The sequence below is a fragment of the Melanotaenia boesemani genome, chromosome 4 (assembly GCF_017639745.1).
Source record: "Melanotaenia boesemani isolate fMelBoe1 chromosome 4, fMelBoe1.pri, whole genome shotgun sequence".
Lineage (NCBI taxonomy): Eukaryota > Metazoa > Chordata > Actinopteri > Atheriniformes > Melanotaeniidae > Melanotaenia > Melanotaenia boesemani.
The window spans coordinates 7,978,497-8,266,854 of NC_055685.1; the positions used below are offsets into that span (position 1 = coordinate 7,978,497).

Genomic DNA, 288,358 nt, shown 5'->3' on the forward strand with positions numbered 1-288,358 from the left:
TAGGTCTTAAGCCTCTTCTTAAAAACATCAACGTTCTCTGCAGCCCTGAGGCCCTCCGGCAGACTGTTCCACGGACGGAGGCCGTAACAATGGAAAGAGGCCTCGTCGTATGTCTTGGTCCTCACCCTTGGAACAACTAAAAGGCCAGTACCAGAGGACCTCAGGGTCCGCGAGGGTTCATGACTTAAAAGAAGGTCTGATAAATAAGATGGCCCAAGACCATTAAGACATTTATAAACTACTAAAAGAACCTTAAAATCAATCCTGAAACGCATGAGGAGCCACTGCAGCAATTTTAAAACTGGTGTGATATGTTCCCGCCCTCTGGTCCTTGTTATAACACGTGCCGCTGAGTTGTGAAGTAGCTGTAGGTTTTTCTTTTTAATTTTTTTAATATTTTATTTTTTATTGTTTTCATACATACAAACAACACCTGTATAGATCAGTAAACCAACAGAAACAATCAGAACAGGCACAGACTGTTAAGAAAAACCATCAATAAATAACAGTGTGGTCTAAGAGTAGCTTGGCATTTGTAGATTTTTACATAGGGTGAAGTGAATTTTTATTTTGGTATTGCTATGGACTGTATCCCTTTGTTAAGATTAGATAGTAGGTTTACTTATATCAGCCTCAGAGGATAGCTACATTTCCCGTTCCATTACCTACACAGACAAAAAACACATACAGTATCAACACCTACATCAGTGTGATATGCAACACACACCTTGGTTTATAGTCATATCATTGTATGTATATTTCATTTTCTTTTTTTTTTTTTTTTTTTTTTTAACCTGTCTTGTCCAGCATCGTTGCAAACAGAATGATTGTCTGGCTGCTGTCTGGTGCTGGGCAATTTTACTCTATCAAGCAGGGATTTATACTACATGTATAAAGTCCCTCTTGATGACATGAAAAACTTTATTAAATCAGACTCTTAATGCTGGACTCGACCGGAGGGGACAGAGAGAGAGAGAGATAGAAAAGAAAGTAGAGAGAAGAGGGAGGGGAGAGAGAGGGACAGAAAGGGTGTGGGGAGTGCGGGTGGGGACTTGAAACATTATACAGAAAACCATGTAATCCATACTACTTGCAACATATATAGCTAAGATCATCCTGGCCAGTAGGTCATTACACAACTAGTTGATAATAGTAACAATAATAATAATCACAATAATAGTAATAATAATAATAGTAGTAGTAATAATAATAAGAGTAGGAGTAATAATAATAATAATAAGAACAGAAATAATAAAAAAAAAGAAAAAAAATATGATAATAGATATAAGTGAAACTGCTGTATTCAAGAACACGCGCAGAGAAACCTGTGTGGATATGCTGGAGAACTCGGCCACACGGCGACGCAAAAACTGTGTGGAGACGTTCAGGAAGGAGTGACCATGCAGAGTGATCATGCAGATGCCACCTCACTTGAACAGAGGCCAGAGTCAGGCCAGCGGTCCCGAGACCCAGGCCACCAGCCCCCCCGTAGGCTACAGATCCCGACCGGTCCACAGGGACGACCACTCGCCCGCCCAGGAAGGCAGCAGCAGGAGACCCCAGCAGGGGCCGCCCCGCGGACACAGGGCACCGGCCCCGGCAGGCCGAGGCCAGCAGTCCCCGACCCCCCCGGGCACCGGCCGCCCGGGACAGACGGGGCAGAGGGCCCGGGCCCAGGAGCGCAGGGACACCCCCCACCCCCCACAGGCCAAGGGCCAGCACGCCACCCGGGGGGACCCGGCCCGCCCAGACGGCCACCGCCAGAGGCCAGCCCCACACCCCAGCGCCCAGCCGCACACCCCGAGAACCAGTCCTGCCCCCCCCCCCCAGACCAACACACACAAACACACACACTCTCCTTCCACTCCTCCATTCATCCTCCCACACATACACCATCCAACCCTCACATACTCTGTCCTCCCACACACACACACCATCCTTCCACCATCCATCCTTCCACACACACACCATCCTTCCACCATCCATCCTCCCACACACTCACCATCCTTCCACCATACACTCTCCACACCTACCCCATCCTCCCACACACATCATCCCTCCACCACTCATCCTCCCACACATACACCATCCTCCACCTTCACACCTCCCACACACACACACACACACACCATCCTTCCACTACCCATCCTCCCACACATACATCATTCTCCTACACATACACCGTCCTCCCTCTCCTACACCAAACATCCACCTTCACGTACCCCATCCTCCCACACACACACACACCACCCCTCCATCACCCACTCTCCCAAACATACACCACTCCCCCAAACACACACCATCCTCCCTCCCATACACCATCCATCCTCCTGCACACACACCATTCTTCCACCATCCATCCTCCCACACACTCCCCATCCCTGCACCATACATTCTCCCACACATACCCCATCCTCCCCCACATACATCATCCCTCCACCATTCATCCTCCCACACCCACACCACCCCCCCTCCCACACACCACACATCCACCTCCACACACCCCACCCTCCCACACACACACACCATCCCTCCACCACCCATCCCCCCACACACACACCACTCCCCCCCCCCCACACACACACACACACAAACACCATCCCCCCACCACCATCCTCCCGCCACCCCACGCCGCGGGGGGACAGCCCCAGCCAGGAGGCGAGGAGACACGAACCAGGCCCCCACCCCCCCCACCCCGCCCCAGTCCCCCACTCCCCACCCCCAAAACAGCACCTTCCCCCCAGGGCCAGCAGCCAAACCCCCCGGGGCAGCCCGCCCACGCCCCGGGCCAACGCGACAGGCCACCCGGCCCGCCCCGCCCCCGGGCCATCCATGGAGACAGGGGCGCTTGAAGACCCCATCCCCCCTCCCTCCCCCACTAGTGAGGGAATATATTATGTGCTGTTTGCAATTAAAAAAAGAGGGTTAAAATTGGGGGGCAGTAACTGCATTGAGGAGGGGGTGGGGCCACCTGAGCAGTCCCACCCACCTGACCTTGCATGTTCCACCCCCCAAAACGTGTTTGTATGTTGCAAATGTTATTTGTGCTCAGTGACTAAGTGGAATTAAAAGCTGGGAGGCATGCTGCCGCTCGGCGAAGCAACGGGGCCACTATGATGACCCCCCTGCCCCGCCCAGCGCAACAAGCACACCCCCCACGGCCCTACCTGTGTATGTAGTGAAGAGTGGGGAGGGGAGGGGTCAGGAGATGTAGGTCCAGAGGGGGGTAAGCCTCCCCCCTGGAAGACGACCCGCCAGTGGCTTAGGGCGCCCCCGTCCCCCGCCGGCCCCGAAGGGCGTCACAGGCCCAGAGCAGGCACCCCAACCCAGGCACGCCACGAACCCCCCCCAGGGGCCAGCCCCCAGCCCACGGGGCCACTTTCCTCTTTCTGAGTGGGAGGGGGGCGAGGCGAAGGAAGGGAACCCCAGGCCCCCGCCCCCAACACCCAGCCAGGGCGCCCCCCAGAGGACACGTCCTAACCCCCTGCAAACGCACACACACTCTCACACACCTCTATACACCAACACCTCAATACGTGCACATACCTCCACACACACATGTCACGCACATACCTATAAACACACACACCGGTGCCCACATACACACACACTCTCATACCCCTCCATACACATACACCACTACACACACACTCACATACATACCTGCATATACACACAAGCACCTCCATACATACTCACGCCTCCACCCACTCCTTCACTCCTCCACACACACCTCGACCTCCACGTGCACACACTCATATATGTATATTTCATTTTCATTGTGAGGGTGCGCAAGTCTTCCATTTCTTCCAGTAGTCATTGAATTTATCTATGTTCAGGTTCAGGGAGAAGGTTATTCTTTCCATGTTATATATCTTGTTTACAATTCCTATCCACTCGGTTTTAGTTGGAAGATCTTTAGACAGCCAATGTCTTGTTATTGCCTTTTTGCTGGCTACCAACAATATGTTGATCAAGTATCTGTCACTAGATTTAGTACAGGATGAGGTGTCTCCAAGGTATACCGTACGAAAGTCATGTTTGATCTTGTAACCCATTGCTGAGTTGATGTCCTCTACCACTCCTAACCAGTATGGTTTAATAGCTGGGCAGTCCCAAAATATGTGAAAATGATTTGCTAGTGTTTCTCCACATTCTCTCCAGCATCGTCCCTCCCTCAGCCTGGCTGTCTGGAGTTGTTTTATTTTTGGTGTAATGGAAAATCTAATTACATTTTTCCACATAAATTCCCTCCATAGACCTGAGCTTGTGGTATTCAGTAAAGTTTTCAATATCTTCATCCAGCCTTCTTCTGAAATTGTTATTTTGGCTTCTTTCTCCCATTTAGATTTAACATAAGTTGTGGAGTTCCTATTATAGGACTGTAGGCATCGGTAAAATCTAGCGATCAGTTTTCTGTTAATATTTGACTTGTATGCATCTATCAGTATGTTAACTAGACCTGAGTAACCGGTTCCTGTTTTTATTGCACGATTAAAGTGGGCTCTGACCTGGAGATACCTGAAGAAATCCTGTTTTTCTAGATCATATTTGTCTTTCAGTGTTTGAAAACTATTCAGTTCTTCCACACTGGAAATGAAGTAGCTGTAGGTTTAAGATGGACTTTTTAGGAAAACCAGAGAGCAGGGTATTACAGTAATCTAATCTACTTGAAATAAAGGCATGCATCAGCACCTCCATGCTGGCAAAGAAGAGAAATGGGCGGACTCTGGCAATGTTTTTAAAATGATAAAATCCAGTTTTTGTTATATTTCTGATGTGCGTAATAAAATCCAGCTCAGAGTTAAAAAGAACACCCAGATTTCTCACGCACTGAGAGGGATTAAAAGGATGTAGTTTTGATTAAATGATCTCTCTCTTGCCCTCAGGACCGATAATTAAAACTTCAGTTTTGTCCTGATTGAGCTGTAAGATTTTCTCTGCCATCCATGACTTAATATCTAAAATACAATTTAAAAGGACATTTACTGGCTGCAGGTCATCAGGAGACACAGCGATGTAAAGCTGTGTATCATCAGCATAGCTGTGAAAATCAATGCCGTATCACCTGATGACATCCCCAAGAGGTAACATGTACAAATTAAAAAGTATTGGGCCTAAAATTGATCCTTGGGGAACCCCACACTTGACTTTATGGATCCTTGAGGAGCAGGTATCCACACTTACAAAGAATTGGTGATCTGTGAGATAGGAGTAAAACCATTTAAGAACAGTACCTGAGAGGCCCACCAGACTTCTGAGTCTGTCTAGTAAAATCTGGTGATCAACTATATCGAAGACGGCACTAAGATCCAGTAAAACCAGGACAGAAAGTTTCTGTGAGTCTAAATTAAGTCTAAGGTCATTAACAATTTTTAAAAGGGCCGTCTCGGTACTGTGGGTTGTCCTAAAACCAGACTGATATTTTTCTAAAATCTTGCGTTCATTCAAAAACTCATGTAATTGAATAAAAACACTTCTTTCTGTCATTTTACTTAAAAACTGTAAGTTGGATACAGGTCGGTAGTTATCAGGAATGTTTGGATCTAAATGATTCTTCTTCAGAAGGGGCCTCACCACCGCTGTTTTAAAGGCTATACTATTTACTATGTTTAAAAGCTCAGGCTCAAAGAAACCATAAAATGTTTTTAAAAGTGATGTGGGAATTGGGTCTAAAAGGCAGGTTGTTGGGTTTAGTTGGGAGAAAACTCGACCAAGCATCTTTGCATCAACCAAGACAAAACTCTCCAGTGTTTCCTCAGGTAAAAGCAAAGCTTCAGGTCTGTTGAAATCAACATGTCGTTGAGATAAAAGACTGGATCTAATCATATTGATCTTACTTGTGAAGTGGTCTGTAAGGTCATCGCATGCAGAAGCAATTTATCGTTTCCTCACAGTTCTCACCCAGGTCTCCCGCTGGCTAAAACTGGTGGTGTTAAAAAACACACAGTAGTGGTCTGACACAGCCAGATCGACAACAGAGGACACACCAGCGGACAGGCCATAGGTAATGACCAGGTCCAGGGTCTGTCCTCTGTTGTGAGTAGGCTGTGTTACATGGTGCTTAAAACCCATGCTGTTTAAAATGTTTAGAAACTCGCTGGCATAGGATTCACTACTGTTATCAATGTGAAGGTTATAATCACCAGTTATTAAAATCTTATTGTATTTAATATGTATGGTTGATAAAAACTCTGAAAACTCTTTAATAAAACAGGAAGGAGGGTTAGGTGGTCTGTAAATTGTACTGGACAAACAGGCGGGTTGTTAAAAACAAATGAGTGATGCTCAAATGTAGAATAGTTTGTCAATGAGCTTATTTGTGCTGAGCAATCGAAGCTGTTCCACTGCCTTTTTTTACCTCCCCTGATAGAAAATGAAAAATTAAAATTTGGGGGAGATGCCTCGGTGAGGATTACTGAAGCATCAATGCCAAGCCAAGTTTCAGTTAAAAAGAGACAGTCAATATTATTATCTAAAATCAGATCATTGATAATAAAAGATTTGTTTGACAGCGATCTGGTGTTTAAAAGAGCCATGGTAAATGTTGCAGGAAAGTTTTGTTGTGAAGTTGTGGATATGTGTTCTGGACTGGGAGCTGCATGTATGGGACGTAGACATCTGACGGTAAGAGTATGTGAATGTGGACGGACATGTCTGTATTGTCTGCTGGTGATGTGTACTGGTATGTGATGTATCAGAGAGTAAGTTTTAATTGGGGGAGGTGTATACTGGCTGGACCATCAATCTGAAAAAGCTTAGCAGGACTGGAGGGTAAGATCAATGTTCATGGAGAGAAGATGAGAACCTGTATGATTTGGGTGTAAACCATCTGATTTGAAAAGGTATGGTCTATTATAGAATGTGGTAAAGTTGTCGATGTATGGGATGTTGAAGGACTGACAGTAACCTTTTAACCAGATGTGAACTTAATGTCTCCATAAAGGGGTGAAGGTAGTGGACCGGAAATAATGAAATGTTTATTTAACTGATTGATATTGTCAATGAGGTTGATAAAATCCATCTTTAGTGTCTTGACTGCTGGAACATAAGATCATTTGTGCCTGCATGTATAACTGTGGTGGAAGCTGAGGGGTGATGATGAGAAAGTTGGTGGGTGGAGTGGCTAATGTCAGTGAGTACTGCACCTGAGTGGCAGGAAGTATTGCACCTGTTCACGTGGACATGATGGACAGTAGAATCCCCCACAATGAGCACATGAGGGCCAGCACCAGCCGCTGGTAGTCTCCGGGTAGCGGTAGGGCGGTCTACTGCATCACAGTTTGATGCAGCGGTCTCCGCGGTGGCGGGAGGAGAGACATCGGCTCCTGCAGAAGTGGACGCAGGAGAAGAGAGGGAGGATCCAGCTCGAGAGGCGACGCACTCCCGGCCGAGACCCAGGGCGCGTTTCGGCGTGCCTTTTCACCCCGGCTTTCAGAAGCTTTCGACACCTCGAGGAGCCCTGGGATGACCGTTGGGTCCCGTTCGCCTTAGTCCAGACCGGCGATGCGCTGATCGATGTATCACCGGCAGTCCTGGCAGTCCCCGCAGCCACAGAGTCACAGCCGGGCAGCGGAGCGTCAGACAAAACCTGGAAACAGTTAGATAAAACCAGGCAAGCACTAGTCTTTTTTGGGACGGCAAACCACCTCAGACCAAGATGGCAAGTGTTTCGGCGTGGAGCTGGAAGAGGGCCGAGGCGAGGTAGCAGGGTCCCAAGTCATTGTGTCCTGGAGAGTCGCTTTAAGTGACGCTATGTGAATCGACTGCTGGTGGGCTACTTCCATCCGGGAATTCAGTTGATTGTTTTTGAACTTCAGTTCCTCGGATAGCTTCCGGATGTCTTCTTTCAGGTTGGTGATCTGTCTGTTTGTTATTTCCAGGCTTTTATCGGAAAGTGCAGAGGCAGCCATTTCATGCCTTCTCTAATTTCTGGTTAAAACCGTTCTTTATAAAAACCGGAATATTAAAAGCTACGGTTAAATAGTGTAACTGTACAGTTCAGGTTTTTTAAAAGGCTTAAAACAGACTTAAAACAGCTAAAAGCAAATAAAACCAGTAAAAATCAAGCAACGTTGGGCAGAGCATCTTGCACAGCGTTCGGGCTTGTCACTCACGCCAACACGGCCGCCATTACTTTCATACTTTTCATTAAATAGACTTAAGTCTAGTCTCTGGTACTGTTCTTAACTGGTTTTATTCCTGTCTCACAGATCAACAGTTTTTTGTAAGTATGGATACTTGCTCCTCAATAATCCATGAAATCAAATGTGGGGTTCCCCAAGGTTCAATTTTAGTAATAGGACACAGTAACAGGTCGGGCAACTGGTCGCTGTGGGTGAAACCCATTTACCAAAGGAGAGGGCAAATCCTAGATTAATGATTCAATATTTGGCCCTTATCGAAGCAGATATGGTTGAAAATATTATTTTTAAAAGCATTTTCCTGTACTATAAAAATAAAAAAACAAAAACAAAAAAAAACTGGCATCAGCTGTGACAAACAGATATAACAGAATAAAACAATTCATCTTTGAATAGCACGGTCAGTCTTGTATTTCAATCAATAATCACACTTTATAGCCTAGCTGACAAACTGAGGCCTAGATCAGTTAATCAAACAACCCACTAGGCGATATTATGATATTATTACATTTCGCACAGAACAACACAGATGCTCAGCGCAGACATTTTCATCATCCTCTCACTTCTGGACAAGCTTCTACATCCCAGTCAAAGAGGAACTGTGGGGGAATGCTCAATAACTAACCTGCACAAGTACTTGGGTGCAAGTACAAAGCAGCACTCACAGCAAATTGTACATGCAGTTAAAGCACATTAGATTTTATGCCTAAACACATAAACATTGCACAGAGGAATTAAAAAGTTTTTACTGATGTAATGCGTGTCTGCTGCTGAGCCTTTTCATTGTGGTCCTGATGTTGGTATGATCCTCCAAACTAGATCATTAATCTGTTCTAAGCTGTTCTGGAGGAATCCATGATGCCTTTTCTAAAAGTCAATTTGTATTATGTGTGGTGTAACTCCAGAAGTCATTTAAAGGGATAAAACACTGTTAGTAGTATGATTTTTCCAAACAGAGAAAAATTATTACCATGCTTTCCAACAAGCCCGCTGTATTTCAGAGACACTGAAGCAAGTGTGAATCGATTTTCTGTCTACAACTATTTTAGTCCTGTCTCTGTTCAGTCCTGAGCTCCTGTAAATGAAGCATTCACTGGTTTGTTCTCAGCATGTGAGAGAAACAGAACAAATGACTGGATGCAGGCAAAACAGCAAAAATTAAAATAATTTATAACTTGGATTTAAACAGTTCGGTAGGGATAGGAATTATAATTGAAGAAAAATAAACTCTTGTCAAATAACTACAGAGCTTTGGCTTTTATGAAGTCCAATCTTTTATGCCACAGGACCTCATGCTTTCTTTTCCAGGGATTGGTGGGTAGAGTTACTCAACCTGATCAGGAGCACATGTCCAGTTCTCTCTACAGCCTTTAAAAGTCAAGTAATGAAGTGTGCTCATCCCTTTCTCTTTCTGGCACCATGTTTTGAATGGCTGGCCTCGGGCCATTACATGTTGAGTTCCACACTTCCCATCACATTGAATGACACAACTTGTCATGGTTGTGCTCTGTCTGTGTGTCTGAGTTTGCAGGTAGGGCTGAGCAGGTTGCCCTGGGGACTCAGGGCGGAGTCTGGAGCTACAATTGACACCACCTGCAGCTCATTATCCGGCTCGTTATCCTGCTCAACTCCCTGCTATTTAGGGACAAGCAGGAGCTCCAGTCTTTGCCAGATTGTCTCTTATTACTGCATGGTAATTTTCTCGTACCGCTTTGCATTTAAACCTGACCTTGTTATCTCTATCCCTCAGCACCTTAATATTCATGCCTTGGAACTAACTAGCAGCTCTGGACCAGGACTTCTCTTTCCACCAGCTCACCACCTAAAGTTTGTGTCTGCCTGCTCGCCCTGCCTACCACCTAACTCTCTCACTGGAGATCCTTCCCTGGCCTTACCCTTCCACCGTCATACCACCACTGGATCAAAGAAGAGTTTCCTGGACCTGGACAAAGCCTTCCACATCTATTGTCAATAAACACTGTTCATTTCCTCCCGCAAGTGTGTGTGTGTGTGTGTTCTGCATTTGGGTTCCCCTCCGTACTACGGTCCCAGACCGTGACACAACTTGAGTTCGGCTGATACTAATACTAGCATCGGAAATACTCGCCGATCTTTCATATAGTGTATGAGAGCATTTCAGTATAGTGTATGAGAGGTTTTACTATAATGTATGAATGGTTTCAGTATGGTACATGAGAGGTTTTAGTATAATGTGTGAATGACTTAAATTTCACATGTCTGTAAGAGGGTAATTCTGCATAATGTCAGACCCTCATACATAACAGTCTGAACAACACAGATCCGATTTTTTCAAATGCAACCAAGGCTACTTGGATATGTGGTCCTAAATCCGATACGTATCTGATTTTTTGCCATGTGACTTCAGTCTGAACGGCCAGGTCGCATTAATTTCGACCTACACGTCATACACATCATTGTTTATAAACTCTTATCTGTAAAGGCGCTCACATCACAATCCCATCACTCCTGACTGCGACTCCTTACACACATTTCTCTGTACAGACTTTGCTGCCACTGCTCCACAAAACGCCATGGCCAAAAATCTGGCTCTCCTCTTTTGTAATTTCCGTCCTAAAATGAGGCCATTAAAAATGTACTGGCTGCGGTTGGACAATAACTTTAAAATTTGCAACACACGCTCCACTGTTACAGTCCATGTTTACTTCCGCAAACACAAAGACACCACACACACACTCACTGTCATATCGTCGTGTCTTCTACGCATGCGGGACACTTTTGCTGCAAACAAGTGGAACAAACTGCCAGTGGAGATTAAATTTTCACCAGACATTTTTAAATCCAGGTTAAAAACATTTCTTTTCTGATGTGCCTATGCATGAATTCTGCACGGTAACTTTTTAATTTATCTTGCTTTTAATCATTTTATTGTAATTTATTATTTTGTGATCATGTGTTGCTGCCTCTTACTATTTCTAAATATCTGTAATGCCTTTGTTTTATGTAAAGCACTTTGTCCTGTACATGAAATGTGCTATACAAATAAACTGCTTTGCCTTTTGGTGCGCGTAAGGTTCATACAGGAGATTACATAGAAGTCGCATTTAATTGGAAACGTGAATGGACTCTACAAAAAAATCAGATTTCACAAAAAAAATCTGAACTGAACTTTATGCCTGCAGTGTGAACCCAGCCTAAGTCACAAGCAAATTTTAAAAACCCCACAGCCCCCTCCCTCCAGATGCAAATAGACAGGCATAGAAAACCATGCCCATCAACGCATATGATGCGATGTTAACTTATATGGTTTAGATTTGCTAGTTTTAGACTTCTATTCTTTCAGAGTTTCTGATTAAATATTCCCACAATGGGACAGATTTGTGCTTTTAAGGGGTTTAAAAGTAACACTGGATTTACCTGCTGATCCTCATCTGGCAACAGACAGCAGCTCAAATCGTAGCAGCAGCAATATACAGCGGCACGTCCTGCAGCTGCCACAACCTGGCGTGGGTCTCCACAGCTTTCCAGAGCTGCTGACAGGCCAGCGCAACAGCTCTAACGGCTCAGACTGATACAGTTCAGGACCACCTTGTTCTTGTGTAGCTGAGGAGATTCAGGAGGGGAAAAGTCTTCCGCCTCAAAGATCGCTTTTTTTTTGGTGTAGGTGTGGCACGGGTGGGGAGCGAGCAAGGTGAACCGAGGGAAACAACATCAAGTAAGGATGGGAATTTTTATTCTCTTAAACCAGGCATGTCAAACTGGTCCAGCAAAGGGCCGTGTGGCTGCAGGTTTTTGTTCCAGCCAGCCAAGAGCACACAGTTTGACCAATCAGCTGTCTGAAGACTGAGATCAGTTGATTGAATCAGTCAAATCTGGTGTGCTGCTGCTTGGTTGGAACAAAAACCTGCAGCCACACGGCCCTTTGCTGGACCAGTTTGACATATGTGTCTTAAACCATTAAAATTATAAGACCAATAAATAAATTTACATTAAAAGAATGTGAGCTCAATCATAAAAAGCAAAAAATAAATAAAATCAGTCAGGCTAAAAAGTCTTTGCAAAAATAAAAATGCACATAAGTTCAAATGAAGCAGTGCTGACCATGCGGTCCCTGTGAGCCGTCACCCCCACCGTGGATTTCTGAAAAAGAAGGAAGAGTTCTGCCAGTACGCTGCATCTGTACTCAACTACGACAGGCTTCACTTGACAGGTGTTGCTAAAGATCTGCCTCTGTTTGTCTTTTGTGTAGCAACACTGTCCTTCTTTCCTCCGTGGCATAACTGCATCTCCGCTGTCCACCGCTCCCTTGTCCACACCTAGGTTTGCTGTGTGCTGCCTCCAACCTCTTTCACCGCTGCTGCCTTTTTCCTGTCACAGGTTCTCCCTTTACTTCCAGGTGCTGCCTTCTGGCCCTGCTCACCTTGGCTGCTGATAGGTCCATCAGTTTGTTGCTGGTGCAAGTCATTTTCCCCAATTAGTCTGTAGGCTCAAAGTGAGTGATCTTGCATGCAATTAAAACCAGATCAAAACTAAATAAAAACCCATGCTATAAATAATAAAATCAAAAGTGGAAAAAGAACAAAAACAAAACAAAAACAAAAAATGCAATGAATACAATTAAAATATATATATAAAAAACTGATAATAAAAAAAAAACTTCTAAGTAATAAAAAACCACAATGCTCACTTCAACCCTGTGGTGTAGGTGCTTTGTAAATATCGCTTTCCATCTTGCTACTGGCTGCTGAGCTGCTGTCTGTCAATCATTTCTGCCTGTGTATCCTGCCCCGCCCACTCTCCACTCCCTGATCAGAATAGAAATTCTTTGATTTGTGTTTATCTATGCAATAATTTAAAAACTTCTGTGACAATTTTTGTTTTCATATGTTAATTGAGGTTTAAGAGTTTAACCTATGGTCATTGAATAATAGTCTATAGTTCGTTTTATTTAAATAAATTCTAAATTTAATAGACCTTTTAATGAAATAACACTTATCTGATTGGTACTTGGTATCGGCAAATATCTACACAGAAGAAAATGACAATGGAACATCTCTACTGACAACACTGACTTACACACCTTATAGCTTTTATATTTACTCCTGCATTTTCTTGATTATAATATTTGGCTAAACCTTGCCTCGTTTCCATTTTTGTTGTGACTTATGAGCTGGGTTGTAACACCTGCTTTAGGTCATTTTCTCCACAGCATGCAGAACCTTGCATCCTCTGGATGAAACTGCTTTAACTAAACAACTCCTCACTTCTACAGACTTCATCTGATCAAAGTTCATCACTTTACAACTAGCGGTCAGATTAATAATATATATATATATATATATATATATATCTTTTTAAAACTACATCCTTTTTAGTTGGTATGAAACAAGCCAGTGGGATCGCACTGGTTTTAGTTTTTTTTCTTTTTTTCTTTGGGGTCGAAGAGGACTGCAGCCTGTATTTTAGTGTGTCTTTTGAATCACAATACGTAACATGACACAATGTCATGACAGAAGTGCTGAGTAGAAGTTCTGCTGCTTCCAGCAGGACGGTGTAGAGGACAGGACGGGGGAATGTTTGCTGACATTGGTATATTAGGTGTATTTCCAAGTAAACTGCTGTGAAAAACTGTAACACCAGCATTGCTAACGTGTCATTCCGACCTTCAGGCTTAATGTTAGGGTAAGGATGTTTAAACATCCTCACCCTAACAGCTAATAATGGTGCAGACAGTCTGTCCTGAAATATTATTCTCAGGCAAAACTCTTTCTGTCTATAAAGGAAGTGAGTTCTCTGATGGTCAGTAGATGGCAAAGAATAAAAACTGTGTGGCGAAAACGTCCATTTTAACCACATGGATGGAACAATCAGTCAGTTTTCTGAGAAACTTAGAAAATTTTCCAACCTGATAAATAATGTTGGTGTGTAGCCTTCATTTATTCAGTAGATAACTTCACAATAATATGATTCTTCAGACAACTTCTGCTGGTTTTATGATCAACTGCTCTTGGCAGCGAAGTTCTGTTCCAATCCAACTAATCGTTCTTCTATATTAAAAAACCTCCAAAGGACAGTGCTGCACTTTGCAGACTACAACCTGAAAGAACTGTTTACAAAATTATAGCTTTATTATTAACTCTTTGTTATTTTTATGATAAATTTTGCCCTGAAAGAGCCATGCCTCTTTTGTTTTGGTAAAGCATCTTTCCACCAGCAAACACTTTCCTCTTTGCAAACTTCTCACCAGTCATCATTGCTTCTCCCCGGGTCACCGACCACCGACGGTAAAGGAGTGGACCCAGTCAGGGTGTGTTGCCACACACACATACGACCAGAAGACGCAGCAACGGCGAGTTCAGAGAAAACAGAAAAAGAGTTTTAATCTGGAACCACATACATCACTTTTCCCTCACAGAGATAATAGATCAGAACATTATGAAAAATGTTCATCATAACCAGAAACTATTTTTTCATGGTGGCTGTAGCAGTTAGAATCAGGTGAAGCTCCTCTCCTGAGGAGGAGACGCAGCATCGACATCCAGCAGTCTGAGATTAGTGTCTGTTAGTAAATTATTCCATTAGGTTTCCATTTCATTCATTTGTCAGATCTAATATTGGGTTTTATGATGAATAAATCAACATGCAGATGAATCTGAAATTTTGTTAAAGGGAATATATTTGAACATTTTTAAAAAAAGGAACAGAATAGTTTTCTGAGTTATTAATTACTTTTGTAAAGCTGTAACTCTGTTACTAACGGAATTACTTTTTGGAAGAAGCAACTAGCAACTAAAATTATATACTTTTTTAAAGTAACCTGTAGGATCTACGAGGAAGTAATGTAATATTTAAAAAGCAGTGGCTAAATCCTGCTTGTTTCATTTTTTTACGTCTTTTCATTTTCAAATTTCAAATGTCACAGCTCCTATATCTACGAATAGAAAATTGACTCTATCATTGTGAATGTATAATACATGATTTGTACATTGTAACTTTTGGAGCTTCCAAAGGTGTGTTCAAATCCACATACAAATGTCAAACAATTACGAACACAAAATAAATTTACACATACATAAAATACAAACAGCACAAACATAACTATTTTACACAAAGGTTTTATTTTAACCTCACAAATATGATTATTTTGTGTTAAGAAAGGCCCCTGCTCATACAAATTGCTAAAAGAGCAACAAACGAGGGAAGTACAGTGGATACCAGTCCTAATCAAGAGCCTGCACATTTCAGTTTACTAAGAAAAAAACAGTAGAAGAATAAGAAGGGAAGTTCGGGAAGGTTGTAACAATCTATCTGTCTCTGCTGGTGACAATGAAATGAAATATAAAAATTGACCTTAATGAGTTAATCTTCTGTCTGAATCTTCCCTCTTCTCTGACATTATGCCACACACACACACACACGTTTCACCGAGACTAGATATCATTAAGATTTTATGGGAATGGCAGCTCGGGGGTGCTGATATAAAAAGTAGTAGCAAACCTATTTTTGTTAAAATAAAAATCCTTTTTTTGCCTCCACCTTTGAATTCGACCACTTCTTTTCAGTTTCAGGTAACGTCATGATTGGAGTCACTGCATCAGCAGCTTGTTTCCATCTATTTCCTATATTCACTTTATCCTATTCAGGGTTAGAGAGCAACCAGAGTCTTTCCTAGCTGCCATTGGGTGAGAGGAGGGGGACCATGGATGAGTCACCAGTCCATCACAGGTCCACTACAAGAAGAAATAAGCCTGCATCACTCAATGTGAGCATGGTCAATTTAGAATCACTAATCAACCCGGACATGCATGTTTTTGGACTGTAAAAAGAAGACAAGGAGAGAACCTACATAGACAACATACAAACTCTGCACAGAAACAAGAACCTTCTTGCTGTGAGGTGCAAAATGTTTACAGTTGCTGAATTTTCTCTTTGTAAGCCCCATAGCTGCTGTACCCAAACAGTGTCTTCTAACCTCCACCTACACATACCTTCATTTCTGCGCAGGCAAAATTTCTTTCTTAGGTCTTACTCTCAGTTTTTGTTATGATTTGCAGTATAAAAAATAAATAAATAAAAATGTAAAATCCATTGATCAGCAGATTCATTTTTATGCATCATCATTCATGTGATGCTTTGCATCTACTAGTTATGATTTAATGTGGAAATGTAGAGGAGAGAAGATGAGGCTAAATCACACATCGAGGGAAAATAAGGGACACGTCTCCATGAGTGTTACTTTTAGCATATTCCATTTTCAGCTTTTTGACAAATGAAGCTTCTCATCTGTTCTGCCTGTAACTGCAACATTTTTTATGGTTCAGAAATGAGTCAGAGCCCTACTGTGTTTCAAAAAACAAACAAAAACAAAAAAACAAATGCATGCAAAGTTTGTCTCATTCTGTGCTTTCTCCTTTATGATATGCTGGAATATGGAAGTGTAGATTATTTTTAAAGGATGATTGTGATCTAAGATGCATATGCTAAAGCTTTTAAGTTCAAGTTTTCACAACTTCCATGGAGGCACCAGTGTCAAAAGAATCTCCATGGGCTCTGTAAAAGTGAAATTCAAAGTGGAAGAATAACTTTTTTGCACCTGAAGCAACTGCCACAGAGAGTCTGGGGAAAAGTAGAAAGAACTGCTCTCACACCTAGAATATATATACCTTCATGGTCTTATCTAGTATTTCAGACAGTATGGAGACTGCATGATGGGTGTTTCTAGCAGCAGCCTTTCCTTCTGTTTGAAATTTATCCATTCTTTTGCTTCAACCATTTGAAATGTTCATCATTTTTCTCTCTATAGCATTTTTCCTCCATCTTAAAATAAGTCAGTTTTGTTTCTGGGTCTAAATGTTTTTAATGAATGGAAGAACTTACTGTATTCTGAGGAAACCTGTGTTCAGCTATGCTTTTTCACACAGGATCTTGCTTGTATTGCTGTCCACAGATGATCGTTTATCACTTATAATCAGCAAGCTGGTCAGTGTTTTCATATGAAATGGAAAAAATAAGACAGAAAAGAGTACCAGTTTCATTAATACATACTCCATGACATCCAGGAGAGACATATTGTGTCACACTGAAAATCTTTGACAGTGTCAATGCTACATTACCATATTTGTGGAAAAAAAAAAAAAAGAGGTCATTGTCAGATGTCCAACAATTTTTTGCCCAAGCGCCCCAAATGATAAGTTTTCACAAATCAATAAACAGAGGATACCTACAGAGGATACTACTTTCAACATCACCAGCAACAAAGTGAAAGACAAGCCTGATCTCATTGATGTCATCCTACAGACATGCTGCTTTGCATTTATATGTGCAACTCCACAAACAAACCTCTAGAAAGTCTCTATATTCTCTAAATACCAATAATCACTAATTTCTTAACTTGTAGGCATAAAAGGCACTTTTAATAAAAAGAATAAATGTAAAGTTACTACTCTCTAATGTGTGGCTCTCTAAGGCCTGGTACACATTAAGTTTTTTTAATCTGATGAGATTTTTTTTTGTCTGGTCAAAACCTCACACGTGAGGAGAAAAAAATCAGGCATGTACAGTTTTGATCATACTGTGTGTGGTGCACTCGGATAATCTCATCACAGAACAACACACACAAAACAATTCTGTCCCGCAATCTAGTCCTCCGAGCCAGAAATCTTGCATGACGAAACAGCAACAACAGGAAAACACAACACCCAGCATGGAAGAGGATATACAGGACAAGTGATGATGTGGTCTTGGGACTGCTGTTAACAGAAAAAGCCAGAACTGAAAAAAAAAAAAAAAACAGGCTGGAGACAGCATGAACACAGACTTTACATCCGTCCTTGTTCACCAGTCAGTTCGCTCTCTGACTGACTACATTCTATTCCACGTCACCATCCACAGAGTCACAACTCAGGAGTCATCGCCTTTCCACACACGTGAAGATATTTTCTTGTAAATATTGAACATGTTTAATAATTCTGATTGTTGGCCAAGATCCATTTTGGAGCCAATTATTGGGACGAATTCACTCTTAACAATGATCATTTTATAGGAAAATCTCATGAGACTCAAGATAATCGAGTGTTTGCTGTCCTTGGTCAGGAAGGGCTAAATTAGCACAAAAAACAGCCCAATAATCTTTATGTGTGTACAAGGCCTTATGAGGTGTACCAGGCTCTTTCCTCGTGTAATCAGAAGGGTGATTGTGTTGATAAAGAGGGAATTTTAGTTTAATTTTAGGATTTTTTTTTCACTCTTAAGGCCTCAAATCTACATAAGCAAGTTTATTTGTGCAGCACATTTCATGTACAAGCCAATACAAAGTGCTTTACATAAAATATTAAAAGTATTACAGCTGGGTGCAGGATGCAATAACAAGTGCATTAAAAGCAAACTTTGAAAAGAAATGAAAGAAATGAAAAGAAAAAAAAAAATCTCAAATTAAGTTGATAAAGATGCAAGAAATAAAAGTTCCAGTGTTTGGAGAATTAACAGTTGTTTTGATAAAAGACGGCAAATAGAAAAGTTTTCAACCCTGATTTAAAACTGCTGAGAGTTTCAGCAGAGCGCTGATTCTTAATCTTTCTTGACTCCAAAAACTATTAATTCAGTTTTGTCTTCATTTAACTGAAGGAAGTTCTGGCACATCAAATCTTTAATTTGATCTATGCAGTTGATCCGAGTTTAGATCAGACTATAGTCTCCTGGTGAGATGGTTGATTTGTGTGTCATTAGCATAATTATGGTTGTATATTTTGTTGTTTTTCATAATTTGAGTGATTGGCAGCATGTAATGTTGAACAGCAGTGGCCCCAGGATGGAGCCTTGGGGAACTCTAAACATTATTTTGGTTTGCTCAGATTTATAGTTACCTATAAACACAAAGTAGTCCCTGTCTTTTATAAAGGACTCAAACCATTTTATTGCAGCGATAGTAAGGCCTGTCCAGTCTTTCAGCTGGTCTAGTAAGATGTTATGGTTGACCATGTAAAATGATGCACTGAGATCCAGTAGAACTAGGAATGAAATGTTTCCACTATTTTTGCTCAAGTCATTAAAAACCTTAACATAATTAAACATATAGCTGGAATACAAACAAACTCTTAAAGGTAACAAAATCAGGGTCAATAACAGAAATGTTTTATACTGTATATCAATAAAAACTGTGTTTCTATTGTTATTTTATCTATCCATCCATCCATCCATAACTTGTGTTTTTAATTCTCATAGAATGAGCTCTTTATACGTACTTGCCATGGTGCTGGTAGCTACTTGTGTACAAGAGCATCTAACCTGGTGGGGAGCTTTGATTAAGTGCTAAACCACTAGCTGTTTAGCTGTGGATTTTTATTTTATTATTATTATTATTATTTTTTATAGTGATGACCAGAGTTGGATAGTAATGTGTTACTGTAACACTGTATTTTGTCAGTAACTATTACTCTTGCATTACTCTTTAAATAAAGTAACTCAGGTATCATTATCCTGTGCGTTTCTCTGTCACTACCTAAATTAATACATTTTGGCCAGCAGCTGTGTGCTTCTTCCCTTTTACAGCAGTGATGCAACACAATATGGGCAGCGCTGCCAAGACCACTTGTTGGGCTTGTTTTTCTGTGAAGTCGCTTATAAATATTGTCAGTCACGGGTTGCTGGTTTTTAGTCTTGTTTTCTTAAGTGTAGTTGCTTACTTGGGCTTCCTCTGCTCCCTTTGTGAAGCCCTCCTGATTCTTTCACAGCTGTCAGGAATAAAACAATAAGCCATGTATGAGGAACGGGTAACATTAACGCAACAGCCCTCTTTTTCAGGAACTGGTGTCTACAGCCCCCTTTCCTTGGTTACTGCAGCAGTTATTATACATACACGCTAAATGAATCTAGGTTTTTCCTGCTGAATTAGTTGTATTACAACTATCAGGGCAAGCTTCGCTTGGTGGTGTTTCTAATGTTTGTGATGTATTGAGGAGATGCCCGACCCTGCCCGTTGAGAGGAGCAGAGGCTGCAATCCTCCGTGCTTTGACATTTCTACCAGCTAATTTCACCAGTGTTTGTGTTTTGATGTAAATGAAATTTGAAGTAAAAAGGATGTGCATTTTTTTTATCAGTGATTAATTGATTTGTTAATGCTTTCAACAGTTTAAAAGAAACATTAAATGAAATGATGATGTAATGAAATGATGAAATTTGCAACCATAGCGTATATAGTTAACTTCAGATTTTTTTTTTATTATATATTGTGGGGTTTAATGTTAAATGTTAAATGTTTTGACATTAGGTCACTGCCTTTTGGAAGATTTATTTTTAGATATGAATATTGGAACTGATATTTGGTCCAATAAATAATCCCAGACTGTACACCATAAATAAATAAAATTATCTATATACTTAAAATAATTTATTCACATGGGAAAAAGAAGTTTGTTTTGCCAATATGTGTTCAATATCAATTTATAAATAGAGCCCCCCAAGCAGATATGATTTTTATGCAATGGGACGCAATAGTTTGTCTGAGTGGCATTGCACTAGTGCAGGATTGTTAAAATCTGGTCCTCAAGGGCAGCTACTTTCACCTAGGAGTGTACCTACATCAGCACGCTACTACCACACACACACACACACACACACACACACACACACACACACACACACACACACACACACACACACACACACACACACACAAACAGACCCACTCACACAGTCACACACAAATTTTGAAAAGTTGAATTTGAGAGGGTATCTTAACCAGCTGTCTGGCTCTGTGTTCTACCAGACACGTGCACTTTTAGTGTCTACAATATTCACTGCATTATCATGTCCAGTATAACATGTGAGGTCCTGTACTGCTGCACCGCTGGTGCAATTCTTTATGTAGTTAATTATGAGTTGTTTCATCTGAATGAATTAAACCTCTAGTCTAGAGTTTGTTGGGTTTTTGAGGTTGTTCATGATTAGTCAGATTGAGCTCTTTTAGACTCCTGGCTGCCAAGGACGTTGAACTGTCTCTTGAATGGATTCATGTTATGTTCATGGGTGTCTTTAGTATGTTGGTTATGTTGATTTTTACCTAGCACATTATCTCAGAAGCAGCATTGCACACATTTTTTTTTCCTTTTTTTTTTTTTACGTAAGGATGCTATCTTTTGGGCTGTTGTATTTTATTTGTCGATGGCTGTTCATGTTTCCTCCTGACACAGTTTTTAAAATTTGTATCTTTTTGAGTTTTTATTAAACAATGTTTATTCTGATTATTTTGAATTTTGCATCTGACAAATACCCTTATTTAGAAAAAACAAACCAACAAAAACTAACACTAACACTAAAACAAAAAAAACGAACGAAACAAAAGCAAAGCTAATTAAAAAAATTCAAAACTTTTATAACCTTGGTTTAGGGCATGTTGGGCAGTGATGCATTACAGCCGTTCCCTGGTGTCTGAAACTGACGTCGGCTTACAGGAGTGAACTCTGAGCTCAACACTGCCTACTAGTGGAGGAATTGACTCCACAACTATAACAATGCAAAAGACGCATGGAATTATGAGGGTGGCAACGTATGACAACATTTGAAACAAACATCCCTATTTACATACGAATGGGAGCATAAATGGGTCTTCATACCACAAAAACACCAGCCACAGCTGCTCATTTTGGCTTATATCCTACATTTACTTTTAAGCATATAAGGAGTAAAGACAAGTTGGACTTTCAGCTTTGTGTGCCCCTTATTGGCTTTTAGGGCCCTATGCATTTGTGTAGTCTGCATATAGAAAGAAGCAGCGCTGCCCTGCGGACCAGAGTAGGGCTCCATGAGTAATCGTCTCAGTTTTAGACTACATCAGCATTCCTCTCTGAAGAGGCTTTTCATAAAGATAAAAACCAGTGAAAGTCCAGCAGAGCAGAGCAGACTCACCTACTGTTTAGGGACTAGTGTTTTTTTTTTTTTTTTTTGTAACTGAACTGTTTGATCATGATACAGTCCAGTAAGAAGTGAACGAGCTGTGATACTTTTTTTCATCCCAGCTGCTTCACACTCAGCTGCAAACCGCTCCATCAAGAGTTGAAGATCACGGTTGGATGAAGCTAATAGAACCACATCACCTGCAAAAAACCCTCAATGTCTAGGCTGCACCTAGAAATTCTGTCCGTTACAGTTTTGAACAGAATCAGTGTGAAAAGACGGCTGTAATTGAGGTTGGCAACACAAATTCATCTCTCTGTGTATAACATATTTTGTGATACGGACTCTGCATCTGTCTGTCAAGGTGAGAAAGGAGCCAAAAAAAGGTGAAGCTCTTGATTTACTGGTTAATCTATGTTCCTACCCTCACCTATGGTTACTTGCTGTAGGTAATGACCGAAAGAACTAGATCACAAATGCAAGGGGCAGAAATGAGTTTCCTTCACAGGGTGGCCAGGCTCTTCCTTTGAGATAGGGTGAGAAACTCAATCATCTGGGAAGGGCTCAGAGTAGAGCTCTCTGCACCAAAAGAGCCAGATGAGTTGGCTTGGCCATCTGGTTACGATGAGTCCTGAATGCCTTTCTCTTGAGGTGTTTCACCGAACTTGGTATTGAGAGGGCGCATCGCGCACTTTCCCCGAGACCACCTGGACCTAAAGGAGACAAGCCGAGATCAATAATAATAAGTTCCTTCGTTATACTGTTAAAGAAGAGATTCTACGCAAAGCATGGGGGAAAAGGAAAGTATTTTTTAAGGAGAAAAGGATTTATTTTGATCAAGATTACCCTGCAGCAATCCTGCAAAGGCACTTTCTGAATGGACAGGACTCAATGTTGTTGTTCTGGATGTTGCAAAGGGGGTTTTCAACCTATTGGTAGAAGAAAATTTCCCCCACGGCTAGAAGACAAAACTAGCCATGCAGGGCCATGTAAAAGAGACCCCAGCCTTGGAATCAATTTTGTGTTATTTAATGTATATATGTTCCTTTTTTCTTTTGTTTTTTATCGTTTCCTATATTGATTTATTTGACCAGGGAGTAAATCTGATAAATTACACTTTATCTAACCTAATGATACTTACACAAACCAATAGATATGGCCAAAATATGGGCAAAATAAAATTTATCTCTTATAATGTTAAAGATTATTAAATTATATTAAGCAGAATAAAATATTATCTGAAATGAAGAAAGCACAGGGTCATGTGGTATTCCTTCAGGAAACCCATCTAACAGATCTTGAACATAAAAAACTTAAGAGAATGGGTTACTCTAGTTTATTTTTTTCATCCTATAAATCAGGACGCAGGAGAGGAGTTGCCATACTTATTTCCAACAGTTTAAAATTTGAAAAAGTATCTGAAGTGATCGACAAAGAAGGCAGATTTGTTTTAGTCAAAGGCTACACTGAGGGTAAAGCAGTCACTTTTATATGAATATATATGCACCTCCAGGAAGTGATATTATTTTTTCAGAATCTGATAAAAAATGATAATGGTGATAATGGAAACAGAAGGGTTATTGATTTGTGGTGGAGATTTAAATATACGGTTACAACCTGAATTAGACAGTTCTGACAGTAAACCTCTCGAAAAACGCTCCTTACATAAAAAAGTTGGTGCTCTCCTTGAAGAGGCAGGCTTAATAGATGTATGGAGAATATTCTTTCCTAGCAGGAAAGATTTTACATACTACTCTGCTCCACATTCTCTTTATACAAGAATTGTTTATTTTCTGACATTTGGAAAGGAGAAAGCTAAAACCAGTCAATGTGACATAGGAACAATAGACTTAAGTGGTCACCCACCTAACAGTCGATCTAGGTGTGAAACCAAGAACTACTACATGGAAGTTCAATTCTAGCTTGTTAAACAATTCTAAATTTAAAGAACAAATTTGAAGAGAAATAGCTTTATATTTAGAATTTAATGATAACGGTATGGTTTCACCCCCCATTTTGTGGGATACTTCAAAAGCTGTAATAAGAGGAAAAATTATAGTGTTTGCGTCACAAAAGAAAAAGAAGAGGTTTAAAGAAAGAGAAGATATGCAAAATAAATTAAAGAATTTAGAAAGACAACATAAGATAGGACTAGAAGAGAAGACACTAGATGAAATAAAAAAAATTAGGGAAAAACTTAATAACCTGACAACACAGAAAATTAATAAAAATCTGATGTTTCTGAAACAAAAGAATTATGATAGTGGACCTAATTCACTGAAAATACTGGCTTGGAAATTAAAAAAGAAATTATCAGAAAACACAATTTATAGGATTAGACATCCAAAAGATAAACAAATAAAAAAAGAGCAAGATGGAATTCAGGAATCATTTGAGTCATTTTATAAAACTCTGTATACTAAAAAACCAGGAGGAAGTCCAGGTGAAATAGATGCCTTTTTGAACTCTATAGATCTTCCTTTATTAAACGGAAAACAAAATGAAAAATTAATTGCTAATATAACTGAAGAGGAGTTAAAAAAATGTGATACATAAACTTTAAACAAATAGATCGCCAGGACCAGATGGCAGCAGAGTGGTATAAAGAATTTAAAGATGTACTAATACCGATTATTCTCCCTACTTTAAACTGGGTCTTACAAAAAGCACAAATACCTCCAAGCTGGAAAGAGGTTATTATATCAGTTATAGCAAAAGAAGAGAAGGATAAGATGGAATGTGGGTCATATCGACCAATATCCGTTCTTAATATAGACTATCGGTTATTTACTTCAATCATGGCTAGAAGGAAGGAAGAATTCCTACTTACACTGATACATAATGATCAAACTGGCTTTATACGATCACGTCAAACACAAGATAATATAAGAAAGACATTACATGTTATAGATTACATCCAAAAAAGTCAAATCAAGGCAACTTTGATAAGTGTTGATGCAGAAAAAGCTTTTGATTCAGTAAACTGGGACTTCCTCTTTAAGGTCTTACATAAATTCGGTTTTCATAATACAATTATTAAAACTGTACACGTTTTATATGATAATCCCATAGCAAGGATTAAAATTAATGGATATTTATCAAGAGGTTTCAGTTTAGAATGCGGTTCCAGACAGGGATGCCCATGGTCACCCTTACAGTTCGCATTATACCTGGAGCACTTAACCCAGCACATCAGGCAAAATGAAGGTATAAAGACACTGCATATAAAATGGCTTGTTATGCTGATGATATTTTAATATATCTTGATGAATCAGTACACTCTTTGCCAAAATTGAGGAATTTATTTGAAAAATATGGGGATCTATCTGGTTACAAGGTTAACATAGAAAAGACCCAATTTTTATTATACAACCACCACCCCCCAGAAGAACTTAAAAGTAAGTATGCCGGAATATGGCATACTGATTCTTTAAAGTATCTGGGTATTAATATTCCAATAGACCCCACTAGACTGTTAGAATACAATTATTTTCCTGTTGTTACAAATATAAAAAATGATTTAATAAGATGGAATTTAATACCTTTTTTTAAGCTTCAGTTTAAGAATAGAATCTCTTAAAATGAACATATTACCAAGATTGTTATATTTATTTCAGACTTTACCAATAGAAATTAATCAGAAAAAAATCAAAGGATGGGAAAAACTTATTACGAGATATATTTGGCAAGGAAGAAAACCAAGGATAAGACTTAAAACTTGACAGTTAAGTAAAGATAAAGGAGGATGGGGTGTACCTTCTTTTAGGGACTACTACCTTGCAGCACAGATGACAACTATTATATGCTGGTGTAACCCATCTTATGAAGCACAGTAGAAAAACATTGAAGAAAAGATCTGCGATATCCCAATACAGGCAATTTTAGCTGATAAAATCGATAATCGCTGGGTGAAATGGACACTTAAAATGTGGAGGACTGTTTTTAAAGAATTTGAACTAGAAGAGGATATTGCATCTCTAAAATGGCTTGCATATTACTCTGATTTCACATAAAATAAATTAGATGCAAGATTTAAATATTGGATTCTGAAAGGAATAAGATCTATATGTCAAACAATGAAATGAGCAACCATGTTAAGTTTTGATTCACTCAAAAAGAAATACTGTCTAGAAAAGCAAAATTTCTACAGATACCTTCAAGTTCAGCATTACATTCGTATAAAAATAAAAGAGATAACCGAGCCCAAGATGCATTTTGTACAATTATTTATTAAAGCATATAATTCAGAAGCACTGGTTAGAGTAATTTTATTAATATACAAAGGACTATCAAACCTTAAAACATACTCATCCACATACAATATGAAAAAGTGGGAGCAGGAAGGAGAGATAAATATAACTGAGGAGGAATGGACAATGAGGTGGTCAAATCTTTGGGAATACACTATGTAGTTCACAGAAATGGAGGGAATACAACTGGAAGTGTTTAATAAGGTTTTTCTATTACACCAGCTCAGAAAGCCCACTATGATGAAACAACTGGGAACTGCTGGAGGAAGTGTAATAAATATGCAAACCATTATCATATTTTTTGGGATTGTCCATCATTAAGGATTACTGGGAAGGGAAATACAAAATATTACAAGACATTTTCAAGGACTTGACAGTTTTCAACATAAAGAGTATGTACTTTGGAATTTTACCATTAAAATGGACAAAAAAGGACAAATATCTGATGAACACTTTATTGATTGCAGCCAAAAAAGCAATCACGAGAAAGTGGCTTTCACAAAGCCCAAACTTGAATGAATGGATGAATATCGCCATGGATATTTATCATATGGAGAAAATAAAAGCCCTTATCAATTTCAAACTGGAATTATTTTCTGCTTATTGGACAAAATGGATTAATTATGTTAAGCCGTTAAGGCCAGATCTGCTTTTTATTAAAGACGATTAGATTTATCCTGGAAGAAAATTGCTATTCCCAATATGTATGTTATTGTTTTGTTTTTCTTTTTTGTTTTGGATTTGTTTGTTTTTCTTCTTAAGGTGTCTTTGTCTATTTGTACTTATACTTGTAATAAACAAAAGAGAACTGTGAAAAACAAAGCAAAATAGTGGGATTGTCTTTAAAATTTAGATTATGGACCTTATTCTGGTTAGTTATTCCTTTGTGAGATTACCACTTTATCTCTGCTTGTACCTCAGCGGGTCATGACTTCGACACATCCTGTCACTTTTCGAATCACCTGTTCTTTACTCTTTTTAGCTCTCATATATTCTCTATCTCTTTACTGCAGCTTTCTGAGGGGATGCTTATCAGCTTAGAGCTTTCAGCAGCTATGAAAGAAAATGGAGGGAGGATAAGAGAAAGTAGAGTTGGAGGCAAGAAGGAGATCGTTAAAGGAGGGGTGCAGAGAAGACATGACATATGTGAGGAAGATGGATGTCAAGAGAAAAGATAAGAGCATTGAGTTGCTGGGGGGAGGTTGAACAAGGGAACAAAGATGAAAGAATTACATGCAAATAAACAAGCAAAAACACACACACTCTCAGACTCAGACTCAGACTCCATGTTTTCTCTGCACTTTATTATCTATCCATCACTCTGGGTCATGTGCAGCTTGTCTTCATTTTAATTCTGAGAATAAACAATGATAAAATGAAGGAAAGGTGTTAAAGGTTTAAGGATTCCCTGCTCCCCCTTCCTCGCTCACCTGAGGCATCTGCCATTGATTTGCTCCATTTTAAATATTGAGCTGATCTCTTATTTACACAACATATTATTTATTCAGGCTCACATCAGCACCCACAAGGAGTCAGCCAATTACCTATGCATTATTGACGAGGTTGTGTCGGCCATGGATATGATTTCCACCCCCCTCCTCCCTTTTCTCCCTCATTTATTTATCTAACTTCCCTCCTTCCCATTGCTCTGTCTCCTTCATTCTCTCCTCATCTCCCATCCTCCTGTAGGCGTGGTGGTATGTCTTTAGTTCTTAAATTTGGTGCTGATTGTGGCAATAAGTTTTATTTCAGATCAGATTTGAAGTCTGAAACAATAAGTTTGGTTATATATATATATTTTTTTACTATAATCACTTCTAACAGTAGCATCATGTTTAACATGGATCAGGATTCAGCACTATGACCTTAATTCAGTAGCACGTTCAGCTTGTGCTGCACGTTTAAGCTATTAAATTCAGTTTCATATAAAACTCATCTATAATATACACACAAACACTTATGTTTGCCTATGGAAGGTGGGAACCGTTTTTTTGTTTATAGCAGGTGTAGTAAAAACATATATGCTGGATTTTTCACTTTCTTTTTTAGTGTTTACTGGATGTTTGAATGACAGCAACTTGTGTCCATGAAAAGCTTGTAAGGTGTTATTTGCCCCTGCATATTTCTTAAAATATTCTCTTTTTTTCTGAAGCAGCTGCTTAAATTATTCATGAGTGATCAATATCATACACATAGTTAGCAGAGCTCAGAGTCCTCTCAGTTTGGAGAATCAAGGTGTGGGTGCAAAGCTACTCATGAGGGGGTCAAAAAAGAGCAAATTTCCACAATCAAAAATAAAAAACCTCAAAAATGTATCAGCCTTTTCCACAAACATTTTATGTACTGTATATATTGTGGGTTTTTTCACACTGTATAACTTTTGCATTAGACGGTTGTTTACTTTCTACATGTCCACTCAACCAAAGGACACTAGCCCTTCTCCTGGTTGCTACCCGACATATCATGCTAATTAGCTGCTACTCAAAATTTGACATTAAAATCATAAAATACCAACAAAACTTCAGGAAAGCAAACATTTATTATTATTATTATTTTTTTTTTTGTAAAATAAATGTTCAGCAGTAAGCATCCAATAAGCCTAACACAGCTCAGAATGGACTCAGCTGATCACTGGTTGGATGGCATTCTTTGGGGAATACATACAGTTACTAGTGCTGCTATGATTAAGATTTTTAATTGGAGTAATCACATTGTTGTGCATAAATTTCAATAAAGAATTCAAAAGCAGTGTATTGGATAGTTTTCTTTAAAAGTGCCCCGATACGAAGAAAAGTTCAATAACTCTTGGATTTCAGTGTAGGGTCACAGAGGGGCTGGAGCCTATCCCAGCAGACACCAGGCGAGAGGCAGGATGCACCATGGACAGGGCCAACATAGAGACAAAAAACTACTCATGCTGACATTCACTCCTAGGGAGAATTTAGAGTGACCAGTTAACCTAACGTGCATGTCTTTGGACTGTGGGAGGAAGTGGGAGTACCCAGAGAGAACTCACATATACACGGAAGAACAGGCAAACCTAATGTAATATTAATGTAATAAAAACAAAGAAGGCTAAACATTTTGGATTTATTTCTTAAAAGGTAACAAGTGATCAGTATGAATTTTAAAGCTGTGTGAACCTGCCTTGCTTCTAAACACAGACAGAACAATATCTGGCTTAACAATTTCCAGTCATCAGGTGTCGATCCGTGCTGGAAAACACAAAAAAGGACTCGGATCTCAGCACTTCTGGAAATTGTGAGAGAAAGTTTGTTTTTTCAGTCACTTATCAAAGCTTTACTCACCATAGAAATTATGTGAAACAAGAAAAGTACGAACTAGTTTGCAGCTTCTCTTCCCATGTGGATGGAGATGAAATTCAGCAGCGCCGGAAGCGGAAATGACTGCAGACTACACCAGTTCACATCAGCTTGGCTCACCCCAAATGCTCTTAAAGACTGGGACAAGTCTCTCATGGTTTATGGGTCTGTGTATTCAGAACCTGTGAGCAACTGAAGAACAAAACAAACAAACAAACAAAACCCCTTGTGTTAAAACCTACTAAACTAATTGTCAGTCTTAATTAGTTAGTGCGTTAACGCAGTGATAACATGTTAACATGCCCATCTACAATTAATATGGCTATCTCTTTGATAGATATCAATCTCTGTGTATAGATTATCTTCTACAAAAATAAGCTAATATCGAAAAATTGAAGTTAAAAATAAAAAAATAAATAAATAAAACAAGCATAAAAAGAAAAACACATGAAATGTAAGATTTTCAGGGAGGGAGACAGGGAGTTATTGAATAGTGTGAAAAGGCACCCTAAAGTGAAGTTAGGAGTTAGTAAGAGGGTGTGCAGAAAAATCTAAAAAACAAGCTCCAGCAGAACAGTTCTAGAGGGAAGCACTGTCAGAGATGAAAAATATCACAGAATTTAAGTTAAAGGGGAATCAGACTTATGGAAGCCTGAACAGAACCAACTGGTATATTTCTAATAGGTTTAGATCACTTAACGGTGTCCTGTACTGCCCCCCCACCCCCAATCTGCCTGGTGTGACAGCTTCCCTGTCAGCAGTCTCCAGCTGGCAGGTGAGAGGGCAGCTGGAGAGACTGACCTGGAACAAGGTTGCTAGGCCAGATGGTGTCATCCCCTGGGTCCTAAACAGACCTGCTCAGAACAGCTATGCTGGATTCTCCTGAACCTTAGCCTGAGTCAGGAGAAGGTTGCAGCTCTTTAGAAAACATCCAGCCTTGTTTCTGTCACTGAAACAACCATCTGCTCCCAACAATTACAGATCAGTTTCCCGAATGTCACATCATGAAAGCCCTTGAGAGACTGTTACCACAATAAGCAAGGGAACACCTTTCAGGACCCACTGCAGTTTGATTTTCTGTTTGGGGCTGAAGATTCTGTCTTCTACCTGCTTTAATGAGTCCACTCTCATCTGGACAAACCAGAAAGCACCGTGAGAATGTTTTTTAATTTCTGAAGAGCCTTTAAATACAAGTGGATGCTTTCACAATCACCTGGATTGTTGACTACATGACAAGCACACCACTGTTTGTTAGCTGAAGGATGGTGTGTCTGTGAAGGTGGTCAGCAAGACAGGTGCACCACAGGTGGTCCTTTTTTGGGATTAATAAAGTATCATTCAGTTCACTTCACCTGCTAATGAGTGATTGTCCTACAGGCTTTAGATGTTTATCCCCAGAAATTTGTCATCAGGTTCTGCAAAAGTCTATTGATGACCCACTAATTTGAGTTGGTGTATTGCAGCAGGGAAACATCTAAAACCTGCACAGTAGCTTTTGAGGACTGGAGTTTGAGATCCCCCACACTGGAGTGTAATAGTAGTAAACTAGTCTGAATGCACACTTTCTATGAAGCAACATTTCAAAACTTCAAATTAATTTAGCTTGAGCAATGAATGGAAATAAAGCTAAGGAAATAATGATTGTCTCACCGCTTCACCAGTTGCCCTTTATTCTATTTTCACCATTGTTGGCAGAGAGGCTGTAAGACAGCAGTGGATCTGGGACAAACAGAAGATGGATGCTCTCCACCTTGATGTGAAAAACCCAGTGGGATTTTGACCACATGACCGAGGATGATGGATGCATCTTCGACTCCTTTTCATGCACTTCAAAAAGGATGTCGGCTCCATTAAAGTACCATGCAAACACAGGAAAGCACAGCAAAGAGACGAGTGAATCTTCATACACACACACACACAAGCTCCCACTTACTTCCAACATGACACTATATACACACACAAAACAAGGAAATGGAAAGACAAATGGAAATAGACTAGAAATACTTAGAGCTTTTTCTAGTTTTGTTGAGCACTGAAAATGATTTTACTCTGTAAGTCCCATTAGCCTATTCACACACACTCATACACACACATACAGTACAGTTAGCAGAGTCAGTGTCATGTACATGGATAACCGTTATGTATCAGCAAACTGGGCCACAATAAGAGTCAGAATTGAGGATTGGATGAATAAGATTATAAAGATGAGAATATTCCCTGGGGTGGAGAATCTGGATACTCAGTCCGCTTGCCTGTGAGGGTAGGAGAACCAAGGTGAGAACCAGAGTGATCAGGAGGAATGTGCAAGATATAGTGATCACGTACCAGCAGAGGAGATGGGAGCCAACAGAACAGAGAGGGCTGCGATTGGAAACTCCACCGGGGACTATTGGAACTGCTGAACTAGAAAACAGTGTTAGTTTGGACTGACGGTAAAATACCGCTGTGTTTTCCACTGAGGTTAAAGCCTTCAGAAGGGTCCAGACAAATCCTCCAGTTTAATCTAGAAAGGGGAGTAACAAGTTCCGTAATCCAAATCCAATCCTTAAAGACAGTCCACAGGTCAGAGTTCCAAAAAGATCCAAACAACAGAGTCACCAGACTGGGGCAGGCAGAGTCAGGAAATCCAGGTCAAAACGGGTAGGAGAGCAGGAAGAGGTTGGCAGGCAGAATATCAGAGCTGGAACCATGCAAGGATAAACCAAGACGATCTGGCAGGGAGAAGTTGTCACCTGCACCGCGCAGGTGGAGCACGGTAGTAATCAGAGCCGATAGTCAGAGCTGGAGGGAGAATACCTTCAGGGTATCTCAACCCCAGCCAAACACCGTGACAGTTAACCATTATATGAAACATGGGCAGATATGGGAGTGGGGTAGTGGAACTTGAGGATTTGGTGGGCAACCCTCTTACCCTTAACAAAGGAACCACATTCCAGTTAGTGGGCCCCACACCACATCATTTCCTGGACATGCCACTGGCAGATGACTGCTCTTCTCCTTTGAACACACATGCAAAGATAAATTAAGCAGTTTTCAGAGTCACAAAACCTGCAGGAGCTACAACGTGCAATCAAACAAAGACACAGCGTCAGCAGGACTGCTGTTCCAGAGGTTTAGGGGACAATTTGAACTCAGGTAAATTTTACAAAAAGAGAAGTAAAAGGAAAGATAAGAGGAGGGTTTGATTTAGATTGCAAGTCTGAGTGTGTGTCTATGTAAAAAGAATTGTGTGTGTACACTATGCATGTTGATACGTGTGTGATCACTAGGGCAGACTGAACTCTCATCTATGCATTTGTCAGTTTTCAAGAAGCGGAGTGGCAGCTTCTGACAAACATGCTTTTAAAGATTTCCCTGTATCTGTTGTTTTCTTTGGCTCAGTAATTCAGCTGTGTTCATCAATCTGTTACTGCATTAATTATTATTGTACTCAGATGTGGTTCTATGTCAGATTTCTTAACAGCTGATGGCTAATAATAAGCTCATCAAAGCTGCTGTAGATGACAGAAAAAAAGTAAATTAGAGAAACAGATGGAATAGTTTGTCTCATCTCTAATACAGTGTTCAAGCTCTGTACTTAAATATAACCTTAAGGACTTTGTTTTGGTGTTTTCTTTTCTGCTGCTCTGACCAATCTGAAGAGTTTGTCCTTATTAATGTCTCTACATTTATTTTAGAAATGGAGGCATTTTTTACATAGATTATATAGATTTCACTTTTAAAAAATGTCATTGAAAAGATAAAAAAGTTAAATGAAACAGCTTTTCAGCAAAAGCACGAATGAATGAGAGACCAGAAACTCGTGTTACATAATAATGATTCAAAAATACTTAAAATCCTCAAACTTGAGGCGTATGCTCAAGGTTTCACCTTGGCAACACTGACCTGGAATACAAACCATTTAAAATCTCTGAACATTAAAATAATGACCATGAATGCCTGATGGGGAAAATTCATGAACAAAATGAAAGACTTGCATTTCATCAAGAAACTACAAATATGAAAAAAGTACAGGTTTTCCTGCCTGTGCAGCTCCTTGGTGTGGGGTCCTGCTTTCGCCACACTCCGAGACATAAAATCAAACTTTCCGCTTTTAAGAGAACAATTTAAACGTTTTTTTAAAAAAGTTTTTATAAATAATATTCAGATGGGACTCTTTATTTAGGACCACTTCACATAAAATGTTTAAAAGTAATAATATTATTACAATAACATTAATTTTATAATTTCATTTCTATCTTTCATTGTAATGATTCACTGCACACTGAATAGATTTTAATAAAAACATTTGTTTTATAGCATTTAGACTCGGTCAAACACTTGGTCACCAGCAGGGCGAGACAACTGCAGTGTGTGTTGTACTGGTTTAATTAGGGTAATGGATGAGATTATGGGTAGATCGGAAAGTTGAATGCGGTTTCTCAAGTTTCAAAGCTGAAGGGAGGATTCTTGGTGTGAGGGTTTCATATCAAAATGCCAGTGATCCAAAGTGATTTAGGTCCCTCAGATGGCACCTGAAAAAGAGAAAGAACATAATGATGTGAAGAAGGACAATAAGATAAGAGAAGGATGTGGGATAAAGAGGATGATGGAAGGCTGGATGAGGGAAGGAAGAAATGATGAATGGATGGATAAGGGAGAGGGGAGAAGGATGGAAGGATAAATTGAAAGTGAGGATGGATGAAGGAAAGAAGGAAGGAAGGATGGATGGGTGAGAGAGGAAGGAGGGATAATGGAAGGATGAATGACTGTGCAAGAGTGAAGATGGATGAGGAGGGGAGGATGGATGGATATGGTTAGATGGATGGGGAGGGGGATTAACGAGGGCAGGGACAGGGAGGGTGGGCGTTGTTTGTTGTGTGTTTACAAGTTTACTCAAAAAATAAGGGTCCAGGAATTTTTTTAATTATTCTTTACAATGAGGAGATAGAGATAATTTTGCTATTAGAGCTTCTAACTCCAAAATCATGCCCACACGGTACAGCTGGAAGGTCAGCTGGCATTTCCTTTCCAGCTGCATCTTCCATCTCCTCAATGTAAAACAATCTCACCTTCGATGCAACTGGTGAAGTTTCTTGGCAATAAAGCCTAGATTTTCATGTTGTTTGCACAACCCAGTAGGGGTGAAGTGTGCAAAACAGTGAGTATGATAGATGGAAGTTGGTGTGCAGGTCTAAGAACTGCAAATGGAGTTTTTTTTTTTTTTTTTAAATCCACCAGTAATCGTTTCTGCACTTTATTCTTTTTTGTCACAGTTTGCTTTTTTGCTGTTGTGATCCTGCTGACATCGTCACGTAAAAAGAACAATGTCCCTGTTGATCTCAGCTTGGCAGCAATGCCCTCATATTTCTTCTTTTGATACCTGCAGGCATTTTCAGTACCTTGTTGTTTCCGTCTCCTTGAAAATCCAAATACCTCCTCTGCCAATCTCTGCAGCTTGTACTTCTTCAAGATTTTACCACTGACTATTCCTGCAATTATTTGTCTGTGACTCTCTCGTTTTGAAAGTGTGTACTTTGTACACACTTCTTCAGCCACTGCTGTGTGAAAAAGCAAGGTTCTTCTTAAGGATGTGCCTGAGATTTGCCGAAGCACCTTATTGACCTTAGATCTTGGAGATGGATGGTTCTTCTGTAGTCTTTGGAGCTGCTTCCTGTATTTTTCTGCTTTTTATTAAACTTTACAACTGATCGTGTAGTTTCTTCAACTCCCCATTTAATTCAGCTTTGGCAGCCCTCCTTTTTCTTCTGCCAATATCACCCTGCCTAAAAGAAACATATTTTTATATGTATAATTTATTTCAGCTGCAGCAAAACAGATATGTTACATTATGAATACTTTCGTAATTGATTTGTACTTACAATAACTTGCATTCCTACATACTTCTGTCCTGACCTTGAAGTTCCAGGTTGAGAAATAACTGAAGATTCTGGGCTGACTGGAGGAGTGTTTAATCCTCCAAGTAAAGTTTTCCTGACATTACACCTCTTGGAAGCCTCTTTCCATTTCTTTCTCTGGACACGCTGCTCTCTCAAACTGCGGTCTTGCCATTTTAGGGGGTATTTGAGATCTTGTAGTTTGAGATCTTGTAGTTTGAATAATATTTTAGAACATATTTTCCAACAGCTATATTTACCTTTTCTTTTCTCAAAACAAGTGTAATTTACACAAGCAATGCATGTATTAGTGTTTCGCGCAAATATTACTTGAAATCTTACAGGTAGGACGTAAAAGGTCCTCCAATTCTGGAATATCCCAGTTGGTGTGGGGTCACTTTAAGTGATTTCTTTTATCGTGAAACAACACAGAACTTATGATCATCCACTTCTATGAATAACTGTATGACTTCCCATCGAAGCAACAACAAATATAAAACTAATCCATTGACAACAACATTGTGGATATTCTGGAAGAGTCTTCACAAAGGCGTAGTGTCCCTCTGTATGACAATGTTAATTATGCACCAGAGCCCCGTGTGGAGGTATGAGACCAACCTCTGGATTTCTGTCAGAATGAGGGACAGACAGGATGTGCAGTGAGGGATTAAATCGTTAGACATTATTTTTGACAGGTTCTTTTCTGATTATGCAGCACTGGCTGACAGGAAAATCGATTATTTTATGTGTGTTTGTTATTGAATTTGTTTGGTGGTGTATTCCTTGGGGACAAGATGATATGTTTTATTCTTGCTTCACTATGCTGAAAGGCTTAATAGGTAGCCCACGCCCATTTTTACCACTTTATCCCTATAATGGTTAAACAAGTCAGGTGCAACATATAAATATTAGCATAGGCACTGACTAAAAAGATACTACTGTTTGTTAAAATCTGAGGTTTTACCGTAGTTTCCTTCTGAAATTCGCCTTGTAATCCTACTCTCTGTTTGGATCAGGATAATCCTGTTTTTTTGGATCAAAGTTATCCAGCTCCGACTCAAAAGTTTTGAACAACCCAAACTGAGGGTTTTATTCAGATAACCACCAGGATTAGATAATGTGATCCAAGCCGATTTCGGAATCCAGATTTCCCTTTTGAACAACCCATTAGGTTAGGAACAACCCAAGGATTCAAACCAAGAAAGGCTGGTGTGTTCGGGCTCTTATAGTGAAATAAATCTGATAACCTTTTTTGACTGTCACTTTTCTATAGAGCTGCCAAGAAATGTCTTTTTAATGATTTTCTTCCAAGACAGAGAACAAATGTAGACGTATAAAATGGCTGGCAAAGATGTTTTACAGTTACGTCATGTAGTTTGTACACTATTAGTTTTTATATTAAGTTTGCAGAAGGTCTGGAAGGAGCCTTTGGATAAGTAAGGCTGTAAGTGTAAAAGGAAGAAAAAAACATGCTGCTGAAAATGCAGCCTGAGGGCATTTTGAGGAGTTTGCTCACTATAGGCTTACACTGTTTCTTGTAGCTTCAAACACAAGTACACAAATACAATGTATCCTATAAATATGAGAAATGTTGGAAAATGTCCCCATGTGGTTGATAAGCTCCCACGTATTAAGTTTGAAAGTCACCCTGTGAGCAGGCAAAGACTGTCAGAGAGGAAGAGATGGAGTTATGAGAGTGAAGCTCAGATTTATGTCTGACAGTTGTAATAAAACTATGCACAGCTGTCAGTGATTCAGTTTCACAGCCCTGCTCCTCCAGTGGTTCATATGGTCCCTCACACACCTGCAGATAACAGAGCATTACATTTAACCTTGTCTCCAGAGAAATAACTTTATTTTTACCTTTGCATTACCAGTTTTCCCCCTTAGCCAGAGCAAAGTGATGTGAGGGTCATACAATTAAAAATAAAATAAATAAAACTGCAGAGTTGGAGACCCTGGATTGGACTGTTTATTATGCTGAATGATAGTTTCCCTCAATGATGATTTGTTTCTGATAAAAAATTAGATGATATGAAAAATAATGCAGGACAACAAAAACTGTAATGCAGTGAATTAATATATTAATTAATAAATAAAAAGATTTGGAAAATATTCAGAGATCTCATGGGACCAAGTTTACTTGAGTGGTAAAGTGAGACGAGTTGGGAAGAGACCCAATCTGACTTAAGGCTCTGTTATGTTTTCAGGTGAAACCAGGATCCAAACGTGAACACAGAGCCAAATGTAAGTAAAAAAAGTTTATTTAATTCCACAGATGATGAGCAGCAGAACAAGAATGGAGTGGCAGGCAGGTCCAGGTTTCTGAAAGGAGCAAAGCAGAGATAATGTAAGCAAGCTGAAGGGCAAGACGGACAAAAATGCAAAAAGGGCCGAGAGCTGTTACCACTGGGTAAACAAACAATCTGGCGATGACTGGAAGGCTGAGCTGGTCTAAATGCTGCTGCTGATTGCGGATGAAGTTCAGGTGAAGATCCTGGTTGTCGGGGAAACAGGCACGCCCACCAGAGCCACACACCAGAGCAGGAACATGGGTCACAACAAGCTGTGTCAGGTCGGTCACACCCTCTCCGCCGTAGCAGAGGCTCGACGCATCTGTCTCCCAACCAGACGTGCAGTCCGGCTACATGAACATGGTGACGTGATTCAGAAGTAATCCATTGATTTGTCAGTTTTGATTATGTGTTTCCGGATTTTTGGATCTTCTCGCTGAACGACTACAGAATGACGTCTCCTTCTTCGTCTTGTTTGCACTGTAAAATGTCAAAGAGATGGATAATTTCTTCGTCTGCTTCCAACATCTCTTGAAGACACTGAACCATGTTGGCCTCCACTGTTGTTCTAAAACAGGAAATACTTACTTAAATAAAGAGAACTGTTGAAGAAACTCTACCCTCTGGATTTACCAACTAATGGTAATGCTATAGAACAAGCTACAAATGCTTTACGGAACCTAAAGATGTCAAAGATATTATGTTAACATGACTATATGAAAAAGTAAATAGAAAACTGATGAGCTAGAAATCAAAAATTGATTATATTCAAGAATAAAATATGAATAATGAAAACCACAAATTTGAGGCAACATTTACACATTGGCCATCCTGAAATTCATGCTAAGCGGTACATGCTAAAGCAAACATTATATGAAAAGCTACAGGTGCAAATTTGAAGGAACTTAAGATGCCACTGCTGTTGTTAACCCCAGTAATTAGAGCAGTAAATGAACAATTGATATAGGATGGAAATCAAAAACTGACTCACATTGTTTAGAAAAAAGCCTTGTATCAAGAAAAAAATGAGACCTTTCACATCACAGTTACATTTGACAATAAAGGACCACTGAGCACAGCATAACAAGTTAACAGGTGTGTCATTGTATCTAGGTATGCATAATGAATTTAGAAATTCGAGGGAAACTTTACAGATAATGTGTAACTCTTACATATTATAATATTTTTTTAGCTACACTAAAACTAGACTAAAACACAAATGATTCAAATGACTAAATTATGACAGTTTAGCAAAAACTGTTAAATAAACAAGTAAAATTAACTAAAAAATTTACTACCGTTACTATTAGTGTTAATTTAACACTATTAGTAACAGGGGCGGGCTGGGGTTGAAATTCAGCCTGGCAGCTTAGTTTGAAGAGGCCTTTTATCTGAACGCACAAAGGATGCAAGTGGAACCATAATATTAACACAAATACTTTAATTGGTAGTATAAAAACATAACAACTAAACATATGAGTGTGTGTGTGTGTGCGTTTAATAATATGAGAAAATCTACTAACTTTAACTGAGTTGTATTAACTCTGCTGAGTCAGCCAGAGTTTGAGCAGTACACTGGTCTGAACACATACTCTGCAGTATAGTGGGTTTTTTATTCTTACAGTAGGTGAGCCACTTTCTGTTAAAACCATCTTGGTTCGATAGAAACACATAATTTTTTCTGGGGGGTTGTTGAGGATGATAAGAAAAATCAGATCTAAATCTCTGGGCCCTGGACATGCATAAAATCAAAACCCTCATCTTCTTCTGGCTCAGTTTCCCCTGCTGGACCTTGCCTTTTCCTGTGCATCCTGTACTGCTATATCTGCATGAACAGAACATCACTAATAACTAATATGAGCAATAACTCATTAACATTAGAAAGAAAACAGATTTCTAAATCAGAAAGCCACTGACAGAAGTGCAGGAGTGGATAGGCGTACTGTTCCTAACTGGAGTTGGAACAATAACACATGACATCTTAATGTAATTCTATGCAGAAGCTTATTGCCAACCCAGTCCTGCACTATGCACCTGTACCTGGCACCGCTTTTCTTTGATAAAGCAGATAAGTGATTCATGCTGGTATTGCTGTTCTTTAATGTTCTTTGTACCCAGAATATGTCCAAAAACACAAACACACTGTAAGTCTAGTGCAGTGTTTTTCAATCCTGGTCCTCGGGGACCACTGCCCTGCATGTTTTAGAGGTGTCCATCTTTAACACACCTGATTCAAATGAATGGCTCGTTAGCAGGCTTTCAAAGAACTTGACAAGCAGTTCAATTAATCTGATTCAGGTGTGCTAGAGTTGGACAGAACTAAAACATGCAGGGCAGTGGTCCTGGTCTAGTGCTTGCTACCTGCCGCGCTGCTGCTGCTCGGTCCTGTGTCACTGGCCTGGCTGCCCCCAGCCCCTCCACTCCATAAAGATCCATCAATTTGGCCCATTTGGCTGCTTTCTGTGCTACCCTTTTTCCTTTTTAGCCTTCAGCTAAATATTATTTTAACATATGTGACCCTCACATAGCCAGGATCACATAGGGCACCGTTTCTGAGCCATCAGAATGTGAGACTTTACTGTACCTGCATTATAACGAACTCAGACTTAAATAAAAGAAAGACATTGTGAAGTCTTGTAAGACATTCATGAAGAGAAATGTGCACTGTCACCCCCTGTAGTCACAGATTCTAATGGGTCACAGATTTTAGTGTAACACCGGCCACCAGCCTGAAGCTGACTGGCCGTTCGGGAAACCTCTCGAACATGGCCAGCCCGCCCCTGAGTAGTAAGTATTTAATGTCTGCAGATCATAGTGAATATCAGCGTTTGCTCTCTGAGCTTAAATAAATAATCCCTGACATCTACCTGCTGGTTACCTGGCAACTTCACTCCAGGAAGTGGTGGCACTGGAGGGTCTGTACTATGAAGCATGTTGAGCATAATAGGTTTATCTTTGCAGTCACATAACTCTGGATTATACATGTTCATATGTTTACTCAAAAATAACTTGTTCTTTGTACACTTTATATGCAAGATGTTAAATATAAGTCTATGAAGCCTGAGGGGGTGTAAATGGGACTAAATATTACAATATAAGCCATATGAAGAACAACAGGGGGACTTATATGGGGTCAGATTTTATTTGAAAAGAGAGACAATTCAAAACTTAAAAAATATAGATTTTTGTTGTCTTTTAAACAGTCATCTGACCCCATTGAAAATTAAGCTATGTTTCACAATTATATTAATAATTTAGCTTTCTTGTAAATACAACAAATGATAAATGTGCAATAGATAGAAGATAAAGTAAATTTAAAACTCTTCATTCATGACGACAGCAGCATTGTGAAGCTCCTTTAGGAGATGGATCTCTTCGGTTTGCTGTGGCTTAGCAAGAGTGATTTGTTTCTCTGCTAGACGAATCTGTACTTCTGCTCTCTCAGTTTCTCGTGTAAGAACCAACTTGTATTATCATCATCTTTGGCTGGCAAACAACTCTTTGAGCCTGTTTTCTGAGGTCCTGTGGCCTGACAATTACCTCTCCCAGTGAGGATCCACTATTTGTCTTTATCATGGCTGAACAAACCAATTGCAAATTAAAACAAATTTTCTATATAAACACTACATAATGCAATATATTATTTGACCAGTTTTAACTTAATTTAATTACATTTTGCTTGTGGAATCCACATTGAATCCACCATTTACCTGTGATCAGAATAATCCAGCTTTTTTGGATCAGATGTGTCCCAATTCTTCCTAAAAGTTTTGAACAACACAAACTGGAGGTTTGATTCAGACGTTTTTTCTTTTGAACAACCCTTGATCCGATCCAGATAGCTTTTATCCAGATTAAATCTTTTGAACAACTGGGCCGTAGTTACAATGTCATATTGAATTTTCAGCTACATCTAACCTGATCTCTTGAAATGCAGGCTTATTCTTCAGTTTAAAAAGCTTTTGTTCAGAAGCTTTTTAATTTAATGAAAGCCCCTGCCCTTCCAATGTGCCCATGCATAGAGGGAAATCATTTTCTTCCATAGGCCTAAATGTGGTTTTTATGGTCACAGTAAATATTTTACTCAAGAAGATGGATGAAGTGCAGAAATGAAAAGCATTTGCTGTAATTTGAATTGCATCAGGTGTTAAATCAAGGTGAGCTGTTATGGGGTGACTTTTTCCCTTGCTGGTACAGGTCAACGGGGAATTGATGAATCTACTTTGGCATTCATACCTGCGGTTTATTATTCATTGAATTCTGGCTGAAGCACTGGGATTCAGACCCAGAGCACAGCTTTACACACAAACACCAACACACATGCAAAAGCAATCCTCTTAGCATGCTGAGAAAAAGAAGTTTGGAGGAAAATGTAAAGCAGCCTTCAGAGATGGTGATTTCTTTTCTGTGTTATTTACGGCTTGAGAAAAACCATGATAACATTACTGAAAGGCATTTTGACACTTAGAAGACACAATGCTTAATAAAATTAGGATTAAATGCATTTTAATTATTAATTTGGTCTCAGCAGGACAACACATCATCATCTGGGCCCAATATTTCAAAATCTGAAATTCACATCAAAATGATGCAAATTTCTGAATCCCACTATCCTGATCCATGGATCAGTAATCTATCCCAGTATTTTAAAATTTTTGCTAGATTAGATCAAGATAATGCTAATCCTCTCAGATAGAGATTTCCAAATCCATCCCAACCCCAGGATCACAGACAGGAAACAGGAAGTGAAGCCTTTACAATATAAAGGCTCAAATTCTTTCAGCTTAAACATGCTAGCAAACAGTACACTGATAACTGCCTTGTTTTATATTTGCAACCCAAGATGGTTGTAGGATTACTAGGTTCCTTTTAAACAGTCTGTCAAGGAAATTATTAAGTTATTCATGCTACAACCTTTCTTTTAAGGAGTGTGTTGCAAAGTATATTAAGACAGTGTTTTAACAGAGGTCTTCACTATTTTGTAAAATAAATTAAAATATGTACAAACACAAATTTTGGAAACTTTACTGAACCAAAATATCAAGTCTTCACATCAACTTTACACTAAATAAAAGAAGGAAAGTCCTGATATTATTTTTTAGAAAAAATACAAATTAACAAATACACTTCTGACTGCTCTTCCTGCTGGTTCATCAGTCTGATGTGGCGGAGGTGGTGGCAGATCTGGACCTTCCGGGACTGGAGGTAAATCTGCCTTGTCTTCGTAAAGTGTCTGAGCTATATTGTGCAGCATAGTACAGGCACAGACTTTCTTGCAGTTTTTTGGGTTCTACACAAAGGTAGTTCAAGCAGGCAAATCTTCAACATTGATGCACTCAACTGTTCCTCTCGTTGAGCTGTGGGCATTATTATACCAAAGTCGAGAATCATTGGTCACATTTGCAAATGGTGTCATTAGCCAATGGCTTTGAATCTCCGGTATATGTGGTTTTCTCTTAGAATCCGGGAATCGTGAACTGAACCTGGCCATCTAACAACACAGTTGATGATGTGGAGGTCAGCATTCCCGACGAGCTGCCTACCTGAATCTGGTGAAGGTGGAAATTGAGCGAGCACAGCAGCAAATTATCCTTGCCAAGGAACAACTGAAACTAACTACGCTTCAGCAAGATCAAGCAAAGTTCAATATATAGTTGCAGGAAAAGGAAATAAACAGTTTCAGATAATCCTGATGGATTATGTTTAAAACACTGGGCCCTGGACATCATCCATGTCTTGAAGAATATCAGCTGAAGAACGATCATGATTTGAGGTCACTGTCATTAGCTGCGTTTCCATTACAGTATTTCGTAAAATAAAAGCGATATTTCTAACATTTCGATAAAGTGCAGTTGCGATTTGCAGGTGTTTCCATTGAATGGTGTTTAGCGCATTAGCCGTTATTCTCTTAAAATCTCATCCCACAAGACTCCATTTTGAGGAGGATAGAGATTTCTAAATCTTTGTAAAACTCTTGCATTCCGCCGTTGTTTGCTATCATGGATGACTATTATATTTTGTTCTTTAATTATTTGTAAAAAGATTTCCATCTCCTCCTGCATCTACTCAGACTGCGCCATCTCTATTTAAAAAGGAACTGGTCACGTGACCCGCTACGTCACGTCTGGTGAATTGTAAATGTGAGAAAAGTGTTTCCATTACACTTTTGCGATATATTTCTATAACAACACGTCTGAAAAACCACCTCATGAGAGCGTAAAAACTTTTTAGCAATATTTGAGAGTTTTTTCAAAATGTAGGTGTTTCTATTACCGTTTTTTTTATTGCGATATTTAGCTTTTGCGCAATTCTAGGGGTAATGGAAACGCACCCATTGAGGAGAAAATGAAAGTCCAAGAACTTTAAGGTACCTGAGGATAAAGCTAAGGTAACGCATCGCCATTCATCAAAAGTTGACTTGAAAGTCATTCTATATTAATTTGCTTTGTGAACACTGTTATTTGACCCAGGACAGTTACTTAAGAGTTGAGGACAGCTGTCCACACCAGACGTGAGAATAATACTGAGCTACAGCACCTCACTTAGAAGGAAATCCCTCCCATATACAGTATCTCACATCAGTGAGTGCACCCCTCATATTTTTGCAAATATTTTAGTATATCTTTTCATGAGATAACACAGTATAAATTAAACTTTGTTATACAGAATATCAAACTATGGAAATTAAACTTTAATTTTCTGTATGTTAAAGTTTCATTATGTGAGATGCTGTATAATACAGATTTTACTGGCATTTTGTTTTCCAAATTGTAAAGATATATTAGGTATGATTAACAAAGGCATGGGGGATTATTTATTGACACCATTTTCCCCTGAAAACCAGCAATAACGGCATTTGCACAGTGAAAAAAAAGAAATGTGAAAATAAACACGCATTGACAAGAAAACATAAAAATATGGAAATGATGAAAATGTAAAGAAAAAATACTTTGTTATTCTCCAAAGGAAAATTATAAACTTGAAAGTGTAAAGGTGTTTGAGTCAAAGTCACTGGGATCACTGGGAATAAAAGACCAGTGTACATGCTTTTTTTGAGCTGGGATGACAAAAGTGTACACAGCTCACTTCTTCTTGACAGAATCACACTTTTATAAACCATGTTTGACAACAGCCATCACATGCGTTGCAATCTTAATAGCACAGGGTTCTAGACACCCGCTACATGAAAGTCTCACCCCACTGCCCTCAGGGCACGGATACAGGGCACCAGGAAGGCTTTCTGATGCCGACAGTCACAGCTGCCCTAAACAACAAGCCCTGCTGAGGATGTCATGTTTTTTAGGGGATCGCTCTGTGGAAAAGAATTTCCTCTCAGGGATAATAAACTCTAAAGTCTATGATGTTTGAATCAGGACTCTCATATCAGCCCTTTGGTCTTATTGTAAAGTCTATGTGTCAATGAAATATACAGTTTCACTGTTGTCTGTTCGGGTAGAGATTGTGTTATTTCAGTCATATTTTCACCACGTTTTCATACAGTTTGTATTGTTTGTCTGCACATCAGCAGTATTTGATGTTCTGCCTCATATTGACAAACCAGTAAACATGATGTTGATTAGAACTTTGATGAAGGCCCAGAACAGCAGTGAGGCATTGTGGGAGGATGTAACCGGCTTGTTTAAGCAGATGTACGTGCGTTTGTAAAAACAGCTTAAATGCACTAATTTTGGTGTAAAACGTGCAGGAGGGAGAATGGATGAATGAGGTGTTTGTTTCTGCTGATAAAAAATGTACAAATTAAAAGCCTTGTCAGGTTAGTGTGTGTGATTTTTTTTTCCTTTTCTTCCGATAAATCCTACTTTCGGCCTGTGAAGTGCGTCCTAACTGCTCCCTGAAAAGCATAACATTCAGTATTTCTTCAGCAAACTGTTGAGTGATGGGATCAATGATTTTCCATTCATTCATCCATCCTTTCATTTTCTAAACCCACTTATTCCAATTCAGGGTCATAGGGTAGGTGGGTGGGGAGGGTTCTATCACAACAGCTACTAGACGAAAGGCAGAGTACACCCTGGCCGTCACAGGTCCATCGCAGGGATCGATGATGTTTTAGCAATTAATCACATTGTTGTGCCCTACTCTGCTCTGGCCTCCCCATGTTTCTCATTTACTCTGCTCCAGGGCTCAGGTGAGGTGACTACTATACTTGATTTTAAAAAGGTGTAGTGCATATAGTGATGTTCTGTACTATGTCTCTGTCTGGCTGATTTTTTTCTCCACACTTTGTTGTGTGCTTTTGAAAGGGCAGCAACAGGCTGCACATCTCCGACTCCTCAGCAGGGCAGCAAGCTTTACTGATCCCTCCTGTGGAGTGGAAAAGTACTGGTGCAGTGTTGCAGCTCAAAGCATCAGACCACACTTGTGTGGGATGTGTGTGGGATGATGAATAAGGCCATTTATTGACTTTTCTTTATATAATCAATAGAAATGGGTTTGAAAGCAAGATAAAAATAAAAATTTTATCTTCATTTGGGACTTAAATGTGAGGATATATTTAAAGTTGTTGTCAAACCTTGTTAAAAGAAGTCATGGTTTAGTGATTCACAAACAAAATACAGGCGTTATGATTCTTCACCGGTCTCTATCTTGTTGCCTCCCTTCTTACTAGCAGCTTCAGACTGTGGTTGCTGTCAGCTTCAGGTGGAAGAGATCAAATGTCTGCAGAGGTGTGGGAGGAATGATAGAAAGCTGGATGAATGTGAACGGCTGAATGTCTGCAGCAGATGGGGGTGGAGGCAACCCTCCAACCTGAAGATAGGAAAGCAATATAAAACCCACCTCAACTCTTTGATCCATTCAGATTTTTAAATTTATTTATGATTTTTCCATCACAAAGCCTTGCAAATTCTTTAAAAATCCATCTGAGCTCTAAAGGCTTATTTACTGAAAAATATTTGTGCCGTGGCCTGTATGCTTGGCCTCTCTCCTCCTCTCTCTGACTAGAGAGGATTGTTTTGACCGCTGTTGCCTCAGACTCCGTCTAATAAAGGTCCATCACTGCAAGAGGGGACAAACTAAAAAGAAAGATGATCCATGTGTCCATCATCCCTTCTCCAAGTGCTGAGAGGAGTTTGGATACTCACCTGAGGCTGCCAAGATATTTGAAGACACCACAGTCCCCCTGTTATAAAGATGCAGTCCAAAAATGAAAAGTTGTGTATAATATATATTAGGGCTTCATGTAAAAGCCTGTTGGCTCCATCTCTGGTCTGCTGCAGTTACAGCTTTTCAAACTGCCTCCCAAATCGTCCCTTTAACTTTCATGTCCGTCCCTCAGGTGTCCTGTAATCATAGGCAGCCCCTGCACAGTGCCACCTGCCCGAGACGGAAGTCCCTGCAGGGGCAAAGACGTCTGTATTTCGAGGAGTGTCCTGCACAGCTGAAGAGTAAAGGGTCCCGCTGAAGGCCGCACTCCCGACGCAACACCGAGAAGGCTGGGAGGATGTGGTTGACCTCAGAATCGATCATCTCGCACTGCACCTCTAACCTACAGGGGTGAAACAGAGCAGCAGTGGTCCGAATACATGCTGAAATAACAACTTAATCACAATGAAAATACAAGTAACAGCAGTTATTTCTACTTGAGATGAGCAATCGGAAAGCAAAGCTGGTATGTTTTTGTAAATTAAATAAGTGGAAAACAAAAGAAGAGATTTCAGGACTTTGCTACAGATGTTAATTCGAAGGGCTGAAGAGAGTTGAGAAGTGTAAAGGAAGCTGGAAAACTTCAAGGCAGGTAAAAGATGTCAGAGTGGAAAAAAACAGACCTGAGTTTCAAAGGTTTGTAAGTGAACAGAAACAAAATGAAGCAGAGCTGTAAACCCAGACAAGGAGGGAAAAAAAGAAAACACAAAAGACGTTCTGAGAGCTGAGAGTTCCAGCTAAAAGCAGTCAGGAGGGGGATGTTTAGAGAAGACATCCAAACACCAGCAGGCTTTGACTTTCAGAGGAAAGTACAGTAGATCTCTGAGAGTGAAGCGCCTGCTTTTTACAGTTTTACATGTCCCTAGAATGTTTCTATCAATTGTCAACTTAAATATACAACATGGATCTTTCAGGCTGTCATTTCTATACACACTGCCTCTGTGTTCAAGGTCTGTCCCTACAGGCGGTGTCAAGCTTTACATCTAAAGTAGCTTCTTCTGACAACACCCTGATGCACATGAGACATTCTGTTGCTTCTTACTTTCTCTCTCAGTGATTCTGTCATTGTTACGTAAATACAGTCAAATGATCATTTCACTAAAGTTTGGATTTTTTGGCTCAGAGCAGCAGCTTTAAAAATAACTTGCTTGTATGTTCAGGGACCTGAAACATCAAGCTGACAAGTAGCTGTCAGGACCATGCAGAGCATCAGTTGAACACTGTTTCTCGTGTTTTTGGTGTATAATGCACCTTCTGCACTGTCGACCCCGTCAATGTCATTTTCAGCTGATTCAGCAGGTCCAATTGGTCTGTCAGTGAGAAAAATCTCTCTGACTTGCTTTTCAGCATCGCTGGGGAATCCATGAGTTCACCCACTTTATTTTTCATCTATGCTTCCTCCGTTCATTTTAATCTTACTGACAGGCCAGGCATTGCCTCTCAAACAAGCTGTGTCCTTGAACTACACAAAAACTTTTCAGAGTGAATGACAGTGGTGTGAGAGAAAGCAAACACTGCTTTGTTAATGCTCTTTTATTTGTGCAACCTTCCAGTTTTCCAGACAGAGATGGTGGATCAATATGGTCTTTACAGTGTGTTATTGTATTGCTTTTTCTCCATGAAAACCTTAAAGAATCCTATGTTTGCTAACGAAGCATTATGACTGAGATATTGTAAAGTTGAGAACAGCATCACGAGTCCACTTTGAATTTTTGCCAGTGGTTCATTTTAAAAGAAGCAGTCAAGGATGGAGAAGGATTGGACACATTCTTGCTCAGTAACTATTGGTTATCCAGTTGAAATGTAGAACTATGTATAAATCCTACTGGCTTATAATGGTGTGCGGTAATCTGACTGAACAGACTTTATCCACAGAAACTGTCAACGGAGGTGCAAAGCTCAACTGAGCTACAAAGATTTGTAAGTGAACAGAAACATAATTGTAATTAAAGTAGTAACACATAATAATTGTGTGAATTATTACACAATTTTAATGCCAAACACAAACATATTTTTTATGTATTTAGTTTTGTCACATTTCTACTAAAGCGAGGTAAACGAAAAATGCACTCTTTGGAGCTTTGTTGCTCATTCACCGTCATCTTTAGCAAAAGGATTTCTGGGAGAAAAGAAGCTGCGAAGGGGCCACCACCAATAGTGGTGGAGCCTCCATAGAACCACCACCAGCTACAGGCCAAACGGAGTGCGGGTTTGCAGGGTGGATTTAGAGGCACCTTCCAAATGGGAGAGTGCTTGGTCCACCATGAACCTGCACTTCAAAGTACTCAGAGTATAGCTCATATGAGAGCTATACTCTGCAACACTGCCCTTGTGGTTTTCAGTGGTACTGCTCCTTGTGCTACATCTGGGTATGGATCCGGAAGCTCTCTAAAAATGGACTAAAATATGCACGTAAAGGACGCTGTCCACATACGCAATGTACAGCATAAATGAGGTTTAATTGTTCGCTGGACTATTATGGTTAAATCCACGTTTGCAACATTAGATAATTAGGTTTGACTTAAATTAAGCAGAGAGCTGCTACAAGGTGCTTCTGGGATGCTTCTGACATGCACTGCGGGGCACCCGGTGGGAACCAAACCACGCAAATGGCAGCGGAGGCCGCATGGCAGCCGTAACATGGTGCACACGCACCCTGTGGAAATGAGCCTTGAGGTAGCACTGCATCAAGAATTACTGAAGAAGACAAGCAACAAACAAAAAACTTGCTTATCTGTTGTTTATTGCAGGACTTCTGTTTCTGCCACATTGTAGTCCGCTTCATGCAGTTGGTTCACTTGAAACGCAGAGACCTAGGCTTTAGGCGACGGGAATCTGCGTGCTTAATACGCATCAGAGTTCAACTGCATACCTCCCCTCCCCCAAATGAACGAGACTTTCCAAGCAAATTAAAAAGGGCTGGTGCGAATTAACCTTAACACAGGAGTAGTTGTAGGACAAGGCAGCAACTTTCGTTTGAATAAAATTCAGCCCTACAGTCGATAAAGAAAAAAAAAATTATAGACACTTGGTCAGAGTTTGTACAACAATCTTTCCAATTTAAACTCAGTTTGATGGTAGTAAGTTTGCATGTAGCTGCATGATGTACCTTTACATCACTTTCGCTTGACCTACCCTCGCAGAGCCTCTTTGTTGTTGATGAAGCGGAAATGAGCAGGTTCGCAGATGAAACCGGCTGACTGGCAGGCCTCAACACAAGACTGGCCCTCTTGAGACACAAGTAGCCGAAGGGAGCTGAGAGGAGGCCAGGCGCTGGGAGCCGTCATGTTGGATGCCCAGACCATGGCTGTGGAGTTGGGCAGGGGCACAAACAGAGGTCCTATCATCCTGCTGCCACCAGCAGATACATGCCTGGAGAGGTTGGCTGGAGTGAAGGGAGGCTCTGGTGCACAAAAGTCCTAGTGAAAGTTACAACAAACTTAGTTTAAGTGGCATCACTGGAGAACTGGATGCTATTAAAAGGGGTGTTTACAAGCCGTGCAAAGCTACATCAATTACATAAAGATTTGGATTGTTCAGAGAGCAAAGAAAGTTCTGCATAGTGATGTTCGCCTTGCTGTTTAGGAGATGCAACTGCAACATCACAGATAAATATAGAAGTGTAACAACGTGAATCACACATTACCAACCAGCTGCATTCTACAACTGTATGGGATAAATCAAGCATGAACAGGAGTAAAGATGGCTCAATATTAACTGTACGTCTCTCAGCCATCTGCCTGAATGAATCCAAAGCATGTGCTTTTACTAAGGATATGAAACAACTGCATGTGAAATGGAAGTAAATAAGCTGTGGATTTATGCTTCTTTATTCAGATCTCACCAGTCCTCATTATAATAACCGTGCTACAGACAATACAAAGTGTAAAATGCCATCTGAACAGCAGATCTGAAGAGAAGTTCAGCTGTGGCTGGAAGTAGGATTTTAACAGCTGTCTTGATTAATCAGCTTCACCATGTGTAGGAGATGGATATCTGAGCAGGAACGTAGTTGAACCTTCTCATTTCACCATATCAGCTGTTTAGTAAGGAATGATTAAGAGCTGCTAAGACTTTTCTACAGTTTGCTTGATAATAAAAAAAGAAGTAAGAAATCTTACTCCTTCATTATCATCTCTTCTACTTCTGCTCTTTTTTGTTCTCTCCTCATTAGGAGTGTCTGCTTTAGAGCCAAAGGGCAGCTACGGTATGTGGCTCGTTATGAGAGTTAGCAAGTAATCGATTCTGACCCAACGTACGTGGAGTATAGACTATTACACACATACACACATCGAGATATACAATGCTCTGGGTCTTAAATCGTGAAAAATTGAACAGAATAAAAAATGCAAGATCTTCTGAGCAGACTGAACTTGTGAGAGTGAGAAAGGCCCTGTGATTTAGAGGGAGGATTTCTTCATGTGTGTGTTTTGAGCCTGTTGTCTGTCTATATTTGAAGTGACGTGAACTGGACCTCACCTGGTTCTGTATGTAGGCATGTACTCTCTCCAGCATCCCCTCGCAAGTATACTCATAAGGCAGGTAAGGCTCAACCTGAAAAATCACACACATGAACACAAACAGTCCCCATCCAATTACTGTTGTGGCATTTTGCATATATTAAAGTGTGCTTTTGATTTATTGTTCAGATTAGCTGCAATAAATAAATACATCTTTTCCTTGTTAATTTCAGCATATGAATGTTTCTATTGTCAGGTTGCTGCAAAGCCTAATCACAGTGTGTCGCTGCTTGGAAATTTATTAGGCTGTATTTGCATACCAATACATCATCCCATGCTGTGATGTACCAGTTTTATAACTATGGTACACTTTTGATTGGCCTAATTAGCTCCAAGCATAGAAAATGATATATCTTTTGTGCTTCTCGCTAATGCAAACATGTTCAGTACACCCTGACAGACTGAGACTAAGCTGGATGAATTTTAAATGCCTGAAACCACAGAGCTAAGGCTGATATAAAAAGAACTGATGATCAGATTAAACAGCTATACAGTGCATTCAGAAGGTATTCAGCCCCCCTTCATTTTTTTTGTTACGAAAATAATTTGAATTAATTTATTTTTCTTCACTGATGTACAATTAGTACCAAATAATAAAGGAAAGAAAGAAGCTTTTCCTGAGTACAAAACACATGAAAACCCACAGAGTCCTCATGATGGTCCACAGGGCTACTGCTGCACTGCACTGCTTCTAAATAAATACCAATCTGTCTACGCAGATAAATAAGAAGCGATGATGATGTGACAGCAAAGTGATGCCCAGTTTGTGCTTTTACCCTGAGTTTCATAACAGCCAAGTCTTTGATGTGGAAGATTGTTAAATGGGAACCGATAAAAGCTGCTTTGAGGTTTAGTATTAAGTTGATGTGAAGCTGATGTTATGGATCAGTTTGCTTTGATGCTATAGCATATACGACTCGTTTTGAGGTGTCTTTTGTACAGTTTTTCTACATTCAGTCTTTAGAATCAGCCTTTTAAATCATGTCTATGTTCATTCTTATTTCTCAAATGCTCCACTTCAAATTAAATGAATAAATAGCTTAATAAAAAAAATAGTTTTTGAGTTTGCATCATATTAATTAGCACCTTCCCTCGCTTTTTTCCACATATTCCCTTCTCCACTGGATTTGTTTATTTATTTAAACAAACAAAAGAAAAAGACTGAGCTCTGCATTTAATCCATCTCTAGATGTACTGGACAGCAGTGGGTTGCCATGTTTTGGTGCCTGTGGAGCAGTTGAGGTGATGGGTGGGGAAGGGTTCTGTTGGCACTCCAGGTTTCTTGACCCCAGGTTTCCCAGACACAAGCCCACCTCTGTAGCCACTGGGCTACCACTCCCCCTAACAAGCAGGGGTAAATGAGATGGATGGGATTCCACCCCGTCCCTGGTACATGGTGTACCTTCACAATAACTCTTGGTACAATTCAGTAGATTTTCTTTGTTGTCTTTGTTGATAATTTAGATCCAAAACAGAAGTAGAACCAGGTCCAGAATCAAAAACAGGACTTTTGGGATATAATCCACGATTCACTGAACTGGATTTTCATACTTCAAGCAGCTCAGTGTTTAGCCAAGTGTGGAATCAAACTCGGCCCACTTCAAGTAAGAAGTGTTGAGAAGTGAGAACGCAGGGATGATGCAACTTAAAACGTTGAACAAGCTGCACACCTGATCAAAGCCTTATGTTAATCTGCTCCGTAAACTAAAGCAGAAAATAAACATGTGGACAACAGGGACACAAAAGCCTGCAGCAAAAACAACCTGTGTATTTAAATCTTTACGTTTTCTCATTTAGCTTTAGTCCTGCGCTGGTATGTTAATCTTCACAGGTCAAACTGAAGACTTTGACTCATGAACTGAAAGATGCAAATAACCTTAAAAATTCTCAGTAGATATTTTTGTGTTTGCCCCTGAGTTCCCAGCTGTGTGTGAGGCAGCTGTTGCATCATTTAATGTAATGCTTTGGTAATTTTTGCATCACTTTCTAGTATTTTTTGTGCTCTATTTGTTATTTTACGTTTCTCTGTGGTTTTTCAGAGGCTCAGATTCGGTAGTTTTCATCTTCTTAATTTATCACATAGTTTCTTTTCCCCAGTTTGGTCACTTTGCATCTCATATAAATCTACATGCTCTGACACAGACACATTTTTTTCCTCAGATTTAAGGAAGACTTTACAAGCATCGAACGAAATCAAGTAAAGCGCCTCAGATTTTTCTCCTAACATGTTTAACACATTACATGAGACATGGGACAGGGCACAGGATGAACTGAGCTACTGTGTCAGCAGGAAATCAGGCAGTGATTGAAATGAGTAGATCGTAATGCAGCTCTTAGTCACTTTGCATTTCTTGTGGCGATTAATGCTCATTTTCTGTGTCTGTCGTCATTTCCCTCCAGTCATGGCTGTTTTTTTTCTTAACTTGAATTTCATTTATACATTTTGCTGGTTGGTTTGTGCCTCTTTTATATTTATATTCTGGAATATAAGACTGACTTTTTGAGCCCCTGGGTCTGCAGAAGAGATGCTATTTCTTTTGTGTTGCAATGAGAGATGCAGGTCAGCCATAAGACAGATGTCTTTGATAGCTGTTTCAGTGGGATTTGTGTGAGTGTGTTTACAGAATAAAGTTGGTTAAGTAAACTTACTCGTAAGGCTTTTTTCATAAAATTTTACAAGTTTTCATAGAGAAACTTTCCCAGTTATATAAATAAAACACAAAAAACATCTGTTTAGCCGAATTTCACTCATTTACTTTAATTTAAACTGAGACAAGGCTACCTAGCAGGCTAATGCGTCTACACTGGCTCTTCATCAGCTCTGCTCCATTACTTGTACAGATAGACGAGAAGCTTATGCATTTTTGTGCATGTGGGTGTGTGTGTGTATATATATGTGGGGTGGGTTACATCAAAATCAGCAGCTTCAGGCTGTTTTCATATGATTCCAGCAAGAATCCAGAAATTTCTGTGATAGTGGTTCAATAAACTATGATGTCGAGCTGCAGTGGATTACACAGGCTAATTTAACTGGACGCTTTGAATAGGAAGGGTGAGACAGAAAAAAGGGCAGAAAATAGAATTATGAAGAAGAAGGAGAGGAAGGACAGGGAATAAGAAAAAACTAAGGATGAAAGGAAGAAAAGACAGAAAGAAAGATATGGAAAAGGATTATTGGAACATGAGGACTTGTCAGGCAGCCAGAGATTGCTTTGTCCTGCATGACTGAGCATGAGCCTCTACCGCACACAATGTTTATGTGTGTGTGTGTGTGTGTGTGTGTGTGTGTGTGTGCATATGTGTATGTTGCTGTGTGTCTTGATGTTAATGGTTGTGATGTGCTGCTAAGGTCTTGTGTGCCGATAGGGGTTGTTTCTCAGTTGTGTTTGTGTGTGCTTGAATAAGTGCAAGCACAAGACTGTATCTTAATCTGTGTGTGTTTGCTGAGGTATGTTGCCTCCAGTGAAGGGTGAAGCTCTTTCTTAAAGGTGATGGAGGCAGTGCTGTCAGCCAGTGCAGCTGAACTAAACCTCATCGGACAACACAGACAAGACGAAGGCAGCTGAAGGTGTAATCTATTACTGAATGTTTAAAGGTTCGTGCAGATGGCTTTCTACCTGATGCTTTCATGGATAATTACCGTTACTGTGATGCATGACATACTGTGTGTCGTGCAGCTGCGGAAAACACAAAAAAGCTAAGTATGACTCTTGACTCAATTTGGTTACAGCACAAATATAAATAAATATGATTTCTTCAGGTGGAAATATACAGTCAGATCTACAGCCACTTTAAAGAGAGACATGATGCATTAAGTGTATCCTTGTTACTATTTACAATAACAAACTGCATGATAGAAAATGTGAAGGTCCATCACACTGTGTTGCATGCTGGGACAGGAGCATTATCCAGTAAGAAATACCATCCCAATACGCCCCTTTGATACATGAATTGAGCAGTTAGATTTTGCTTGAATAAAAACTGGTATTGTGCCAAAAATCTGACCCCTGTTTTCTGACTAACTTTATTAAAATAAAGTGTAAAGCTAGCAAATAAACCCATTGATGTTTATGGTTTAAACTCATATGTACTTAGTATTTAAGTTACTCCAATGATAAAATTTACATATTTTTTATTTTAGATTTATTAAAATAATTTAGAAATGCATGGGCAGTTCCCAGCTCTAATATCTTGAGCAAAGAAAACATGCAGATTCCTAGTGTTAGAATTCAGTGTGTGGATGCACACACACGTGGGAAACATGTCTGAATAAACCAATATAAACTTTGCATTCTCCTTCATCTGTCCCTCATTGGTGCCAGCTTCTTAAACTTCGTGCCAAAAATTGTTTGTTTTTCTACATAGACTACATGTACACCTTTAAAAACTATTAATGTCCTGCAAAAAATATTTTAAACCTGGTTATTTATGAGGCTTTTTGTCATCTATTTAAATAAAAAACAGGAAGCTTTTGGGAATATTGTGGACATAACCCTGAAACTCAAAATCTCATTTCTGTCTGTATTTCTGTTTTCTCATTTCTATACATTTTCAGGTTTTCTACCCTCCTCTTTTAGCTTTCCAGAAACATTTAATCCATTTGGTTAAGTACTTAATTAACCTTTCTCAATCTCCCTCTCCGGGTAGTTGCCAGCATTTTCTCATTCGCCTTTCGTGCTCTGTTACGTCTGTGTCCTGCCTCTATGCTGCAAAGTTTGCCCTGAAAATCCCTGCTGTGGTAAAACTGCAGTGTCATTGTATCATAGTTTAAAACGTGGGCTCACAGTAACGACATCCGCAGCAGTTAATTATTTTACACATCGTCCTAATGGCAAAGAGAAGCAAAATATAAAAATTTAACAGTTCACATAAAACCTCACTGAAACACAAAATATATGGTGTTTTATCATTTTCAATTCCAAAAGAAAAAACTATTTACAGTTATAGAATGAGATATAATGGACACATCTGAGAGATTATGGTTGATATAAACTGGGAACTGAAGACGGTTCGATCATTCTCATATTTCCAAAGAAAATTTCCATTCCCCAAATCTTAAAGGCATATTCACACACCATTTTTGTAAAAGAAGTCTGGTTTAATTTTCCTGCATGCATATGTGTGTGTGTGTGTCAGTACCTTGGTCCTCATGATTTCTTTGATAGCAGAAGTCAAACTCAAGAGAGTTGTTTGTAATCCACTGTCATGACGTGTGGTCTGCCGATGTACTGCTCTGCATATGGATGCTGGGAGATACCTACAGAAAAGTACAGACTCACATATGTTTAACCTCTTCTCACAGTGATGACAAATCAGTAAATATGTCAAATTCACACCATAAATGCTCATTTTACGTGCTGAAATGTAAAAATAGCAGTACTCCTGTACTACAGTCTGCATCTCATGTTTGAGCCACATCCTTTCAAAGCAGTGGTTCCCAGCATGGAGTCCCAGACCCTCCAAGAGGGTCCTTCAAAGAGCAGAGGGGGTCCCTGAGGCTTTGGCTGTTCAGAGCCAATGTGATTAAAATTAAGTCCATGTCCACACAGAGATGAGTTCAGGTGTATCCAATTGAGTTTTCGAGCACATGCGACAACCAGCGTTTTGGAAGCCTGTGAAGAAATTCTGTAATATTTTAATCCATGCTTCCTTAGTAAAAGAAATTTATTAAAAAGCCACTTATTAAGCCACACCCTGTGCATCCAATCAATTGTCATCCATGTGCTTTGTGGTTTAGTGAGGTCAGGGAGGTGGTGGAGCTACGGTAGTGTAGTTCATGTCTCTCCATGTAACCATGATTTTCCTGCACCAATTCATTCATGACACATGCCTGAGAAGATGACTCTGCCCTATTATTTTTTTTAAAGTACAGATAATTGATATTGATAATTACATTAATTTGGTTTTATAACTTGGACAGGACAGAGTGGGGCAGGACTCATTTCTGGTGAAAATCTTTCTTATGACAGCATAAAACTAAGCACTGTATCAGAACAAGGTGAGGCAGTGGGTGCATGGCTTTTTAGTATTTGCATAAAGGGGGTCCCAGAGGAAAATAGATTGGGAATCACTGCTTTGCTTTAAGGGATCGCTTGATAAATGGGGTTATTTGGGACAATGATTGTGGAAAGGAATGAACATAATCAACTTACCTGTCTAGATGTGGGCTTCCCTCTAAAAAACTCATGGATTCAGGTGAGCTGTGTGGCGGCTGGAACTTGGGCTGCAGGAAAATGCATCCATTGGCTATTGCTTCAAGTGGGGCTGGACCTTCATAGGGGAAACCAAAGCCAATGAAGAGCTAGAAAAAAAAAATAAGAATCTGCTTTAGAATTAAAAGTTACTGAGTGGATTCAGGAAAGTAGTGTAAGCCCACCAGAAAGACAGAATGGAATTTGCAGAAGAGTCTGTGGATTCGAGATGAGGTGTGTAGGCATGACATGTTCTTTTCTTTCTCTTGCCTTGGCTTTGCGGAGCAGTTGCTGCAGCTCATGCTGGGCAGCAGGCCGTGGTTCTTAACAAAGGCTTGGGACCTCCGGAGGTCTCTGGGTCTCATAGTACACCGTGCCGTGGACCTCCATGTACCTGTGCAGAATCTCTAGGAAACTCTCCTTGCCCTGCTGAAAGATGAGGAGGCCAAAGAAGACTGAAGGTGAGGGATGAAGACTGGGAAGTGCCACAGAGAAGAATTTCATTAAAGAACTTGTCTCCACGCAGAGTGTGCTGATGCTGTCCTGTCTCTTATCTTTGCATGGGCTGCCACTGTCTATGGATATGTGTGCGTCTCTCATCATCTAACCACTATATTTATGGTGAATACATCTTTAAGAAAGGACATCTCTCTGATGTGGAAATAGTGTGCACATTTTATCAATCACCGAAAATCCTGCAGGGGATGAGAAAACCTCTTTCCTCTTCTTTCAGTTGGAAATAACAAAACTGTGCAACAAAGTCAACCTTTAAGCCAAGACACAAGACAGTTACTCTCAGCTAGACTTTCACCTGGCTAAGCTTTCTTCTTCCCTTTCTGCTCCACATGATTACTTTTATTGTAGCTTTCCCAGCCAGGATTGACCCCGTTGTAACTCTTATTTGGCCTCCAGCTACATTAACCACTTTTATCCCAACTTTTTCAGCCCTTTCGCAAAAGCTAAAAGACACTACACTGAAGCTAGTAGTCTTGTCACTGTTGAGTTTTGTTTGAAAAATAGTTTAATTTTCAGTTATCATCACCGAAAATGTATTTAAGACAAAACAAAACATAAAGTTATAAACTCAAAGAATTTACTCAGGCAGTATAAAACTGTGGTGGTGATTATGGAGAGATCATAATGTGCCTGATTCATCTTTGGTAAAACTCAAGAGGAGCCCATTAAATGAGGGTCTTGAGTTTTGTTTCTGAGGCAGGTTTAATTTAGATTTCTGATGATAATGCTTGGGCTAAAACCAACGGATCAGTCAGCCTCTTCCAATTACATTAGCTTCATTTTATTCCAGATGGAGCCCGTTTGATGAAATCAATAAAAATGATTTAAATCCAAGCTGTGGATTGACACGAGATGTTTAATTTGTGGCCACATGTTTGTCTTGCAGGACAGTTATGGCTAAAGCACACATGAAGTATGGATAGTTTTTATTATATTAATTATGATGATATAACTGATCTTTCTCATTTAGCCTAACGGAGGAGTTTTCTACAAAAGAACAAACATGGATAAGACAGCATTTAATTCCACAGCTTTATTGTTCCACAAAAGCTTTAAATTCAACAAAAACAGGCAACACTCGAGGGGGGACATACATTCTACTCATTCAGTGTTAAACTACATCTACTTGGACTTTTAGCACTGAAACCTGCTTATTACACACCAGTGTTGAAGCTTGGTTTTTAGAGCTGCTGATACTGGGGCTGGGGTCTGAATCAGGCCCAAATACAAAAAGTTAAAAACATCCCTTTCCCTTGATTTTTATATCTTCCTATACAAAATAAGACTGCTTACAGGTTATTTTTCTCCACATTTCCATGCCTTTGATTACTTGATTAGCAGTCATGCCTCCTGGACCATATAGTCAGTGCTAAGTGATGTGGATCCTGAGGTCCTTTTTAAGCGTTTTTATAGCTTAGATTTCATCTCCAATATGAAAATCTTGAGAAACTGAGCTGATGTGTAGTCGCCTAATACACTCACTAATAATTAAAACTACAGACTAAAAATACAGAATAAAGCTGATGAGCTTTACATATTTAAAGAGAAAGAATTAACACATATTCCTGAAATCAGATATTTAGTGGGTGTGAAGTGTGAGACAACATTGCTTGTAGTTACATAAAAACCACTAAAATCTTCTACTTACTGAGATCAGATTTATAATTAAAGGCTATATTTCTTTTTTATGCTACTTTTTACATTCACTTCAACATATCTTAGACAAAATAACTGAACTTACTGTTCAAGAAGAGTTTTGCAGCTTTAGGTACTTTAAAATGAAAACTATGTAATTGTTATTGGTTAGATCAGATTTTATTTTATTTACAGGTAATGCAGTGTGCATCTTTTAAAAAGAAGGACTTTCATGCATGACATGTTACTTCTATTAAGCATTTAATATCTAAGCTATTAATGCATTTTTAAGTTTGTGCCAAGCAAATTCAAACATTTTACACATTGCACATATTCAGCATTACTTAACTAAAAGAGACTAAGAGAACTTTGTGGAGTGGGCTGCTGAACAAAATGGATGGATGTTTTGTGATGAGCGAAATGGGTCTTTAAGGCCTTAAAGACAAAACTAGATCATTATGATCTGAGGAAGAGGCTTACCATGCGTTAGCTTGGACCAACCATGCCATCTTCCTGTGTATCTGACAACCAGATCTTTACCTGTTCTGCCTTCACTGTGGGAAGGCATCTACCTTGGATGCAAAAATTTGAATTGCAAACTAAAATAGCCAAGGAACTGAAATAAGGATTTGTGAAGCTCAGAGTTTAAGTGAATCATCAGATGTTGTATAGGTTATGCACCGGCTTAAAAAGCTTGATATATGTCCAGTGCTTGAAAGGGCCAAGTTAAGGATTCTCCAAGGTTATTATGAGATGGTGTTTGCACATATTTAGTGAGATACACATGTTGGCTTGTGAAAAGCCAACAGTGCACTGTGGAGGTTCCAAGAGTGTGCACCTACTCATAGCACCAAAGTTAGAGGATTAAGTACATTCAGAGGATTTTCAGTGGACTTATATTGTACAGAGCCGCTGTGTTGATACTTGAGGATCATCGCCAGCACCCGCCTACCTCTGTGTCTGGCAGTTTCCTGAACTTTTACCAGATACAGCTGGGATTAACAGCAGCGCTGCTGGCACAATTCAACAAAGCTGGACTGAATCTCTTCTTTCTTCTAGTGGAAATCTCAGTTGCCTTGCAGCAGGGTCATGACCACCTTGTGAACATAAGTTGCAAAATTATAATATTGACATCTTAGTCCACAGCTTGAAGGTGACCAAAATATTTAATAGCAAGTGTAGATTTTAACTGCTCTGCAATCTTTCATTAAGCATCCTTAGTCAATGTCTTAGAGCAGTGAACCTATCTCATTATCATCTACATTTGTTTGGTTGGCTGGATATGGTGGAGTGAAAACTCATAATGTATTTATTCCTGCTTTAAATTTATTTTATGTATATGATTTAAATACTTCTTCCATCATGCTCATTTTCATCTGTGCCTCCAACTCTGTTTCATTTCCCAAAGAATATAAATATTATATTATGTAGCTGAGAAAGCCAGAGGGGCTACTTATAAAGCCACAATTTTTAACAGTTAACACAGAAAAATGTAATCATGTGAATGGAGCGTAAGCCTGGCCGTAGTATTGACCAGCCAACTGGTGTTAATCAGCTTACAGTACTGCTCTGTTGTAGAGCGTCCCCCCCTGTGGAGCCCTAACTGGAGGCTGTAGTAATCAATAATTTCCTCTGTGAGGATTTTCCCAGCCAATTAGGAGATTAGCTTAAGCGCTAAGTGCACCGACAACAGCAATGAATTGGCAGGAAAAACACAGGAGTATAAAAGTGCTTGAGCTTCCAACTCTGCCAACATGTGTTGAAATAGGAGTGGTAATAAATATGTTCTGCTGCCCTTGTTTCTGTCCCTCAAGACAGTTCTTGTAATGCAGACTAAGGCAAAGGTTTTGCACAATGTTGATATTGTGATTTCTGTTTGCCTGGCAGCTTGGAAGCATGGACACAAATTGTATAATTTCTCCGCCTCCCCAAGCATAATTGACATTTCTTGTACTGTGCACATATTCAACTAATAGTATCACATTACAAAACCTTGAATTGCTTAAACACATTTCTCTATTAGATTTAAAAGAAACAAACTTTGCAGGATTAAGAATTAATCAGTGTGTTATCTTATGTAATGTTTGCTGCTGGTTGCAGGAATCCTAAATCCACTGACAGAACAATTTCCCAAGAGCTCTGCAGGAAAATACCAAACCATGGTTGTGTTGGGGTAGCTGTACATAGATATATTTGTTAGCGTAACCTAATACAACATGAGGAATTGGATTTTTTGTGACACTGATTATGATTGATTTTGTTAAGTTGCGTGTCATGCACTTTGTTGTGTCCTGCCCACATGGAAAAATCTTATGTACCCATCAACTTATATTTAAAATAAATAAAAAAATAATATATATCTATATATATATATATATATATATATATACACACATATAGTATACAAACAAATCGTCCAAAATATAGAAACCAATAACAGGAAATTACATACTTATGTGGTGTACAATGTTTTCTGTCCATGCTTTAAATCTGGCTAAAATGTAAATCTCCTTGAATAGCCAATATATCCCAGACATACAAAATAAATTAGGATTCTTCCTCTGAACTTTTTAAAACAAGGATTTCCTCAGTTTGTCATGCGACGGCCACTGAAACATTAAATTAACAATATCAAGATCACACCTGCCCACTTCAGTCGCCAGGGGCAACGTAGCTGATCTCATTGTGCCTAAATTTAGTGTTAGATACTGTATGATTCTGTACAATAATTTTCTTTCATTTCATCATAGCATTTAGGGTTATGTTTCCTCCAAACCTCCTCCTTTTTTTGTTTTTATGGAGATTTAGTAGCTTTTGTTTAACAAAATGTATCTTACACTGCAGATTATTGCTAAAAGAGACATCTCTTGTCCAGGCGAAATTATGGTTTCCGTCCCCTTTAAAGACGAAATGTGTTGTGACAACAACACACACATTGAAAAACTGCCTGTGTGATCAGTCCTTGGGCTTTCTGTCAGGTAAGAGGATAAAAAGAACACTGTCATATAAGTGAAATGCTGCTTTTGACAATACAAACCTTTATTGGTGCTTTCACACCCATCTGGTATGCAGCCTAACTACTCTGCTTCCATATGAATAAAAAAAGTCTTTTTTTTATGAGTAAGTCTTTTTAATATGTGTATATATATGAGCTGTGGGAATAACAACAGAAAATATGATATAAAAGAAACAGCTTCTCACCTGAAGCTTATGGGAGTCCATCCAGCACAAAGAAACAAAGAGAGAAAAATAGATTCAGATACAAACTGTATATAATACAGAGGCAAAAATCAAGTTTTTGCAGATTAGAATATTATTAGTTTTAGCAACAGCTGCAATGCTCAAAGACTGCAGTGAGCAAACCACATTTTAATAAGTATTCAAAGAATGGAGGCCTGACTGTGTTCCTTCTACTTGACTAAGATGAACAAGCCAACAGCTTCTGAGAAGAAAACTGCCTGCAAATAAAAGCTGTGCACTTTAAATTTGGGAACATGAAGTTGAACCGTAACCGCACAAACAGCCGATTCTTCAAAATGCTGTCAAAATCTGCAGTGAATGAACCCTTGTTTTGTTTTTTCTTACCTTATCACTTATTAAACCCTTCAATGCAGAAAATGGAATTTTGGGATTATTTCGGAGGGGACATCTGATCTGATTCTGAATTGTGACCCAAAATATTTCTCCAGTCATAAGAGATGGTATCCCCTCCTCTCTGAGTCAGCCTGAGCAGCTGCATTCCTTTCAAACTAAAAGACTGATAATCAACAATTAAATTAGGTTTCATCATTTTACTCATAAGATTTGAACGAATTCCCAGTTATAACTTTTACAGTAATTTGACCTGTATTTTATTTATTTGCATATTAGAATAATTCTTCTTAAACTTAAACATACCTGAAACCCTGTGTCCTGGATTTAGCTGAGATGAGTTTCCACTTTCAAATTTCAACAATAAAGTTTGACATAGCTTTAGTATCTAATGATTTCCTCCACATTTACAGATCCACAGTGTGCAAAGACTGCAAAGGCTTATGGGAAATCCATATTCAGCAGAAATTTAACCATTTTTGATTGTTACCCTCTGAATTTGAGTTATGTGCTTTATGTCTGTATTATGTTTATATCTAGACAATTTTGTTGGGATGTTGCACCATGAGAGACACAGGGAGAGACACCCACCACTAGCAACGACTCTAATCTATGTGATTCACTGGGAGTAGAAATAATGCTGGATATGAGCTCAAAAATTGATCTTGGATAGACGTAACTCCACCACTTACCATATTCAGCAAATATTTAAATTTGGTTCAACTGTTCTCTCCTTTGTTCAGTGTGGTGTCATTCTGTGAATGCAACCAGGCATACGGGGGAAGTACAGAATCTTCTGTCTTTGCATAGACGGACATGTTGCTTTAGTTAATGGTAAAATTCCTGCTAATTCTGTCATGACATTTTTTAAGGACGTTTTTCTTAGAGTGTAAAAAATCTGTAAAGTAAAGGACATTTGCATTCATAAAATGTTTTTTGTTCGTGCATTTGCAGGTACGTCATTGTATTTTTTCCAACCTGACTAAATGCAAGATTATGTACATTAGCATAATAATATAGGTTTACATTTCTATGTCTCACTATATGCCAAAAAAGTGTCTTTGTACATATTTTAGTTGGAAATAAATTCAGTTTTTTCTGCATGGAAATGTTCCCAGACTCACACCAGAGATGTACTGTGATGATTTTTAGTCTTTTGTTAAACTTCAGAGTGCAAACTGCTGCTGCCAAAACAACAGAAGACATGAAATGTAGCTTCAACTAAACTTGTGTGTACCTTCCACATGCTGGCTTCCTTCCCGTACACCACAGCCATGTTGTTGACTTTGTTCTGCTGAATGCTCCTCTTCTCCGTCTCGTTTAGTTCCTCCGAAACAAAGCCTATGAATGAGTTGTCTGGTGTGTGGGCTGAAAGTGTAAGAGTGCGTGTGTGTGTGTGTAGTAAGTATATGGTAAGAGTGTGCCGAGCAGGGTGAAAATAATACACAAAGAGAAAGAAGGAAGAGTTTTATTCCAAATGAAAGGATGAGAAAAAAGCCAGAAAAAAAAGCACTATATCCTCGTGTGCCTCAGCTCAGTGGCTCTGTGAGTGTGATTATTGCCTGTAAATACTGTCTGTCACAGAGCCAGCTGTATAAACAGGTATTTATGTAGGGGAGCAGTCTTTTTTAAAGTTTTTTCCTTTGAGAATAAGGAATTGTAAACGATCAAAACTGACTACTTGTGTTTTTTCTCTCCACTCCTGTAGACTTGTATATTTTTAACACAGGTACTTATTGCTTCCTCACAGTTATTGCCAATTTATATGATCTGAAATGTACATTTTCGATGTTTTGAAGAATTAATAACCGACTGCCCTGCTGCTCTCTCACAAGTGTGAAGGTTGTTATTAGTCTGGATACTGTGAAACGTGGGCGTGCATCTACAGGAGGCCATATGTCGCCAATTTAATGATCCTGCTGCTGAGAACCAACTACACAACACTGCTGAAAGAGGAAGCAGAAGAGAGTGAAGCAGTCAATGTCTCAGTCAGGAAGTGAGGAGACAGATAGCTACAAGGGCAGATCAGACATATTTTGCAGCAAACAGCAAAGGAGGGAAGGAAAGGGTGCAGCTTGAAGCGTTGCTAGAGGCTGTGATGTTGCTTAAAATAGCTGCTTTAAACACATTGCTCCAAATTAATGTGAATAAGCAGCAAACCTGTCAAAAAAAGATAAAAAGTAAAAAGAAATGGCTTGAAGTCACTTTAGCATATCCAGAATGACTGTCAGCTGATGACAGCCCTGTGTGCGCATGTTTTGAGGGTAAATGAAAAACTAACTCATCTGATAGTGGGTTCTGTACATAAAGTGTACAGATAAAATAAAAAATCTAAGCAATGAATTCTAAATATATCTAACATACAAAAGAGATGCAATGACACTTAAGGATGTGAATATTTTTTCTTACGGAACATGGTCATGTACTGCCTGGGGTTGAGGTTCCAGTAGCCCCAGTTGGTCCGGTAGCCGTGCAGGGTTGCATACTCCTCATGATTGTAGGCTGGTTCAGTCCCAAATGTGTCGATCACTCTGATGTGACACCTGTAAATTCAGAGCATGACACATTTGTTCACAACACACTTGGAAGGATGAGTTCGTTTGTGGTGATATATAAAAATAGCTGCAAAAGTAATAATAAAAATGTTCCAAAACTGTTTCTAAACACAGCCCTTTGCAAGGTTTTGAGCCACCCCTTTTTATACTGTCAGGAAAACAGATAATAAATGCAGTGATTTATTTAAACAGGAGCTGTACAATTAAAACTTTACGGTCAGTGTTTGGTATGACAACCCTTTCTTGGGCATTAGTGGCCTTTATTTGACAGTAGCTTAACAGTAACAGGGTCAGACAGAGGGTCAACCAACGTTGGTCCTCTCCACAGTCCTTAAGGAGTTCCTTAAGGAGACTTCAGTACTAGTCTTCTGGGCTTCTTGAAGGACATTCAAAAGCTCCTTATTGCATGTTGACTGCTTTTTGCTCAGTTCACTGTTGAGATGATCCCACACTGCTACAATAATTTTAGCTTGGGTTGCAGGGAGGCCAGTTCGTAACTGATAGTGTTCTGTTGTACGACATTTGGTCCAAGTATGCATTTTTCCCATTAGGAGTGTGTTTGGGACAAATTTCAGGTTGAAGCATAAATGCACTGCTTATCAGTTGCTTTTTAGATGGTTCTGCATTGTGGTGCAAAATTATGCTTTCCTGCGTTGACGATTGCATCAGTTTTGACAAGATCTTCAACACCTCTGGATAAAATACAGGTCCAAATCATGGCACAGCCCCCACCGTGTTTTACAGATGACTGTATGAACTCACAGTTTATTTCTCTCCAGTTCTTGTGTCATTTGGGATACCTCAGTCTTGTCTACCTGCTTCTCTGCTTTAAAAATGGCTTTTTGAAGGCCACCCTTCTCTAAAGACCACTGATTTAGCTTTAGTAAACAGAAAATAACGTTTTCATGTTTCTGAAAGACATCACTTTTAGACACTTTTCATCTGCAGTCAATAGTTGTTTTTATTTTTTAGATCTGCTTGCACACCAGGCCAAGACTTACAGGTCTTTAGATCCATCCATCCATCCATCCATCCATCCATCCATCCATCCATCCATCCATCCATCCAATCCAATCCATTCCATTGTTAGTGTGTTGATTTTGGCATTTTTTTTTGAAGATTTTTTAAAGATGATGTTTTAGTCTGCTGCTAACAACAGTATATGTTATTTAATGCTGATTATTATTAATATGTTATGTTATTAAGTAATATGTTATGTGTTGATGCAACAGGCTCATCTCTTGAGTTTTAACCATCGGCAGCCTCCGGTGGTAAAATGTGAAGCCTATGTAGAAGTGCAAAAAAATTGCAGTTCACCCCTCATCCACTAGGGGCTGGCTCCAAAACGGAGTCAATCCCCAGTGACTCCCATGTTAAAAACGCCAACTTCACAGCATAAATAAACATGTTTAAAATTTTTAAAATCCATTTTAGGATTTATAGGTCAAGTTTACCTTCATGACAACTGTAAGGGGGGTGAATTTTTTTCTAACTCATCCATTTGGATGTTATTTATTCTTGAAATTCAGCATAATTAGGGGTGTGTCCTTTTGATTGACAGGTATCCAATATCTGCAGCAAGAAGGGAGAGTGCAGCACAAATGCAGTTTTTACCTGGTTAACAACATGTTTTAGCTTTAGCCCGCCTACCTCCATTAGCTAGTTAGCCAACATTGCTCAGGATTAGCTCGGTTAGCTCTTAGCTACAGGCAGCTCGGAGTTTGATGGTTGTTAATCATCCACCCCCACCTTCACAGTCCCCCTCTCAGTTCGACCTCTTTGTCCAGTTTTGGATTTTCCAGGACAAACAACACGCGTGACGCTGCCAAGATGCCGACAGTGGGAACCGCCCAATCAGTTTTGCTCTTCAGAAACCTACGGGTGACGTCACGGAGGCTCCTTCCATGTTTTAATATACAGTCTATGGTTTAAACCCCTCTTCTAACAAAGAACAAAACAGAATCTAAACAAATAAATAAATAAATTTTAAAAAAAAAAGCTTTTCTGGTTAATTCCCTCAATAATCTTATGTTTTTACCATTCCTGTGACAGATTAAAGTGTAACTACACCCTCTGTCATTTGCATAACTCCAGCCACTGCTGAATTTGAAAACTGCCTGAAACTGGGGTTGGGGTGGGAGGTGTGGGGTGGTCAGGTAGTGGAGAGTGGGCGGGTCAGGATACACGGCAGAAATGATTGACAGACAGCAACTCAGTTCACTGGCAAGATGCAAAGCAAGATTCACAAAGCACCTACGCCACAGAGCGCCTTTGATGTGGAAGAAGTTTCCACTCCTGAATTTCCTACGCTATACATGAACAAGGTGGTCCTGAACCGTATCAGTCTCAATTTCAGTCTGACATTCAGTTTCTCTTGACGTAGATAACCTCTTTAAGTCACGAAAAACAAAACCTGGTAGGGGCGTTATGAACCATGTTTTATAAACAAAATCCCGTTTTTAAAATAAATAAAATACTAATCTTATCAACAGTACATGTGGTTTTCATCACAATGAAGTATGACTGTGTTGTTTACAGCTCAAAAAACACATTTTTGGGTGCACTAGCCCCTTTAAAAGCTTCTGTTGTTCTTAATGCATTGCACTGCAGATTTATTTGTCCATAGAAGATCATCATAGAGAGATTGCAGCTGATCTGTGAAAGATTTTGCTAACTTTATTTATTTATTCTTTCTTTCTTTCTTTCTTTCTTTCTTTCTTTCTTTCTTTCTTTCTTTCTTTCTTTCTTTCTTTCTTTCTTTCTCTCAGTTGTGTTAGGCCTTTCTTTATGAAGCGCTACTTGGTTCAGTGAGTAGCTGAAACCACCTCTCCAGTCTGCTTTAGGTGATCATTAATCTCTGCAAATGCCTTGTATTCCAGGCCTTTTTATAGTCTTTTGGGGGTTTTTGGTATATAAAATTAAAGAGTACTTAATTCTAAAAATGGCAGGAAAATCTCCAGAGTTAATGAAGTGTGTCTCTGAGAGGATATTTTCCCCCTTGATAGAAACAAGATGACATTCAGGTTGTGTTTGACACTATTTCTGTCAGTCATCATTGCAGTGTTCATTTCGGGCCCTGAGGTTGAAATTCTGAATAAAATATTGGATATTTATTTTGCGCAGGGCACAGAAAGCTCAGAATAAATTATTAATGACAAGTGTTGCTTTCACTTGTATCTTCCCTGCTTTCCATCTGCCCACGGTCCAACCTGCGCTACCACATCTCACTTTCTCTGTAATGGATATCTGCCACCAGACGAGGGGTCCCCAAGGGATGGGAAAAAAAAAGAGTGGAGGAAGATGGGGATCAGTGGAGTAGCTGAGCTGAATATCTATTGGAAGATCAGAGTAAGGGGCTAATCTGGGTTAAACAGCTGCTCAGCAAGGCTCAACAAGAAAATATGGCAGGGGGGGGGATGCGTGCTCACCTGCAGTCTTTGGATGTGCTGTGGGGAGTTGTACCAACACAGATTCCATCAGACGAAAAAAATGACTTTGAACTTTGATTTTGAGCCATTTGTCATTGTGTTTTACCTGATGCAGTGAGTAAATGGTGAGTAAATTAAGTCTATTCTACCAACAGCAACACTCCTAACTCAGGACGTTTCCTAAGGCTCAGCGTTGATGCACTCTGACTGATTTTCTACATCACAATACAATGTGTATCAGGAAGAAAATGGAAGGTCATAGTGACTGTTTGGAGGCAAGCGGCTGATAAAGAAGGCAGTGGTTGGGGAGCATTTATAAAAGTGGACAGATAGATAGAGAGTCATATCTCTGTGTTTGTTTACAGCTTGATTTAAATAAGTGCTGGTCAGCTATGCAAACACCACACATACATCACACATATCTCAATGTCACACACTAAACTTTCCCGTAACTTTCACTTTACACATTGTCTGATTAAAGTGGCTCCGTCCCAATTTTAAAAGACCTTTGCTTGTTATCCTGCAAGCTGTCAACAAAATATTCATCTTAAACTCTCCGACAAGAACACCAAACACCGTGATAACGCGAGCTGCAAGATCTGCCTCAGCAGCATCATTAAAGGACGTTTCCTGCAGTCGGTGCTGAAGCTGCTGTCTTTCTCTTTTGATTGCTTAGCTTTTAAATGGAAAAAATAAGTGTTGCAGCTATGAGGAAACAAGTTTTTAAGTCTAAGTCTAATGAAATCACATAGTCAATTTTAAATTTCATGTTAGCTTTCTTCTATGAGGCATTTGTTCAATGAGCAATTTCATTTGTTTATAATCTTAAAACATGTCCATAGGTGTTGTCATGTAAATAACAAGCTGTAATAATTGCTGTGTGTACCAAAGATTTAAACTTAATCAAACACAGTAATCCCAGTGATTAGGAGATAATTAATTTGAAAGATTTATCATAACACTTTGCCAAAACAAAGGCCGTTTGCTCTTACAGAGTCCAGTCAAATTAGCATGTAAAGCATTACGTTTGAAAAATAATACAAGAGAAAGTGTTATTATTAACATGAAACACACTTTAACTTGAGTCTTTTAAAGTGCAGAGATGGACAACATCCCCTCATCCAGCTCTCATTTATCTACCATAACTAGTACAACTTCAGTTGTTTGAGGCCTAAATAGTTTTATTTGTTATTTATTTATTTATTTTATTTGTCCGGATATCTCCCTCCAGTCCACCTCCACTGGACCCGTAAATCCAGCATCTGGAGGAAATCAATATGCTGGTCCAATTATCAGATGAGTGGGTATGATTTAGAACAGTCTCTTTTCTGCTTTCAGCATCTTTGACAACAGCACGCTTGCACCAATACACCCTCCCTGATTATCAATGCGCGCACACACACACAAGAACACACCAGACAGGACCCTGCTGTGTTATACAGGAATAATGACTAAATGTGGATGTTGGTGGGAACATAAAGCACGGGCAATTTAAAGCACTGATGGGGGGGCAGAGCTCAGAGTGTATGATTAATGATTCTTTGAAACACACCATGGGGGCTAAGAGAGGGGTGAGTGGGTATGTCATTGACCTAGCTTGGTCCTCTGGGTCTGTGGTGTAGATGAATGTGGAGAAAAGTGGAGGTGTGCAACAAAGTCTTAAAAAATCTGTTAATCTGTTCTTAAATATATATATATATATATATATATATATATATATATTTATATATATAAAACCACTGAAATTTGTAAAAAAAAAAAAAAAAAAAAAAGTGGTCTATGTAAGCTGCAAGCATCCTTCTTTGTTGTTCAGTATTCAATTCAATGTTTAATTGATGAAAAAAAAAAATAATAAAAAAATAACATTTGCCTTAATAAAGTTTTTTTCATCAGCTTGTGAGTTGTCTAACTGAACAACACCTCCTGCTAAATATAAAGCATGGTGGTGGAAGGCTGATGATTTGGGCCTATTATGCAGCCACAGGACCTGGACACCTTGATCTGAATCAGTCATGAACTCTTCTATATGCTCAAGAATTTTAGAGTAAAACGTGAGATAAGGATCCAAAGCATGGCAGAAAATGTGTGACATAATGTGTAAAAATGTAAAGAAGAGGAAAACTTCCTCCACATTGACATGAAAGACATGAAAAAATCATAGAAAGAATAGTAATTTAGGAAGCTACACAATTATGAGGTTTATTTAATTGATCACACACTGCCGCTGCATTTACGCTTAATTTTTGTGAAGTAAATAATGACACTGTGTAATATCATGTGTCCATCTGATGATTAACTCATTTTAAAACCTGGTAAAGATCAGGTGATTTTTTATGACATGCACAACCTTTCATTTCTTTTTTACATGACTATAGAAATACATTTATTTTACTTGCTTTAATTAATTAATACAATTGCATTATTTATCATAAATTTCACAATTTTTAATGAAAATGAAGATAAATTTTCCTTGTCCCCACTTGTAATCCAGCTCTTTAAAAAAATCTTTCCCTGCACCTTTGTGAACAAAAGTCTTTGTGAATACTGGAAGCCACATCCTGTTATGGAAAGCAGAAATCAGGGTCACACAGTAACAACGGAGCAAATAACTGCTGAACTCAGCAAGCAATTAGATGCAGACTGCTGAATGTCTGGTAGAAATGTAGGATTGTATGTGTGTGTGTGAGACATGATCACAAGAAGGCAACAGCTAAACAGGTTGTGTGCTGAGAAAATAGCTCCTCAGCCCAGCAGAAGCACATTTCTCTGGCTAATAATTGGATTTTAAAAATACATGGAGCACCTCTTTATATGCAATGTCAGGTTGGAGCCAGAAACCTTTTAGGCCTTTTTCTTGTGGTATCTTTCAGTCTCTGCTCTCCTTTATTAACACCTCCACACACACTGTTATCTCATCCCAACGCTCCTCTCTTTCTGCTTCACTTTCAGCAGGCCTCCCGCTCACAAATATCCTCCTCTTTATTTCTTATCTTTTATTGCTGCATTTTTTATGCCGCGAGCAAAAACAAAGAAAGCAAGAAACATCAAGAGCTGTCATGACATACAGCGGTGTACACTAAGACAGCAGTTTATTGGACATGGATACACGAGAGTGGGACAGAGAGGGGGGTTGTTTTTAAATCGACTAAAGAATCAGGCTGAAGTTGGACTTTCAATCTGATTTGTTTCTGAGGCAACAACATGAAAGACCTCTGAAGATAATTTGGCTTCGTATTGCCATGTTTTCTTTTTTCAAGTGCACTGTGGCAATTTAACTCCCTTTTTTTTTGGTGCTTCTTTATATTTTCTTGCCTCCGTCTCATTCCTGTCATGGCCTAGTTTCCAAGTTGTTGGATCTTTGTAGCAATGCCAAAAGCTATTAAGAACATTTTTTTGCACCAACAGGCTTGGAAAAACTCTCATTCCAATCAATTTTTTTCTTATGTAGTAGTTTAATTTTTTTTCCCTGTTTCCTCCTCTTTCATGATGGCCGTGTGAATATGACTACAGTCCAGCTGCAGGAATAAGTTGTTAAAACAAGGTATGACTGGAAGCAATCTTTAGTTGTGTTTGTGTGGTGTAATAACCACATGTGCGTCGGTATGCAAGCATGTTGAGCTGCTTGTATCTCATAAGCCTCCAATCTTGTACTACATGTGGTATTGATTTTAATTATTATTATTATTATTATTCTGGCTGTGCAGAGTAATGATGCATGACAGATGGTGCTGCAGCAGCTTGTGTGTTTGCAGGTAGTCATGCTGGTAAATTATATCACAACTTTCCAAATGTTTTCTTTTTTTATATTTGTGCACGCCGAGGTCTTTAACTGGATGGGGATTGGTGTGTGTGTGTGTGTGTGTGTGTGCTAAAATGTGTTTGTGAAACAAAATTAGTGACTTTAACACGCTAAATGAGTTACAGACATCTGGACAGAGACATGCGCGTCTTATTACACAGATTAATTTATCTATAAATGACCCTAAAACCTACTTGTTTGCAGGCGTACACACACACAGACACACACACGCACATGCAGGTAGCACAGCACACACATACAGCGAGAAAACAGTAAGGCTAACATGCTAACTGACTGTTTGCTAACACTTCTACTTACTTGTGCCTCCTCAGTGAGAGTCCCATGTGTTGCTTCATCTGCTGCAGGCCATGGTAGTCGGTGTAGATGAGGTCAAAGGGCAACGGGCCAGTGAGTGGGCAACTACCTCTGCCGGGGGGCACGCCAAGGAACCTGCAGCACACAGGGCCAAAACACTCAGATTACAAAGGCAAGAGAAACTTGACAAGACAAGACAGGATTTATTGCTGAGAGACTGCAAACCACAGATCTTTTTCACACACAAAGAAAACCTTTTGGTTTGCTTTCTGCTACTGGGAAGGTGAACATAAAGTAGAGTTACCTGGGAGAGCAGTGGGTTCTCTGACAGTTAAAGTAACAGAATGAAAACAGAGCTACAGTAAAGCAGGAAAGGAGCATGAACTAATCTGAACTCTGTATGCCTAAACGATAATTGCACCAGTATTTCCCATAATAAGCCAGTAACCATGCCTAACACCTTTAGCATATTCCCAAATTTCAGTTACTGTATAGAAGTTAAAGCTAAAACCTTCTTTTGACTTAAGTGTTAAAAGGTTTTGTTGATCATCAAATACTGAAGCCAGCCAGAAGACAGGACGGAGGACTTCGGCTAACAGGATGAAAAAAGCTCAGTCTGTGATAATTTGCTGAATTACAGGAGCAACAACAGCAGATAATTATTGGGAGGAGTTTTTCATGATGCGTTGTGTTTGTATGTGTCAGGTGTATCATGATATGATGATACACATGTGTGTATCATGTGTGTGAAACACATTAACAGTTCTGTCTATAGATGCTCTTCAGTTTCCAAATATGGGCAATTCTTTCTCTGGATTTAAACCCATCCTAATTACACTAGGAGCAGTGGGGGTTAAGGGCTCAGCGGCCCACAGTGGTTCACCACAGCTGCCAGCCAGGGAACTTGAACATATGTCCCACAGACCCGAACCTACCCTGTAACCACTAGGCTACCACTGCCTTTGTTTATTTCTTCTTTTTAATTATTATTATTATTTATTTTTATTTTATTTGTCTGTTTTTTTTTAGAATTATTTTGATAAAATTTTCAGGAAATCTCTGAAATAGAATAAGAAACAAGTGTTTAAATTTCAGGGGTGATCCAGGTCACAGTCTGGATCCAGTTATTTTTTAAAGGAGTCTACAGGTGCAATGCAGGCGGAAACAGCCGTAAACATCAGTCAACAAAGGCTGTTAAATCAACTAAGTTGGATTGGATCCTCATAGATTTAGTTTTTTTTTTCCGCAGAGTTTCTTTTAAATATGAAAAAAAGTTGCTTGGTGGTTTGCTCCCGTAAACATAGCTGTTCTACAGACAACAAGAGATCTTCAAGTTCAACAAGTTCTTCAAAATACCGAAAAAAAAACACAAAAACCCAGAAGATGTGATAAGTGGCTAGCAGCTATCGAGCGCGGTAATGCTGACGACCTTAGAGTCCTTCAAAATATTCAAAATTTGTTCAGACCATTTTGTGACTGGTGAGTAAAACATTTATTATGATATTACTGTTTACAACTTATGATTGTTTTTTGTATAGATGCCAAAAATACCACAAATGTCAAGTTACAGTGACAATAACAAACGTTTGTTGATGGTATTTGTAAAGTTCTCAGTATTTCTTGTTAGCAGCTCATCCTGTAACGGTGAATAGACATGAGGGCATTCATTCAGTCCTACTGCCACTAGCATCGCCTCATGCCTTCTTCAAGAGGGAATCAATATAACTATGACATTATGGATAATTTTCTATCAAAAGCAGATGGAGAGAACAAGTTTGACACCACAACATGGACCACTGGTGACGTAGGTTTGCGCCAGCCCATGGGGAGATAAGGATAAATTTGCCATTAGCTTCTAACACATCGGGGTGTGTGCTGGCCTACGACGGGTGGCTATCTGGGGGGGCCTGGTCCTCCTAGGCATGTTGCGGGCCCTCTGCCTTTGGGGGGTGGGGCAGCCGCCTCTGGGCTCCTGGGGCCCTGGGCCCTTCACTTGGGCTGCCCTGGGTGGCCGGTCCCTGGCGGGGCCGGCGGCTGCTGATCTTGGCCCACTGGGACCTGTGCCCCGGGACCGTGGGGGGCTCTTGCTGGGGCTCTCCTCTGCCGCCCTTTGGGTGGGGCTGGAGTCGTCTTCGTAGTGGGGTGGCTTGGGTTGGTGCTCCGGGTCTGCTGCTGAGGGCCCGGGCCTCTGGCCCTGGTCTGCCTCTGGCCTCCGTGGAGGCGTGGTCGCATTTGCATGATCTCACTCACCACTCTTCATCACTGATCACTCCTTGTTTCTCATCCTCTGCATGCTGACACAGTCAATGAGTTGTCCAGTGGGTTTTTATACTAAGTGATAATTATTAATTTTTTATTTTTCCTGTGAGTTAGTATCTGGTCGCTGTTATGTCTTTTTGATTTGGTTATTATTTAAAAACTCTTAATGACTAGCAGCCCTGTTTTTTCTGTGTGTGTGTTTTTGTTTTTGTAAAAGTTGTAGGAAATTTTCTGGTGTGTTCATGTACAGGTGTAACAGTTTGTTGTCTGGTGATGGTGTGGATTGAAGGGTCGTTTCCTTCTGTCTGTGATCTTTTTGTCTCCTTTCGTCTTTCCCTTTTGCTCTTTTTGCTATTTTCCATCTTTTTCTGTCCCCTCCGGTCAGGTCCAGCAAGATTACATAGATTCCGTGATTCAAAGTAAATAAATAAATAAATTAATCATATTATCAAGAGGAGCCTTACCCATAGGCCTCCCCTTGGCAGAGCAAATTTATTCAGCACGATACAGCAACCAGATTATCATTTTGCTTGCTATGATGCTGGACAGGACAAGTTAAAAAAAAAAAAAAAAAAAAAAGAAAAAAAAGCAGCTTCTAACACAAAAATAATGGCTTGCCGGAGGTCGGCTCTCTGAGTGCTTCTAGTTCCCTATGATATCATGCTCATTTATTCCCTTTATAGCCTTTTTTCCTGACTCGCCTAAAATAGATTTTCATATTTTGTGTTTAAAACATTGATACTGCTTCAAAACAAAGACTGGAGCAGGAATTCACAAAATGGCTAATTCCCATCCAGTAGTTCAGAAGCTTCACCATCTGGTGGCACTGTTTGAGCTTCTTTCACCTATTTATAAACGTACTTCAGAAAGAAATTAGGTTTCATTTCAGTGATGCTTAAAGAGCCCTTACCAAACAGTTCATGAGCTGGACTTCTATGTCTAGGCCTTTAGCATCTCTGCACTGATAATGGGCTCATTCTCCTTCCATGTTATTTAGTGTCAAAGAAATATGAAAACACTAAACAAACACTCAAAATATAATCAGTCAGTCTTGAAATATCAAAAGTAAAAATATTCAGTGCATGAAATTGCCTGTGACAGCTACGCTATGCTTTAACATCAAACTATCAGTTCTGCATTAACCCTTTCAGCCATATGCAAAGTTTTAGGCCTTTATTAGAAAATTTTATATCCATAATGAAATTAATATTTGTTACAAATAGGGGAATATTTGTGAGATTTGCTAAGATGTGTTAACATTAGTATTTGTGTTGTGTGTTGTAGTGAAGAACAAACTACGATAACACACAGCAGAAATGAAAGAGGTTTTAATGCTCACCTAAAAAAGAAAACACTTTCAGGATAAAAATATCTCTTTGGCATGATGCAGCTGTAGCTCTAAACCTCTATCAGATCATAGCATAATATGTGAACATTATCTCTGAAGAGCCTGATAAAGTGAAGCAGAACAAAATGAGGGAGGTTTTAGTACAGACTGTTCTCAAAGTTCCCATTTGGGGATTTCAGGTTTAAAAAGCGAATATAAATACAACAACAGAATATTAATGATAGAGATTACTCAGATGGAGCTATTTTTCCACTTCATTTAAACAACTGATAGGTAATTTAATTAATTAATACAAAACATGTATTAAAATCTCTTGACTTGCTTCATTATTTGTAAAATAAATGAGCCTGATTAACCTGAATAAATAGTTGATTTGCCTTTTATTTAAAACTTGGTTTGTAAATGCATTTTGTAAATGCATTACTCTTGGCACTTTACAATATTATAAAGCAGAAGTTCATGTAGTTATCATTACCTCTGAGCACTTTGTGGCTTTACACCCCTGGCTGACTGTTTGCACTCACCGATTGACTGAGGGCCCCTCTCCATCAGTGCTTACAGACCAGATATTGGATGTTTGACCTGTAAGTGGTCTATCTGCTCTTACATCTCTGAAACATGGGGCCAAAAGACTAATGGAGAAGGTAATACAATTTGTATGCTTGCTGAAGTTCACATTGCTTTACCTTGTCTCCACTGAAATTTCTTTGGTTGTGGGGCTTATCCAGGGGTGGGGTAATTTGATAGCACAGTAAGGCAGCACTTTGAAGAACTTTATTGGCAGCTGCAAACTGCAATCAGACAGGAATGGAAACATACATAAAATAGCTTCATGTAGTGCCCAAACTAGAATGAAAACTGTAATGGTGTAAAGCAGCAAAGGTGGCTGTGGCTGTTACTGATAGATAGGGGGGAGTATATATATATATATATATATATATATATATATATATATATATATATATATATGCTGCAGTCTAGCCTTTGCTAATTTTTTTTTATGGTCCAAATAAATGAAAAAAAGAAATAAATCACCACATAAACACACTAATCACTTTATTAGGGCCACCTAGAGCTAGTACCAGGTTAGACCCCTTTTACCTTTAAAACTTCTGTAATTCTTTATGTCATAGATTCAACAAGGTGTTGGAAACATTCCTCAGAGATTTTGCTCCATATTGACATGCCAGCATCTCATAGCTGCTGCATATTTTTCAGCTGCATCCATGATAAGAATCTCCTGTTCCACCACATCCCAAAATTGCTCTTTTGGATTGAGATCTGGTGACTGTGGAGTCCAGTGAACTCATTGTAATGTTCTAGAAAGCAGGTGGAGATGATCTGAGCTTTGTGACATGGTGCATTATCCTGCTGGAAGTAGCCATCAGAAGATGCTACACTGTGGTTATTAAGGCATGGACATGGTCAGCAACGATACTCAGGTAGGCTGTGGTGGTTAAACCAGGCCACACTGGTACTAAGGAGCCTAAAGTGGGCCATGAAAATATCCCCCACACATGACACCACCAGCTGCCTAAACTCAGGAAACATTTTTCCATCTTCTATTGTCCAGTCTTGGTGAGTCTGTGGCTGTGTCCGAATGTGCACCCTACTCCCTAACCCCTCGTTCACTACATAGGGCTGCACTACATAGCACACTACATAGTGACTCATTCTCTTGGCGATTCGGACACGAAGCTGCCTATTTTTTCGTCGCAGCAAATCATGTGACTACCACCATCACCATGGCAACCATAACCCGCGGCAAGATGTCATTCCAAATCCAATCCAAAGTTGTGTGTAAATATTTTTATTTTTATTCCTTATGTTGTATTTTATTCTTTGTTTGTTTGCTTATAGGTAATTTCGTGCAGCTCAATTTTTTCGCCTCCTTGCGGCATGTTGAGCTTCTGCCCGCAATGCATTGTGGTCTGTATTGGCCCGTCTAGTGACCATTGATGCTCACTACTTTTCAAGATGCATTCTGGGTAATTTTGAGTGCCCTACTTTTTTCTCTGTGGACATTCGGACATCCCTACAAAATGGCGTGACCCCTATATAGGGCACTATGTAGGGAGTAGGGTGCACATTCGGACACAGCCTGTGTAAATTGTAGCCTCAGTTTCCTGTTTTTAGCTGGCAGGAGTGACACCCGGTGTGGTTTTCTGCTGCTGTAGCCCATCTGCTTCAAGGTTGGACGTGTTGTATGTTCAGAGATGTTGTTCTGCAAGGCTTGGTTAATACCAGCACTTATTTGAGTTCTTATTACATTTTTATATCTCTAACCAGTCTGCCCATTCTCCTCTGACCTCTGACATCAACAAGACATTCTGGTCCTGACAACTGCTGCTCACTGGATATTTTCTCTTCTTCAGACCATCCTCTGTAAACCCTAGAGATGGCTATGTGTGAAAATCCCAACTGATAAGCAGTTTCTGAAATACTCAGACCAACAACCATGCCACATTCAAAGCCACTTAGATTCCCTTTCTTCCTCATTCTGATGCTCACTTTGGAATTCAACGATTCGTATTGACGATGTCTGCATGACTAAATGTAATGAGTTACAATGACATGATAAAGTGGCCGGTGAGTTTAGATGACAGCACATTACTGCATTATTCTTACTTGGGTATAAAACATAATCCTGAAATGTCTTTCTTTCTCCAGAGTAAATGTGTCACAGAAAATGTAAATACAATGCAAAATTTTGTGAATCTGCTACAAAAGAATTTGTTCTTTATTTTTTCTTTTATAAATTTCAAATACTCTCTGCAGTATAAACGCTTTATACTGGGTTGGTCTGAGGGGTCTCTTAGTTTTATGGTTCTTACCCTGCAACCAATACAGAAGACACCATCATCACTGAGTTTCTATAAAATCTCCCCCATTTGAGCATTTTAGGAATCACACCACTAAGTTGCGATTTGAAGCCCTGAAACACATTATGAAAAAGCATGATTTCAAGCCTGCACTCAGCCTAGAGCGTGGCACCCCTAATTGGTTCTGTCTCCATTAAAGATACAACGGCTGCTTTCAACATTATAGATAATGGACGAATCTCACAGATGTTGAGGCCTATTCAAAAAAACCTATTCAACAAGAGCCAATCACATTTCAGTGGTGACTGGCTGCAGTGAGCCTTTAACAGCACTATTTAGACTTATTATAAAAGTTGGACATTTTTACATCATGCTATATCTCGCTGTATGAGGGTGTCTTCAAAGCCTCTGATTTGGCAATTCTTTCCACCCTGGAGGTCTCTTTAATAGGAGCAGGCTTTATCTCGTAATACAATGCAACTGGATTTTTGCAAAAACTGGTGCATTAAGTGCAGAGTCTGATGACACTACTATCTTTAAAATGCTGGTGCATAACATTTATTAGAGCTGAAGGTGAGACCATTTTAGAGCAGGTTTAATAACACATATACATAGTTATGTGTTATAGTCTTAATTATAAAGAGCTTTGGTTTGATCTATCTTGACTGGTTCTCAGTGCAGTGACAGATGGAGACAATATAAACTGTTTGTGTGCTGCAAATAAAGAAATGATGCTTTTAGGATATAGTTTCAGCACAGTATTTTTAGTTAGCAGGTTTCCAAACAGCCCTCACAAATAATTGATAAGCAGTAGGTCTCAAACCTGAAAAGAAAAAAGAAAAAACGTGGAGAAATAGAAATTTGCAATCAGAGCTCACAGCTGCACATTAATTTCGTGGCTTTGGGTGTATTGTGATAACCGCAGGGGATTCAGATAAGCATAAACATTTTTATCTGTTCTGTCAGGGGAAGATCTTACTTGATAAAACTAATCAGAATACCTCAAAATGTTCGTCTCAATGGTAAACGCTGGGAGGAGTTCCAGTTCTGGTTCAGTGCTGGTGCTAAGTTGTCCTTGCTAACAACTCTTCGGTATTTACAAACTGCAATATGAAAATAAATTACACATACGGGTTCAAGCAGTTTTTAGGTCAAAAAGTTGTGTAGTGTTACTTTAAAAGCTGTATTTATATTTAAATGCATTTTTCAAAACTGAATGGCATTTTTTTTCTTTTCCACTGAAATAAACAGACTGGAAGCACACAATTATGATAAGAATACAGTTGGCTTTGCACAACATAACAGTAGTTCCATCTTGTTCTGTTCCGATCTGACAAACGCTACTGCTTGTGTTACTCTGTTGCTTAGTGTGACATGACACATTGATTTGATGGGGATGGTTGCTGCCACCTGGAAGGTTCCTTTGACCTATTGGTTGGTCTGCACCAAAGTTTGGATGGTGGTTCACGTCAAGCAACATTCCCGAGTGCAAAATGCAAAACTTTGCCTGCAGAACTTATAACTGATAACTAATGTGGTCCTTTAACTTGTCAGTGATTTTAATGATGTGGCTGCAGATCATATTTCTCCATCAACTGATGCTTTTTTTGGTAATATATCATATGTGGTTATTCATTTAGTTTGTGGGAACATAAGTGTCATTGACAATGGGGCCAGTGAGAAAGGGATTAGATAACTGAAATAATGTTGGCTATAATTTACAAGAACAGCAGATATAAAAAGGAAAGAAAGACTGGAGAAAAAAATAACGGTGGACTGTAATGCAGCAGCCGAGAAAACAGCAGCACGACAGAGCGCAATTACCTCCCTGGTTCTTCATTTCCCACAAGCAGTCGGTTTCATTCTTTTCCGCTAATCCTGCTCCTTTGGCAGTTATTCATCCAGACACAGAATGATTTATTCGTTCTTGAAAATTTTGCATTTTATCTCTCTTTTGTTCAGGAACATTGAAGGACATTTTTACTGATGAAACTACAGCGAACACCGACACCTGGGTGGTAAATTTCTTTGCAGCTCCATTGAAGCAGCTGTTCATTAAATTTGCCCTTTAAAGGGGACACAGTATGTTAAAAGAAAGAAAAAAACTTTTTCTATGCATAAAAGCATATGTATATTTGGGAGTCTGGAGTCACCACTAACTCACTCAGAAAAAATAAATAAATAAAAAAGCAACATTTTATGTTTTGCTTTGGGGGCAAAGGTCCAGATTAGCCGGGGATTTCTACATGAGTCACTAACAGGTCAGATTAGAAATAAGCTCATCTTTATCTCCTCTCAACTTCAAACATATATCAGATGTAATTCAAAGTGCGGCAGTACACCACTGGTGTTCTTTAACTATTTTTTCTCTCTGAAATTTGCCATTTATGGTGTGATTTAAAAAATAAGTAATTAAATAAATTTATCAATAACTAATTAAATGTATCATTAATTAAGTAACACTGGAAATAAATACAAATATAATGAATCAAATCATTACTTAATTTTGTCAGCAATTATTCACATTATTAATAGCAGTTTAAAGATTTATTTATACATAAATAATTTATTTAATTCAATTTACGGTCTACAAAAAAGTCCACCTAACACATAGGCCCCGCCCACCAGGTTTGATCGTTTAGGCTGGCACAATGCACTGCAGCATGGGCACTATGAATTTATTAACTAAATACTTTAAAATATATAAATACAGTATTTGTACATAAAATGAAATATATTTCAATTTAATTAATTATATATTTTTATGTTTGTTAAAGCATTTATTTCCAATTTCATGTAAATTATTTAGTGCTGTGTTTATGTATTTAATCCTGGCACGTCTTCCCCTCCATAGTTAACCAGCTTTAGACTGAAATACAGTCAATGCAGAGCTTAATATAGACAAGTTTTCTTTGCGTGGTTGCTATTAGGTTCGTTCGTTCGTTCGTTCGTTCGTTCTTTCATCCATTCATTCATTCATTCATTCTCTGTACTGCTCTGTCCCTTACAGGTTGTGGGTAAGCTGGAGCCTATCCCAGCATCAGGTGAAAGGCAGGGTACACCCTGGACAGGTCACCAGTCCATCGTACTGGTGACTACCAGGTTGACTAACAGCTAAATGTTAAATTCTGCGTTGGAGTTGTGCCTCTGAAAACAAACAAACTGTTTTTCAAATGCAGGTTGTTAAAAGTAAACACTTGATTCTCAAATAATTGTGTTAAAAAAAAAGAAGTACTCTAACCAAATTAATGAACAAAAAAATGCCTTTTTTACCTTGTTGACTGAAGGCGTCTTTATTATGCTATCTAACAGCATAATGCCCATTAAAACATTTATGAATGACAAGAGAAAAATACATGAACAGACTTAAGTTATATAAATGCTCACATACTCATATACACAGAAGATGGCAGCCATCCCAGACATCATCCGGTGTCATGAAGGACTACACTGTAGCCTAATTACCCACAGTTCTCTTGTCAGCTGTCTGGCATCTAGTCAAGAAGCCCTTTGAATGAAGACATGCCTGAATAAGGACACGCATACACACATAGACACACACATAGAGGAGGCACTGAAAAGACATGACATTTGAGGATATGAAGGAAGGAAATAGAAGAGCAATGCAAATATACGTGGCCTTGTACTAATATAAGCTACAAGGCTTATTTTTAATCCATGTAATCTATTTATTTGTCCATCTATCAGCTGTGTATACCAGCTGTAATAGAGGGCAAGTTGGGCTACACCCTGGACAGGTTACTTGTCCATCACAGTGCCTATTTTAAATGAGTGCAGTTAATGAAGCTGCCCTGTCTTATAATAAGTTTATCCTTAAAGTGTTCTTGTATTTGTTGATGGTGCGCCGCATACTGACAGTGATGCAGCACTGTCCAATTCTCCTAAATACTTCACGAAGGCAGTAATGTCTGAGTATCAAGGATGAAAGTATACGTTTAAGACAAAGGAGAAGAAGTTTTCTTGATAAAATTTAAGTTTTGTAAGAAAAAATAACCCTGTCTCCATCTCCATGCTTGAACTGTTTATCCCAGACCTCTACTTGTAACTCAAACATGTTTGTGTTTTATGTGAGAAATTTTGGCTCCTCTTTGATGCTGAAAATAAATCTCTTAATAAATGTTTACATTCACATACACATACATACATTTAGTAATATTAAAATCCACGATATTCCGTCCAAACCAGGCTGTTTAATGGTGACTTACTTTACATTTGAGAATCCACCTGCCTTCATTCTCCATCAGTTGAATTCTGAATATATGTGAATGTATTTTTCATATGTGTTTTTCTGTGCATGGTGTTCTGTAATTATTCTGTTCAATACCAAATGCTTGTATTGATCCTGAGGACCAATTCTGCAGGATATTATTAGATGAGCAAAGGCACAAACTGAGCAACAACACAGTGTATTGCTTTTGCAGAGCTTATGTCTGTCAGTTTGTCTACAGCTCCAATACGCTGTATTCTGTATGAGTGTGTGGGTGTGTGTGTGCATGTGTTATGTGTGTGTGTTTTGGTCAAGTGGTTTCTAAACCTGGAAATATTTCATTCTGTTTTAATCCTGCTCTAATTACTGTGTACTTATTGATACATGAGTCTCTCTTTGTTCAGTCATGTGATGGCTCAGTTCCCCCATGACGCAGAATTGGATAAAGTGGAAGAAGAAAATGAAAGTAAATGAAACATAGTGCAGCTCTGCGATGGGCTGGTGACCTGTCCAGGGTGAACCTGCCTCTCGCCTGCTAATTGCTGGGATAGGCTCCAGCTTCCCTGCAACCCTGAACTGAACTATAGGAAAAAATGAATGAATGAATGAATGAATAAATGAATGAATGAATGAATTAATGAATGAATGAATGAATGAATGAACGAAGGAAGGAACGAACAAACTTTTTTTTTTTTTTTTTTTTGGATTTTATTTATTTTCTTGTTTGTTTTTGCTTTCTCTCTAGGGTAATTCCGTCCTTTTGGGAGCAATACTCCATCTAAATGCAGCAAAATGCGGTTTCTGTGGTTCTCTAGGCTAAGGTGTGAATTATATTAAATTAAAGGTACAATGTGTAAGAATTACTGACATGTAGTGGTAAAGATAGGCATTAAAATAACTTCAAATGCCAAGCACAGTTATTAATGAATGGTGGCCATCAATGACCAAAATTCTTCCAGACTTATCTGTGGCTGGATCCAGTGGTATCAGGTGCAGCAATGACTACAATATAGGTAACTACTTCAAATGATAGTAGATGTTTATTGTCTTATTTAATGTGTCTTTTAAGGTGTTACTTGGCACCTATTAAACAAAGCTCATACTGTTTAAAGTGTTTAAAGCTCAGAGGGGTCTCACTTCAGAGATGTTTGTCCATACAGAGACACCATAGTAAAAATGGTGACCCAAAAATGTGGACCCACTACAAACTATATATACACATGGCTCGCTCTAAGTGAATAAAAACACAAGTTATTTTAGTCAAATGATTAGATACCAATAGAAAATGGTATGGTATAATTGTATTTTTACTTTTTCTGTTGCTGACCTTTGATTTTGTTCCATGCTGCACCTTTAAAATAAAGATTACGCAGGTTTTGGGTTTGGGTTATGGACTGTAATGCAGTGACCTAGTAAGGACAGCTTTCCAAGCTTGTTTGTATGCGTGTATTTCTCTGCATGTCACTGTATTTTTAAGGGCATGCCAATCAGTGTTGTCATCGAATGTCATCCCCACTAACCCTGGCTGACAGAAGGTTAGAGGGTCAGCAGTAAGAAAACAATGGGGCCGGCTGGAGCGATGACAAGTGCTGCACTGTATGGATGCGAGTGTATCTTCTCATGGAAAAAATATTTTATAACATATAAAAATGATGATCTTTTCACTTATATGAAACATGATATGATTTCCAAAACATGAATATCTTTAACATCCAGATCAGTTCTCTTTTCCATCCCCATTTTATAGTCTTAAAATATGACAATAAATAAAAGAATAACTAGGTTTCCTAAACTGATAAGAGTCTTTACACTTATTATTCTGAATTTTTTCCCAATTTTTTTTATAAAATGCTTCTCATATTTTGAAATGACTTGATTTCTTACATGCACTTCTCTTTTGTGGTCTTTTTAAATAATGATAACTATTGTTAAATAGAATGAGCTAATATTTAATTTGAACCATTATTAGCTCCACTGGTCAGTTGCTCCTATACTGGCTGTAACAAAAGCCTAAAGCATGATAGGTCCTCCACTATCACATAAACTTTGGCAACTTCTGATTTCCTTGACTTCTCTGTGGTAAGGATGCAATTAATGCATTCTTCTAATAACTCATTAAAGTAAACACTAGAGCAAAACATTAACATGTCCGATTCTGATAAAGTTTCCTGAACATTTTCTACGTTAATCAGGGAGTTTAATTTTTGCTTATTGCTAAATGCCAACCCACCGTTTGTGTGTCTTTATATGATAGTGTTTAAGTGAAACATTAAAAAATACACTGTTGTAAATCAGCATGCTCTTTATTTTTCAGGTCAATCAAATGATAGTTGGACACATGCACAAACTCTAATCATCCAAACATCCATGTAATCATCTGTTTCCACATTTGCCTCTGATTACTACCAGGGGGATGGTAATCTGTGTGCAAGTTGGCAAAGTCTCTTATTTTGCACACACACACACACACACACACACACACACACACACACACACACACACACACACACACACACACACACACACACACACACACACACACACACACACATGCACACAAAGATACATGCAGCCACAAACACACGGCCTGCAAGAGGGGGGCAGAAAGATACAGATGCCGGCAAATTAAGTAGATATCCAAACACGATTCAGTGCAGTCTTTCACACACAAGTACTCATGTGCACAAAAACACACAGTCATAAACGGCATTGCAAGAAGCAGCTGACAGGCCCCAGTTATCAGCCAAGGCAGAGTGCACAAGATAAGGGTGCCGCGAGGCATCAGAAACACCATGCACCCAGGAGAGGGAGAGAACACATGGCAGAAGGAGGGATGAATCAGAGATGAAAGACGGAAAAGGAAAAAATAAAACACCCATGTCAGAAATCATAAAACGCTCTGACGAGGAGATAAGGTGAATCAAAGAGGGGGGGCAGCAAGGTGGAAAAAATAAGGGTCGAGTTTGTTGCAAGAGGTTGATAGAGGGGAAAATCTCTGCAAGGAAGCAGCGAGCCTGCAAGAAAAATGCTATAGACAAATAAACACATTTACTGAGTATACAACCTTTTTCCAAATAAAGCCTGCTCAAGCTTTGTCTCCCAAAACGTCAGCCAACCTGCTCTTTTCCCTTCATCAGCAACTTCTGATCTAATCCCAATAAATCAAGAAGAATAAGAGTTGGCATTGGCTGCGAGGGGGGAAGTCAAGGAAATTGAAAGTGCACACCCACCATTCAACACACACAAACGTACGACAACGCGTACACTTGGATAAGGGTGTGTAAATACTGTGGCAGATGTATATATATCATTATGCTCTCACACATGCTGCACATCAGATAAATCCACTTTGCAACCTGCCTCCGGCTTTCAGGAAGAAATAAAACAGAAGCCGAGTGTCAGTCAAGTGATGCAGCAGATGCCTTTTACTCAAGTGTGAAGTGAACACACGCATACGGATGAATGTGGAGGAAGAAAAGCTCACGCCTGCAGACCATCTTAAATCAAGCAGATGTGTTGATTCAAGTGCCATTTCACATCCCACCACACATTCAGACACACACAGCATATAAGTGAACTCATTAGTATTACCCCACTGACGGGGCAGAGCACAAAATGACAACTAATTTTTATTGATGTGTGTTACAGACCATCAACCCTCTGAGGCTGCACTCAGCTGCTTGAACTGAGTTTCAGTTCACACTCGAAACTGGAGCTGATAAGACAATAAGAGCAGCCATGCCTCATGTATCAGCCTGGTAAAGATAATGAGAGTAAAATGAAGCAGTGGCAGAGAGATGAAGAAATACTGGAACAACCACACGCAGCGCTACTATCAGTAGTTTAAAAAAAAAAAGATAGAAAGTGCTGCTGTTATGAATCTGAAAACTCTCCACGGGCAATCCAGGCTTTGATGCAGATGCTCTATGCTTTCTAGCAATAACTATTCTTGTTTTCTTTTAACCATGATCACAGTTACTCGCCAGCATGAGATAAGTTCTATATGAATGTCTGCACAGTTAAAAAAAAAAAAAAAAAAAGGGAAGGATTGTCATGATATTTTGTGTGCATGCACTCCCCATATAATAAATCTTTCTAATGTCACCCTGTGCAACACAACAAGCTTGTAATTTCTTTGGATTTAAGCTTAATATTTTTTCCAATATATTTCAATAGACTGGAAATTTGCAGCAGGTGTTGAAGTTGAAACCATTTTTATATTGTTTTAAAATGAATGTATAGCATTAAGATTTGATTCCTTGCATTTATAAATTTCTATAAGTGCAACATAAAGAGCAGCAGCATCACTATTTATCATACTTAGTCAGTAATGGTGACCCAGAGGTGGTTCTAGTGTAGTTTAGAGCAGGTTTTAAATCATAACAACCACTGCAACCATACACCAAACTTTTAATTTCCTTTTGTTGATGCATGTGGTTTTTGGATAGTTATGGGTGGTCAAATAATGACAAAAAACTGTTTGCTGGATACCTGCAAAAAGTCTCTCAGCATGCAAAAAAAAAAAAAAAAAAAAAAAAAATCCAAAAACAGCAAAACGTTTAAACAACTTTAAACATAGCATGAGCTTAAATACCAAATACTGCAACAAACACATGAAAGCCTATGCTTCCAGCTAAGCAGCATGCACAGAAGGCAAATGGTCAGAGATATAATAACTTCAGCTTCTTCAGCAGAGAAAACATAGCTAAAGACACATGCTAAACCAATGATATCTCACTTCATCCATTTTAGATGACAGCACACAGCTGTTGCTTGAGCTTGACTTATTTGGCCAAAACTGACAAGTTAACCGCTGGTCATAAAGATTTTCTGTTTAAGCAAGACTTTCCACTAGTTTAACTGCTTATTAACACAAAAATCTAACCAGCCAATCACATAGTGGCAGCTCAACACATCTAGTCGTGTAGACATGGTCAAGACGACTTCCTGAAGTTCAAACTGAGCATCAGAATGAGGGAGAAAGGAGATTTAAAAGACTTGAAAGTGGTGTGGTTGTTGTTCAGACTATTTAAGAAACTGCTGATCTAGTGCAATTTTCAAGCACAACCATCTCCAAGGTTTACAGAGGATGGTCTGAAGAAGAGAAAATCCCCAGTGAGCAGCAGTTGTCTGGACCAGAATGTGTTGTTGATGTCAGAGGACAGGGGAGAATGGGCAGACTGGTTGGAGGTGATAGAAAAGCAACAGGAAGTCAAAAAAGCACTGGTTCCAACCAAAGTATGCAGAATAGCATCTCTAAACACACAACGCATCCAACCTTGAAGCAGATGGGCTACAGCAGCAGAAGACACACCGGCTGCCTCCTGTCAGCTAAGAACAGGAAACTGAGGTTACAATTCACACACACTCACCAACACTGGACAATAGAAGATGGAGAAACGTTGTTTGGTCTGATGAGTCTCCGTTTCAGCTCCACATTGAGATGGTAGGCTCAGAATTTGGTATAAGCAACATCAAAGCAACATCAATCCATCTCTATCAAGGGTTCAGGCTGCTGGTGTGTATATTTTCATGGCCCCTTAGTACCAACGTGTCCTGGTTTAACCACCACAGCCTTCCTGAGTATTGTTGCTGACCATGTCCATCCCTTTATGACCACTGTGTAGCATCTTTTGATGGCTACTTCCAGAAGCATAATTCACCATGTCACAAAGCTCAGATCATCTCCACCTGCTTTCTTGAACATGACAGTGAGTTCCCTGGACTCCAACGGCTTCTACAGTCACCAGATCTCCATCCAATAGAGGAACGGGAGATTCTCATCATGGATGTGCAGCCAACAAACCTGCAGCAACTGTGTGATGCTGTCATGTCAATATGGAGCAAAATCTTTGAGGAAAGTTTTTAACACTTTGTTGAATCTATCCCACTAAAAATTAAAGCTAAAGGAAACAAATCCAGTCCAATCTGAGTGTACAATTTAAGCAGTTTCTTCTGAATATTGCCTTTTATGGATTAAATATATAACTTATGCCCATCTGAGTCACTACCATGATTCTTCTCAGGTTTCTTTCTACACTAATTAGATGAAACAGTGTTGATGCAAAAATAAAAGCTTCCTTTACTTCCCACACACAATAATTAGGCAGGAATTAACTGAACTGACTGATAGTTGATAAATGATTCATGGTTTTATCAGAGACTGAATCAGTCAGGATCCATACATTTTTCTACGCATAATCTACGTTGTTGCTCAGCTAATCTGCTGTACAGCAGCTGGTCAGGTTTTGCTCTCACTGATCAGCTCACGAGTATATATATATATATATATATATACATATATATATATATATATATATATATATATATATATATATATATATATATATATATATATATATATATATATATATGTATATATATATATTTTTTTTTTTTACTGTCAATGTTTCAATTAATAAGCTTCAACCTCTGAATGGATCATTGTTTGCTGTGACTAAGAAGAAAGCAGATTTGTCTCAAAGTTTTTTTGTTGTTTAAGAAATAATTAGTTCAAAAAGTAAATTTAGGGTGATGTATGTCATGTATTATGTTTAATATATCGTCAGGCTTGATGGGTTTTTGCAAGTTTCTTTGAGACAGAAGTGTTATTGACACTTAATCAGACTAATGGAGGAGAAACACAATGCTTGTCTGGAAACAAACTGGAAACAAACTTTAACAAAGAGAGCTGTCAGTGAGTTATGTCTGATCATCTGCTTTTACATTCGAACATCACCTGAAATTTCCTACATAAAGTGGAGAAGGAGCGAGAGAGAACACAGACAAGACACAAATCTGAAAATCACAAACCAATGCAAAAGTGAGGAAAGAAACAGCAATCTATTTGGATTTAGTGAAATCAACACTGCTCCTCAGTCTAATTTCAAGGCTGGCTGCCTAAAACTGGGCCACTTTTCTCCAGCAGAAGGCTCCGAAATATCAGGTGTTGACATCAGTTTGAGACTGGCTTTGACAGCACGGCCCTTTGAAGCCTTTATGAAGCTCAGACACTGATGGCATCACTGAGCATAATGTGTTGTGTTCTCATGTCAACTCTCAACAGCTTCAAGGGCATCTTATGAAATAGAGTATGTGAGTACCACAACCCAATTATGCTTGACTTTGCTCATATCAGTCGCTCTCTTCAACAAAGCAGAGACAACAAGGGCTCCGGTATCACTAAGAAGTGCTGTCAGGCTTGTCAAAGGAAAACGTGGGAAATAAGAAGTTTCTGACCTCATTTTAGTGGTGCTCGGCACAGACGTGATTAATTGGTGTGCCTGATTTCAATTTAACTCAGTGTGCTGCAAGTTTTAAAGATGACATGAAATGTTGTAATGAGTGCATAGAGAGTAGAGTTGACACTGACCCACAACACAGATAGAGGCCGTTAATCTGCATAATGAATTGCTGGTAAACGTGAAACGGATGGATAAAAATCCTGTGCACGGTATTCAGTTTCTCTCCCAGATGTTCTTTTATACACATAATTGATGATGTATCTATTTTTATTTTATTTTTATGCATGAATGCTCACTTTCTCAACATAAACAGTTATGAGTATGTGCTTGCACTGCAGGTGCTGCATGCTCATTTTTCAGTAATGGCCATGCACCATCACACGAAGAGCTAATTAAAAATCATCATGTGGTTCATAATCTTTCAAGCCAGGGTTCATTATTTATTTTACCCAAAGAAAGGATTCAGGTCTTTTCATCTGCATCATCAGCCGTCAGTCACAACACCAGTAACATTGTGCTAGAGTATTCATCGAGCTAAAGGTCGTCCACATCAAGAACAATAAAAATATGTTTTTACAATATATAAAATCATGGTAGTACAGGAGCAAGCCTTAAGCACCAAAGAGATAGAGGCCCAGATCTATCACACCAGGCAGGTTTCTAGTGTAGCACCAACTAAGACACTTTAATGATGCAATACATAACTTTCTGACCTTAAAATTCTGCTTTTTGGACGTGTTTGATGGCATAGCAACATCTGCTATGCACTGCCCAGCAGAGTCCCATGGTTGAGAAACTGCACTTCACAACCTTTGCTTCCAGGACACCGCGTGACGCTGTAGCTGGGCATCGTTTTACGCACCACGTCAAACGCCAACAAGCGGATATCAACACACTGGGTTTGTGTGACTGAACGTGCACTGTGACTGAAATGCCAAAGGAATGCAAAGATGTTATTTGAGGTAGATAGAAAAAGAAGGAATACGAGATAAGACAAGAGTCAACATAGAGACTGACTTTTACTGTCTGGAGAGAGCTCACAGTACAAGTAGGACGCAAGATGGATGCTGAATTAGCCGTGGCGTCTAAAAAAAATAAGCCAAAGTTTTGTAGTGCCTCTTTAAAGCGTTCAGAAAGAGTGTCTGGATGTCACAGTTTCTCTGCACATTTAACTCAGGATTCCTTTATTGTCACTATTTCAAGTATACTGAGATTTCAAGAACTTCACTAAAACAGATTAATTTATTGATATAGTCGGTGCAGTCCAGGCTAACAATGTGTCCTATTTCTAAGTGAGTAATTGTATGGATTTATAAATATTACTGAGAATATCACAGAGAGTTTTTACAAAGGAAAATATGTGTGCATGCAAATCCTTGCATATATTTTTGCAGAGACTTTGTTGCCTTTGGTACTTGCAGGATCCCAGTCCACTCTTTAATTGGACTGAATTCACAATATTCCTCTGTTCTTGGCAAACTGCTGAGATCCCCATGGAATTTTAAATAATTTCCATTTATCTTTTCAGGTGATTTATGAAGTTCACTGCCTTGTCATCTTTGTTGAAGAGCTTTAGCTTTGCCAAGCAAACAAAGTTGAGCTCTGTCTTTTGTGGCATAGGTGAAGCATGCATTTAATTTTTCAGCACCAATACTAACAACTGGACAACAAAATACTGGATGTTTTGGACTGATTCTTTGCTAACATGCAACAGCACATTATGAGAGGAGGTGAGGAAAAGAAAGATAGCTGGAGAGAGTTTAGAAAAGAGACAAGATGTAAAACGAATGATGAATTAGCTTCATTGGCTAAAATTGTTACGTGTGTACCAGGCTTTAAATAAAGGCTGGGCTTACATCAGAAGACTAAAAGATTTGGAAAAACCTCTAGAAAAATATCAGCTCACATCTAAAGACAAGTACCTAGTCTCAGACTGAGATTTTACAAAGACTGTGAATCTTGTGGAGTCACTATTTACAAGACTACAACTAGATTCTTTTAGCATTTTTGATATGTTGGACAGTTTATATCGAACAGGGCTGATCTGGCCACAGCAAAGCAAACAAGGGGAGAGTTTTCCTCCAGGATTAATAAGGAATTACACATCATTATTATTTCATTAAGTGTGCCTTTTCATCTCCACCAGGTGCTACACCAACTCACCAGAATCTGGAGGGATGAATGAGTTTCCTATTCTTCTCTCTTCTTGTTAGATCATTTTACTGTAACTCATAAATGATCCAGAACAGACATTTACTTCTTAATAACCATCCACTCACTTCATGTCTGTTGTCATTCTGACAGTCAGGATTCCTGTTTCTAATTTTGTCAGAGCTCATCAATTGGTTGTTGATTATGTGATTTCAGATATGCATAGGTTAAAAAACAGCAAACAGATATTTTAAAAACATAAAAAAATTGAATATATACTAAAAAAAATAGTAGTGGTCATGTGGAGCAGTCCTGAGCCATAGGTGAGTTGGGGAAGATTCAGAGTTCTTCCTCCTGGGTGGAGTCTAGTCTCTCTTGCTGTCACACCTGTCTCTCATTGCACCCAGTCACTACCAGATTGTCAGCTTCCTCGAGGTGTGTACGCTGCTTGTGGTCTGGAAGGGGCTGCCTTACCCAAATCCTTTTGAGTACATGAAACAAGACCCAAACATCCAGTTTGGACTGTTTTCCAGATCACTTGAAAATCTGGCACATACTTTTATTCCATTACCTTTCTCCATTGTGGTCAGCTTCACAGTCTGCTTTAAACTGGCATGAAAAGCTGTGACACAAAGTTAGGTTTGCAATGTGTAATCAGTGAAAAAGAGAAGAGTCTTCATCTCTTGTTTTGGGTCACCACAGCAAGTCATCTGTCTCTATCTAGTCTTATCCTCTGAATCCTCTTCTCTTACACCAACTAACTTCAGGTCCTCTTTCACTACAAGAATACATCTACTCTTTGGCCTTCCTTTAGACGTCCTGGTAGTTTCAACCTTAGTATCCTTCTACAGATGCATTTCCATCCTCCAAACCAGCTTAGGGTGGATTCACACCTAATAGTCTGCTAGACTTGGTACAATTTGGGACTCAGTTCAGTTAAATGTTTGAACATTCTTCAGTGTAAGTTTGCTTTTAAAGATACCAGCCAAATGAACCGGACCTTTTATACAACACATTCCTGTCTTTACCAGAGGTGGCGCTGCATCAAGAAGTATTTAAAGAAAAGCATAGAGAGAAAAAAAAAAACAAAAAAACGCTCATCTATTGGTTAATGCAGGGAAACTTCTGTTTCCGCTACATAAGAGGACATGGAGCTGCATCAGATCCTAGTAGTCTTTAGTTGACCATATTTCTTTTAGAGCTTCAACTTTGTCTTTCCATGTCTGACTGTGAGTCATTTCTCCCGACATCATCCTAACCTATGTTTTGGTTGCATTTATCCACAGCGCCCTGCATTGTACATGTGTTTCCCTTAACTTTATAGTCTGCTTCCTGCATTTGCTTTATGACGTGAACCGAGACCTACGTTTGTAGGCAGACACAAGTTATTTTGCATATTGCACATCTCTACAAACCAGACTTTCAGAGCATACAAACAAACAAAGGATTCAAATCAGAAGGGCTGGTGTGAATTCCACCCACAGTCTGGCTTTTCTGACTTTGTCTCCAAAACATCTACAATGTGCTTTTCATCTGATGTGCTTATTCCTAATCCTATCCATCCTCCCAAAGAGAACCTCAACCTTTTGATCTCTGCTACCTCCAGTTCTGCCTCCTGTGTCATCCTCAGGGCAGTCGCCTCCAAACCATACAGCATTGCTGATCTCACCGTCATCTTGTGCACGTTTCCTTTCATTCTTGCTGATGCTCTCCAAGAGAAGAAGGAATAAATGAACACAAGGAAGTGAAAAGAGTTGTTGGATTGTGAGCCGGAGCTGGAGTCCCATTCTTGAAAGTACATTGGCCCTGATCTATTAACGCTTTGCGTGTACTAAAACAGGTGCAGACGGCTTTGCTCCGCTAAAATCGGCCCAAGCTTATCTATCAAAGCCGCAAACATGGAACTGCGTCAGTTATCCTGGCAAAACTGCGCCGCTCTCCACTTTGCGTTTCTGAAGCTACTGCATATGCATTATGGGCGGTCCGGCCAGAAAGTGCACATTAGTGGGAGGAGACTATGCAAATAAATCTGGTTTGCGCAGCAGTGGGATTCATGTAGCCCGCAAAAAGTTTGCGGTGTTTATGTTTGCTCTAAAAATAGCGTTTCTGAAAAGCAGGTGCTAATTGGCACAACAGTATACGCGCAATGGCTGCAGTAATAATTTTAAGGAGGAGGCACAGACACCATGAAAGGCGACTAAGATAATGCATTTTTTTCTATTATATTAATATATTTAGAATGCCAGAGAAGAGGATTGTGGAGACGATCCAGCGTTGCAATATTAGAATTGCTGGATAAGTTTAAAGACTTTATCATGCCTGTCTTTTATTATTATTATTATTATTATTATTATTATTATTATTATTATTATTATTTCTTTATAGCTTTTAAACCTTTATTATTTCTTATTTGTTCCTTGCATGTTTTTATATGTACAATACCTTGGTTCCTAAAGGTTGTTGTTAGTGTGCCTTATAAATAAATTGAACTTGAATATGAAACTATATTGCAGCATTTCTGGTGACATTTAGATTTTTTTCCTCGACTTCCGCAATATTTTTATTTGTCTCCTTTATTTGTCTCAACTTCTATCGGATAAAAGTTAATTTTGCGTTTGCGGTTTCCTTGCTCTCCAGAACCTTACATGACAGAGCAAACAGCGCCGCTAAATCCTCATTTAAATACTGCTGTTTGCTCCGCAAATGATAACAGGAGCAGTCTTAATAGATCAGGCGCTAATCGTAGAAACATAACCAGAGAAAAACTGCGCAGCAAATGTTAAATAGCGCAGCAGTTTTGCCCTCGTCATAACTCAGCCCCATTGTGTACTAGCACCATTCACCAAATTTCATTCATGGTGGCTTGTCAAAATTAAAACTTTCCAATAGGGATATCATTTGCCTTTATTTGTACATGTGTTTTTTTTATGTCAGACAACTCACGAGATGTTTATGAAAAGAAAATGTCTACAGGTGGATGGTGAGGTGAAGTAGAAAAGCAAGCAACACATCATGAAAAGCAGATTTCATGCTGTGACTGAACTAGCTTGCATGTGTGTTTTTTAAATTTTATTTATTTTATTTTTTTTTAGAAAACCTTTATGGTTTGTATTTGACAGTAAAAACAAAAGATCATCTGAATATAGTTTTGTATAATGGAGGGAATGTGTTATATAATCATAGTTCATATACTGGCATAAAGTCACCTTTGTAAAATAATGACATAAACCATTTTTTAACTTTCAAAGCTGAAATAACAGCATAATTCACAAGAACATATTTAAACAACACACATACACACTCCTGTGAGTACACTGAGGATTGTACTAAGTCAGCTGAAGAGGCCGAAGTTTGTCCCTTTTGTATTTAAAGTCCCAAATGTGTCACACAGACCAATTAGAGGCAACATGATGAAGCGATGTAAATCAAAGCAACACTGCTAATGAAAAAGAACTCAAGAGATATGACTAATGAAAAAGAAGTCACCTATACCCCAGTACAGCTTTTTTTCCCCTCAGTTCTTCAACTATTAGACAGAGTGTATGGGAAATCATTACCGAGTGTGCGGTAGACTGTGGTGTGTATCTGTGAGGTGGAAAGAAGTAACGGAAAGAGTGATGACATGCTCCAAAAATCTGGGAAGTTGCTAACAAGCACATTGATTTGAGTTTAGAGGGGAACAGCTGTAGGAAAAAAGAGAGAAACAATGAGGTAGAGATGGGGAGAAAGACTTGTAGGGAGGGAAAGAAAGTAAAATACACTGAAGGTAGAAGAAGAAAGAGATGAAGCTTAGATATTTAAAGCATCCCCCATTATTAGTGGTTATTAGTGTTTCCCCTTGAAGAGGAGGCTACCTCACACTGGATATAAACTCACCTCATTACTGAGAGTTTGAATAGTTTTTTAACAGAACAATTCAGTTGCATATTTACAGCCAATTATAAAATAATGCTGTGTTGCAGCTAAATTACAAGTTGTATCTTCAGGTAATATAGTTGCTCAATCGCACAACAAAGCCAGAAAAATAGAGATGAGCTCAAATAACTAATAAGAGAAGGCACAAATATAAAATACACGCTACAGAAAAAGTAATATTGTGACACAAAAACACGGAAAACAAGAACACTTTTTGTAAAATGAGTGTGATTCTACATTATCAGCCTTTTTCCGGCCTGGAGCAGGTATAACAAGGCGGTTTATAGCCAGCCTGGGGATGGGAGGGAGGTGAACTGAGGTCGCTGCCTCTGTCTGGAGGTGGGGTTGATGGAGGGTGACGACAAGAGGAGAGAGGACGAAAGAAATACAAGCTACTTCCCTCTGGTCTCCTCCTGTCTGTTCCTCCGGTTTTCCTTTATGCCGCTCTCAATCCGGTCTCTGATGCCACGGAGAAGAAGCGGTAACTGCTCTGTGCTGCAGATACTCTGCACCTCTATTTATTGGTTATTTATTTTTATATGTACCTTGTTTTGAGATGATTTAGACTGAGCACCTGGCGCAAACTTATAGGTTTGATATGTTTTATGTTTTTTACATTTTATGTTTTAAATGAAGGATGATTGTACATGTCTGCATGTCTGAAGAATCATTGTGTGAAACAGCTACTAGCTCTTTCAGTAGTCTGTAGTGGGTTGATGCGCACCTCTTCCAGACCTGACGTGCACTCCTGCTAAGCAGCGCGGGTAGGGGAAATGCTCCCTTGTGATTGGTCGGTTTGTGATTATGTGTTTCTGGATTTCTGGAGCCTCTCGCTGAATTTGTGAGGTAACCATCCAATTTTTATTTGTTTATGCTGTAAATATTTTAGCTGAAGAATCTTTGTTAGCTGTTTGTTGTTCTAAAACAGGAAATGCCTTCTGGAACTGAAGTGAACCATGGAAAGAACTCGGCCCTGTGGAGTTTTACCAGCCGATACCAGCCCTACTGCAACATGATACCATAACCCTACGCTCGAGTGTGAAAGCACATTCCACCAGCGTCAGCTATTCCGATCCTACGCAGAGCACACAAGTACAAACCCAGCTTAAGGTTTGCCCACCAAATCCCGCTACTCCAGTTCCATGTCCACCCACATTTCACATAATGGTTTTCTATGTATATAACACTGGCTTTATTGAACAAATACATCTGGAAGATTTGTTGTCACCTTCCATCAATAATTCAGAAAACACAGATTTATATTTCTACAGCTGAATCCCAAAATCTGCTGGTTAATTTTCATGCTTATTAGAAGGAATACTGAACAAATGAACCAAAGTCTCAAAACAAACTAATGTGTTATCTGATAACTACAGACTACAGATTTTTATTTACTGGCAGAGACATAAAGCAAGGACAGATTTGGATCACATACAAAAATATAAACCCAGTGAGCACAGTCCAGCGATGGGGGTAAAAAAAAAAAAACAACACAGCAGGACGTGGCGTCCAACAGATGGAAGTTACTGCTGGAAGAACAGAGTGAAAGAGCAAACTAGTAACCATCATATAAACAACGTCCACATCCTCTAATCAATCACATTACAAGATGCTTCAGTAGAATTTGCCATTACAAACTCTTAAAACCAACTTCAGACCATATGTCTTCAGGGGCGTTGATGTGGCATTTTCAGATTCCTGCATTCAGCTGCAGGATCATTTAACTCAAAGCAATTAGGAAGACTGATAGAAGGCATAAGGTAAACAAAAGAAGGTAAAATATCTGCAACTCAATTACACAGCTGAGAAAAATATGAAAACTAATCTAGTTTCGTATCAGACATTAAATAACCTCAGTGGATAGTTTTTCTTTCTTCACTATATAAGGGCAGCTTTAGATTTGACCTTTTGCACAGGGGAGTGGGATTATAGAGAGAGAAAGATCTGCTGTGAGCAAGAGGAAAAGTAGTGGAAAGGGAGGAGATAGTGGAGGACAAACAGCAAAAAGCCTATGACACGGCAGGATGAGGGATGCAGTGTTTTGCTCAATTACGCCTCCTGCCAAAAACAGCTTTACACAACCAGAGCATTTCAATCTGACATACTGTTACTGGTGAAAAGAGAAAGCATGGCGAGCATGACACTGTGGGAGTAAACATCACCTAAACAGTAAATGTAGCTGGAAAACATCTCACAGAGGTTTGATCACACAAATCAAAATAAAAGTACGAATGATTGGTTAACAGATGGTCTTTGGTACGTTCCAGACTTAGAGGACATTTTCCGTCCCACCTGTAAAATTTCTAGAAATCCATGCACAATACACTAATACATGTACTGTGTAAATGACACTTGTCTGGAGAAAAAATGTAAATAAAGTTCCAAAATATTATTCAAACTGTCACATAGATCTTAAGCACCCCAAAAATGGCAGTTTTCTCCTGTCTTATCTTCTACATGACAGATATATTTCCATGTGAAATATAACCCTTGAATAAGTCGTTTTTTGTACTTTTTTGTATGATCTTATCTAGCTGTTTCTCTTTTATTATTGAAAAAGTAAATTTAATAATCAACACATCATAATAGTAATAGTAATGATGTAGTTGTGTTCCGCAACATGTGTGCAAGCCTGTTACCAAAACCTATTTAGCATAAGAAGAACAGCAGTGAGCCACATGACACAGATCAAGATTTTTGCAAACAACTTGAGCAGACCAAGGGTAAGGTTTTTTTTGGGGGGGGGCATCCATCCCCCCCTCTATATTTCCCTGAAATGGTTCAGTCCACCTGATCCTTCAGCTGCGGCACAGACAGCGAGTGGATGGTAAGACGGCAGGATTCCTTAAAAAATAGGGAAGTTTAAAAGGAAATGAAAAAAAAGCTGAGACTAGAGAGAGAACAGAGGGGTCGACAGTAGTCATTCAGTTCTTTCAGAGGTGAGGTGGGTCAGTTAGTGCGTCTGAAGTTGTGTAACATCAGCTTGTTGTCTCTTCTAAACTTTGTTCATATAAGCTAGCTCACTTTGCTCCCATATTAGCTCATATTTCTGAAGAAAGTTGGGGGCACTTCAGTTTCTTTTTATGGGCCCAGTATATACATATATATATATATAGATATATATATTTCAGTAGGTGAGTCATCATTTGTGTTTACATATTTTCGGACTTTCTGTATCTGGTCTTTAAATTGTTTGTTGTCTTAACTGTGTTTGTTGGTGATAGAAATGGTTTTATTGAGCTGGTAGCTGAGATTCTGGACTTTCTGAGGATACCACACGTTTACAGTTGCATCTACAGACCTAACGTTACACCCGGAAGTGAGATGTTAACCCCTTAACTGTAGCGAAGGCTACAGGTGCAGTCAAGCTAAAAATGAAAATTTAGAGAATTTATAGGCCAAAAATCTGGATAATGAAGCGGTAAAGGTGCATGGATGGAAGTTATTGTGCATATAGTGAACATTTCTCTCTCCTCACCATCTAGAAGCTGTGAGATTCTCATCCTGCTTTCTGTCTGTTCACCTGATGCTGATATTCATCTCATATTGTTCCTTCTGTGTTTAGAAGGAAGCAGCTTCATAACTTTAAATTCATCCTGCTGACTTTTTACCTTTTAGTTAGTAAATGCTGAACATTTCATCCTTGTTTCTCATAAATATTTGATTTTATAAATATATATGAAGAAATATTTTATCTGTTGGTGTTTAAAGAGAAAACTGCTGCTAAACCTGTTTATGTGTTTAGTGCAGGGGTCTGCAGCCTTTCCAATCCAAAGAGCCTTTTTTCCCTCAGCCAGCTAAATAAAACTCCTTTAGAGACGCAAATGTTACGAGACTTTTCAAAAAGGCAACTTAATATATATGTATTTATATATATATATATATGTATATATAGGGCTGGGCGATATGACGATATATATCATCTGGACGATAGAAAATGTCTATCGTTTCATATGAGGCTCTATCGTTTACGCCACGGTTAGGTGCGTTACTGCAGTATTTTACACCAAGATTCGCCTTACGACATACCCATGCACGCTGCAATACATTAACAAACATGGAGGAAGATGGTAGCAGACCCGTTTCAGAGCAGGGTAATGCATTACAAGGTGACCACCCAACCCAAACCGAGGAGCTTGTACCTAAAAGAGGGGCAACTTCTGTCGCATGGATGTGGTTTGGATATAAAAAGACCGACGTGGAACAGACAACCGTTGTTTGTAAAGTATGTCGGCTCCCGGTCCAAACAACGGACTCCAACACTACAAACTTATTTTATCACCTGCGCAAGAATCACGACAAAGAATACAGAGAGAGTCAACGAGCAAAGGCCGCAAAAGCAGCGTCGAGCGGTGGCGAAAGTGCTCATAATAAACTCCAGGCGCAGACGCTGCAACAGGCTTTTACCCGTGCATGTTGAATGTTAATGGCAGATGTTACCATGACCACCATGTCTTGCTTGGGAAAAAGGTTCTAAATAAAAGAAATATTTAGTACATAATACCTTTTATTTGTTTAGTATATCATTTCACACTGCATTTCCACATTGCAATTTTATATAAACTATTCATTAATTGAAATTACAAAAAAATTCTATATCGTGATGTATATCGTTATCAGGATATAAAATGAGCTATATCGGGATATGAGATTTTGGTCATATCGCCCAGCCCTATGTATATATATAAATCTTTGCAGCCTTGTTTGAGTGTCACTCTAACTATTGCAACCCTGCTACTCATACTGTAAGAATAACAAACTGATAAAAAAAAAAAGAGAAAAGAGAAAAAGGAATACTTTTGATGCTTGAGCTGGACAAAAACAATTTTTTGTTTGTTTTTTATTTATTTATTTATTTTTATTACATAATACATGACAAAGATCCTTAGATAAAATGCTTTTTTTCAATGGTTTCTATACCCAAATTGTCTTCTAATTCTGGAATGACGGCTTTATATTAGAGCAAGTATTGAAACATTTATTTAATTCGTTCTGCTTTCCAATGAATACCTGATAGGAGTGAGTCATAACAGCAGCAGTAATTTACAACAACAGGATGAGACCTTAAAAACTATTCTAGTTAGTTCAAGTAATATGAACCATTGGCAGTACTATAAAATACTGAAAGAGTACAAGATTAGCAACTGCACTGTGACACTACAGTAAACAGAAATTCAGCACAAACATAAAATAGGCTGCAAAAAAAGAGGGCTGTAGATACAGTACAGTAAATATAACTGGACATAATCAGTTATAAATTGTCTGAATACATCTGATTAATCTCATCACTATAATGGATATCGTCATGCAGTTCCATCTCTAACTTGGCTGAAGTTTCATCTCCATGGCAACTGAGATATTACCTGCAGTTGAGACTCTTTAACTTGAGAGAAGTTTGAGGAAGAGATGGAGTCCACAGGAGAAGTGTCCCAATAGATTTTTAATATTTTTTTTTTTTAGTGTGGGTGGGGGGGGGGGGGGGGGGGGGGGGGGTCATTGATTTATGTACATTAACATTTAAATGCAAATTATAGTCAAGACTGACAGATGTCAGGGGCACAAAGCAGGAGCGAAATTATTCAAAGACCACAATGAAAACCAGTGAAATGGGGGCTGAATCATTTTACCTGCAACTGTTTAGGAGTCTTTTTTTAATGCAACCAATAATACCTCAGAATTATATTAAACAAATCTCTAAAACATTAATAGCTGTGAAATCAGCTGTGTGTGCAAAACGGTGTACATTATTAAAAACAGCAGTGTAGCACAAAATAGTGGTGTTTTTAATTAAATGAAAAAAAAAATAAATAAATAAAAAAAAAACTTTATTAATCCCAGAGAGAAATTGCCTCTGAATTCACCCGGACCAATTAAACCTTAATTAACCCCTTAGTGAATCCCATGTATTATATAAAGCCAGTCTAACATTATTTGTTAGCACTGTAAAAACCACAGAGGACCACAGTGCTGTGCAAACATCACAAATCATGTAAACCCAAGCATAAAACGACTAAAATCTTCAGAAAAGTATTTTATTATACATATTTTCTCTAAAATGTAAGAATGCTGTTTATTCTTATATTAAAATGTTTATGTAATGACAACATTTTTGGCATCTCATTTGGATTTAAACCAAACAAGCAAAACTCATGCTTTTATTTATAATGCACATGTATATATATTTTTGAGCCTGTAAATCAAAGTTAACAAATGATTCCTGAGGTTGTAGCTGTAAATGACGCTTTGTTACCTTGTGAAACAGATCTGTCTGAGAAACTGAGGTTTGTGCTCATGTAGAAAATAATTTGGTAAAGATGGAAATGAAAGGTAGTTTACAGGAATGTACTGTTTTGTAAATGTTAGCATTACTCGGACTCTAAAGTAATAAACCGGATATATCTTTTGAAGTTGAAGAGAACATAAAATCATCTTAGTGGTAAATAAAGTCTTCACACATTAAACAGCTATCTTTAAATTTTCACAATATCATAAAGTCTAACCCACCTGTGTTACAGAACTACTAGATTTACTTCAGCAACTCCTACTTAGTAGGAAACAACCAAAACACCTGCCTGACTGGACAGCTTCATATGGGATTGAGTTATCACCAACCAGTCTGAGGGGTAGCAAACTGGCCCTAAATTCACCCTGGAGGATGGTGTTAGGTCCAAGATTCTGGAAATATGGGATCACTACAGTCAAAGACTGTAGATGTCTGGACTAAAAAGGCCAGTTCTGTGCTGGGTAGGGAGGTGGACCCTATTAGAACGGTGGTGGAGCAGCAGATGAGGAGGAAACTGCAGGGCATCATGGACAATAATAAACACTCCCTCCATAACACCCTGACAGGACAGAGAAGCAGCTGCAGTACCAAGAGGTTCAGGAAATCCTTTGTCCTCTCAGCCATTAGACTGTACAACAGTGACCTCCAACATGATCCTCATTGCCTATAATGGGAACTATTTTTGGGCTACCCACACATTTAGCTGTGCTGCTCATTCCAAAGAAGCCCGATTCTTACAGGTTATGTCTTGTAAAGGAGACTAATCAGGCTTTGCAACAATGTGTAGTTGGAGATAATCAAAGTCAAAGTTAAAGCTGAAAATGAAATGTACAAAGCTGCTGCTGGAGGATCCTGCGCTGGCTTACTGTCAGAGTAATGTCTATTATTGAAGAGTGTGGACAAAAATATTTAAAAAGTTATAAGTGTTGTGAAATGTGAAAGACTTCTAATTGAAAAACAAAATACACTTAAAAAACTGAACTAAAAAATAAGAAAATATTGACAAAATTGTTATTATTCTATTTTATTTTATTTTGCTGTTCTAAACATTTTTCGGTTGTCTTTTTATAAACTTTTTACTTTCCCACGACATCCCTCGTTATGGCAGCATCCATTACAAATATATGTACTAGGCTGATTATGCTAATTAGCGACTTCTAGCGACTTTCAGGACAGCCAATAGCTACTTTTCTTACTGAGGAGTTGGGAAAGATGGAAGATCAAATCAAATCTGATCTGATTTGACAACTTCTATGTCTACTTGTTTTGTATTAGTTCGACCAGTAAGATTTTTTTTTTTATGTCAACTGCAAAAACTGTGAATTGTAAACATTGTAATTTCTGAATTTATTGTTTAAGTATTTATTACTAATACAGTGAAAATGAGAGGAAATTTCAGTGTGTGCCCCTAAATTTTCTCCTTAAGCTCCTAAAAAGTGAAGTTAGGGGCCACTGTGCTCCTCGTAGAAAAATGCATCTAAACAGCAAGAAAGCAAACTTCCAAAACAGTGTTTTCTTAATCAACTCAAACTATTATTCAAATATCAATCAACCAAACACAAATTTCTTTTGCTTCCCATCAAAATAACCAGCCGTCCTGCTAGTACATGGAGGTCATTTTCGCACTATAGTGGACAATGAAGAAAGGAAGATTTAATGGGGCATGTTGAGAAAGAAAGAGAGAAATTTAGAAACTCTGATGAATCTGAACAGTTTTCAGCAGAAACTGCCCTATAATTCAGTCACTTTCTGACTCTTAATTCCAGTCTTCACCTTTGCCAACTCATCCCATTTACAGATATTGCTGTTCACAGGCCAATGCAATAATCCTGAAAGAAGTCATTTTTCCAGGCTACTTCACCATGACTACTTCCTGTGAGTGTGTGTGCTATAGGCGAAACAGTGCAAAAGGCAATTACTTTTAGCCTGTACCAGGTTCTTTCATCAACCTGTATTACTGAACTTTCTATATGTCACTTAGCAGCAGTGACAGGAAAAGGCACAAAGGTGCTGACCACCTCCCTCTTTAATGACTGCAGCCACCCTCAGTGAGCCAGTCCCTCTGGCCTGTAATGAGCAGGGAGACCCATGTCTTTCCTCGTCCTCACACTAATACATCTCAGCTACCTTCTCCCGTTTAACTGGCGCCAAATTCTGCTTCATTTCCATCGAGCTACTCTGTGAACCTACGTTGTGAGGAGTGCACACTCAGCACTATGAGATGAGAAACCTTGTAATAAATTGATTCAGGTTTGTATGTGACTGTGTTTATGTGAGCGGAAGTGGAGGGAATTTTTCTGATTTAAGCATAAAAGTGGGATGGTCAAGGATTCTCAAGAAAAGGTAGTAAAATAGTGATTTCTTTGTTATTGTGGCTTTTAGGGTGCCCCATAACACAAAGAGAGCAAAAAAAAAAAAAAAAAAAAAAAAAAAAATCTACAGACTTTTTTTTATCATTGATGTACAAATCCAATTTATTTCATCCTGGGTTATTCTAAGAAATCATTTTTATTTCGAGCCACAGAGCCTAAGTGAGTCTCCTCTGTTGCATCCACATTGAATATTGTTCCAATGGATTTCTGTGCTAACTGGTAACTACAAACCAGGGTGTATGTCATACAGAGGAGCACAACTCTGGACCTAATCATCCCCACAGTGGCCAATTACAGCTAGCCTCTGTAGCCAATTACAGCTCTCAGAGGAGGGCATAAGAACAATGTGCACGTTCTGAACACATGCGCACCCGGACACACTTTCTGGAAGAAAAGAGTGAAGGATGAAAACTACATTTGCTTGTTTGATCTTTTTGTGCTACACCTTTGGGACTCTGGTGCACCAAAGGAAATAACAACAAAAGCAAATGTAAGTGTGTCTTCTTCCACACACCAACACATAAACCATAATGGATGGACCCTGGACACTTTTTGTTCAGCTTTGTTGTACTGTTGGTCAGAGTTGCCTAAGGGTAAACAAAGCTGTTTACAAATCTAAATTGCCAGATAATGTTTTCTTCTAACAAGAAAACTTTGGTACTGTTAATTTTAGTTTATTTATAAACTGCCACTTCACAGCAAAAGCTATCTGAAGGTACTTTAAACTAATTTAAATACACTCCACTTCATTTACCCAATTAAAATTGTTTTCACATCGTTACAGTTTGATTCAATACTCCATCCTGAGCGTGCGCGAGTAGCTGGGTCACAATGGTGAGGGGAAAAAAAACTCTATTTGAAACCCCTTAAAACTCTGCTAGATCACCGGCGCCTCCAAGCACTGTCTCTTATATCATCATCAGTTTCTAAGGAATGGTAGTGTAACGCATCTGACGGGACCAAAGCTTTTATGCGCAAATATCAGGACTGTGGACCTTGGATAGCAAATCAGTGTCTATAACAATCAGGTACAATACAGCTAACAGGCCCAAAGGAGACACAGTTTATCTGTGGAAGTGTTACAAAGGATTCAATTGTGTCAACTCTAATCAGGAACTAGGTCTACTTAAAGGAGATTGATAGTAGCTGCTCCACTCTAAGAGTGTCGGTAATCTCCAACCTACAATAAGCACCAGACTTGCTTAAGGACAATGACAATTTATTTACATACAACCCAAAATAACAAAAGAGACAATACAGGGTTTGTTGCACAGTTTCCTATCCTAAATTGTCCGTGAACCCGACCGATCGGGCTCCAGTGCGAGAATGCGGATGTTGTTCCAGCTGTTTGGCCAAAAATAAAATAGAAACTAAATAAAATAATAAAAAAAATACCTGAGCTCAGAGTATTTAAAGTGCACGTTGGGGCCCTTAAGGTTACTCCTACCGCCTCCTTGAAATGATGCAGTGTAGAGCGGTATCAGCAACCAGCGGTCGGAGGATCAGCCTGCAGTAGTTCTTTCCCACCAGGCAGGATGGCTCAGCCGAATCATTCAGTGAAGATCATCATGAAGAAGTTTATGCATGTGGAACCGGATACCCCCGGGAAAAACCAGCCAGAAAGTTTTGTGTAATGGCGACTACCTGTCGGCCTCAATTCAGCCTCATGCGCACACAGCTAACATGGCTTCTCACTCTAACAACACATAAAAACGTTTTGATTTCAACCATGAATTTTCCTTGAAACTTATCTACATTAATTAATCTGAACATACCCGACTCTCCGTGATATGGAAGAGAGAATAGTAGTGTGTTTCTTGTTCAAAAACCCGCGGAGGAATGGAGGAAAGTTGTGGCGCAGCAGCTCAGAACACGTTGCAGCAAGTGATGCGTTTATAGACCATCGGAAAAAAATAGAAATTTCATACACTAGCGAATAACCAGGGTTACATTCTCCCCCTCTTAAATACATGAGTCTCTTCATGGAATTCTACCTAACAGGGGGTTGAAGTAGAATATGCAGAGAGAATATGTTTGCAAAACTCTGACAAAAATGAGCTAAGAGCCAAAATTAAGGGTTCACCTAACTCATCATAGGTTAATCTACGAGGCTGGCGTCTCTCTCTGCCAGAACGCCTCAACTCCGCCTCTGGTTCTGGTAATTGTTCAGTAACACTGGTGCTGTTCTGATCCTCTTCAGGTTCAACCAGTTCAGGGATATCAATGACAACAAACTCTGGAGGATCTTCATCCAATGGAATGGGATGTGTGGCTACCTCAATATCTTCTGAGTTTAATGAAGACTCAGGTGGGGAACAATGATTGGGTGTCTCCCGAGTGTGTGACCTAATTTGCGGATCTGCGCGGGGCAAGCTTGAACGGATCTCACCAGTAGGCAACTGGGGTCCAGTAATCAGCCCTTCAGTCTGGATGAAAGGACCTCTCGTTATTATTTCTGGAACCACAAAGTTTGGATAGACTCCATCCTCATCACTGTACACCTCATCTTCCAGACTGTCAAGGTCATTAGAACCCTGTACTTCTGTTTTGCTCCTGTTTCTCAGGTTTCTCCTCTTTGGAGTCTGTTGGGAACTGTGTTCTGATATTTCCTCCACAGGGAGGAAACCACATGGTAGGAGGAGATCCCTATGTAGGGTGCGGTTTGGTCCGTCTCCTGACTCAGGTTTTACAACATATACGGGACCATCACTGACTCGTTTTATCACAACATGGACCTTTTGTTCCCATCTGTCTGCGAGTTTGTGTTTACCTCTGATGTTCATGTTTCTAACCAAAACTCTGTCTCCTTCACACAGTTCTGCTACTCTAATCTTCTTGTCAAACCTAGTTTTGTTCCGTTCTCCAACCTTATGGGAGTTCTTTGCAGCCAGAATGTAGCTTTCCTCCAGGCGTTGGCGAAGGTTTTGTACATACTCTGAGTGTGATTTGCGATTGGCAGTTTCTGGTTGAATACCTAAGACCAGGTCAATAGGTAGTCTGGGTTGTCTGCCAAACATTAGTTCATACGGGGAAAACCCGGTTGCGTCATTTCGCGTGCAATTGTACGCATGAACTAGAGGTTTGACAAAGTCCCTCCAATGACATTTATCCTTTTCTTCCAAAGTACCTAGCATCTCCAAGAGTGTTCGGTTAAAACGTTCCACCGGGTTTCCACGGGGATGATAAGGAGTGGTACGGATTTTTACTGTCCCCATCAACGCACACAACTCCTTGATTGTCTGGGATTCAAAATCCCTTCCCTGATCACTAAGTATGCGACTGGGGAACCCATAATGAACAATGAAGTTCTCCCACAACGCTTTTGCAACGGTTCTCGACTTTTGATCTTTAGTTGGCACTGCCATAGAAAATTTTGTGAAGTGGTCAGTGATGACTAAAACATTTCGCGTGTCTCGGTTATCTGGCTCAAGTGATAAATAGTCCATACAGACAAGTTCCAGCGGGTAGGTTGTTACAATATTTTCAAGAGGTGCTGCCCTTTGGGGCACTGCTTTCCTCCTGAAACAGCGTGGACACTGCCTGCACTTCTCCTCTATAAACCTTGCCATTTTTGGCCAGAAAAATCTGGCACGTGCAAGATGTAAAGCTCGTTCGGAACCGAGATGACCAACTTCATCGTGCACTCCACGCAACGCTCTCTCCCTGAACTCTTGGGGTAAGACTAACTGCCACACTGTGTTACCTTTGTCTGCCCACTTCCTGTATAACACTCCATCTCGTAGTTCAAGCCTTCTCCACTCCTTGAGAAGAAGCTTGACATCAGGAGATTCAAGGTTGGTCTCTCTGAAACTAGGTTTCTGAGCTTTTCCAAGGAAAGCGATGACACGTGAGATGACCGGGTCTCCTCGCTGAGCTTCGTACCAGTCAGAGCTTGTCATAGACGGTAGTGTGTCTTCTCCAAATATGTCTGTCACTGTGGATGGATCAACTGCAAGAGATTCTGCGACTAAGATTTGTTCTGGGTCTGAGCAGTGCTCAGCCTTTGTCCCCACAAAATGGCGCTGACACAAGGCGGATACCACTTCATGACTCATCTCTCTACTCACATCTAGGAGACGTTTCTTCAGGTCATCAATCCTATCCCTTTCTTTGATGAAAGCTTCATCTTCGACGGGAGGACCTTGTGGTCGTCGGGACAGCCCGTCTGCATCGCGGTTGGCATGACCGGCTCTGTACTTGATGGTGAACTGGTAAGTAGACAGAGCAGCCAACCAGCGATGTCCTGCAGCGTCTAACTTAGCAGATGTTAGCACATACGTGAGGGGATTGTTATCCGTCACGATAGTAAAGTTAGAGCCATAAAGATAACCATTGAATTTTTCACAAACTGCCCACTTCAAAGCTAGAAATTCGAGCTTGTGGGTGGGGTAGTTCCTCTCACTCTTAGAAAGTCCTCTGCTTGCATAAGCGACAACACTCAGCTTCCCGTCCTGCTCTTGGTACAGCGCTGCACCCAACCCATCACGACTGGCATCGGTGTGCAGGACATACGGTAACTGTGGATCGGCAAAAGCAAGGATAGGCGCAGATGTCAAGGCTTCAATGAGTGCTCTGAAAGCATTTTCACATTCAGGTGTCCACTCCTCTCCAAAAGGTAAGTTGGTGTTTGGAGGGGGTCTGGACTGTTCTCTGCGGTACACTTTACCTCTCTTTTTGGGTGGGTAATAACCGGCTGTAAGATTGTTTAGGGGCTTTGCAATCTTGGAGTATCCACTGACGAATCTCCGGTAATAGCCTGCAAAGCCTAAGAAACATTTAAGCTCTTTCCTGGTTGAGGGACGAGGCCACGTTTTCAGGGCAAAAACCTTATCAGGGTCCGTGTGAACTCCTTGAGCATCAACCACATGACCCAAGTATTTCACAGAGGGCCTGAAGAAGTGACACTTCTCCGGGGACAACTTCAACCCAAAGTCCTTCAAACGATTCAAAACTTCCATTAGCCTGACTTCATGCTCCTCCAAAGTGTCGGAAAAGACGATGAGGTCATCAAGAAACACAAGTACTTCGGTGAGGTTCAGGTCGCCAACGCACCTCTCCATTAGGCGTTGAAACGTGCTTGGAGCGTTCGTGACACCCTGAGGCAAGCGATTGAATTCATAGAACCCCAGAGGGCACACAAAAGCGGTTTTAGGCTTGTCCTCCTCAGCCATTTCAACCTGGTAATAACCAGATTTTAGGTCCATGACAGAGAACCATTTGGCACCACGTAGGGCTGTGAAAGTCTCCTCGATGTTTGGGAGGGCATAAGCATCCCTAATGGTTCGTGCATTTAACTTCCGATAGTCAACACATAATCTGATGGAACCGTCTTTTTTCCGTACGACAACTATCGGGGATGCGTAAGGGCTCTCCGACTCCCTGATAATTTTTGCATCAAGCAGTTCTTTAAGGTGCTGTTTGACAGCTTCCCTGTCGCTTGGGTGAATGGGCCTTGGCCGTTCCTTAAATGGTCTGTCGTCTTTTAATCGAATATGGTGTTTCACCATGGTGGTGTGACCATGAGACAGGTCATCGAGTGCAAAAACTTCCAGGATGGATTCAAGCTTGTTGGTGATACGCTCCTTCCATTCTGCTGAAACGGGCGACCCATCAAGACAAAGTTGAAGTTTTTTAGCATCTGGCTGATTATTACCAGGCACATCTGAATTGGGTGTCAAAGAAGAAATATGCTGAGCAGCACATACCTGGGCAATCACAGTTCCTGGTTGCAGCGTGACGCTGTGACTATTTAAGTTCCGTAAGACAACTAGGATTTTGCTCTTAGCCTTATGTGGAATGTCCATCAAGGCGGGTTCAAGAAACAAGCTACCAGGTAACTTCTGGTGTTCATGAGGCTCAAGGACAAAGCTAAGGTTGGGGATGTTCTTCCTCAGCCTCACACTACCCACGACACAGCACTTTTGGTTGCCTGGGATGGTGATCGGCACCTGTCCGTGCAACTTCACTGGATAAGTGTGGCTGTCACCAACTTGCGCGTGAGATAAATGTTGAAGTACCTGCACTACATCCTTAGAGCACAACCTGTGAATGAAACCTGGACCATCACGTTCAAATAACTTATCATGAAGTCTCAACAATGCATTAGTGCCAATCAAGAGGGGTGTGGTGCTGTTGAAACGGCAGTCAGGTACTACAAGAGCCAAAACCACAAACTCCTCTTCTTTGCCTGTAACGTTTTGAGGAAAGGTAATGCGGATTTCAACATAGCCAAGATAGGGGACATGCTGTCCTCCTGCCCCTTCAATCTGAAGCAACGCTTGAATTGGCTGAATGGGAAGGTGTGATAGTTTGCTTCTGTGAAATGACTCCGACATTGTAGTGACTTGTGAACCACTATCCATGATAGATTCACATTGTATATCCTCAACAAAAACAGAAGCTGCACAACGAGGACCTATAAGACCAGGTGGTAAACCAGATCTGGAGCTGAAATCTTTAGGTACTGTCTGAGTCTTTGTTTTACTTTGAGTACAGGCATTCTGTTCAACCAGGTTGGGACTGATATTGGCTTCAGCTCCTGAATGTCCCACTACAGGGGCCGCTACTAGTTTAAAGGAAAAAGGTCAGTAGTCTGTTGGGCTTGGAACCGGTCTCGCTTTTCTTTTAACTCTGCATTTTTCTGACAAACTAATGCCTGATTAGGTTCATTTGGGCAATGAGAAGCAATATGGTTATCTTCGCCACACCTGAAACAAAACCACGCTCTCGGCATCGAATGAGGTTTAACAGGTTTCCTAGTACTGCTACCCCTTGCTGTTGAGCATCCTTTACTGTCATTGTCACTCTCTTTAAGAAGTTTTTGGTTCTGAGTGAGCTCTCGGAGCTGTTTTGACAGCTCATCAATCTTGTTCTCTAATTTAACAGTCTCATCCTGTTTCTGTTTCAGTACTGCACTGCGCTCGCTGTCGACAGAAGGGTTCTTAGATTTCTGGCTCAGCTTCTCTACCTGCTTCGTAAGTTCATTCATCCTCCTTTCAAGTTTGGACATCTCACCCTGCTTTGCACTTGGCGCTGGAGCAGGTTCATCATCATAAAGAGATGCATCAAAGATTGAGTGGGCATGTGAAGCTGCTCTAGTATTACCAAGGTGTTTTTTCATCCTGTCTAGCTTGGCAGATCTACGGTCTTCTTCTGTTCTTACCATGAGCAGTAGTTCTGAGAATGGTGGTGGACTGTTCTTTTTGTTCTCTAACTGGAGAGCTAGGATGAGGCTCTGATCCCAGCAACCTCTAATGAACTGTTTGAGTAAGTGTTCATTTAAGGTTTCAGCTGAGACTCCCCCTCTCGAAATGACCCTAGTAAGGAGGCTATGGAGTCTACTCAAAAACGCTGAGGGTTTTTCCCCAGTGTTCTGATTGGAACTGAGAAATGCTGCGAACAACTCCTCCCCATCCTCTATAACGCCAAAAGCAGAATCAAGCTGACCAATATAAGCGCTGGGTGGGGAACTCATACCAAGTAGCTTAACCACATCTGCTGCTGGGCTGAGCAGACTTTCCAGTATTTTCCTAACCTTTTGTGTATCATTAAGAGTGGAATCAGTAAGGAGAAGTTTCACCTGAGTATGCCAAGTTTCATAGTCTACCTCACCACTGGGTCTAGGAATGCGGCCAGAAAAGGTGCGTAGCCTAGTTGGTGTTGGCCCTGAAGTTAATGACTCATTTCTGATAATGTGCTCGACAATTACCTTCTGGACTGGTGGTGGGTTAACAAGACTCGGCTCAACATTAATGGAGTTCACGAAAGCACTGGCAGGTATACTGTGGACTTGCGCCTGGTTAGGAGGTTCACCATGATGACTACTCACAGAATCCTGAATAGATACGTCACTATCTTGAGCTGCTTGAAGCGTTGGGTCAAGAATCCTGGGGTTGTGTTGAGTTTCCTGGACCTCATTCTGAATGATGCTCAAAAACCCTGCTGTACTTGCACCTCCAACAGCTTTGAGCTCTTCTAAGTATCTACGAGCAATCTCCTTGCCTGCCTCTACCTGTGCAACGTCACGAATGGTTCTGACAGACCAAACAACTGCAGGATCATTAGGGCTTGGCAGGTCGCCTAGGATCAGGGGATCGATTTTGGAGATGGCTTGTTCAGATGAATATTCAATCAGACATCTACCCTCTAGCTGGTTTGGTTCATCGGGAATCCGTACCACTTGCGAAACTTTACCGTCACTTGAAAAAACTCCACAAATATCCTCATCTGTACAGCTCTTTTCAATGCCAGTCACATAAAGTGAGCGTCGGCCATCTACTTCGAAGCAGTTACAAAGATCCATACTTGACTAAATAAAAAACTGAAAGGTGGATGCTGTGGGCTGGAGAAAATGCTACTGTTTATCAATCTCCTGGCTGGCTCGCCACTTTGTAACGCATCTGACGGGACCAAAGCTTTTATGCGCAAATATCAGGACTGTGGACCTTGGATAGCAAATCAGTGTCTATAACAATCAGGTACAATACAGCTAACAGGCCCAAAGGAGACACAGTTTATCTGTGGAAGTGTTACAAAGGATTCAATTGTGTCAACTCTAATCAGGAACTAGGTCTACTTAAAGGAGATTGATAGTAGCTGCTCCACTCTAAGAGTGTCGGTAATCTCCAACCTACAATAAGCACCAGACTTGCTTAAGGACAATGACAATTTATTTACATACAACCCAAAATAACAAAAGAGACAATACAGGGTTTGTTGCACAGTTTCCTATCCTAAATTGTCCGTGAACCCGACCGATCGGGCTCCAGTGCGAGAATGCGGATGTTGTTCCAGCTGTTTGGCCAAAAATAAAATAGAAACTAAATAAAATAATAAAAAAAATACCTGAGCTCAGAGTATTTAAAGTGCACGTTGGGGCCCTTAAGGTTACTCCTACCGCCTCCTTGAAATGATGCAGTGTAGAGCGGTATCAGCAACCAGCGGTCGGAGGATCAGCCTGCAGTAGTTCTTTCCCACCAGGCAGGATGGCTCAGCCGAATCATTCAGTGAAGATCATCATGAAGAAGTTTATGCATGTGGAACCGGATACCCCCGGGAAAAACCAGCCAGAAAGTTTTGTGTAATGGCGACTACCTGTCGGCCTCAATTCAGCCTCATGCGCACACAGCTAACATGGCTTCTCACTCTAACAACACATAAAAACGTTTTGATTTCAACCATGAATTTTCCTTGAAACTTATCTACATTAATTAATCTGAACATACCCGACTCTCCGTGATATGGAAGAGAGAATAGTAGTGTGTTTCTTGTTCAAAAACCCGCGGAGGAATGGAGGAAAGTTGTGGCGCAGCAGCTCAGAACACGTTGCAGCAAGTGATGCGTTTATAGACCATCGGAAAAAAATAGAAATTTCATACACTAGCGAATAACCAGGGTTACAGTAGCGTGAAACTCTGTGGGGTGACGTGTGATGGATAGCCTACCTTTTAGGTGATCTATGGAAGTTTTCCAGGTATTTATATCCCATCCAGCAGGTTTACAACCCAGCCACAAAATGTAGTTTTTATTCAGAGACTATACGTTAAATCCACAATGAGTCTGTGGGAGACTGCGCTCTGAGTATCTTGTAGTTCTGTGTTTATCTGTGTCTGGATACATCTTTCTTCATCCATGTGATTTTTGTCCATCAGAGACACATAACATCACAATTCCTGTTTTGGTACATTCTACGGATAACCGGAAAAAGCAAAGTATCCCTACAGGAATGGATCGCTACTTGGGATAAAAGTGATAGAAAGTGGGCAAAGAAAGAAAGTCTGTTGTTGATGGACTTCTTGAAAGGTAAAATATGAAAGTCGAACATGCAGAGACAGAAATGTTAAGCTCATAATAAATGGATTAAAATGCACCTTGCCCCAAATAATAAATAAACAGCAATAACAACAAGATTAACATAAAATACATAAATGCATCTATATATAAAACAACTGTTTAATTGTAATGAGGACATAAAGTAATAATTTTTCTTTGTACTTCACTGACACAGTAGAGAGTTATAGTATGTAGCTCAGGAGAAAGAGTGGACTTTTGCCAGTTGGAAAGTTGGTGGATTCCTGCTTCCCCAAACCAATTGGTCATGGCACTGAACCCCACTTTGCCTCCTTTTCAGCAGTGTGTGAATGTCGTTATGTACAAAGCAGTTAATAGAAAAAGACTGAGAAGTGCTGTATGTGTTTGTGCATGAATGGGTTAATGTGGCTGGCAGTGTAAAAGTGCTTTGAGGTCAGAAAGACAATAAAACTGATAAATAATAGCAGTCCATTTACCGTTTACTCATGGAAGCTACGCGGCAATTCTTATGTAGTGATACATGAAGATTGCATTGGCATGAAAAAGTGTGAATATAACTTGCTAGCACTGGGTTGGAACCCTTTTCCTAGATTCAACAAGGTGAATCATTCCTCAGAGATTCTGCTTCATATTAACAGATTGCAGATTGGTCGGCTGCATCCATGATGAGAATCTCCTGTTCCACCACGTCCCTGAGATGCTCTATTGGACTGAGATCTGGTGGCTGTGGAGGCCACTGGAGTCCAGTGAACTCATTGTCATGTTAGAGATGATCTGAGCTTTGTGACATGATGCATTAGTGATGCACATGTTGGGATTTTTAATGCATATATGAAATAATCTTGCCCACCCAAACCCACTCCACCCAACAAAACCAGTTTTCATAACCCACCCGATCGCTATTAAATACACACTAAAAATGCAATTGAAGGCTGATTTTATTTGGCCTGAAAAATGTGCTTGACAACAGAGTGGAACCGGCAATTGGCAACAACAAATGATGTAAGATTGCAGGCTGCACACATTGCACCGGTGTATTTAATGACCCACCCCACCTGCCCCACAATTAAAGTGAAATTTTTTTTGGCCCAACCCACGGGTCGGCCTGTGCATTACTATGGTGCATTATACTTATATAAGCAGAAGCCATCAGAAGATGCAGCATGGTGGTCATAAAGAGATGTAGATGGCCAGCAACAACACTCAGGTAGGCTGTGGTGGTTAAACCAGGCAACACTGGCACTGAGGGGCCCAAATTGGGCCAAGAAAATATCCCCCACACCATTACACCAAGGCAGGATGGAGCCCTTCTTTCATGTTGTTTCCACCAAATTCTGACCATCTGAATGTTGAAACAGAAGTGATGACTCATGCAATGTTTTTTTCCATTCTTCTGTTATCCAATTTTGTCTGTTTAAAGTTTTTTGTTATTATCTGACAGGAGTGGCACCCGATGCCATTTGATTGGCTAATGAGCTGTTTCTTGTCAGACTGTAACATTGCAGATGTGTGTGTACCTGCATGTGTGTGTTAAGTTTAATCTCAAATTAGTTTTCATGCATTCATCTTCTGTGCCTCTCAAAGTGTCAGCAAACAGGAAATCAATACTTGTAATTTTTTATATTATGACTAACTGCACATTTGATTGCAGCTCAGATGTTTGGGAGGAAGCATGGCCGCAGATTTGTCAAATTTGTCAAACTGGTCAAATTAACACGTGGTCACGAATCACAAGCACTAATGAGAGTGTTTGGCTCTGCAGGTCAGATTACAAGCACAATCAGCTTATTCCAGTAATGACAAAAGCGGTCAACCACAAGCAGCACAAATTAGCTTAGAGTCCTAAACAAGCAAAAGAGTTGATGATCAGGATGCTATAACTGACCAATAACATCGATTCAGCTTGTTTCTTGTTGGTCCAACACAGGCCGTGATCATGAACCTGACTACCAGTTCAGTTAAAGTATATAAGGTGCTCTCTTTGGATCATAAATAAATAACTAAATAAATAAAAAACTTTCATCAGGCCTGCTTTAATAGATAATAAATAAATAATAAAACCAGCTCCGACTTGAAATTTCTGGAAACAGCTAAAAAACTTGTTTTTCTGCACTCAGGGGCAACGGAGGGGAAAATGTGGAGGAGGTCATCCAAGCAACAGACATTATGGTGTGTTTATTAAAAACTAAACACACTAAAAACCTAAATAAAAAGAGCAAAAATATGGAGAGCTGTAAAAAGCTTTGATAGTGTGGTTATGACACGACTTCCAGATGGCTCATATTCCCTCCAGTCAGTTAAGAGCAACATGGTTTGGCAGTCGCACCAATAACATCTCCAGGCTTTCCAAATGAAGTTACACAAATGGAGACTAAGTTAATTCACACATTCCCTCCTCCATCTGCTGCTGACATGTCAAGTGCAAAATTTAAGATGTTTTTTTTATATATCAGTAACACAAAATGGTGCTGAACAGTTCTAAAAACACAAAGCTCACTAAATCACCATGTAGCTTTTCTCTAATCATGAATCTTATTGATTAGCATTGGTTTCCTCTGTTAAGCATCATTTGCTTTCTGAGAACTGACCTTGTTATTGATGGTTTAAGTGAATGGGGCCGTTACGCTTTTACATCATCATCGATAACTTGTTAGTGTCTGGCTCACTGTGAAAATCATAAAAGCGCTGCAGTAGCGTTGAAGCTTTCTGAGCATTTGGATGATCTAAAGATCAATAAAACCATTAGCAGGTTTTCTGTGAAACATGAGAGACATTTAAAAAGAGGGACATGACATTTTTGTTTTTATAGCTCATCTTGGTGACATCCTGATTGGTTTGTCTCAACCTTTACTCTCCATATCTTTCTTTTTTTTTAACTGAAGGACAGATGTGAAAACAAACATGTGACATGAAAAATAAATGACTGTATCCACTTCGATGTTATTATTTCTGCAGCAAATCTTGTGCAGAGATGGACATCAGGGGGCAAAGATGTCTGAACAGAGGGTGGGATGAAAAAAAGATAATGACTGTACACGCTGGTATATTTGCTTCTACTGCACAAGTCACATATCGCACTCCAACTCAGGTTGTGACACTTTTTAAAATACAGATCCCAAGACACCAACGTGTCAGGCACGCAGCAGAGATCATCCTGTCATCCATTTCAAATCTGACAAGTGAACTCAGCCTTGTAGATGTGCCATCTCCAAACGCATCTTTAAAATATGAAATTCCTCCAGATTTTCCCACTCTCTCCTGGTCCCTGTTGTATGTCTGCAAAATGACTGCAAAAGGCTACTGTAGGTGTCAGTGCAAAACTTGATATGTCTGACATAGAAGAGCTGTTGCAAGGCAGAGTCTCAGATGCAGAGAAAAGCTGGGTCTCTGCAGGCATGATTGTGTTTATCTAAACCCAGTCCTTGTCAGTGAAGACAGGAAAACAAAGACTATGGCAATAAAGACCTTGCCCAAATTATTCGATTGTCCCCTTTTCTATGTTCAAAATTCTGCAGTACTACATTAGTCATGCATCTTCATAGATGATAGGGAGATATAAGGTAAATTAGATAAACAGGACAAGAAAAGACTGAAGGATTTGTTTCTTTGTGGTAGATTAACAACCATGAACAGTAAATCTGCCTGTCTCTGTGTGTGTATGTGTGTTGAATCTACAGTTGTTACCGTCAGCAGAAACATGTTCGCATGCTGACCTGGGATTTAAAAAACACACTGACACAGTTCCGCAGTCAATATGAGGTCAATAAAGTGACAATAAATCAACAGGATCTTTGCAGCCCTTGGGTTTAATCATTGGGTTAAGTAGGAATAGGGCCTAGTTAGAATTTGAGGTTTATAACCAGTGTTGTGGGTAACACGTTACAAAACTAAAGCAACTGCACTTATTTATTGCTTTTTTTTTTAATTATAATACAGTGATGTAACAGAAGATTTCTTTATTATACCACCTGCAGCCTTACTAACAGACATTTACAATTGATGTTAACCAAAATTAACTGGTGTTTTGTGTGTTTTTATTTTGAATTCATAAACACAGACCTTTTAGCAGGAGAAAAATAATCTTCAAGTAATGTTATTTCCTGATGATGGAGCGGAGCTAGATGGGTGGCCAGGGTGGCACTGGTCACTGCTGAAATCTGACTGGACACCTTCGGTCCCACCACCAGTGATTGCGGTGGCACCTAGTGGTTTCCTAACTAGCCATCGTTTTAAATTATTGACATTTGGCTCTACATTTGTAAAAGATAATTTGTCCCTGTGCAACTACAACTACTAATGTTATGTAAGTATATTAATATTTCATGTTAGTGTGAAGCTATGTAGTAATGTTAATCTAATTTTCTGGTATCACTAGATCAGTTTTAAGATAATGTGGGGAAACCATGTTATATTTAGTTTTCGGTGAGTGCATTTAGAGATCAACTCAGTTAATCAACATTTTCACATTGGAGTTAGAATAAACTATAAAGATGCTCAAAGAGTATCTCAGTATCCAAGTTACTTAGTGCTGACTAAACTAGAGCTACATGGTCCAGTTTAATTTAAACAGGAAGCTAGCAAGGCTGCTAGTTGATTTTAAGCTAAGCTGTGGCATAAAAATGTAAAGAAATATATCCTGTAATCAGTTTTATTTTCTATAGGAAGATATTAGAATGATGAGAAAGGCAGATATTTCTGACTTTTTTGTAAAGAGGAAAAACACAGTTCAGACAGACCCCAGCCCCAAAGTCTGCAACCGCAACATGAAGCTAGTTACACAATTCATTATGGTCAGATACAAGGATCCAGTCTACCACCACCAAACAGTGAACCAGAAGTGATAGGAGAGAAGCCATCGATCCCCCTACCAATACATCAAGTGCCACATACTGCACCAAACAACGTACTTACCTTACTACGAACCTTGTGGAACTTGTAAATATTTCCACTTGGTGAACAGATTATTAATGTAAAGATGTTTTATTTCTTGTGTCTCCCTAATTTGACCAATTGTCTCAACAAAATATGTGAGTGGCAAAAAATTCAACATGTCTGCCGCCAGCAGTCGTTGGGTTGGGAAAACAACTTGTGATTCCCTTTACACCCTAAACTGACAGATTTCTATGTTGTGAAATTTTATGAAACAAAACAGATGTTTAAATCCAAAACTAATTAAAATATTGATGTTATACTGTGTAGGCTAAAAATGGGAGATGCTAAATAGCCTATTTAGTCCATGTTTTATCCAAATGATGATGTTTTTATGCAAAAACACACTGGAAGCAAAGTGTTCACTGCTATTCCATATTTCTGAACTGGGCTCCAGATGTCTCCCTATTTTTATTTTTTCTGTATTTGGGTGTAAATCTTTGAAATCATAAACCCGACTTTTTGCTGTATCTGTTGGTACAAACAGTTGCATTACATCTCTTCGACATTTTAGATATGATTTCTGTAACCGGGCTTACATGTCTGATGATGCTATGACTTTCTATTCTATCTAATCCATCTATGTGTCTTCTATTCTCTTTCCATCATTAACCTGCTGACTTTATCAGTCAAGCCAAGGAAGATTATTTGGATTACTTATACACAGAACTCACCCCTGAAGTTCTTTAACAGACATGGAGATCTTGAGGTTGTGTCCCAGAACATGGAGGGCTGTCAGGATGTCAGCCCACTGGACCATCTCTCCCAAAGGTCCCCCCTTAAGCACCTTCGGGCTGAAAACGTCTCCCGACTCCTCTGTTAGGAAGCCCACGTGAACCAGGATCTGAATAAAGACAGGAACACAATGTTTAGACAAAAGTTCATAGAGGTTCTCTGACATCTACTTTTGAATCTTTGATGATATTAATGAGATATTCCATGATTTTTTTCTTTAGTTAATGTCAATCTTTTACCAGGTTTGTTTATAACCTGTTACATTGTATATATTGTAAAATTCTCCATTACATTGTACCATAACACATGGTACTAAGGATGCTTTAAACACATTAGAGATTGTTTCTATTTGTCATCTACTTACAAAAGAGAAATAGCCTCATATAGCCAAAAAAAACTATCATAGCAAATAAGATTTTTTAAGCTTGTTGGAGAACTTTCCAGAATACTCAAGGCCTTCTGCTTTTAATGTAATCTCAGACGTACTCTATGATGTTTTGGGAGCATTTGGGAACATCATTTTGGGTTTGTTGTTTTTGTTTAATAAAAAAAAAAAAAAAAAAAAAAAAAAAAACTTCCTTCCTTTTAGGATCTGTTTCTGACACGCAATCAGCCACAACATTAAACCATTAACAGGTAGAATAAGTGATACATACTACAACTCATAGTTCTGCTGGGGAAGAACCTGCATCCAGCAATACACATGTTCCACCAACATCACCCCAAACCACCACCTTCCACTCCTAACAAGACAACAGTCAACATCTCAAAAACTAGATGGAGTCTGAGGCATTAACTCAGCCTCCAAGCTGCCAAATTCCTAATCTGATGAGATCTGATGGTATTTTTAGCAAAGCAAGAACAAGCCACAAAGAGTCGAGTCCACAGCCTGAAGGATCTAAAGGATTTATTGACGAAATTCTGGAATAACATACTCCAGGACACTCTCAGATGTCCTTTGCTTTTGCCTTGACTGGTCAGAGGTCTTTTGGTACCATGAGGACAGTGTGCCTAATATTAGGAAGATGATTATATTGTTTTACATGTCATTACACAGTTTTGCTGTGGAAGTATATCAAAAGAATAAATGTCTGAAACATTTACACCATATTGTCCCAAATTGGTTGAAATAACACACTTTACCGTCAACATGTATAACTGATGGTGGTCCAATTATTTATATACATATTATATTTTGAGTTAAGCTCCATCCAAGCTTTAGCTGTGCAAACAGTTTTAATGACTTTGAAGATTAGCATCATTAGAATTGTAGGCTCTTTGAAATCCTCAGTAAAGTTTTCCATCCCATGCTCCAAAGGAAAAGCATGCACATGCAAAATACAGTATTATGATCTTTATTGGTCAAGGTTCATTTCACATGAGCCACATGCTTAAACAGACAAACTCACAGATTTCAACATGACACAAAACATGTGACAGAAGCATCGCCGTTTATATGTGGCTCTTTTCAACAGCGTTGAGTAAAATCCGCAATCCGCAGTGCTGTCTTGCACATCCTGCTGCATAATCACTGCAGCCCACCGAGAAATGAGCAACACGTTACTTTTCACAGAGGATTAAACACAGCAGCGTCCAGCTCTGCTGAGTAATCCTGATTAACCAACTCAGCATGAACACCTCCAGCTGCTTCTGCTGGAAAAATACATCCCACAACTTTGAACATGAAACATGCATAATGAGCTTAAGGTTAACTAAGAACAGTTTGCCAGAAACTTTCATGGCGGCTGCCGACTGTCCCTCACTTTCACCGGTGCTATCTACAGAGGCAATGATGAAAAGCTTTAAGGAGCTTGTTAGAATTGCTGCAAGGGTTTCACCCCTCTTAGTTATGCTACAAAGCATTGATGCTGAAGTTACTGTGGTGTTGCAAACTCAGGGATATTTTCAAGTTGTAATTGCATGTAAGGAAACAAAAACACTGGAACTGCCTCATTAATGTTAACCTATGATATCTCTTCACCAAGAGTTTTACCAGCAATTGGGGGCAGTGGAGTCAACATCATACTAACATAATATGAACATTGGAGTTACTTTTTCCTACCTTTATCACCTCTTCAGGGACCTATCTGCCACTTTGGCTACTAAATGCTGTAATAAATCTCTAAATATGAGGGACCTGCCTTTTCATGTGCTAATATTCCGTAGATTCATCACCACAAGTAAGCCCAATGGAATGATTTCAGAGTAGGAAATGATAAATGATTAAATTCAGTCATTCAAACTAGCAAACTTTAAATAGCTGTGCATTACAGCTGTGTTTCATGAGTATTGCTAAAGTCACTTGTTTCCCAACATATACAAAATGTGCATAAAACACTGAACAATGATGTGTATAAAGCTGAGTCAAGCTCCAGTGAGACTCCAGCTGGCGTAAAAAAATCCCCTGATTTAATAAACCTGCTCTATTAACTTCTGCCTCATAAAAAAAAGATAAGTGAAATTAAATTCGAGTTTGGATGGCAGATGGCAAGAGTGAGAATAAATGACGCTAATGCGACTCAATCCCTTGGCTTGGTGGCTGCGTTGTTAGTTACAGGGCGAATCACAGAGATGCTGAAAAGCGAGTGGAAATAAAGAGAGGAGAGGTTGGATTTCACACACTGGCAGCACAAATAAGCAGCTAAAGAAACCTGAATATTAGGCCAGATTATTTCAGGACTGGATGCTATAAAACTGGCATCCAAGCACAAATGCTAAAATGACTATGGGTGCAGTAAAGGTGGTTGTTGAAATGTGGTGAAATGATTATAGGAGGAGCTCAACTCTCCCCAGAGGAACGAAATTGACGGTTCTGAGCGGGTGAGTGCATATACTGTGGCAAACCCGGTCACTTCCTGTCTGTCTGCCCCTGGTGACCAAAAGATCAGGCCCACCAGTAAAACTGTGAGTTCTGGCGGGCCACATCCAAAATCTCAGTGGGTCTCAGTCTCGTTTTCAGATCCCTGCTACTGTTTGTTTCCGGCTGCAGCAGTTTCCCCTCCAGGCCCTCACTGACTCCGGAGCGGAGGGAAACTTCATTGATGAACAGGTGGCAGGTCAAGCTGGCATCTCCTTAGAGGCCCTGGAGAAGCCCCGCAATGCCCTCGCTGTGGATGGTCGAATGCTAGCCCAGGTCACCCATCGCACGGTTCCGGTGAACCTCGTGCTCTCAGGTAACCAAATGGAAACCATTCAGTTCCTAGTCATACCAACTCCCAATACACCCCTTATCATGGGTTATCCCTGGCTAGCTAAACATAATCACCATATAGATTGGGCACCAGGCAAAGATTCTTTTGCAATGAACACTGTCTGCGGTCTGCACCATCACCCAAAGAGGGAGCTCCCATACCATCTAAGCCTACTGCCGAGCTAGTAGACCTGTCTGACAATCCTTCCAGTCACCACGATTTAAAGGAGGTATTTAATAAGGATAAGGCACTCTCCTTACCGCCTCATCGCCCCTATGATTGTGCAATCGATTTGCTTCCTGATGCCCCTCTCCCTTCCAGCCGGTTGTATAATCTGTCCAAACCCAAGCAGTAGGCTATGGAGAAATATATTAAAGACTCTTGTGCCGCTAACATCATTCGTCTCCTGCAGGGGCAGGGTTTTTTTTTTTTTTTGTCAAGAAAAAGGATTCTTCACTCAGGCCCTGTATCGACTACTGGGGCCTCAACAAGATTACGATCAGAAACAAGTATCTATTGCCGTCTTTAGACTCAGCTTTTACTCCTCTTCCAGGTGCCACCATCTTCACTAAGTTGGACCTCCATAACGCTCACCACCTGGTACGGATCCGAGAAGGTGATGAATGGAAGACGGCTTTCAATACCCATTTGGGCCACTTCAAGTATTTGGTGATGCCGTTTGGGCTGACAAATGCCCCCGCTATTTTTCTATCTTTGATTAACGATGTCTTATGTGACTTCCTTAACCGGTTTGTCTTTGTTTATCTAGACAACATCTTAATCTACTCAAAGAACCTTGCCGATCGACAGCTCCACGTCCACCAGGTGCTGCAGAGGCTGTTGGTGAACCGGTTGTTTGTCAAGAAGGAGAAATGTGAGTTCCACGCCTCTCAGGTCCGCTTCCTCGGTTTCATCTTGAAAGGAGGGGAGTTTCAAGCTGATCCACTAAAAGTTACGGCTGTGGTGGGTTGGCCGATCCCCACTAACAGGAAACAACTGCAGCATTTCCTTTTATTTGCCAATTTCTGTCGGCATTATTTTCGCAACTACAGCCAAGTGGCGGCACCGTTGACAGCACTCACATCCCTGTCTCGCCCCTTTCTCTGGACCGAGGAGGCCGAAAGAGCCTTTAGTCGGCTTAATACGCTGTTCACCTCGGCCCCGATCTTGGTCCAACCTGACCCCGAGCTGCAGTTTGTGGTGGAAGTGGATGCCTCTGATGTAGGAGTGGGGGCTGTTCTCTCCCAGAGGCAGGGTCCGGACGCTCAGCTGCATCCTTGTGCCTTCTTCTCCCGGCAACTCTCGTCAGTTGAGGTCAATTATGATATCGCCAATCAAGAGCTGTTGGTGGTCAAGAAGGCTTTGGAGGAGTGGCGGCACTGGCTAGAGGGCGCTTCTAAGCCCTTCTTGGTCTGGACCGACCACAAGAACCTGGCCTATATCCAGACAGCAAAACGGCTGAACTCCAGGCAGGCCAGATGGTTCCTATTTCTTTGACCAATTTGACTTCACCCTCACCTACTGCCCTGGCTCCCAAAACATCAAGCCCAAGTCAGGGAATTTGTGCAAGCCTGCACCGTCTGTGCCCAAGGGAAGAGCTCCAACAAACCTCCGGCCGGCCTTCTTCAGCCCCTTCCTGTGCCTGGGAGGCCCTGGTCCCATGTCGCCTTGGACTTTGTTACTGGTCTGCCTCCGTCCAATGGCAATACCGTCATCCTCACTATCGTGGATCGCTTCTCCAAAGCCGCACATTTTGCGGCGCTCGCCAAGTTACATTCTGCCGGGGAGACAGCGGAACTTGTCACGTCCCATGTCGTGCGCCTCCATGGGATTCCTGTAGACTTCGTTTCGGAACGGGGCCCACAATTCATCTCTCAGGTATGGAAGGCCTTCTGTAATGGGTTGAGGGCGTCTGTGAGTCTTTCCTCTGGTTTCCATCCGCAGACCAAAGGGCAGACTGAGAGGACCAATCAGGACCTGGAGATGGCTCTACAATGCATCACTGCGGCTAATCCCAGCTTGTGGAAGTCACTTCTGCCGTGGGCGGAGTTCTCACATAATTTGCTGGTCAGTTTTGCTACCGGACTCTCTCCCTTTGAGGCCTCTCTGGGCTATCAGCCCCCGTTGTTTCCCTGCCAGGAGCGAGAGTTGGCAGCTCCCTCAGTCCAGCATCACATCCAGCGCTGTAAGGCCGTGTGGCTGCGAACCCGGGTGGCGCTGGAAGGTACGACTCAGAGGAACCGACGGTCGGCGGATAAACACCGGTCTCCAGCCCCCCAGTACTCGTAAGGTCAGTCGGTCTGGTTATCTTCGAAAAATGTTCATCTGAAATGTGAGTCCCGCAAATTGTCCCCCTGTTTTCTTGGCCCATTTGTCATTGAGAAGATTATTAAACCCACTGCTGTTCACCTCAAGCTGCCTCCTTCCATGAGGGTCCATCCGACGTTTCATGTCTCCCAGCTTAAACCGGTCGCCTCCAGCCCTCTGTGCCCTCCGGACAAGCCCCATCCTCCCACAAGGGTCGTTGACGATCATCCTGCCTTCGCGGTCCGATGCCTCCTGGATGTCAGGTGTCAAGGCTGGGGTCTCCAGTACCTGGTGGAGTGGGAGGGGTATGGTCCGGAGGAGGGCTCCTGGATTTCTTGCCGGCTCATTCTGGACCGCAAAATGGTCTCCCGTTTCCATCGGGACCACCCTGACAAGCCCGGTGGGTCACCTGGGGGTGACCGTTGAGGGGGGGGTACTGTTAGGGTTCCTGTCTGTCTCCCCTGTGCGTGTGTTTCCCGATTGCCCTAGTGTGTGATTTTGGCTCCCTCTGTCTGTTTTGTGTGACATGTCTGTTCCTTGCCAGGAGGGTTACCAGAATATTCCAAGGCAGCAATCAAGGCTGATCTCCACACCAGGATCTCATCCATCAATCAAGCTGCCACAGTTACCCATCTGGTATATCGTGGCCTCTCTAGTCTTCTGCTTTGATTTTGCTTGTAACTAACAACATCTGCCTTATGCTTAGACTCCTGGTGCTACGGACATGCAACACAGTGTTCTGCATGTTGTGAATTAATGTTTTTACTGACTTGGAGAAAACTCAAAAAGATCTAAAGCTACTGTCTGCTGCTAAATTCTTACGAGCATTGAATGTAAGGAAGCCCCATGAGACAGAAACACAGATGCAGTAGCTCGCTCAACCTTACAACGCCTTGCTGGCTCACAGCAATGCTCGTGTTATGTCCACCTCCGTAAACTTTCCTGCCATGATAAAAAGCCACAATATCCTCCCTGATCTGAATGTTATGAGACTATAAAACTGTGAAAACGAACTCTCCTGGCTTTGTGTGTGTATGTTAGGAGTGTTTTTTGTAGCGTGAATGTAAAATCTTTGGCAAGTCTTTAGTGTTACATATGAAAGCAGGAAATCTGAAGTGGCGCCCACGTATGTGGTAACACTCCGGCACTCAGCTCTGCTCCACTCATTACTAACAGACTAACAACAGATAAACGCTAATGCTTGTCTCAGCATCTGTTAGCATAGGACTTCACATTTCTGAGTGTGTGTATGTGAGTGTGACCCTGTTGCACCCTTGCACTGCAGCCCTTAAGAAGGTTGTAGAACACAGGTGGCAGCACAAGCTGGCACTGACAGCCAGCAGAGTCCTACCCTTAACTTCACCTTCTCCTTCATCCTTCCTTTATGTCTGCTGACATAATTTTACTCTCTTTATTTCTACTCACGTCTCTCTCCACTTTGTTGTCATATTCTCCCAACCTGTACCCTCCTCTTCCTCTTTCCATCCCGCTTTTTCTTATCTCCACTCCACCCTGCCTCGCTTCACTTTTTATATTCTATTTGTCTCAGAGGCTGTCTGCACTTCATCAGTCTGAGGTCAATTAACCCTCGAGAGGGCAGAGGCAGGGAAAAGGCAAATTAACAGTTTGGCATATGCTGACAAACACACTAAATGTGCTTGCTCAACGCACACCAAAAAGCCATGGTGCACACAAAGTCCCTTGATGAGATGTGGTTGCTGACAGTATACAGGCAGTGAATGGACTGAGATTAACAGGATAATGTCAGTGTCTTTGACTCTGTCCTCTTAAAAACCAACCCACTACAGCATAGCTTAGAGACGAACGTGTCCTCTTTGATCTTTAAAAAAGCAGAAATTTGGAGAAGATGCTCAGCTTTGTTACAATGGTTAAAGGAGTCAACAATAACTTGTTGATGAAGTTTAGTGACAGCACTGAACAAAACTTCTCAAACGTAAAATGCATTGTAAGTTAATTATATAAAATTATGCTATGTTCAGAAAAAAAGATTAACAAAAAGAAAACATACAAAAAAAATCTAAAAATACATTTCAGCCACTGCAACCAGCTTGCTGGTGACTTTACACATGCAGCAATGCTAGCAACATGGTGTTTAGCTAACACTGAACCCTTGCTGGAGTTCGGGTGGGCGGGGTCGGTGATAGGGGAAATTGAAGAATGTCAAAATAATTCTCAATGATTTTCAAATAGTATTTTTTGTTGAAATCTCCATCCTTGGCTCTATGATGTATCCTCCCTCATGGATGGACATCCTCAGAAGTTGGAAGTTGAACAACCTTTTGGGGTTTATTATTAAATTTTTTCCTCTTCTGTTAACAGTTTTTCTTATCAGCAGTTATGTAGCTAAAAGCACTGCTAGCACTTTGAATTATGGTTTATATTTCAAGTAGAAAATTTGACTTTTTTGATGCTATAAATTTTTTTCCTGGTCTGAAGTTACAAAAGAAAATTTCACATTTGTCACTGAATGCAGCGTTAATACACAGAACTGTTTCAAGTTTATTTTGCAATTTTTCCCAGTAACAAACAGTGATTAATTTACAGTCTAGAAACTAAAGCACATATGAATACTTCAGTCTTCCTTCATGCAGTGCAGTTTTCCCAAGCCAGGCGAGTTCAACATGTGGCCTGTGAAAAGACTGCAAGAAAAGGAGGGACAGGTGGCCGAACTGCAGATAAGGTCAACATGAATATAAAATTGCATGGAAAGTATTTTTTATCAGTTATGTGTGTGCTAGTGCGAGCTCTTAGGAAGTGAACATACAGCATTTCATGTTTCAAGGGTTATTCAGTGTAATTTTTGTGTAGCCAAGTGGACTAAAATAAACACTTGTCAAGGGAAAACAGAGCTTTGTAGGTTTAAAGCTGTTTACCATTCACTGGGGTATTTTTACCACGCTGCTCTTTAAGAGCAGCTTGAAGCTAGCACACGTAGTTTTCCGTCACACACTGCACGCTGCGAACGGAAGCAGTGGAGAACTATAGACTGCAGAGGTATGTGTGGCTGTTTTAACGCAAGGTAAATACTCTAAAATACCTAAATAAATTGCAAATATGGCCTCCTTTGGTTATTAGGGAGTTTAGTTAGCCTAACAAGCTCAGTTTAACATTTGATGACTCCATATGCCATATGATTTTTGTAGATTTCTGAAATGTGCAACACATGTGTGTGTTTTTAAGGGCTGACCACGCTGTGAGCAACACGGAAGAGCGGGTTAGCATAAGTGTAGTGACATCCAGACAAATTTAAAAGTTTTCTGTGTTATATTTTATCTCATTCGTTCAACTTTGTATATTTGTTTCATTCAGAGGGGAGATATCTTGCGGTGTGAATCCTGAGAGTTTGTGTGTGTGTGTGACCTAGCATGCAGGTGGCGCACATAAAAGTTCATGGTTTAATGTTGCACTTGAAGATCATGAGAAAAAGTTTAAATTGCATTTAATTCACGAACATGTGTTTGTTTTTGGCAATCAGTGCACTTCAATATCAGATTATTGTAAACATGGATTGTGAAGTCATATATTTACAGGTATTTTTTTTGTCCTGTTTTCTATCTTTGTTTTTGGATAGGTCACTACTGTTGTCTATATTGATGGGGTTTAGTATTTGAATTAACGTAGTTATTGAGCAAATGCACCTGTTCATTGTTCATTCAGAGATATTAGGCCGAGCCATCGATAGAGTGGTTATAGCTAGTTTGTTTTGGGTCAGCAGCCCAATAAGCCTCTAGCAGGGCATTATTTACTTATTAATTAATTTAGTTTAAATGTTCAAACTCAAAACTATTAAATTAAAACTGTGCTCCCCTTGAGTGTAGTCGGGGAATAAAAGACCCACAAAAGAATATTTCCTGTGTCCTGTCTCATCTCTCATGACCGGGTCACATTTGTTTGCATGCAGCTCTGCATGGCAAAAGTGAACCACGAAGTCTGGAATAGTTCATTTCAACCTCTAAAACCAGCTCTAAAACTGGGGGGGAGGGGGTTATATCATGGGCATAATATGTCTGATTTCAAAAGAGTCATCACAATTTGTGCCTCATTTTCATCTAAATCCTGATCTTCCCTCCATACATACTAACCTTTTTGTTCCAATAATTTATTCTTTCTCTGAGTAAACATCCACTCTTCTTACAATCAAATGGGGGAAGCCAAACAGGGCAAACTAAATCAACATAGCCCCATTGGAATAACAAAGAATGCACACTCGAGCAGAATGCCAAAGTTGGTATTTGAAGCAGAGATTGCGTCAAAGACAGAGGTGAGGTGATTACAGGACCGTAGCTAATTCACATCAGACAGTTTTTTTTCCAGGGTCAGAGTTAATTAAAATCAAACAGTGGCTCCCTTCATCGTGCTAAAGGGAGTGAACTTTTTAAAGTTTAAATGAAAATCAATCTCCCTGTGAAGGAAGGCTGCTCGCCATCAAACGCAGCACATTTGTCTGGCACAGACAACTTCTAAATGTGATTCAGCCAAGTGGTTTTTAATGCCATAATATCCAAATAGCAGTCAAGCATAAACACAGATCCAGAAAGAGGGGCAGAAAAAACACATTCCTAATTTTTTTTTCAACTTCCATTTCTAATTATTTTGATAAACAGCTTTTGACAGCCAAGGATAACTCGTACAAACACCAGGCCATCTGCTGTTGCGATAGCAGCAGCAGCACTTTGTAAGACATATAGGCGGTTCAAGCAGCCTCCAAGCCAAGATAGAGGATAACAAATCCTTTCAGCGCAGTACCATAAAGAAGAACATCAATCAGACTGACAGAGGACTATTTCCACCCTTGTTAACTTATTTTAGGAAGAGGGCAGAGAGAAGAATTTTGAAAAGAAGAGGCAGACTATGTGACATACATTCATTTCTTTACTAAAACATCATGAGTTTCCTCAGAGCTGGATGAGCAATGAAGTAGAAAATGCAGAAATTAGAAAAACTGTTTCAGTTTTTAAGTTGCAATTGCAGTACGCTTTTAAGTAAGCCGTCAAACTGCACCTATTTTAGACCGGTTATAAATGAAAGTGCCAACATCAACAGTCACATGGTCTCCCAGGCCTAGTTTCTTGCTCCTCTCAGCAGCACATCACTCCCTTCTCTCCCTCCATCAATCCTCTACTAATCCATACCCTACAGTACCATCCATCTCCCTCTTGTACCTCCATTCTCGTCTCATTCTTCTCCCTCTCGCACTAGCACATGCTTGGCATCACGTCATAATCCCAACCATTCATCATGGTCATTCTTTAGCTGCTTACCCCCTTTAGTTTCTTCTCTCTTGTTCATCCTAATAGCTCTTTCTTGCTCTCACACTGAGTCTTTGACATGAGGACGTAGACGAATCCATACAGAGGCAGCAAAAACAGTCAATGTTACAATCAGATGCAGCTGCAAAGACTTGTCTTACAGTACCATGGCTTTGAAAATGAACTTTGAATAAATACATGAAGACAGTTGCACACAAATAACAGAAGAAAAATACAGACTACATTGATGGACAACCTATCATTACCTCCTGCTATAATTTTTCTCCCACCAGCTATTATCATTCAAATAATAACTTTCAAGATGCATCTGCAAAAGCCTTTAAATGCCACTAATTGTGGAGAACATAGTTTTCAAAAGCTTTTCTCAGATATGTAGAGACGTATTCCTTTATTACTAAGAGGACTCGTGTTTTTACTTGTTCTCTTAAGATGGAATTAATGGGTAATTAGGGAAGAAGCTGCAGTGTCTGTTGCTGTATTACATGTTCATTGTTCCGTACCTTTTTAATACCTTAACATCTTTCTCTTGATGAAAATGTGCTGCAGAATTTCATGACAACAAAACAGTCTGTCCTTGTTGCATTCTCATAAAAATCCATCCATTATTTAGCCTCTACTTTTATTGTTTCTTACCTTCTTCTGGTCCCGCCATCGTTGCCCTAGTTTAACATCTAGGCGGTTGGCTGCTGTTGCCCACTGCTGTGATAGGCGGCGGATTCGACGTTTCATGAAGCTGAGGGATTCTTTTCCACTCCCGATCTGGTCCAGCAGTACAGAGAGGTCTGTGCGGAAGGCAGCCTGGGAAAAAAAAGAGAAAATAAACTGAAAGATGGGAAGAGCTGAAGCAAAAATGTTTGGTTGTTAGGAAGAGATCATTATCATGCAAGTTGTGAGAGAGCAACAGAAGTAAATCTAACGTTATTTTCAGTCAGTGAAAAAAGAAATGTGTCATCAAAAAAGTTGGGAAGGTTGCTAAATAGTTTGAACCTTTGTTTAACAGAAACAAAGCAAAGAAATAATTTTTCTAGTCTTCATTTACCAGCTACAATATATCTGAAAATATAATTAAATTAAAAACACACTTAAAAGAAAAACTATAAGCAGAACAGTTTATAGAATTTACAAACAACACCATTCTGGTTGATTTAAAGTCAACAAATGAATTGGTGACAAGTGAGGGTGCCATGATTGGATATAAAAGAGTATCCACAAAAGGTTTAGTCTTTATAAGCAGCTGTGGGTTGTGGCTCACCACCACAATATGTTGCAACCTGTCAATAACTTTACAAAGAAAAATAAAATCACTATACAAAGTTACAAAGAGCTTTAGTATTTCAATAGTTAAAATAGATATTGTAATGAAAAGATTAATGCATTCTGTAGAAATCTTAGAGGACAAAAGACAATTTCAGAAGGTACTACTGAATGCATGTGGCCTTTGAGCTCTCAGAAGGCACTACATGGAAATTGTCCCTGTGTTCTTTTTTCTTTTTTTTCTTTTTAACCTGCCCTGTCCAGCATCATGACAGCAGAATGATGGTCTTGCTACCGTATTGTGCAGAGCAAATTATATCCAAGAAGAGCCTTTTAGATATAATTTTGAATGTAAAATGTTTTTTTTTCTTAAATGTTAATGTTAATCTAAGCTGATTGATAACTGCCAAGGAAACCCAAAAGTGTAATAAATAAATAAATAAATTGGCCTGTCAGTGGACTGAGGAGGGGAAACTGAGCAGAAACATAGGAGAGAATGATGGTAGCTGAAAAAACCACAAATCAGGGGTGAGTCTGAAACTGAACTTAAGCTATCTTCCAAAACCAAAACAATATCAGTGACATTGAAGTGGATGAATAACAGATTAATACCATCTGCAAATGCTTCCATTGATTGGTGAAAGCCATAATGGGAAGCACAAATAAATTGTATTATCACCTGAAAAAGGGAGAAAGCATAAAAATGTGAGTTAATGCAACTAGTTCTCCAAGTGCAAGCATCAAACAGAAAAGCATCTTGTCATAATTTGTGACTGCTAACCCCAATGAAAAGCATTCAAAACAAGGGAAAGACATTGTAATAGCAGTTTCACATTTCATAGCAAAAGACATGATTCCCCTTGTGGACATTATTGTTGTATTTGTATTTTTTTTTATTGACCGCATTGATAAACTTTGTAAGCTTAACCAACGCAGAATATAATATTTCCTGTCATATCGCTGAGCCATACTCAGGAGTACCTTTGAAAACAGCTACAGCATCCAGAGTTATAATGGGATGCTGTGTTATGCAGAGAGGAATCCGTATATTGAATATGAACAGCAATGCTGCCAAGTTCTCTGAATACAACCTCCCCTCAGATGGACAGAAAAACTGTATGTAGGGTAGGTAGAGATGTATTTTGTGGTTGGATGAGTTAATGATTCAGCTGCTTTTGGGAAAAAAAAGGCCTGTCTGCAGTCCAAATTGGTCTCCTATTGAAAATGTATGACACATTATGAGGAGGAGAGTATTTATTAGTTTATATTTTCTGCAGATTTTTTGAAAGAATAAACTATTTTGCCCCCGAACCTGGATTGAAATGGGTGGGTATAAAAATGGATGGATGGATGGATGGATGGATAGATGGGTGGATGGATGGATGGATGGATGGATGGATGGATTGAGGAGGGATGGATGGATGGATGGAGGCGGGATGAATGGATGGAGGGATGGATGGAGGCGGGATGGAGGGATGGATGGATGGATGAATGGATGGATGGATGGATGGATGGATGAATGGATGGATGGATGAATGAATGAATGGATGGATGGATGGATGGAGGAGGGATGGATGGATGGATGGATGGATGGGTGGATGGATGGATGGATGGATTGAGGAGGGATGGATGGATGGATGGAGGAGGGATGGATGGAGGCGGGATGGAGGGATGGATGGATGGATGAATGGATGGATGGATGGATGGATGGATGGATGAATGGATGGATGGATGGATGAATGAATGAATGAATGAATGAATGGATGGATGGATGGAGGAGGGATGGATGGATGGATGGATGGATGGAGGAGGGATGGATGGATGGATGGATGGATGGATGGATGGATGGATGGATGAATGGATGGATGGATGGATGGATGAATGGATGGATGGATGGATGGATGGATGGAGGATGAATGGATGGATGGATGGATGGATGGATGAATGGATGGATGGATGGATGGATGAGGGATGGATGGATGGATGGATGGATGGATGAATGGATGAATAGATGGATGGATGGAGGAGGGATGGATGGAGGCGGGATGGATGGATGGATGGATGAATAGATGGATGGATGGATGGATGAGGGATGGATGGATGGAGGCGGGATGGATAGATGGATGATGGATGGATAAAACATTTGGTAATGATCCTCACCTCAGTCTAGATGAAAGTGGTTGATTCAGTAAAATGATTTCAAGTAAAGTTTTGACCTTGTTCTCTTGGCAGCTTAACTTTCCCTGTCACTAAAAAATATGGAGGGAAGTCTAAACGCAATGCCAGGCATTTCTAACTATCACTATAAACAGTCAATATTTCTCTCCTCTGAAAACAAGAATGGCTCAGCCCTGTTTGTGCGAAATATCTAGGGAGAATGTGATCTACAATTCAGCTATTTGGGTCACCGGCTTGGAAGGAGACATCAGTCTTCATCTAGACTGACATCTGGCTTTACCTACTGAAAATTTCACTGCTAACACAGTTATTAAAATAAAAATGAAAGGTGAAAGCATGCACAGATGCATTGAGAATGAAGCATATTTCAGAATTTATTAAAACATTTATGATTTCCTTGTGTTCCCAAACACTATAAATGGCTCATAATGTAACTGGGAAAAGAGCGACTATATTCAGTCTCTGTGTGCAGGAAAGAGTTCCCTTGTTCTATAATTTAAAAATCCAAATCTATTGCGCTTTGTGAGAAGGATTTATGCAGAAAATCCACGAATAAATATTTAGGCACGTGACAATTCCTCTGCCTTCCAGTTAGTATTAGTATGGCTGGCATGTATGACCCTGCACACAGCTCACATTATGTGTTTGTGTATTAATTTGTGTGGAAGGATGGTTTTAAAATGCTCTTTGACCTCAAAAGTCAATGAGGAGAAAAATAAAGAGGAGAGAGGATAACGATGAAGAGGATCAAGCCTGTATTAATTAACAGGGAGCGAACAGCCTCAGATGAAGGTTAACAATTATGTAGTCACGGGGCAGACTGATCGCCCCTCTGTTACTGAACAGCATCTTCAATCGAGGAGGGTCATAACTCTTCCCCTCCGGACATGTGTGTTAACTACCATCAATGTCAGGGTATTATTGCACTTTGCATATATTTTCCATCTTTATTCCCTTTGTTCTTATAATTAGACATGTCAAGTCCACTGAGAAAATCAGTAAATTATGTTACTTAGATTCCTCATTATTTAATGATTGAGAGGCAGCCTGTGTCTGATGTCTTGATATCACTATTTGTGTTCTGCATATAGCAGCAGCAGCCGACTAGGTCAAAAAAGAAAAAAATTCTGCAACAACAAGTTGGATTTCTTAGTTGGTCATTTCCCTAAAAAGCAGCTCACACATTTCTTTCAAGTCGAGACTAAAAAATGACCCACTTTCTAGATAAAAGGGTGGGTCGGTTTGAGTTAAAAATGTTTCCAACAGTTTACAGACATTGATGGACACCTTTAACCATGTTCAAAATACATCTGAAAAGCAGATGAGCTCCCCTGAAAACCATCAACTGGCACGGTAAGGGTGAAATAAATTAAAAATCTCAGTTTCAGGTTATATTTATTCTGTTTTCTACAAGGTTTCTTTTGTTTCTTAATGAAAAGAATAGCATTAATGTGCCAGTAAGTGATGCAGGTGATCTGCTCTGTTTCTTTCAGCAACGTGGACACAAAGGTTGTTTTATTGTCTTATGGCATGAGTGGTGACCACTTAATTTGCTTCTTGTGGTTGTTAAAAGAACCTTCCATCCCTAAAGGAAGTGTTTCAGATTGGCTCAACTGCATACAGTATAGCAGAATGTTTTGAACCATTGCCCTGTTTTTATACTGTATGTGCATGCACAGCGAACTGGGAAATTGTGGTGTGTGCATTAAAATAAGGCTCCCAGAAAGCTCCAGTGTAATTTAAAAATTGCCTTAAACCCTTAAAGCCACTGCCTGGCAGAGGTGGGTAGTAACGCGCTACATTTACTCCGTTACATTTACTTGAGTAACTTTTTGAAAAAAAATTACTTCTATGAGTATTTTTAATGGCTTGTACTTTTTACTCTTACTTAAGTAAATTTATGAGCAAATAACGCTACTCTTACTCCGCTACATTAGGCAAAAGTGGACTCGTTACTTTTCTTTATAACGTTTGTTTTTCTCCCGTGGATAACCATATGACCATGTTCCGCCAGTCAAATGTAGCAGCAATAATCACATGACTCCGTCTGACCTATCAGACGTACCCATGCTGTAACTCGCACGGAAACAAAATATTAGCGGCAGAAAGTATTTTCTTCCGAAGACGAGCTACGGCGAAAAACTAGTGAAAAATGGCAGCAGCAAATGTCTGCATTGAAGAAGAGGACACAACAGAAGACGGCGAAGTTGGCGAACATCCCTGGCCTCATATTCAAAGCATGTTTAGCTTGCGCAAAACGCAAAAGAACAGCTGTGTAACGCGGTGTCTTCTGTGCCTACCAAAACAAACCGACATTTCAGCATTCAAAAACTCGACGTCTAATTTGAGGAAACACGTTGCGGTAAGTATAACGTTATAGTTTTATTACATATCATTATCATTAGCCTACATATCAGTCATAATTCATCCAACAGTTCTTACATCTGTGCTGCATCTAACGTTAAGGTTAGTACATCTAATAACCACATTAACAATAATAAAAAAGGCACCCATCACTAATGTTTTAAAAGTGTTATTGTTCTCATTGTATACTATTCATGCACAAGAAATATTAGGCTGTAAGTTAAACCTTTTTTCAAAGGCGTATATTCAGCACCAATACATAAATCACACGACAAAAGTGCAACTACAACACACTATTTACCACTCTTCCCCTATATAAAACTTTATGACTTAATATCTAATACTTTGAAGCCTCATTTATATTTTTCTGTCAACAGAGGGTTCACACCAACAGCATGAAGAAATACACAGACCTAATTGAGTCCCACAGAAAACGAAGGTCCTTGACTACAAGTGAACCACCTGCAAAAAGTGCAAAGCTCTCAGGTCCCTTCTCAAGCCCACAACGAGTATCCAAGGCAACATTTGATCATCTTGTAATCAGATTTGTCTGTGAGGCCAACTTACCTTTTTCTGTGGTGGAGACACCATCTTTTAAGACTATGATGGGAACAATACTGCCTAAGCATACAGTAATGACAAGAAAAACATTGTGTTTAAAAAATTCAGGAAGCTGCCAAAACAATGAAGAACACTATTATAAAAACGCTCAGTACTGTTAACTATGTTGCAACAACAACAGACTGCTGGTCAGCCCGACAGCGCAGCTACGTAGGAGTGACCTGGCACTGGATTCATGACAGCACCTTAGAAAGGCTCTCTGCTGCACTGGCTTGTAGGCCTCTTAAAGGCTCACACACCTTTGATGTGCTTGCAGCAGCGTTAGAAGAGATACATTCTGAATATCAAATAAGAGATAAGGTGACAAGGACAACCACTGACAGTGGTTCAAACTTTCTGAAAGCTTTTCGAATATATGGCGAAGATGAAGAAGTCACCAATGAAGAGGAGGAGATGGACATCACCAATGATGAGGCATCAGAGGATGAGTGTGAGTCGGAGGTGGAGATCCAGGATGTCTCTGCTGTGTTGAATGATAATACAGGCCTTGAATACCAACTTCCGAGGCACCGAAAGTGTGCCTGCCATCTCCTAAACCTGATGTCTACAGTAGACGCTGCTGCCACGGCAGCGACCAATGACACATACAAAAGGCTGTCTCGATCTGCTTTTGCAAAATGTTCTGCTCTATGGAACAAAACCAGTAGGTCAACCATGGCCTTTGATATAGTGGAACGTGAATGTAAGCTGCAGTTCCTCCGACCAACTCAAACACGTTGGAGCTCCCTGTTCCTGGCTGTGGAGAGAGTTGTACGCATTCAGAAAGAGCAAGGAGAGGCAGCAATTCAGAATGTCTGCACAGCACTGAAGATAAAGATGTAAGCTGACTTATGACATGTTTTAAACACATTTATGTATACAACCCATGGTTAATTCCACTGTTAATTCATTCAAACTGGTTTAGTCTGAGTTTAGTTTTAGTTTAATCCTGGCTTAGTACTGGTTTATTCTAGATTTAGTTTTGCATTCAGTAAATTAGTATGTGGAGAGCAAACTATTTCTGAGGTGGTCCTCTGTGTGAACAGTTTGAAAACCACTAAACTAATTTAATTTCTGATCTGTGTGGGGGTTTTTTTTAGGTTTAATCCTGCTGAATTTGGATTTTTGGCTGAGTACACTGCTGTCATGAAACCTGTTGCCATGGCTCTCAACATCCTTCAAGGGGAAACGTCTGTGCACATGGGATTTTTGCTGCCAACACTTTACCAGTTGCAGGAGAAGCTAATAAGGCTGGAGTTATCCTGCAAAGTCTGCAGATCTCTAGTAGATGCCCTGCTCAATGGGATTCAGAAACGTTTTGGAGGCGCCATGGAGGACCCTGAGCTGATTGCAGCAGCAATACTCTTACCAAGATTTCGAACATTGTGGACAACAAAGGAGTGCATCTTAAAAGCTGGTATCTATCTATATTTTTTGTTAATTTAAATTTGAGCTTGTAAACTCTGACTTGTCAGCCTTTAAAGTCTATGGTTAAGAACTGTATGCTGACCTATTTATTTTAAACAATTTCCGCAGGACTTGACTTCATTAGAAATCACCTAGACACAGACTCCGATGATGGCAGCACAAACAGCAGTCCCTCTGATGAAGATGACTTCTTTGCATCCATGAAATCAGGAAAACCACAAGCAGGAGAGCTGGAGAGGTACCTTTCATGTCCATCCTCTGAAGGTATGGATCTACTGCACACCTTTCCTCACATCAAGAAGCTCTCACTGAAACTCAACACTGGTCTTCCTGCATCTGCAGCCTGCGAGAGACTTTTCAGTCATGCAGGACTTATGTTTACTGCTAAACGATCACAGCTTCACAGCAAGAATCTTGAGAGCCAGCTACTGTTGAAGCTTAACCGTCAGTTCACTGAGTGAGAACAACCACCACACATGCACAGACTCAAAAGTGGCATGTAGAACAAAAACACTCCCCCTAGCACACACACAACGACTTCTGTTGTGTCCTCTTCTTCATATCAGACATTTGCCATAACAGTGTTGTTTTAATGTTATTTTCTGGTTGCCAAGCATGCTGAGCCATTTGGAGCAAAAGTTAATCAGAAGTTTGTTTTGTGACTTTGTGGGAATAGTTTGCAGGGTTCTCACATACAGTACATACAATATGTTGTATGTTTTTTGTTGCTGTTAAAAAGCTTTTGTTTGAAGGCTTGTACAAGTTATTTATAAAGATGTCATTCATTTTTTTTTACTGATTGTTTAGTTTATTTTTGAAAATACAAGAATTTGCACATTCTATTTATTTTATTGTCTGATTTTATAAATACAAAGAAATAAATCCGATGTTATATTTAAACAGTTACTCAGTACTTGAGTAGTTTTTTCAATAAGTACTTTTTTACTCTTACTTGAGTAATTTTTTTAGGTCTACTTTTTACATTTACTTGAGTAAAAATATTTTGAAGTAACTGTACTCTTACTTGAGTAAAATTTTTGGCTACTCTACCCACCTCTGCTGCCTGGTGACCAGGGGTATGTGTATACAAAGCAGGATTAATGAACTTAAGGTATAGTCTATATGTCTATCATCTAGACAGTTACAGCAGACTGTAATTGAGACATGCAACGTTGTGCTGCAACATTTGGGCTTATACATAAAGCATTTATTGCTGCTAAAAGATGGAAACTGCTGCATATAAAGTTTGTGTGTGTTGTTCTGCGATGAGATTATCTGAGCGCACCACACACAGTATGATCAAACTGTTACATGCCTGATTTTTTTCTCCTCACGTGTGAGGTCTTGACCAGGTAAAAAAATCTCATCAGATTAAAAAAACTTCATGTGTACCAGGCCAAAGTTATGAACACAGAACATTTCTAGAAAACGGACGGAGGAATTTTTGTTTGTTCCCCAAGATCCAACCAGTTGTGTTTACTTTGAAACAAAGTCATGGACAAAATTAAAAACTGATTATTGCGAGAAATGATGGTAAATATCTGCTTAATATTTCGATTGACCTTTAGTGTTCAGTGGTAAAAGCGGTTCTCTTATTATATTTGTCTCGCCAGTGGGGCTTGATGCAAAAATAGTGAAGATCTCCTTGTTAGATTTTTTGGTTTAACTGATCTTAACTGTTAAAATCACACTGCCCTGAATCATGATGCTGGTGGTAAACCACACCAGTGTATTCTGAGCTGGGACAGGAGTAAAATAGGAGTAAAATTGGATACAAGGGGCAGAGTTGGCATCAGAAAACCAATCATATTCAAGTCTAAAACTGCTTATTTCTAACAAAGAGAACAAACCAAAACCCTATCCCTCATTATTTTCTATCATCAGGCATCTACACTATTAAATTAAATTAATTAAATTAAATAAAAAACGGTTTAGTTGTTAAACTAGCTCTTAAAACAAACCCAAAAGGCACAGACATGATTTAAAACTATTTGGTGGGTCTAACGTCTTTTATAAAGATGCTTCTCCGTGAATTCAAAGAGAACGGCTTCATTTTGAGAGATGGAAAAGACTCACCATCCAAGCCCCTCATCTTTTTCCTTTTTGAGATCTTAATTTGTTTTAACTGATTGCTCAGCAGACTTTACGAGTCTTGGTCTGTTAACTCAAACTCAACCTGCTCTGGAGCAAGTTAGGTGAGCATGAGATGCTGTAACGGTACAGGTTCCAGCTATTTAACCAGGCCCAGACACAATGATGTAATCATTAACATGCACTATAGATTTTAGTAACATGTTTTGTTCATGCCATGAAACACAAACACAAGATTTCTGTGCTCACAAATCATGCATTTGTTTTGTCTCCATATTGCTGAAATTAGCATATCATGTTAATTTTAGCATTAAAAGACATCATTAGACTACTGCAGCTCTGCACAATACTGCCATACAAACAGTTCATTTTATGTATGTACTACGGGGAAGCCTTGTATTAAATATTGCTATCAGATTGTATGTGAGCTGAAATGTTAGCACCTACCCTGAGGTGGTGAGCTGAGCATAATCATTATTGGGTTTATTGATCATCCAGCAGCAGGCTGCTGGCACCATTTACCCAATGCAGAACTATTACTGTTAGTCTGTTTGACCTACCCATAGTGGCATTTTACTGCGCTGCTGTCTGTTCGTGACATTCATATTTGTCAGTCCTGCCCTTACTTGTCTCTTAGGGGACTTTGCCTGCTGTGTATGCTGCGTAGGGGGGCTGGTGTTATTCCTCCAGGTCAGCGGGGGACAGAACCACTCCACTTCACTCAGGTAGACCAGGAAGGAGCAGTCCGAACCATCAACACCGTAAAAGGCATAGCAAGGGTCTGATGTCCACCGCGCACGCATCCACTGGAGGATGTACAGAAAAGAAATGTACATGTTGAAATTACAGAAAATCTTACCAACACTTAATAAAAATAAGAGTTACTTGCAATTATTCAGTTTCTATCCATGTTTCCATGTGAGGAGACGTTAGACTACAATTCTGACAAAAAGTTAAATATTAGTAATCCAATTTAAAGAGATTTTCTAGTCCATTCATGCTGAAAATACAATGAATCTGTTGTGACTTTTTTGTTGTGTGTCATGGCAGCACCCACAAATTTTAAGCAATTAAGCAACAATAGACCATCGACTCAGCACGTTAAAACAAGAATAAAAAGCTAATTAAAGTGAAACTGGACATATGGAAGATTAAAACAATATTCTTGACATTTTTTTTATTTAATTATTACATCTCAATGAATCGTAAACCATATACTGAACAGTACACAAGGATGATGTCACCCTCAACTCACATCTACTTTTCCAGGGCACTCTGGGAAGCGGCTGTCTCTCGGTACTTCACATTGACTTGAAGTCCCATCCCTCACGGCTGAAAAGATAAAATGGGTAAGGTAAACCACTTCCAGGACAAAGTATAAACAGTTTAAATAACAGTTTAAGCTGCATATATTTTTGGAATGATATGCAATGTTTATTGTCATTGCTACGTGGATGACACCCAGCTTTACCTCTCTACCAAACCGTCCTCTTCACTTCCACCAACCTCCCTTCCCACCTGTCTACAAGAACTTTGTTCTTGGTTTTCATCCAATTGCTCAAACTAAACAGTTCTAAAACAGAAGTTCTCCTGGTAGGCACACCCCACACTCTCTCCAATCTAACAGCTTTTTTTTATTTCCATAAACATCTCAACTGTCCTTCCTTTCCCCTCAGGTAAAGAGGGCGTCGTCCTCGACAGCACACTCTCTTTTCCCTCCCACATCAATAATATCACTCGTTCTGCATACTTTCAATTTGAGAAACATTTCTAGTCTCCACTCCTCTTTCACCCCCCACACCACTGCCATCCTTGTCCACAGCTTTGTTACCTACCGGATTGACTACTGCAACTCGCTTCTTTGTGGTCTCCCCAACAGATTCCTCCAGGAACTGAAGCTCAACCAAAACTCTGCAGCACGCATCATTACATGGAGCCCTACAACTCACCACATCACCCCTATCTTGCAACAACTTCACTGGCTCCCCATAAAACAAAGAATTAACTTCAAAATTTTCCTCATTACTTTTAAAGCACTTTGTAATCTGGCCCCACCATAAATATTTGATCTCCTGCACATTGCTACTGCTGTCCACTGACTTCGTTCCTCCTCCTCTCTCCAGCTTCTTGTCCCCCCTGCCCTCCTCGCTGCTATGGAGAGCCGAGCATTCAGCTGCTCTGCTCCCCACCTCTGGAACTCTCTTCCCCCTGACATCCGTACCATATACTCTCTTCCACTCTTCAAATTAGGCCTGTCACAATAACAAATTTTGCTGGGCGATATATTTTCTCAGAAATATGATGATAAACGATAATATTGCGTAAAGCATTAATGTTGTCATTTTAAAACCATTTATAACTAATATAATGACAATGCCATAATAATGCAAGTACACCCTTTCAAAGATCAATAAACGTTAATTTCTAAAGAACATTCTACACTGGAACTGGAAGACATTTTAAATAACAAAACAAAAACAATAAATAAAATGCACTCTCAGTCTCATTAACAATGAATGAAAACCCCCCAATAAGTATGATGGATAATAAAGTCTGTTCTGTAAACAAAATTGCCTTTAAAAAATATGTTTTACAAATATTAAACATGAGGTTCAGACAGGGAAAACTGGCAAAACTGCCAGTTAGTATCACTGTATTTGATTAGCCGGCATTGCTCTTAATGTGTATTTTGTCGTATATGGTAGTATGTAGGCTGATTCTTTTTGTGTAATGTGCCTGCACATTACAGGGGTTATTACGGTAGACCAGGAATTTGAGGGCTTTGTACTGACGTCGTAGGCTACATGTAATGATTGCGGCAGGCAAACTTATCACGCTCATTTTTTCTTATCGTGCAATTAATTGACTTATTGCTTATCGCGACAGGCCTACTTCAAATCACAACTCAAAACACACTTGTTCAGACAGTCCGACATCTTCTAGTTACACACTCACCGTCTTAATGTCCTCTGTTTTGCTTTGTACTAATTGCTTTTAAAAGGTTTTAATGTTCTTCTGTACAGTGTCCTTGGGTGTTTTGAAAGGAGCCTTTTAATACATATTTAATAAAACGATAAATATTTAGAGAAATAAATATGAATACTTTGATATTTCTTCATTTTTACATAATTTTATTATTTTATTTTAATTCATTATTTTTTCCTATTGTTTTCTAATCTGTCAATCATCTTCTTTGGGGCGGAGTTTATTGTCCACACAGGCCCATTTTTAACCAGGCTGGTCCAAGTGCTGGTTCAGAGCCTTACTAAGCACAGGTTCTTTAACTTCCCAACGTCTAAGTCCAGATCCTGGCTCTCAAAACTGGTTCTAAACAGGCACCAACTCTTTGCTGGACCAACTGAATAACTGCATTACGTTGCCTACATTGAGAAATGGGGGCGGGATATCCTGGCTGACATAAGAGCATTGAAACATGGACCAACATCTTCAAACCAGCGAAGCATTGGATTATAAAAACAAACAACATTGATCCAAGGACAAGCCTATTTGAGCAGCTACAGAGGGAGATGACTGCAATTGGCTATGAATGTAGTATCGACCAGCTAGTTAGCAAATTGAAAAAAAAACCCTGTTTCAATGTATTGAATTCTGTTCTTGGCCGGCAAAGCAAAAAACCAGCACCTTAAACTCCACCACAGTTAAGTCTATCCTCCTGCCCACGGTGGACGATTCCACGATGGAAGGTCGGAATGCCACTGAACCTAGTCAGTGTGGTAGTTTTATGGTGTTACTTATATGTAACATGGGGAAATTACCGGTGCCTGTAACATTAGATATGTTGGATAGAGCGCAGGGATAGAGGTTTTAGACGATGCAATGATGCAGCACTAACTTGGCTCCATCTGTGTAAAACCGAATTGGTTCCTAGGAAGCATCAGAGTTGAACCAGATAAGCACTGGCTCTAGCACCAACACCGAGCTGGTACCAGTTCATCTTCGAACCCTGCACAAATGATGACAGCTCACTGTGCTCTGAGCCAATAAGATTTCAGCCAGAGTAGGCTGCATCCACTACTCTATTGGACTAACCCTTTGTTTATTTAACTCTATTTGTCTACTATTTTTTTTACTACTATGTTTCTTAAACAATTTTAGGGTAAAAGTAAGTAATTTAATTGGATTAGTGTTATTCACATTATACCTATAATGCCCTCTTTAAATTTTTGTTCCGACTTTTATAAGACGGTGCTCTATTGCACTTCTGGTTATCATAACATTGCTCAGCTGATGTTTAAAGGAGTCATGAATGCACAGTCGAACTGATCTGATTTGCACATCCTAGTTACGTAGGCTGCAGTTGAGTGAATCTTCCCCCAAAACGCAATTACCTTTTGAAGTTAGATTACATAGCAATGAAAGTTTTACATTATACTCCTTGTTCAGATAAATCCAGTCCTTTCCCCTTTCCAGACTCTGTCATGTTCTGGTGACGTTAATGATGGCAAAATGAAGGTGATTTACAAGTAGAACTTTTTTTTTTTACTAGAAAGTTTAAATTCAAGATGGAACAACACTGTACTATTACAAAGAACAATAGCACTGATTACAAAACTGATTGCATTTGCTCCTTCAAACTGGATTACCATTTTTGACCAGTGGACGTCTGCTGCATCTGACCAGTCTGTAGCGTAAAGACTGTGCTCCTTCATCTCTTCAGGATTTTTAATCACTAAGCAGCTTAACAGATGGACCTATCACCGGCTACTGTTGGGGTGTGACATACGAACAAGTTATATTATCAACAGATTTAAACTTTATGCACTTTAAAGAGCATCTTTCAGGTTGAATTTTCCACAATATGACGTTTTGAAAAAGTCCGAGAGACACTGTGGCATAAATAAAAGCTTCTTAAAATTTCATTTTTTGTAATTGCACTTAATTCAGCTCGTCTGCGATCCAGTGCTTTAAAAAACATAACTTTTCCTGTCACGTGATACGTGACGTCATGTAAGGTAAACGAGCCCATACGCTCAGTTTATCGTAGGCATCGGCTGTGTTTTTTACTCCAGACTTCTAATAGTAAAACTAAAGATTTCTGGAACATCACCATGGTGAATACTTGTGTTTGTGCATCCTGCACAAATTCAAGTCTCTCTGGACATCGTGTCCACAGTTTCCCTAACAAGAAGAGCCCCACCTTTCGCTCCTGGGTCAGGTTTGTCCAGGCTAGGCGCCAAGACTTCACTTTCAAGTCCGTTCATCCCAAAAACTCCGTCATTTGCAGCGCACACTTTGTGGAAACGGACTATATGCCTAGTGACCTAACTGCGTTTAAGATGGGGTACAAGACCATGAGGTCAGTGCGTTTAAGGTCTGATGCAGTTCCCACTGTTCATGCTACGGCTAGCATGCTAGCAGCAGCAGGTGCCCCATCACGTCTGCCTTCACCGGGGAAGCCGCGGGCCGCCCATCGGAAACGGGAGACGAGCAGAGTAAGTTTTTCTCTCTGTTTTTTAACCTGTTTATAACCTTTTCTTATAAAACGGAATTGTCCCCTTTTTACTACTTATTATTGAGGACAGTTTCAACATATTTAATCCCGTTTGCAAAGGTGGATTCACTGTGCGTCCAGTAAAGAAGGAGCCATCATATGGTAAATAATTGAAGGCATCGCGCACATTTTCTTCAAATAATGGCCATCTATTTTCCCGCAGAATTATATAATCCATAAGATTCTGGACCATCTAATATGTGCCTGTGTATTTCAGAGTGTATTTTCTATCTCTATTCTCTCTTTGTAATTCCTGTATGACTGTGTAAATTAATTGAGCTTTATTTACTTCTAGCAACAAGTTTAAATAAGATGTTTTGCTTCTAATAATTAGAACTTATTAAATAAATCCAGGAAGATGATCATAACAGAAAGATGACATTGAGATGGAAGCAAAATATTTTATTTATTATTACAATTTACAGAATAGGAAGACATGTCTTGTATGTGTTACAGGTCAGGCCATCTGAAACCTTGGTAGACACCATGTTCATCAGGGAAAGCTAACCGGATTGCTGAGACAACACATGCTGGAAGAGGTTTCCTCACATGTCGTCCAAGCACTCCATGTGCCCAGCGTACCATCTGCCTGTAGGCAGTATACCTGAACTGTTCATTTTGGGTCAGATCAAGTGGACCATGTTCCTGCTTGAAAGCGCTGTAGGCCACCTGAAGCACCCAGGGGTTCAAACAGCATGCAGAGAACCCAGGATGCTGTCCCACACAAGTAATGCCTTCGGGTTGTGGATGGAGGTCTTCGACGAGGCTCCAAATTGCAGGAATCTCCCTGCAGCATATGCTCTCCTCCGCACTGCTCATGGGCTGACAGTGTCCACATAAACACCTGTAATTAGATAACATGCTGTTAAAGAATTTCTGTTGTTAAATGTAGATACAGTGTTGTAAATATATGCTCAACCATGTAAAGATTTTTATTTTTTTTACTTTTACATACAGGCTTTAAAAATTAAATGTTTATATTTCATCCGTAGTCATAGCTGCTTATAACATGCTGAAACATTTCATGTAATACATAAAGCTGAGATCCCCTTTTTTCTGTTGTCACTGGCCTTGCTGAATATAGGGGGAAGAGGGATTACCAATTGTGGGTGAGAGTTGTGGGCTCTGTTGTTTGGGGGATAAAGTGTTAAGACTGCAGTGCACATGGCATCATATGTGGAATGACCATTATTCAGAAGGGTTTACAATCCAGTTTTAAAAATAGTTTTTCTGTTTTAACAATATCTTTAAACCTCAGAATCAGGCTTTATTTATCATTGGGAAAAAAGTGCAAAATTATACACATCCTGAAAAAGCTGAGACCAAGTGTTGGATTAGAAAAAAAGGTAAGTTTAGCGAAAAAACAAAACAAAAAAAAAAACAAGCGATGGATCTGCTCAGCCAGTGCGCAGATCCATCCTTCGTCATGGAACCAGCATCCTGGCGCAACAAATTTTCTTCCAGTTTTTTTTTTTTTTTTTTTTTAAGCGTATTTAAATACCGCATTGAAATAGTCTGCTTCTAAGTTTAGAGAGTGCTGGTAAAACTAAGACATTACAGCACGTACATTCTATGAGGTATTTATGAGTTTAGAACAGCGTGGGCTTTTTTTGCGCACTACACGCACATCCAGTCTGACCAACTTCAGAAAAAAGATTATAACTCTGGTATTCCTTGATCAATCAACACAATTCAGAAAGTTGTTTATAGTCTAAAATGACTGTTTTGCGCTGTCAATTAGGCTACCCGACGTGGATTAGATGATGGAGCCTTAGCGAGGCTACTTTGGGCACTAGCCTACGTATCATCAGATGATTTGATTAGAACAGCGCTTTTCTGTCTACAACTGTGTGAACGGGGTAGCCATTGCACAGCTTTTATAGGCATTATCTGCCACAGAACTATTTTATTTAACCAATGTTTTGTCACGAATCGCTAGTGACATAGTAGCAGCTTGAAGTTGTTTTTTTTGTGGCGAAACGTGATTTTTAAAACAAACCTGTCAGGGCGGGGCAGGACAGGGATGTCTTCCTATCGGCTGCAGTAAGTAAAAGGCTTTAAAATCTATTTGCTATTGCAAACACTGTATTTTTTCACTGGTCTGCAGCATAACCAGGTATTACTTGCCCAATTCAGAAGGCTAATGTGGAAGAAAATTTACGAAACATTTGTATCACTTACCATGCTGTTTGATTAATCTTTCAGATGTTTTCAGCTGCCCATGACTGAATCTGCTGCCTGTTTCCCGTCAACGATCTCCTTTGCTGGTTGTCAGTGACTCTGTTTGTAGCTTCAGGTTCAAAACTGTATGGATCCGGTCCTTCACTTCTAAAAATAAAATTATCTTCTTCTTCCTCCATAATCTCACGCCCATTCCGTTCCGTTGTGTTAGCCATAACTGTTGTGTTAGCAATAACGTACATAACAGAGTCCCTTACGTGACGTCACTTCCGGCAAAACAGATTTTTACAGTCATTTGAGCAGTTTTTAATAGTCCATAACCGATTTCTTTATTTTCTTATTCACGGACTTCAACAAAAACTAAATAGATATTAACTATAAAATATGCATAATCCAAACCATTAATCATGCTCTTAACCTGCCAGTTGCTCTTTAAAATTCATTTTTATATATGAAATAATTGTCCCACACTCTATGTGGAATACAATACACAATACATGCGTGAGATGTGTTTTCCATAAATGAGTGTTTGTACTTTGTTGTATTTTTATAAGCAGTTATTATTGTTCAGCAGGTAGATGAGAAAGTGGGCCAGACAGACATAGCCTGGCTGCGTTTATGGGGCGGTAGGTATGCTAAGTAAACTAAACACTGAGCCCACAAGAGCATTCAGCAACAAAAAAACCAACAAACCTTTGAAGCGAAACTTAATTTCCTTGTCTTTCTGTCTAGTCTTTTTACTCCTGAAGCAACATTTCTGTATGGGTTTGGCAACTGTGCTGCTCTGCCCTGTTGCCTTCACTGTCTGTGAAAACTCCAACAACTAGCGTCAGGGTTAGCTCCTTTTACTTTACCCAGCAGTAGTGACGCAGACTCAGGACTCTGCTGGAACTAGAAGAGCTGTGTGGCGTTTATTGCTAAACTCACAGCTAACCTTCTCTGCTCAGTGCTTTTCTAAATTCAGAGTGAAATAACAGACATTAACAGTATTAAACTAGCGTGTAGGTTTTTAACATTATATATAAGTTTATTTCCATAACCTTTCAGGTATTTCCTGTATTTAAAAAATAGCTGTGAAATAATACAAAGATAACAACTGTTACAGTGCATCATCACTGCTGTTTCATTTCCTCTTCTGTTTGTTCTGATAAAAATATTTATTCTCAAGTGAGAGCTAACCATTCCTACAGCATCCATCAGCAAGAGTAATATTAAATATCCCTTTTAAAGCTGCATATGATGCCTGTCAAAGCCTCGCTTAGATTCAGCTTTGATTGATTTAAAACAGCTTCTCCCCAAACACTTGTGGACATTTTATTGCAATATCCCTTCTTCCCTGAACATCATAATTCAAAATGTATGTCACCATGGCTGCGTGGTGCTTGTAAATCCCTGTGGTCTCCCCGCTTACAAGACTGCAACCTATCTGCTGTACTGCAGTGCGCACTATTCAGTGAGCCTGTCTCGATGTCGGGGTTCCACCAGCAAGTACGTCCGCTCACTTAGGCTGCACTCACTGCATTAATTGCTCCACTGACTTAGTTAACTGCTCCTCTGATGTCAGAAGAAGAAGGGAGGTAAGTGACAGAAAAAAGAGAGAGAGACTCCACTTGCTGCTTCGTCGCACTCACTTTTTTCTTTTTCGTTTTTTTTTCTCCATTTCTCCTTCTTTTTCTCTCTAGACCAACAACTTTGCCTGCTCTCTGATTCTGTCTGTTTCCATTTGCCTAATGAAGGACAGAGATTTCTCTCCATAAATCTTCCCGAATGCTTCTCTCCTGTGACTGAAAACACACAGACACATAAAGCCTACAAATATGATTACAACAGCAACGATGGAAAACGTGGTCATTTAACTAGATAAAGGCTTGACTCCTGTCCCCTCCAGCCATTACACTAAAGTCTCATTGGGGGGTATTGAAGGGAAGGAAGTTCTTAATCATGTCCTCTAACACTCTTTCTCTGTTTACTCTCAAACACGCCTCACCATGTGACAAATTATCATAATAAAATTTGCCAGCAGTATGTCAGTTAATTTGTGATAAGCGAAAGCAGTGATGCTGCCATCGTGGCAGGTGTCGTCGTCTTTGCAAAAAGGGATGAAGGGCTCATTTGTTCTCAAATAAAGATTTAACCTTGACAGGAAATGTTAGAAAGAAGAATCAAGAGGAAAAATTCTATTTCGTTTTCGTTAATAATGTGAAAAAAAACGTTTTTAACTTCACAGCTGTAATGGTGGCTTGCTGGGTTTGGAGAAGGTAAGAGAAATAATTTTTATCAGTGAAGAAATCTGCAGCAGATGTTTCAGTCCAACACAAGCTGACCGCTTTGCAAGAGTCCAGCTGTGCTCCACCTTGAAAATAACTGAAGAACAATGTTTTTTTTCTTCTTTTACTAACATTTGCTTCTAAACCTGGTGATTTTACAGCCCAGTATGCAGCACTGGTTGCTGTTGCAAATTGCTGAATTCCTCATATGTGAGCCCATCCATACTGTTACTCGTACTGGGTGATTGCCAGGGTGCTATCTTTGATTGTTTTTAGTGTGCAGATCCTTACTGAGTACTGAAAACTTTTTACTGATTGATTTTGTGCCCACAATAAAACCTATTTCCCTTTTAGATAATGCATTTCATCAATTTCTATTAGTAACTCCTAAGAGGTAAGTGGATTGGATGAATGGGCAAATGGCTTGTATAATTATTGTTATTACTTATAGTGCTGTTTATCATTCAATACAAGCTCCACAACACATTGAAGATCTAGATAAGATGAGATTTAGTTACATATCCTATAACTAAGTTGGTGCTGAAAAAGAAAACAAACCTGTTTTTAAAGGGTTTATATGCATCATGATATAAAAAGAAAAAAACACAAAAGCACTCAAAGAGTGCACACCTTCATTAATCCTTGACCCTGGAAACATGCCCTTAGACACCAAGATTAAGCAAATAGCTAAAATAGTCTTAAAGTTATTGAAGACATTCACATTTTCTCTCATGGTGGCAATCTGGGCTAGCAGTGTATTTAATATCTGCCATGGTGTCATCTTGTTTTTTGTTTTTTGTTTTTGTTTTTTTTCCTCCAGTGATTCCGGGAGTGTGTCTCAAACCGCGCACTTACATGAGTGCACTGGAAGGTAGTGCGTAGTGCGCACTAAGCACTACCTTCTGTAGTGCACACTATCGTGGGTAAGTCCTGATCAAAATTGAGCACTAACGTTTTGCACTTACCGGTAGTGACGTACCAGCTTAGCAGTGCCGCTCCATTAATACACTTTTTTTTTCATCCAAAATCACGTTAACATACGTGTTTGCATGTCATACTTTTATGCTATTAAATGCCTTTTAAAAGGCCTCATTAGTGAAACAAAGAACCGTGGCCTTCACTGTATTAATCTATCTCAGTAGATAACAATAGAAACCATCAGCACACGTTCATGTGTCTTTGCATGTCTCCCCCATACCTGTTAGTATAAAGTGCAATTTAAAACACTAATAAAACACTTAAATGTAGTGTCCGAAGTATAGAAGTGCGCGATTTGGGACACACCCTGGGCATTAGTTAGAGATAATGTTGCCACTACAGCTTCTATCTCCCAATAGTAAAGAATCCATCCTGATCCCAGACGGTGATCTGGTGCACCCCCCAAATGTAATAACTTGTTCCTTATTTCATTTCTGACATTTCCTGAAAATGTAATCAAAATCCATCCATAACTTTTTGTGTTATGTTGCTAACAGACAGACAGACAAACCAACACCACTGAAAACATAACCTCCACCTTGGAGGAGGTAAAAAGTCCTGATCAGGTCTCAGAATTTAGTAATACAATCTCAGGTGCACAACAACACGTTAAATTATGTTGTGACATTATGTATTTGGCGATGTAGGGAGGATAGGTAGTAACAGGCGCTTCTCATCAGCTACTCATCACTTTGCTGGTCTGGAGCATTCAGGTGACTGTTAACTCAATGCCAAGGAGGAAAGACATCAGAAAGTAAATCTGTGAATGAATGTGAAAGAATTATTTCTGCCATTCAACCTAGAAAGAGGTTTAAGCCATTTTCAAATAATTTGGAGTCGATCATTGAAGACAGCTGCCAATCTTCCCAGGAGTGGACGTTTCAGCAATTTCACCACAAGGTTAGACCATGAAATGCTCAGAGATATAGTAAAAACACCAGTAGCAACGTCTTCACAGGCTGGAGGTTATACCAGCTTCCAAGCAGCACGGTACATCAGTCCAACACGGAGATGGAGAAGGATGTATGCTCACATTCTCTCCTGTGGTTAGCCAGCTGCAAGTGTTTATGCTGAGACCAAGGTTCAGATCTTTGGTCACTTGATTCCACATCTGCAACTTTGATCCAGGTCAACCATTAAATAAGTTCAATGTCAAAGTTTGCCAAGAGGGTAAAAGAATACCATGGCTAAGATGATGATGATGATTATACTCTACCTCTGCTTTGCACCATACTGTTTTGGAGAATCTGCTCCACCCTGATAGCCATGTTGGAGACATTTTGGGCTATAGCTTGGATCCTCTCCACCAGCCCGGCTGGTTGAAACCTGCATGGACACAACACACACAACAGCTGTGTGACTACAGGTAAAGACAGGGACAGGTCAAGTCAGACAAGCTCAAATTTAGAAGCAGAAGATAAAACCACTGCATCTCTCTCTCTCTCTCTCTCTTTCTCTCTCTCTCTCTCTCTCTCACACACACACACACACATGCACACACACACATATCTGAATCTCTGACCAGCAGTTAAACAGACTGGCATAAGTTCTCATTCAGCCTTTTCATTCATTCAGTTCTTTCATTGTTTTAGTTTCCTCCCATGAGTTCACAGCTGGTGTCTTAGTTCATTTCCCTTCTATATTCACCTTATTGTGTTGCTATTTTTTCATCTGATTATTTTCTTCCACGCCTCTCCCATTCCTCTGCTTTGTCACCCTCATCTTTTTTTTTACATTTCAAGCTATACAGAAGTGTAAGTTGTGGAAAATGCAAATTGGTAGACACTTGGTTGGAGCGTGAAATAGAAATTGACCTCCACGGCTAATGCCACTTCCTCTTTAAGGTGACAGACTTCCTATTTACACAAAACAATCTGTGTATACGTTTGTGTGTGTTTCAGTCTGCATCTGTTTGTGTGCTCATTCAATTTTTGCACATCGCAAGATGATTTCACAACATGCAAAGCAAAGTATGTGTGTAAACACCCTTTTACCATGTGCCCATTATGTCCATTTAAGTGACTCCATTTCAGTCAACATTGTTTGTGTATGCATGCAATGTTTAGTCAGTACAGGTATAAACCCTCATTATGATAAAAAGACTGAAATGCAGCACAATTAAATATCAGGAAAGGTTGATCAGAATTATTGACTGTATATGCAAATATATATGAGTATGTGTGCAAACAATTAAACCCCATGTCTGCCTAACTAAAGATAGATAGATAGATAGATAGATAGATAGATAGATAGATAGATAGATAGATAGATAGATTTAAAAAAAAGCATCAGAGAATATGCCAAAGAAAATAAAAAACCTTGGTTGCCTTACAAACTGAAAACAAAAAAAGCCATCAATGTCACAGTCTGTATCCTTCATTTACAGCTCCACAAGTGACACTTCTCCTTGGATCCTCTTCAGTATGTTCATTACAACAGTGAAGTTATTGTTCGAGTGCAGCCCTATTCCAGAGACAACAGCTGTCTGCAGACGGTGGAGATGCTGAAATGTAAAACTAAGTAATAAAGTAATTCTATTCAATGAGATTCGGCTTTTTATGTAACGTCTCAAAGTAGCTTTGTATGTAAATCTGAGTGTAGGAGCCATAAACGTTTGCTGAAATTGCTGTATTCTGTTTTTTTTTAGATCATAATGATTATGTATAGGATGGCCTTGTGTGGTAATTATTCTAGCTCACTAAGGACACTTGTTGCTGGGTTTTTAGGTAGAGAAGAGGTTAGAGGGCCACTATAATTTTTGCTGACCTTAATAAAAGTTATAAAATGTATGTTTTGGATCTCAGTGAAGTTTTTAGTGAGTCAAACAAAGGAAAGGCCCAACCTCCGACTCTCATAGCCCTTTCACACCAGCAGCGCCCCGTGCCAGTCCTAGAACCTAAATTCAAACATTCCTGAAGCGAATGCTTCCATTTTCTATGCCTGCACATTCCAATACAGTATCACAGGGAGCTGGAGCCTATCCCTGCAGATAGGCGAAAGGCAGGGGACACCTTGTACAGGTTACCAGTCTATCCCAGAGCCAACACAGACACAAACAACCACTTATTCCTAGGGTGAATTTAGAGTGACTTAATTTAATTTGGAGGGATTTGAACTAACACGCATGGCTTTGGACTGTAGGAAGAAGCTAGAGTACCTGGGAAGAACCCATGCATACACAGAAATACTATACACACAGAAAGCCTGAGGCTCAAACCAGGAAATTTGTTGCTGCGAGGCAACAGAGCTAACCACCACCCCACCATCCAGACCTCCCCCACCCCTGGGTCTTCCACAAATGAAGATGGCAGGTTGACTAAATAAAGTTCAGATAGGCTAACTTAAGTCGATCAAACAAATACCTAAATTCTGCTGTACTGCTTATTGCCTGGAAACCAGTTTGAATTTCAATATGTGAGCTTGTGTTGACTTCCTTACATCGTACGAAATTCTGAATATATTGCTTAATTTGGGAAACCATAGGTTATAAAGAGCCTGATGACTTAAACATTAACTTTCTGGTGTGAAACTGGTGTGTACATGTGACAGTTTGCCAGAAAGCACAGAGATTCTGAGACTCCAGAATGGATCTGGAGGCAGGGCCAGAATCAGAACCAGAATGGTCTATCTGAAAGCATTATTAGTGACTTTGAGTTGTTTTGCAAAGCCACACTATTGAACAATATGGAGATATTCTTTTCATTTCTTAGAAAATTTAACATAAAATGAAACTGCTTAAAGAATACACAGTATGAAAATAAACCAGCAAGGAAAGGGAGCAAAGGAAATAGGGTCTGAAATCGCTGCCAACTTAACATGCAGTAACCCATGTCACTGTCTCAGAGCAGAATCATCAAGCCAAGATTCAAAACATCTTGCAATGACTGAACTGTGGAAGTAGAAAGCCACAACCCTTGCCCTTTAGTTTTAACATGGCTATTGCTTAAATTCCCTTGACAACACATCCACTACAGCAGGGTGTCCGGCTCCGGTCCTCCAGGGCTGCAGTCCTGGTAGTTTTAGATGTTTCCCTGCTCCAATAGACCTGATTCAAATTAAATGGGTCTCTTCAGCAGCTTGTTGTCAGGTTCTGGTCAATCATGTTGACCTATTAATCTGATTCAGGTGGGCTGCAGCAGGAAACATCTAAAGCCAGCAGGCCAGTGGCCCTTGAGGAGCAACTTTGGACACCCATGCACTATATTTATGTGTAACATGAAGTAGTGGTAAACCTAGCTCACCACAGGGTATGTGGAAAACATGTTCTCGATTGTTAGAAAAGGCAATTAAGGGAGAACAAGCTGAGGATTTTATGAAAAGATGTTGAGATAACGGTCTTCCGAACCTTTTGTTGGGATCAAAACGAGCTGAGAGAAAATCATGCCAGAGTTTGCAATGATTATTTTGTTTAAGGTTCGTGAATCACTTTAGTTGGTTAGGATCCTTCTCTGTTAGCTTCTGCTAGTTTGTGGGCAAATTAAGGCTAATAGGGAAAAATAAGCCATAGCTGCTTTCTTGTTTTACTTGTTAAGATTACAGTTGCTCAGCAAGAAGCTAAAAATAACAGTTGAGCTCATTTTAACTTAAGCTAACACTTGTGCTTCATTCACCAGGGTGTCCTAGCAATCTTTTTAATGAAGACAAAAAAAGACTGGGCTCCCGTGAAGAGTCTAGACCATAATATAGTGACACAGTCATCCGGGGTTTGTTTACACCAAACAGAAGTAGCAGTGGCGCTATAAGACACCAAAATGTGTCCTTATAGGAGCAGAAATAATGCAAGATTTCTCATTAAGGGTCAGAACTACTTTAAAGTTTTAAACTTTGCAGTGTTTTGATGTTTGCAGTGTAGAAGCTCATTTAAGCAACAGACAGTTTGAGATATCAGGGAACTGAACTGGCAGGTATTTCTCCAATTTAAAGCTTAAATCTAGCTTAGATTAATCTATGCCATCACATGGTTTAACTTTTAAAGTATCTAATGCATGAACTCATGTCTAGATCTTATAAATACTCAGAAACCATCAACATTAAAAAGTTAAGCTATTATGACATAACATCATTATAACATAATATGTTATCACGAATCTATATGAATAAATAAAAAAAATCATATTATTAAGAGGAGCCTTATACCCATAAAGCTCCCTTGGGCAAAGCAACGCTGTAGCCAGACCATCATTCTGCTACTACCATGCTGGACAGGACAAATTAGAAAAAAAAGACATTAATGTATGAGGTATAATTCTAGCCAGGCTACAGAAAAAGATCTGATGTGAACCTAGAACTTTTCTCTTTTACACAGCTCACCTTTAAACCTCAAATCAGTTTTAATAACATTTACATTCCTCAAGTCAATAAGGCAAGTGTGGTGAAGTGTAACAGGAAGTTACAGTTGTTGCGCATTACTAACACAATTATACACTATCCTCAGCCATACTTACACTGAAACACATTACAACACATTCTTAGGATAAAGCAAGTAAGTAGTCATACAATGCTAACTCAAATGACCAGAACAGAAATATTAACCTTCCCCTTAACCTTGCCTCGATTAAGTATAAGATTTGTAATCTGCATCTAATGTCAACTGATGCCATCTGCTATGCCAAACAATAAGAATGATTTTTTTTTTATATTCCTTCAATCAGTAGTAGTTTTACAGGAGTACACATAGCCTGCAACATGACGTGCTAGCAAAGCTAACGCTAAATCCTGATGATGTAATAGATCTCAGTCTGCACTAATTGGTGAAACACATGAAGCCTTTAACTGCTACGTCAGCACTATGGTTCATGGTACCTGATAGTGTTAAGTTTAAGTAACTGCTCCATGTAGTGCTAAAGTGTCTTTGCTAAAGGCTGGGACTTAGCATAGCCACCATCTGCATCAAATGGGTCTTTATCTCCACTTCTGAGACACTGACAAACAATAAGATAAAAACTATGATATAACAAAAATAACAACTAACATTTAAACAAAAGTTACTCTGGAATCTGAGCTAATCTGTGTATTGATTATAAAACTAATCAATAACAGCCTCTGTCTGTATTTTTGTGTGGAATGAATTTGTCCATCTGAGTCCACCAGCAGTGGGTGGCCTGCTCATGTCTATGATAACTGGCCAATTTGGTTTTGTGTCAAGCGATCCAATTGTACGAGGCAGTCTCCCGGCCTCAAAAGATAAAATGTGATCACATCCAGTGTTCGGGGCGCAGCAGGATGACCTGTCCTCCGAGCCCAGCGCTGCATTGCTTTACCTGTGATCCAAATTAGAATAAATCTTGGTTTAATATAAAGAGGTCCTCTCTTGTCCTTTTGTTCCCGAGCTTCCAACGAAAGAATCAGCCTTAACAATTTCAAATAAAATTTTCCTAAACAAATTTAGCTAAACACAGTCAACACAGCAAACTTCTGAAAAGACTAGGGCTCAGCTAATGATAAGCACTAGTGTATTTACATAGCACATATATGCATTTTAAGAAATTATCATTTGAGTAGAATTTCAACAAATTAGAAAACAAAAATTTGGAGTTTTCACAAGAGTCATGTGATTAATTGGGATCAAAAATTTTAATTTCTATACATCCCTAATGATAATATAACGCTAATCCAAATATAAGCTAGCATTATACTAGGTATAATAGTCAACTGAAAACCTGCTAAAAACAAGGATGTTATTACATTTAACATTTAACTAAAGTTCCCAGCATTACAGCTGCCTTCCTACAAAGATGCAGTGGCCTGAAGGACAAAACCTTCACTTTGCAAACTGGGTAACCAATCTTGCTTTAAAGCAGCAGGTCCCAAACTTTTTCTGTGGGGCCCTCTTTTTATCGATAACAATAATGTCAAGGCCACCCCATCCCTAATCCAGTGCTTATAAAGAAATGTACAAAGAAATGTGCCATGAAATAGTCTTTAGTTTATTGGCTGCTACTCTGATTACTATAGTTTAAGCCAGTGATTCCCAACCCTGGTCCTCAAGGCACACTATCCTGCAGGTCTTAGATGTCTCCCTGCTGCAACCCACCTGATTCACATTAAATGGATCTCTGACAAGTTCTGTATGAGTCTGCCAATGAGCCATGGATTTGAATCAGGTGTGTCATAGCAGGGAGACATCTAAGACCTGCAGGATAGTGTGCTTTGAGGACCAGGGTTGGGAATCACTGGTTTAAACCATGTCAGTGACAGAAGGATTTAACTCTTCTGCTACAGTGGTGAGCGTTTAAACCAGAAAACTCTGCAAACTACTACAGGTGAGTTGAGATGTGGTTGAGATGGATGCTGGTTTAGTAAAACAACTCTGCGATATATGACAGCTGAGTAGTTTATTTCTTTAGTTTATAAGTAATCAACAGGCTTTTCTTTGTGCTCAGGATGAAAAGCCACCAAGTAGCATTGTAACTTGTTTAGCTTCATACTCTCAAATTTTTGGCAACATACAACAGTATGACCTTTATCATTACTTGATCATTACCTTGTCACGCCCAGGGCAAGATATGCCCAAATCATCTTCATTTTCTGTCTTTTTTTTTTTTTTTTTTTGGTAAGTTGAAATATTTGTTTTGATTCATCATCTTTAGCCAATTCATACTTTCACAAATTTGTCTATGTTTTGTTAGCAGTGCAAAAACTATAAGTTTAATTTAGCCTTGCTGCCCCCCTTTCATAACTCTGGGCTGCCCCTTCCCCCTAGGGGCCTCAGTTTGGGAACCCCTGCTTCAAAGCCCTTTTTCAGCAGGCCTTGCTTGTGCAGGTTTGCCTCTGTAGAGTGAAACCCCCTCATCTCAAATCTACGTCCGCAACAATATAAATGCATCCCCAGAGATGAACAAAGAGGCGACGGGAAAGGAGGCTTTTATAGAAAGAGACACTAAGGCAGTGGAAATCAAACTGAACGATGGGATTGAATAACGAACTCTAAAAAGGACAAAATAGAGCGAGATTGTGAGAAACATACACTAGCAGGGTTAACAAATAAAAACAGGCAGAAAATAAAGAGAAGTTAATCAACCATTCATAGCAAACACAACTAGAGTGGCACGGGGAAGGGTTCATGCTCGTGTGAAGAGAGATGGTAAAATGAAAAGATCCTCTGTGCCTTCATGTGGAAGCCAACAAAACAGCTTGAGTGAAACATTAAACGATGATTACGATCAAAGAAATACATGGCTATACATATTTGATGCCCCACTGTTGCCCGCTTCTTGTAATGAACCTCTTTCCTTTTGATGATTTAAGACAGTTGGCTCATTTATAAACAGGAGGAATAAAACAGAAATGAGGAGGGAAAAGACAAGACAAAAAGGGAAGAATGTATGTGGGAGGAAAAACAATTAGAGGATGCCAAGTGGAAGTGGAACAGTAAGAGAAAATCAATGTTAACTTGGCTTCGACTTTCTAAGGATACAAATAAAGATTTTTTTGTTTTGTTTTTTGTTTATCTTATTTCTTATATTAAGAAATATTATATTATGTTAAACTAATCAGAGGAGGAAAGATAATTGTAATTGCAAGTTGAGGCAACACTGACTGAGGGTTGTTTTTTTATGTTAAAGGAATTTGTCTTTTATTATTATGTACCAGCACTTGAATGCTGTTGTGTTTCCCATCAATCAGCCACATATGTTTTGGCATCTATATACTGTTTCTCCACTCCTCTTCTGTAGATGGGAACTACATCTGGACGTCCCCCAAAAGGAGGGACAGAAACTCTGTGGATAATGTAGTTGAGTGTTGACTTGGGGGACATGAAATCTTTCACCAGTAACTGAGTGGAACGATGCTACAACATAAAACCATGCAGCAGTCACTAACTGTTAACTGGCTGCAGGAAGTAGATCCAACAATAAACAGAATGATAAGTTACAGCTGGTGAAATCTTTAATGCAAAATCTGTTGCTCATTACGATAATCAGTGTGTTCTTCAAGCCACAGAACACTCTTCTGTAGATAGATTTGTTTTCTTATCACCATAAAGTCTGCTGTAATGCAATTTACAGCCTGAAGGACCCACATTGTTTTTCTGCAACTGTTTTATTCATTTTGAGGAAATTCAAGGTACAAGGAACTTAATGACAAAGCAAAAACATTATGTTATTAAATTAACATTTCAAGGAATCAAAAGGATTTTGGGAAATCTGAAAGCAGCACTTGAGAATCTGTTTTTTTTTTTTTTTCTTTTTGGAAACCACCAAAATTCATAGTGGCAGGGTGCGACCTAACAAATAAAGCTGTTTATTTCATATACATTTGATGTTTGTAATAAAAACAGAAAGTACATTTAATAATAATATATTTTGTAACCATTAATTCTAAAAACCATGTACTTTTGATACTAAACATGAACCATTTAGGTTAGCAGAAAAGTAAGGAATCATGGGTGTGATGAGGAAAGAAAAGGAGGACTATGTACCAGATCTCTACGGATGAGCAATACTAAGATTTTTGCTATTGATAAATTATCATTGTAGTACTTTTTCATTGATACTGATACTTCTGGCTCCTTAAAGGAAAATCAGATGTTTGTACAATATGTATTAGTATCTTTTTTGTAAGAGAAATATGAAATATGAATAAAACTCATGAACATAAATATTTAAAAGCTCATAAAATTATACTAAATATATTCATGAGTAAATAAAAAGGAGATAAAAGTATTCTGAAAACAATAAAATAATCAGACAGTAAGTTAATAAAAGATTATTTCAATATCGTAAAATTGCATATACTAAAATAAAATATAAAATTATGATATATATATGATAAATATAACAAATAGAAAATGCTGAAGAACTTTTATAAATGCATTAACACTAGCATCACCATCATGACATCTGATTGGTTTCCATTATCATGCAACAGGAAAACATTGTGGGTGTAATTTTTAATTCTGTTGCCTAAAACTCTCAGATGTGAAAACCAATGGCATGTTATGTATTAGCAAAGTTGCATCTTTATATTAAAAAAAATATTAACTCTGATATTTTGACTGGCTGATATTAAAATATTGATTCCAGAGTATCGATGAGCTCCCTCGTGTCTGTACAACTTTCTAGCCAAGCAAACACCAGCAGGACATGACATTTATTGGCATCACCGGAGAACAGGTGTAAAGATGTGGGCCAGTGATGTGCTGGGAAGACACTCACATCAGAACACAACTTAATCAGCTTAGTATCAGCTTAGGTGGCAGAGTAAGGAAAATTGTATAATACAGTTTCTAACCTTTCTAGTAAAGCTTTTAAGTATTAGATGGTGGGTAATGAGGTCAGGCTGCCTTTTCCTTTCTCCTCTTCCTTCTTCCTTCCAGTAGAAAGCCATGTCGCTGTGGCTCAGACACATAGGAGGCTGAGTTCTGTTCCAAGTAAAACATAAAAGGAATCAGACTGACCTTAACTACAGCTCTACTTTTGCTTTTTTTTTCTTGAAAGCATTTCATGAGAGCATACCAATACACCTCCACTTGCAGCAGCTTTGCACCTGTGCAAAATACCCTGAAGAAGAGAATTCAAAGAGCAACTAAAAGCTTTTCTCTTTGCTGAGGGCCTCCAGCAAAGCTATATACTGAGAACAGTAGAAGGAAGGCCCCCTGTGATACGTGTTGTTACCGGGAGAGCTTAGATGAGAGCTTGGGGGGGTGGGGAAATGCGCAAAGCCAAGCCAGGGCACTGATCTTTAGAGCGCACACTCCTAAGGGAGAAGCTTAACAATCCCCCCTTTCCTCCACAGCTGGGTAGAACAGAGTGAATGAACTCTGCATCCTTCATCTCCTCCTCTCATTTTCTCAGGTTTTTTGCCATCCTCCTCCCTTCCTTGTTATTTCCCTCCGTTTTCTGCTCTAACGAGTGGCTGCCCTGTGGGCAAATTGCAGGCCGGGGCTTCAGACATCAAGTCTCATTCGCGACTACATGGGAGTGTGTCAGCACCGATGAATTCAGCTACGAAGCTCACAGAGAGATGAGACTCCGGCCCAGCTTGTGTGTACATGTGTATCTTCCTGTAAATGCGTGCTGGCCTGGATTTGGGATATGATTTCATAAAGCCCTCTTTTCCAACTCCCCTCTGGCAAAAAAAATCACGCTTTCCCACGACACTCATACCCCAGACACTGTCATGCTGTGCAGTGTATGTGCAACACGGGATAGGACAAGACAGTATCAAGATAAGGACGTGGAGATGGAAAGCAAAGATAGAGGTAGAGATATGGACAGAGGCGGTAGGAGTGGAGAAATAAATGGCAGGGTGAAAATCACTGGACTGAAGAGAGACTTAGGTCATCACTGTTATGACAATGTGTGTTTGTGTGTGGCCAGCTATTAATCCTGGAGGTCATGTGCTCTGTCAGGGGATACACTCTGACTGCTTTTAACAAACGTCCTCAAATGAACTAATGAACACAAACACACACACAGTATATTACACAGACATGTGTTGAGCATGCATCATCTTCCAATGAGGGAACATCATCATGAGGTGTGTGTAAGTGTGCATGGCCGTGCTTTTCTGCCCACCACAGTTTCCTCAGTCAATATCTTTCATTCTCTAAGCTGAATGAAAACACCAGCTTTCACAGCTCCAACGATCAGTCAAAATCAAACAATGCTGCGCTGAGAATAAAATCAATTAGTTTTTCTTCTTCTTTTCCACCAGTGTCCTGATTTTGACTTCACATTGTTCATAAAGGACTCCCGTTGAATAAGAAGAATTAAAGAAATGATGTTTTTGGTCTCCAGTGGGAGTTTGATGCTCACAGCTTATCATACCATCACACAGTTTTCACATGTTTCGTACTAAAACCACTTCAGATCAACTTAAACATGAACATTCTTTGAACAGAAAAAAAAAAATGATACGCCACAAACTAAACAAAGCAAAAGCTTAAAGGGTGCAAAATTTGTTATTGTTTAAAACAAAAGTTGTCTGAAAATATACATGTGAGCAAGTCTTGTTTTTTTTTAATTTTATTTAACTATTTATTTAACTATTGGGGGGGCTTCATGTTATCCACAGTGATTTCATGGTTTGATCACAGCTCATCCAGACAGAGTTTTCAACGAGAGCGCTTCTATCCACATGTGGAGGGGGCGGGGCCACAGTTGGGACACATGTTGAACACAGCGCGACACAAGACCGGCAGGCTGCTTTTGTCTCACCCACTTGTCTTTCAAGAGACATTTAGCACATTGTTGTGTGGATTCACTGTCTGAATCTGGAGTTTTTAGTTGTTTCTTTCCCTCCCAGCGCTCACTGGAATCCATCAACACCTGGTTAGTTTCTGTTGTGGGTCTGGATGAGTTGTGTATATATATATAACCAGTGCTTATTTGATATATATATTATCAGCAACTTAATTCTTATCCTAGTCCGAAGTTGTAAACTCTCTGTTTCAACTTTGCTGTTGCTGATAAATATGCTGATAAATAACTTGTTAATTTCAGCTGAGCAGCGGTCTCTAACAACATAAAGACAGCACAGAGTCAAACAGCTTTAAAGCTCAAAGTTTAGTTCGTCTGTATCCAACAATTTTGGTCCATGGTGACATATTAGCATCATGAGGTTGCTGCAGATTTGTTGGTCGCACATCCATGAGGGAAACATCCTCCGCACCATTACACCACCAGCAGCCGCTGCTGTTGATACAAGGCAGGTTGGATCCATGCTGTAATGTTTCCAAATCCTGAGCCTGCCTTCTGAATGTGGAGCTGAGAGACTCATCAAACCAGGCAACGTTTTTCCATCTCCTATTTGTAACGGGTTGAGGTGGAGGTAAGGACCCAAACGCAGGCTTATGAGGCAGAAAACAAACAGATGCAGTAAAATAGGTTATAATAACAAAAAAATTAAACTAGACTACGGACAAAATATGGCATGGAATAAATTAAACCGAGGAGTATATAAACACAGGAGAACTAACAAGAAACAGGTGACAGGGGTTAGCCTAATCAAACCAGGTTCACTAATACCAGGAAGCAGAAAGCAAAGCAGAACTAAACATGACAAGACCAAAAGAAAAAACAAAAACCCAGAACATGATATTATTGTCCAGTGTTGGTGAGTGTGTGTGAATTGTAGCCTCAGTTTCCTGTTCTTAGCTGACAGGAGGCACCCGGTGTGGTCTTCTGCTGCTGTAACCCATCTGCTTCAAGGTTGGATGTGTTGTGTGTTTAGAGATGCTATTCTGCATATCTTGGTTGGAACCAGTGCTTATTTGATTTCCTGTTGCCTTTTCTATCATCTCCAACCAGTCTGCCCATTCTCCTCGGTCATCAACAAGACATTCTGGTCCAGACAACTGCTACTCGCTGGATATTTTCAGACCATTCTCTGTAAACCCTAGAGATAGTGGTGTTTGAAAATCCCAATAAATGAGCAGTTTCTGAAATACTCAGACCAACAACCATGCCACATTCAAAGTCCCTAATGAAATTACATCCTAGTTGTAAATCTCTCTTCACCTTAAGCGAAGCCCCTTCAGATCAGTAATATATGGATGTGCCATCCTCGTTTAAATACCTGACAACTGAGTGTTACACCCTCGCAGAGCACTTCTTTTGTAATGGCCTAAGAGTAGAACGGCTTCCTCTGCATTTAACAGCCCATTACTAGACATTGATTGCAGTTAACAACAACGTCAGGCCATATTAATCGCTCCATCCTTTCGCTCCGGTGCATCTACACGGATCGGAATCTGAGCTTTTATCAGGGATCATTTAACAAGGTTTGAGGAAGTGAGGGGATTTCTGTCAGTGTGTATCACATCACACCTGCTGAGTTCAGTGAGGCAGTTTGGAAATAAAAAGTGGAATCAAGAGAACATTGGATAGAGAGGACAAATGGGATGCTTTGGTGTTAACTATAGAAGCGGTTAGATAAAAGCCGGAGCAGCAAGGTCATACAAGACATGTCTTTTTTACTTCAGTGGTTTGGTGGTAATAGCCAGCCATTTCCACAACAGGCTGTTAGAGGGGAAAAATGACAGAGACGATGAAAAGCCACACTTCAGTACGGCAGCTATGAAAGAATGAAAGAAGGGAGAAGGATTGATTGTTGTTGAGACAGAGAGGGGATATGCAGAACGAATGACTAATCTATTTACTCTTAATAACGAGTAATCCCATGAAGCTATGCAGGCTGCCTGATTTATACAAACGAGCTCTGATTTGTTAAAACGTTGATTAGAGATGAGCCCGTTTCCATGACCATAGAAATTTGATCATTGTGAGAAATAATTTTATCTGATGCATTTACTTGCACTGAGTAAACAATATAATCTAAAAGCCATAGTTTACACGTTTCAATCCTTTAACGGATTTTATCGTGATGGTGAGCTACTTGTGTAGCCACAGCTGCCCTGGGGCAGAGTGACGGAAACGTAGCCACCAATCCGCACCAAGGGCCTCTCCGACCACCATCGAACATTCATCCACTTTAATACACCAGCAATGATGCCGAGGCTGGAGGCAAGGAGGGTGAAGTGTCCCAAGGACACAACGACAAATTGACTGGGGCAGCTGGAATGGAACCGTCAACCTTCCAATTATCTGACTGCCCGCTCTAACACCTGAGCCACTGCCATGCAGAATAGGCAACATGCTGCTGTCCTTTTCTGGTGTTTGCTTTGTTTTTATTGCTGATATGGGGCGATGTGTCTGACGTAAAGATAAAATGCGATCAATAAATACAGCATGCATCTGCCGTCCACTCACATTGAGACAATGACAAGATGTTGTAGCTGTGACTACATGTGCAGATGTAAAAGAACAAAATAAATCAGATATTAGGGAATACATGTACAAAAATATTGGGGAGACATCTAGGTGTGTTAATTCCTCATAATCAGATAACTGTTGTCTACATGATCACTTGAATAATCTGATTATTCCAGAAATGAAATGATGGTTTTCAGTGTGCTTGTGTCATTGTTTTCTCTTTGTGAGTCTGCATGAGGACGACAAGTGACTGTGTCTATGGACAGGTTCTATAAATAAGATTTGCATCATACATTTAACAGGTGAGTAGTTAAGATGGAAGAGATGTTTAGAGATAAATGAGATTCAACCCAAGACTGACAACAGATAATGTATTGTGGTTAAAGGAGTAAATAAGAAGTTTTACCAACATGCAATGTTATTTAAATTTCATCTATATTAATTCAGTGTATCACAAATTCTGCAAACATATCAATTTGATTTGATTTAGGGGCTAGAATTGATATGAAGTGATATCACATGCCGATTTAACACAGTCACAACTATTCACACAAAGTCACAAAAAAAGTAAAAAAAAATAATAAAAAGCTTAAACAATATAATTCAGACATTTAAATGAAAAACAATCTGCTCTTTCTACAAAAATGAATTGTGCCACATTTTGTATATTATGCTTTTTATAGTGTAAACCTTACTCCTATTTAGAGTCTCCAACCAAATATTTTAGGAACTTAGTTATAATAACCAAGACAGTACAGTCTGGCTTTATCATAGCTACATACCACAGCTTTGGATATCAGCAGTTTCCTCATCAAATTATAATAAGATCATTTATTTATCAAAGAAAATGTAAATAAAGACACATTTGTCCCTGTCTCCCCAAAGTTAAAAAGCTGTTGATCCAGATAAGCCCCCAAATCCAATCACTTGTTTCTTATTCCATTTCTGAGATTTCCTGAAAATTTTATCAAAATCAGTCCACAACTTTTTGAATTACGTTGCTAACAAACAGACCAACATTGCTGAATACATGACCTCCGCCACGGCAGAGGTAAAGATTCTACATGTTCTTTCTTAATTACATCTTACAAATGATTATTGTATTAATGTTTGATTAATTTGTAAATTTGGATAAATGCTATTGGCTCATTAGCAACATTGTTAGCGCTATAGTTTCCTCAACACTGTCGGTGAAGACAGCTCTTTTGAAGACAATCTTTCTTGGTACAGGTGTGTATGTGTGACCCGTGGGTTTGTGGTCTGGGGGTAACGATGGGTTTTTGTTTATTAAGTTTTTATTATAAAGCACTTTTGAGTTGCAATATTTTTTGTATGAAAAAGTGCTTTAGAAATAAAGATTGCTAGCGGTGAGAAGCTAGCTCAGGAATACATTACTCCAAGCATGGTTTCAGCACAGGGTGGTGAGCATGGTGTGGGGGTCTACAGCTTTTCAGTAGATGCATGAAGGTGATGCTCAAGGAAAATAGCTTGACAACCACCAATCGAGATGTTTTGAATGATTTGCCTGAACATGCTGAGCTAATTAAAACTGCCACCATGCTTGCCCACTATAACAGTTTATTTTGATTTTTGAGGATGTTAAACCCCCTGCTGTCTTTATCATAAACAAAAGAAAAAAAAAGGAATAATTATGCAGCAGATAACCGAGGGTACAGTCTGAACAAGAAAGCATATCTGCTTTAGGCTGTACTGGTTACTGCAGGCATTACAGACCTACAGTGAGAAATTACCTGTTGATAGCGGAGCTGAGCTCATCCAGGCGCCTTGTGTCAGGGCTGGAGGTGTTGTCCAGCTTGGACAGGGTGTCCATCCTCTTTAGAATCACCTCCAACATGTCAGTGATCTTCCTCAGCACACCACGTGACTCCACACCTCCTAGCACTGAGTGGAGAGACAGATGTGGAAGAAAAGGTGTAAGATTAATTGAAATCCAGACAGTGAATACATAATAAACATGACAAACAAAATTCCAATTAAGCACAAAGCACGCAGCTGCTTTGACTCATCACGCTGTTGTTGGTTTTGGCCGGGTAGGAGAACTGCTTCATTACAGCAGATTAAAATCAAATCTCCTTTTTGGTGCATGACAAACAATTCAAAAAAGACCTCAAATGGATGTCTTTGAAAAATTGCTTTGTCTTTAAGCATTTTTAGATAAAAAAAAAAAACTTTAATTTTTATTGTTTTTTTTTTACCAGGTATTTGTGGAAAATGCTTTTAAATTACTTCAATGAGAAGCAACATCCAATTTACAGACTTACTGCCACCAGATACAAAACATTTCAGCTAAAACTTGCTGATTTCTATGAAAATTCACCTTTCTGCACCAAAAAGCTCAGCTCTACCCTAACAATGCCTTAGTCTTATATAATCAGCTCCCTTTGACTTCTCCCTGTGTGTTATTCCTCATCTTAAAGTCTAAAAGCCAACAGATTGATTATTTCAGTCCTTAACCTGTACATCATCAGCATGATCTCTTAAGCTCAGTGCTGTGTGCTGATATTTTGTCATGAACTGGATTCTAATCAGATCAGACACCCAGACACTCCTGAGTCTGATATCCGAATGAGGGCTTATTTTTATATCCTCTGATACCCTCTGATATGACAATGTGAGAATGAGATTTCCACCAAGACTATGAGTTATGAAAAGCCAGGAAGTAATTATACCCAGACGTTCAGTCTCTCTCGCCTCTTGCTGAATGTGTGTGTTTGAAGGCCAATCTATTTCTTTCACCTGGTGTAGAAAAAAGGGAGTAGCAAGAAGGGACTTTGCATGAGGCTGTGTGAGCAAAGATAAAAATGCTGGTCCGCTGAGGTGAAGAGTGAGTCATGACTGTTCCTCTTACAAACACAGTGGCATGCACTGAAAAATCCCAGGTGGTGAGCAGGATGAAGTTTGCTCATCAGTTAGTTGCTGCGCTCTTGAAGTGAATTTGCTTTATGGAAGCTTCCAAACTTCAAGCATTTTCTGTTTCTGAATCAACGTATGTTTTTCATTAATTTTGTAGTTTAAATAAATGGACAGTACCAGTCAAAAGTTTGGACACATTGTCCCATTAAATCTAAAGGGAAAGTCAGAGAATTTGTACAATAGTTATAAAAAAGTTGAGCGAACTCACGGGGAAATAAAAAGGCCGCAACGATACTGATAAAAGTTCTACGTGTGGCAAATGCGCTCTCTTACAGTCACAGATCTATAGCATCGTTCGATGGCACACACACACACACACACACACACACACACACACACACCACCTCCCTGAGTCTTCCCCGTCACCTCTGCATGTCGGTCCTGATGGAAAGGAGGTCCAAAACCATTGATACTCAGATCTTAAGTCTAAACCTTAGCAGTGTCTGTAGGAGATCGCAAAACAGCCGGGGGACAATGACTCGCTATCCGACCTGGTTTAGCTTCAAGGGAAGGCAGGGATTATAAGCCTCTGCTCTCTCTTACTCACTTCTACATGCTTCTCAGCCTCTATGAGACAGACTGGTGGAGTCCTCAGCTGCCACACTGACTTGCTGTTATTGGCTGACAATAAGTTTGGAACATAGTAAAGCAACAACATGAAGCAGAGAGGTACAATACAAGAGAGTACTGCATGCAAGTCATGCAGACTTTTGTCCCACACACTGCTTATGTTACAGTAGTTTCCAGCTTAACTGCATGTGAAGTGTGGAAGCATTGTCTAATAAAGTGATGGGAATGAGGTGCACAAAGATATTTTATTCCTACCTGTAATGTGTTTGAACACAACTAATTGTTATGATTTCTGACACCAACCCAGACATGAAGTGATGGAAGAGTTTTAGTAAAATTATGTCAAATTATTGGCTGAACTAAACTTAGAATTAATCTCTAACATGCATCCCATAGTTGAATGTGCTTTAAAACTCTGGGTGTAGTACCAATATGGGTTGTATTTAATAGGTTAAACATACTATTTGGTTATTTTGAACCATAGTATTCTAAAAGGATATTAAGATCCCCACCAGAGAAGAAATGCCCTGAACAATTCTCCAAAACCATACTCTTATCCTCACTGTGGTTTAAAAACCAGATAGTTTTACTTCACTGCCGAGTTCTTGTCTTAGAGTCCTGAAAGGCAAGGTCTCTATTTTCACAAGTCAACCTTGTGTTTTTTAATGGGACATAAACAGAATATTATTATTTGACAAGAAGGCAATTCCAAAGCAAAGATTTTCCTTGCTTGTTGAATAATTTCCATGAAGACATGAGGCTGACACGGCTGTCAAATCTGCTTTAACTATGTAAGAAAAGTTGAGTACAGATTAAAGAGAATTCATTCATTTTAAAGCTGAGTTAGAAATATAAAATATTATGGAAACCTTGAGAGTCCAGGACACTTCTGTCTTTATTACAATAGTAAAAACACGACAGACTGAAATTACTGTCCTGATCTACAATGACAACCTTTGCAGGGACATGAATTATATGTTGGATACATGTCATAATGTGACAGATGTAGTTTCATAATGTGTAAAACATGCATATTGTATGTAAAGACGCCTTGGAGCAATTAAACCTTTAGCAGCCATGCATAACTCTGTAAACAGCTTCAGGGCGTACAGGTTGGTACACAAAGGTCAGAGTGTGTTCAACAAACTCCCATTAGAGTATTCAGTGGGCTCTACACTGAAGCTGCAAACAGCTGGATTACCCTCCCTGACCACTCTGTCAAACCAACGTCTGCTGCTTGACAAGCAATTACAGCCAATGGGCTCCAGTGTCTGTCAGCTCAGGCACAAGGTCACCGTCTGCCTCGATTTCCACCAGCAGCAGGAGGAATCTTCAGCTCACTGAGTTATCACCTCAGCCACAGATGTATCCATCTGAGTGACAGCGCCACGTCCTTTACATATGACAGATTGCTTTGTCACAGTTTGTTGGTGGGTCGTCTTGGTAAAATCTTTGTGACTGGCTGATTTCGGATGCCATCCATGTTAATGATCAATCCAACTGAGCTGAATGGTTCTGTGGAGGATCTGATCATTCACTGAAGTGAAACACACAAGGGCTTGTGTTTTAGATTGTAGACACGCTCGGGATGTGTCCATCATGCTACATTGGCAACATGAATAGATTTAAAACAGGTGATGTACCCTTTGCTCCTGGAAATTAATAAATGATTAAGTGACTAAGAAAAATTAGGAAATAAAATTCAATATTTGGGTAAATAACACAATGCTGATAGATAACAGTCACAATATGAAGGAAAGTTTGGCATTGCAGTATTGGATGTAAATAGGGATGATTCAACAAACTCTAAAGCATGTGCCACTGAATCAGTTTCTGGAGGAATCTTTATGCCATAAAATGCAAATAGGAATTAGTATTGAAATAAATCTGCCTTAAAAAAGCTGATCCTTGCTGTCATGCATTTATAAAGTCACTGCTGTCATAAAGTATCGGGAGTGTTTGATCACTGTGGCAAATGGCTCCTTATGTAACCATCAATTACAAGGACAGGTGACAATCTTTTCTCTAATTCTGTTTTTTAAATAAATTACTGTTCAAATCAGATTAAATTTCATCTTATAGTCAACAGGGATGGCCGTATCTTTACTCTGGAATCGATATCTGTATGTTTGTCCGTCAAAACATATGATTCAATACTTTTTTAAATGTCAGAAAAACCACATTTCTAATACAAAACATGCAATCAGATGGTATTTATTTGATTTACATGACGGCGCGTCATAGCTGCTTTCTTTGTCTTTCAATTTCTGCCCTGATGCCACACACACACACACACACACACACACACACACACACACACACACACACACACACACACACACACACACACACACACACACACACACGGGTTCAGCCTGTTGTCAGAGTGCTTGCATCTGAAAACATGTCCTCTATTTAATAATCAGTCGCAAATATCAGCGATTTTAAACTCTCCTAGAGAAGTGAAGATGGAACGAACTGTGCTGCAGTGAGGAGAAGCCATTTTTCTCTGCGTCGCTGTTTCAGAACAGACGGGTGTCACCCTGGCAGTCCTTCAAAGTATTTGTCAGTTCCTTCCAAGGATGTGAAACTGAGAGAAATACTACTTTTAAGTATTTACGTTGAGGGATTTCATTTGTATTTCATATTGCAATTGCAATAAAGATATTAATGTACACTGTGCAATCATGTGTTTTTTACTTTAAGGGGGCAAAAAGTATCAGTATCAGTATTGTTACTGATGAAAAATGTCCATAAACTAATAGAAAAATGTTGGTACTCCTCGTTTCTAGTTCAAACCGACGAATCTCAAAAAGCAGAGGAACCACAAAAAGGACAGAAGGACCAGCAGTGAGTTAGCATCAAGATGAAAAGGAAACGAAGAGAAAGACAAACGACTGACAAGTATGTTTTTTTATTAGATCTCCAGTCATCATCCATTTAAAACACTGAACGAGGTGGTTATTTCACTTGCACTGTGACACAAATGATTTGATGCTTATAAGCACCTTTCTGCCCTGTAGCATCTTATAATGAGGATGCTTGACTAAAAACACAAAGCAAACAAAAAAAGCTTTTCCGCACGCAGAACTCATTAAATGGATCATAAAACAGACTGATAGAAACCACAGCATGCGGTAGCAAGTTAACTGTATTTGTGCATTGTGCCATTTAAAATTCATTATGTTGCTACTGGTGTGAAGAACATGTTTAAATGGTGCCTTTATCAATGCAACCATTATTTGGTTAAAACTGACTACCTATCAACTCTACTTTTGCAGAATCGACACCTTAAATCCGTTAAAAGAGATGATTTGAAGGAATATAAGCTGGCAAGAGGAGCAGAGACATGTAAACTGACAATAAATAATTAAATATTGGCCTTCATTAGACCTGAGCTGGAAGTTATTTAATGTACACGAAGGAATAACTTATCTCAAGAGATCAAACAGAAGCTGTGGAGGGGCTGTCAGCTGTGAGCGCTGTCTGACTGACAAGCTGGTTGTGTTGTGTATAACTCCACTGAGACTGAACGCAGTGAGTTAGCAGCACAAAGCTACAGCATACTCCTTCATGACGTGTTTGAATTCCTCGATTGGCATGGGTGGAATAAATCACCTCACACACAAACAGCACAAACACACAGTCACAAATATACAGTACCCTGTTCAGGTGTAGTGATGGACTCAGGCCTTAACTTAGAAAAACACATTAAGGGAATTACAAAGTCAGCCTCCTATCACCTTAAGAATATTTCAAGGGTAAAAGATGTGATGTCTCAGCAGGACCTGGAAAAACTACTCCATGCTGTCGTCTTTAGTCAGTTTGATTATCCTAACAGTCTTTTTACAGGTTCTACCTAAAAAACCAGTTAGACACCTGCACATCCACTCGTTCAGAACCAAGACAGTGGACCACATCAGTCTTTACACTGCCTGTTCGTCAGGGGATAGACTTTAAAGTTCTGCTGCTGGTCTATAAAGCTCTGAATGGTTTAGGACCTTCTGTATGAATTTACCAGACCCCTCGGATCATCTCGGATTAACCTGCCAGAACCCTCAGGTCATCTAGTTCCAGTTTCTTATCAGTTCCCAGAGTCAGAACCAGACATGGAGAAGCTGCATTCAGCTTCTATGCTCCACACGCTGGAACAAACTCCCAGAAAGCCTCAGATCAGCTGGAACAGGTCAAAGACCCACCTCTGCTGCATTTCAACAGTTTTTATTTAGAGTCCAGATCTGCATCTGGTTGTTTTTAACTTGATCATGTTTTTAATACTGTTTTTGTCTAATGCTCTTTATTTTATCTCTCTTTTGTTTATATTTTTAAATTATGCTTCTTTTATTGATGTTTCAATGTTTCTGTAAAGCACTTTGAATCACCCTGTACTTGAATTGTGCTATACAAATAGATTTGCAACATAAACAACATAAACAACAAATAACAACATAATTCTGGCTTGTTTGAATGATAGATGTGAAATCAGACAGAAGAAACAGAAACATGTTGCATCTACAGCTCTGTGCAGTGTAAAGGACTTGGCTGAATTTGTTTATAAATAGGAGAAGCTATTGTAGGAGATAGCAAAGGATTTAGGATATGGGAGAGGATTCTCCAGTCATGTTATTGGTTTCATCACTCTGATACCGCAGTTGCAATGACACATGAATACAACCAGCTCACAAATTTGCTTCTGCAAGCAATTGTTTTATTGTCTGAACTTAATCACAGAGCGCCTCAAATCTGCCGCCAGAGGCAGAAATAAATCATATAGTTGTTTATGTCTTTTCAACCAAGAAGTCCGAACTATATTATCCTTATTTTCACTGCATCTTGTGTCTTAATTGGTCATTTCATAATGTAAATGTGACACAACGGCCTTTTCACCATAGTTTTTATTTATGAATTAAACATGTAATGCTCATTTTACTTGAAGAACAGTTGAATAGTTACTGAATATGATAGATACAAGCAGCAGCAATCCAACATCTCTGTGATCTACATGAGAACAGTGAAGCAAAAGAAAACAGTCTAATCTGGATGTAGGTTTCATTTGCATGTAATTTAATGAAGGTAAACACTGTCAGGCTACGAGGAACTCCTTAAATCAAAGGCTGCAGATTAGTCAACGTATGTATCAAACTTTGTTCAGAAGGCAGCAGGGATTTAAAGTGCTGAAGGAGAAGCTTTACACACACACACATACAAATACACCACACACACACACAATTGTAATTAGCTTAATTTACGGAGGAAAGTTTTAGGAAAAACTTGCATATCAATTTAAGCATTCTTTCTATAAATATGCATCTTTTTGCAGTATTAGATTGACTACTTTAGTCCTCCTAGAGATTTTTATACAAAACAAGGGCAACATCATAAAAAGTAGGATGGCTTACAGTCGCTACATTAGCATCAATTTTATTCACTGGGCAGGAACTTCAAGTTTGATTTTGAAACAACTGGTGTTAAAAGCTTTATTTCATTTGTTCCTGTTTAATTAGAAACATGTTGATATCAAATCAGTAATATTTGTAAATAATTACAGTGCCTTGCAAAAGTATTCACCCCCTTGGCCTTTTACCGAATTTGTTACATTGCAACCTCTAATTTGAATATTTTTTACAAATCAGAATTTTATTTGATGGATCTGCACAAAATAGTCCAAGTTTTGAAGTGAAATGAGAAATATAAATACAAAAAAGACATTTCAAAAATAAAAAACTGAAAATTGCCATGTGCATATGTATTCACCCCCTTTGTTATGAAGGCCCTAAAATGCTCTGGTCCAACCAATTACCTTCAGAAGTCACACTATGAGTGAAACAAAGTTCACCTGTGTCCAATCTAAGTGTCACATGATCTATCAGTATATATACACACCTCTTCTGAAAGGTCTCAGAGGCTGCAACATCTAATGAAGGGGCGCCGCTAACCAAACACCACTATGAAGACCAAAGAACTCTCCAAACAAGTCAGAGACAAAGTTGTTGAGAAGTACAAGTCTGGGTTAGGTTATAAAAAAATATCTAAATCTTTGATGATCCCCAGGAGCACCATAAAATCCATCATCATCAAATGGAAAGAACATGGCATCACAACAAACCTGCCAAGAGAGGGCCGCCCACCAAAACTGACAGACCGGGCAAGGAGGGCATTAATCAGAGAGGCAGCCCAGAGACCGAAGGTAACCCTGGAGGAGCTGCAGAGTTCCACAGCAGAGGCTGGAGTATCTGTCCATAGGACCACAATCAGCCGTACACTCCACAGAGCTGGGCTTTATGGAAGGGTGGCCAGAAGAAAGCCATTACTTTCTGCTAAAAATAAGAAGGCACGTTTTGACTTTGCACAAAGGCACGTGGGAGATTGTCAAAATGTATGGAGAAAGGTGCTCTGGTCAGATGAGACTAAAATTGAGCTTTTTGGCCATCAAGGAAAACGGTATGTCTGGCGCACACCCAACACATCCCATCACCCCAAGAACACCATCCCCACAGTGAAACATGGTGGTGGCAGCATCATGCTGTGGGGATGTTTTTCAGCAGCAGGCACTGGGAAACTGGTCTGAGTCGAGGGAAAGATGGATGGTGCTAAATACAGAAGTATTCTTGAGCAAAACCTCTATCAATCTGTCAGTGATCTGAGACTAGGACGGAGGTTCACCTTCCAGCAGGACAATGACCCCAAGCATACTGCTAAAGCAACACTTGAGTGGCTTAAGGAGAAAAATGTAAATGTGTTGGAATGGCCTAGTCAAAGTCCAGACTTCAATCCAATTGAGAATCTGTGGTCAGACTTAAAGTTTGCTGTTCATAAGAGCAAACCATCAAAACCTGAAGGAGCTGGAGCAGTTTTCCCTTGAAGAATGGGCAAAAATCCCAGTGGCAAGATGTGGTAAACTCATAGAGACTTATCAAAAACGACTTGCAGCTGTGATCGCCGCAAAAGGTGGCTCTACAAAGTACTGACATTGGGGGGGTGAATACATATGCACATGGCAATTTTCAGTTTTTTATTTTTGAAATGTCTTTTTTGTATTTATATTTCTCATTTCACTTCAAAACTTGGACTATTTTGTGCAGATCCATCAAATAAAATTCTGATTTGTAAAAAATATTCAAATTAGAGGTTGCAATGTAACAAATTCGGTAAAAGGCCAAGGGGGTGAATACTTTTGCAAGACACTGTAGTTATTTTCCTTTGTTTATTGCAGAGGCTAACAGAAATCAGTCAAAAATAGCCTGTTCAATACTAATTATTTTACATCAAACATCACAAATGTACATTTTTCTTACATCTTCTCTATTATATCTATCTATATGGGTAGGCTGGGTCTCAAGCTCGGGTCCTCTACCGAGTCCTGGGAGCTTGAGGGTCCTACACAATATCTTAGCTGTTCCTAGGACTGCACTCTTCTGGATGGAAATGTCTGATGTGTCTCCAGGTATCTGTTGGAGCCACTTCTCCAGTGTGGGGGTAAAGGCCCCCCCAGTGCTCCGAGGACCACTGGTACTACTGTTGCCTTCACCTTCCAGGCTTTTTCCAGCTCTTCCTTGAGCCCTTGGTATTTCTCCAGTTTCTCGTGTTTCCTTTTCATGATATTTCCATCATTGGGGATGGCAACATCGATCACTATGGCTTTCTTTGCTTGTCCATCTGGTGTTTTACATGAGGCATATATATGTATATATACACACACACATATATATATATATATATATATATATATATATATCATTTTTAGTTATTTATTTATTCATATAGATAGATAGAAATGAAATTGAGAGATGCAGTGAAGTGACAAAAGTAAAAGGCCAAAAAAGTCAAAGATACACTTGGTAAATTACGGACAGAAGAAATAAATGTTCAAATCACAAACTAAAGTTAACATCTGAGCTACAGTGGTCGGCTGTGTGTAATTTGTTCTACTGAGACACTTCTCATCTTAAAGCAGAAAATTAGATATTTTTTAGTAGTTTTTGACTTCTTAAAGAGCCATTGCATTGTTAGTTAGGACTTACAAAATGCAGCGAGTCAAATTACAAAATATTAAATTCAATATACTCAGTTTCATGAAATTAGAAAAAAAATGAATAAAACAACAGTTCCAAACATTAAGCAGTTAATTACAGGAGCCGTGATCATGGACCGTGCTTTGCAACAAGTTTGTAAAAGGGAAAATTTAATGAATGAACCAAGTTTTAGATTCTGTTGTAAATGTTTCCAGTTATTAGAAGCTACTAATTAAAATGTGAAATGGCCAAAGGCTGTGGACTTTTGGGTAAGTAAGTTAACGCAGCTACTGGAGCGTAACTTGCATCTGCTGTGATGTAGAGTGAAGAGCAGAGGTAAGCAGGGGGTTTGCCGATTAAGGTTTTATAAATAAAGTGATAACACTTTGGGAGTGAAGTCATGGCTAATAAGCATGCATCCATTTGCTATAATCATGCATCCAACCATTCATGCATCCATCCATTCATTATCTATACCCTTTTATTCCAATTCTGGGTCACTAGGGTGACTGAAGCCTAATCCCACTGCTATCAGGCGAGATGCAGGGTACCAGGTGGACAGCTTGCCAGACCATTATAAAGAAACAAACAGCCACTTATGCAAACACTCACTCGTAAGGAGAATTAAGAAACACCAATTAACCAGGTATCCGTGTTTTTGGACTGTGTAAGGAACACAGAGTACCAGGAGAAAAGCCTCACATAAAAAGATAGAAACTCCACACCGAAAAGCCCCAGACAAGGTTCAAACAATGCTAACCACAACACCATAAAGCAACCCCATAACCACCTCTATCCCCAACCATAAACAGTTAACAAGACTCTGGCATAAGAATTGATTGAAGTAAACACAATCAGATAAAACTGAATATATAATCAGCAGGTTGTCTATTTAGTCTTGCTGTCTCTAATAAATATCAGAACATGACCAAGCAGATGTAGATGTCTTCACTGTCGTTGGGAACTACCAGATTAGAAATGTCAAGGGTGTCAAGGAATGCAAAAATTAAAACAAGTTGGGTGGAGATCTTAAAGCAGTCGGTTTCCTTATAATAGTATAACTGTGCCTTAAGATGCTGGAGCATCCTGCGTGATTATGTGTGTGTTTTTAAAGTAGAGGTTAGAGGAAAGAGACACCTCAACAGACTGAAATGAATTTTGATTTTTTGCATTACAAATTCATCAAGTATTCATTTAAATGAGACTGTATCTTATGCTCAACAACAAACATGGTCCAGAATGATTCTTTTGGAAACTCATAACAAGAAGTGCAGAAACTCTGGGCATAAAACTGGGTAGGGACAATAGGGACATGTCCCTACCAATATCCAGCAACTCCTTGAGTGTCCCTACCATTTTCTATGGAACAGGACAGCTGAGAGTTACTGCGCTCTCTCAGCAGCAGTGCTGCTTTAAGTCCGACATTACAAACAACTTAAACTGATTGGCTCTGCCTTGTGCTTCTTGCTACGTGAGTGGTTGTCAATGCTGTCAGTCACTCTGTTCAAAAAGCTAGCGCTTCTGGCTAGTGTTAGCAGTACTAACGGTGGTTGCCTTCAGCCAGAACTTCAGGAGAGAAGAAAACACACGAGGAAATCAGAAGGTATTTTAGAGTGAGTCAATGTAAAGTTTAACAAAGAAATTATTTTTCCACCTTCCATTGTTTCATGAAGAATTGTGATAACAGCAGCCACTAAGCCAAAAACTTGTTTCCTTATCATGTGTTATTTTGTCAGGTGACAGAATCAAAGCTGCAGATAGTTCAGAGAGAGGAAGAGATGCTGAGGAAGATGAAGAGGAAGGTGAGCTTTATTTCTCAGAAATGTGACTTGACCTATTTAATTGATTAAAATCTAATCAAAGTCATGATACCACATACTGAAGTCCTTATTTGACCTTCACATAACAGACTTCACGTACAGACTAGAAAAAAATTGTTTCAGATCCCTGCAAAAAAAGAACCATAATAATTTTAACATGGGTTGCAATTAAAGTGAGAAAAAATTAAAATAATGATGAACTTTTCCTTTAACGTCACAAACAATGCAGCTGCAATTAGTCAGTGATCACTTTTTTCCAAATCATTACAGTTATGAGGAAGATGATGTGGTTTATCACTGATTATCTGTTAATGGTCACATTTTCCTTCAATGTTTCATTAGGCTGATTAATGTAAGTTGTATATTTCTTGTACTGTGTGATTAAAGACAATTTCTGTATATAAACGTAGTTTGCACCGTGGTGTGGACAACATTGATGTGAAGCAAACAGGCCAACAGATCTCTTCATCTCGTAAGATCCAGAAATCATTACGTAAAATAGACCTGTAATCAGTTAGCTAAAATACCAGATCCTATTGTCAGTCACTGAATAGGATATTTTGCATTATAAACTTCTGCTTGTTCATATTTTCTATCTACTCAACTATATAATTCTGCAAAGAAAAATCTATCATAAGTGCAATAAAACAGTCGTCCCCCAGGGGCTCTGCAGACTAATTTTATGTCCCTACCAATGTGAAAATCAAACTTACACCCTTGGTATAAACAACCAGAAAAGTAAGAGAAATGGGTGCAGAGTCATTGTCAATTGGATAAAGTCTCTGGTTAACGATCGGGTGTTTTACATGAGGCAACTTTGGACGACCATCCCTCCCATGACGAGTCAGCTGATCATATGTGTGGGCGTGCACGTACTCCACATGCACACCTGTGTTAAGAAAGATTCTCTCTTTGAGCAAAGTTGCATGCAACACACATGACAAGTGACTTACTTATAGGTGAGTGCACATGAACAACAGCAAACACACACCCATGTACACACACTAAAACCAGCACATTACGTGTGCTTGAAGAGGTTGGTGTTTTGATTGGCTGGGGGGATGTTTGCATATTCATGAAAAGGAAACCATTTGTGGTTTGATGAATGCTGACAGAAGGGCGTGCTGCATCAAGGTTGACACAGCTAAATTAACTTAAATCTGATGTCATTTTATCATAGACACACACACACAAAAACACAAACATGCACAACATAGAGGCCTTGTCTGAAACCTTAAAAAAAAAAAAAAATTATACCTTAAAACAATTATTGGTGACACATACCACATTACAGAGACATTTCATCAGTGCTTGATAATGGAAGTGTTATTTTTGAGATGTTCCAACCCACTGAGTGTGTAATTTCAATTCAGGGCTTCCAGCTGCGACAGAAAAATGCAGCCTTGATCAAGCATCACCATGGTTTTTTGCCATGCCATCCTGCCAGGCGTTTTCCCATTTCCAACATCAGTTCAAAGACCTGATTTTTGATGACATCATCACCGCAGTTATGGATAAATGCACACCAGAGTACAATTAGACTCAATACACACTAATAATGAAACTAAGAACATTTCCACATTCACAATGTGAAGGAACTCAAGGGATTGGGACTAAACAGTTGTGTAGCCTTAAGAAAATCACTTGTCAATTAAGATCAGAACAAAAGGCTTCAGTTTTCTAGTGAGCATAAAGATTGGACTCTGGAGCAATGGAAGAAGGTTATGTGGTCTGATAAGTCCAGATTTACCCATTTCCAGAGTGATGGGAGCATCAGGGTAAGTGGAAAGGCAGATGAAGTGCAGCCATCATGCCTAGAGCCTATTGCACAAGCCTATGGGGGAAGTCTATATTCTGGGGTTGTGGCAGTTGGTCAGGTCTAAGTTCAGCAACATTATGTGCCCAAAGAAAGAGGTCAGCTGATACCTAAATATACAAATTACCAGGTTATTCCTTCAATGGATATTTTTCTTCCCTGGTGGCATGAACATACTCCAAGATGACAACCCCATTAAGAATCTTTAGGATGTGCTGGAGAAGGTTTTGCTGAGTGGTCCAACTCTCCCACGACAAGATCTTGGAGACAAATGAATGCAACTCTGAATGGAAATAAATGTTTTGCATTGCAGAAGCTTATTGAAATGATACCACTGTCCATGCGAACAGTAATAGAAGCAAACTGATCAAGAATAAATTATTACAGTGTGCAACATTTTTCTTTTTGGATGGGCAGTGTATTTACAGATTATCTGTAAAAAGAGACACTTGGGCAGCTGTCCAGTCACAGAAAAGCACAATTCACCCCGAAGTCATCAACTTTTTATATGTTTTCTAATAAGTGTCCAACTCCAGAATACCTTTACCACAATTTACTTTTCCCCAGCAACAGCTAGTTCACCATATTGCTTTCAAAGAAGTGTTTTTTCTTTCTTAAAAGAAAAAGTATCGGCTCCAATGCCAGCAGATGAAACTGTTTCTTTTCTTTGTCTGTGACACCACCATTCACAACCCCGTCTCATCACAAACTGTAAAACATACAATAGTCCTCTTGTCCAACATCTACTCTTACATTTAAGTCTTTTATTAAAAAAGCTTTTAGGCCTCAATGCAGTAAGAAACCCTGGTCTAGACAGAGAATCTCAATTATATCTCAATCTTATTAGCAGAGGTAAAGTAAACAAGTAAAGAGGTACAAGTAAGACGGAGCTAGGTGTGTTAGGTTGTTAGAAATGGTGTTCTCTAAGAGACAGCAGTCAGATCCTGCTAGCAGTTATAGTTCTACCAGTGTGGAAACCAGAACAGTCTGGATTGTGCATATTGATGAAAGCAATATTAATGAGAGGAACAGAGTGGTCAAGAAAGAGCTTAAGGGCAGGTGTATGGACTGTACGAGTTTTTTTTTTTTTTTTTAAGATTTCAGTACACAAACAGCATCACAGTCTGTGGTCAGACACTGTGAGATGGACACATATCCACAGGCTATTCTTTCCTAAAGGGCAGATTTCATGTTACTTACAGGGAATCACAATGCACGAATAGAGACATTTGTCAGCTGTAACCTTGCAAAATGCAGACTTAACCACGTATATTATTCAAACCATAACTATGTATGTTTAAATGCTTAATCGTAGTCATTCAACCAGAGAGAGCAGAGCAGGGAAGTAAGGAACTGTGTGTGAGAGGGAAGTGTAAAATTACGTTTACTTTAAAAGATTGGGTAGGATCAAACCAACATTCTTTCATTGGAAGGCGATATCTCTACAAACGCACCCCCCCAAAGAGTCTACACAAAACAAAGGCAGACGGACAGATGTGTACTCTTCCAATAAGCAAGTCATGGAGAGCTGATCATCTTGATCAAATGCTGATTGGCTTAAAGCCAACTCCGGCCAGAATGCCTCACTTCAACTGATCTCATTACATGTTAAAGCATAAAAATCATCATCCTCACGAGCATGAAAGCATCGCATGTAGCAGTGGGTCTCATTTACCAATATCCTCTTATGAATCTTCTTAAATTGTACTTGAGGAGTTTCTTTATGAAAAGAAACACAGTTTCATGAATATGTTCGTAGACTGTGGAACTGTAGCAGTCTTCTTAGATTGGTGAATACCAATCTCTTCTCACTGGAAAGGACAGACCCGTCGACCATACTTTACTTTGGTAAACACCCAATAAAGGTCATAACTTTCAGGCCACATGCAAACAAACACAGAGGCAAGGCAATGAGGAAAAATAACAAACATGATAAAATGATAAATGAAAACAATCATAAAAATGTGCAATGAAGCCCGATTTTCCACATTTTTAAAGTGTTTACTTGATCATAAATAATCACATGGTGAGCTTCAAATCATATAAAAACACCTTTATATACAAACGGGTCATCAGTTATTCCTGAACCTGGACAGCAGCCTGCGGTCTGGTCCCATCCTAGATGAACATCCTCGTGGTGTCGTGGCTAAAGGGGAAAGTGGTACACTGTAGAATAAAATTTTATTACATAGCCTGCTGTACCTTCTACAGTTTGTAAAGGAAATTTCCACCTGCTGTGGCATCATTCTAAGATGCGGTTCCCCTACAGAGCAAGTGGTGCATCTGATGAATCCTCCAGTCTGTGTTATAAACCAGGAAATATCCATTATTTCTTAATAACAGCAATTATAAAAATAATTTTAATTTTTAAAGACCACATTCAGCAGGTGGACCTGAGAGTCACAGGCGACATTTATGGAGGGATATTCTTGTAGTTGAGGGAACAGATCAGGCATGTGTGCAGTTAGATACATTAAAAAAATTAAAATAAATTAAAATGGATGAAAAATAGTTTAATTTTCCCTAGAGGAGAAGTGTAACATTTGGATCTGCATCATCTTGCTATTTACCTTAAATAACTAAATGCTTTGTACTGTTACTAGTATTATTGTAGTCTATTTTAAAGAACAGAACAGCAGAAAACAACAGAAATGCTGGTTTTGTGCAACTGTGTCGGTTTTCAGATGTTCCTAAGAATACTCGTATTCTACTTCGTAGGATTTATTCTTAGCTACGAACAAATTCAAGATACAAATATTTTGGTAAATGCCACAATTTCTGTAAAATGTTTGCAAGTAGGATTTAAGAACAAATTTGTTTGTAAGAGCAGCTGGTGAATAAGGCGGTGGAGGTAAGGACCAGGACTCAGAGGCGGGAAGTAGATGGGTGCAGGAACAAAGTTTATTAAGAATGAACCAAATGATTCAGGCAACACAGGGAACAGATGACGGGGAAACACGACAAGACCACAAAAACACAAACCCAAAACCCACGGATCATGATACTAATATTCTTTAGCAGCGATCCATAGTTTTAAATAACTGGTTTAACAAAGTGTCCTTTCGCCCCAAAAGCTAAGAAACCCTTTTAGTGTCAGAACAAAAACCAACGACAGGAAAAACAAAACAAAGACAGTTCCAGCTGTTTCATTGTTCTGCTCCCATGTGTCATTGGAAAGTTAAAACAGCTGGTTCTGTGTTTGCAGGGACTGTTTAGAAACACAAAACATGAGGTACGTTCCAACTGGAAGCGCCTCTTCTTTAAGATATAAAGTGCTGTATGAGAATCATTTCATAAACAACCCAGAACCCAGACAAGATTAGTTTGTGCTTCATAAGTGCAGACCATTTGGCCACTCTCTCTTTGTCAAACCATCTACTTGATCTTTATCCTGCTAAGCCACTTCTCTTTAAACCTCACTCCACTTCTCCACCATCTCCGTGATCAAATTTCCTCTCGTCCTCTTTGGGCCTGATTCTAACTCATCTATTAAATTCCCCATTCATATCTCCATAGAAGTAACTCAGAAAGGCACATTAACCAATAAAACTCAAAGACAAACACTCAGTCAAACAGACTTGTGTTAAATGCCCCGCTAACCCTCCAAACTCCAGTTCATCTCCTCTTCTTATTCCCCCACAAATTCAATTACTACAAATCACATGCAGTTTAATTATAACAGTGTAAGAGACCCACCGTTCATTAGCTGAAGAACAGCATGACTGAGTGCAGATGGAAAAGATGTGATATCTTTTTCATTTTTACTGCATAATGGCTATGGAGTGCAGGGTGGGAAGAGGTTAGAACCAAATAAAAATCCAGCAAATTAAACTTTGTGGAAGTGACATATTGCACCACCATTACAGTAAACATTGTGCGTCAATGATCTAAAATACAATGTAATTAGATGTAAGACCAGAAATGGTGGCTTGATCAATAAGCACTTGTACTGTGCAAGTAAAAGAAGCAGAATAGAGTTTTATAAAATGAAACCATTTTCATCAGTTTAAAAAACTCTGTGAATAAGGTTTTTAAACATTTATTGTTCATTTGGTTATTATATTTTGTCAAAACAAATTAGACCTCATGACCGGGGATGGACTGGATGAAACAACATTAAAATACTCAAAGAAAGCTACAAAGACTGTTTATATTGATAGTTTCCGTCTCTTCACTTAGAATCTTCTGTTTTTAAGTGATCAGTGAGGGCATGAAGAAAGACCGTGCATATCTATCAGTTCCACTTCAAGTCAGATCTCGTCCTCTTCCCCTCACCCCATTTTTCCTACTTTTTTATTTCCTCCCTTTGTAGGCTACTGTTTTATTGATAGGCACTTCTAGTCATATCACGTCCAAAGTAGACAAGATCTTTGGTTTCCATTTATTAATTCCCATCACTTTTTAGCCCCTGGTTCAGTGAGGCTAAAAGACTATTTTCCTTTTTATCTTTTATACTCAAACATCCTTTAATTTCCTCTCTTTGCCTCTCTTTCATTTTGTTTTATCGTAGATTATCTCACAGTGATGACACAGGATGAAAAACTAGCCTAACTGAGCACGTAGATCCAAACACAGAACAGACAAATAAGAATAAGACATATTTGAACAGAAACCAAATTGCACACATGTATAATGAAAGGCAAATCTGATATGTGAAAAATTTATGTGTGTGTGTGTGTGTGTTGATAAAACTGTGATGAAATGGAGTGATAACATTTACATCTTATGACCATGACTGCAAAAATACAAAACAGTGAATTTCTTTATCAGATAGGATTATTCTTGTCAGAATAACATGACAATCTGTTGGACTGAAGAACGGAATTAATGAATAAGGATCTTTTCGTGCACAACATACACAATGATTAACATGAGGCGTAAATCCACTACCATAGCAGGAAATATAAACCATCGACAAGGCAACACCACCAAGACTAAATACACTTAGAATAATCTGTAAACCCGGCAGGATGAAATGAAATAAGAACAACACATATTAAAGTGAATAATAGCTTAACTAAAATCTGGAAACGCTCTCAAATAAAATGCGTTTTGAGAAGAGATTTGAGGGCAGAAGTGAACCACCTGAACTGATTACCATAAGTAAGTCATTCCAGAGCCTCAGAGCCAAAACTACAGACCTCTGCTACAACCATGGAGAGAAAACAGGACAGTATTTACAAGGTGAGTGATATACTGTAACTAGGGCACAAAAAAACAAAAAACAAACAAACAACAACAACAACAAAAAAAAAACAAACAATGAAAACCTTCAACGTAATAAATAAAAACTTCAAATTAACTCTAAAACATCCTGGCAACCAATGCAAGGATGACCACGTTTCCTTCCGCCCATCTGTAATCTGTCTGTGGATGTTTTCTCCAGACTGCAGTTATTCAGTCATGTATAAAATTTTCTGTGTCTTTAAAAGATTTAATAAAAAGATCAAAAGTAAGAAAAACTACATGGCTATAGAGTCTGTCAAATGACATCATTAAAAAAGAAAAAAAAAATACCTGTGCATGGCCACAAGTAATACGTATTGTAAGTAATCTGGGACCAAGCATTACTTACACATAGGAACAAGATAACTTAAGTTGTGGCCATGTGTTAATTACATGCATATTTATGGGCAATTATGATTTTATTGAATTGTATTTTAACGTTGGGATTAATTATAATATTGTAACCAAACTTTACCTAGTTAAATATTTTACTACAAAACTTCAAACTTAGGCAGGACAACACGTTCACCATTCAACAGCAGGCTCCACAGTGATATTGTTCCCTAAAAACTACAAATCACACAAAAAGTATACCCACACTATGGTATCCCTAGGGGGACATTTGCCAAAATAAAGAAAAAAAAAAAAAAAGGATTTTATACTCAGCTGATGGGTTAAAATGATATCCTGCAATGTGTTTTATCAAAGACACTTAAGAAGAGATACAAATAAGTAGGAGACACTTAAATCAGGGTGCTGAAGGTGTGCATTTTGAAATTAAATTAATAATGGACAAGTTGTTGATGTATTATTATTATTATTAGTATCATGTAGCCACAACTTCATCTCATTCCCAGATGGGGACTCGAGTCACACTCAAGTCACATTTCCAGTGACGAGACTCGACTTGGATTCACACTCAAAAGACTTGAGACTTGACTCGGACTCGTGATTATAGACTTATGAAATCTAATTTATTTTTAATGTTTAATCTTCTTTCTGTTGGATCTTCTGTCTGCTGTCTGTCTTGAGTTGTGTCATTTCCTCATACATAACACTGATGTAACATCACACAAACACACGTGTCCTCACGTGCAGTCAATCAAAACAATGGCAACATGTGAACACGTATGTTGCTGCAGCACCATTGTAACTTTTGGGGTATTAAAAACTTAATAAAAATGAACCAATATAAGAGCAGAAAACTGGAATGTCTGTGGTAAAATATCCAGGACACTGGATTCACCACATTCACCTTCATTCACCTTAAAACACACCTGGAGAGGTTAGTCACTGTAATATGAAGCTAATGTTAGCATCTATGTTAGCAACAAGCTTAAAGCCACAGCAGTAAATGTTAGCTTGTTACTACTTGTGTACTAACATCATCAGATTGGCTCCACTAAATGTGTACAGAAGAAGAATGAAACATTTACAGAACCGTGATGACATTAAACTGGGCCCAAACAGGAATCCCACCCACCGATAAACACAGTTTTATTGTTTTTTTTTTTATAAAAAAAAAAGTACAGTTTTTTTTCTAAAATAACTAAAATACTTAAAAGGCAAAATTATTAAATGAAAAGTATCAACATTGTATTGGTATCGCCGATACTTGCCCTGGATTTACTAGGTATCGCCCAGTCCTAGATGGTTGTGCGTGAAAATCCCAATAGATCAGCAGTTTCTGAAATACTCAGACCAACAACAATGCCACGTTCAAAGACACTTAAATCCCCTTTCTTCTTCACGCTGATGGCCAATCATAATGAAAGTAAAACCTGGCTTTGCTAGTATCATGCTTACCATGGTTTTTGCATCTTGAAGTGAATCCTCTGAGACTCTGGACTCGAGATTCTCTCTCAAGATTACTGACAAGGCCAGTCTTGCTGAGCCATCATGGAGTGTTTTTTCTTCAATGTGCCTCACCAAGCCTTATCTTTTAGTTCTTTAAAGCACCCGTTGTAGCATTAATCCATTCTTCAATGTAAAGAAGTACTTGTGTACTTCTTCACTGACAAGCAGTAACCATACTTGATAATAATGCGATTTTTTAGTCAGAATAAAGACTATTTTAATAGAAGTGAAAGCAAAGCCTAGCATAGCTTGTCTGGTCTGCTAAGGATTCTCTGCACATTCACTGGAAAGTGAGGTTTATTGTAGGCAGCTCAACCAAAATCAAGTGCTGAAGCTGAAAACTGAAATAAATCCCAGAACAAGCTGTTATGGCACTTTTTCCATCAAGAGTTAAGTGTCTCGTTAAGACTTACTCTGCAATACAGTGATGGACAAAAATCTGAAACTTTTGAAAAGGCATTTGCACTCAATGGTTGTTTATCAAAATCAAAATTACTAAGAGTAAGACTAAGAGTTCCTGTTACTATAATTGCCAGCAGGTTGTCTCCGGGCATCTTTCTATCGTCTCCATCAATTTCTCCAAATGTCTGCAGCCATTTCCCGCCAATAGTAGCAGTCCTTGGGCATTGTATGAAATGGTTTGTGCTTCTTCCTCCAGAGGATTCTGCAAAATGTGCAGTCGCTCTTTATGCCATTATTTATTTTCAAATATCTCAAAACAGCTGACATTTTTCTCTTTTTCCACTTGCTAAACCAACATAAGATTAATGTAAAGTTACAGAAAACTAGTAATGGGTGCACTGAATCAGATCATGTAATACATGACAACAGAATAAGACCACGCAATGTACTTTTAAAAGGAAAATTAATTTTGTAACTGACAAAATAATTACATTTTTACTAATATGGGAATGTGAACATTACCATTTGTCAGCATTTATCTTCAGCTCTACTGTTCAGAGAGGACAAACACTGGAGCTGCAGGGGCTGCTTCCCCACAAACACATCTTTTTATGTTAGTGTGACGGAACATTTCATTTTACCCTGAGAGTGGCAGAGATGGAGAGGCTATGAGTTTATAGTGTGTGAGTCTGTCTGTGTCTATTAGATTGGTACATAGAAGACTATAGAGGAGATATACCTTTTCATAGCTCTGAGTGCCTCAATGGACATATATGGCAATATACAGTATATATGGGTAGGTGTGACATTAGGTCATATGGAAGGATTTCCTGGAAAGATGAGAGGGAAAAGAGGTGTAGATAAAATCAGTCATACTGGTTGATCTGGTTAAATCGCTGGTTAATGTCACAGTCATGGGAAAGATGGAAAAAATTATGTGGTTTTTCACAATGCTCATGTGCATTGTGCGACTCTCAGCAGAGATAGGGAAAAAGACGATGGCTCACCGCAGTTTTTTTTTTTTTTTTTTTTTTTTCCACAATAGTCGACGTGTAAATTAGTTGTTGGCTATTTTTATTGTCGCCCTAATGTAAATATGTTTCAGTACATCACTGTATCAGTGTACTGTAGTATCGTAATGGAGGGTCTGTCTGTTTGTAGGCGTAGTATTCCATGTACTGTATATTTCTGTAACTGCATGTTCTCTTTTTGAAGGATTGAAAGACTGCCACATGTGGGTGGGAGGACAGGTATATCTTCCCCAAACCAGGAAATTTTAATTGTCGATTTGGTCCATGAGAACAACGCCAAAAAACTGTGTGAAATTTAACAGAAGATCATTGAGGATCATGTCAATTTTGGCTTGTGATGTGAAGGGAAGGCCTGACCCAGTACAGAGAAATGATGCTGTGGCTGAGTGAAGCACTTTTCATTATGTAGGCATACTGTATACAAGTTCTAAACGCAAAGGTTATTTGTGTTGCAACATGCATTTAGCCTACGGTGAACAATAACATTAATTTCTACAGCTTCATGTCCTGAGCATTCTGTTCTATTTTTCTATGCAGTGTTTAGTGGCTGCTCAGTCGTGTTTTTAATTTTGACACGGGGCACGATTTGACAACAAAATTCAGTTTTGGGCACAAATTAAACTGTTTTGAGGTGAGTTTGGTTTTGCAAGAGGAGTCTGAGGTTTAGTGAATGTAGTTTGAAAATTGGGTTTTGTGTTACGCTTGGAGAAAAGGAGAGAAGCTTTTGAGGAATGTGTCTTAGCAATGGAGAAAAAACTGTAATATAATTGCTAAAATAAGGATCAACTGATATCGATTTAAAAAAATCCATTCCTAGTCGAGTTGGTCATGTTTGATGGAAAAAATGTCTTTTAAAATGTACAGTCCAGTGTTAATACTTGACCACGGCAGTCTGAGTATTACATTTAAATAAATAATGTGCCACTTAGAACGAGCTGGCTCTAAGAGCCAGATCTTTCTAGTGAACTAGAAGAGGCGACTCCCATCGGGGAGAGCCAAATCTTTAAAAGGGACCAATAACATGTGGCCAATCACATGCATGGAATGACTAGGATCATGTCATTGGAAATTAGAAAGGGGAAGGACAGCAAGGTGTAGTGGTAAAGACGGAAAGCTAGATAAAAATGAAAAATAACTCTTTTTAAAGGGGAAAAAAAATACAGCTTTTAAAAAACTAAATAAGAAATTTCCTCAGTTGAGCTTAATTAGGAAAAGAAATGCATAACTTAACATTTAACAACAATATGTTCAGTCAGAGGCTCCTTCAGCTCAACTGCTAGGAAGAACAGTACAGGAGGTCAACAGGCAACATAGCTGATGATGATGTTTCCCTATATGACAGAAATCTACACAATGCAAGAGTAAGGCATTTAACAGAGAAAAATAAGTCATTTTTTTAAAATCAAAAATAAAACTGCAGTTAAGATTTATAATTAGGGGTGTCCAGATTTTATCTCATAACTGGATCAGGTTCCTATTCAAGACAGACTGATTGATCAGTCCCTGTGTAAACCTAACTCTTGTGATAATGGTAAGAGCATGTGATTATGTCTGCTGTGTGGGAAGATTTTAAAGTTGAAAACAAGAGCAGTCCAGCAGATACTGTGAAGTTTTGTGTGCGTGAAGTAGAGTTGATTTTATGTGTATGCACAACTAAAATAAACAGATAAGCACATTAGTTCATTCAGAAAGAAAGAAGCTCATGTTTTGTGCTTATATAGATCAATATTCTTGTGCACATGGGCGAGATGATCCCCAAGCTTAAGGCAGTGTTTATATGAACTCGGTCATCTTTGCTTCTCCACTATATTTCACTACATCACCTAGAGGCCTCCGATCAATCAACATCACAATGAAGCATGGCTGCATTGCAGCCCTGAGGGAAGACGAGGAGAAAGATGGACGAGAAAGAGAAAGACAGGTAGGAAAAAAAAATATTCTAATGTTCATCTGCCAGTTTCTGAGAAATGGAGCAATGCTAACATCAGACAGCAAAATGTAATACTTAATTTATTTATTTTAAAACTGGCCTAAAAGAGATCTTTTAAAACTTCCATGTTTCAGTAAGTTTGTGTAAAATCTGCTCGTTAGTACTGGTTAGTCTCTATGATGACAGTAAGTGGATCTCTGCATTTCTTATGTGACTCTATCAAGCTGTTATCTGTACATTTACATGTTTAGATGCTCTATTGGCTTTTGGATTGGGTTATCCCACTTTTAGATCAGACTTTGAAACTAGTACATTGATGTATTGATAATCAGTTCGTCTTTAGAATTTCATCTAAGATGAAGACTTGCTCATAATACTTTACTACTTCATAGTTTCCCTTTGGCATGCCTCGCTTCTTTCCTTTATATCTTATTTAATAGCACATCTTTCTCTACGGATCTATAATGTAAGGCTCCAATTCAACCTTCAGGACACAGATGGTCATCTGTCAAGGCTTTTTTTTGGCCCTGGGAGCTTTGGCAGAATCTGTTCTTTTTGCACCCTGGCACCTTTAGTAATCTTATCTACTCTGACTTATGGGAAATGAAGCAAACGACTGGTGAAAGCTTGTGTGAGAGATTAAAGACGTACCACACTTGAAGCCAGAATGGACATCTGGCCTTGCGATACTGGGAGGGTGACTTGCAAACTGGAGCTGTCCAAATGTTTACAGGCTAAACAAACAGCTGGGCTGGGGGTAGTATAGATTTCCACAGCAAAAGTTTTTTATCTGAAGGCTTTTGGCAACAAGAGTGTTGTGTGTTTTACATAGCGAACAGTGGGAAGTTGGAAACAGCTCTGAAGTTGGGAAACTAGTTTATTACCCCCACTGACTTTCTTCTTTACCTCATCTTTGGTTCAATTTATGTGGACTAGAAACATAAATTCTACTTAAATTTTTTGATCAGATTAACTACAGCTTTCAAATGAATTAATCATGACTAATTACAGCTTTTAAGGTAACCACAAACTTCAGATCTTTTTAAAATGATTAATCACCATTTGCAAGTTTTTATATGCCTGAAATTTGCAATTTTTTACTGTATTGTATCAACAGAAAGAACCAATGCTACAAATATTTAGCTGACAAGCTCTTGGGTAAACGTCAGATGTCCAATGGTCAGTAAATGCAGCATGTAATGTACTTCTATATGTTGTTCTAAATCATCTCTACCATGTTCTAGATCATAAGTCAGAATGTATTTATTATCATCTCACCAACCGGTTCTATGGTGATCATTTCTGTCATAAAACCAGCAGATGTGGAGACTGAAGTTAAACAACCAACATTGATAAAGAAACTCTGATAAAACAGATGATCTGGATAGAAACAAGTTTTTCCTTTTATCATTGAAGTGTAAGTCAGTGCTCCTGCCTGGCCCCCCCATCATAACTTTTCTAGACCCGCCCCTGCATAGCGGAAATATAAATCCTTTTTATGGCTACATCCTTTCGACAGCTACTGTGTTAGAGAAGGTCCTGCCCATACCTATGGGTAAATATGTGAACCATCAACAGCTAGTTTCCTCCTTCTCAGCTGAACCGACAGCCGTCGCTAACAGAGACGACCAGAGATCCACTAGCACAGAAACGTTGGTGCAAAATGCATGACCGTCGCAAATTTAAATAATAATGGGTGAAAAGTGCGAGTGTGGTACCCTCTCACCGGGAAAAGAATGTGTGTTAAAACACCCCCATTCTCCACAGAGGCGACGCCCATGGGTCGCTCCACTAACACTGTGTTTATTCTCAAGTCCATCCATAGAACCACCCGCCGGATCTTTCCCATCACCCTTCTCTACATCCCGCCGTCATAACAGAGAAATGGCGGCTGTATGGTGCTTGTCATGCTGCGCATGCGTTAATTGCCTTAAAAGTTTTAACGCAATTAATTACATAAATTAATTAACGCTGTTAACGCATTATTTTTGACAGACCATTTTTTTATATGTTCTACTTTGCATTCCGAGGTTTCCAATCAAATATGGAGCCTAATTTATAGATTCAAATATGAATTTATAGCTTTTATCATGATTATGTGTCAGACAATTTTCAAAGCCACTGTGCACAATAAACTAGATGATTGAATATCTTTTGATTTGAACCAGTATTTGTTCCAGTTTGTGCTTCATTTATTCCTCTTCTTTACAAGCGGGTTCATATGGCAGCTTTTTGTGACGTCTAGTGTTTAACAGGGTAAGTGAATTACTGACTTTGAAGCAGGGACAGAACTAGAGGGGTGGCCAGGGTGGCACTGGCCACCTCTGAAATCTGATTGGACACCTCACATGATTGACAGATTACTGAAGGAGGAGAAATTAAACATCTTTCCTCACACGCATCAACACCACCAGTGTTACTACACCAGATTAAGTCCATTTTAAAGTAGTTTCCTCATTAGTCATCTAAAAATATTGACATTTGGCTGCACGATTCTAGGAGAGATTTTGTCCCTGTCAACTACAGCAACTGTTCCTTAAGGTTATTAACTTGATAATAGCCTTTAAGAAAATGTGAGGCAACAATGTCATATTTAGTTTTCAGTGAGTGCATTTAGGCACTACATATCAACTCAATTAGGTAAGATTTCACATTGGAGCAGAAAATAAACTAGAAAACAAATGCTTAAAGAGTACTTTAGTATAAAAATTATTTAGTGCTGACTAGCTTGAGCTACATTAAATATAAACAGGAGGCTAACAAGGCCAGTAGTTGATTTTAATGTGAGCTATGACATCAAAGTAAGGAGAAATATAACCTGAAACCATTTTTTTTGTATAGGAAGGTGTAAGAATGAAAAGAAAGCGAGATATTTTTGATTTTTTGTAAAGAAGTAGGGCACAGATCAGGCCCGAGAGAGACCCCAGTCCCAATGTCAGCAGTCACAACAGCTTCCAATAAGTCCAACGCTACCCACGTTACAACAAACTCCCAAACAAAGAGGATGAAAACATAACAGCGGAACAAAAGTGTATTGTATGCAGACTTATATAAATCTAAGAAAATTCTGAAGAAAGTATAAAAAATACTATGATCTACTTTCAAACTGGTTAAAAACCCAAAATTCGCCTTGTTCCAAATCAAGAAGACGAGCCAAATTAAATCCAACAAATCTCAGGGGAACACAAAAACACAAAAGAGAAAGAAGTAATTTCAAAGATCTGTTTTGCCACAAAAGAACTTTTTTTGAAAATGATCTGCTGTATTTCAGGAAAACACATTCAAACACAACCACTCCATCGGCACAAAAACAAATGAAAGAGTTTCTGGATTGTTATGACAACATGAAAAAGAAAAACTTTGACAAGTAAAAGAGTAAAAATTGAGAAGCATTTTTTGTGTGAATAACCACCACATTTTGGCAAAAGTTTAAACAAGAACATCACATGGAAATATTTTGTTTTTCAATCTTGTTGTTCACAGTTCGTAAATGTTTCCAATCCAAAATGACACATTTTAAACATTTAAAAACCTCACATTGGAAAAAGGCTTTTAAACGTGTTCTCATGTTTAATAAATTTATACATTGTGATGTTCATACATAAATTATACAACACATTTTACTGAGATTAAATTTTAATATATACTTAAAAGTTGTTAAATTTATATACTTTTTAGATACTATTCAAAATTTACCAATGATTTTTTAAAGCACCTTTTAAATAAATAAAAAAAAATGTCTTTGCTTTAAACTTACTTTCATAATGTCTTCCTATCAGACTCTGTCATTACCAACACATACCTATTTTTATATTTATTTAAAACAAACTAAGAGTAAATTACACTTTAATGCAAGTATTTCTTACTTAGTATTTTTTTTAATAAATCTTTAAATCAATAATGAACGACTAGGTTTGTGCCATTATTGAAAATAAGACTAGAGGGGAGAACAGCAAGTGGTAAAGATGGGGAGCCAGACAACAATTACAAATCAAAATAAATAAATAAATAAATAAAATAAACACCCATATGTGGGTAATAACTACCCATATATGGGTAGTTATTTTGATGCATTTTTAGATGCAGACGTGGATGATTCTGAATTGATGTTATAATAACATAATGTTGAGGAATGCTAAAAAACAAACTCATAATTGTGGAAGAGCAGCACCCAGACAGTCTGTGGCAGGCACATAATGAGCATTAAATCCAACCAGTACGCTCTGCATTAAAAACTAGCATAAGAAAGTACTTTGGCTTCTAATGGGGACTTTGTTTGCTTGGAAAGTTTCAAGAGGTGTGAATGTACAAAGTCTGATGCAGATCCAAAAACTGAACTCTGGTAACACCTTCAAATGTAGCTCCGGGTTAACTTCAAGTGAACCAAATATAGGAAGAAGACTACGATAAAAAGGGCATTGTGGGTTCAATGCAGGACCAAAGAAAATGCATCTATGGGATGATTGGCGTGGAAGAACGTGGTAAAAGTTCAGACAGAAATATGGACCAACCAGAGACCGCTAGTATCTGATGCAGTTCCATGTTTTTCTCTGATGTGGTAGAAACAGAAGTTACAGTAGTAGAAAGTAGAATGTAGCAGAGGTTAAATTAAAACAGGGAAAAAATATTAATAAACATTTTACAAACGCATCGCGGCCATTTTAATTTAATTTTTAATGGAATTAAATTGTGATGTGCTTGAAGATTCCCATCCTGAATGTGTAATTGCACGTTAGACAGAGGAACATGGTAATTTCCTGTCTTAGGGCGCACCCCCCACCCCCACCCACCTCCACCATGCTGCGCTATGAACTATGAAAGGATGCTATGTCAAATTCACACAGAGAGGACATTTTTAAAAACCATCCAAAATCAGTAGTTGGGAGGGATTAGGACCAACGGAAAAGGAAAAGGGAGGAAACAGATGGAGGAAAACATGAAGCAGAAACCAGGCCAAATGACACAGGGTCTAATAGGTGTTTGCTCAAGTCCATTAAGACAAGAGTGCCCTCTGTTTCCAAATGAGATTGCGTTGTGTAATCTGCAGCAGGCAGGCTCATCTGGCCGCTCACACACACACCCGTTCACAAATCAACACGTACATACACTAAAGCTCAGATTCTGATCTGCCTCCCAGCCGGTGTAATCTGACAGACATGTCAGCTTCAATAAGCCTCTGTTTTCATCTGGGTTTCCCACTAATTGCATTATATTCCAGCTACCTGAGACCCTGCTGTGTCTTTCTCTCCTGATGGTGATGCTGGTTAGAAGAAGAGTCACAACAAAATGTGGGCTGTGCCAGCGATCACTGCTGGCCACTTAACAGAGGCCGTGTGCCAACATTATAACAACCCTGGTAGAAATAAGCATAGGACACATTTGTGTGGCGCAGCACAAGCAATAACAACACCATGCATAAAAAGAACACATCAAATCCCACAGGATGGCTAATCAATAATTCATGAATTCCTCTGGGATGTGGATGATGTGCTTTTTGAAATATTGATAACAGCAACTTGACAGTGCCAAGTGTGTCTGTTGCTCCTTTGTGTGTGAACGAGCAGGACAATAAATATGTAATTGTAGTTCTAGCTGCTACTCTGGGACATATTTAATACAATTGTGTGCATTCACATGTTCTTTATTTGCAAGGCATTATGGTGAAACTTACAGGGGATCATTTTTTGTCTGCCTCCACGAGTGAAATTACATATTTAGACTGACCTTGTTTTTGAGCCAGGATCTACTGTCATTGTCAGACCAGCACACTTTCAGCACAAACATGCCAACATCTTCTCTGTAAAGCAGACGTGTGTGTGATCAGGTCCACCTGGCTAGTTTCAAGGTGAACCCTCTTTTTCCTTCAGAAGCACCCTAATTCTCCGTGTTATAGATTCAACAAGGTGTTAGAAACCATCCTCAGAGGTTTTGCTCCATGTTGACACGACAGCATCACACAGTTGCTGCAGATTTGTCACCACATCCCAAAGCTGCTCGACTGGACTGAGATCTGGTCACTGTGGAGGCCACTAGAGTCCAGTGTTATGTTCAAGACTGTAGTTGAAGATGATTTGAGCTTTGTGACAAGGTGCATTATCCTGCTGGAAGTAGCCATCAGAAGATGCTACACTGTGATCTCAAAGGGATGGACATTGTCAGCAACAATACTCATGTAGGCGTTGGTGGTTTGAACATGCCATGTTGGTACTAAGGGGCCCAAAGAAACATGGGACAAGAAAATATCCCCACATCATTACACCACCAGCAGCCTGACCTGTTGCTACAAGTCAGGATGGATCCATGTTTTTCATGTTTCCACCGAATCCTGAGCCTACCAACTGAATGTGGAGCTGACTGGAGACTCATCAGACCAGCAACATTTCTCCATCTTCTATTGTCCAGTGTTGGTGAGTGTGTGTAAATTGTAGCCTCAGTTTCCTGTTCTTAGCTGACAGGAGTGACACCCGGTGTGGTCTTCTGCTGCTGTAGCCCATCTGCTACAAGGTTGGACGTGTTGTATGTTCAGAGATGATATTCTGCATAGCTTGGTTAAAACTAGTGGTTGTTGGAGTTCCTGTTGTCTTTCTATCATCTCTAACCAGTCTGCCCATTCTCCTCTGACCTCTGACATCAGCGAAACATTCTGGTCCAGACAACTGCTGCTCACTGGATATTTTCTCTCCTTCAGGCCATTTTCTGTAAATCCTAGAGATGGCTGTGTGTGTTCCTAATAAAGTGGCCAGTAAATGTAGATCTTGTTTCTGTGAAACTTATTTCAAACAATGGTTGGAGGAACATGAAGTCTGTGACCATTTTTTACTTTTTCATCATCTTTTTTTTTCTTCTTTTATTTATGTACTCATTCTAGTCGATTGATCAGCTGTTTGTTAGTTTTATTTATTTTTTACCAGCACTGTCTAAAATAAATTAACAAATAAAATAAATTTAATCTTCTTTATTTACCCCTTTTCTGTGGTTTGGAGAAAACAGGTACTTTAACATGGCCCACAAACATGGCCCAGTTATGACAGTAAGGCATTATGCACCATTTCTAAATTTAAAAAAAGTAGAATAAATGGCAAAGTGTACAAATATATCCAGACATTTACATAACAACATAATGTGGTTTATAAATAACGTACAAAAAAATGCAGATTTTTTTTTTTTTTAACATGAATTAAAGATTTCTGCAAATTTTTAACCTTTATCTAAACACAGGAATAACTTAAAGATTTACACCTTAAATTGGCTTGGGCCTAACTCCATCCTTCTGCCTTCTTTAGAACTGTAAAATCAGTAAAAAGCCAAATTAGCTCAGTTTCTGCCCCTCTTTCAGCTTTCAGCTGTGCATTTGGGAAAACACCCTCCACTCCACAATCATCAAACAGGCCTGCACGCAGAGCCCTGTGCTGCGCATGAATATATTTCAGACTTTGTAGAAAAAATGGTGCTCATCTATTAAAGTTTTGTTCTTTCTAAAAAATTATCTTTTTATTATGGAGTCAGTGGTGCAGAGTAAATACTCGGTGTAGCAGGTGAGGAAGTCAACTTACACTACATATAGTACTTGCACAAATTAACCTGCACTCTGTACATAAAACGTAGATTAAAAAACAAAACAAAAACTGGATTTAGTTTTTTAAAAAAATTTATTAATTATGTAATGGTTTTCTGCATTTATAAGTGTTTGGTTCAGTATTTGTGTCTGTTCATTGAACAACATTAACTTTAACTCAGTTTCATGAAAAACATCTAAATTTGAATTTGTATTTTTGTTTAGACCTTTTTGTTTATACTGTACATGTTCTGGGGATGTAAAGCAGTTAAAGATAGTCTATCAAATGACACCACAGTGGAAAAAAAGCCCATTTCTGTTGCTTTGTGTTGCTGCTGAAATCAATCAATCAAAACGCCTTTGTACTGTGCTCCTAAAAAGGAGTGTATTTCAAAAACTAAAAGAAAAAAAACTGATGGAATAACTTGTGAAGTGTAAAGAATCATTTTCATTATTTTTGTACGTTTAGAAATGTTTTGTGTGTTTATTAAGCAAAATGTGGTGAAACATTTTCAGATTTTTGCATATTTTTTATATTTATGGAACATTTTCAACACTTTTATAAGTAGCAGTAAGACATTGTTCCAGACATTTTCCTGGTTTGAACATGGATAAGCTGCCAGGTTCTTTTTAGAGTATAAGATGTCTCTTCTGGGAAAGCCTTCCAAACAAGCCATTCTTGTCATGAACTTTAACATTTAATGTGCTGAGGGCTGCAGTGTCTGAGATGCAGCTCTTGTTTTTTTTTTGTTTTGTTTTTTACAATTTCTTTGAGCAATGCACTACTTAAATTTAGGTAAATTTCCTGGGACATCATGGGAGGACTTTTTAGCTGTCTTGTTTTCCATTCATGAACAATCCTTCTCACTTTGGAATAAGAAAAGTGTTTGGAAATGGCCACACAAACCAGGGCTATTTAATTTGGTCCCACAAGGGCCACAGTCCAGCAAGTTTTCAATGTTCCTCTGAACACCTGACTCAAATTAAATGGATCCAACATCCTTTGAAGTTCTTACACAATGACTCATTAATTTGTGTCAGGTGTGTTGGAGCAGGGATACATCTAAAACCTGCAGGACTGTGGCCTTGATGTAAGCCTTCTCAGGTCGATAGGCACCAACATTTGCTTCTTCAAAAACTATTCCTGATGTTTCTGGTTTTTATTATTCTCCTTTGCATCATGTCAACACACCGAAAGCTCCAGAGGAGAAAACTGGGAAAACATCTGCTTTCATTGAGGTGCATTGAGGGCTGCTGCTATCCGTTTTAAATCCCTTTAGCTTCACCTGCTCCTTGTTAGTTGTCCTCAGTATATTGGTTTCAGTTACTCTTTACCAGATGGTTCGTCATTTCCCGTGTTGTCTTTGGAGTTAGTCTGCGTGTCTGTTTTGGTGTTCAGTCCTTGTTGGCTTTGGATCAAACCTCTGTTCCTTCCATCCACCTGCCTCCCGTGTATCTGCTCTGGGTCCTGCTTCCTGGCTTCATTATTGACAAATAATGGCATGGTGAATTACGTCTCTGTTGTGGTCCATCTTTACACAGCACCACTTCCCCCCAAAATATATCATTTTGGTCATTTAAAAGCAGTGGCAAAGGTTGGTATGGTACAGTTGTTAGCTACTGACCTGCTCAGCTGCAAATGGAAGACATTTGAGGAACAGGCAGTGACACTTTCCCCTCACAGGGAGTTAAGAAAGGCAACATAAGTAAAGACACACGATGCAAACAAATGGAACAACCTGATAACTGAACCTTCCAGTTCGTTTAGGTGAAACCTCGCTGAAATAAAACAGAAAAGATGTAATTTTGTCTAAAGTACATGGAAGTGACAGAGAAATGAAAAAGAAGTGGAATACACTTGAACAGATCCACAATTTACATGTGCAAAATAATCCCTGTGGATCACAGAGAAAGACACAGTAACTGTGCTTCAGCTGTGTACATTAAATTTAGATGTAAAATATGTGTAACTGCTCATAGCATTTATCATAACATGAAATTTATTTGCTCAAAGCTGTACTGAGGAGCTTCTGGCTATTTTCCTTTTGATTTGATAAACTGTGAGAGCTAAGCTGCTCTGAAAGCTCGCTTATAATATTTGGCTGTATGCATGTGAGAACTAGAAGGGGTGAAATTTGGTGCTTATAGATTTGTGGCATCCTTTATACATGAAAAATGGTTTGCATGTACAAATACACTAAAAAGCATAATTGGGCTGAGGTTGATCTAAAGCTCTTTTTTCTATAAATTCCACTTAGATCTTTTGGTTATTATCAACAACTTACTTTTCCTAATTAAATTCAATTGAAATCAAGAGAACTGTAGAACCAGCCTAATTGAATTGCTTCTATTTCTAACAAGTGATTGAATTAAGTTTATCTGAGTTAATTTATCAAATTAAGTGTCAGACTCACTAAAGCAATTTAGTATAAGTTGCACAAAGATCACAAGGACTCATGGGAAATGCATATTCAGCAGGATTTTAACCTTTTATGATTAATTCCATATAAATTTGTGTTATGTGCTTTACTGCCTGCATTGTTTACATGTAGAAAATGTTGGAATTTACTTTGATTTGCTTAAATTTTACAGTTGGCACCATGAGTGGGAAAAGTGGATGACACCCACCACCATCTAGCACTGGTGATTTAGTTAATCTAGCAGCCAGAATAAAGCAGATGGGTGACATCTTATGTTGTCTTGTCAGTATTTCTTCCTGCAGTGAAATACGCCCATTGTAGAAACTAAATATGTTAAAAAGATAATTTATTTTCACATTTTCACATATAGTGTGACTATTTAGTTACTTTGGGATGAATAAAATATGTGCTTTGGAACAACTTGAATCTTGGAGTTGACTCATTGAAACTTAGACGGAGTAAAGTTTGACCTAAAACTGTCAAAGTGAATGAACTTAAGCTGGATAACTTAATTCAATCATTTCAGCTGAAACAATTCATTTAAGTTGGTTCAAGTATGCTCTTTTTACAGTGTATAAATGATCTAAAGTCTGACTTCAAGGTTTATAATGTATCTCCAGCTTCGTAAACCACAGGATGCTGAATTGGACACATTTCATTCTTCACAGACTGATGGCCCACTGAGAGCCACAACGACTGCCTTGAGCAGATCCATTAAGGAAATGAGAATAATCAATCAAAACGCATTAATCAAAGTGATCTCCCAAGGCTAATCAAGAAATCTGGACCAACACACCCACCTGCACACCAGCAAATATACAGAATTTTACTCACTTATAATAGACATGTACATCAGTAAAATTAAGGTTTAATGACATGGTCCTAAATATCAGGTGTTTGGAAGGGAAGCCCCCCTCGCATAGCTGGCTGAAAGATTTAAAACCATTATTTAATTTGAGCCTTGTGTAACAGAAGACCTACACATATTCATCCTGAGCACAAACTGTAAATAAATGATGATGGAAGCCACCTGATGTCGTGGTGTGGTTTGTGAATGGTTATTTTGAAGCCTTAAGTTCTACAAAACAGCATTTGCTCGATACCATGTTGTCTTTATGGAGCCAGAAGAGACCGTAATTGAACAAAAAGGCTGACCTGAAGAGAGGGATTCTTGAAACATACACAAACCTAAAACGTTTTGTGGGAAAAAGTTATTGACTTTGCATTTTATGAAAGAGGTTGATGGTTTCTGAATGGGCATCTACTGGAGATGTTTTGGAGCCAGAGTGTAGCAGCTGTCTGTGATATTGCACTACAGGCATTTTCAGCAGTCTACGGTCCTTAAAACCGAAGCAGGGTGCAGCTATCAGGGCACAAGAAGCATGTGGCAAAGAGCAAAGGAGGAAGCACGCAGCTGAAACAGACGGCCAGATTAGACGGATTTCTTTTGATATGTTACAGAAAATGTTTGAGGCCGATCACACGGGACCAGTACAGAGGCAAGTCTGCCTCCTTAGCTCACCTGGTAGAGCAGCTTCAGGATTGAGTCCCGGTTTGAGGCCCTTTGCTGCAAGTCACCTCCTCTCTTTTTGACCCCCTTTCCTGTCCACCCACTGTACCATAAGGGCATTATACAATTCATGTTTTACGATTTCCCCCTGTGGATGAAGTATTTTTCATTTCTTTAATGATGACGCCATATTAAATGGCCTGATGAGTTCAAAATTATTTGAAATGTCCATCTCTAGTATTTACTGTCAGTCTGTAGCTGTGGCTTTTCAAGGACTTTACCTGTAATAAAAATAAACTTTTAAGAAGTATTTGGGTTCAGATCAAAGAAATCCCCGCAGCGCCTCATATTCTGACTGCTGCGTCTTTCATCATTAGTATTAATTTGTGATCAAGTTATCAAGTTTCTACTAGTAATGCACAATTATATTGAATCTAGATAACAGCTGATTTTTTTCCAACTAAAACATGGTATGCATTTAATATGTTGCTGTTCCAGCCTTGTATCAGTTATCACTTAACAGTGTAATTTTTCTTCTCCAATGTCCAACGCTTACATGCAGGTTGTGTGCTGGTGTGATTGTCAGTCAGGATAATTAGCATTTACCCTGTATTGTTTCTCTGTTTCACATTAAGTCTATAGCCTCAATCTTTAAGCGCTGGTTGGTTTCATTTCTGTCAAACACACCTAGAGAGGAACAAAGCAATGTTTAGATGTGATGAGCAAACAAGTATTTAATGTTGTTTTTCCCTTTGAAATAACTCTGCAGCAGCAAAAGCAAACTGGACTATTACTCCAAAACTGAAGCTGAAGCAGAATTCGTTAAATTTTTCCCAAACATCTGTACGTATACTTGGATTAAATGATTTCAGAGTACTACTGTAAGTAGAAACTTCAGATTAATGTGTCATCCTCTATAACTGCAACACAACTTGTGTTTAAACAAAGGCTGTCAAAATTAAAGTGTTAACAGCTGTAACTAATTTATGTAATTAAGTGCGTTAATATTTTTAAAGCCATTAACGCATGCACGGCATAACAAGCCCAATACGGCCACCATGTCTCCGTTATGATGGCAGGACATGGAGATGAGCCTGCTGACTCTACGGATGGTTTGAGAATAAAAAGAACGTTGATGAAACGACACATTGGCGTCGAATGACACTTTTTGTTCTCCTTCTACATTTTCTTGTGGGTTTGGTGGCTCTCTGGTCTCCTCTGTGTCTGCTCTTCCTCTCCGGCTCCTGTTGTTCCGTGAAACATGACAGTGATCAGCTGATCTCTCTTGCAGCGTTTTATTTATAGATGGAAGTAGTAAACTAGCAGTTCATGGTTTAAACCAGCACATATTTACCCCAAACTGTTGTTTTTGGCAGGATCCTTCTCAAACACAGTAGCTGACAGGTGGTAGAAAGGATTTATACTTCAGCTATGCAGGGGCGGGTCTAGAAAAGGGGCGAGACGGGCACTGGCCAGAGAAAGGGGGGCACAGAGGAGACCTTTGTGTTTTTAGCAAAATAATCAGTTTTATCAAAATTTCTTCATCAGTTTCAGCTGTTTAACTTCAATGTTATGGTCTAGAACATGGCAGAGATGATGCAGAACAACATATAGAAGTACATTACATGCTGCATTTACTGACCCTTGGACATCTGATGTTTACCCAAGGGAAGGTCAGTTAACACTAAATATTTGCAGCATTAACTTGCAGGCAAATTTCAGGCCTAGTCGTGAATGGTGATTAATCATGATTACTCATGATTAAATAATTTGTAAGCTGTAATTAATCTAAATTAAAAATGTAATAATTTGACAGCCCTAGTTTGAAGCAATACTCCCTTAAAATTCTGTGCTTTGCACTTCTTTTTGTTGGCACAGTTATATTTATTATGCACAGTCCTGCAGTTTCCCGACTCTGAGAAACCTCTCTTCACAACTTTTCTTTCCAGCACGAGGCATTATGTGACAGCTGCATTTTGCTTTGCAGCCCCTGCAGCACACACCAGCAGCTGGATTTGAACACCCTGGTTGCTTTGGACATACACCATGGGTGATTCAGCAAAGAACGCAAGAGGGCATTATTGAAGGAAGAGAGAGAAAGTGACAGAGCAAGAGATGAGACAAAAGTCAACATCAGACTGACTTTTACTGGCTGAGGAGATCTCAGAGAACAGACATGTGGAAAACCAGATGCTGAATTAGCCTTTGTTAGGGGACGGCACAGTGTGAAAATCTGCCACGTTCTGTTGTAGCATAAAAAAATAATCTCACAATATCCTATGTAATTCCCAGGAAAGTAAACAACCACACTGAAACTGAAGTAAACATCTCAGAGAGAGAAAAATGGATATGCTTTTAGCTCTTCTCATTCAAATATAATGCATCTTTCAGCTGACAAATACTGAATGTTAAAAGACAGTAAAAGAACAAAACCATTTTTACTTACAAAACAGATGAGTCAGGGGTTATCATCCGAGCTGACAGAAAGCTCTGTGTAAACCTTTTATTTCCAAAGAGAAAAACAGAGCACAAGGCTTGGAAATATAACTCAAGCGGCATCCAATCAGCTCAGAAAGCTTCTTAACATGTGGTTGAATAGAAGAAAGCCATCAGTAAAAAGCATCTTTATCTGTGTAAAGGTCTAAAAATCTCGTTATCATGAAGTCTTTGACTTACCTAAAAAAAGTAAATATTTAATTTTATGTACTGTAAGTCTGTTAATACAAATACATTCAGTCAGTCACTGGGTCATAATTAAGAGCACAGTGTCTCACAATAAAAGATGCCCTGGCTTGCTTTATTTCTATGCCTGATCTCATAAGACCCACACCTCGCCTTTGTTGCAATTTAATATCATGAAAATGTGCCGCAAATGGAATGAGGTGAGTAGTTTGAAAAGTGAATCAGAGTTAGTCCTTATCTTTTAATTATACTGGTGAAATCAGTGACTTTGATAAGCCAATCATTAGGCAGCACTTTTGTTAGGTTTTATGTGGGTTGAGACCAACGGCTGACATTAACTGCTGATGGATTTTCAACACAACGTGTAACCTGAGTGCTGCGGCTGTCTTTATTGCTGCCATGTGATTATGCACACGGAGACTTGACACATTACTGTTTGTATGAAAGATGTTTGCGAAAGTGATAAGCAGAATTAAAAGAAAAGGGAGATGCAGGGAGCTTGAGTATAATTTCACTTACTGTGACAGTCCAGGTCAGAGTTTATGTATTTAAATGCTCATTTCAGTTTTTTCTACATTATCTCACTTTTTAAATAAAACTCTGACCAACCACTCAGCTTTAAAGCTTAGTAGACACAATTGTACAGATGAGGTTAGGTTCCACCTGTCTAGCGTTTTCTAAGAAGAGTTGATCAATACTAGAAGAGCTCCTAATCAACTTTCTCTCTTCTGGATAATTTTGTGGATTAAAGCTGTTTTTGTCTTTTTCTGCCATGACCTGTTATGAGGAGCTGGCTTCTGAATTAATCTTACAAAAACATATCGGTTAAATCCTGTGAACTAGGAAGCAAAAGATCTAGTAAACTCTGAGTGTAGTCATGAGAATGTCGGAAGACGCCTTGTAATGATTTTTAAATGCTTGGACTTAAATCCCAGACTGAAAGGAGGAAAGTAGATTTGTTCTGGATTGCAATTCTAAATTGGAAGTTGCCCTCATTAATTGAGTTAATTAACTCAATTAATGAGTTCACCGTACCATAACAAGGAACCTTAATAAATAAAAACATTCAACATGTAGCTAGAAATGAAAAATGAAGGAACTCAGTCTTTCTAAAGGAACAGGCAGTTTTGTTACATCCTGAAACCAAAACTCATTTTAAACTATTTTCACAAAGCTTTAAAGTGTTTTTAAATGTGTTCATGAATTAATTACTTCATTAAATACAGTATGATTTATCAGTAGGCTTAAAGCTGCACTGCTGAACTTCGACTGATTTTCTCCCGCAATGAAAGCATCCTTATTGCAACTCATCTCTTCTCTGAGCTCTGTTCAGCCAGTAAAAGTCAGTCTAATGTAGACTTTTGTGCATCTTTTGCTTTGTCCCTTTCTCACTTTCTTTATCACACCACTGACTTCTCTGCACCAGCTACCTGCACAATTCTAACTTTGGAAGTAAAGATCATCAAGGGTGATGTCAGTTGCATTGTTGCATTTAATTCTTCCTAAATAACTCAGATTTTTTTCATTAAAATATAAAGTAAGACATTAAAAAAATTATAGACATTTTAGTTTTATGACTAGAAATGAGCATGACATTTATATTTCATTTCAAATTGCTTAACATAATCTTTTTTATTGTACCTCATATATTAATTTAACTTATTTATATGGATTTATTCAACCCTTTGTTCTACAAATCTGACTTATTTTAGATGAGTGTTAAGAACAGCTTGATTAAAATGAACTGCTAAGTACATTTTATCAAAGCCAAAGCTAGAATTTACAATGTGACGCTGGTGTCTCGGCAACCAATGAAGCTAATTATTTTTAATCAACCACTCTTTTGTGCATCCACACCAACTTCTCCCACCACCAACAAACAGCACATGGCCTCAAACTAGATGTCAGAACAAAAGCCTAAAAATACAACAACAATACAACAGAACAATGGAAAGAGCGCTGCTGCAGTGTGAATCCAGTAAAATGATGTAAATCAACGGCCTTGTAGTGCCGGGTGAAACAAACAAGCAGAGCTGAGGAATGTTAACTCTTATTAGAGCAATCTCTTTTCCTTTGTTTTCTCCTCATCTATCTACGCTGCATTTCTGCTGCCCTGAGAGATGTTTCACTTCCTCCTAGCAGCCTTTCCCAAAATAGCAGCAAGGTCCTCGTAGGCACTGAACTGCTACATAAGCACCACAGCCAACAATACCCTTTAGTTGTGGTACATATATGATGAGGTCTGGGTTGCTGATCTAGAATCAGTGTTTACAACATAATTTTTTCATAACAGCTTGCTCAAGTATGTCTTAGATTATTTATTCCAGATATATATATATATTTTTCTAACGCAGCTGTTGTGTGGGGTGCATGACAGTTTTAGAGCAAATGGTTAGTGCTTGTTTTTAACCTGTGTTTTCTCCATACAAAGGAAAAGAGTGTGCACAATTGTGTCCACTCAGATTGTTCCGGTTTGGTTTTATATTTAAAATTTTTTACACTGTCAGAAGTTGCCATAAAACTACAAGACTGTGATGTGTTGGTAATGTTACTGAAAGTAGAAAGAGAAAGAAAAATAACTATTTGCTTTAAAGGAAACTGCCGTACCTAGAGAAAACGGAAAAGTTAGTGTATTTTCAGTCACTTTGTATTTTTCCCAAGGGTGGTGCAAGAGAGGTGGCCTGGGGGGAAAACGGACCGCCTTAAAATCTGGCTGCATTTCTTATTTTTGTTACCAAAGCCTAAATGAAAATTTGGATAACACACCTTTTTCGGTTGGGTGCTCAGGACAAAAATGGAAAAGACAGTGGATATACTCTTTATATGGACCCTGAACAAGTTATTACAATTTACATGCATCACATATATGAACAGAATAAATCCTGTTGACATGCACAGAATTGTCAGACTTTCTGGAAACAGCAGAAGAAGAAATGATGATGTCAGTAAACAAACACCGCTGTGTGTGCAGTTATCGCCCTCAGCTTCTCCCTCGCAATCATGTTAAATTCTTGTAAAATGTATTTGTATTAAATACTGACCAGCTCTGTTTTAGTCACGCCATGCCTTCCACTATCCCAGCACCTTTTACATAGTCAAAGATACTTCACAGATAGTTTTGTTTTTTTTAAATAAACCAACCACTGCAATACATGCCTTAATATAAAGTGCAGGATTACTTTTTATTTTTGTTGTTTTACTGTTTGTATGGGTTTGCTGTTTTTGTTTTTTATTGCTTTATTCCATTTTAAATAATTTTTTTAATCTGTTCATGGGTGAAACCTGTTTATTTTGTTGTCCTGATTTTGGTTACTTTTCTTTTTTTATAATGATTGCCACTTGATGTAGCACTGGTGTCCAAGGCAGATTTTGCTGTGGGACAGTAAAGTTCATCTCATTTGGCTGACGTAACAGGCACTTGAGGAATGTGTGTTCTCATGTTGCCAATCGGAACAACAAGCAGCTAACCCACCTGGAATCGGAAGGGAATTTTGATATGGATAAGTGTGATCGGATCAGAATTTTCCGACGGGCATGTTTACATGGGGCACTTTTTATTACGATTAGCATTTCAATCGGAATACTTGTGCCTATGTAAACATGGCTCATCTGTTTTTATGTAATGAACGCAAATCAGAAAATCCTTTTTATTCTTTTGTTTGTTTCAAAGGCAAAAATGAACTGCCTAAAAGTACAAGCACTGGAAAGCATTCAAACTCCAGATAAAAAGACCAGGAGGCTTTTTGCTAGGAGGCTGTCCATCACAATAACCTGCGGCTGAAATTTCAAAATGAAATTTTTCAACTAAATTAAAATGCCCTTCATTCAGATTGACTGATGGAGTTTTCTTGTGCTGCACATCTGAGCTCTATAACGTTTTGGTCACAAACTCTAACAGGTATGTTATGTTCTTATATTCACTGCTAGTGCATTGCTAGCAGAATGAAAATTAAGAGAAAGACAAATGCTTTTTTGCAGTTTACTGACATTAACATTCTATTACTTTATGATTACCCTCTTCCACGTCTTTAAACCTTCTTAAGGAAGACAATTCAACCTGCAATAATACACCTCATGGCAGGGGCAGCCGCCTATGGTGAAAAAGCTGGAGGGCAGGCATTCTGACACTAGCCAGATGATTCCCCTGCGAGGCAACGATCAGTTCTGTCATTTTTCAGACAATTATAAAGGTGTTTTTTTTTTTTTTTTTTGGCTTTAGAGAAAAACCTTGAATGCATTTAACGCAGGTCTTCGCTTTAGGGTAGGAAAACCAGGGTGGACTAATAATCAGAGTTGAGCTAAAGGAACAGAGCAGACGTTACGGTTATGGTGCAATTATTCTGTCTCACATTGGACACTTAATATATTCATCTCCGGGGGAAAGAAGTAGAAAGAATGAGAGCAGGAGAACAACAGAAAAATGAAAGAGAGTTAGTTCAAGGTAAAAAAAGGTAATTTCGAGTCACGCTTACCACGGTTTTAAAGCCTTATCAGCTCTCACCAGTAAAGAAACCAGTCAAATACTGCTGCCCTTTTAGTCAACACAGACAATACAATCAGCAGTCTTCCCTAACTATCAGGCAGCAGGGCCAAATGGCTTTGCACCATTAATGTATATCTGTAAAAGGGAAGCATGAGCACACTTGATGATGACAGTATCAGGACCTGGGAAATTAACCAGCTCATGGCAGAGGAAATGATGTGCTTGCAACCTGCAGACAAAGCTGGATGCAGGCTGGGTAATTGAGACAGCATATTGCTGCTGAGTGACTTTCAATGAGACATAACGGTGGTATAATGTGATGTGGAGAAACTTTTCATTTACAGCAGGGTTAAAGCACTTAGATAAGAAAAAATGCCTTGCTTTACTTGGAAATTACATGGGTTTTTTTCACCAATATGTGTTGGTTTTAAGGTCGAGCTGAGGATGTAATAACAAACTGAATGACCTACATTAGAAAATTCATCACCAGGTGTTCAGATATGAAGTCAAACCAGTGCTGTTTGAAATATCTGAGTTTCAGCTGTTCTCTGCAAAAAGACTTTCATTTGGAAATGCATCTGCTTCTTCACAGTGGTGAAGGGACCATTTATCCGTCTTATTTATGAAGATTCTGATAATGATCTTATTTAACTTTACTTTGAATGTTAGTAAAATGTTTAACTAACATCTAGTGTCTTTAGTTTTCAGTACAGATACTTTAAAACTGGCAGTATTAAAACAGATGTGATAAAAATCGAGATCGGACAACATGAAAGAATTTATCGTGATCATTTTTCAGCCCTAGTGCTACTTTAGTGGTTGCAAGTGTGACAACCGAATACCATGTGGTGGCACTGAGAAAGTGCAGGGCATTGATTGGTCAGAGTCGTCGGCAGTGGACATTACCAGCTGCATACAGCTCCACACACACCGATTAACACACTTCCTTATTCTATGAAGTCTTTTAAAAGGCCAGCAAAAAGTTTACAACATAAATGATTGATGTTTGTGTGCACTAAGCAGAACCTTGGCTTATCACAGCTTCAAGTGATGAAGTGAGTTTCTGTAGTTCTGCCTTTTTCCCATTTTCTGTCTACCATTTTTATTTATACTGGACATTTAGCTTAGCATAGCTCAGCTAATGGATGTGGATCAAGGAAAAGCACTACATACACAAAAAATACACAAATATATTTATTGTAAAGGCTGCAGTTAGTAGCTTTTTCTATGTTATTTATGTATTTTTATATTGCCATATAGTGTAATGTTAGTATAGTTAATGTATAAAATTAAGCAAAATTTACAATTCTGACACACATCCTTACATGTATTATGATTATTCCTTTAAAAACATTTGGATAAGCTTGTTAAAGTTATGCTGACAAGGATTAAAATCTTTATTTAGTCAGTACACAAACCATTATTAATGCAAGAATATCCATACATATTGCATTTGAACACATGCAAAGAAAAGACCTGTGTCTGATTTTAGTGAATAAAGGACCATTAATAATAAAATGTAAGCCAATTCAAATCTGATATATACAAAAGCAAGAACAAGAAAAAATAAGGCAGTCGTTCTAAAAGTTTTTCAAAATTTTACCCCCTGTAGAATATATTTTTCAGCCAAGCCCCACCCCCCCCAAAAAAAGGCATCAGTGCAATTTTTTTTCTGGTTGGAAACAGAAGTAGACACAACTCTGTGCTAACATGGCATGATTTATTAAGATTTACAACTAAAGAAACACTTTTAAATATCAAACATTTTAAAAGTACATATTTCAAACATGTTGAATGCTAATCATACATGATTAAATTCATAGCAAACCTTTTCTTACCTGTAAAAACTCAGTTTCAATGGAAAAATGTGTTAACAGCATTAAAGATGTCCTCTTCTCTGGTTTTACCTCCAGACTTCTGCAGAAGAGGTGTGTGTTCATAAACATTGTGTTGTAGTATTCAGATTAAAAGCCTGATCAGAATGAAAACGCTTCATGTAAATGCAACATTAGTGGAAAACTTTATGAACATATTAGTTTTTAAATGTACATGAATAATTTATTTAAAGATGTTTTGTTGTTTTTTTTCTTATGTAACCCCTTGGAGTGTCTCCAAGTACCCCAAGGGGTACGCATACCCCCATTTGAGAAACAGTGCTCTAAGGGATTGCCCAAATACACATGCCCAAACTGTAACACCTTAACACACACACACACACACACACATTCACTCACTCTCAAGCCATTTTATATTTTTTAGCACCTAGTGTAGTTGATGTGTTATTCAGAGAGATTTATAGCCTTAAACCCAACACACAAACACAAACACACAGGCCTTTCAGACTCCACAGGCCATGGCTGCACTGATAAAATGAGTTCCCTAAGTGACTCCCCAGCTGCACCTAGCACCAGCGACATGAAGAAGATTGCCACGCCAGATTTGTTCGACATGAAGCAATGGAAAAGAAGCATAACTGCAGGGAATGTACCTTATGAACATCCAGTGTGGAGGGAAAAAAATATTAATATGGAGCACAGAGTGGAGGTGTGTGATGTGCATCACCGAAACCAGCTGCTCCATACTGACGTGCTGAAATATACAAGATGTCTGCTGTCAAATGTTGAAGGATTGCTGCATTTTAAATAAATGTAATTAGTTTATCATAAAAAATAATATATTTACAATTTTAACTTTTATTTTGACCAGTCTAAAGTACAATATTGTATTGTAACTTTGGTATTTTGATAATGATGTATTTTCCTTTTTCAGTTTTCAGACTTTATGCATCAGGACACAATTAGAAACTATCTAGTCCTAAGCAGGTTTTAACCCTTTCACTGCCTGCTCTTCCATTTGGTAGAGCAAATTTTATCATGGCTATAGTCAATTTAATTAAAAATGTATGTAGTTAAACTTGTCTGAGTCATCTCTACATCATGGTTTGGGTAGGTGATGCCAAAAGTGTTTGTTACACAATTATTGTTTCAGTTTTTGACTATTAGCTGTTATCTCAACCATTTGTTAAAAAGAAAAAAAAACTTTGATTCCTATCATTATTGTCCCAATAAAATTAAAAAATACAAATAATTCATTTTCAATTCCTTTTTTTTTTAGTGTGAACATCAACCTCTTCTTGGTGAGGCCTATTTTTCTGCCTCCTTTCAACATAACAAACCAAAAATAAATATAGTATAAGTGAGTAAACGTGAGATTACTACAGAAGAGTCAGAATCAGGATGTGTGTTTCTGTGTCAGAATAAATTCACCTAAGTAGAAAATGTAAAAGGTTATCTTCTAAAAAAAATCACATTACTTTCAGTGAAAACCAGAGAATACAGCCAGTTCATGTAGGAATGAGTAAAGTCTGATGAGGAACTGTGTAAAAGTAGAAGCTAAAAGAGTGAACCTGAGCAGTTTTACAGATGTTTTAACAGAGGTGTTACACACGTGAATGTCTCAGAAACTAGCAGGGCCATCACGATTCATTTCAAAGAAAGGCAGAGTCACAGGAGAACACATGGAATAAAACATTTCACCACAAAATAGAAAAGGTAAGACCTGATTTATGATTATGTGGATTTTTTTTTTGTTAGCTCAGAGTTTTTGTCCCACAGTGATGAGACAGACATCTTTGTATCAGCAGTCTCTGCTTCATGTGACTCCTGGTTTGTGTGGTTTGCTTGAAGTGGAGAAATTAGCAGAAGCTCTAAAATAGGCAGTGTTGTCCTAATGTTTTATTACATTCCCATTTAATAGCTTGGAGTTTAAACTGTGTTTTGTTTGAATCATAATGTTTGGAGTCTTTTAGCTCAGTTTAGTATGCTACATGTTAGGACTTCTGTAGTGTGTGCACGGATCTTGTGCTCTTGTCAAAAAGAAGTTAAATGTTTAATTTAGGTAAATACATCCTCAGATGAATGACAACAATCTTACAATCATTAATATGCTGCTAATTAAAGACAAAAGGTAAATGTGAGCATGTCTATAAGGGCAGATAATCTGGAAGTTAGCAGCTCTGGAGCACAACGCCAAGCAGGAAAGACATCAGTGATGATCTTTAAAAGGCTGTTGCTGCCCACCAGTCTGAGAAAAGGTTATACAATTATTTAACAAATTGGAATATTTTCAATATTAGCCAGTGCAACAGTGAAAGAGATTATTCACAGTGGGAAAATATTCAGTTGACAATCTTCTCAGGTCCTAACAAGTTCACCCAAACATCAGAAACCCGAGAGCAGCATCTAAGATTCGACAGGCCTCCGTCACTAGCTGAAATGTTCAATTTCAGGACAGTTAAAAAATCAAAAAGAAAAAAAAAGAAAAAGAGCATGCCAGCCCTGGTGTATACAGTAACTATCCTGTTAAAATCACAGAAAAAATGTAATTGTTACAATGAGCAAATGTCTTAAAGTTGCATCAGGGGATATGCTGGTTGGAGGTCCTCCTAGGAGACACATTAATGTGAGACATTAACATGGATCTTTTTTTCTGGGAGCATACGAACATCCCAGACGCAGATTAATCCGCGTCAAGCATACATTAGTCTCGGCTTGGATCAGAGCACAGCAGCATTTCCAGACGGAGAGCTCTACTCTCCGTCTTTGAATCACCCTGTCGTTGAATTGTGCTATAGAAATAAGCTAGCCTTCTCTTACTCTTGACAATTCTCTTTCTCCTATTTTGGATGATTTATACTACTTATTTGATGAAATTTACAAGAAGGAAGGAGTTAGACAGACATCATAGAAACGTGGCAATCATCTAGACAGCGAGAATTAAAATGTGGTGGGTTTACAAGGAAGACCTATGACAAAGTTAACTTTACTTATGTCTGATGCATTCTTAATAAAGAGGAAATCTTAATCCATTAATGTACATTTTCATCTCTCGTTTTCAGCTCTCCTTTGTGAATGATGCCATCTTAATGCTTCTCACTGACACACAAATTAATCTCTATTTCCAACCTTCCGCTTCATACTCCAGTTTCTCATTTTCACTATTGAAAATGCTGCTTCTCCATTTCCAGTTCACACCTTTTGATGAGTCAGAGGAAGGATTTGAGCAGAAACCCGGCTCTCTAAATTTCCGGTGGAAGCTGATAATCCACAGAAGCGAGAGGTGATGATGAAATTCAGCTAATACCCCAAACAACTGCTCTCAGTGCAGCTACCATCAAGGTGACAAAGCCTTACACAAATTTGGATGCTGTTGTGAGCAAACAATCTAATACATGTGTAAAAATTTACTATGGCACAATCTGAATGGAAATTCTGTGAATTTGATTTCATGAGAATGTATGATGCCCCTACAGTCAACTCAGCATGGGTGATGATTAGCCAAAATAGCTACTAATACAGGCAATTAAATGCAACTGCATTAATAGAAATACAAATGTATTAGCATTCATGCCGCTGATTTAAAGATAGTTGTGAAAACAAAGTGATCATGTATTCGCTGCTCTGGTCTTTCTTTAGGGGAAAAAAAGAAAAAAGTTTCACCTTTTCATGAAAGACTTTAAATCCTCAAGTTCAGTCATCCTCATTGAGAAAAATGTGACCTTTTATGTCACAGAGACAAACTACAGGAAGACAATGAGCCTCGGACATTCTTTGGTGTCAAGACGCAGTCATTTCTCAGCATGTGCACAAGCATGTGCTGTCAGGTGCACACGGAGGTACTTAGACTGACACAGCAGTGGCTTCCACACACAATTAGCTTTCTCCAGTCACTTCACCAGTGACAACTTCCTGCTAACATCAAACACTTCAGAAGTGGAGAACCCCACTGATGATCACAGTCATTTTGGCAAAGGCATTGTTGGAATCACCAGGGAACACGAAGATATTCTGGACTTGAAGCATCTTAATTTCTAGGTTCTTTATTAAGCCTCCATCTGGGTTATAATCACGATTAACTGTAAAGAATACACAGTAATCAGTAAACAAGCCCTACAAATATTAAATTAAAAAATCTGTCAGATGGCATCATCGCCTCATTTTGATGAAACATAATTTACTGAGTTCTGACCGTTTTAATTTCTCATTCACAAAACTGATTGTAAGTGTGTAAACAATTTTGAACAGGAAACAGTATCCCAAATGGTAAACAACAAAGTACTGGGGTAAGAATTAGAGGTGCAGTAACTGGAAACTGTCTGATAGCAAGATGTTGAACAACCTCTGGTCTGTCATCCTTTTCAAAGAGACGATTATAACCATGGATTGCATTTTTACCATCAGAGCTAAAAAAAACTGACAGAACTCAAGATTTTTAACACAGTTAAAACACAGGTTAAAAACTAAAACAGGTCTGTAAACACTGACTGCAGAGATAACATCCAAACATTAGGAATGTGAATCTCCACCACTGAGGACGATTCGATACACATCCCGATACACGGCCAGCAATACGATACATTAACGATACAGTGAAGCCCCCTGCCGATACGGTGCAAAATGATTCACCCCTTTTCATAATGCAATGCTATTCATTAATGATTTGTCAACAATTTGACTTCATGATGTGATTTAAAATGACTCAACACAATACAAAGAATTTACAAGTCTGCACGTGGTTTCTAAATAACATCACAATTATTTTGTCATATTTATTTCCCTGTGAAGAGTGTATTTGATACTTGATTGTTTTCTATAAAATAAACCAAGGATTGTTTTAGTCCTAATAAACACTAGATCATTAAGAAAAAAATGTTGTTTTTTTTTCATTTCAGTTGTTTTTAAATCTCATTCTTTATTTATACAATACATTTTTTAAGGCAATTTCTTTTTGGCCTCTTAAGAAAAAAAAAAAAAAAAACACACACACATGGACCATTCACAAACAATGTTTGCTGTCTGAAACTTTACATTTTACAAAACCTACATATGCTGGATACGTCCCTTCTTCACCTGTTGTCTCGTTTCCCTCCATGTTTGATGTTTACTGGCTGCGGCTGCTCCATCCAAGATGGTGATGATGCGTTCAAGACACTTCAAATTATACGGGTTCAGTTTAAATAAACTATGTAATAATCAAAGTAACTATTTTCTTTTCTCCGTCTATAAACTTGTGTTGCTTTCTGCTTTGGAAATCTGTCATTTTATTGTAAACACTAATCTTTTCACATGATTTTTAATTATTATAATATGTTTAATTAAATACTGTTTTAAGAGTCTGTTTTCATTCTGGAAGTCTAACTTAGGACAGCGGTTACAAATTAGTCTTGGCTAGAAACCTGTATGCATGGCATTTACTTTCATGATTTTAAGAAATGTTTCATGGATTTGTCACTGTTTAAATAAACATGTAAAAAAATGTGTAGGCATCAGCATTTATAAGCTGATGGGTGACTATGGCAAGTGGAAAGTAAGAAATGAGTCAGACAATCTTTAACTTTGTAGGTTAAAAATAAGCAGGTGACCAACAAGCTGATAATAAGATGGCTCAACGCAAACAGAAATGTAATTTGAAACTAATGCAGGCAGCACGGAGTGCCCTATTTACCTGGCGGACGACCAGGTCTGGACATTAGCTTGACCAGTTAATTAAACATATCGTCCATACAGCAACTGTTACCAAACGTAGCTCTGTCAAGAGTCACTCAGTGACTTGTTTTTTCTTATATGAAGCAATCTTGCTTCTTTCAGTACAGGTATCACCAGCACTGGGTTACAATGGTGAGAGATTTTCTGCTGTTGCTGGAAAACATCTTTATCTGCTTGCACTGAGCTCAGCCGGTGGCAGAGACAAGCTTAGCAGCGTCACATGTGCTATGTTATCCTTGAGGTTAAACAGAGGATTGCTGTTTTCTGTCCTTTGTGAGTTATCACTCTACATATACACAGTATATGCAAAGTGTAGCTGAAATGATTGCACAGCCATTATTTTCATTGGGTATGCACTGATACTCCATTTTTTCAACCAAGTACAAGTACTTATATTTGACTTCTTGCCAATACAGCGTACTGATATAAGTACTAATAAATCCAATTTAAGTTTGCTGGTAAGCAGTGTGGACCAGAAAGTCAGATGTGATGATTGAATGGTTAACTGTGTGATATATGAAATGGATGGTGCTGCGGTTATACTCTAAATGTAAGGCTTGAAAACTCAGAATCTTCATAAATAAGGAAAATAAAGTGGTTTTTGGTGCATTATGTTCACAGCTGTGTCAAGGAACATTTATGCCTAAAATCAGCTTCTCTGCGTGAGATAATGTCAAATTTGGATTTTTAAAGTAACACTAGTAATAACTTTGTTTCTGCAAACCTGATGATAAACTTTGAAATTTAAAGCTCGAAAACAAAAACTATAAAGTATTTATTGGTGATTTGGTTCACTGCTATGACAAAGCACCTACATGCCCAAAATAAGCTTCTCTCAAAAAAATTAATGAGGCTTATAGAAACTGTGTCTATTGTTAATTGTGTCTTATTTTGGTTGGGTATTATTATTAATGTCGGGTATTATTATTGTTATTGTGTAGAATTGTTTGAGTTAGCTTTTGCCTTTGGTCAGCTCTGCTTAAAAGAATAAAAATTAAAAACATATGTTGAGTTTGACCGTGTAGAGTTTGAGAGAGCCATAAATAAAGCAACTGGTCTTTGTTTTGCTTGCAGCACTTCGTGTTCTCACACTGAAGGTCTGTCAAAAATGACACGCGTGTGATGTGAACATAAGAGTAGGACTGCAACTGTCTGTTGTCTGTCTGTGGTTGTAGAAGAGTGTGTGCTACACTGCAGGTGGCAAGTGGAAGCTTAATGAAAGGGCCGGTTGTTTTGCAGAGAGCAGATGGATCGGTCTCTCAGTCTCTCCGGCTTCAATCTTGTCCCACCCTGCTGCCGTCGCCCCATTTAACAGCCGATTTCCAGCCAGCTAATCACAAACACGTGTAAAAAAAAAAAGCCACACGGATGCTCACAAAAGGAGAAAACAACAGAAGCAGTGTGTGGTAGAGGACTGCAGAGCCACACATAAAGGGAGAAAGGAGGTGAAACAGCGGGGCGCACATGAACAGCTGCAGCCAGGTGAAGAAGATGATGAGCATCCTTTGTGTGTTTTCAAGCTCTGAGATAATAAAGTTCATACATGATACAAACAAATATAGACAGACGCACACACACGTGCACACACAGTTAACTCCTATGGGTAAATACAGTTGGACAGTATGCAGCTTTTAATGAGCTTACTCCAGATGCCTTGCCAGGCTGCAGTTGATTAATCAAGTAGATTTTACTAAGAAACACTGACACAAGCACAGGAATCCTAATTTATCACACAAACACAGTGATCTCCATTTATCTCAGACACAGTAATCCCAGTGGCCTCCCTACAACACACAAACACACACACATTCACACACACACACACAGTGCTCCTAAGCTTAAATTTAATTTAAATCTGCTGTTTTCTGTTTCTTTTTAACATACATCAACACCTGAATGACTCACATTCTCAGCAGTTCCACCATCTTTAATTTAACTGACCCATGACAAGCTTAAAACACCGAAGAGAACCTAAGCATGCCACACAAGCATAGAAATCCCCTCACAATGTATAGTTTCTTCTCTTAACTGGTGGCACTGTGAAATGGTTGGCCTCCATAAAAATAACTTTCACCCCAGGACTGTTTCTTTCCTGCCTTGCCATTGGGATCAACTCACACTCTGGGTCATGTGATATTCTGGCTGAATATTGTGTGTCATTTCTCTAGTGATATATTGCTTTGCTGGAAAAAGCGCCCTGTTTTCTCACACAATTACAGACAGAAATCTCACATTAATTGTTTTTAGGGGTCAAATTGATCTAAAGGAGGAAGAAGTTGGTTACTAGCAAGGAACAAAAAAAAAAAAAGGGAATTATCTATCCTTGGTAATACATCTGTAAGGTGCTCTTGCCTGTGAATACAGCGTTTACTGTATAGGATAGAAAAATATGTGAAGCTCAAGGCTGTGATACTAACAGAAATAAATTGTCAAGTCTATTCCATTTAAACAAGACTGAGGATGTGCTGTGATGTATAAAAACACTATTTTCATCAGCTTTGCATTAAAGTGATCTCAGATGATCAAAGGCAGTTTGCATCAGGTTAGAAACGGTTACAGCATGATCCTAAGGAGTTATTCATGGACATATTTCTCTATAAATGGAGGAAAATGTTTTCCACACATACTGTTGATGTTTTTAAGATGTGCTGCTGGGCAAATCTACGGCTGCCAACATATATTTGGCAACCCTTCTTTTCAGCTGCCTCGCTGGTTAATCCCTCTGGTTTATTCACTGGTACAACGAGCTCATTAAGTCTGCTGAGTCGGGCCTTATCTCTAAACAGACTAAAGATCAATTTTGGTCTTTAGTATGACTTTAATAGAAATCCATTTAAGTATTTAAACAACTTAACTTTTACTGAATTGAGGACCTTTACAAACAGATGGTGCCAAACTGGGCCAAACTGGTCATTTTGGAGACCTACGCTGAACAGTCTGTACTAAAACCTCTAATTTTTTCCTGCTTTACTTTATTAGAGTTGGTCTTTGCAAAAGTAATGCTCACATATTGTGCAATGATTTGATAGAGGTTTAGAGCTACAGCTGCATTATTTTCAAAGGTATATTCATGTTCATCTTGATAGTGTTTGTCTTTTTTAGGCAAGCCTGAAACTTTTTCCATTTGTGCTGTGTGCCATATTCATTTATTCTTCATCAGTAAAACATGTACTGATATTTACGCATCCTAACAAATCTCACAAGTGTTCGCTTTAATGTGACTCCAAAAGAATTAAAACAGACCTTGCGGTTGCAGATATACTAATTTCATAAGTCCTGTGTAATTTTAGAGCTACATTTCACACTGCCCGTCCTGATTTGCCCATGTTCTTGTCTCTTCTCATCTTTCTTTCTTTTTAATTTAATTTCTTGAATTATGTATTTCTTTTGTCTGAGCTCCTCAGGAGCCTTTAGCTGGATTTTAGTTTTTGCCGATAAGCTTTTGCTCGTTATTAAGTTGAATTAAGCTATTTTTTCCCTACTATTCTCTATTTACTGAGATGTGCATCTGGGTCCTCCACCTGTATCCCTCCAGTCCACTCAGGATCGGATTATGAGGCAGCATATGGTTCAGTATCTTGCCCATAGGTCTTAATCAAACCTGCAATCTTCAGTGGATGCTGGATTAAACATGATCCTGTCTCCATAAATGTTTGATTTTTTCCTTGTTGGATGAAGGTTAGTCCTGAGAAAATCTGTATATGTGTATGTGCTGCATATGTGTTCAATGCAAATTAGATTCTTTTATCTTGCTTCAAGCAAGGTCATTTAAAATAATTTGCATCTTTAATGAATCCAACATAAGCATACCACCTGAAAGATTCAATCTATCTTAAAGTAAAATCTACTTAAATTTTTACCAGTGTACCCAAAGAACAAGGATTAATACTGACAGCTGAAGTTCAAGACAATAAAGTTTGGGCTGGCAAACAAAATAGATACACATGTCTCAAATAGTAAATACATCTACAGTCTGAACAGTTGATTGTAGATGACAGCTCAGACAGGTCACAACTCTGACTACTTAATACAAAAACTACAATAAAAAGATGCCAACTGCTCACACACTCACGTGAAAATACAAAAAGCATTTTTTGAAAAGAACTGAACAGAACATGCTGGTGTAACTACACCTTTCCTTCCTGGAACTGTGGAAAGCCAAAAAAAGAGACATTTTCCATCCAAAGCCAAGACAACCAGGTCAGATAATTCAGTAATATGTCTGCTCCCATTTTCACCAAGTCTCAATCAAAACCGAACTATCAAAAATCATTTTATGTTTGAGTTATTTCTTTAATTTAGACAATAAATGTTAACAAACAGTGAGAATGACCATTTATCCAGCAAGTTAACTAGAATACAATCACCACCAGCTGTGCTTCTGCTCTGTGCACCAAGTAACATTTGTAAGGAAGATACTGGTCTAATAGCCTATTAAACTTTGTTTTTCACTTGCTGGTGGGAATTAGTAGCAGTAATTAGTAGTTTATTAAAAATACTATAGTCGTAAAATAAATACAAAACTATTCAATTTTATCCAACAAAAGAGAGAGAAAAGAAAGAGAAATTAAAAATTTTTGCAGGTTACTTCTTACAAGTCACATTCTCATTAGGGGCTGAGCCCCCCTGAAGGTCTGATTCTAGTTTTGCCCCTGAACACATCACAAAGCGTTCACTTCCTTTTTTTGCCACCAATGCTTATTAAAAGTAAAAAGTTGAATATGAAAGTGAAGCACAAGCTGGTACGAGTTCCCGCTTTGGATTGTGCAGCAACGTTACAGCATTTTAACTCAGTGAAGAAACTGTTCACACATAAACACACACACATCATTACCTTCTGTACGGATGGTGAAAGGAGAGTCCCCCAGTCTCTTGGTTGAGAACTGTCCCCCCAGAGAGGTCATTAGAAAGCACAGGCTGAAGAAGCCAACTCCCACCACAAATATCCTGCAACACAGGAGGAGAGAAAGAATGGATGAAAGAGGAGTAACGATAAACATGTTTATGAGGAAGGACAGGTAAACAGATGTTTGGGTGAGTAGCATATCTTCATGTATTACATGAAGATGGACAGATACACGAGAGAGAGAAAGCGAGATATTTAAAGCAGAAAACAGTGAATAAACATCAAGCATGAAAAAAAGTGGAAAGATTAACGCACAGACAACAATAGAAGACTGGAAACAAAACCACAGAGGTGGGAAAATACAGCAGCAAAGACAGGAAAATAAGACGAGGAGGAGGTAAGAGGAAGAAAAGAAAGAAGAAAAATGCTGCACACATAGATCAGTGTACTCATACAGGAAAGAAGAAAAGGACACTTGAGACAAACTCGTGTTGTGATGATATCACACTGCATACATCTAAGAAAACTCCAACAACAGAGAGCAGTTTGTCCCTCAGCACAGTCAAAATGGTTGTGATTATTAATGCAACACATATTCGCACAAAGGAGAGGGAAAGAAAAGAAACCTCCCCTGCCGGCTCAGACGCACAAACTACTTTGATCCACCATTCCTCCATCCTCCAAGCTGGCTGTGCATTCCTAAAATGAACATTAGCATCTGTATACGATATTATAATATTATGAAACAAAACATAAACAGGTCTCAGGTGATTATACATGTATGTTGTGGGTTCAGGCTTCATATGTACTTCATCCTTACCCTGCTTTGTGCCATAGATCTGCTACTTCAAATGTTCCCAAACCACACTGGAAAATGTAAGATGAGGCTCTGAGGTAAGTCGCCCTTAAGAGTGGAACTTTTTTTTTTTTTTTAAAGTTCTCTTCAGTATATATGGATTAAGGTTATTGTATTATGCTGAGTCTTTGGGGAAATGGGAAGGAAAATCTGTTGGTGACTCTCATCCAGTGGACAAAATGAAAGTTAGCCTCCATGACTAACAAGTCAAATCCCACAGGCAGAAGCAATACAAACCTAACAGCATGGACTATTTTCTCACATTTTATCCATGTTTGTTTTGCTAAACTTATGTTACGGTTTTATTAATACAAAGAGAAAACTATTTGAACTTGCATACAAGCCAGAGGAGACAATATATATGAGAATAATGCATCTTCTTCCTTGTACTGAAATACAGACATCTGACAGTAAAATAGTGTTTTATACATCATAATTAGTCTGTTTTGACTCATCAGTCTTAATAAACAGGGGATGTGAATCTCTGCAACATTTAAATCAGCACTGTTGAATCATGTATTCACAAAGAACTCTAATGTAACAGGAAGCCTACCCATTAATAATAATAATAATTTAATCATCATTTTACAGCTGCACTCGGTGTGAAGTTACGTCGCAGTTTCAAACCTCATCGTGGAATAATTTTTCATAAATGACTGAAACGCAGAACCAAAAGAAACAGAGTGAAGTCACAGAAAATGTGCTGACATTAAAGTGGCACTATGTCACTTTTTGACCTTAAATATATGCGGTTCTGACTCATTTAGATGGAACAGTAATATTTATTATGTACATTCCTGGAGCCGTCGTTGTCCAGCAGAGAAACTCCATGTCACAACTTTGTGTTCCGGCCTGGAGCATCACGTTACAGCTGAGTTTCGCATTACCCAGCGCATCACACGCCAGCAACTGGCTACCAACACAACAGCTGTACTGAACATTCACCATGGCTGATTCACCAAAGAAATGTAAGAGGTAATCAAAGAGGAAGAGAAGAGAAGAGAAAGGGAGAGAGGCAGCGATAAGACAAGAGTCAACACCATACTGACTTTTACTGGCTGGAGAGCTCAGAGTGCAGGTAGGGTGCAAGATGGATGCTGAATTATCTGTCGTTAGGGGCCCCTCACTGAGAAAATCTGCCAAAGTTCAATAGTGCTTCTTTAATAAAACTTACAAAGAAAAATGGATCGATTTTAAGCCATGATATAACTCAAGAAATTACAAGAAAATCTGTGGGGGTAGGCTAATATAATGATAGGGAAACACTGTCCACAATATGTCCTAAACAACAGCAGGAATGGAGAAAAAAATTTTAATTTAATATAAGAAATGAATCAATTATTTATAACTATTACTTTCTCTCCAAAGCCAGGCTGGTGCAGTTTGCTTGAACGCCTGAGCCACCGACATGTCTGACGGGACTTCCTGGAATGTAGCGCCTGCTACGCTAACATCTGGATGAAACCTCTCATTTTTAATTGTGCTGTAACAGGCTTGCACCAAGAAAGCAGAAAAACAGCCACTTTAAACAAAAAGAAAAAAAAAAACATCAGCTGGGCTTTTTTTTTTAATTGACCCAAAAGGGTTTATTATGATGATGAATGATCTGATGAGTACAGAGTTTGGTGTGCTTGGAACACCCCAGAGTGAGGCTGTAATCCAAGATGGAGCCCGTGCATCTCTTCCTGGGTTCGAAATCTCTGTCTTCTTAGATAACATGTCAACCAAAGTAGCTTGAGTCTGATTAGTTGCATTAGACATGATTAAAGACACCTGATCAGCTACAGAAAGCAAAGCAGCCATTAAGATTAGAACAATTTTACACATTTATATTGGTTTTCCAATCAATTATTTGAAGTTAAGATGTGAAGTTCCCTTCTGATACACAGAAATTCATTCTATTACCTGTAAAGGTGTTTTTTTTTAGGTGTCCTGGCTTTTCCAAATGGTTTCTGTGGTTCTGGGAAACAAACCATCTACAGTGTCAAGCTAGGTTTATTAAAAAGATCTTTTTTTACGTTACTAATCATATTATTTCCAAACAGGAAACATTGTGTTTTGTTTTTTCCAACCCAATCTACCTTCTTCCTTTATTTCTGTCACATTTAGGCCGGCATGTTTATAAAATGTGCAATGCAATATATTACATGATCAATCATTTCAAAGCCCTCTATTACAGCTGCTGCCCTACAGCTGCAGCTAAAACCGAAACACGCACTGGCACAGGTAATAAAGTAGGCTGAGGGTAGTCAGTTCTATGGAGAAAAAACATGTATTAGTCATAAAATTAACTGCATGTGCAAAATATAACAGCAATATGTTTTAATGCCTGTGGAAACGGCTCATTCAGTTTCAGCTCTGCCTCCTCTCCTGCTTTCTCCTGATGGCTTATCCAGTTTCTTTCTCTGTCCTCCAGCATTTCTTTCTCCCTCTTTCAAAACCCAAAAACCGAAATCTTATAAACCACAGACCTACACCAGTTTGTATAATTTGCAACATTCCTTCAGTAAGCTGCTCATTTTCTTGCAGGAATCCACTGCAGTGACTGTGGGTGGAACAGAAGCTGCCTCAGCATTATAACCTACTTTCTCTTCACCTTCTCACCTGGTCTATATTTTACTCTTTTTTTCTGCACTCTATCCTTCTTTTCTTTCTCCCTCTGTCTTTTTTCTCATCTCTACCACTCTGTGCTGTCATCCTATAAAATATAAAAAAAAAACAAACAGAAGTGAAAGTTTTGCCCTGAGGAACAAACTGATCTGAATTCATTTATTACAGCTTGTTATAAATGTGAACAGTGAGCGTATGTTCATTTATGGAAAACTGAGCTTGATCCAATGTTTACTAAAACCCAAATCTATCAAAATGTGGCCAATTATTCTAAATCAATAAAGTTTGTTGGCTAATCTGGCATGGGAGAATGAGTGAGCCTCCATCACCTCTAAATTCAGCTTGTCCTGACTTGATCATGCTGCAGTGTAAAGATGTTCACTCACAAACTGAGCAGTGTCTGTCCACCAACACACCGGACTGCTATATCCACTAATACTTCCACACACCGTGCACTCCACAGACCCAGACAGCTACAGCTGCAGCCTTTAGACCTTCCTAGCTAAGTTAATCCTGCCTAGTGTGTGAAATATGCTGCCAGGCACACCATGTGCCGGTACATTAGACTGCTGCATGGCACCAGTGTTGTGTATCAAGGCGTGCACTTTCCTGCAACTGATGCAGAGCTGCTCAGAAGCAGGGTTTCATGCTCATTTCAGCTTTCATCTTGAATAGGTTTGCAATGATTAATACTGTGGAATAAGTAAAAAAAACAACTGTTTCTGCTTCTGTTATTTAACCTCTTTATCTCAAGGTCAATTTTCTGCCTCCTGTCTAAAATGTAATGCCCAAAATAAATTTATATCTTGACGACTACAAGGGCTGTATGTGTAACACTGGTCTAACGAAAGCTGAGACATGTGAGATTACTACAGATGTCAGAATCAAGACGTGTTGGCCTAATGTGTCAATAGTGGAATTAAAATGGAACACAGTAGAAAATGAAGATTTTTATATCCACATATAAAAGTGTGTGATTCTATTTCCAGAAGGTTGATTTTCATGATCAACACCTCTATTGACCAATCATAGTCCAGAGAATAACATCATAATACCCAAATTTACCAGAGACAGACCAATAACCTTCTAGAAAGAGGTAAACTCAAGGCTTGTATTTGTACAATGAGTCCACACTTCACTCTAAAACCTTCTTAATCTTTTTCTAAACAACTAGTATCTTCATGAGTCATTTGAAACTAATGCAGTCATAAAAGAACAAGCAGCATTTTTTCAACATGGGATATAACTTTTTTTAACCAGAAAACAGCAAGAGTAAGAGATACTTTCTGGCTTTGTGAAGTGTATTTGCGCTAATCTTTCCTTCCTTTTGGTGTGCTACATGTTTGGACTGGTGCATCCTAGCATCTGCAATCATGATCTGTCCTGCACAGGAAGAGGTGATAATAACACCCATCATCAGCTTATTAAAAGTCCTGTGAGATTTTATGGCTCCCTGATGAAGGCTAATTTGACGTCCATCATGCAGCTTGTCTTTTCTCCGAGCTCTCTCCAACGAGTAGAGGTCTGTCCATGTTGCCTCGTCTTATCTCTTGCTCTGTCCCTTCTTTTCTTTCTTTTCCTCTCTTCCTCCAGTAGCATCCTCTTGCGTTTCTTTGATGAATCAGCCACTTTGCACGTTGAAAACAGTCAGTGAATTGATATCCAGTTGCTGGAACATGATAGTCTAGGCTGGAACACAGAGTTGTGAGGTGTTGTTTCTCAGCCGCAGGACTAGGAATGGGACTTGTAGACTTTATCAAGTGCCATTAACAATTCTCCCTATCACTCTGGTTCTTCATCGATTCCCTTATCAATCAAAATAAATAATAATATGCAAAATGAGTAAACTTTAAGTTTAGTATCTGATCAATAAAACTGATCTGGATGCCAAAACTACAGATCTGGGGTCTCATTTATAACCGTTGCGTACGCACAAAATGGGGCCTGAAACTGGCGTACGCCTCTTTTCACGCAAAGGTTGTGATTTATAAAAAACAAACTTGACGTGAAAATGTGCGGTCTTTCACGGCAGCTCTGACCCATGCGTACGCTGGTTTTGGAGGCTGGGGGAATTGGCGACACAGATGGAGAGGTGGGGAATTAACAACACACTGCATCCAGAGTCCTCTTGTGGCAGCGTGGGGTCCTGTCACCATGTCTCCAATTAATTTTGCGCTCTGGCTGTATGACCGCAGATGTGATTTCGGCTCACTGGTCAGCGTGCATGACTTCAACCTGGCAAGAGTTCATAACCCGTCTCCGCTGTCTATGCGTCCTGCTACACTCTTCCACATCCAATTTCTCTATATTGCAGGAGAACAGGCCGACATTAAAAGGCAATTTGCAGCAATGTCCGGTTTTCCTAATGTAATCGGCGCAATTGACTGCACTCATATTGCTATAAGGGCCCCATATGTCGATGAATTCATGTATGTCAATAGGAAGCATGTGCATACTATCAATGTTCAAGTCATATGTCAATCCAACATGATGTTGACAAATGTAGTTGCACGATGGCCTGGCTCTACACATGACTCTTACATCCTAGCGCAAAGCAGTGTAGAGAAGAGACTGCAGGCAGGCGCTGTACGTGATGGCTGGCTTCTTGGTAAGACAATAACTTTATATTGACAACCAGCTTAGCCAGATGCAGACCACTGATGCACTGTTTCATTGAAATGCAGGGGACAGTGGCTACCCCCTCCGGCGCTGGCTCCTGACCCCCTTCCCAAACCCCCAGAGCGCAGAGGAGACCCTGTTCAATACCGCTCACTCCCGTGCGCGCTCAACTGTAGAGCGCGCCATCGGCCTTTTAAAATGCCAGTGGCGGTGTCTGGATGCGTCAGGGGGTAGATTATTGTACCATCCCCAAAAGGTGTGCAGGATCGTGAGGGCGTGTGGCGTGCTGCACAACCTGGCACTGAGGCACGGCATCCAACTACCTCCTGGCCTCCCCCCTCCTCGGAATGCCGACCCTCACCCACAGCCCCCTCCCAGACACAGGGAGTTCCAACACGGGGCACGGCTCCGTGAGGAGGTCATGCAGCGATTAAGCAGACAATAAGGTTCACTTTTTCACAAGCTCTTTTAATGTGTTTGAAATGTCGAACATAATGTCACACAAATTATGCAGTGTTGTTCTGATTTCCTTCAGTTCATTGATGGTTTCTTTTTGATCTCGCCATGGTCCGCTCTGTCCCGCTCACAGAGTTAACTGAGGTAACTATGTGTTGCCACTCACGACACTTACTCTTATTTGTCACGCCACTACTGTGGCTACCAAACAAAATAATTTTTCGACTCTCCACCTCACTCACTAATGCATCGATTTCTGCCTCTGTGAAGTTGCGTTTTTTGGTTCGCTTCCCTGCGGTTGCCGTTGTTCATGGATCACAACATGGATCAGCTGGCTCATTTTAATACACGCTGAGGTACTTTGCATTGACCATTTATGGTGGAAAGTGGGTGTGTAGTGGGCGGAACATGAGCCAAATTCACCTGCGCAAACTTCAAGGACGAGTGTGATTTATAAAGGGGAAATTGCTTGCACCTGTGCGTACGCACGGTTTTATAAATCAGAATATTTTATGGCGTACGCCAACTTCCGGTTTTGGGCGTAAGTACACTTTTAGTAAGAATCCTACGCACAGTTTTATAAATGAGACCCCTGGTCTTAAGAGGTTAGTATAAAAAGTGTAGATGTTTACATGAAGTCAACCAAGAATTTAATAAAATAAACACTGACCGTTGTATTGTGACTAGAATTTCTAGGATTTCCAGCCTCTCCCCCTCCCTCTACCACATTTATTCATTCATTTACTTCACTAAATGATCTGGTGTTTTTCAGATCAGACACTCAACCAAAGATTTTGACGGCACCTCACAAAACTTTCAACTTTACCAGCAGTTCAACTATGTGAAAAAAATTTAGTATGAACAGAGGAACTATGACCATTTCTACCTATTTCAGCTACAGGTTGTTATTTTGACCATGCAGGATTTTGTGCTGTTGTATTTTTAGATTTCCGTCGTTCTGGATCAGATCATGTGGAAGTATTCTGTAAAGGGGGGGTATGCAGAGATGGATCCATGCTTGATTTGACATCATACTGGACATTGTAGGAATAAATGTCTACATTATCAAGAAGTGCATTGAAACACACACAACTCAAAGAGGGTTTCACAGAGAAACATCTAGCAGAGTTTATGAAGGGAATCGTCACTTCGCACCTGTCAACGACATCCACGCTGTCATATAGGGCTGCAACTAATGACCATTCTGATGGTCGATTAGTCACCGACTATTAAAACGACTAGTCGACCAATCGGATTATGTGTCTCATGATTATTATAAATGGCTCTTATTTCACTTTCAGCTTTGAAACCTTGCATAAGGTTGTTATGTAAGTCCGACGTGCCTCCTCTTTAAATGTTCAAACATTGCAGACGTACTACGTGGTACACAAGGTCCGCTTTACAAATCTCACATGTATTTAATTTGTTTTATAAGTTTAACGTGACGTTATCCCAGACTTTTGACGTCCTCTGCTGGCATTTTGCTCCCTTGTCCGCCGCCATATTTTTCCCCTGGCAGACTTCATGTGCAACTCTCAGCAGAGATAAAAAAAAAAAGAAGACGATGTCTCACTCTGTAGTTGTTTTTTTTCCCCCTCTTTGGGCATGTGCATTGTGCAACTCTCAGCAGAGATAGGATTAGAAGATGATGTCTCACTTTGTAATTTTTTGTTTTTCTTTTTGCCGACAATAGTCGACGGCTTTATTCATTGTTGACTATTTTTATTGTCGACTATTGTTGACAACATCGACTAATCGTTGCAGCCCTAGTGCACTAAGCAGCACATGAACTTGGAAAGAAGGCAATAATATTTATTCTGTAATGCCATTTTACGCTATATACTGTGAGGCTAAAACAACTATTTAGAAGTCCCAGCCAGAGCAGATCAGACCTGCTGCACAGCTTTGCCTCACATGCTGCTGGTGTCAGAGGTTTTTCCCCAGCGTTGTGCAGCAGCCACCTCTAGGCTTCATAGAATAAAACAAAATTTCTCCTCTGCTCTCTGTATTGGCCCGATGTGCACACAAAAAGCATGTCGCAATTCAATCCACGCCATGCTCTAGATCGCTTCTTCCGACAACAAACAGTGTGTGTCTTTTTATTTGTAGCCAGCACCGTCAGCGCCGATAGAGGGCATTGATTAACCCAGTGGAACCAGGTTTCCATTTCCATCCCTTCTCAGGATGCTGCTGGGAAATGATGGCACCAAGAATGTACATAATAAATGTCACTGTGCCATCGAAACAAGTCAGAAACATATTTTAAGCCCAGAAAGTTACTAAGTGCTACTTAAAACAAACTATACATTCAGATGAAAATGATTTAGACAGACCTCTCACACATCAGTCAAAAAAGTTCAACAATAAAGTCATAGACATGTTTCACCTGAACTGAGTCCACATCCTGCAACACGACAACTACACACATTGTGATGCTGACATGGGATACAAACAGCCATTTGTGCATGAAATCAGTTGGCAGAGACACATTGTTAAGCAACACGAATGAGATTATCCACGAGACCATCAAAGATAACATTAAATAGCTTTAAAATCCAAGTACCAGTAAGTCAGTGATTGCTCCACTGTGTAACATTATTTATTAACGAACACAAAAACATGGGAAAATCTATGATAATAGTGTTTACATCAAAGAGTGTGAATCTAATGAGAGTAAACATGATCATTCATTATGCTTTCTCATTTACTTCTTTATCCACTAAACTGTACTTTTCCCATCTGTTCAAGGCATATTGTGAAATATATTAGAAGACTTCAGTCATTGTTGGACGGTCAGAAATACAGAAACTCATGTGCATCCAATCCCATACAACATTATGATTAAAGGATTAGTCAGTATTAGGTTATAATCCAAAAATACTCAAACCTATGTAGATTATACACTTCTTATACCACCATATGGTCAGTAAAACAAGTGAGCGATTTAAAAAAACAAATTCACTGACCTCTAACCTCTCTGAGGAAAACTGTTCATTCATTCATAGCTGACCTATAATCTGCTTTGTCCCATCTTCTCTTGTGGGTAGAAAAACCTGAAGAGTCTGAGTAATGATTAGTTGATTTTACATCTAATCATAAAGGTGTTTTTTGTCAGTTTTATTTAGTCTTTTAAGCTATTAAAGAGTTAATTGTTTGTAAGCAGCAGAGAGACTGCTTATGTGAGTGCAGAGTAGTTGTTGTGATGTTATCCTAAGGCAATAATTTCCCCTCATACCATCTAGTCGTTATTCCAAAGTGGCACCAGATAGGTGATATGAATGGATTAGGCCCTGGTCCTGCCTGACGAGTCTTTAATTAACAGGCTTAAAGTAAATGCTCTGCTCCTTTTAATTGGATCAGTGGGAGAGATGTGTTATCGGCTAACTGGCTTCCTACACACACAGACTTATCAGATTTAGCCTCTAGGTAAAAGAGTCCCGCCAAGCATCGAGGAGCCGTGTTGTAGGTGTTAGTGGTGCTGATTTCCAAGAACTTATCCCTGTGACCTTAACCAGCCTATTGATTCAGGGAAGGAGCTTTTAAATGATGTGGACTTTTAATTATTTCAATTAATAACATCCTGACAGGCTGCATTCTGGCTATTATGACCTTCCAGATAAGTTAATGAATTAACACTCTGTGAAAGAAAAGACTTTATGTGGTCAGCAAAACATTTCACTGAGCATCTCTTTCCATACCGAAGCTCTCTAATTTAGCCCAAGAGGGCATGCCCATCAGTGGAACTTTGACTGGTTTGCAGGGGATCGCATGCCCAAAGTTACTGTGTTATGATAACTTTCTCCCACAAACCTCTGAAATGTGTGCTCTCCTGCAGGAGCAGGAGCAAAAAAATCAGTTTTTGCTCATTGAAAAACATCCTTCAGCTCTGGTGACACCATTGTGGTTGGCAGACTGCTCTTCCTAAAGCTACTTAGTATTCTGCACATCTGACATTTATACCCTAAACAAAGCATAACCACGCAGTGAAAATGGAGCTATCCATGCAGGTAGAAAGTTAAAACTCTGTTGACGGTAGAAGTATGGGCTTATTTACATTACAACAGATTAATTTTTAGATTTACTGCTGCTTGTTGTCTCCATCCATATGGTTTTAGCTCTAACTCATCTGGACCACAGACAGAAACATCTGGTGTGTGGGCGATTAGATGAGTACAGCACATGCAAACACATGGGCTCCAGTTTGTGTTACATTTCGTTAAGACGTTGCAAACCCTTGTGCAGACATTCACTGCAGTGAGAGCGCACTTAAAATTCGAGTAATGGCTAAAAATGTTTGTTAAACATGAAGGAAAATAAAACTTTAGAAGCTGCAATGCTGGAGACAAAAGAAAAAGACAGGGTCAGCTCGTTGCCTCTTACCTGAACGGTCTGAACGTTATTAGGCATCTTCTGACCATTATTTTACCGTCTGTGCTGCCAGCAATCATTTTCCAAAACGAGCGACCCCTGACATGGCTAATAACCTCCCGATCTGGACATTAAAAGAACCGAACATCTTCCATACGTTCCGTCCAGCGGTTTAAGCATCAGTCAGCTGGCTGGTCCTAAATAAAAACGGCACCCATATGTGCTTCTCAACTGATCTGAGAGAAATGATAGAAAGTTTCATTCAGCAGGTCTCCTTCTCTGTGGATCCAAAGTGCTTCTACAGCGTGACTCCGTCGTCAGGCACGAGAGAAGTCGCCGCGGGCTCTTTGTCGACTGCTGCCTGGTGCGAGTCTTTAAAGAAAAAAATGGCGTTGCGGTCAAGTATGTTTGAGAATAAAAAAAATGCGTGGGGGTATTCGACGCTTTCACTCTACGGATTTGAAGAAAGGACAACCCAGCTTCGAGAGGGATTTAACTTCACAGCGAAGCATGCGCGAGCGTGGCCGGTCTGCAGGTGTACTCATTCACTCCTGGAGAGATGGTTGCTTTTCTCTGGTGGAGACTGTTGCTTCCGGTTTGTCTTTTCAGCATAAACTTTTACTTACTAATGCTAACAAAGGCTCATATATATATATATATATATATATATATATATATATATATATATGCACAAAATCTTGCTTCAGCTGGTTTGTTCGAAGATGATTATATACACATAAGAAAAGAGTCTTATAGGTCAAACTACTAAATTCAATCAGATCCTCCAGAATTGCATTAATACCAACATAATAAATAGATTTAAAGTAGAGGGATAACCCTGCCTTGCAACCATGCTCCCTATTTAATCAATTAAATCAAACTAAGCCTCCATAAATGTTGTCATGCTGAAAAAAAAATTACATTTAAAGAGGAAAGGGGAAACATTTATTCATTTGCTTTTTATTATTAGTTTGTTTTTTTTTTTTTTTTTTTTTGTTTTTTTTTTTTTACTTATTTGTTCAGTCACCACCATTTCTCAAAATGTGTATTATTATTATTTCTTATTATTAACCTTATATTCAAGTTTTTTTCTTATTGTTGTCAAAGCTTTTATAACCATAGAAACTGAATGCTGTTAAGTTGAAGTGCAAGTTGGTTTGTTCTTTTATTTGAGAGACCTAATGCCACCACTTCCGGGATCATTGTCGCTCCCTCCGGCTGACTTGATGCTGGTCCGACACAATGTCGGACAGATGCTGACGGTCGAGACCTCCGTATTCACATTTACCTTTGGATGACGGTATGAACGGCTTATGAATCGCTGTTTTAACATTAAAGCCCCCATTAAGCACTTAAAGCTTTGACTTTCTTAGCTTCTGTCAAAATGAGCAAGGCATTTGTTGTAGCAAATACTGTGCAGCCAACCTGTATCAAAGCCAGGTTCTTTACAGACTTATGGGTTTTCCAGGTGAGTTCCAAATGGTCATTCTCATGTTAATTTATTGCTTAAACAAGAAAAATGTAAATCTGTAATTTTTTATTCGCTGAAAAAAGGATAGAATAATAACGATTGTCTTATTTTCCCCCAAAAAAGTACTTGTTTCCTGTTAAATTACAGCCATAGCACATTAGGACTGTGACTTTATACTTTATTATATATTTACTATTATCTTAGGTAGGCGCCTATAGTTAGATGTAGCAATGCAATTCAGCACCACAGACAGCGAATGACATTAGGCTGAAACAGCGACACTCAGTGGTAGATTGTGGTACTGCACCAGTATGAACATAAACGGGTAACCATAGAAAATATCTGAAAATTGTTCATATATATATATATATATATATATATATATATATATATATATACACACACATATATATATATATATGTGTGTGTGTGTGTGTGTGTGTGTGTGTGTGTGTGTATACCACAAATCTCTAAGCTTTACTGTGGTTTTGTATTACAGCCAATAAAATGAGCAAAGTCTCTTTTCATATCTGTGGCTAAACAGTAAATATTTTACACTCACCTAAACACAGCTTGTGGCATAATCCAAATTTTAGCTTTAACAAAAGTGCAAGGTCCATACCTAAAACTTTCAACCACCTCATTTGTCCACGTAAATGATTTGCAGTCAGCTTTAGTCACAGCACAGATTATACAGCTTTTGTGGCCAGCAGAGCATTGGAGCAGAAATGGAGCCAGAAGGGGGGGAAATCTGCAGGGGCCCAGACTGAAGATGACAGTGAAATCTTAAACTCCCTTCATGCATCACTTGCATTTGTACATGTGGATTTGACTGACAGCCTACCACCCACACAGTCTGTCCCGCCCTTCAGGTTATGGAAATTCTGCTCTATCAGTTTCTATTTACTGTGCAAACAGAGTACGTATTTTTTTTCACCTTTTGGTTTTGTGTGGGCTTTCAGAACGCATGTGAGTCCACACAAATGCTCAGATGTTTACACACACAAATGTAGGCCTGACATGCACACATTAGTAGAAATCACTGAAGGTCAAAAACATTCTATCAGACACAGAGAATACCTAAAGGTACTGTATGGAGAATCAGCCTTAATCAGGTTTTTAGAAAGAAAATATAGTAATTAGAAAATGAGAAATTTCTAATTAGCAAATAATGCCGCCTGCAGCAAAAGAAGTAAATATTTAAAATACTATGAACATTTATAAGTGAAAGAAGCAACCTGGTTTCAATTGTACATTACTCCTTCTCATTGACTGACTTAATTCCACAGAAACACTTTTTCATTCTTAGATTGTGACACCTAGCATCATCTATAAAGCCACCACAGCCACAAAAGAAGCAGGGAACATGTAAATAAAACAAAAGGCAGTGTTAACGTTCTCTGTGTTTGTTAACAAAGGCCCTGTTGGACTTTTTGTGTTGCGTTGTTGTTCTAATCTTTCTTACATGAGATTTTACCAAAAACTGATAAATACTCCATATATACTCACCAGACACTATATTAAATCCACCTTCCTAGAACCGGGTTGGAGCCTTGTATTCATTCAGATCTGCCTTAATTCTTGGTGTCATAGATTCAACAAGGTGTTGGAAACCTTCCTCAGAGATTTTGCTACACATTGACATGACAACATCATACAGTTGCTGCAGGTTTGTCGGCTGCATCCATGATGAGAATTTCCCGTTCCACCACATCCCAAAGCTGCTCTACTGGATTGATATCTGGTAACTGTAGAGGCCGTTGGAGTCCAGTGAACTCATTGTCATGTTAAAAAAAAGCAGTTGGAGATGATCTGAGCTTTGTGACATGGTCCATTATCCTGCTGGAAGAAGCCACCAGAAGGTACATATTAGACCACAAGCAGCTTGAACTGTTTATTCAAGGCATGATGGATTCATGCTTTCACACTGTTTCCACCAAATTCTATTAAATTTAATAAAATGAAAAATACTTTATTACACAGAACCTACCTCCTTGATCAGTGTGTTCAGCTTCTAAAAGTCTCTGGTTCTGATGCTGAAAAGCTGATTGCACTTTCCACCACAGATTTACAGAAGATAGGAAACATCTCGGTGCAGACACTGAATGAGCTTCGCTTTGTTAAGAAGTAGAGTCTGTTCGGTCCCTTCTTGTAGATGCTTCTGTTTGATCTGTTGTCCAGCTAAATTCCAAGGTACTTCTATTTTTTACACCATCATTTAGTTTTATTTGCCATCCCACTGCACTTATTCAGGAGTGTTGGTCCACTTATATAACGTCACACTGTTAAACTGCAACACGATTACTGACCAACAAGAAAAATCCGGCTTGACAACTGACCAGGACTGAAATGGCTTATTTACCACAAGTAAAGAATGAAGCAACAATGAATTAATACAGTCTTGGCACTTCGGTTTTAATGTGGTGTTTCCACCAAAATCTGTCCAGAATGAGCAGCAGGAGAGAGAGAGAAAGCTTTCCACCATGTTACCCTGCAACACTTTGGTTTATTGGGTGGTCTGTTTGCCTAACTGCACCAGGGTTCACATGCAAGTCAACCTAAACCAGAAGTTCACTTCTTTGGTCCAGAATATGCATTTACACTATGGTGCAAATGCATGTTTGCACTGTTGCAAATAAACCACATTATCCAAGGAAGCAGATCAGAGTTTATTTAAAGCGGACCTAACAGCGCAGGTGTGAATGCAGCCTTAAAAGCTATTGAAAAGGAACACCAAATAAAGTGCCAGTGAGTGTATAATAGCATGATAAAGCCACATCAAGGCTGTGGAACATATTCTGAAAAACATTATTATATTTTCTACTTAATCCTTTTTTTTTGCTCAGATTTTAAATAATTTATCTTTTCAGTGGTGAGTAAAATTTATAATGTGCATTAACACATCCCCGCAGTTTCCTGTGGGCTCAGTCATTTAGCAGGCTGTGTGCTAAATGACTGTGATGAGATAAATCAATTGTATTCAAATTAGTGTCATTTAGTTAATCAATATATTATTTTGTCAAAATAGGTCAAACGGTTGAAGCAGCCAAAGACCCACTAATGTAATTTCCAGGAGAAATGTAGCACAGAATATAATGCCTCCATGACCAAACAAAAATGGGAGGAATAATTTTAGCTTGTCTGTGAGTTTTCACACTACATTTCCCAAATTAAACACGAGATCCACAAAGAAAATATTGCACAACCATTTATTTTTCAACATTTGTAGAACTGCCCATATTCAGAATCTCCACAATGCAGGTCTAATTCATCCCAGTTAAAGATCCCTGTCATGACAAGGGTCTGCAAAAATACAGTATATGGACTAGCTCTATTTAAAATGCATGAATGTCTATGATAAATGTTTTTGTCATCATCCTTATTGAATATTTCAGGGAGGATCGAGACAGATCAGGGAGGATGCATTAGGTTTAACATCACTCATTTAAGTAAAAAAAAAAAGAAAGAAAAGTAAATAAAAAAAAGAAAAAACAGCCATCAGTCAGTCATGTACTTTTCTTAACCCTTAAAATGCCAAACCATTTTTTTTTTTTTTTTTTTTTTTTTGCTATTTTTGGTCCATCTGCTTTTATTTTTTAATGGTTTTTTTTTATGTAAAAATGTATGTAGAACCTCACCTCTTTTAATCCCAGTCAATATTCAGTCATAATTGTCTTCAGGACAGCCTCAGTTATCAGGGCTAAAATAATGTAAAAATTAATGTATTAATAGCTATAGCACCAATAAGGCCGACCAAACTAACAAAAGCAGCATTTATTACTAAAAGTACTTTATAGAAATAACACACAAATTAACAGTGACCAAGCCTTTTCTCATCTGCACATCATTTTCTGAAGACTTGGCTTTCAGGAGATAAAATACTGGCTCTGAAACAAACACAGCAGAAACTATTTACACTTTTTCCTCCGCGTGTTTTTGCTATTTACAGTTATTTATGCTTTTATTTATCTACTATCCTTACAAAACCAACTCTAACCTAGCTCATTTTTGCTGCCATCAGGGATAAAAAACGTTTTCTTGGCTTTATTCCAGCCATAGAGGACTATTGTTTTTGTTCTTTTCAGACAGACATATGCTCACTTGTTGATCTTTGGCTGCTCCTGATTGGACATTACTATTAATTTAAGCAATCTGATGGGTGGAAAGTTTGACAGGATTTGGCTTCATCATCAATGATCTAAATAGAAATGTCTTATAACATAGTTGTGATAGCAATATTTTATTAATATTATTATTACAAAAATGTGATAAACAATCATGGATTATCATGATTATGTGTTCAAGGATTACTCACTATAGATCTACAATGGAGTCTGTGAATAAACACTACATTTTGTAGCTGGATTGTAAAGCACTTTGATGGGATATTAATTCCAGGAAAACCTCTGTAGATAACCTAAAGCAGTGGTTCTCAAACTTTTCAGCCACAACCCCCAAGATAACATGCACTGGTGTTCCCGACCCCCATGTACCATCTTGGTGATTAATGGTGTGAAACACCAGATGGGTAAACCTGTAGACATGCTGAGGCATGTAAGGCTGAAAAACTGTCAGAATATTCATAAATAAGCAGGATGAAGTGGTTTTTGGGCACCTACATGACCAAAATAAGCTTCTCTCGCAGACATGTCATATCCAGATTTTTAATATGCTGTGTGCTAACTTAGTTCTTTATGTGTTTATGTGTTAAAAAATTAAGATGACAATTTCAAAGATGTATGTCTTCATTAATTGTTTAATTTTAACAGATCTTGTAAAAATTCAAATTTGATAAATGTATGCTATATATTTTTTACAATTATCTGGCGAGCCCCTGAAATTACCTCGCGACCCCCATGGCGGTTCCAACCCCTAGTTTGAGAACCAACAACCTAAAGCATAAGCTGTTGATCACAATTTACCCCAAAGAGTTACACACTACCATTCCTGAGGAATTGTTGACAATATATATTTATATATTTGTAAATTTTGAGTTGTTATATTGGTTTCCCTGGTGAAAATAAATAAGTGAAATGGGTATATGGTGTTTGGTTTTTGTTAAGTTGCCCAATAATTATGCACAGTAATAGTCACCTGCACACACAGATATCCTCCTAAGATACTAAAACTAAAAAAGCCCCACTCCACCTTCCAAAAATATTCAGCTTTGATATTTATGAGTCTTTTGTGTTCATTGCGAACATAGTTGTTGTTCTATAATAAAATTAATCCTCAAAAATACAACTTGCCTAATAATTCTGCACACCCTGTACTAAACAAGCTAGTACAGTTTAATTTTATCATAGTCACAGACCACAGCCTTAGATATCATCATTTCTGTTATTAAATTATAATAAGAACATTTGTTAACAAATGTAAACAAATTATACATATTCTTCTTTTTTCCTCTTTCTTAAAACAAAAAAGAGAGCTTTATGGATACAAAGCTCCTTTTGATACTTAAGGACTTTTTTTTTTTTAAATGTGTATATTGCTGAATTTACATATTAATGATGGACCTGACAACAGGGGTGTTGGCAAAAGAAAGAAGAGAGCAGACTGAAGCGAAAGAGAGTGAAGAGAAGAAAAAGTAGACAAGTTTGGATCAATGCTTTTGGCTCATTGATCACTGAATCAATGTATTGATGTTTTGTTACACCTCTGTTGTCAATGTTAATCTAACATCAAGAAAGTCCCTGTTAAAAATATTTGAAAATGTATTTTAAAAGATGTTTTTGTCAGGCTTTTTATGCTAAGCTATTAAAAATGATTTCCTTACATTACATATTACCAGAGTTTGCCATGTGCACAGCACTGTTAGGTCAAAATGTACTTGCTTTTAATTACGTGTATACCTAATGATCATGGCTGCTTTGCATATCTTGCATTTGTTTGAAGCGTTACCTGTGAGAAAGTAAGACTACCCATTTGCCAAACATTCAATTTGCAGTAACTGATAGAGGAAGAATAGAGATCAATTTGACCAGAAGTTAGCTGAGATGATCAACAGCAGTAAAAATGAGTTTCAGAGTCATTTACAATACTACAGCTGTATTTTTGTACTTTTCTGACTTTATCTCCAAATTAACCAAATACCAACCATCACTATTGGTGTCATTTTTATCATTAGCTGTGTCCCAGTTCAGGGTCTGTGCACTCCAAAGCCGCTTACCATTCATGAATGAGACAGCCTACCTAGTTGACGAGAATTTCCCAAAGCAGCAACGTAGGACGTTGACAAAAAACGTAAAGTTAATGTTATTTCACGTCGATATCACCGATACTGGTTTGTATCAGATCGGAAAGAAAATGAGTGGTATTGCACATCGCTGGTGACATTACCCGTACAGTCTGGGTATTTGCACTGGCCCCTTTTTGCCATGACAGCAGGCCAGTGATCAGTGCTCTCCCAACACACAGCTGCTGGTGGAACTGGTGCAGTGGGACCTCTGCTCCTCTTCCCAGCCAGTTCTCCCTCAACATCTTGGGAGTGTCTTCTCCTCTTCTTCTTCCTCTGCATGCAAAGGCAGCTTGCAACCTCACTTTGAACTGGAGCAGGATGTGGACCTCTCTCTGAGGGACGCTGCAGTCCCTGCTGTACAAAAGCCAGGCCATGAGGAGGATAAAATCCATCATGTGGAACACAATGCTGTGTTACCACTTCTTAAACCTCTGTTTAGTTCGGTAAAGAGCAATGAGTGAATTTAGGACTGTGTCTCAATCCGCGCATTTACGTGAGCACTCTGGAATGTAGTGAGTAGTGCGCACTAAGCACTTTCTTCTGTAGTGCACAGTGCACATTTGGCAAAAGGAACTCAATTATAGAAATCATAGTTTAAAAAATGCAATGTAATGAGGAAGATGATAAAACAAGGATGCAGCAAACTTGTTATTGAAACTTTTTATTTAAACATTTTTCTTTTGCCTCCCCCTCTACTCCACAGCAGGGTCTTAGCACCAAGCAGTTCTGCCAAATGTAAATGCAGTAAATGCCTCAGTGCTGGTGTTGACTTAGTACTTTGATGGCCACAGTGACCTACAGGTTGACTTCTGACTGTAAAGGTAGTCCTTCAATGTCCTAATGGCTGTGCTGGGCCCAGAAATCAACACCCTGGTGTATCTTTTCTGGCTGGCCAGCGCCACCTCTTACTGTGTGGTTGCCAGGGTGTTTGACATGCTTCTGGCAACCATTCACTGGGCAGTGCACAGGGTGAGTGCGAAGATTGCTGGCCTCCTCTACCAAGTGGTCCGCCATCCCACTGCAGATCGCTTGGGTGCCTGCTTCGCCCATCTAGCTGGATCTGCAGCCTTCAACCGCCATAGATGGTTGCCATGTCCAGATGAAGCCCCCTGCAGAGGATGCCGCCTGTTATTTTAACAGAAAGCTGTTCCACTCAGTCCAGCTGCAGGCCATCTGCGATGACACTGGAAGGTTTCTGGATGTCTTTGTGAAATACTGTAGGTCAGTTCATGGTGCCTGAGTCCTGCAGAACAGCCCCATCTACTAGGAGCAGTCCTACCCCTCCACCAGGTTACTGCATCACAGGAGATGGTGGCTACCTCTGCTTGTTGCAGCTCATCTGCCTCATGACGCCCTTCAGGCAGCTTGTCCGCAACCATCTCCAAGCTCGCTTCAACTGCTACCTGTCAAAGGTGAGGTGTGTTGTAGAGACCCTTTTGGGATCCTGACGACCAGATGGAGGTCAATCTTCTTAAAGGCTCAGGAGGTGGAGGTGAAGTACTTGCCAGAGGTCATTATCTGCTGCATTGTTCTCCACAACTCTGCATGAGCAACAGGGACCTGCTGGAGCCAGATGCTGATGTCAGGAGGGCAGCTGGGGAACAACCAGGACCAGCACCGGCCCCCCCAGGAACCGTTTGTGGGGCTAATGAGTGACAGAGGATGGCAATGACCTGTTACACCCCAGATCACGACTACATTTAAATGTAAACAATAGTTTGCCTAACTGGGAAAAAAATGTCTGTGTGTCTGTATAATAAACAAGTACTATTTAAGTTTACATTTTTTATATATATAGTTCCAAATTTATAATTTTAATTAGTTTTGAACAATGAACACAACTGAACACATAACAAAATGAACATCAAACACCATAACCATTGAACAAAAACATTACACTACTATTTACAAAGCCTCTCTAAAATTGCCATCAGGCGCTCCTCCCTTCTAGCCACCTCCCTGTCTCTCCTCTCTTCCCTCTCCCTCAAATCCCTGTAAAATCTTTCCACCCTCTCCATCAGCTCCTGGTGCCTTCTCTCCTCCCGTTCTGCAGCATCTCTTGCCTCTCGTTCCCTGGCTTCATCTCTCTGCTGCTGCTCTCTTTCCATCTCCTCAAGTGCCTCCGAATATTGCCTGTCGCTCTCTTTTAAGGCAACAAGTATGTCCTCCACCCTGTCTACCCGCTGTCTTTTTGGGGTAGACAGGGTGGAGGTAGTGCTGCTCTCCACAAGAGGGGGTGTGGTCACTGCCACCATTCGGGCTGGATGAGGCAAAGAGGACAGGTGGTGTCATTGCCTCACCCATGAGGTTGTACCACTTCCAAGAAGCGGCAGTGACCCCACCCCTCTCTGTGTTCAGCCTGGTTTGAGGATGCTTAAGGTCCTGTAGAAATAAAGACAGCCATAGAAAGCATGCACTAAATAGATATCTATACATCATGAAGTTTTAAAATATTATTTGTTGGTTTTAAAAGATTTGTTCACCACCTGTAAATAAATCATCAGAAGGAAGAGTGTTCAAAAAATCCACATTTTTAAAAGAAGGCAAAAACACCAGAGATTGAGTAGAATTGGCAATTCTTTGTTGAGCCAGTAATAAGAAGCAATACATATCTCTGTCAGAGGAGGCCTGTTAGCTTAGCTTCTGGTCCACTAATACATGAAGTGTCGGGACCCTTCGGTTCAGCCAAAAGACCCGCCTACCTAAGTTATCCTCCTCATTTATAGTGATACAATGCATTGTGGCTATGTGCGTGCATGTGGTGCGCATTCATGTGAATGTGTATTTTGCAAGGTGGTCCCTCCTTCTTCCGTCACTTTTCTTCCCAAGCTGTTTTCTTCTTTCCCACAGTCAGTTGGGTGAGATCTGCAAAACAAGATTCATCCTCCCTATTTCTGCTTATTTGTTATCTTCTCAGTAGCTTTCTCTTGCGGGACACCAGAACAATTTCAAGGTTCCTTGCCACTTTCCCAGCATTGTGAATGCCAGACTCAGTAACCCTGTATGAGTTTATGTGAATGCACTATCTGTAACCTGCAAAGCAATGATAACAATTAAGCTGTAGTTCTATTAATTAAAAGCAGAGCCTAATGCATGTTACTAAAATATAAGGATAAAATGTAAATGAATAAATGAATAAGAATGCTTAAATAAGTAAATGAATAATAAATGAGTAAATGAATGAGAATGCTTATAAAATATTTGCAACAATCACCATGATCTTAGTTTATTTACTTTGGACACAAAGTTCTCCCATCTTTTTTTCAGGGCCTTGGGTTCCACCTTCCCCTCAAGGCCTCTTTCTTTTAAGAAGACACTGGTGAACACACATTGGCAGTTCATATAAAAGTGAGCATTATTTATGTTTATATGTACTTTATGGGTACTTTGTAGACTCTTATTTAAAGTGGTGTACAATCTAAATGTAACATTAGTTCCATTTGCCAAGAACAGAAAAAAGCAGTTTAGAGCACATTACACATATTTGTGATTGTGTTCAGCCTGTAGTTAATAACTGCCTAATAATTATGATCTGCCCACATTCATTTGTAATTATACAGCACCCAATCTAACCAAATATGCATACATTTATACTTACTTGTAAGCTTTGGTACTGGCATTCCTCTTTCCAGTGAACAATGCTACTTTCCAGTGCTACCCGCCAGTGAATAAGAGCTGTGATGTCCTCATCTGTCCCTGCAACATCCAAAATACCTCAATATAACTTAAAAAAATAAAACTTAACCTGGCGGAGCCAAGTAAAAGAAAAATACACACCTCAAACCTTTACACTTTAACAATAATTATACTACTGCAATTCACTATAGTTACAGTTAGAGTGTTATCTTGTAAAGCTTTGTAGCTACGGCTTAGTCAGCAGTACCACTGAAATGGGCCGGTTCTCTAACCAGCATTGTTTCTAAATCAGTTTTCAGATCAAGGACCACTTCGTTTATGTCACAGACACCACAATGCTTAATCTGGAGGTTCAACAATGATAAATGAACATACAGAACCTATAACGTTCATCAGTCTTAACATGAAACCGGCTAAAAAACTGCTAACATTTATGTGTGCTAACTCTCCTGAGTAGGTATAACGGCAGTCTCCAACAAATGATCAGATCCATAACTGTCGTCAAGGATAAAAGACACAGGAAGCATGCTGCCGTATACATTAGAATTATGACTGAATAACTTCATACTTACATCTATACAAATATCTTCTGCTTGCATGCAACACACATAGGGTTTGAAGTATACAAGTACAGACTGAGACACACTCCTGGAGATCCACTCCTCCCATGCTTTTGTTGTAGGTCTGTACTTTGACCCTCACTGTCCCCCCTGTTCTCGCTGTCTACACTGTTTCCACTCTCTTCATTCTCTGGCTCATAGTCGCCATCATCCTCACTCTGTCCTTGCTGGGTTGCAAGCTGCTCGTTTTCTTTGTCACAAAATCCTAATTCATCCTCACTACCATCTACAGGGCGGGCTAGTTTGGCTTTCTTCTGCGAGGAACCATAAAATATTTTTGCATTCATTCTATAAATGGAAGAAAAAAATTTAAAATATAATCATATGTAATGCGGAAAGGACTCACAAAGTGCATTATCAGTGTTGTTTTTGGCAGGCATCTCAGTTTTAGTCTTAGTTTTAGTCTTCAGGACAAAAATGCTTATTAGTTTTAGTCACATTTTAGTCATTTCTAAGTTTGAGTTCAGTTTTTGTCTAGTTTTGGTCGACAAAAACTCAAAAAGGTTTTAGTTTAGTTTTAGTTAAATAAAAAAAATATTAGTATTTTAACAAATTAATTTAGGTCAATAATACGTATTAAAAAGTGGAATCAAGGTTGACAGGTTATAACAAGTATTGCAATTTGTAAAACAAGTTAACCTTAATGCTTTTACATAATAACCAGATCCTTTACCAGACTGATAGCTTTAGCTGAGACTTTCCCATCAACAGGGATGTAATGCTGCCATGTTGTACTTAATAGCTGTTGGGCAGAAACCTTTTATTTCTTTATTTCAGCTTTTGTCATGAATTGATGCCCTACTTCATCATACAAAAATGTCACACAAGAAAATAGCTGATCTATAAGTTCAACATATAGCAACACATTGTGAGCTTGTTTTTTTTTGGTTATTTTCATCAATTATTACAAAATTAAAAGGAATGCTTTTAGGCTTAGAAGGTTTTTCAACCAACAGCAAATACTTCTGATCTACTTACAGACAAAGTGCTAACTGTGGAATCAATTACTCTAAAAAAAAGCAATTAGCAACAACATCCTTACTTTGGTAGCTGTGGTTTTATTTCTGAGAATTTTCTGAAGTGCAATAATACACTCTGAACACACACATGCCCAAAATATGAGCAATGGATGAGGAACACATAAGCTCAATTTGAACTGTTCTGCCAGTGAAATTATGATGGATTATAGTTAAAATATATCCATATATTGTTTCATCGCTTCCACCAAACCCCTTTGTCGACGTATTTTTAACGTCGGGCAATCAGCCCTTGAACATTTTCGTCTTGTCTCATCAACGAAGTCTCACAAAGGTCTTGTCATGTTTTTCATCATCAGAGCCATTTTTAGCTTGTCACTGTCTCGTTATCATCATGTAAAAAAGGTTCCTCAACGAAATAAATTCGTCATCGTTGACGAAAACAACACTGTACATTATTACAGTATACGCTAGAAGATCAATGCATACCATCAACATGCTAGACTAGCAATTCAATGGTAACAGTACCGTGCTGCCATATGGTAACTTCCACATTTTAAGTTTAACATTATTAAATAATCAAACGCAGTCCAATAAACCACAGAATACTGAACTAATGTCACTGATATATGTATTTTTCTTCAATAAAAAATGTCATAAAAGTTCTTTTTTTTTAATAATTTTTGAGGAGGAGGAGCCAATTGGCAAGGCTCCTCCCTATGAAGGGGTCTTCAGAAGTCCATTTTAACTTTCGTCTTAAGACGTACATTTTTTACATCTTAAGACGTACAAAGTTAACGTCTTAAGACATAAAAATTTGGGTGCTACCACTTCATCAGTTTCTAAGGAGAATTCCTATATACAATCCCTGCAAATGATAAATTTGCGCTATTTGACAACTGCCACTGGATGGCGGGGCGGTACTGCAGTTGTCAGACACGTGACTGAACTAATTGACCCCCCCCCCCCACCCCCCCTCAATATTAAATAAATTAGAAAATGATTTAAATGATGTAATAATCCTACCACATTTTCATACAACATAACTGCTCAAGCTAACATGTCAGTCTGGCATCAGCCTGTAAACCAGAAACTGTAATAATATAGACATTTTTATAAATGAAGCTAAATAAAACAAACGGCTGAACACTGTTGTAAACAGTTGTTGTCTGTCTGCCAGTGTGTTGTCTACAGGTCCTGCACTCCCAGCACCTGACTGACTCTCCACTGAAGCCCTGGGTCATCATTGAGGTCTACAGCATGCAACAGCTAAAGAAGACTTTTGGTCTGCTCTCATTGTTCCTCTTGTTGAAAAATTTGCATATAGTTTGCACTGTTTTTAGCACAATTGCACATTATATTGTTTCAGTGTTGAAATTGCCATGCAAAGACTTCAAAAATGCCAATGACACATGTGTCTCATCCTCTGTGATCAGCTGATCACCATATTCTCCAGCCTTATGTGTCCCTCTCTGGTCTGTAGCTGACCACTTTCCTCTCCAGCATCAGATGTTCCTTCTCACTTAGTTACTGACTCCTTTATTTCACCAGCATCAGGTGTCATCTTCATGGCCTGTAGCTCTCCAGTGTCTGCATCCTGGTGGACCCCCATCTCTGCTGCTTGCAGTGTCTCTTTCTCAGCTGATCCCATCTTCTTCACCTCGCATTGGTGGGTGTAACTGATGCGTGTATCAAACAGCAGGAATGGTGCACAGTCTGAGCCAGCCTCCATTATTTCACTAGCTGGTTGACCTGCAATCACATATTTGGTGTTATTAAAAAAACTAGTTAACATTGGATGCTTTCATTACATTTCACAACCAGTTAACCATCCAATCAGATCTCACAGAGCTCTCTTGGTATTTTCCTGTATCTTTAAAATCATTCACTCTGTGGCGTTTTGAAATAAGATGATTAAAATAAACACTGATCAAACACAAACAGATAAACCCATTTCTATTTCCCTCCCTCTTTGCCTGTAGTTTCCAAATGAAGTTAGCCAATGTTAATATAGCGACTTTAGAAAGCAAAAAAAAAAAAAAAAAAAAGCATATTGATTAACATTACTTACACAATGAAAACAACAGAAACAACAAAAAACTCTCCTACTTGCCTTTATGAAAAACACGCATGAAGGGAGATGGTGTTGAAAGTGATGTCCTTCCCTCACCGCTGCAACCCAGGCCATCTAACGCCTCATTTAAAAGTGGGAAACGGAAAAAATCAAACGCTGTGGCAGACTTTTCTACCTTTTTTGTCGTGTAACCTACTATAGCAGTCATGTAGGCCACCTGACGCCTCATTTACATCCTCAACCTGCTGTCCAAAGCCTCTTTTAAAAGTGGGAAACCGAATAAAATCTAACATTGTGGCCTACTTTTCTACCTTTTTTGTTTTTTTCCCTCCAGAAAGTCTTGTGTGTGTGTGTGTGTGTGTGTGTGTGTGTGTGTGTGTGTGTGTGTGTGTGTGTGTGTGTGTGTGTGTGTGTGTGTGTGTGTGTGTGTGTGAAAGGAATTCAATGGATTTGTTACCAAATGGCAACATCGTACAATAGAGGCAACATCTTCTTATTTTAATTAAGGCACAGCTGTTAAGTGCAAAATAAAGACACATGATGTAGCCTAATAAGGTACATGAGGTGAAATTATCAAATATTCAACCATTTGTTCAGGGTTATTACTGCTGTCAGGTAAAAACTGTCCCTGAACTGGTTTGTCCTTGCAGTGATTGATCTGTACCACCTGCCTGACGGTAACAGATCAAAAATGGTGACCGGGAGAGGAGTCCTGGATTATTTATTTAACAAGGGGAAAAGTGGAATTTTTCGGGGTGTGAGGCAGAGATCCTGATGAACCATGCTGAAAAACTTAAAAATGTTTACTTGGTGGGCACAAAGTGGGCATTACTTGTGTCAGAAAGGCAGCAGGTGGCAAATGCTGTGATCGCAGTGTCAGAAGAGAAGACACGCCAGCGGCATCGGAACGTGCAGCTTGATATCTCAGTCGGTAGAGCATCCGTCTGCCATGCGGGAGATCGAAGTTTGACTCCCCCAGGGGTGAACAGTAACACTTACCAGATGGGGCCTTGGGCAACACACTAAAGCTCACGGTAAAACGTTTTGGAGAAAAGTGTCTGCTAAATGACAGTAATGATGTCGGTAATATAGTCTTTTGTTTTAATGTATAAAATAAATATGTACAGATATGTGAGACTGGTAGCAGTTTATTTAGTGTTACATAATTTTTCTTTATACACTGATCAAAAAAATAAAGGGAACACTTAAACAACACAATGTAACTCCAAGTCAGTCACACTTCTGTGAAATCAAACTGTCCACATAGGATTGACAATCAGTTTCACATGCTGTTGTGCAAGTGGAATAGGTAGAAATTATAGGCAATTAGTAAGACACCCCCAATAAAGGAGTGATTCTGCAGGAGGTGACCACAGACCATTTCTCAGTTCCTATGATTTCTGGCTGATGTTTTGGTCACTTTTGAATGCCGGTGGTGCTTTCACTCTAGTGGTAGCATGAGATGGACTCTACAAATACCGGTAGTGCAGCTAATCCAGGATGCACATCAATGCGAGCTGTGGCAAGAAGGTTTGCTGTTTCTGTCAGTGTAGTATCCAGAGCATGGAGGCGCTACCAGGAGACAGGCCAGTACATCAGGAGACGTGGAGGAGGCCATAGGAGGGCAACAACCCAGCAGCAAGACCGCTACCTCCGCTTTTGTGCAAGGAGGAACAAGAGGAGCTCAGAGCCCTGCAAAATGACCTCCAGCAGGCCACAAATGTGCATGTGTCTGCTCAGACTGTCAGAAACAGACTCTATGAGGGTGGTATGAGGGTCCGACGTCCACAGGTGGGGGTTGTGCTTACAGCCCAACACTGTTAAGGATGTTTGGCATTTGCCAGAGATTACGAAGATTGGCAACTTCGCCACTGGCGCCCCGTGCTCTTCACAGATGAAAGCAGGTTCACACTGAGCACATATGACAGACGTGACAGAGTCTGGAGACGCCGTCAAGAACGTTCTGCTGCCTGCAACATCCTCCAACAAGACCGGGTTGGCAGTGGGTCAGTAACGGTGTGGGGTGGCATTTCTTTGGGGGGCTGCACCGCCCTCCATGTGCTCGCCAGAGGTAGCCTGACTGCCATTAGGTACCGAGATGAGATCCTCAGACCCCTTGTGAGACCATATGCTGGTGCGGTTGGCCCTGGGTTTCTCCTAATGCAAGACAATGCTAGATCTCATGTGGCTGGAGTGTGTCAGCCACATGAAACGAAGGCACTGATGCTATGGACTGGCCCGGCCGTTCCCCAGACCTGACAGTAATGATGTCCACACCTCCACCTCTAACACCATTTATTCCAGACTTTTTATTATACTTTTAAAAATATATGAATGGCAGGGAGAGAAACTGCTGAAAGGAGGGATAAAGATAAAACAGCTTCGACAAATCGAGGAATGACAGAAATCAATGGAGGAATAGGGAATGGACATAGAGAGAGAACTTTACAATAAGGGGGATTGATTTATCCGCATTGAGTGATGGAAATGGCTTGGTGGAGTGATTTGTCACGTCATGTCTCGGCTGATTGCAAGTTGTTTTGTCAGGGGTTGAATGGAGTTTTGTGGTGCTGATTGACAGCAAGTCTGCACAAAAAAAAGAAATTTGCATTTCTATTACATCCTAGATTGACTCCTTTCTTTTGTGTGGTTTAATACACACACACACACACACACACACACACACACACACACACACACACACACACACACTCACATACTTGTATTTAAATGTGGATCATGGTGTGGTATCACTGCAATGTGAGTGACAGTGCATTGTGGTTATGTTTGACTTGATTTGACTCTTGAGACAGTTCAGGTTGGTCTGACTTTTGAATTACTGACATCTTGTGGTAAAGAAGGGTATATAGAAGGGACTTCAAATGGAGAAGGAGCATGTGTCTGCAGACCCGCACTTCTAGACCCCTTGTCTTTTTCCCGACAGTGCTCTTTATTTCATTGCAGACCAATGTGGCTGACAATTGGTGAGTAAGTGTTGAACATGAATCTTATTGTTTCATGTCATTAAACTCAACTTTATAAATAAATTATTGTGTTACTGTGGTCATTTTAAAATGATTTGACAGTATTTACCACCATAGTCTGGTCCATAAGATATCAATGTAGGTTAAGCTAGTAGCTAGTTTAGCTTGTAGGAAGTGATCGATTTGGCCCACTCATGAAGTTTAATGAAACCATGGGGACATGACGAATTAAGCATAAATATATCAAATCAAATCAAATCAAACTTTATTTATATAGCACCTTTCATACATAGAAATAGCAACTCAAGGTGCTTTACAGAGAGTAAAATCCCCCAGAACCCCAACCCAATAGTCCTCAGGCAGGCTGTTCCACATACGAGGGCCGTAGAAATAAAAGGAGGACTCGCCAGGGTTTTTGTTTTTACTCTGGGAACAGTTAAAAGGCCAGTACCAGAGGACCTGAGGGGTCTAGTGGGCTCATAAGATAAAAGCAAATCAGATAAATAAGGTGGGTTAAGACCATTAAGAGACTTAAAAACCAATAAAAGAATCTTAAAATCAATTCTGAAGCTGACGGGGAGCCAGTGCAGAGACTTTAAAATTGGTGTAATGTGGGCCCTCTTTCTGGTCTTTGCCAACAGACGTGCAGCTGCGTTCTGTACAAGCTGCAGCTGGTTCAGGTACTTCTCTGGAAGACCAGAAAGAAGAGCATTGCAGTAATCTAATCTTGATGTGATAAAAGCATGAATCAGTGTCTCTGCACTGGCTCGAGAGAGAAACGGCCTGATGCGGGAGATGTTCTTTAGATGATAAAAAGCAGTCTTAGTTATGTTTTTAATATGCGGCTCAAAACTGAGATCTGCATCTAAAATCACTCCCAGGTTTTTTACTTGATTAAAATGGTTGAGTGCTACTGTTTTCAGCTTGGCCTCCAGTTTCTCTCTCTCAGCTTCAGGTCCAATCATTAAAACTTCTGTTTTGTCCTGGTTGAGCTGCAAGAAGTTTTCAGGAGTCACGGCAACATATCACTGTGTGTCATCAGCATAGCTGTGGAAATTTATGCCGTGTCTCCTGATGACATCACCAAGAGGAAGCATGTAAAGATTAAAAAGGGTGGGGCCTAAAACTGAGCTATGATTAAAGTATTGAAGTGGATGATTTGAGAAAACCATTAACAGGCCAACTGTTTAATAAAAGTATGAAACTGTTCACAACCCTGCAATAGCTGACCTGTCCAGGGTGTACCTGCCTCTCACCTGCTTATTGCTGGGATAGACTCCAGTCCCCTTCAACCCTAATTTGGAATAAGCGGTTTATAAAATGAATAAATGAATTAAACATTTTCTGACACATGTTATTTGTTTATACTTTATGCTAAAATCCATTTCATATTATATCATGTAAAATATTCTAAATAAACGTTATCCTTTGTTATTCATATTATATATCATTTATGCTTTTTATATAGCTTATATTTCAAGATTCTGTTTTTGAAGCACTCTTTTTTAAAAGTGCACAACAATCCAGCGAGGACAAACCTGTCCAAGCTGGACAGATGCAGCAAGGTCAAACCTAAGCAGATGTTGGACCCACAGTAAAGATTGTCACCGTCCTTTCTGATATTAAGGAAAAGTGTTTGTTTTTTTGCTTCATTTATTGAGCTATACAGTATTTTTAAGTTCCTTTTTTTCTCTGCAGATTCTCTGGTTTGTGATCAGGGACTTTAAAACATTTCAAACCGTTTCAGTGTTTTACTCTTTGTTTCAAATTCCCACAACAAACTAAAGGGCACCAAAGACCAGACATTTCCTGTCCATGTTTTAGCAGGTTTAAAGGCAAAATAAGTAGCATTGACACCTAGTGTTTCAAATCAGAACTGCAGTCAAAAGAGACTGCAGTAACCCCCCACCCCCACCCCACAGGAAGTTTCACGTAGGTCACCGGTTTTTGAGAGTACGGTTCTTTTATACAGTCTATGAAGGATGGAGAACATAGCACCAGCAAAACATCATGATGAGAAGCGAAGATGATTTTCACACACACACACACACACACACACACACACACACACACACACACACACACACACACACACAGTAAGTTGCTATGCTTTGCAATGCTAGTGCAAATTTCAGGCGCTAATTTACATTAGCATAAAATAGAGTGTAAAGAAACGCTACATTAATCAACAAATGCCACGCAGCTGCTGTTTTCCCTTGGTCTCACTTAATAAATTAATTTCATATTAATTTCATAAGCTTATAAGGACAAACAGTATTCACTTGGCCCAAACATCATTACATTTGTTGTAGTAAACTAACAGGCCACCAATTTTCTCCACACAAATCACAGTCACACAAATTCATTTAATGAGTGCCGAGAAATAAATTAGACTAAAATCTTTGTAAATCAAGATAAACTTTTCGATTAATTTAAGCAAAATTCCAGTGCTTACCTGTGGAGGAGAAACTTTGCCAGCTCAGACTTCTCACACCCCTCCCCCTGTGTGTGGCTGGGGGCTGGCGGGGGGGGGGTGTTGCCCCGGGGCCGGGTCCTGGGGTGGCTGCGCTGCTGGCTCTGTGGGGGTTGGGTCAAGGGGGGATGTTTGGGGCTCGCTGTCAGCTGGTCCGCCTGGGGTGTCCCCCACGGGGCATGGTGGGTGGGTTGTGTGTGGCGTGACTGTGTGGTGGTGAGTGATTGTGGGTGCGGTGCAGGGGAGTGTGTGAGTCTGGGGTTATATGGGGTGCAGATTGAAGTAGGTGGGGAGTGGGGGGAGGGGGCCAATAGCACCCTAGTTCCCGGGGTGTGCGGCTGGAACATCGGGGGGTATGGCCCCAAGGGGGCCTGGTCCTCCTAGGCATGTTGCGGGCCCTCTGCCTTTGGGGGGTGGGGCGGCTGCCTCTGGGCTCTTGGGGCCCTGGGCCCTTCGCTTGGGCTGCCCTGGGTGGCCGGTCCCTGGCGGGGCTGGCGGCTGCTGATCTTGGCCCACTGGGGCCTGTGCCCCGGGACCGTGGGGGGCTTTTGCTGGGGCTCTCCTCTGCCGCCCTTCGGGTGGGGCTGGAGTCGTCTTTGTGGTGGGGTGGCATGGGTTGGTGCTCCGGGTCTGCTGCTGAGGGCCCGGCCAAGGCCTTAGTCTGCCTCTGGCCTCCGTGGAGGCGAGGTCGCATTTGCATGATCTCACTCACCACTCTTCATCACTGATCACTCATTGTTTCTCATGCTCTGCATGCTGACACAGTCACTGAGTTGTCTAGTGGGTTTTTAATACTAAGCGATAATTATAAAAAAAATTTTTTGTATTTTTTCTGTGAGTTAGTGTCTGGTCGCTGTTATGTCTTTTTGATTTGGTTATTATTTAAAAACTCTTAATGACTGGCAGTCCTGTTTTTTGTTTTTATTGTAGTCTATTTTAATGAACAAATCCAAGATACAAATATTTTGGTGAATGCCACAATTTTCGTAAAACGTTCATAAGTAGGATTTATGTTCATAAGAATGTGGTCCAATATAAATTTATTCTTGAATAAAAGAAACATACTGGGGATAGTGTTTAGTTCAACTGACTGAGCACCCGCTCCATGTTCAAAGGCTACAGGTTCAACTGGCCCAGGTTCGAATTCCAGCCTAGCACTGTTTGCTGCATGTCATCCCCCTTTCTCTCTGACCTCTTTTCCTGTCAACCTACCGAGTAATAAAGGCCACTAAGAGCCCAAGAAATTCTTTAAAGAAAGGAACATACTGTATAAGGGTCTCTGTTCTTGTGATATTCTTCATTATCTGCTTGGCAAATCTTCTTGTTTCAGAGATGGTGTCAGCATAATATTTTTCATATATATATATAAATTCCTACTGAACTATATGTCTGGTATGAATTAACACCAATAATATTTACAACAAGATTGTGTATTCTCAAACAGTAACACAATATCAGCATTTCTACTTGTCTGGAAACCAGCAGTCCCAGTCCCAGGAGGTTGTGTAGGGGGTTGTGATGGAGATTGTTTCTATGACTGCATCAGTGAGCCATCTTTGATTTAAAACTAGGAGAATTAAATAGTTCTTGAGTGATCTATGCTGGCTGACTACCTTTAGCTTTCTTGCTTTTACATATGCTCAAAAAATAAATAAATAAAATAAACCCAAAAAAAAAAATAAAAACTAATTTGGCCAAACAGTACCACAAGGGCAGACGATTTTGCATCAACCTGATAGCAGACCCCAGCTTAAGGCCACATCCAGGTGTGTCCACTGAAGGTTTTTGTTGTTTGGGTGTTTTGTCAACATCTAACAATTGTTATAGGAACCTTAAAATGCTTATTTTCTAAACCGGATCCCAAATTAAATAAATCTGAAAACACCACTTGTGTTACAAGTTTCCTGGCCACAGTGGTTCCTCACCTTTTAACCCTTTGATGCATAGTGTCCATGTGGACACGTGTTTAAAGGCTGTTCTCTTTCATAATATTCCACTCGATGTCTCACTATGGGATGCAAGCCTCTCTGCAGCCCTCAGAAGCATTAATCTGATTACGCCAACCCTGATTGGCTGATGAACGTGTGAACGTATCCGTCCGCATCACGTAGTGCCATCTGCCTTAAATAGCTCATGCGGACGGACCAACTAATTCAAAAACCTCTTCTCACTCTGAGCATATCTTGCGTACACGGCTAGCTAGCTCAATTGCTCCTTGGCTTCGGTTGCCGAGGACTACCTAGCTTGGACTCTTTGCTCTTTTGGTCACACTAGACCATAGTGCTTCCTTGCCCTTCCACGGTTCAGTCGCACTACCCTTGTTGCCCCACCACAGCGTTTCGAGCACCGAGTGTTAGCACACTAGCTAATTTCTCGGCTTCCCCACGGTTAGCACACCAGCTAGCTGCCTCGACTCCCTGCCTGCACACCAACTAGCGGGGAATGGAGGCTAAAACCCCTCGTACCAGAGGGCTCGTCCCTGTCGCTGCAGGAACAAAATATCAAGCAGAGACCCACACCAGGTCTGCTCGAGTTGCCTGGGGCTGGAACACGCCTGACTGGCTATCAATGTTCTCGGCTCGTGTCAACACTGTTTGGTGTTCACAGTGAAGAGTCTCCGCAGACGGCTAGCCCGCCAGGTTAGCCAGGACCCCTAGCCCCCCTACCGCCGGTGCTGAGGTCGAAGAGGAGGAGGAGAAGGGAGCTGCTGCGGTGGTGGTACCAGAGGCTGGCGGTTGACGTGTGTAAATGCTCGGCCGCCTGACTGGCCGTCCCCAACCCGCATTTGTAGCTGAGACCACCCGCTACGAGTGCAACCGAGTGCAATCCCTTGGCCAAGAGTGCAACAAAGCAACTTCTCCCCATCTTCCCAGAGGTGCTGGAGGAGGTGGCACGTTCATGGAAGGACTGCCCTTACAGCAGCAGGAGCCCGATTGCTGGGGCCTCGTCCCTCGATTGTGAGGCTATGGAGAGCCTGGGCCTGCTCCACATGCCTCCGATGGAACCACTCATTGCAGCCCACCTCCACCCCCGGCTGCCAGCAGTGTCCTCCAGGAGTCCCAGCCTGCCGTCTAAGTCTGACCGTTTTCCGTCGGCCTTGACCGAGAAGGCTTATAAGGCAGCTGCGCTTTCGGCCCAGGCGCTTAATGTCCTCTCCCTGCTCACTGTTTACCAAGCCGAGTTGTGCGAGGATTTTGGACAAACACAGGACCCAGCAACATGGGAGGAGATTCTGGTCATCACTGACCTATGTCTCCGCGTCCAACACTGTGCGTTCAGGCATAGGCAGAGCACTGGGAACTATGGTGCTGCAGGAGCGGGCACGATGGCTGAACCTTGTCAACCTGTCGGATAGGAAGAAGGATGAGATGCTGAACATGCCCATTGTCCTGGAGGGGATTTTTGGCTCTGCATTGGCCTCAATGCAACGGCGTTGTGAGGCCAAGAAGAAGGAAGGTGAAGCTCTCCAGCTCTGCCTCCGTCGAAAGGCTCCTACTCCCTCTCCGCCTGTGCAGTGCAAAACCTTCATGCCAGCTGTTTCTCAAGTTACGCATTTCAAGTTACCCAAACAGCCAAGGCCCCAGACCGCCCCACCTCCTCTGCCCAGTCGGGCCAGCTGGTCCAAGAAGCCCTCAGCCTCTGTTGCAGCCCCGCCGACTCCGCCCGTGCAAGCTGCTACCTTCCAGGCCAGGAAGAAGAAACAGGCAGCCTGACAGTCCCACATCTTGCCAGTGCGGCTAGATGTTCCTCGTTCTCTAGCTCCACCTGTTTGGCTTCCAAGCGTGTTTCCGGGGATAGCTCACGTCCCCGTCTCCCAGCTGCCACAAACCGTGTCAGAGCATGGGGAGAGGAACGGACACTTGTCAGCAAAGGTTTTGGCGGTTGCTCCTCTCAAACGTCCACAAGCACGCACACACACATTATGTTGGAAAGAATTAAAATGTGTTCCGCTGCAGCATCCAGGCCAAAGGTAGAGGGCGCATCTAATAAAAAAAGCCAAAATCACGAACAGCTCGGTGGTGATGCCTGCTGCTCCCTCTTCCGGGACAGCGGCAGCGGTGCACCCGTCGTTGCGCTGTCATCTCAGACGAAGATGCACAGCGCAGTCCGGGAACCATTACGATGTTTCGCTCAGGGAGGGCGCTACCGCATCACGGATGTCATTCTTTCAGGACCTGATTGACAGGAAGAAAGCCTTCTCCACGGTAAAAGTGTACTTGGCAGCTATTGCTGCCTGCCACATGGGGTTTGGGAAGCAAACAGCGAGTCAGCACCAGTTGGTCTGTTGCTTTATGAAGGGCGCATGCAGTCTTCTTCCTGTGTCCAGACTGCTGGTACCACCGTGGGATCTGGCTGTGGTTCTGGAGGGGCTTAAGGGCCCTCCCTTTGAGCCACTGGAGGGGGCAGGTTTAAAACACGTTTCCCTCAAGACGGTGTTGTTGCTAGCTCTGGCGTCAGCTAAGCGGGTCAGCGACATCCATGCGCTTTCGGTGCACCCGACATGCGCCCAGGTTTTCCGGCCCAACCCGGCTTTTGTGCCTAAGGTGGTGGGCTCATGTTCTCCTATTGATCTTGTGGCTTTACCTGCCTTGTCAGGGGAATCGCAGTCACATGCCTTGTGTCCAGTGCGAGCGGTGCGCGCTTACGTGGATAGGACTGGGGGTCTCAGGCGGAGCGATCAGTTGTTTGTCTCCTGGTTTGGTCCTCATAAGGGAAAACCTGTCACAAAGCAGAGCCTGTCACACTGGGTGGTGAAGGCGACTGCTTTGGCCTATACGAATCAGGGTTTGCAGCCTCCTGGGGGCTTGCGGGCACATTCGGCTCAGGGCATGGCCGCTTCCTGGGCCCTATTCAGAGGGGTTTCTGTTCAGGACATGTGTGGTGGCGAGTTGGTCCTCGCCTCTCACCTTTGTCCGTTTCTATATGCTGGACGTCTCGGCTCCGTGCGTGGCATGCGCAGTTTTGCTGTCCTGACCAGATCGGAGTTCTTTTCCTGGTGGGTTGGTGGACGCTAGATAACCTTGTCTGGCAATAGGGGAGCTACCACATCCCATAGTGAGACATCGAGCGGAATATTATGAAAGAGAACTTTAGGTTATTTACATAACCCCGGTTCTCTGAGTAATATGAGCGACATGTCAGGGACGAGTGAGAAGAGGTGCTTATCTTGAATGAGTTGGTCCGTCCGCATGAGCTATTTAAGGCAGATGGCACTACGTGATGCGAATGGATACGTTCACACATTCATGAGCTAATCAAGGTTGGCGCAATGAGATTAATGCTTCTAAGGGCTGCAGAAGCTTACATCCCATAGTGAGACATCTCGCTCATATTACTCAGAGAACCGGGGTTATGTAAATAACCTAAAGCTTTTAAATGTATGCATGGCTGTGGATCGTACATTAGAAACTTTATTGGACATTAGTGAGTCACCAATACTCTGCCACGTATGAAGAATAACTGCATTTAATACAGTATGTATACATACATTTTAATTACCAAGTTTGCCTCAGTGATAAACAGGACAAGAAAATGGTCCAGGTGTTTTTATAGAAAACTTATATTAATATGACAAGATATTATTTTGTAAATATTTTTATAGATAATATAGAAAATTCAATACAGAGAGTAAAAGTTAAAATAAGATTAAAATACAGAAAAACATCAATGTGCATGTCTGTAGAAGTAAAATATTTTATTTAAAAAACTGTGGTGCTGTTTTGTAATAATTCATGCACCAGAGGGTTAAGCCACGATTGCCAAGTTAACACACATTGGTGTTTGGTTTGTTCAGGGTACCTGTCAATCAAAATGACATGCCCCGAATTAAGCTGAATTTCAAGATTAAATAACATCTAAATGGATGAGTTAGAAAAAAATTCATCCCCCTCACAGTTGTCATGAAGGTAAACTTGACCTATTAATCTAAAATGTTTTTTGTACCAGGCTGTAAATGTGCCTATTTCTGCTGTGAAGTTGGCCTTTTTAACATGGGGGTCTATGGGATTGACGCTGTGTTGGAGCCAGCTCCTAGCAGATGAGGGGTGAACTGTAATTTTTTGCACTTCTGCAAAGGCTTCACATTTTACCACCGGCAATGGCCGCTTGGTGCCAATGCACTGTTACACCCTCCTATGTCTAGGGGTCTGAGAACAGAAAATAGAGTGAGTTGAACACCGGATGAAATAAAAATCCAGAATTTATTTGTCACAATTTAACATAAATGGGTTCACAAACAAATAAATGTCATCCGCATGTATCGAAAATAAACCACAATGTAATACAAACCAAACCAAACTGAAAGTGTCCCTTAGAGGGTTACCAATTATTATTTATCTAATCAAAACAAAAAGTGTCCCAATTAACGGGTTACACGCACATAGGTGACTATACAAACAAAACAACCAAAATGCCCTTTGTATCTCAAACAGGGAAACCAATTCAAACTCAGAACCATATAGGAATTAACCACTACAATGCTTAACACCACATACGAAAGTCCTTCCCACCACAAGACATGAAGTCACTCCCAAACAAGCAAACTGTCCCACAGTCCACTTGCTGACAGGCTGTGTCCCACTGTCCACAGTCTGCCTCGATTGCTGGTGCAGGTGCAGATTTAATGCAGGATGTCTTCAGGGATTGGTCGGCCTTCCCGGAAGCACTCCATCCATGTCCAGTCGGACATCGAGGAGGTGGGATCTGTACTGTCACTCTTAATTTGTACGGCTGCAGCTCCTTGAGTTAATCAGCGCTTCAGTCCCTCTTGGCTGTAGCACTGCCAGCCGTAACAGCAGCTACTGCCCGCACCCCAGTGTGGCAGCCAAGCCAGTGTATCACTACAGTTTTTTAAAAAGACTGTGGTGATAGCAAAGGTCCTAATGAGTGTGAGGGAGGTGCTGCAGACAATGACATGTACACACACCAATAGTATGATGTAGACACTGTGTATGATGTCTGGCTTGTTGAAGAAGCATTTATGGAGCTGAAGTCAATTTTGAACTATCAAAAGTCCAAAACGGAGATTAAATGTGATTGAAATGGTTAAATAATGAGCGAAATCATTCGAAAAAAGGCAGACAGAGCTAAAACACTGTGAAAATGGCAGCTGAAATGTTGTCCATTATGCGGAGGAACATCAGTGAAGTAGAGGAAAGCAGAGGAGAGGAGAGATGGAGAAGGACATATGGCCTGGTCAACCCACCGAAATCCTTTCTGCTAAGAGAAAACCATAAGTGATATCAAAATAATTCTTTCACCGTGAGTACAGTGAGTACTCACTGGTTTTTACAATGAATCAATAAAGATTAATTTTGTGTTTTACAGGTATATCTTATTCATGTCATTACAGGTTGGCATTGCAAAACTTACTAAACAATAAGACTTCTCTACCATATGGAAAACCTCCACCGATCCAGATTTGTGTCGTGGTTACAAAGCCACAATCCCGTGTCTCATCATGGGACTTCCCTAATGATCTTATTAGTTTATACAGAAGAACAATAAAGTGGCAGTAATTAGTGATGGTGACAGTATTGTTAAAGTTTCACTTTTTGAAGAATTTGCAGACAAAATTACAGAGGGGAGAAATTACCTCATGGGGGGGATATTCCCTGAATGGGAATTCTCCCCCATACAACATCCTTACAACGAAAGAAACTCAGTTCATGAGGAGCTCTCCTGTGATCGTCTCAAAGGAGCTAATCGAAGAAGCAGCTGCTCTCCTCAACCCTCCTTCAAGGACAACTCACCTCAGGGACCTTGGACAGGCCTGTAACTTCATGCAACTTATTGTAACTTCAGTGGTTCATCAGCTCTGATTGTAATTGGATAAACACACCTTAAAAAAATTATGGTGAACATAGAAAAACTACCAGTCAAGAACATAAAGCTGCAGCAGGTAAAGTGAATGTAACAGGATCAGACTGATAGGGCTGTCTTTATTGTTATTCGTTGTATGTTTTTTAAAATAGCTTTTAGTGAGTGTAGTAAATTAGGAAATTTAATTTTGCTCTACAGACGAATTGATATGCTTAGAAATGTATTGGAAAACACAGTGTGGTCAATGTTTTGGATCAATTGAAATAGAGTTGATGTCAGTTTGACTGTAATCTATTAAATCTTTCTATTTTTTTCATTTTAATATCTATTAAAATTTTTAAAAAAAGAAAAGGAAGAAAGAAAAACATGTTTACTCTATGGCCAATGGGCCAAAACTTGCCCGTCAGAAGGCTCAATTTGGAAAACACGAAGAATTTGGTGAATATTATTACATAGAAGATATTAACTGTAAGTCCTAATTTCTTCACGTGAGGTTTCATCTTTTAAGTTTAAATGCACATTTCAATTAATCCATTCAGGATACGACTGGATTTGAACCGATACAGGAAATCCTTCCTACCTTCTACAATTAGACTTTACAACTCCTCTACCTCTGACAGAGCCCCAATTACATACCTGGTCTAATTCTATCTGTCACCTTTTGTACTCTGAATCCCATCACATTGCAGTTATGGATCTTTGCATATGTTGCACAGGCTAAATATATGTATATATATATATATATGTGTGTGTGTATTATTAGTAGTATTATCATTAGTATTATTATTGTTATTGCTATTATTGTTGTTATTATTAATATTATTATCATATCACATTTTTTGGGTATTTTGACTATAATCTAGGCTTGTATTTTGAAAGAATTATTCTAACTAAATTAAATAGTCAGTTGTCAAGTGTTTTTAATTTTTCCCTACTCCACAGGCCTACAGGTAGCCTACAGTAAAATATTGAAATGTTTTTATTTGTTTCAGTTTTGAGTTTGTTATTTTAAAATGCATGAAGTGAGAGAGAGATAAAGGTTTTGGAAATAGTACTGGCACCCCTGCACTAAACACACAGGTCAGCCAACAGTTTGAGCATAGCACACATTCTTGCAGAGATAACGACTGAGGGCACATCAGCTTTTTTTTTTTTATTATTATTATTATTATTATTATTTTGTATTATGTTCTTTAATTCCTGCCTAATTTAAGGAAGCAGACAAGGGAAACTATATTTTTAAGGTCCTTTTTATAATCTTATTAAACATAGTTTTGTGTGTGTTTTTGCGTTGTTGTTTTTTGTCATCATAGAGAGATTTGAACTTTTTTTAACATCTCAAATTTTGCAAAAGACCAATGCACATTAGTCTCTAAAAAAACTATTTTCTTACATTTGCATTTGTCCCGAATCCCATTCACACACCTCTGGGATGAAATTACAGCCCTGGCTGCAAGGCAGGCTTCATCACCCACCAGCTGTGCTGAACTCACAAATGCTCTTGTGCCTGTAAGGCAGGAAATTCCTGCAGCCAGCTCCCACAATCTCAGACTAACAGAAGCTCTTATGAGAGCATATCAATGCCTACCACTTTAAAATGAGATTTCATCACCTGAATGTATGTTTGGTTGTTTGATTGTAGTTGACACAGCACATAAACCCAGGCTAGTGCAGTCTCTGTTTCTTTACTTGTAAGGTTAAATCTTGCTCTAAGAGTACAACATTGTCATCCCACGTAGCAGCTCTTGCCACATATAGGGCCACATTTCAGTTTCACAGTCGTCCAGGATCGCTGCTGTGTATAATCTACTGCCCTGCTTTACTAATGTAAAACTTTGCAGTCTTGAGATTTTCACGAAATAACTGGAGAGAATGGAGTTCAGAAAGGAAACTAGAAGCTGCAGTCAGAATGTTTGAGCAGTCAAATCCTTTTGGAGCTTACTTCAGATTAACTTTTTATCACTATGTGAGTCCCCGGATGACTTTCTCAAGCAACAATTATGCTATTTGTAACACAATATACGTCAGTGTCCCCATGTACTCTGATAGTGAGTCACTGCCATCTGTAAGCTTGTTTCTCTCATTTTCTTACAGGCTTCACCAAACTGGAACACAGTAGCGATTGTAACTACACACCAACATGTCATGCAGTTAAAAAATTTGAGACGTGACTTGAGTTTAGTTTCACAGCTGTTATATCCTTTGTTGCCTTAGAGAAAAGCTGTGTCATATTTTGCTGGTGTTGTAGAGTCCCTGCAGATTGCTGCCTTTAGGTGCCAAATGGGGAAAATAGGTGTGATTGATTCCGTCCTCGTTCTACTATACAGCAATAAAAAGCAAGACCAAGGCAAAAAATCAATAGAAGCTTATAAAGGTTGCTTTTGTGCAGTGAATGTAATGTTATAACCTCTCTGAGTTTAACAAAGTGAAGTGAAGGCAAAGCAAACGGAAGAACTGAAACTAAACGGCTTGTTTTTTAATGTAAGCAAACAGCAGGATTGTTAATCTTTCAGTTTCTGTGATTTTTCCAGTCATAGGGTCAGATGGCTAAGAAGATGTGCTAAAAACTTTGTGCTGTTGTCCATGTCTTAAGTTGTGGTATGTTCTTTTATTATATTATATGTTGTCTATGTATTATGTCATTGTACTTTATTGTTGTAAGTCAATTTACCTGCCTAGGGCCTAAAGATAAAAATTTGTCATTGACTATAATCTTGCATATTTACATGAAAATGTACAGTAAGATACCAAGTCCCTTTTTAAAAAATACTTTAACAAACAAAAATGTATAGTCTCAGGTGAGCAGACAGAAACTTCATGCTAAATTTTTACAGAAAGTCAGTCTGTTCAACCAGCTGATGTTTTACCAGTTTCACACGATGCTCTTCTCCCAATTTGTAATCGTTTACAAGCGAGAAGACAGAGTTCTAAATAGGACAAATGGTGCGAGGGCTCAAAAAAGGCAGTGATGTGTCAAAGCTTGGAATGGTTGGTGAGAGATTGTAGAGCTCGAGTGATTAAAGCAATGAATCACTACTGAGGAGGTCTCAGCCCCCTGGCGTTATCTCATATGCAAGCTGGCAATTTGAGACGCCCATAAGCAGCTACAGAAATACTTTGCTGAAACTAGAGGACCTAAAATGGTGTGCATGTGTCTAAGGGAGATGTTTTGATGTAGACACATTTCTAACTCTACTGTTTATTTAGCACTGTACAAATGTGGCCAATTTCATTCCCATTCCCCGCTAGTCGAAATAAGACTCATAAATCTAGATGGTAAATGCGTGTGAGTCATGGCCGCTTTGTAACGCTGCGAGCAAAGGAGTTCAGGTGTTACTGAGATGGGAATTGGACTGGAAAGAGACCCTGCTGCTCAACAGAGCAACACACAGAACTGGGATGATTTCATTTCACCAAACTGAAACCTAAATCCTTAAAAAAAAAACATTGCTGGGGTTTAAAACCAAACCAAAATTAAACAAAATAGTACTTTTCAAACAAGTTAATAAATCAGTTGTAAGTTTCAGTTCTTCTTTAATACAGAATGAGCTTCATATTGAAAATTAGGGTCCCTTCTCTTAATTACTTCTAGCTTTATCGCACAAAACAGGCAAGTTCAGTTGTCAGCACTTTAAATAATTGTGTTTTCACCCAGCCTAGTCTCAAAAGAAATCACGTCCACGTGTCAAAGTCAGTGTCAAATCAGGGATGAAAATATGTGTTCACATGTAATACTATAACAGAGATTCAAGTATTGAAACATTTAAGCCCTTAACATGTATATTCACATAAACAACCTTCACTCGGGCCACATGGATGGCTGGTCCCTGGCTGCCAGTCTTGGCCCACTGGGACCTGTGCCCCAAGACCACGGGGGGCTCTTCTCTGCCATTCTCCGGGTGGGGCTGGAGTCGTCTTCGGGGTGGGGTAGCATGGGTTTGTGCTCCGGGGTTGCTGCTGAGGGCCCAGGTCTCTGGACTGCCCACTAGCCTCTGTAGAGGCGGGGTTCCATTTGCATGATCTCACTCACCAGTCCCCATCACTGATCACTCCTTATTCCTCATCCTTTGCATACTGACACAGTCATTGAGTTGTCCGGTGGGTTCATATACTAAAAGATAATTTTTCTTTTTTTTTCTGAATTAGTATCTGGTTGTTGTTGTGTTAATACCCATAAGCCTCCCCTTGGCAGTAATACTGTGATGTTTACAGTTAAAAAAAAAAAACACATTTTTGGGTGCACTACCCATTTAAGTTAATGGATTTAGAGAGAGGGAAGCCTTGCAGATGACTACTTACCTATAAAGGCTGTTTCTCTGATTTCTTTCCATTACTTTTAGTAACACTTAAGATGTTAACAGTCAGCCAGCAGGTGGTAGGCAAACCAAAATCCCTGGTGACATGTAGAATTTAATAAAAACTTTACTCTGGGTCTAGTTCTGTTTGTTTTATTTACTTATTGGAATTACTATTTTAAAAAAAGCCATTTCTTATTTAAAGATAAAAAATAAAAATACTCTCACTCTACCTATTTTTTTTTCTAAATTCCATCATCATTATATTTAATTTTACAGGCATTTACCAAGTGAGTCAAGATAACCAAATATTTCCTACTGACATATCCAGATTGAACTAAATACACAAAATATATGTCCAGTAGTATTTGGGACATTATTTAAAGGGCCCCCATGGAGTCCTGATTTGTGCTGGATGAGTATTCAGTAAGAGAAGCTACGAAAGTAGAGAAGTTGATGGCAAAATCAAAGACAGGCATTCTCAGTGGAATGACAATCAGCTGTGAGCAGGTGTCCTGCTTTATTTAACCACACGGTTAAAGCCTCAGTATATCCACTCGGTTTGTCATTGTGGGGTTCTGCTTGCATTATTCATTCTCTTTGAATGAGGTACGGTTGCCAATATTTAGCAGCATGAAATTGACACTGAATTCCACAATCTGCTACAGTAGCTGTCCTCCCCAGAAAAACAGAATGGGACAGTAACATAGTCATCCAGCAGCTGTTGCCTTAATACTTGGAAACTAACAGGGAAGACAATATCAACATTTTGTTTATTGATAACAGTCTCTCTTTAGCTTTAAAGCTATTTTACAGCTTAAATGCAGTCTGGATTTATATATATATATATATATATATATATATATATATATGTATTTCACCCCTGTGTGTCTCATTTGAGCTGATCTGATATCTGTCAATCAGGGTGTTCTATGGACAAACCTCCGGTGTGTCATAGCAAAGACCGCTATTCATTTTCCTGTGATTTTTAGGCCTAATTTGATTGGGTATATGTTTGTTTGTACTGTGACAAACTCTGAATGCAAATTTATTTTAGCTTTACTTAGACTTTTAACTCATATTTAGAGTTTTTAAACCCTCACACTGTACAGTATTTTACATTTGATGTTGGTAAATCTATAAATTGTTGAAAGACTGACTACATCATATTTATTTGTAGTAATTCCAGTTTGTGACATTAAAGTGTCAATAAACTTCAAGATATCTTAAGGAGAAAGAAAGAAAAGAAAGCTGCTTCACTTTGTCAGTGTCACCTTTGGATGGGTGGCCCATCAGTAATCAATCGCTCTTGACAGGGTTCCTCCCACAGAGCAGATTTAAAGCTCGTTTTTAAACCACACACTACTAGACGAAGTGACTTTCTGCCTTAATACATGCAGAATGTTGTCATGTTAAAATAAGCACGTTTTCCCTGTAAAAGATGTTTTCTAGATTGCTCCAAACCAATATATATATTCAGATGTAAGTGGCTTTGGATAAAAGCATCTGCTAAATGACTGTAGAATAGAATAGAATATTCAGCTGTAATAGTTTTCTTCACTTTTGTGCACATGACATACCACATGCTCTAATGCTGCTCATGACTCAAGCTTCTGAAATCTGACCAAATATCAAGTAACCTGATGGTTTGATTTCAGTAACACCTGGGGGGAAAAAATAATAGAAAACTTGTAAAAAATGCTGATGTTTTGAGAAGCACTCGGCAGCTGGCCGGCTGAAGTAAAACTCAGCCAGTCATATTAACCAGGTGGACCCACACAAAACCATGATGTGAGTAAAAGCAGCCAGTTTTAACTGTTTGAAATTCAATTTTTATTTGCATTTTGCACCTCAGAAACAGGTTTTCAAAGTCATCTTTAAAAGTAAAAAAAAATAATTGTTAATATTCTACAATAGAAAAAAAGAATATTCCCTTCATTCACATCTGGCCATTTTAATGTGTGTATGTGTTGCATTATCGGAGTGGAAGAATTGATACCTTTGATGTTTTCTTTTTAAATCTAAATTCATAATATTATTGTAAATGCATGAAGCTATGAACCATTTAATATGTAATTTAAAAGTTTTTATGACTTCACCAGTTATTACTTCACCAAACTATGTCTCATCTCATTTCATCTCATCTCATCTCATCTTAGAATGGTCATTTAAAAGTGACAATAGAGTTTGTGTAATGGGCATTTTAATGCTCTTAGATACTGATCTAAAATGTAAAGAAGAAGAAGAACAAAAGAGAAATACATAGCAGTCAGTTTGCAGAGGAAAAAAAGATTAAATTAAAAAAATAAAAAGGAAAAAACTATTTTTTTGCTGTGCTCCTTTTCTTCACCTTCACTTTGTTTAAACTGTAGTTACCTGTCCACTATTAATGGCTCTGCTATTTTAGGCAATTTCAAATCCCTCTAAGCAGGATGGTGCAATTGAGCGTTGCAAAGAACTAATTAAAGTCCACTGACACTATTAGTAAACTGCCATTTGGCTGATAAACAGTCGTATAACAAGAGGCTAATAGCGAAGGAAAGAGGACAGGGGATGATGAACAACACAATGAAAATCTTACAGGCTTACAGCTGCATCTCCTTCTACTAGACCTGAATGTACATATGCGCATAGAGGGGCATACCGGCATAAAATGAATGCATAAATCACACAATGCTGAATAGTGCATTTTCACAGGCTGCCTTCTTAGTGCATCTCTTGACTGATTACATATGATTTCAATGAAAAAAGTTCTTAGTTACTGTGAAGCAGCAATTTAACTAAGTATGAAATGATTAAAGCAGTTTTATCTTTACAAAGGTTATTGAGTACATCTATGCATAAATACGGAAATTAGCTCTCACCACCATCACTGGCAGTTTCCCACAATGAAAAACTAACAAACCTGCAGCCTTGGCAGGGTAAACAGTATAACTATCCCATAGCTTTAAGTGGCCAGTAAATGTGCTGATCTGAGCCATCGTTTCTCCCACTGGCTGTGACTGTCTTTATTTCCCCGGGGCTGCACTGCTATCACAGTGAGGCGAAGAGGTGAGCCATCTTGCAGAATGGAAATGCTCCCATAGATGTGCAGTATATGAAAGACGACCTCCTGGGACCAATAGCGGTTAATGGATATCTGACAGACTGGGCAAAGAGAGGAAGACAGGTGAGGAAGTGAAGATGGGGAGTGCAGAAAGGTGACAAGATTGTCTGTTTGTCTTATGGTGCACTCAAGCGTAATGCCACACAAAAGATGTTTATGCATTCTTTTCATTCTCTACATATATATGTGTGTGTGTTTTTGTTCTGTGTCACCTCCTTGGCATTTTCCCTGCTCCACTAATGAAGGCTTCTTACAGCATAATGAGAGATGTGGTCAGATAATGGAGGCGGTAATTGCTCCACTGCCCAGCAGACACTGGTCAAGAATTAGGTTATTGATTGGCCACATGCAGCATCATGACAAGAGGTGCAAAGATGGAGAGGAAAGAAAGATCAACTCCTAAAACAAACACCTTGTCTGTTTGGCTTGCAGCGAAGACTGAGAAATGAGGCACACAGAGACATTCAGAAAGCATTCAGTGGCATCAGAGACTCTAGATTTGATTTATTCTGTGAGGCATTTGAACAGCTACACTTAATCTGACAGCTTTGCCCAAAGCAACTGCACTGCCATGAGTGTAAAATTCAGCATTTGCCTCATAAAAAGTTCCCTCGAGAGGTTCATTTTATTTATAAAATGATTCTAGGGGCTGAAAGTAGCACTCAACTGACAAAAGAACAATAGTTTATCCTCTTTGGATAGTATTAAGATTTATATACTACCAGGTTTTTAACCTGTTATTGCCATATTAAATTCTACTGTTTTGCAGCTCATAAACAACATGTATTTTGCTATTCACTTTTGCTCGTAATCTCTTATCCCCAGTAACAACAAATTTGTGATTGCATCTGTCATAGATAGACAATATTCTATTGAGTCAGAGTATAACAATTTGATATTTGCTGATATCACAAGTTTATCCATGTTATGATTTCAATTTGATTTGATTTACTTTGATTTAGGATCCAGCAAATCAATATGAGGCAACTTCACACTGATTTAACACAATCATGCACACAGGGAGAACATGCAAACTCCACACAAAAGGCCTCAGCTACTTGCTGTGAGGCAGCGGTGCTACATCAGCTTGCAGTCCAACAATCTGTTTTGTCAACAAAAGCAGAACGTGCCACATTGTGTACTGTATAGTAACCTTTAAAATGTTCACATCATGACAGAAAAAAAAAAAAACTTGGCCAGAGCTGATCTTAGAAGAGATGCTGTCCCATTTTCACTTTCTGGGAATATTTCTGGTAATCCAGTCTAGTAGAGAAGTGTCTTGTTTTTTTGTTTTTTTTTAATTGCACTCAAAAGATTCAATTAAAATTTGGTCATCTGAGGATATGAACAGACTGAGATATTGAAGCGTATCCTCCTGTACAGGATCCGCCTAAACTGGGTCTGTGCAAACAAAAACGTCCTCAGAACAAGTTAAAAAACAATATAATGCCTGAAAAATTCAATGAATAGAATACATCTTAGCCTGTGACAACATATCGTTTCATAACTATGAAACTATGTATTTTTAAACTAACTACAGCATTGTAAAAAAGTAAGCAATGGTGGAAGCAGAAAAGGGAATGGAGTAAAGAAATGCATGTGAAGAACCAGACTCGAACCTTCTTATTTGAATGTCATTGGCTTGATGCCATCCACCATCTCCACCAGTGTTTAATGGGGCGTTATTTGTCTTAGTTTACACTGTCTACGTCATCATGTCATGAACATGAATGTGTTGAAATGCTGTCAGCAGTGTAGTGGGAGACGTATAGCATTACAGAATTGTGCAGATGTAATGTACTTTTTTCTTATATTGTATGTATTTCTCTGTGAACCAGTGTAGCTGAAACAACCAGGTACTTAATTTTTTTGTTATTTTTTTTATCTGTGTCTAACCATATCTTTGTTCAAACCCTAGCCAAGTAATTTTAACACTGTAGTTTTAGTACTTATACCTAATTATGAATGAATGAATAAAAAACAAAATTATTGATCACCACCAAGCATATAAACTTAGGTCACAACCAAAGGGCAGAAGCCTCAGCTTATATATGGGCCCCCCTTTCTTACATCTCTAAATAATCTTTTTTCTGACATTTTTGGGACATTGCCCATGTTTCGAATACAATAAATGAATAAAAGATAACAAAAACAAAGAGCATATACCCACACACATGCATACTTATATCCACATAAGACATACAGTACACATACACAGACACATATATACATATGCACATTTCATATACGTTTTATATACATACACAGATATGTACACTAGACATGCATACACATACATATATCTGCACATACACATGTAAAAATAAATACTTAGGTAATAATCATTGTAATAATTCTCAGTGTTTTCTAACATCATTCAGTTACTCTGTACTTTGTATCCTTTTTTAAAATTCAACACATTGTGACTAAGTTTTCATTCATCCAGTAATGATTTCCATAACTTCACACCACAGACAGATTTACCGCTGCTTTTCATGACTGTATTATAACTGTATGTTGGCCTATGAGGGCATAACCCCCCTCTCTTTCTCAAACTTGAATTGTATGTTGGGAAAAAGTAAGTTTTTTTCTGGCTTTACATAAAAATAAAACTGTTTTCTGATCCACTAAGTGCATGAATTTTAGTGCTTTTGACGTAATAAATAATAAATTGGTGTGATCATAAAAGCCAGCATTATTCACTATTCGTATAGCTCTTTTCTGTGCTGTGGAAACTGTCTATAGTGTGGTTTTGCATACATTACTTCAGATCTCAACACAGTAAGTTACGTAATGCGGAATCAGCGTGCTGTTCAGAGTATTCATAGATCTGAAAGTAGGAAAGCATCTGATTTTGCTCAAATTTTGGATCTTATTTGGTTCACCTGTGGTTTCCAACTAAATTTATGATCTATTATTGCCCCCAAGAAGTTATCTTCACATACTCTTCCTAAGTCAACCCTTTCAATCCTTAAACCTATCTGACTTGTTAAATGGATCTTACAATTTCCAAAATTGGTTTTATCTAAATTCAAAGATAACTTGGTAACATCAAACCACATTTTCAGTTTACCCAGTTCGACTGTCACTTTCTTCTGTAGCCTCTGTAAACAGTCGCCTGAGAAGACAATAGTTGTATCATCAGCAAAAATGGCATATTTCAAAATATTGCACACTTTACAGATGTTGTGTACATAATAAATCATTTTAGCCCACCTTTTGAACCTTGTGGCGCTACACAAGTAATGTCTGCTGACTTGGACATGGTGATGGAAAATCTTGTATTGATGATATTGTGACCATCTGTAAGAGACACAACTAGTCATTAATGATTGTGACCAGAACTGTTTTTACAGGACAATGTTATCTTTAGTGCCCCTGGGAGTGAATACAGTTGTAGAAGCACATCAAAGGACTTCATTGCCTTCTTCTGTGGCCGGTCAACATGAACCTTACTCCAGGGGTCCAGCACCACAGGCCAAGAGAGACCATTGTTCCCAGGGGGATGAGCTATATAAGGATGTGTCCTGAGACTGGACTTCAGTTCTAACATTGTTGGCTGGCCTGTGTTTACCTTGTCTTCTGGTTGCATTTGAACTCCTGTGATTGCAGTAAACAGCTGTGTCTTTTCACCAATCTGAGTGTCTGTCTTTCATGTGAGGAATTTTCCTAACAAATGGCATCCCCCACCTATACATACAGGCTCCTATATCGATGTAGCTCTTTAGTCATTCCACCCCTCTGACTCTATTCATTTCCATTTTTTTCAACATAATATTATGGTCTAAGGTATCGAAAGCTTTCTTCAGGTCTATGAAAACCCCCACCGTAAACTTATTCTCATCAACTGAACTTGAAAGTTCTTACATAAGCTTCATTAAAGCCATTGTGACAGTGAGTGAAAACAACCAAAGAACAATCTCGTTCCATCTATCCTACAGCCACTTCTGTGCCTCTTTTTCATTACAGAAATGCTAAAAAAAAGCCATTTCATAAAAAAATGCAAATTGTTTTTCATGTCGGTAACAAGAAGACTACAGAAACAATAAAGTAAATGACTTTTTCAGGAAAAAAAGATTGATAACCAATCTTTATTAAAGAGGAGAAATTTTGACCCTCCTCCTGTCATCATTCCATTCTTACAATTTTGTAACTCGTGCTGAAACAAGAGGCTACTGAAGTAATTCATGATTAATTCCCATTTATGACAATGCCTGAAATGTGCCTTTTTTATTGTATTGTATTAACAGTAAGGGGAAGCTCAATGTCTATTTGGGTTTTTCTCCACTTTTTTAAATTACATGACGACTTTGTAATAATCAGTTTTAATATTACATAAAAGAATATTAAAAAAAATGTATCTCATTTGTGCCACCCTTTTCCTGCCCCCCCATCAAAAATTTTCTAGACCTGCCCCTGCATAGCTGAAGCATAAATTATTTCTACTGCCCATCAACTACTTTGTCAAAGAGGAGAGCTCCCCTGATTTGTATCTTAGAACCTGTTCATAATTTCTCTCATCACATTCATGGCCCCTATAATCAGCCCTGTGTCTCCAACATCTGCACAGCACCAGTGATTTAGAGAAGACGTCCCCTTGCTTCCTTTTGTTGTTTTTCTCTCGCTAGATATCTGTTAAAATACAAATTATTATCAAACAAATTGCTTTCAAATAACTGGATTCTGAAGAAAGATGTAGAAGCACTAAAAGACTTGCAAAACACTGCGTCAGCCAGTGTAGGGTGCTGACCTGCTTTAATGTTCCTAAATGACCTACATAGCTGTTGTAGAACATTAGTGTTGCCCCTTTACACGGTTCAACAAATTGTGGCAAAATATTATTGATAGAAGTCCATTAAAACCTCATTACATCCCCACCCATATAGTAACATCAGCACGTTGTGGCCAAGTGAGAGCTTGTTGGTGGTTCCAGGCCTAATGGAAGATCTAAAACCTTTCAGCAGTGTAAGGAAATTGAAATTATGGCCAGCTTAACCTAACTGGGTTCTGCCAGAAGTTTTTCCTTCCTGTTAAAAAGGAGTCAAGATTTGATGTAATCCACTGTAAATATACACTACCGTTCAAAAGTTTGGGGTCACTTTGCAATGGGATTCAATAGGGAAGTGACCCCAAACCTTTGAACGGTAGTGTATATATATATATATATTTTTTATTTTATTTTTTTTTTAAGAATATCAACTGGGATGCAATAAATTAGCTTGAATTGATTTAGTCTCTAAAGTACTCTGAGGAAGGATATTTCTAATTCCTTATAAAACCCTGCATTTTGCTGTTGTTTGATATCAGAGGTAGTGGGTATTTTTTCTCTTTAATAATTTGTAAAAAGAATACGTCTCCTCCTCTGTCCACACATACAGCGCCATCGTTACATGAAATGCCCTGGTCACGTGACCCCCTACGACACATCCGGTGACATGTAAATGTGAAAAAAGTGTTTCCATAAAACTTTTGGAATATACTTCTTATATAGACAAAAACCACCTCATGAGAGAGTTCATCCTTTTTAGCGATATATGAAAGGTTTTTCTAAATGTAGGTGTTTCCATTACTGGTTTTTAATTGCGGTATTCAGGTTTTGTGCACTTCTAGGGGTAATGGAAACGCAGCTTGTGATTCTGTAGGGAGTGTTGCAGCAAGCAGGACTCAATTTAGCCTGGTCTAGGCCCTCACTACAGTCCCGGTGCAGGCCACGGTCCTTGCTACAGCTACAGTTAAAGCTACAGCTAGCGCTTTCTGGCATTGCTAACATCATAAGGGAACTTACCTTGCCGGTCTACCCAGCCTCACATCAGCTCCAAAGAGCTTCATAGCTGCTCCCTGAAGTATTATCAACCACAATAGCACCCTTAAACAACTGTGCTGAGGTGACATTCTGAGTTTTGCCCTTCCCAAATTGAGACCAAACTATTATTACAGACTTGTTCTAAGTATTATGACCAACCTCATCATTCATATGCTGTTGCTCTTACGACCACTAAACCACATTTTGTTAAAACGTAAACATAAGCATATTCGTCTATATCAACAAACACCATATGTGGATGTTTTGGGATGAAGGACAGACTCAGTATTTCATGTAACTGAAAGATACATCAGAGAGATGAGGACTGCAAATTAAGTGCCTAAAATGTAAACGCTATTGAGTGGAACATGTGTTAATTCCTAACATTTTTAACATAACAACAACATGCCTAAACAGGATTTTTGAATCGCCCCCACTTGTACAACACATGCATGCACAAGCGTCTACTATTTCCTGGAACCTTAATATCTGAGTTTTGATCTTTACTTTCAGTAGTCCTCCTTTGTCAGAGATGATGTACTTAGTGTTCTTGAACTTTCTAAGACAGCCCTGTAGTCATTCTTTGTATTGTTCTGGTGATTTAATGGGACTGCTTTAACCACACAGCCTTTGGTGATCTGCCATCCCAAACATGAACTGATTTTGATTGCTGGGATCAGAGCAGACAGGTCCTGCTGCTGCAGCTGTTAGATGAGGACTTTCAAGGCAGTGGTGATATAAACACTGATTTAAATTCTTTGACATGTTTTGATATTCCAATGCTAATTTTGGCACATTGTCAAATTGACGCCTACTTCTTTGATGTAAGAGCTATGAGTGAAATACCTACGCTTCCCTTTCCACAATCATTCTGCTAGAACAATGGAGGTTGTTGGTTTTAAATATAGCATAGCAGTGATATACACAGTATGTACAGTATGTGTGTAATGGTGGAGTTCCAAAGCAAGATTTACTTATAAGTATTTTTCTTTTGCATTTGGGTCCTTAATACTTTCTTCACTTCCTTTCACTCCACTTCAGCCATCAACCCCTCTCATCTCCAATGAGGATCCTTCACACCTTAAATCTGCAGGGATTGTTAAAACCTGCCATTGATGTTTGGTTCCTGTGTTAATGACCTTTAAGGCAAATATAATCGATTATGCTTCCTTCCCGTTCCAGCCTGGACAAGAATTCTCTTCAGGCTGTCAACGAGGTGTGGGCGTACTGATAGTGGCAATCTTCATTAGCACTCAAACGGCTCATCTGATGGTCTGTTCCTAATGGAGCGGGGTATCATTTAGGAAGGGTAATGCCTTCAAAGGGGACGTCAATAGAGACTAATGATGTGATCGGCTCTCCATCTGAGGGAATTCTTTTTTTTAAAAGTGACATTTAGCCAAGCTTTTATGAGGTGCTTCCAGTAATCAGTAATAAGCTCATCAAAGTAACATTGATATTAGAATATTGCCAAGCATTTTATATATTCATGGAGTCATTTATAACCAAGATGTTGCTAGTGAATGCAAAAACATTGTATATAAATGTGTCTCCAGCTATCATTTATTGAGCCTAAAGGTCATGGTTTGTGTGGATTAGATCTCTTTTGACAGCCTGATCTCAGAAAACATACAAATTAGTGCTACATGTCAGTACTACTCTTTTCAGTTAAATTAATCTTTATTTGTATAGCACCAATTCACAACAGTCATCTCAAGGGACTTTTAAAGGTAGGCTACAGTCCACTTTAGTCCAATTTATTGTAGTCTAATTAAATCCAATGGAAAAAAAACATTATATGATCCACATAAGCTGTCAAATAAACCCATTTATTTAAAAAAAATAGTAAAAGAAAAATTACTAAGCTAAGAATTTCCAGGGATTGCATTGAATCTTCTTTTTCATGCAATTCCTCATCTTGAGCATGAGGTGGTGGGTGATAGTGGAAAGGAAACAGCTCCCTTTTAACTGGAAGGAAAACATCCAGCAGAACCACAAACGGCGACAATCTGCTTTGACTGGTTGAGAACAGGAAAGGGACTATAACGGCTAGTCAGGGATATCTGCTGAGGAAAAAAAAAAGAGAAACAAAAGTTTCAAAACAAAGCTTTAACTTTCATCAAAAGTAAAGTTTTAAGACTTATCTTCAAGATAGAGAGGGTGTTTGCTTTCTGAACAAATACTGGGAGCTGGTTACTTAAGGAAGGGGCCTGATGTTATAATGCTCTGCCTCCCTACTTCTAGAAACTAGAAACCACAACTAAACCTGCATTCTGAGAGCTGTGTTGAGAACTATGAGATCTTTAACATACAATGGAGCTTGGTCATGATGGTTATATGTGAGTATATTTTTATACTGTATTCTGAATTTAACAGGGAATCAATTAAGAGAAATAAAAATTTGATAAATGTGATCTATCCTGCTAATTCTCACCAGAGGTCTCTCTGCAGCATCTTGGATCAACTGGAAACTGAAGAGCATTTTTGGGACATCTCAATGATAAGGAATTGCAGTAGTCCAATCTTGAAGTAACAAACCTTTGTTGTTTTGTGTGTCATTACATAACATATATGTGGAAAAGAACCCCATGTATCATTTTAATCCCATAAAAGGATATGCAACAATGCACAAAAATGACAATTCTCTCCGGTAAATACTTTGTCTCACTTGCAAAAGCCTTAATAAATTGTCCCCACTCCAAATGTAATTCCCTTCCCCCCGCAACTAATTTATTTATCAGAAGTCAGAAACTTGTGCATGCAGGTGTGCAAGCTCTAACTCATACCCACATATGTCTAGTGTAGATACACTTTTTCTTCCCTTTTCATCACTGCCAGTTGAGGTCCCCACAGCACGCTGTAAACAAAAGCATAAATCACCTATGCTTCTTCTCAACCACCTGACTGAAAATTCATGCTTCCCCAGCTCCACTAAATCACAGCAGTGAGCGCCCCGGGGAGGCTGCAAGGCTAATACACACTATCCATGAATACCATCAGCAGTGAGGCCAGTCCAATATGTCTAAACATAGTCAATTCAAAGATGGATGGACCCATGCTGCGCAACCACAGGGGAGGCGAGAACACCTGTGAAACTGCCGAGCATTCGATAATTGTACACACAGTTTGGGCTGAAGATGTAATACTAGGGGGACAGTTTGAGAGAGCATTAAGAGGGATGCCACCTTCCTGGTTAACAAACACTTATGTCTACTGGCCCTAACAATAGAAGGTTAAAGGAAATGGGTTTCCTTCCCTCCATAGTGTGTTTCCGCACAATGTGTGGATGGAGCTGCCAAACGAGTGGCAGAACATGTGTTGTTTCTTTCTCTACATATTTATGTTCCTGACATTTATGTGTTACTTTGTCTTAGACACACCATGCAGCCAGCACATGATGTATTGCCTCCACGGGGTTTACTGCACTGTTGTTAGTACGGCATTATTACAAATATATTGTGGGAAAGATGTTTTATTTATTTTTCTTTTGATTTTCTTCCTTGCAACACATGGTATCTCTACAGATAGTCATTATTTGTCCAGACTGAAACATCCCAATTATTTATTGCAAAGAAGTCCGATTTTCCTTTATGTCCTAACACATTATTTTTATGTTAGGACAATAAGGTTTGTTTGTTTGTTTGTTTTGTTTTGTTTGGTCTGCGGCACTGCATTGTTGTACTGTTTTCTAATTTTTGTACTATTACATTTTTTGTGCTGCACCTTCGTCCTCAAGGAATGTTGTTTTGTGTCACCATGCACAGTGTATATCATGGCTATTCAGTTTGGTCCCATTAGAGCCACAGTCCTGCAGGTTTTCAATGTTTCCCTGCTCCAAAACACATGACTCAAATTAAACAGATCCAACAGCCTATTAAGTTCTGTTTTTTAATCGCACTGGTATACGTGGTTGAATGACAATTAAACCTTCTTGACTTGACAGTATACACACACACACACACGCACACACACACACACACACACACACACACACACACACACACAAGCATATATATTTATAACAAACATCTTATATATATATATATATATATATATATATATATACAATTATGTTTTTAACATTTTACACATTTTGTAACTTCACATTAATGTTTTTGTTTCTGATCACTTGTTTGTTATAGTCCGTAGTTTTTCTTGTATAGCAAAAATTTAAAGAGAGTACCAAGGCATTGGAGTAGAAGCCCATTAGAGCTACAGTATGCACAGCCTCCAAACCCAACCACTTTAAAAGCTGAGGATTTTGCACCACATGTAATAATGATATATATGGGCGGCAGTGGCTCAGGCGGTAGAGCAGGTCGTCCAATGATCGGAAGGTCGGCGGTTCGATTCCCGCTCCCGCAGTCATCTGTCGTTGTGTCCTTGGGCAAGACACTTAACCCTCCTTGCCTCCAGTGTTGGCATCGCTGGTGTATGAATGTGTGGATGAATGTTCGGTGATGGTCGGAGAGGCCGTAGGCGCAGACTGGCAGCCACGTTTCCGTCAGCTTGCCCCAGGGCAGCTGTGGCTACACAAGTAGCTTACCATCACCAGGTATGAGTGAGGAGTGGATGAATAATGGATTCACAATGTAAAGCGCTTTGGGTGCCTTGAAAAGCGCTATATAAATCTAATCCATTATTATTATTATTATTATTACTTCTCGGAGCACTGCACTTTGTCTTTCTTTCTATGATGTTTCATTGGAAATGTGATATTGATAGTGAAAGCAAGTTGATCCCGTTCAGCCTCCATAAAAACCCAGCAGTAGTGATGCTGTGTATCTCAACTAGCTGAGCAATCATCCTACGCACAGAGGCTGAAGCTTCTCAACGCAGCTGGTGCAGGTTCAAATCTGGGTCAGAGGACTTTGCTGCATGTCATTCCCTTTCTTGTCAAACTACTGTAAAAATGAAGGTCACTAGTGCATGGAAATTAGAAAAAAATAAATCAGTATTGGATCGGTGACTGCATTTAGTTTTTCTTAGCCAGCAGCACATTGCTGGATCTGTTTACAACACTTAAGAGACAACTGAGACATCTATAAACATGTTTCCCTCTGTTTGCAATTCACCTTCATCTCTTCTCCTGCCTCCATTCAGCAATGTGACCAATCAGAAGACACTTCCCCAAATCCTCTCATCTTCAGAAGGAGGCTTGCCCCAGGAGAAACCGCTCTTCCATTCTGAAATAATAACAAACTAAAGCTACTAAGGGTGCAAAGCAATTTGAGAGGCACCTAAAATTTTATAATTACATGAATGGAAATGATAATGCCAGGCCCACTTTAATGAAGGCATGAAATGCATAGACCCTCTTGTGCCTCCTGTTTCATGACCATAATCATTTCCTTTTTATAGCTGACAGAAATACAATCAGTTTAAATCTCTGGAAATGGAAACCCTCCACCTTTAAGCACTTCAGTGGGAGATGGTTGTCTAAGCATTGTTAATCACACAGGGGGTCATCTTATTCAGCAGGCCAGTTCCAAGCACATTTAATCATCCTATCACAAAACACCTTCAGAGGCCAGAATCTAATTTGGGAGTTGAGCCAAGTTAAAGGATATAGTGAGGCCCACTAATACTGTAATAACACATCAGTGACCACAAAGTGCAAGCAAACATAGAAAAGTAATCCTGGCATTAAATATTAGCATGGCTCTATGTTTGCTGAGAAGGTAGGCCAGCATTCCTGCATCCTCTATGCCAGATTAGCTTTCTGATTCGGCAAAACATGTCTTTGATCTCCTCAAAGCTGCTTGCAGAGCGATAAACTCTTCCTCAAACACAAAGTCGTGATGCATCAAAGCTGCTGACAACACTGGGCTTACAGGAACCAGAGGATCCGTGCATCCAAACGTGGTTTATCACCTATTTTAAGTCCAAACAAAAGAAAAACATGCGCTGACTGCTGCTTTGGAGATTAGAGAGAATTACAACTCAGAAAATAGTAATTGTGCAGGGCAGAATGATGATCAGCTGGTATTCTGTGTATGGACTTTTCATGTATCAGTACAAGAAACAACTCAAATAAACCACCAAGTCTCCTTGAAGATTCACACTGGTACAATAAAAACTACTGGAAACATTATTTTAAAATTGTGAATCAGCCTGAAAGTTGGTGCAAAAGCAAATTCATCTGATGTGCTGTAGGTATCATGTCTTTCGTGTCAGAACATTTTCAGCCCAGGTCAGCACTCATAATGTCAGATCGCTTAAAGTCTGTTGTTTGAAGCCAGCAGCTGCACTACAATCAAGATTATTCAGTTGCATCCTTTTGAAGTTTAGCTATCTGTAGATTATTGTGAAACTGGTGTTTAATGGGGGGCACAGATGGCAAAGCACAATGCTGCCTAATGTCTCAGTGTCCTTGTAGTCACTGCAGCTTTTTCTTAGCATGGGGGTAATTTCTGCAAGTGTAGATTTTTGTTCATATAACCAAGCTTTTTCCAGCTGTGATGTTGATGTCTTTTAAACATTACAACGAAAGGACCTATGAATTTCGTTCTTTATTTGTTTAATTATGTTGTTTTATCTTATTTATTTGGGATTATGGAATTTATGTAACCTTGCTGGACCTGACCAGAGGAGACAGAAAAAAAGGAGAGTAGTGATGAAAAGTAAAAAGGAAACTGGAAAAAAGGAAGAGGAGACACAACAAAGTCAAAGGGCAGCTTGCAATACAGTTAATCAGTGTTACATTTTAATGCACTATTTATATTTTAAAGAATGAATCTAAATAGGTTTTTTTTAGAAACAGAAAACCTTATTTGGTGTATTTACTGGACTTGCTCCGCCTCTTCTTTGTAGACTTATAAATGATTTACAAGGTTCGCCTGGAGAGAGCTGCTCTAAAGTAAATAAAAGGAAGGAAAAGTCAAAGTTCAAGTGAGCTGAAGGTGTGGCAGGAGGAGTGAGGAAAGCAAGACAAACTGCAGAATAAACCCTTTATTTCAAAGAATACAAGTTTGATTTTTTTTGTTTTTTTTGTTTTGTTTTTTTCAAAAAACTTGTTTTAAATGTGCAGTGAATTGATTCCTTGCGAATTTGGGCAAATTTGTCATAGAGTAGTATTGTGTCTTTGACAAGTGATCAGGGATTTATGAAGTGCTGCAAAATTTATCCTAACTTGTTATTACCTCTCAAACTGCACATAAATCCTTGAAGTGTGAAGCATGTCTCATGTGTTTTTATTTTTTGAAAAATATTGTATGCCTTAAACCAACATAATAAAAAAAAATAGCAAAAATACACACACACACACACACACACACACACACACACACACACACACACACACACACACACAGACAGACATATATATATATATATATATATATATACATATATATACAACATACATTGTGTGCATATTGTGTGCATACAATTACAGGCTCACTTAGATTTTAGTAAAGTTTTAGAAAAACTGCACTTTTAAGAGTTTTTAATAACCTGTTTTTAATTACTGACTCTGGAAGTCCTGCGGTTTTGATTCTTTTAGACCTGACTGCAGCCTTTGACACACTGGACCACCAAATCCTCCTGACTTGCTTGGAGCAGTGTGTCTGTATCAGAGGAACTGTCCTGCGCTGGTTCCAGTCTTACTTGTTGGATCAGTCTTTTTGTCTTCACCCTGAGGAGTTTCCCTCAGCTGCAGCCCCTCTCAGTTATGGGGCCCCACAGGGGTCTATTTTGGGTCCACTGCTTTTTTCCCTGTATATGCTGCCCTCAGGGTCTATTTTTCAGAAGCACAATACTGCTCACCATTGCTTTGCTGATGATGTCTAGATCTATATCCCCTTAAAACCACAGGGGGATTCTCTGACTAACCTTCTCAGCTGTTTGTGTGATCTAAAAGCATGGATGGATTTACATTTTCTCCACTTAAATAAGGAAAAAACTGATATTGTGGTTTTTGGAAGTTCTGAGCTTCTAAATGGTACAGTTAGTGTTCTCAGTCCGCTTACTTCGGTTTGTCGAACCCATGCTAACAATCTGGGTGTGATTATTGACAACTCCTTTAACTTCCACTGGCAGGTTAATTCTGAAGTCAAAAGCGTTTTCTTCCATTTGAGGCTGCTTGGCAAGGTAAAGCCCCATCTGACCTTGAAAAAGTTATCCACCTGCTCATTTTGTCCTGCATAGATTACTGCAAATCCCTATATTATGGCATTGACCAGTCATCTCTACACCGACTGCAGCTTGCCCAAAACGCTGCTGCTCAGTTGCTGACAGGGACGAGACGACATGATTTCATCATACCTGTACTCGCCTCCTTGCATTGGCTTCCTGTTAGTTTTAGGACCCAGTACAAGATTTTATTAATTTTTTTTAAAGCCTTAAATGGTTTGGCCCCCTCGTACTTGTCAGAGTTGCTACACCAGCATGCTCCAGCCAGGACTTTGAGGCCCTCTTCACAGCTCTTACTGACTTAAATTCAGAGGTGACAGAGCTTTCCATGCTGCCGCTCCAAAGCCGTGGAACAGCCTTCCCCTTCACATCAGAGCTGCTCAGTCTGTCACTGGTTTTAAGTCTTTACTCAAACCCTACTTCTTTGCGCTGGCTTTTGAACAAAACTGAGCTTGACATTCACATGTTTTATTTTATTTTAGTTTTATTCTAGTTTTTATTCTAGTTTTGTTGTTTTTATTATTTTATTGATTTTAGCTTTTTATCTATTTTATTTTTTGTTTTTATTTTCATTGGTTTTTATTGTTTTGCTTGTTCAATTTTCAGCACTTTGGGCAGCTGCTGTGGCAGAAAATGTGCTATATAAATAAGCCGGAACATGAACTTAAACAATCTGGCTTTGATTTGGTTTTGACAAATTTTGGCACAATAGTGCGCTGTTGCTACTGTTGATCATTAATAAATGTACGCTCATTATTATGTTAAAAAACATACTTTATTTCTTTATTATTCTATTCTCTTAATGTATTTTCTTTTATTCACTCTTTTTATGTATTTATTTCTGCATTATTTACTGTTAATATTTATTTATTAATTATTTTAAATTTATTTCATATTAAATTTGACTTAATTTTTTTTCCAGTCTTTTTCTTTCTTCCCCTGATTTTTTCTCCTGTATTCTTTTCTTGATTTCAGAATTGTAAATAAAGTCAGGCATTAAGGGATTAAACAGGGGGACCAGCCAGATTTTTTTGCTAAGAGGAGCATTATGGGTACAAGGTTCCCCTTGATAATTTTATTTTTTATTTATTTAAATATATTGTTTTATTTACATATATTTATTTATTTACTTATTTATTTTTTAAAAAGTAAAGTAATGAAGAGTGGTAAAAAGGAAAATTAAAAAAAGCAGGACAATACAAAGATACAGTAGATAGAGGCAACAACCTTCAATCCAACCTAACACCAGACAACCAACTGCTACATTCATCCCTCAATGTAATGAAATGTAATAACACTTCCATATATATTTATGTATGTATATATATATATATATATATGTATATATATATATATATATATATATATATATATATATATATATATATATAGAGAGAGAGAGAGAGAGAGAGAGAGAGAGAGAGAGAGAGAGATGTGTGTGTGTATAATGATGCGAGCTTCCAGGGATGTGCAGGAGCCAGCTCAAACAACTTTGGTGATGCAGTTCATCTGAAACAGAAAAGTTCAAACGGAGAGAGAGTGAACTTGAAAATATGTGAATCTGACCAGTCATACAACAGCTGACCAGCTGTGTAGTTAAGCTGCTGTATCTTTGTCTGGAAAAGTGTTTGCATTTTTCTTCTCCATGGTGCTAAAATTAAGAAAAATCGTTAAACACCAAAGCTGCAAACCACATGCACCAGTTGTTTGAATAATTTTACCAGTGGTTGCATTGGGTGTAATAATGCAGAGCTGATACATTTGGAAATGTGTAACATGAAGGTGTGATCCACTTTTAAAAGTGGGCTAGATTTCATGTCCCTGTTTTCATATTGGCCTGAGTTTACATCACATTTCTATTTGGTACCATTTTAGACTTAGTTTCTGTCATATCTTTGGCTCTGTTTCCATTTCAGTTGCTGTGTGTTATCATCATTTTTCAGCTCTGGCTTACAAGAAAATGTGTAATTGGTATTTTTATCCAACACAGTCAGGGAGTCAAAAAAAAAAAAATATGATTGAAGTTTGGCATCAGGCTTTGATCCCATCACTCATTGTGCATGCATTTCATTTACATACATTTACTCAATTTGATATTAGAGTGAGGAGAGCACCACCTCCCCCAGAGCCTGAAGGTGGATGTTGGGTTAGGTTGGTGGAAAGGCAGAAAGCAGTAGTTGCATTAAAAGCAGGCAGTTTATTGTGTTGTGAGGCAGCAGCAGCAACAGAGGAAGCTTAACTAAACCACCCAGACTGGATGGGTATGTTTAACCCCTTACGATGCAAACGTACCGGTCCCGGTACATGACTACTAATCAACAACATTGCAGCCATGTGTGCAAGCCCCTCTGTCATGAATACCCACAATATACACATCAAATGAAAGTTCAAAGTCTTGTCTTTCCGATGATATAAACCATTTTGACACACAACAACCACAGCGCTAACACTAAAGCCTTTTTTACAGAAGAGCAGAAAGTTTAAATGTTGACTTTCCTTACCTTTGAGGGCTCTCTATAGGTCAAACATCAATGTTTCCCATCAAGATTGGTCTCATTCTGTCCGTACAGGTTAGGCGAGGACAAAAAAAATATTTTCCTGTGTGTTCTAAAGTGTATAACTTTTTATCAGTAATACTTACAGTGATTCTGATTGCTGTGGGTGAAACTAGAGAGTGTTACCTTTACAAAGAACCTGTACTTACAATCCAGAGGGTTCAATAACAGCAGTAATTCTAATTTGGAGAGGTCATATTACAGGCGTTTTTGCCAAAATGACCCTGCTTGATAAGGGGTTAATATGTGGCATGTAGAATAAAAGGCAGATCACATAGGAAACAGCACAGCAGATCTGCCTGCATTGGCTGGCAGGACTTGCTTCACTCATGTTATTTGTATAAAGTTTTTTTTTCTATGTTCAAGCAGCGTTCACATCCACTGTTCCTGCTGACTGAACAAACTGTTTCCTTAAAATACACAGAACCACCTGATAAACTGTTCAGCACAAAGACTATTGTATTATTGTTTTTACTATTATGAAGGGGCTTTGTAATCAAAGGAGTATGTATTTCATAATACATACCGAAGATAAACAAACCTGCCTGTGACTGCCTCTCTGACTGCCCCTGCCTGTCTAAGCTAACCTCTGTTTCTTATTCACATTCGTCAACATCACACTCTTTAAATAATTCATCAAACTGCCTCTGAAATTATTGCAGATGTTTTACTTACTTGGCATTCAGGTGAATTAA

General features: G+C 39.3%; 1 protein-coding gene and 2 long non-coding RNA genes across 3 annotated transcripts; all 3 read right to left on the reverse strand.

The window, feature by feature from the left end:
• Window positions 1-46,569: 46,569 nt before the first annotated feature.
• LOC121637794 (alpha-1,6-mannosylglycoprotein 6-beta-N-acetylglucosaminyltransferase B-like) lies at window positions 46,570-236,002 on the reverse strand. The gene is given in 23 exon segments (XM_041982076.1): window positions 46,570-47,265; window positions 50,058-50,341; window positions 51,402-51,476; window positions 56,582-56,611; window positions 56,613-56,633; window positions 56,635-56,699; window positions 57,591-57,630; window positions 57,633-57,743; window positions 57,904-57,938; window positions 57,941-57,968; window positions 57,970-58,062; window positions 62,986-62,991; window positions 64,613-64,743; window positions 65,785-65,918; window positions 73,476-73,607; window positions 121,508-121,677; window positions 132,991-133,155; window positions 142,899-143,078; window positions 143,528-143,604; window positions 154,427-154,536; window positions 169,679-169,829; window positions 224,554-224,666; window positions 235,487-236,002. Coding segments are annotated over 23 exon segments (2,418 nt in total). The 5' UTR covers window positions 235,555-236,002; the 3' UTR covers window positions 46,570-47,066.
• On the reverse strand, window positions 107,299-108,051 carry LOC121637798. The gene is made up of 2 exons (XR_006009948.1): window positions 107,870-108,051; window positions 107,299-107,790 (listed from the first exon to the last, which is right to left on the reverse strand). It is a non-coding gene; the product is annotated as an uncharacterized LOC121637798 (long non-coding RNA).
• LOC121637797 lies at window positions 114,748-115,482 on the reverse strand. The gene is made up of 2 exons (XR_006009947.1): window positions 115,319-115,482; window positions 114,748-115,239 (listed from the first exon to the last, which is right to left on the reverse strand). It is a non-coding gene; the product is annotated as an uncharacterized LOC121637797 (long non-coding RNA).
• Window positions 236,003-288,358: the final 52,356 nt, after the last annotated feature.